The sequence below is a fragment of the Meles meles genome, chromosome 1, assembly GCF_922984935.1.
Source record: "Meles meles chromosome 1, mMelMel3.1 paternal haplotype, whole genome shotgun sequence".
In the NCBI taxonomy this organism is placed as follows: domain Eukaryota; kingdom Metazoa; phylum Chordata; class Mammalia; order Carnivora; family Mustelidae; genus Meles; species Meles meles.
Genome location: NC_060066.1, coordinates 179,015,040 through 179,300,514, shown reverse-complemented (window position 1 = coordinate 179,300,514; position 285,475 = coordinate 179,015,040). Strand labels below are relative to the sequence as shown.

General features: G+C 52.4%; 1 protein-coding gene and 1 long non-coding RNA gene across 3 annotated transcripts; both read right to left on the bottom strand.

Moving 5' to 3' along the window:
- Positions 1-21,516: 21,516 nt before the first annotated feature.
- On the bottom strand, positions 21,517-22,785 carry LOC123927158. The gene is made up of 4 exons (XR_006815355.1): positions 22,671-22,785; positions 22,415-22,565; positions 22,250-22,321; positions 21,517-21,925 (listed from the first exon to the last, which is right to left on the bottom strand). It is a non-coding gene; the product is annotated as an uncharacterized LOC123927158 (long non-coding RNA).
- Positions 22,786-58,263: 35,478 nt separating this feature from the next.
- Positions 58,264-258,587, bottom strand: TRABD2B (TraB domain containing 2B). Of its 2 annotated transcripts, none has more exons than XM_046015047.1 (7): positions 257,909-258,587; positions 255,326-255,886; positions 90,917-91,063; positions 84,454-84,628; positions 70,178-70,268; positions 66,833-67,102; positions 58,264-58,750 (listed from the first exon to the last, which is right to left on the bottom strand). In XM_046015047.1, exons 1-7 carry the CDS (start codon positions 258,008-258,010, stop codon positions 58,531-58,533), a joined length of 1,566 nt encoding a protein of 521 aa, XP_045871003.1. In that variant the 5' UTR covers positions 258,011-258,587; the 3' UTR covers positions 58,264-58,530. The 2 variants fall into 2 exon arrangements, with proteins under 2 accessions (XP_045871003.1, XP_045871012.1); XM_046015056.1 differs by lacking the exon at positions 58,264-58,750 and adding an exon at positions 65,572-65,692.
- Between the last annotated feature and the right edge of the window lie 26,888 nt (positions 258,588-285,475).

The following is a 285,475-nucleotide window of genomic DNA, read 5'->3' as shown; positions in this document are numbered from 1 at the left end:
GGAAACTCTTTAGTGGTCCCCTAAAGACTCTGTCTTTCCTGACCTCGTGAACTAAAGATCTAAGATAGTATAGGAGAAGCATCTGATACGTGGCACGCAGTAAGTGGTAGTTACTGTCATCTCTGAAGACATGGGCATCTGGGTGGAAGGTACAATGAGGCGGGAGTGGGCGGTTGCATGGTATAGCGGTGTGTGGAACAGCATGGACCAGCACATGGGAACGGCAGCAGTGTGTCATGAACTGAGAAACTATGGGGAGCTCGGACTTGCTGGCATGGGTGGGAGAATTGGTTGGGTCAGATCCCAGAAGGTATTGACTGCAAAACTGAGGAGCTTTACCTTACGCTGCAGGCTGTAGGAGACCTCTGTGAGCTCCTTCAGCAAGATTCAACACGTTGCCCAGCCCTGATGAGTAGTCGTGTGCTACAGTGGGTACTGTGAAATCTGTATTCTTGTCCCCATCTTACGTATAGGAAAACTAAAACACAGGAAGGTTGAATAACTCTCCCAAGGTAATCTGCAGCCGAGATTTGACTTGAAATCTTAGTATCTTTTTATCACCTTCAGGTCTAGCACTCATCAAGTGTTTGTCTTGCCACAGAATGACCCCAGTAACCTGGGGGCTGGTGATGCCCAACCCCAACAGCCTTCCTCGTTCCCAGAACAGTTTCCCTAGCTCCAAGCTGCGAATCAAGCCTCCACACAGTCTTCGTGGACTTGGAAGTCTAGAAGAGAATTCATAGCACTTTGGAAAACACATTTTCTTTTAAAGAAGAATTTTTTGTTTTCATTTCAAACAGCCCTGGCTGGTGATGAGTGGTGAGGAGAGGTGCCCTGTTTTCCATCCCAACACCTATTTCCAGGTGGGGGCAGGGAGAACTCCAGCCCAAAATGTTATTTCAAAGCCTTTCCGGGCCTCGCAGCTCCATTTCCAGGCCACATGCTGCAAAGAAAAGCACGATTTCCCATTATGTCATGTTGCCCTTTCTGGTTTGAGTAGCTTTCAAAGCAGGGAGACCCGGTCTGGTCCAGCACACCCCCTCCTGTCCCCATAAATAAAGTTGCACCGCTTGCTGTGGGGCTTAAACAAAGAGCCTTGCTGGGTACCTGATGGCCACACTCCTGATAGACGTGCTTGCCAAGAGCAGCAAACCCTGGCTGCACCTCCCAGCCCTTCAAGAGAGAGATAGAAGCCGAGAGACCGGAGTGACGTGAGCGCTCCCTGCCCGCTTTCTGCCATCTGAGGCGCATTCCAGAGGAAGCTAGCCAGCGGAGTCTTGTCTTCTGACGGGGTGCCGACAGAGATGGATGTCACGCTCTCTACCAGGGAAGGCCATGTTCAGACACTCCCAGATAGCCAGCTGTCACTTTATTAACAGCAAATATCCCCATCTGAACCAGGCTGGGAAAGAAAATATTTATGCTTGCCTGTCAGGAAGACCTTCATTTTTCTTCCGAGGAAGCCAGCCAGGGTACGGATCCAGAGCTGGAAGGATGGGACATGTCTGTAGGCCCTTCTGCCGCCCAGGCTTGATGAAGACTCCGGAATATCCTCAGGACAGCTCTGGGCAGGCATGAGGGGCTTCAGGAGGGAGGGAAAGGGGAGCCCAGGAGAGGTGGGGCTCTGTTGAGCTGGACATGTGGGAATCTGGGTGTGTGTGTGGGTGCTGTAGCTAGAGATCACGTCCAAACGCACCATTAAATGGCCTCACTATTAATTCAAAACATGTAGCTGGAATAATAGAAAAAGTGACTTTGTGCTGAGAATAAAATCATCTTGTATTTCGGAAAATGCCGACACTGGCGCAAAGCCTGTCCTTCAGCTGTGGGTATAGATGAAAATCAACTCAGGTTATTACTGTATCATGGTCATTCTTTTGAACAAAAGTCACAAGCCAGTTCTTCAATGGCTTCAGAGATGCCTGTGGATCTGCAGCTCCGGGAGACAGATGTACCAATTATGGGAATTGGGTTATAAGGTGCAAGGCTGAACGAGTCAGGTGGCCCCGGGGAATGGAAGCTTTGGTCTCACGGGCACAACAGGAGTGCTCTCCCTGGACCCTTGTGAGGCTTCCCTCCCCCAGCTTTGAGGGCCGGGATCACTATTCTCCCTACAGAGCATGCACACTGCAGTCAGGAGACCTGGGTTCAAATCCTGACTCTGTCATTTAGCAGTTGTGCAATCAACTCCAAACATGTTCATCAAGAGATAATCTTTTGGAGAAAATGGAGCCAATCGATGGGTCCCTTTTGGGACTATCTTGAGAATAAGGTAAAGTCTGTAAAACACTCGGCACAGTGGTAAGCAGCAGTAATGGTGGGAAGAGCACACATGGCATTACTCTCTACAAGTAAAGCAATAATCGGTATTCATATGTGAATCGATATCTGCAACTGTGTGCACGTATAATTCCTAGTTCTTTTCTGTATTGGTCTGCTTGGCTGCCATGACAAAATACCACAGATTGGGTGACTTAAAACAGTAAACTTTTATTTTCTCATAGTTCTGGAGGCTGAGAAATCCAAGGTCAAGGTGCTGGTGGATTTGGTCCCTGATAAGGGCCCCTTTCTTAGCTTTCACAAGGCCACCCTCTCACGGTGTCTTCACAGACCAGAGAAGGAGGAAGCGCTCTGGTCTCTCTTCCTCTTCTTTTTTTTTTTTTTTTTTTTTAATATTTTATTTATTTGACAGAGAGAAATCACAACTAGGCAGAGAGGCAGGCAGAGAGAGAGGAGGAAGCAGGCTCCCGGTGGAGTGGAGAGCCCGATGTGGGGCTCGATCCCAGGACCCTGGGATCATGACCTGAGCCAAAGGCAGAGGCTTTAACCCGCTGAGCCACCCAGGCGCCCCTCTCTTCCTCTTCTTATAAGGATGCTAATTCCATTCAGAGGACCCACCCTCCTGACTCATCTAAACCTAATTACTTCTCAAAGATTCCACCTCCTAATACCATCACACTGGAAGTTAGGGCTTCAACATATGTGTGGGAGTGCTGATAATACCAGTTTTGTTTTGTTTTGTTTTGTTTTGTTTTGTTTTTTGCCCTTCATCTTTTGCCCTCCATCTTGGTCATGTTTGCTCAATGATCTCTCTTGAGGCTAAGTGTTCCAGCCCCCTTGGAGATTAATATACATGTCTTAGAAATGCCTGCCAAGGCCAGGATCAGGGGAAGCTTACTTTGGCCTCCCATGAATAGTCTTTCCCCATTCTGATGCACAGGTATTCCACAAGATCTAATTAAAGGTTAACTGTCCATTTGGTGTATGCCGATCCTTTGAAATGCATGGTAGACCTAATGTCTACCTGCGAGCTGAGAGCCAAGCACGGGTTAGAGTCATGGGCTCAGGCTGCAAGAGTGAGTGTATCCATGAGCAGCGTGGGTATACATATGTGTGTATGAGTGAGGGGAGGGCATGACTCCAACCACAGTGGACAGGTGTCCCTCATCCCACCCTGGCAGGGCTCCTGCTCCCCCCAGTCCATGGCGGCTGCTGAAGGGACCTAGGTAGAGGGGCTCTGAGGCTTTCTGGGACTGGGCATCTGGTGAGCCTCACTTCTCAGCTGTATGTACTGTGGGCTGTGTTCTACGCTGCAGAGGAGCCCCGGCCTCTGAGAGCAGTTTTCCTGGCGAGGGGATGTGGAACCTGTCCTTGATGTTGTGGGGGACTTTATTAGCTCATCTTCATTCAGCCTGGGACCCATCTTCATCTATTCAAATGGATCATTTATCTCATTTATAGCCTTCCGAGCTTCTGCCCAAATGACATTTGCTTAGCAATTGGCCTGTTTGAAAAAGCCGATGTATTAGAGTGAAATGCTGCAGCGTCTTTCTGAGCTGGCAGTGCAGGGAGACAGACCCATGGGAGAGGATAGGAGGGAGGTGGGGGGCATTCAGGTGGTCAAGGATCCCACGGAAACAGGCAAACACATTATCCACTCCAACACAGGCAATTTTTTCCCCAGGGTGGCTAATTACCAGGTGGTTGCCTGGGCTTTCTACTTGACTTGCTGAATTAGAATGCTCAGCACAGAGATCTGTGTTTATGCTCAAAATCTGTTGTTCCTCTTCCCCAACCGGGAGAGGAGCTCTGGCTGCTAGCTCTGGAGCCTGGAGACTGCCCAACTGGCATTTCGGGGGCCTGGACCGAGTGGCTTCTCCATAGAAACTTCTGCTCTCTTTGTGGGGAAAATGACAGGTATATTAATGCCAGCACACAGGACGTGTCTGCACACGTATCTCCCCTCTTACATAAAGAAAACACAAAGTCCCAGGCACACAAGTTCACCCAGATTCATGGGCCTCACCCTCAGAGACCCACATATGTGAACAGAGTGGTAGAGGCCCTCACTCAGCACATCCACTAACAAGAGTACCCCGAGATCCCCTGAGACCTGTACCCACGGGCCCACATGAAAAACACACGCCTGCACATGCGTGCGCGCGCACACACACACACACACATACCCCTAGAATTACATGCATGCTTCAAAGCACCTTCACAGCCTTCCTGGAACAAGTGTGTAAGAGCACATGGAGAGTGAGGGCGACCGGCAGAGAAGCAGTCAACAAAGATTCTCAGAACCCAGCCTGATTCTCGGTCACGGTCTCAGATCAGGGTCGGGTGTGATGAGGCTAGATCAGATGAGATACCAGATATCTGATTCCAGATTCAGAATAAGCAAATCAGAATTGTTCTGTTAGAATCACCATGTCCAACCTCATACTGGGCTCCTCCAGGATCTGGTAAACCATCCGTAAGGTTTCTGATACAGTGGTTGCCAGGAGAGTTGGGAAAGTCTCCCTTGTATAAGGAGCCCAGAACCATTTAATCATTAAAAATAAAAGTAGAATTGAACAGCTCACTGTTAACTATTAGGAGGAAGAATAACTTGGGCGAGAACTCTAGGATTTTTTAAAGTGATGCCTTTTTTTGTTGTTGTTGTTGTTCTGAGAATATGGACTAAATGGGAGCCAGCTTTTTCCTGGTTGACTTCCTTCTGTCTTCATTAAACAGATAGGAATGGTGACAACAAACACACCTTGTCCAGATTTTGGCTCAATCACAGATGTTTCAGACTCACTACCTAAACTGGAAGGTCCCACCCCTTCCTGCTATAGATAGGGAAACTGAGGCCCAGGTAGGGCATCCTGTTGCTCAAAGTCATAGAGCTGTTAGTGATTTCTTTGAGCTAATGTACGGAGAGCACACAGCAGGAGCTCCAGAAGTGTTCGCCGCTATGTTATTAGGATTCCTGTTCTATCATTCGTCATTATCATTAGCTGGGCAAGGCTAAGAATCCAGATCTTCCTCCCAACTGGTTTATGGTCAGAGTTTCCTTCTCAGTTGAGAAGACACCGAGAAGGCAGTAGAATCTGGGCACCCCGCCCAGTCCCATCTTCTCTAATTATGTCCTGATTGATGGACTCCAATCCTTCCACTTCCAGGGAAAAGGGGTAAAGGAAGGTTGCCGAGAGTGGACAGGGTGGCAGCAAGACACACTTCCATGGGGGAGGGGAGTGGCCCCACTTGATGAGGGGTTTCAAAGCACAGCATCCTACTTCTACCTCTGGGAGAGGAGGGTCTTTGGAGACAAACTTGGATTAGCTTCCGGCGTGATAGATCAGTTGCAGGTACCGGGACTGGAGTGCCCTTTCTGCGGGTTCAGGCCAAGGAAAGCTTTGTTCTAACCACTTCTACTGAGCCAGGGTTGCTGGGTGGTCTCGGGGCAGGAGGGCAGAATAGGGGTGGGCAGGGCAAGCCTGGGAGTATGGGGTCGAAGACTGGGGGTGGGATGATGAGGGAGGAATCCGCCCATGGGTACCGGGTGGATTGGTGCAAAGGGAGAGCTGGGGTCAGCATAGGGAGGTTTGGAGGCACCAGGGGTAGGAGCCACCAGCAGATGCCAGAACTGCAAGGAAGGTCTAGGGAACCAGGTGGGGGTCCTTGAGAGTGAGAGCATAGATGAAGCCCCCTTCGGCAGACCCTGCCGTCCCAGGTGGCTAGTGGGAGGGATCTACCACTAGGCCCTGAGCCACCTACACTTTCTGTCTGGGGCTCCAGAACATGTGGCCGACACTCCCCCTTCTCCCACCCCCCTTCTATCCCCGCCGAAGGACTGCCATTTGGAACGCATTTGCAGACACATGGATTGTTTTTAAGTTAATGCTTTTTAATTCACTCTGTTTCCCAGTTGTCGTTTTTTATTGAAAAGGCGGATTCTGCCGGTGTGTGTTCCTTTGCGGGGGCGGCGGAGGGGGCGGGGCGTGGATTGTGTGCTTTACAGGCGGAGATCCGATGAGAGGCAGAGACAGAGACAAAGGCACAGTGAGACACGGGGTACGAGTAAACTGGGTCAGAAAGCAAGAGAGACTGGGAGAGGGACTCACCAGAGGCCGGGACCTAGACACGCACAGAACCCTGGAAAGGAAAGGGAGGGACACGAGGCCCTAGAGGCAGGGCGTGTGTGCTGAGAAATCCTGCGGGGGGAGGGGGAGAACCCAGAGGACAACTAAGGTGGGGCGGAGCTCTGTGATTCCTTTCAACCTAGAAAAGGCCGAACTGGCCACCGGGAGAGAGGAGCGAGACGGAGGGACGCGCTGGGTGGCAGACTGGGTACTCAGGACCCGGTACGCAGGACCGGGGTCTCCGAGGGCTAGGGATCCCAGATCTGAGAGAAGAGAACCCGGGAGTCAGGGGCGTTCCCCCGGCCCCGGGACCCCGTAGACCTGTTGCCCAGCCCAGCAAGTGAAGAGTGGTGCCCCGGGCCTGCCGCACTGCCTAGAGCGAGTGCCCTAACCTCTCTGGGCCCTGGCTCTACCACCTGTAAAGAAGAGTGCCGGGGGACCGCTCAGACGAGAGGTGGCGGCGGGTCTAAACGGCTGCTGGGCCCAGGGAACTGAGCTCGGGCAGCGACACCTCGCCTGGGTTGTCACAGCAAAAGTCCAGGGGAATGGGGGGATTTTTAGTCGCGCCGCTGTCCCTCCGGGCTCATGCTTATGCGGCGGGAGAAAGCGCGACGCGAGCTCTTCTTTCCTTCGCAGCTGAGAATCATCTCGTCTCCCCATCCTTCTATTCCTCCTCTCCGCATCTGTGCGGGGCTCCTGCGCACCTTCCCCAGCCTCGTCCTCCAAAGTGCGGGTGTAGACACGGCTTTGGACACACAAAGACGCTCATGTGTCGGCACGTGGTTGTCGCGTAGACACTGGGGCACACACGGGCGCACACAGGCTCAGGACGCAAGGGACCGGGGATTCGGATACAGCTGTTCCCCGGGCCCGGGCCGAGGGGACCCTGCGGAGGGGCAGTTCCCTGCGGCAGCGGCTCTCAGGTCCGGAGCCCGCGAACCGAAAGCCTGGATAATAAGAGCTAATTACACGTGCGCAAACAGCCGCAGCAAAGGGCTCAGGAGTGCGGCCGGGCGGGCCACCTCCCCCGGGCTGAGCCCAGCGATTCCGCCCCAGCAGAAGGGCTTGGCCGGCGGAGCTCCGGCTGAGGCCGCGGAAGGGCGCGCAGGCGGAGAGCCTGGGCCCGGGAGCCAGCTGAGCCCTCTGACACGGGCGGGAGCGGTCCAGGAAGCCGGCGGGTCGTCGCGGATTAGAAACTGGGACCAGAACTGGGTCGGAACGCCCCCCTTGGCCTTGGCCGAGCCGGCCCGGGGCGGGGTGGGTCCGAGCATTTGGGCCCTTGGGCTTCTCTTATCGTCGCGGCCTCCTTCAGAGCATCCCTCTCTGTGGAAGATCCCAGGCGGCTCTCGGTACTCTGTCACCCGAGCACAGTGCTCCAAGGGAGTGCCTGCTGGACGAGAAAGGGACGGAGTCTGGTGCTGGCGTCAGGAGACCAATCTGTCCCTACCCGGATGAGCCACACCACCCCCAAAAGATCGACTTCTCTGGGCCTTCGTTTGCGCGTCCACGAAACGGGGATGCGGCAACAGGCCCGCTTTGACTGAGGGCTTCAGATGCTCAGTCCAGGGGGACACAGAAAGGCGCGAATTCCTCCTGTACGAACGGGGCTAGTTTGCCCTGCTAGCCTGAATCAGCGATCTCATTTCGTAGCTTTAGGAGCCTTTGGCCGACTGGGTTGCAGTGGCAGAGGGGGAGGGAATTATATTTCTATATTTATAGATCAGCTCAGAGAGGCCAAATGTTTCATTAGAGGTCACACAGCGGGGACAGGCAGCTGGTTTTCCGGACTTCACATTTAAAGTTCAGCCTCTGCTCATTCTCCTGCACCGCTCCTGGGCGCCCCTGGAACCCCAGGCACCTCCGGCTCTCTGCGAAGCTGGGGAGCTGCGAGCGGCTGTGCAGATCGTGAACAGTTGTCGCTGCCTGCGGTCCCGCGGCCCGGGCTCGCGGTGGGCCCATGGCGCCTCCTTGCGCTCATGGCCGGAGGTGCACCCGGTACCTGGACAGGCCGAGCCCCAGCATCTTGCGGGACTCCGGACTCGGGGTGGGCATCTGATTCTTCCCCTTCGGTTTGCCGTTGTGCGGGAGAAGGTTGATGAGCTGCAGGTGACACGAGTGCCAGAGTGACACGCTTCCTCTACCATACTCATTAAACTGTAAAGCAGGGTGCGTACCAGCTCCCAGAGTTGGGACGTCATGGTTTTCCCTGCCTTTCCACCTCTCTTGTTCTTTATAGAAGCCCAGTGAGGCTGGCAGGGCAGGAATTGTTATTCCCAGTATACAGATGGGGCAACCAAGGCAGACCCACAGCCACTCACTGGCGAGTACTGGAATCAGCAGCACCCAGCACTGGTGGTCTTCGTGGTCTCTCCGAGGCTGAGAAAGAGGACTTTGGAGTCAGACACGTATTCGAATTTCAGTTTTATGAGGGCTGTGGGATCTCAGGCAAACCACAGAAACTCTCTGGGCCTCAGTTATGAATCTAAAAAACAGGGGTGATGACACCTTTCAAGATTGTTGGGGGAGGGGTGGCTTACTGGGGCTGGAGGGTGTACAGAGAATGGAGTGGAGTGACCCGTGTCTGTGCCTTCATCAGGAAAGGAGGCAGTTGCGGTGACTGGGAAGGGCTAGGGGTCAGAGGACTGTACCCCTCCTGGGGTCAGTATGAGCCTGCCATCTCAGTCGGCTGGCTGTTACTGGGACTTGAGAGCAGCAGCTTGTTGCCTATGTCCACAGCCCTGAAACCCAGTGACCGTGTCCAGGGCCTTGGGCCCATCAGGGAGGCCTCCTCCTCATTATAGGTGGGGACATACAAGCCTTGAGACACAAGCCATTTCCCTGGGGCCAAACAGGGGGCTCCAGAGACTCGGGGGCAAGGAGGCTGCAGCTGTGAGGTCCAGGTCCTGGGGAGGAAATGAAGAAAGGAGGAGGGAGCAGGTAGGGTCTTTGGTCTATAGAGGTAAGACTCAAGAGGGAGGCAGGGTCTCTGGGGCAACTAGTGGGAACACGGTGGAAGGGCTGAGGACGGGAGACATACCAGGGCAGAGTGACGAGAACAGAAAAGAAAGCTGTAAGCCCCTCCGTCTATGCCAGACTGTGGATCTGGGGCAGGAGCCCTCCTTAGGGTGAACTAAAACCCGTTCGGTGAAGGTGAGGTTTCCTGAGCCCTGGCTGGGAAGGCCAGCACCTGAGTGCCAAGTACAGAGTGGTAGGGCAGCCTGAGCCTAGTGGTTCCCAGATTTCTGGAGTCAGAGTCAGCTGAAGGACTTGCTAAAAGACAGATTGTTGCCCCTCCTTCCGGGATTTCTGATGCGCAGCAGAGGTGGCATTTCTAAAAGCTTCCCGGATGATGCTGATGCTGCTGGTCTGTGGACCAAGCTTTGAGAATCACCCCTCTAACCCGTTAGAGACCTGTCCCTGAAAGTTCTCACCAGCTCTGCATTTATAGCACATCTGTCTGGGTTACTCTGATTCTGATCAGTTTCAGAGACATTTCCTGGCCTCGCCCTCGACATCAGAGATGCAGTGTAACTGGGCCTCCAAGCCCCTTCTCCGGGTCCCTTCACTCCAGTGGCTGAAAGAAGAACAAGTTCTCCATCTGCCAGCTGGGGCAATCAGGCAGGCTTCCTAGAAGAGGTGGACTGAACTTGAAGGGCTGCTAGAGGGGAGTTAAGGCAACAGCTGGCCCGAGGCTGAAAGGTGGAGATTGAAATAGAGTACAACCCTCCAATGGCTGTATGTAACATGGCAGGGACTTGGGGCCCCACTCTAATCATCCACCCCCCCACCCCATCCCTTGATGGGGGGAAGGGGGCTACAGTAAGCACTCATATGAATGTACTTGAATGTAGTATTGCCAGGCTGGGGGCAGGCCTGGGTGACTGCAGAGTCCTTCAGATGGTTGCTCCAACAGGAGTGGGGCAGGAGTGGACTCAGCCTCCGCCCTGCCTGCCTTGGTTTCTCCATCTGAGGAACTCACGTCACGTGTTTGCCGTTTCTCTGACCTTCCCAAGCTGCCAGCAGGATAATATATGGAAATTGCTTTGACCTCCTGAGAAAAGAGGGTCTCCAGGAATAGAAAGTTCAGCCACTAATCCCGTCCCCCCAGACTTCCCACTAATTCCTGCTTCCGATGTCAGCCTGGCAGGTTGAATTTAGCAAAAGAAAGAACAACTGAGAGGGATGATGGTTTTTCTAATGGCCCCAGTTCTCCAAACACATCCACACACAATACACATGCACACACAGCCTGGTCACAGGCCCACCCTCACGCACAGCCCTTCTCTACTCTGGCATACACACTTGCCTCCCGCGGAGCAGTCATAATTGTGGAGAATAATTAGAACTAACATTTGCACAGTGCCCTGCCCCTGACAGAGCAGTTCCAGCACGCACTCTGCCTGAATCCTCACAACAACCCGAGAGGCAGAGATTACTGCTATTATTAACTGAAGCTCAGAGAGGTTAAGTGACTTGCCCAAGGTCACTCAGCTAGTAAGTGACACATGGCTTCGATTTGGGTCTCCTGACTAGAAGTGCTGTCCTCCTTCTGTTGCCCCATGCTCCTGCCTCCGTGCAGTACGTGCATCCCCTTGTTCATTGGTTCATTCATTCATGTGTTCTCTCAACCGGTAGTTACAGAGCATCAGTCATGGGCCAGACTTGTGCTAGGTGCTAGCTGCACCTTCTCACCTTGCTCTCCTGGAGGACTAACGAGCTGGGCATTTTTCCCATCCCCATTTTACAGTAGAGGAAATGAGGATGGACTAAGTGACAGAGTTGAGATCTCAGCATGACTCGAGAGTGCCAGCCCCATGCTGTCCTGCTCCCATGTGCACGAACACCCAGAATCACACACACCCCGGCCTGTGTGCAGTGCAGGTGTACTCTCCTAGGCAGGGGCCGGCGCAGCAAGCGGTCTGCCCTCATCCCGCGTATCAGAGCCCCCAGCCTGTCCCTGTCACCCAGACATTTCAACTGAATAGGCCCAGAAAATCAAGGATAGGATTTTCTCCAAAATGCCATTGGCATCTCTTGGGACAGAGTCACATTTTCCTACTGATTACACAACACCGTAGCATTTACAATAGTCACTCCATCCGTCAATACCAGTTGGAGGTGGTAAGAAATGTCTCCCCCGCTCCCCACCCTATGCTAACCCAGGCTGAGAGCAGAGGCAGGATACAGGGAAGAGGGGACAGGGCCCCTGCCCTTCCCAGAACCCAGGAATAAAAGAGAGATGTGCCCCTTTGGGGGATGGCCTGGGGGTTACTGTCACTAAGACCCATGGACCACAGAGTCGCACAGACTTAGATTCTGATCCAGGCTTTTTGCTCTCTAGCCATGTGACTTGCGAAATTTAATTACTTCTTTAAGAGCCTCAGTTTCCTTGGATGCAAAATGGGGACAATGAAACCTCCATCACAGGGCTACGTATGCAAACTGAAAGGGGTGCTGTTTGCAGGACTGGGGTGAGCAGGAAGAGTTGCAGACTGGTGGACCTGAGCTGAGACACAGTCTCAGACCCCATCCTGCCCTCTCTTGGAAGGGCAAGCCTGATTTCCAAATGGAATTGCCTGGGGTCTCCTCTGCTCTGTCCTCCAAAAGAGAGTGGAAGTGAAGGCAGGTGACAAAGCGGGTTCACATCTGTTGTGCACCCATCATGCCGGTGTGATGCCAGGCATGCTTGGAAGTCTGAATCTAGAGGTCTCTCTTCTCTGACACTGAGCCTTGGGTCAGAAGGCACATGAATCCATGACCTCATTCAGGCCACTCCAGGGAGCAGAGACAGGATAAGACTTTGAAGAACAAGGGGCCCGTGTCACAGGAGCTGTGTGTGTGTGTACACATGTGTGAGTGTGTGTGTCATTGTGGAATGAACATGGTTTCTGAGGCTTGGGTTTCTTGCCCATTTATTTAGTAAATGTATATTGAGTACCTACTGTGTGCTGGGATTGTTCTAGATGCCGGGGCTACAACCATGAACAAGGGGGGGCAAAAATGCAAACCTCATGGAGGCTGGATTCTAGCCTGGGAGACAGAGTTCATGTAAATCAAAAAAATCATGAATCCTAGCTCTGCTGTGGGTCTTTGAGCAAACCACTTGGCTTCTCTGAGCATGAGCATCTCCATTTGGGCTATTACATAATGACTTCTGCCTCCCACTGCAAGTCTGAGAGAATATATATAAACTGAAAATGGGTTGCAAACTGGAAAGCCCCGTGCTCGTGTGCATTACTCTGGGTGTGTGTAAACATGTGTGCTTGCCAGCACCTGTTTTCTTTGGCTTGGTAAATATAGCACCTGTGGGACTCCGGAACTGGTCCCGAATTCCATAAAACCCACAGCTCCTCCCACCAGAAATGAAGGGAGGAAACCACATGTCTCTGATACACTGACTTTGGCTTTGGTTTTGCCCAGAGACAACACACCCTTCAAGTTTCTCTGCTGAGAGAGTGCTTCTCGAGTCCCTTGCACAAACAGGTTTCATTTTAAGGAGGGCAGAGGACGTGGAGCTGAACTGGGGAAACACTCCATGTCCAAGGAGAGGAGATGCAGAGAAAGCCCAATGAGGGGCATGGACAGAGGAGCTCCTGGGCAAGCTGTCATCCTCCGAGCGTTCCTTCCCTATCTCCGGCTTTGGAAAGCCTCGCACTCTGCTGGACGCGGAGAGCTTGGCGCCGGCATCTGAGCTTCTGCGCCATAGTGGCTCCCAGGGCAAATCACCCATCTTCGTCCAACCCCTGCCCACACCGCCCAACCCAGCTCAGTCTGGCTCCACCACACACATTCCAAACCTTCCAACTCAGCCCAGTCCAACCCCTCTACCCAACCCCGGCCAACCTCTCCCAATCCACTCATTCCAAGCCCTCCCCGCCCAGCTCAGTGGTGGTAGATACTGCAGACTGGCTCGTTCAGCTTGGGTTCCTCTCTACTTCTAGCGCGCCTTTCAGTCCCACAGAAGCTGAAAAGCTAAAATCTACATTTCCCAGACTGCCCTATGCTTAAAGGACTGGAGGTGATGCGGGCTTACCAAACGGCACGCACCCATGCAAAGCAATTCACTCGGAAGTGAAGCAAATGGGCAGAAAGGCAGGAAATGAGATATCCATTCAAAACAGTATTTGCAAAAATAACATATGCAAAACCAGAGAGAACAGTATGGTGTACCCTATATCCCTATCATCCAGCTTCAATGATTGTGAACATTTTCTCACTTTTGCTGTTATCTTCCCAAATAATTGTTTTTATCACATTTTTCCCCCCTGAAGACAGACCCTGTCTGTGCTTTCACCCTGAGGTGTGCTTTTCGCTGGTTTGGACATACAGAGGAGCGTGTTTCTGGAGCCAGAAGCTCAACAGGCGGCTTCCCGACTTGGCAGATGGCTTCCTGATGGCCTCGAAAAGGAGCAGCTGCCTTGGTGGTCCAGTTCTACAGCATGACTTTGGGAGATGGTCCCAAAGATGCAGCCTAGAATCTGTTTCTTTAGCTCTTCAAGGATTTCTGTAAACCATTAAAAACCCATTCATACATTTATTTCTGCTTCAACTATCCAGAGTGGATTCTGTCTGTGCAACCTAACCTAACCTAACCTGCCCAAGCCAGTCCATCCCCAAACCATTCCAACCCAACCAAGCCTGTTCAGTCTGGCCTGACCCTGATTAGTAGAGCCTGGCTGAACCCAGCCTTTGCTAATATACACCCCCCTCACTTTCTTCTACCTCAGTCCATCTAGACAACAGGCAGCCTATCCCAGTCAGCCTATGCTAACTCTTTTTAGTCTAAACAGGTCATTTATTTCCAACTTGATCTGGGTGATCCCATCAAATTCATCCCAACTCAGTCCTTCCTGGCCCTAATCCCACCTATTCAATGACTCTCAATTTAACCTATTCCATGGCAACTGGGCAACATGGCCCTCTACCTCCGTATATATTTACTGAATATCTTTTGGGAGCCACCACGAGGGAGCAGAGCGAACTTGAACTTCTCTACAGTTATAAGGCTGCATTCTCTCTTAGCATTTCTATTCTGTCTCCTTATTTCCTATTTCTCCCCACCCATCGAACACACCTCCTTGTCTGTGTCCATTCCTTTTGGCCATTCCAGTGCTCCCACAGTACTTTCTGGGCATTCAGGCCTCTGGGGAAGCCTTTCTCCATCCCAGTCCTGCCCTCCTGGAGAGGGCCCTTAGAACCTCCACCTCTACAAAGCCTATCCATTGTAGGAGGCAGAATTTCTAAAATGGCTTCCCAAAGGAAGCCTAATCCTGAAATTGGGAATATGATGAGAAATGACTCCTGTGATCACACTATGTTCTATGGTCCAGCCGACCTTAAGATGGGGCAGTTACCCTGGATTGTCTGGGTGGCCCCACTGAAATGATATGAGCCGTGAAAAGCAGTGAGCTTTCTCTAGCTGAGGGCAGGAGTAGTCAGAGAAATGCAGCAGGAGTGGATGTTAGAGGGAACAGGAGCCTAAGAGCTTGCCTTGCAGCTGCTGGCTTCACAAATGGGGGAGACTGTGTGAAAATGAATGTGTTTGACCTTAGAGAGCTGAAGTCAGCAAGGAGATGGACACGTTGAGCCATACCTGCAAGGATTGGGATTTTGCCAACAACCTGGAAGTACATTCTTCCAGAGCCTCCCTGCAAGAACCCAGCCAGCTGACCCCTTGATTTTGCCCTTGTGAGGTCTTGACCAGAGGACCCAGATGAGTCCATTTGGATTTCTGGTCTACAGTTTGTGGGAATTTGTTACATAGCAAAAGAAAACAAACATGCTCCTCTTACATCTACTCTTTCAGAATTATCGTGACTTTTTTCCTCATCAAGCTGGAGAATTAATTATTGTAGAATTGGAGAATAGAATATTGGACACAAATACATCTGGTTCCCATTCTGGTTCAGTCACCTATTGGCCAGGTGACTTTAGCCAAGTTATCTGAGACCCTTCTAGGCAGAACTTTACTCATCAGTCAAACATAAAGATAATGACTTTCCTGGTCAGTTTGCTTGAAAGGTTAAGTATAATACACATTCCATGCCTGGCACATAGTAGGGTTTAACTCTTTTTTATTTGTTTGCGATAGCAATAAGCTCATATGAGCAATCCGTTAATAAATATTAGAGTCAGAGAAGCTGTTATTTTAAAACTTTTTATTATTATTTGTGTGTGTGTGTGAAGCTGTTGTTTTGTACCACCATCACTAGCAGTAGGGCAATTATAACACAAGACCATCAACTTACCATAGAGGAAGAGCCAGTCTGGAGTTTCGGGCACTCTGATGGGGAAGGTACTCTGCAAAGACCACCAGCTCTGTCTGAGTTCCCATTTGGGCCTCCGAGCAGTTAACTGGAAGCACTGGGAGGCCACAGGAGGAAGGATATGCAGAGAAAAGGACCCAGGGTTCAACAGATAAGCAACTCCATTCAGTACTCATGAAATGCCCCACCGGCCCACCTGTCTGGATGGGGTGGGTGTGGGGAACATCTGAGCCCAGCCGAGGCTCTCTTCATTCAGGGGCTGCGAAGCCAGCAGAACCATACTCATTGCGCAGCCTCTTGTGATCATCAAGGTTAATGGGAACCATTTCCCTCCCTGCCCCACCAAGTCCGAATTTTACAAGTCACTGGAGAGCATTTAGAACGAGCAGCTTTTGCTCTGGAGAAGGATAGGAGGGCTGATGCCCATGCCCAGCTGGGCTTCAGAAGCGCTGTGATGACCTGAGCACATGGGGAGGAAGGACCCTGCAGGATCTTCTGGCTCCACATTTGGGCCCCACCTGGCTTCTGTCCTGTGTCCCCTCACCCAATTGTCTTACCCCACCCCTGCCATCTCCAGGCTCCTTGCTGAGACTGGGCTCCAGCCAGGGGTGCTGGAGGTGGTTTGCACTCCAGAGCCCGTGTAATGATCTCTGTCCAGCTCCACTCTTCAGTGACCTCACTTTGGGAGCTGCAAGTCCAACATGGTGAGTCTTTACTCTGCCAAAATTGGCAGAGGCTGCCCCTGGGGCTTTACCCTGTCTGAAACTGGTGTTACACATTCACCAACGCAAAGCATCTAGTTTAGGTGGGCTGGAGGGATTGGGGTTCCCATCCCCTCCTTGGCCTCAGTTCCCTCCTTAGTCAAATTCAGGCTGCCTTAGCTACCTTCTACAGGACTTTCTTTCTCCCTCCCTTCTTTTTCTTCCTTTCTCTTTCTTCTTTCCTTCCCTCCCTCCCTCTTCTCTCTTCCTTCCTTCCTTCTTTCCTTTTCCCTTCCTTTCTTCTCTCCTTCCTTCCCTTCCTCTCTTCTTCCCTCCCTCCCTTCCTTTCTCTTTCTTTCTTTCATTCTTTCCTTCTTTTCTTCTTTCTTTCTTTCTTTCATTAGACACCAAGGGAAAGAGAGGATGTGCTGATAACAAAATTATAGTTTTTGTGGTAATACTTCAACAACAAAATTCATGTTATAATAATCACATCCAGGAAGTACTTTCTCTGTGCCAGACTCCATGCTACATACTTTATTTCAGTCTATTTCAGTCTTCTGTCTTATTTGTTTAATTGGTCAGTGAGCTAGATGGGGCAGAGAACACTCCCCACCCCCCACCACCCAGCTCTGAAATTTGAGTACCTGGATATAAATCTGGTCTCTACCTCTTTCTAAGCTACTTTGACTCAGGTACTTAATTTCTGTTTCCTGATTTGTAAAATAGGAATAATAATAATAATTTCTATTTAGCGTTGTTATAGTAAGTGAGAAAATCCATGGAAAATGCTTCGGCCAGTGCTAGTCACATGATAGCACTAAATTCACCTGAAATATCATCCTTGTGTCTGCAGAGCCCACACAGGCCTGGGCCATGGCAGGTGGCCCATCAGTGTCCGAACGGGAATAGATAACAGATGATAGAGAGGAATCCTTTAAATTTACTTCCCCCAGACTTCCCATTTACTTTTACTTGCTTATCTCACTCTCTCTCTCTCATAGATACTCTAGAAAGAGTTGGAAACTCATCCATTTTTTCACTCAATACACCCCAGCCAGGCCTGGGCTGGATGCTCCAGAATGAGCTCTGGGTTTAGTCCATGAGTCATAGAACCCTCTGGACTTCCAGTGGGGGGCAGAGTGAGTGGCCAGACCTTCCTGGGGCCACAAGCTTCGCACTTGCTAGAAACAGGGGTAGTGGCAAGTTGACAAGACAGGAAACAACAAATGTTGGAGAGGTTATGTAGAAAGGGGAACCCTCCGACACCGTTGGTGGGAATTCAATCTGGTGCAGCCACTCTGGAAAACAGCATGGAGTTTCCTCAAAAAGTTACAAATAGAGCTACCCTATGACCCAGCAATTGCACTACATTTATCTAGATATAGATGTAGTGAAAAGAAGGACCATATGCACCCCAGTGTGTTCTTAGCAGCAATGTCCACAATAGCCAAACTGTGGAAAGAGCTGAGATGCCTTCAACAGATGAATAAAGAAGTTGTGGTCCATATATCCAATGGAACATTATGCAGCCATCAGAAAGCATGAAGACCCAACTTTTGCATGGAACTGGAGGAGATTATGCTGAGTAAAGTAAGTCAAGCAGAGAGAGTTGATTATCATATGGTTTCACTTACTTGGGGATCATAAGGAATAGTGTAGAGGACATTCAGAGAAGGAAGGGAAAAACGAAGTGGGGGGTGGGAGCAGAGGGAGAGACGAACCATGAGAGACTATGGACTCTGGGAGTCAAACTAAGGGCTTTAAGGGGAGGAATGGGAGGATAGGTAAGCCTGGTGATGGGTATTAAGGAGGGCACGGATTGCACGGAGCACTGGGTGTTATATGCAAACAATCAATCATGGAACACTACATCAAAAACTAATGGTATACTGTATGGTAGCTAGCATAATATAATAAAAAAAATTATTTAAAAGAAATGAAACAGGGGTAGCAGCAAGTCGAGAAGTTGGGATGCCTTCCTCCGAGAACTGCCGTGGTGCCTCTGCCACCTGACACTGTGGGCCCGAGGGTCAGATGGCCCTTTGTTTGAACCCTGGCTCTGCTGAGGTGCATTGCTTGTTCTTGGGTGGGCTCTCTCGAAGCCACGGTTCCATCCTAAGTCAAAGAGGAGGAAGCCATCAGCTGTGCTGTGCTTACCGTGTGAGTCTCTGTGTGTGTCCTTCCTCTGGGCCTACTATGACCTTTGTGCTTTAACTGTGTAAGAACTTGCTCCCTCAGTGATTTACCGGGTAGCCCCCCCTCCCCCACCGACTGCAGATAAGCTGAGGCCCAGAGAGGTGAATAAACTCCCCAGTTTCTCAGACTTGCCCTTTGTGTTTAGTGGGCAGCAGGACTCCAGCCCAGCTCTGGAGTCCAAGTTCTGCCCAGGGGGTGCCCCCCCTCCCCAACCCAGGATGGAAGAGGAGGCCACCAGCTCTGCTCGGCCCAGGCAGGCCCAGCGCTGGGAGGCCTCAACTGTGAGATTCAGCTAATCCCACACAAATAAACCCAGGTGTGGGGCCTGACCTGGGGCTCGTGGGGATGGCTCTAGGGAGGGACTTGAGTTTCACTTTGTGTCCAGCTCAGATGGAGAGTAACAGGGCTGGCGGCTGCCTGAAGTTCAAAGAGGTTACATGGTTTGGAGGTTGTGGCTGGGCTGAGATGTGGTTCCCAGAGCCCTCAGCTGGGAAAACATATGTAAGCTCCCCCCACCCCCCACCGTATCCTTCTCTCTTCCCCTTGTATCTCACTCCACTGCCACGGGAGGGGGCTCTGGGGACCTCCTGAACCTGGCTCCAGACCCCCTCCTCCAGGAAGTCTACCCTGAACTCTCTTGCTCCTACCAAACTCTTCTGCTCCTTCGCTCTTTTTTCAGTGAAGCCTTACTGTATGCCGGGTCCCAGGCCAGGCACTAGTCATGCTGGCATGGATCAAACCCCGTCAGGTTACAGAGCTCTCCGGCAGGGCAGGGCTAACAGACAAAAAGAGGTGATGTCTGTACCACACGGCAAGGGCTAACATGGCGGCTCCTGTTTAGGGAGGGCTTATTACAAGCCACAGGTTTTATATGCATTTTGTCATTGGATCATCACAGGAAATACAATCCTGCACAGTCATTATCATTCGGTCTGATGGCTGAGGAGACGGGCATTTGGAGAGCCGTCTGCCCATGTCTCGCGGAAGAGGCTGAGCAGCAGTCTCTCCAGCACCTGTTCCTGCCCTGTGGGCTCTGGGGAGGAGGGGTTAAGGATGCTCTCTCGTGGAGATGACACCTGGGCTGTGCTTGGAAGCGGCGGGCATGCTGGGTGGAAGGCGATGGATCTGGGACTGCTGAGGGGTTCGTAGAAGGTCGGCAGAATTGCCTGTCCACTCTCCGGGGCCAGGCTTGGTTGATCTGACTGCCTTCTCTTGGGTCTTTTGCTGCCTCATCCTCTCCTCCTGGGCCTTTACCTTTATCCTGCTTCTTATTGTGCTCAACCCCCTTTCCCCGCAAGACTTCACCATGCCCTCGGCTTCGGCGGCCGTTTGTCTGACGGGGACACGTCTCTCTCGCTCAGCCGAGAACCACGTGCCTTACTGCCTACTTGACCTCTTCACTTAAGAGTCTTGAAGGGACCTGAAAATGCAGATGGGCCCGAACAGAATGCCCGTTCCAGGGCTCCATCTCTGTGCCTGGCACCAGCAGCCAGCCCGCAGCCCATCCCCAGGACAGTCAGCCTGACATGTCCCCAGCCTACCCATCACCAAAGCCCGTGGATCCTCTGTGCACCCACATCGCCACCCGCAGCCACCAGCAGCCCTCTGCCTGGCCTCGTGCCTCATGCATTGGTCCCTCCTTGCGACAACAGCCTCCTCACTGGCCCTCTCTCTGCTGTTGCTCACAGCACCATCCATCCCCAACACTCTTACCAACAGGCTTCTTTTAAAACACAGCCCGTTCTGTTGTTTGACCCGTGGCTTGCTGTTGCTTTCGGGATAAGATTCCAGTTCCTTCCCAGGGCACCCAGGGATGTGCTGACTTCTCCAGGTTTATCTTTCACTGTGGGACCCCTGGGCCCCCTGCACCAACCACAGTGACTCCTTTCTAGTTATCCGAATGATCTAGACTGCCTCCCACCCAAGAGCCTCCGAATGTGTGATTTTCCTGCTGGGAATGCTGCTCCCCATCACAGCCAGCCCCTGTGGGGTGAGTTCCCGGGTTTCTGCAGATATCATCTCTGCCGGTCCCTCCTCAGGGAAGCATCCCCCACCTTCGGAGTACATTGCCTTGGCCTGTTAAGTGGGCTCATCGTCCCCTGAGCTTTTCCTTGGTTGCGCTCATCCACATGTAATTACATATTAGAGTAAAAATGACAATGTTCCTCCATAACACAGGACCGTGTAGGTCACACGCCCCTGTTCCTGTCCCCAGCACCTAACATAAGAACCATTTCCTTAGTGACATCGCCTTTCTTTTTTCTCTCCCCTATTAGACTGCTGGTTCCTCTGTGGAAGGGCCTTGCGTGGTTCCTCCCTGTTCTGCCCGCAGTACCCAGCCCAGCCCAGGCCGTTGGCCGGCACCTGCCAGGGCAGGCCCCTAGGATCTGGTCTGGTTTGGGGTTGGTGACCGTGGGTGCAGGCTGAGGCTGAGATGAGGCTGAGATGAGCTCACGGCCTCTGGGAACAGCCCTGCATCTGTAACTGACCCTTCGAGCTCAGGGAGTGGACTCACTAGGCCTCCCCACTGGCTTACTGGGTCGAATCAAGAGCTCTCTGGACTTTAAATGACTCAGGGGATGGGTTGTTCTTCATCTTAAGATTCCAAACTGACAAGCAGCCTGGTGCTGGTGGAACAGGTGGGGGGTGTCAAGGCCCATTTACAGAAAGCTCTGGAGAGGGCAGAATGATTTTGAGGCTCTGGGAGATGTGGGGACTCAGAGTCCAAGGGGCTTCTACTCCTGTTCCCACGGCACATGGGGATCCCTTCCCCAGTAGACCTCCCCTTCCACCCCTCACTCCTGCATGACTGCTGGCACTCACCCAGACACCTCCAGGTTCACTTTAGGACAGAGAATGTCACATCTGGTTAAAAGGTCAGTGGCGGGGACGGATGGGGAACTTGGCCTCCTAGAGAGGTAAGCACTGCTGGTGACGTGCCTTTATTTTTATCTCAGGTAACCGGCTTAACACTTTTGTTTTACAGTTGGGTAAACTGAGGCCCAGAGAGGGAAATTGTTCCTTTAGGGTCACGCAGCCAGGTGATGAGGGCAGAGCTGGGACTGACCGTCTAAGCGATGCTCAGGAAGACGCTGGTCGGTAAGTCAGGCGTGTTGGTGCAGGGGCAGGTGTGCTGGACAGAGACCCCGGCTGAGAATCAGGAACCCTGGTTCTGCATCCATGGACTCAGGCTTGTGAGTTGGCAAATCACCCTGCTTCTCTGGGTCATGATGAGATGAGAGTGTTGGTGGTGAACTCTCAGCTCCCAGAGCTCTGATTCTGGGTGTGGTGGGCCCTCCTCTGTGGGGCACGGTCTTGCGTGCTGGATGGAGCTCAGGGCCAAGCCCCTTCCCTGCAGGTTCACACGTTGGTCATTCATTTACCAGGGCGGAGGTACCATGGGAAGAGGCCTGGGGCTCTTAGATCTTATCTAATCAAGATAGTGGCGGCTGGGGCTGGGGCTGGGGTGTTAGAGTGAGTAGTGGAAGGAAGGAGGCCATTCCCCCTCTTTGAAGGCCACCTGCTTCCCTGACTCCTCAGAAGCTCTGGTCAGGTTCTTCTGGACAAGGCTGGTATTTGGGGCAGGCTGGTCGTTCATGGAGGGCACTAGTATCCCAGGGTCAGCCACGTGTGCCACATTCCCTAATGCCCACCTCAGCAAACCCCTCGGACTCACCCCAGCACCTTTCTGCTCAGCGCCCAGCAGTCCATGTGGCTTGGTGTTCTGCTGAGGGACCGCGCCACGAGTCTTATCCGAGGGAGAATAGGTTACACATTTCCCAGTGGGTAGACTGGGTCTCCCCCCTGCCCACCTCCCCACACATGACCCTGTCATACTCACTGGTTCGGCTGCCATCTGGAACCAGAGCCCCCTCCAGTAGGACACACGCCACAGGCAGAAGCAAGCAGCCCGTGCCCATGCCCCAGCCTCTCACGGGTTTAGTCCCCGCTCTGCTGTTCATTTGTGGAACTGCCTTTCCCTCTCAGAGCCCCTGTGCTCCCTGGAAAGATGGGAGATAAACAGGAGCTGGAAAGAGATCAGCAGACTGGACCTAACCGCCCTGATGGGTTCACACAACTTCCCCTTCACCCCCTACCTGCTGTGGAGCCGGCCTTATAGGTCACCTGTCCCCAGAGGGCCAGCAGCAGCAGGGTGCCTTGAGGAGAGATTGGTTTGAATCGTAGTCCTCCACATGCTGACTTGGAGGTTCTGGGCAGGTGGTGTCCCCTCTCTATGCCTCAGTTTCCTCATTTGTAAAAATGTAGAGAAAAGAATCAGTGTGAGGATGAATGCGATCTCCACCGGCCGGGGCACTTCCAGGGAATCATTAAATATGCTCTCTGACCACCGTCCTCACCGTGAAGGCGGGTGACAGATGAGGATAGGAGGCACCAGGTGTGTCCCAGGGGAAGCGGCAGAGCCCCAGGGGATTTCCAGCTGGGAACTGTCCAGATTTACTCCGACCTGCTGCTGGGCACCTGTCCCGGGCACACCTGGGCACAGCCACACCGAGTCCATGCACACGGCCGCAAAGCCAGTGTGAAACACATTCCTGCGGGGCCAGAACCAGTCTCCCCCTGTCCCACCTGTTTCTGAGATGAGCCTGGGGCTGAGGGGCAAGAATGGTGTCCCAGGTGTCCCAGGAGACAGGGCAGGAGCAGAACCAGAGCTGCGTGGAGCTCCAGTGGTCCAGGGCAGCGGGGGCGGGGGAAGCGGTGAGGGTGCACACCACGAACTCTGGCAGCCCGCAAGCAGATCACACACTCAAAGGGGTTCCTGGGGAGCAAAGGCCTGGCACAGTGACACTCCGTAACCTCTGGGAGCGCAGGGAAGCCCTCAGGGGGTCGCGCAGTAAGCCACCAGTGCGACTCACCCTGGGCCCAACCACCCCGCACAGCCGGCCTGCCCTCCCCGCCCCCCGCGGGCCAGTGCTGGGGGGCTCCTCGGCCTCCCGCTTAACCTGGGCGCGCGGGGCCGGCGGGGCCCGGGCCATTATGCGGGCGCATGGCCGGCCGCGCCGGGGCGCAGAGCAAACTTAACCTTCATTTGGGAGCGCCCGGCGGCCGGAGCGCGCTGCGCAGCCATCGATCGCGGCTAATGGCCTCGTCTAAATGCGGAGCCGCTGCCTCCGCCCCCCGGGTCAGGGCGCCCCCCGCCCTCGGCCCGCGCTCTGTGCAAAATGGTGTTTACCAAAGTCAATATTGGCCACGGCGCCCGCCCGGGTCGCAGGGGAGCCCCCGCTGGCCTCCCCGAACCCGGGGCCGTATCCGGACTGCCAAGGCCTCGTCCTTGCTGTCCCAACTGCCCCGGGTCTGAGGAGGGGCCTCGCCCAAGGTCGCCCAGGGCCGGCGTCTCAGGCGCTGGACTCTCTGGGCAGCGCCGGGGGTGGGAAGAGAAGCAGGGGGTCTGACCTGGGAATCCCTCAGGTTGACTCCCCGCTCCGACTCTCTATAAATTTGCGCGGGTCCTTTCACCTTTCTGATCCCTTAGTGTTGGCACTTTTAAACGCCTGCCCCCGCAAGGGTTGTCGAAAGGATCACAATGGAGCCAGTGCGAGGCAGTGCCCAGCAGAGAACTGACTCGCAGGGGCGTTTGCCCAGTGGCTGGGCTCATCTGAGGTAGTGAGGTGTCTCCTTCCTCCCGTGCCTGTTTCAGCTTATGGACCAGCACCTCTGGAAGGTTCACCTGCATCCTGGCCTCACTACGGATGCAACTGACACAAATCCTTGACCCCTTAGATTCTCTGCTTTGTCTCCTGTCAACGTGGCAATAATAATCCTTGCCCTCCTGGACCAAGCACTGAAGACTACACGGCTTCCAGACAGCGCAGAAGCTGGGAACATGTAGCCGCTGTGGGGTATGGCTCCCCGGCTCCCGTCATACCTTTCTAGCCTGCTGCCATTAAGTGTTCGTATGGCATCTTATTAAGCTCTTTGGACAAAAAAACCACCTCCTTGCTCAGGTCCCCTTGCATTCTTGCACTGTTGATCTTCGGACTGATAAGAAAAACATCGTAATTGCAATTTTCCCTCCCTCCTTTCACTCTGTTTCCATCAGAGAAAGGAATTTTTAAGTAAGAGCCCCAGAGAAGGCTTAGGGGCTGGTCCCACGACCGAGCTTTGGCTGAGCAGGTTTATCCAGGGACCAGTAACCCGAGCCCGCCATCTGGTGGCCGCAGCGAGGCCGACATCCCTGCTCCTAGAATGGGCTGGAGGAGCCCTTGTTCCTGGGAATTTAGACTCATGTTCAACCTCTGAAGAGTCACAGATTTAAAATCACAAGATGGTATGCTCTTAGGGCTGGAGAATTTTAAATATTTGAGTATTGTGTGCATGGAATTGTAGAAAGTACTAATAACTCCAAGGATTCTCTGCGCCAGAAATTGCAGTAAGTTCTTGGTAGAGGCTCCTTCTTGTAATCCTCTCCACGACATCATCACATGGCAACAGTCGTGTCCCCATTATATAGGTGAGAAAACTGAGATTCTTGTTAAACAGTTTGTCTAAAATCACACTATGGTCAGCAGTGGGTGGAAATGTGAACCCCAGGTCTCTGGGCTCCAATGTCCTCAGAGTCTTAAGATAGTTTAATTTAAGATTTCATAGTCTTAAAAAAAAAAAAAAAAAAAAAAAAAAAAAAGATTTCATAGTCTTAATGTCATAGAATCATAGGGTATTAGGATCTTAGAATTGGAGAATCTTAAGATCTTTGAATCATGAAATCCTGGGAAGACGGCATCTTAGTCTGAGGAACTGTGCAGGGTAAGGAATGGGAGGGACTTTGGTATGGTGGGGGGGTCCCTCGGGGAGGGCAGGCTGCTGGCTGGTTGGGGAGGACAGGGTGGGAAGTGTGAACTTCCTATCTCCTGACCCAGCATTCTTTTCACCTCGGGTTTCTCAATCAAGGCTTTCCCAATCATGTTCTTTTATAGCACTGCAATAAAGCTGTGGACTTTTGCTCCAGAAAGCACATAAAATATCCCATTATTTGCCTCTTAACCCAGGCTTCTGTTTTACATCCTAAGTCTAAAGTGTAAGCCTCATAAAAGGTAATCATCTAAGGCCTGTTCAAAGAGAAGCCATAAAGTGGCCATTTAGCCTGATCAGCCTTGATTGTGCTCCCACGAGCACCCAACCAGTGGAAAGAAGCCTGTGCCCCATCACGAGGATAGGGGAGCACAAACCTTCATCCCTGATAACGTGCTGGTTAACTTCCCTTTGGGGAGGAGTGCTCAGGTGCTGAGAAATATAAATGTTACCAGGGATGCCATTTCGTGGCTAGATGCAGCAAGGGGAGAGGCCAGTGCGGGTCACTAAGGAGTGAAAGCAAAAGAGGGATATGTGTGTGTGTGTGTGTGTGTGTGTGTGTGTGTGTGTGTGTGCTGCTGATTGCTAGGTAGTTAGTATATACTGGACACTGTGCTGTGTATGTGATGCACGTGATCACACAGAATCCTCACCATCATTTTCTGAGGTGGATATATGAGCAAACCAAGGCTCAGAGATGTTGACTGGTTTACCCAAAGTCACACAGCCATTCAGTTCTGGAGGTGACTTAGACTAAGGTTTTCCTGATTTCAAAGCCTTTGCTTTTAATCACTGTGTCATATTGCTCTGGGGTTGGGCCTTAAATGACCACAGCGGTTGTTTGAAGAATGGAGGTTGGAAGGGTTCTGTGGATGCCCAAGGCCAGAAGGTGAGAGGAAGTTCGGCTGCACTAGAAAACGCCCTTCCTCACCCGAGGTGGCCTCACCCTGCTCTCTCCAGTCATTCTTAGCTTCCCTGGCTCCAAGCTAATCAAGAAAACAGGTCTTCTTCTAGGCCTGGCTACCCAGAATTCAGCTCTATCCTTAGGCTGTCTTGGCTGGGCCTGGTCTCTCTTCCGAACCTCCTTGCTAGAAGGGAGGTTGTCTTCCTTCTCCCCCACCCACCCCCAACTCTCTCTGTGGCTCATCCAAGCAGATAAGAGCCCAGGGTTGGGCCCTGCTGCCCCTCTATCAGGAGTCTGTCATCATCTTCCAGACAGCACGTGTTGCAGGCTCTGTCTGTGGCTGTGGGGACTCCTGGCCTGGAGGCGGGTCCTGTCTCCACTTCTCCCTCGTAAGCAAAGGTCACCTGCCCAACTTCCTCCCTCATCACCCCGCCACCATTTCCCTAAGTCTCAGCCTCATTCAGGCCTCATTATTTCATACCTAGGACAGGGCACGGGTCTCCTCACTGGTGTCCCGGGCTTCACCGTCCCCTCATTTACCCTCTACACACAAATGTGGGTGGTACACAGCTGAGACCCCTCCCATTGTGCTCAGAACACTGTCCAGCCCCTTTCGGGGGGGTGAAAAGGCTCCCTCTCACCCACATCTATCGACCTCTTCAGGTTTTCCTGTCTTCTGGTTCTTTTGCAGACAGGCTGTGGGCTGAGCTCAAATCTTAGCCTCACTGTGAGGAGAATGATCTTGGTCGAGTTACTCAACCTGTAAATCTACAAAGTGGGGATGATAACAGAAGCTTCTTTGTAATGTGGCTGCAAAGACTCAATAACCAGCCCCCCCCCCCACACACACACAAAAGTAAAATGCTTTTAACATCACCTGGCACACAGCGAACGTTCAGTGAAGACTCAAGGTTAACTATCATTACCATCACTGTCCATCACGTGATACCAGAACCCTTCTCTATCAAATGACAAGTCATTCGACTCCCCCAGCTGTTTCACAGCCTCCTGGATATTTAACGGTCAAGGCAGGTTCTAAATAGCTACAGGTTCTTTGGTCCTACTTCTTTGAAGAGATGGGGTCTGCATTCCCTCTTCTTTGATGTGGCCAAGGGGCGTAGGTTGTGACTGCTTTGACCAAGAGGCAGGAGGGATGCTGTTCCCATGATCCTCCTCCCCCTGCCTTTAGAGAAACAGATGGATTCCACTTTTGTCTTGGGGAGCCTTGCCCTGCCCTGTGGTAAGCTTGACTAGCCTGTTGGAGAGATCATATAGGGAGACCCTAGGACCTCATGAAGGGGGTCCAGCCAAGCCCAGATCTCCAGCTACCCCCACTGAGATACTGGGCATCCGAATGAATGTATCTTGGATCCTCTGTCCCAGCTGAGGTACCAGCCAAAAACTAAGTGGCCCGGTTGACACTCTGTGGAGCAGAAGACTGGCCCTGCCAGGCCCTGCCTACACTCCTGACCCATGAAATCAAAGAGATATAACAAAATAATTGTCAGTTTAAGCCACTAAGAGTTTGGGGACAATTTGTACATAGCAATAAGAAACAGAATTGGTGGCCAAGGGGTGTTTGAGTTTGCAGAGAAAGACCCTCTAATACTGGTATTTAAAAATATTTTAAAGTATATTACTAAATTCGTGACATCTAATAATAAGATGTTAAAACAGTTTTCTCAGTTACTTAAACGTTATATGTAAGTTTAAATAAACACACCGTTTTGCATAAACTGTAAGTATGAATTTTATAATGTGCTTTGAATCTTCCAAACTCATGAAACAAACAAGTAAAACATACACAAAACAGAATCATTAAAATTCAAGACTATGTTGACATTTACACTTATCCTGGGAGCATCTATCTGGTATTTGGGTTATTTCTTCATGACTTTTATATTTAACTTTATACCTTCTTAGTTTCTTGGACTTTTTTTTTTTTTTTTAATACTCAGCTCGGGTCACAAGAACTTTCCAAATTGAAAAAAAAAGTTACAGTGACTCACATTAAGATCTGGGTTACAATCAAGGTAATCATCTTGGTTCTTGGTTGGGCATGGGATGTGATTGTCTCTCTCAAGGTCATCGAACAAGAGCTGCTGATCAACAGACTGAGTTTTTTGTTTGTTTGTTTTGTTTTGTTTTGTTTTTGGTGTTTTTTTTTTCTCTTAATCTTACCTTGTTACATCAGTAAAATTTGTAGGTGCAGGACTTTCACACTATTGTTAGTTTTATAGGAGTTGGGGTTCTCTCCCCCCAAATTTTATACATTGCCAATTTTACCTGGTCAGTGTTATATAACCTGTTGTCTTGACATTGTGACATGTGTCTCTGATCCAGCAGCATTACTTCTAGAAACCTTCTATTATCTTACAATTAGTGAGTCATCTAGGGATTTGATTGGAGATGAGAGATGGGGGCTGTGTGAATTTTCTCCTCTCTGAGACATCCACCTGCTCCATCACCATGGGACACCCAGCAGAATGCCCTCTCTATTCAGTTACATAATAAAAAGGAATTTACCTTGACCTTTTACACTTATCGTTTAATGACAGCCATCTTTTTGCATGCTTTATATTTACTTTTTTTTAAGTGTCACAAATGTGTAGCCTTTCACTAACTTACTTTGTTCTAATAAACCATATTTTTTCCCTCTCCTCCTCCTTGTCTTCCTTCCTTTTGATATTTGATGATCAGAACTTTGCCAGTGGAAGGTGCTCTAAACTGCCCCCCCCCTTTTAATACACTAATATCTTGTAAGGTAATCTTGTTTTCTGGGAACAGCTGGATGCCCCATATCCATCTGTATCCATCTGTATTTTTCTTTTTTCCTCCAGGACATAGAACCACCTGTCCTCTAAAACACACGGATTCTTTTCCTGGAGAGTGGTAGTAGAGACCCTGCTGTGGGCACTCAGTGGGCAGACACAGTCTTGGTGCTATGACTCTAGCTTTTCTAATTGGGTCTTATGTCATCCTCCCACATGGGGACCGGAGGTAGTCATGCTTCAGACCCACAGTGCTCTGCTGGGATGTGCTCTTGGCCTTGGGGGGTGGCAGACACTGCTCTCTCCTCTACCATGCTGTCCCAGCCTCCCCTTAATTTCTCCAGAAGAGCCAATATAGTTTCAATCTTTTGATTGGAAGGTTCAGGAATAAGAGAGGGGCATTTACTAGAAAATAAATCATCTATACTGCTTGTGGCTTCCTCCAGAGCCCTAACACCTACACCCACTCTAAGATCTCTCTCAGAGCATTTTCTGCTCCCTCCCAGCCTGTCCCTATAGGGGGGACCTCCCCACCCCACCCCGTCCCTTGTCAGGAATCCACGAAGATATCTCCATTAGAATTTCAGACCAACTTCCAAAAAGACTGATGAGAAGGAATTTCCTGTCATTCCCAGGGAGCGTTTGCTCTTGACAGTATCAGGATCCACGGCTGCCTGGAGGGTGGGCAACAGGAATGCTGACTTCCTGACCCTTACTCACAAAAATGGGGCCCTGTTCTAAGTGCCCCCAATGACTATTACACCAGAAAACAACAACTGAATATCAATTGACACATTCCCCGAATCCAGATCATGTAGCTTAAGTGGCCCGTGGAGGACATCCAGAATTGGCTTCAGTGTGAGCTATGTCCAGTGTGGCCCAGTTAGTTGTTACCAGAGGCCCTTCAAGTACCATGCTTGGGCATCTTTCTAGGTTCTTGGCTTAGACCATCAGGTGTACTAATAAAAAAAAAAAATTACACATACACATAAAGCATAAGGAAGTCTAACTCCTAAAGAGCGAAGAAATATTTACCACTTTTCCTTTTTTCTAAAAATTTAATTTATTCTTTATTTTTATTTTTAATTTTTTAGAAGAGGTGGAGAGAGGGAGAGGGGCAGGGGTAGGGGCAAAGGGAGAGGGAGAGAGAACCCCAAGCAGACTCTGCCCATCCCAATGCAGGGTTCCACCTCACGACCCTGAGATCAGAAAAGAGATGATGACCTGAGCTGAAATCAAAAGTTGGAAGCTTCTCCGACTGAGCCACCCAGGCATCCCCCTCTTTGTTTCTTTAAAAGGACGAAATCTATAGGAACACAGCACTCCCCACCATTCCATGTGTCAATTTACATGATCAAATATCTGCTAAACTGCTGTTCCGATGTTTCTCCCCACAAGAAACTGGAGAGGGCTTGATATGTAAGATGTTACTAAATGGCCAGTTCTAGAGCATTTACAAAATAAATGGATATCCTTTCCCCCCAAAATCATACGTAGATTTTAAAACTGTAATGCATTCTTGGGACTCAACTTCAGAATGACAAAGGATGTACAGTGAAAAGTATCCATCCCACCCGCCTCCTGCTTCCCCAGGATCCGGGGCTCTCAATCTCTTATGCCCATTTCCCTTTTCATAAAAATGCATATTTTATGCATTTGCAAATAAGTGTGCATATATGGTCTTCTTCCATCCCTTTAAGAAGACATGAATGAGAGCACACTATACATGTTCTGCACCTCATATTTTCCCCCTAACAGTGTATCTTGCGAGGATACACAGCACCTCATAAAAATGTTCTTATTCTTTTCCCAGTCAGAGTGTGTTTAGCCACATCCGCTGTTGATGAACACTTAGTTTCTAATTCTCTGTTACAAATGATGCTACATTTAACAGTTTCTGTGCATGTATCACGTCTAGTTGGATCTGCAGCATGACCTCGGAGAGGTGGAGACCCAGGGCACCAGCCTGTGGACTTTGACATCGCCAAACTGCCACCCAAGGGAGTCAAACCAGTTTTCCATGGGGGCCGTTGGCTTCTGGGTTTGTATCCTTGCCAACAGAATATATCATCATGATCCATCTGGTAGGCGAGATAAAGGATCTTAGAAAGTCTTTTATTACAATTCGGAGCATCTTTCCATATGTTTAAGAGCTATTTATATTTCCTTTTCTCTCAATTATTTGTTTTATATCCTTTGCTCATTTTGGAGAGTAGGGTGGAGTGTTAATTTCTTTAATTGATTTTCTACACTTAGATTTTAAAGGTATTTTTTTTTGAAGATTTTATTTATTTGTCAGAGAGAGAGAGAGTGAGCACAGGCAGACAGAGTGGCAGGCAGAGACAGAATGAGAAGCAGGCTCCCCGCCGAGCACGGAGCCCGATGTGGGACTCTATCCCAGGACGCTGGGATCATGACCTGAGCCAAAGGCAGCCGCTCAACCAACTGAACCACCCAGGTGTCCCAACTACACTTAGATTTTAAAGGGAATGTACTTTTGCCTGTGACATGAGTTGAAACTATTTTTCTCATGCCCATTATTTACCCTTCATTATATTATGAATGTTTTTTCATGCTTACTTTCCCATATGAATTTTAGAGTGTGTATAATTCTGTACCCCACCCCCCAAATCTATTGATATTCTATTGCATGTTCTTGCCATGAATAAAATTTTTATTTTTGTATAGTCAAATTACTCAGTTTCCTTCATTTGTGGCTTCTTGGTTTTATCATAATTAGACAGGTCATCACCTGTCATGAGACTATAACATTATTTTCTTTCTATGCTTCTTAGAGTACTTTTCATTTTTATATTTAAATCTTTGCTCCATTTAGAATTTCTTTGGGTGTTGTATCCTGTGTCTACCTTGCTCCTCTCAATAGACCTGTGGCAGGCACGGTGGCTGAGGTATTCCCTGCCACAAAGATTCAACTTCCCACATATGTTTCCAGCTGCTAAACGCGCAGGAGATGCTGGCTGAGCCCATGCCAATGGACAGACTAACTTGTGTTTCTTGATCTTAAATCAGGTGGGTCTCAAAACTCTCTGTGGAGAAGAGATAGTCTAGAGAGTCTCCAGTCTCTGATGAAGAGTCTCATAGACTCTTTGAGGTTTTATCCAGGTTTTCCTAATTTTTAAATTTTTTTCTCTTAAATTGTTTTGGTAATTGGGGGTTAATTCTAATAGTTCATTGTAAATAAAAACCAAGCTCTTTATAAATATCTAAGGAAACAGAGAAAAGGAAAAAAAAGGATCTTTGAGTCTTATAATCTCTCCCCACTTAAAATTTTATTTTGTATGATTGAGATAATAACTCCTATACAAGATTTAACCTGTTTTCTACACCACAATAGCTTACAGGTGTGTCCCCACGTTATGATAAAGCATTGGTGTGCGTTATTTTTGGTGGCTGCGTACTATTCAAACAAGATGTGCCCTACCTTACTTACACAGTTTTCTATTGTTGGGCAGGAAGGTTGTTTCTATGTATTTGCCAGTATGTACAATGTTGACCAAGAATCCTGTGCATAAATCTCTGTACACATGATGGAATGACTGGAACAACCTGAAAGGCACTTGATGCAAACTTCCAGAGTGAAGCCTGTGGTTTTAGAGATAGAGCAACTGGGGCTAAGACTAAGCAGAAGACTTGCTTCTATCCACGCTGTTTTCTTAGTAGCTCTGTAAGTTGCTCTTGAAGAGGAGCCCTGCATGGGTTCTTAAATACTGTTATTACTCATGGACTATTTGATGTATTGTAGTATTAATTGTTATTATAGCTAATGTTGAATGGTGAGCCACAGAGCTAGAAAGAGGAGGGGAAAGACAGCAGGACCAAATGTTAGAGGACGATCCCACTTTGACCCACATTTATGGCCCTCTCTGTATGCTGTAATAGTTGTCTGTTTTAAAGTCTCCACTAGACACTTAGAGGGTTGCAGAGATGGTGAGGTCTCAAAGCCAGGAAGACAAGGCCTGAGGACCTAGAGATGTGCCAGAACACAGGGGAGAGCTGGGCTGGGCTGGGCTGGACAGCGGTCAACTGCTCTAGGATTGGTCCATATCAGAGATGGACTCTAGGTGGCGCTGTAGCTGCAAAAGTTCTGGGCTGAGAAATTTTGGCAAAGCTGTCAGGACTCCAGGAGGGAGGAAGGAAGCCAGAGAAGCAAAGAGGGAGGAATAGTGCACTGGAGGGAAGGAGAGTGGGGGACGGGGGAGTGGACAGAGTTGGGGAGACAGAGAGAGAGAGAAAGGGGGGGGGGCGCCTGGGTGGCTCAGTGGGTTAAAGCCTCTGCCTTCAGCTCCGGTCATGATCTCAGGGTCCTGGGATCGAGCCCCGCATCAGGCTCTCTGCTCAGCAGGGACCCTGCCTCTCTGCCTACTTGTGATCTCTCTCTGTCAAATAAATAAAGTCTTTAAAAAAAAAAAAAAGAAGAGAGAGAAAGAGAGGGAGAACAATAATAGAAGGAAAGAACTGGGAAAGAGATGCCCCAGCCTGTGCTTGGTCCAGATAGCTGAGAACTCATTCATTTATGCTACAGGCACAGACCCACACTCAGACTCTGCCTGGTACTGGGGATAAACTGGGACTGAGCAGCTTCATTCCCAAGGTCCTGTTGTATATGAAAAGTGAGAGTGACCAACATTAATCAAGCCACACGTGAGTAAATAGTGGCATGGGTGCCTTGGGCCCTAAGGAAGGGAACAAGGACTTAAGAAGGCCCGTGATGGAATAAGTGACCTGGTTTTGGGGGTAGAGGAGGACCACAAGCAGTGAATGCCCAGGGGAAGGTACCAGAGGTGATATTGAAGGCAAGAGTGAACAAGGGAAGAAAGGAGAGGGAGGGAATTTCTGGTCAGAAAAGACAACGTGTGCACAGCCTCGTGGTCAGAGGAGGTGGTATATTTGAGGGACTGAGAGGAGACTCAGGGAGAAGAAGACAGTGCGGGGGCGTGTGGGTGAGGAGGCTGGAGAGAGGAAGGGTGCAGGCCATACAGCACCTTATTCACAATGGAGATTTTGGTCTTTGTTGTAAGAGCATGAAAAGGGGCTGAAGAGTATAATGCAGGGTAGGCGACTTGCTCACAGTTGTTTCTAGAGATCTCTCGGGTTCAAGTGTGGAAGGGGCCTGAGCGGCTGCGAGGACCCAGGGAGGCTGGCTGGGAGGCTCTGCAGGAACCAGCAGAGTTGTTTCAGCTGGGGAGTGCCACAGAAACGTGTAAGTCCCAAACACTGAAGGCTAAAGTGGGCAGAACATGGTCAGCGGGGAAGATGAGTCATTGCTACTGCTAGACTCCTGGTGTTGGCCCTTGGAGGGAAATTGCTGCCATCACTGAGACAGTGAATCCTTGAAGATGACCAGGTTTGGGGAAGAAGGTCATGAACTTGGTTTTGGACATATCTGTAGGGACAACCATTCTCTCTTCCTGGTGCTTCTACCTCGGCTGGTGGAATAGGCACTCCCACCCTTGACAAGATGAGAAGCTGCTTCTTTTTCTGCTTCCCCTCTAAGGAAGGAAAATAACTTATCAGTGAGACTGCAGGGACCAAATGTGACGCTGCCACCTTCTCTCTCTTGTTGAGTTCTGCCTGCCTGAGGAGCGAGATGTTCTGCTCGCCTCCCATTTTTATGTGGAACATACATGGGCGGGGTGTGTGTGAGTGTGGAGAGGGGTGTGTGAGTGTGAAGGGTGGTGTAATCTTTAGGATTTTCTACATAGAATTTCATGTTGTCCATAATCAGAGATAATTTTACTTCTTCCTTTCCAATTTGGATGTCTTTTATTTTATTTTATTGTTTTGCTTAATTGCTCTAGCTAGGACTTCTAGTACTATGTTGAATAGGAATGTCAAAACTGGACATCCTCATCTTATTCCTGATCTTAGAGGAAAAGCGTTTAGTCTCTCACCATTGAGTGCGATGTTAGCTATGAGTGTTCTGTATATGGTCTTTGTTCTGATGAGGCATTTTCCTTTTCTTCCTAGTTCGTTGAGTGGTTGCTTTTCCATTTTGCATGCCCCCTGCTCCCTACTCTGGTATCGCTGATCTGTTCTCTGTGCTTATGAGCTCAGTTTTTTTTTTTTTTTAAGATTTCACATATAAGTGATATCATACAGTGTCTGTCTTTGTCTGTCTGAGTGATTTCATTTAGCATAATGCCCTCAGGGCCCGTCCATGTTGTTAAATGGCAGGATTACCTTCTTTTAAATGGCTGAAATATACATACATACACCACATTTTCTTTATCTGTTCATCTGCTGATGGACACTTAGATTGTTCCCATGTCTTGGTTCTTGTAAATAATGCTGCAATAAACCCAGGGTGCAGATGTCTTTTAAAGATAGTGATTTTATTTCCTTCAGATAAATAACCAGAAAAAAAATTGCTGGATCACATGGTAGTTCTATTTTTAAATTTTTTGAGGAAACTCTGGACTGTTTTGCACAGTGCCTGCTCCGGTTCACAAGGGTTCCTTTTCTCCACATTCTCTTCAACACTTGTCATTTCTTGTCTTTTTGATAATAGCCATTGTCAGGTGAAGTGGTATCTCATTATAGTTTACATTTTCCTGATGATGAATGATGTTGATGTACCTTTTCATGTACCTGTTGGCTATTTGTATGAGTTCTTTGGAAAAATGTCTAGTTGGATTCTCTGTCCATTTTTAAATGGGATTGTTTTTTGTAGTTATTGTTTTTGCTGATGTTAAGTTGAATTGTATGAGTTCTTTACATATATCTTTCTTCCTTTTTAACTTAACACTTTTTTTTAAAAGTTTTTATTTATTTATTTATTTGTCAGAGAGAGAGAGAGTACAAGCAGGCAGAGTGACTGGCAGAGACAGAGAGAGAAGCAGGCTCCCACTGAGCAAGGAGCCGGATGCGGAACTCAATCCCAGAACCCTGAGATCATGACCTGAGCTGAAGGCAGTGGCTTAACTGACTGAGCCACCAAGAATCCCGACACTTTTTTTTTTAATTAAAAAAATTTTTTTTAGTGAGGGGTGAGGAGCAGAGGGAGATAGACTCTTAAGCACGCTCCACACCCAGCACAGAGTATGACATGGGGCTTGATCCTATAACCCTGAGATCACCACCCAAGCTGAGATCAAGATTTGGATGTCCAACAGACTGAGCCACCCAGTGCCCCTATATATTTTAGATATTAACCCCTTATCAGAAATATATCTTGCAAACATTTTTTCATACATTGCCCTTTTATTTTGTTTATGATTTCCTTTGCTAGACAGAAGCTTTAGTTTGATGTAGTCCCAATTGTTTGTTTTGGTTTTATGGCCTTTGCTTTTGGCTGTCAAATCTAAAAAAACATTATTGCCAAGATCGATGTCAAGGAGGTTACCTCCTGTGTTTTATTCTAGGAGTTTTATGGTTCCAGGTCTTATGTTTAAGTCTTTAATCCATTTTGAGTTGATTTTTGTGTATGGTATTAGATGGTGGTCCAATTCCATTCTTTTGCTTTTGGCTGTCTAGTCTTCCCAACACCATTTATTAAAGAGACTATCCTTTCCTTGATGTGTATTCTTGGTTCCTTTGTCGTAAGTTAATTGACCATATATGTGTGCCTTTATTTCTGGGCTCTCTATTCTGTTCCACTGTGTCCCTTTTTATGCCAATATCATGCTGTTTTGACTACTACAGCTTCATAATGCAATTTGAAATCAGGAAGCGTGATGCCTCCTGCTTTGTTCTTTCTCAAGGTTATGTTGGCTGTTTGGGATCTTCTATGGTTCCATACAAACTTTAGAGTTGTTTGTTCTATTTCTGTGAAAAACAATATTGGGATTTTGATAGGGATTGCATTGAATCCGTAAATTGCTTTGGATGTTGTGGACATTTTAACACTACTAATTCTTCCAATCCATGAGCATGGAATACCTTTCCATTGATTTGTGTAATATTCAATTTCTTTCATCCATGTCTGATATTTTATATTTTATATATCTCATTAGTCTTATATTTTAGTGTGTAGATCTTTTATCTCCTTGGTTAAAATTTTTCCTAGGTATTTTATTCTTAAAATTATTCCTAGGGGGGCACCTGGGTGGCTCAGTGGGTTAAAGCCTCTGCCTTCAGCACAGGTCATGTTACCAGGGTGCTGGGATCCAGCCCTGCATCGGGCTCTCTGCTCAGCGGGGAGCCTGATTCCTCCTCTCTCTCTGCCTGCCTCTCTGCCTACTTGTGATCTCTGTCAAACAAATAAATAAAATCTCTAAAAAAAAATTATTCCTAGGTATTTTATTCTTTTTGATGCAGTTGTAAATGGGATTGTTTTCTTTTTAAATATTTTATTTATTTATTTGAGAAAGAGAGAGTGAGAGAGAGCATCAGAGAGGAAAAGGTCAGAGGGAGAAGCAGACTCCCCATGGAGCTGGGAGCCCGATGTGGGGCTCGATGTGGGGCTCGATCCCGGGACTCCGGGATCATGACCTGAGCTGAAGGCAGTTGCTTAACCAACTGAGCCACCCAGGCACCCTGGGACTGTTTTCTTAATTTCTCTTTCTGATATCTCATTATTAGTGTATAGGCATGCATTTATTTCTATGTATTGATTTTGTATTTTACAATTTTACTTTAATTAATTAATTTATTTAAATTAGTAATTGGTTTTTTATTAGTTCTAACAATTTTTTGGTGGAGCCTTTAGGGTTTTCTATATGTTGAGTGTCTATTACAAAAGGGTGTTGAATTTTGCTAAATGATTTTTTTTCTACCATCAGTTGAAATAATCATGTAGGCTTTTTTCCTTCATTCTGTTAATGTGGTATAGTTTATTAATTGATTTTCATATGTTGAATCATCCTTACATTCCAGAAGTAAATCCCATTTTGTTATGCTATTTAATTCTTTAAATGTTCTATTGAATTTCATGTGCTGTTATTTTGTTGTGGGTTTTTGGATCAGTATTCATCAGGAGTATCAGTCTATAATTTTCTTCTCTTGCAGGGTCTTTGGCTTTGGTATCAAGCAATGATGGCTTCAGAGAATGAGTTTGGAAGTGTTCCTTCCTCTTCTATTTTTGGGAAGAGTTTGAGGGATATTCGTGTCAATTCCTTTTTATGCCATGTCCTTTTGTAGTGAGGGGAACATACTTCTTCACACTGACATTAGATTTGTCTATGTGACTTGACTCAGCAAACGGCAAGTTGGTGAATATGATAGCAAAACATATATAGGAACTTGGCTTCTCTTGACTGCCATGAGAAGAATAGGTCTAGAAGTCCAGAGTGAACATGAACTGACCAGACCTGAACCTAACCTTGTAGCTTGCAGCTCATCTGGAGGACCTTCAGCCAGAGAATATCTACCCAGCTGAACCCAGACTAGAAGAGCCAAGCCAAAGCTGACCTGCAGTCTCATGAGCAGGGGAATAAATGTCCATTATTTTAAACCACTACATTTTGGGCAGTTTGTTATGCAGTATAATTATGGGAGTTACTGACTGATTATGTAGGACTGGATCCTGCCCTAAGTGCTGACTTGAATGAAAGAGATGAGTCAGACAATATGTCGGTTCCCTGAAGTTCACAGTTTAGTGGGGTGGGATTGATATAATTTGAGATCATTTTTCAACTAAATTCTAATTTCTAAAGTTCATATCTAAATCAAAGAGGCAAATACAAATTTTCTAAATGCTTCTTTAATGGACAGCCTTACACTGTACTTGAAAGATGAAGTCAACAAATAAAAAAAAAAAAAACCAACAAAACAACACTTGCCGAATCTATACAGTGTACCAATGACAGAATCTAATTCATGATCACAAGAGACATCCAAGCTGGGAAGGTGCCTTTATTGAATGACACCATCTAACAGCACATTTAATGAGCTTGAAGACAAACAACTGATTTAATGAATGAGGTTAACTTGACTCTTTAGCCTTGAGTTGTACAAAAACATGGATGTTAATGATTTGGCCATTTTTCTTTTTTATTTGTTTTGTTTTGCTCAGTGCAGAATGATGGTGTCTATGAAAACATGTTAAAACGTGCTTAGAACAATTTTCAGCTGAACATGAGGTTTTGGTGAGGGTTGAATCTGCTGGACAAATACACGGCTGTGTGAGCAGGGGCAGGTGGGGGAGGGGGGCCTGGGTCCAGGCCTCTGCAAAGTGCTCATTCACTGAGAACACCTTACCACCATGGGTCTGCCTCCTAGTGTTGATGGTGCCTTCCACGGGGTAGCTCAAATGAGAAATTTTATTAAAATATATGAGTAGTGACTTTTCATATTCAACCTGAGAAGAAATTTGTAATGAAATCATATCGACTCTGAAAGGCACAGAGGCTCTTCAGGGAACTCAGAAGATGCTTGCTAAAGTTTTCAATCTTGGGGTCAAGTTGTTTTATTTATTTATTCCTTGATGGCTTGAGGGAGTGGCCTTGTAGGGTGGAAGGCATTTGAGTCTCATTTTATTCTGAAGGAAGGAGCCAAAGAAGACGTAGAGTCTGAAGATGAAGGAGAGAGGGTCAGCTGATGTTTGGATGATGAGAGGGTAGGGCCCCAGGTGGGAGAGGAGGGCCTGGCCTTGAAAAGGAAGGGGCGGATCCCCTATTAGCAGAGACTGGGATGGATGACGTAGAAGCAGTCAGTTTGGCTGGCGTATTGGGATTGGGGCAAGGCAGAAGATTGAGGAATTTCCAACCAAAGGCCTTAGCAAAGTAGGAGGCAAAGGTCTTCCCTTGTGAGTGATGGCCACGGCAGTGGGAAAGGATAGTAAGGGGGAGGGCAGCAGAATGAGAAGACTATCCAGGGACCAGGGCTGACAGAGACACAAGGATGGGGGGGCGGGGCTGGATGGGTGGTGGGGGATGGGTGTCCTGTGTCCTGATGAGACTGACTGAAATTATGCTTTCCTGTTTGCTCAACTGTGTGACTTTGTCTTTTAGAAATGCTCTTCTTCATCGCTTCACTCCTATAATGCCTTCTCCATGAAGCCATCCCTAATTCTACTCTGCTTCCCCAGGCTGAGTGGGGTGCCTCTCGGGTGCTCTGGAACCCCTGAGGGGTTCTTTTTGCTAGTAGCCTTCCCAAGGTTTGCAGGCCTCCTTCTTTGTATCCCCATACCATGCAGGACATAGATGAGGGTCTGTCCTGGGCCCTGATAATTAAGATGAGGAGGCTGAGGTGATAAGTTTCCTCTTCCCTGAGTCAGACTCGGGCCAAATGACTGACATAGGGCAAGTCTACTTTTGCTGCTTGTCATCCCTTCCCTGCCCCACCTTCCTTGTGGCCCTGTGTCTTCTCTTCTTACTTTGAATCGTCCCTTGGCCTTTTGAGGAGGTGAGTTCCATCATTCCCAAGTGGAGCCCATGGGCTTCCTCTGCCTTCCCTCTGGGACTTAATTTTCCCATCTGCAACCAAGGATAATAACACATCTGATATAGGGGTATGGGGAGACTAGAATGAGGCCTTTCAAATGGAGCACAAAACCCAGAGCCTGCACAATAAATGGAGGTCCCCTCCCCCAACTCCAGCCTCCTCTCATTCCCCTTACTAAGGTGTGGTTCTCTGACCCTGTCACTAAATTGCATGAAGTTTCCCTCTCTGGGCCTCAGTTTTCCCATCTGGAAATCGCCACCTTCAACATATTTATTTGTACCCCACTGGACTATGAATCCCTTGCAGGCAGGGCCTGGGGTTGACTCACTACTCACAGCATTCTTAATTACTCAGCACAGGGCTGAGCCTAGAGGTGAACTCAATCATTATCCGTGTTCATGGCCTCTGTTACTGTTTCAGTAGTGGTTCCTGTCACTGTAACTCAGAATTGTGTCCTTAATAGTGCAAGAGTGGGGTGATAGTCGCTGATTAAGAAACCCTACTGTAGGGGCGCCTGGGTGGCTCAGTGGATTAAGCCGCTGCCTTCGGCTCAGGTCATGATCTCAGGGTCCTGGGATTGAGCCCCGCATCGGGCTCTCTGCTCCGTGGGGAGCCTGCTTCCTCCTCTCTCTCTGCCTGCCTCTCTGCCTACTTGTGATCTCTCTCTCTGTCAAATAAATAAATAAAATCTTAAAAAAAAAAAAAAAGAAAGAAACCCTACTGTAGGAGCAACTGAACCCTACTGTAGGAGCAACTGGGTGGCTCAGTCAGTTGGACATCTGGCTCTTGTTTCCAGCTCAGGTCATGATCTCAGCATCCTGGGATCAAACCCCATGTCGGGCTCCCTGCTCAGTGTAGAGTCTGCTCCAGATTCTCTTTCTCTCCTTCTCCTCTGCCCTTCCCTCCTCAAATAAATAAATAAATCTTAGAAAGAAAGAAAGAGAGAAAGAAAGAAAGAAAGAAAGAAATCCCTGCTATTAACTGGTGGGCCACTCACACAGGGCCAGAAAGAAAGCTGTTTGCTTCAGACTCTAGTCATAGCCCCAGGAGCGTGCATTCATCTGTGGGTCCTCAGGGTTCGCCAGGAACAGACATGAGCACGCATCTGAGATCTGGCCAATAGATCAGTCCCTGATTTGAGGTCTGGGGTCAGACCTCCAATTTGCCTATAATTATATATCTCTTGTTAAATTATGTAACCCTAATTTCACCACAGACAAAACTTTTCAACAATCACACCACAAATTTGTTTTGAGTGCACGAGCTCTGAGTCAGACAGTGGAGATGGGGCAGGGAGTGTGCAGAGAGGGTGTGAGCCATGGGGGCTTTTGTTCTAGTTCTAGAGGAACTGGACACAGTGGACAGTAGAATGCCAGGTGGTGAGTAGTTGTATGAAGAAAATGAACACAGGACAATGGGTAGAGAGCCCTAGGGCAATGCTTCCTACAGATGACCGGGGTGGGCGGGACTTCTCTGAGAAGGTGGCATGTGAGCAGAGAGGTGAAGGGGGGGAGAGGAAGTCAACAAAGACCTGGCAGAAGAACATTCTGGGCCGAAAGAACAGCAAGCACCAAGTCCTAACACTTGAAGGTGTTACCACGGTTCAAGGAATGAGGAGGAACAGGAAAGTTGGCTTGGAGAAAGCATGAAGAGGGCTGGAAATGATGCCAGACCGGACCTGGATCAGAGAGAGCCTGCTTGCCTGGGGTAAGCAATGGTGATTTCATTGAGTCTAATGAGAAAGCACTGAGGATTCAGGGCTGGGACGGCCATGATCTAATTTACATTGAAAAGGGTCATGTGATCTTGTGGGGTGTAGACAGGTTGGCAGCAACAGGGAAGTCAGTTGGAGAGATGAGGGTGGCTCAGCCCAGGGTAGGAGTGGGGGTGAGGGGGTCCTTTTCTGCATAGATTCTGATGGTAGAAGTAACAGGATGGAAAGGATCTAGGGGGTGAGGGGAAGAACAATCACGGATCACCTCCACAGTGTCCGCTCTGAGGGACCAAGGGAATGGTGGCACCGCACACTAAGGTGGGACATGGAGGGAGGAACAGATTAGGGGCAGAAAGCACAAGTTCGGTTTTGAATATGGTGACTTAGAGATGCTTTCTGACACCCAAGTGCAGAGGTTGTATTAGCTGGATGTCACGGCAGAGGTGGGGCTGGTTGTAGCTTGGGAGCCCATCACAGATTATTTGGAGCTGTGGGACTGACTGAGGTCACCAAGGGTGTGAGTGTGGACAGAGAAGATGTCTCTAGCAGAAAGAGCCATTGAAGAAAATAGCTAGCTACCTATGAATGTGATCCCAGAGGTCAGAATGACGTGAGCCGTGAGGGGCAAGTGGCGTAGTGTGATGGGGGTCACAGGAGAAGGAGGCTTCTGTCTGCCAGTCTAGCCACAGTTCTCTGAATGATGGAGTCAGGCCAGGGGCCAAGAGTGAGTGAGATGGGGACATGAGAGAGTTTGAAGGTCCAAAAGCTGGGGGCTGAGGCTGAACCAGACTCTGACTTAGAGTAGTTGGAAAAGCACAGATTTAGAGTCTAATAGGCCTTCTCATTCTTGAAGCTACTTCCAAGCTGTGAGATCCCAGAAAAGGTCCCTCATCTTTCCAAACCTCAGTGTCCGTGTCTACAAAACAGGGCTGGCAGCCCTGACCTCTCAGGGCCACTGGCAGCGAAGTGCGGGAGACAGTGACCCCCAGCACCGTGCACAGGAAGGCCCAGAACCTGAGGGCCCCACTAGGGCGGTTGTCCACCGTTGATACGGGCCTTTTCCACGTGAGACAGGAGCTTAAGTGCCACAGCTGTGAATCAAGATCTCATTTGAAGTCAAAGAGAAGCCATTTTCAAGGGTCTCACATGGAGAATCCTTTGAGCCAACATTTCGTGATATGGTGGTGCCTCTTGATGATGACTTGGTTCTCTTGGACTCTAGTATCTGGATTTTAATGATCTACCTCATTTGGATGTATCCTAACAAGAAAATCTCCAGATTTTTTTTTTTTAATCTATAACTTGAGCTTTCATTTTGAGAGAGTTTGAATCATACCCTGGAATGAAAGTTATACACAGGCTTCTATGGGGTTAGCACACTCAGCATTGCATTTATGGGCTCTTAGGCAGCATATCGCCTTCTGAGGTGGGTCTCTTGTGCCCCTTTACAGAGGAACACGTAAGAACACTGACCAGGGCAGCTGAGAGCAGACTCCGTGATGGTTTACTTCGTCCTTCCTGATGCCGCTTATGGGGCCAATTCCGAGGGCCTGGTTTCTGATTGGTGGACTCAGTGGGTACAAAGGGAGAACCACTTGAGTTTCATTCCTCCAACTACTCCCTTCAACTGTTTATACAGTTGCTTTCCCATCCCTGGGCCACATCATGTGTGGATCTGATACCTTTCTCACCACTATCTGGGATTAGAAGGTTCTCTTTTTCCGGGATTAAAAAACTCTCATCTGGTCAAAATCAATCTACATTTCTCACGGAATTCAAAATGTTTGTCTCCACCCCACGCCCCCTACCCCTGCCCCCAGCTCAGCTCAGAGTCAGCCCTGTCCCCTCTTTGCCTCCCTGGAGACTGCTAATGGCCCCTACCAGGCTGGGCAGGATGCTGAAATGAAGAAAAAGAGGGCCTCAGTGCCTTCTGGTGACAGATGTCCAAATGTTGGCTCTTTCTCTGGTTGGGGATATAGGGGTGGGTTTCTTCGGGGATACTGGGCTCCTCTCTGCTGTGGGCAAAACCCTCCCTGGCTGGCATGTCCCATCTTCGCCATAGCTCCTGCTCTGCTAATCTGCTCCTCACTGTTTTAACCCCCGCAACCCTGAGGGTCCTCTGGCCTCAGCCCTACCCATATGCTGGTTGACTGGGAAGGGGTGGTATAATGGGTGTTTTCTATCTCTTCGAGAATCTTGCAGGGGTGGTCTTTTTTCCTTCTTCCAAACTGGGACACACTGTCTTTATCTCTGGGACCTTAGCTATGACTCATGGATGCCAGGAAAAGTTCTAAGCAATACTGGGTTATGCTTTAGTTCCTTAGTCTCCAATGTGCAACTTTTATCTCAAGCACAGGGGGAGCAATTAAGTTGCAGGTTCTGGAGTTCGACATTGGCTCGGTGACCACAGGCAAATACCCTAACCTCTTGGAAACTGTTTCCTCATCTGTAAAGCAGGGACAATGATCCTCACTCTCTAGGACAATGTGAAGACTGAAATGTTCTCTACATGTCAGATAGCACACAGTGAGCCCCTCGTACATGGGAACAATCTGAAAATCTGTGAATATCTGAGGCATCTTTACTTCCTTGCACTAGACCGGATGTCAATTTTTCTTGCTAATCCAGACATGGCTTCCTCCCACCATTTGCCTGGCCTGAGGGGCTCTCTTTGGTAACACTTAGCCAATCTTGGGCACTGTTGTCTTATCCACACCTCACAATGATCCCGCAGGTAGGTCTTATTATCATTCCCATTTGCAGATAACAGAACTGAGGCTCCCAGTTTGAGACACCTGCACAGGGTCAAATAGTTGCTAAATCGGGCTTCAACTCAGGCTTATCTGATCCCAAAGCCTGTATGAGTTCCACCACTCATTTCACCTCCGGGACCGCCTTGCTCTTTGTCCTGTCTTTGTTCCCTCTGTCAATGGCTCTTCTTCACTCTGGACATAATAGGCCATCTCTTTGAGTGAAGTCACTTCCTGCTTGGAGTGCACCCTGGAAATGGATCCCCCACTGCTCAGTAGAATGACACTTCCTGTGTTGCACAGTAACAAGTCCCCACAGCAGCTGCTTATAGGTAATACAATCTCCATCCGTGTTCTGTCTACTATTATTTAAGCTGTATACAGTTGACTTTTCATGAAAAGCATCCAGTTAGCATGGATTCAGCATCAATCTCGGGTCAACAATGGATTAGTCATGAAGCGTAAGGTGTTTTCTGATCTTAAGCCTCAAATCTATTTACAGAGATAAGATATGTATTAAAAAAAAAGGAAAAAAGAAATCCTGCCAGCAAGGCCAAGATGTAGATAGTAGGTGAAGGTGTCTAGGAAAGAGTGCCCTAGGAACTCAAAGGCAAGAGCAGTCTGGTGGCTGGTGGCTGGTGGCTGGGGAGGTTAGGGTCTGGGAGGGGAGGGTGTAGAAGGTTACCTGGGAGATCCCTGAGTGGTGCTGAGCCTTGAAAACCAGATGGGATGTGGATAGGTGAAGGTGAAGACAGCATGTTTGGTATGTTAGCAGCAATGAGGATGTGAGTGCCCAGAGCAGTGAGAACCCAGCATGGATGCTGGGACTCATTCTTCCAAAGGAGCCTCTCTTTAACGACAATGAACCTCTTTGCTTGGGGGATTTTTATGACCCCATCCATCTGTTTGCAGTCAGGTCTGCTTTGAAATTCAAAAGCTGAAAGGGAAGTGCTCTTTGGGAGCCAGAGCAGCGGGCTGGGCAGCTGTCTCTGAGAAGGAGGGAGCGGCTTCAAGGAGCATAAACCACGCAAGGCAGGCAAAGCACCTCTTCGGGTTGGCCTGCATCCCTGGGAAGCTTGGGACCGAGAGTGCTTGAAGAGGTGGTGGACGAGGAGTTCCCTGGAGGAACTTCCAAAACGGGTCTGAGCTGGCAACCCGTGTGTCCGGCAGACAGCCCCCTCAGGGGGAGGCCACGCAGGGACATGCAGGGCGCCTTCTGCGGGGGCTTTGTGCCTGCTCTGGGTCCAGCGGCCTGTGTTTGTTTCTCTTTCCTGCCCTGGCTGCCGGGCCCAAGTCCGCTGTGAGAGTTGGCTCAGCCCTCCATGCCTCCTGAATTCTCTGGCCCAGCTACACACCCTGCATTCCTCGCGAGCCTCAGTATCCCAGAGAGACAAAATTTTTTCCATCTTCTGGAAGAAAAGACTTTCACTGACAGTTGTTGATCAGATCCAAAATTCACAGTAGGGACTTCCAAATCGTGCTCCAGGCCCCTGACTTTCCTCAGTTCCATGTCCCCTAAGACCACGTCCTAGAGCTGACGGCCTTCACCCAGCCCAGACGTGCCCTCCAGCACATCCCCATCCCCTCCTTCCCTGACTTCCCTGACTTCTCTCTGGGAAAATCCTCCATGGGGACTCCTTCTCACCCACCCTGTCTACATCTCACACTGCCATGGCTGCTCTGCTTGAATGTGTTTGGAGAGGGAGATGAGGCTTCTGGGGCAGGATGAAGACTCTTAGCTAGGAGGTGTGTTTTGTTTTTTTGTTTTTTAAAAGATTTTATCTATTTATTTGAGAGAGAGAAAGAGAGGATGGGTGAGGGGAAGGGAGAGGGAGAGGAAGAAGCAGACCCCCACCCTGAGCAGGGAGCCCAACTGGGGACTCGATCCCAGGACCCGGGGGTCATGCCCTGAGCCAAAGACAGCTAGCTGCTTAACTGGCTGAGCCACCAGGCACAACAGGGAGGTGGTCTTAAGGATGTGGGACTGAGGAAGGCCAGGAGTCTGTAGCAAAACTTGGACTTGGAAGCCCTTACCGTGCATTTTGGATTTGATCACCATGGAGCTGGAGCTCCTGCCACCCTGGAGAAGTCAGGGGCCTTCTTACAAGTCAGGCCGCTGGGCTACAAGCTGTGAACAGCAGCCACAAGGCTCTGAACCTTAGCATGTGGCTCAAACCAGCATTTCTGAGTGGGTGTTTCAAAGCCTGGGAGCGGACTTAAGAGGTCGGTGGTTGGAGGAAGTTTTCGACGTTCCAGCCTGTGAGAGACAGAAGATTCTTTAAAGATCATCTGCTCCAAGTTCTGCTTTTTTCAAGTGGGAAAACTGAACGTTGGAAAGGGGGTGTCACTGGCCTCGCGTGACGATGGAGTCAATGGCAGAGCGGAACAGGAACCCACTTTGGGGCTTAAATTAGCCAGAATCTTCCACTTCCACCACTTGGGGGCCCCGAGTGAAGATTGTGTGGACATTCTGGGCACAGACTCCTTTCCTCTTTCAACAACTGTAAAAATGTGCACTGATGTTGGCTTTGCAGAGACGAAGCTCTTCTGGCCCATGGTCTCAGTCACCATGACCAGCTACCTAGTAAGTTACCTCCATTGCCATTTCCCAGAGGAGGCAAGTAAGAACGAGGGTTAGGTGACATGCCCAACCACAGGCCCAGTAAGTAGCCAGAGAGTCTTGGTCCCAGGCCTGTTGCTCTTTGAGATGCATCACTCACCCTCCCTAATCCTCGAACGGGGCTACGCCTTTTTGGAAAATCATGCAGAAAATGGCCAGAGTAGAAAATAAGATAAAAGGACTTCAGGTGCAGAGGAGCTGGTACTGGTACCAGGACCCGGGACAGTATCTCAGGACTTTTCACTTTTCACAGTTAAAAGAAACACACAGCGGGATCTCTTAACCCTTTCAGGTCCAATGTCCCATGTTATTACAAATATTTTATAACATCCCTTCTTGTACTGACATACACCAGCTCCTCGAGGTAACTCTGTGGGATCAGGGCTGTCTCTTCCATTTCGCTGATGGGAAAACTGAGACTCAGCGGGGCGAAGAGATTGGGTCCAGAGTACTGGCTTTTACAGTACTTCATGCCACTTTGTTCTAAAGCTGCCGGGGCTCCCTGCTGCCAAAGGGACTTCGACAGGCCAAAGTCTGGTGCCTCAGCCAGCATGTGACAGCCCCCTACACCTGAGCCCAGCCTTCTGCTGCAAACTTCCCTGCATCTTCTAGGTCCAAAGTCAGCTGGGCCCCCAAGGATGCACTGTTTAGATCCCTGTGACAGTGGGTACATCTCCACTCGCCCCTCCCCCAGCCCCCCCCAGAACTCAGACCCAGGACCAGTCTTGGGCACAGACTACAGCGTGAAAATCAGCTCCTGAGAGTCAGCCTCCCTCCTGCTCTTCCTGTCTTGTTCTTGTCCAGGACCCACTGACCCCGACACTTCACAGAGCAGCCGGGCTCATTTGCCAGGTCACGGATCTACCGAGTATTATGATGCTGGGCTGCTCTGACTTCCGTGTTGCAGACGTGCCTCTCAGCGCCCTGCCTGAGTTAGCTCATTTAATCCTAGGGTGACTGCACGACAGAGAACTCCAGTCACCTGCTCAGCATCACACAGCTGACTCGGTGGCTCCCATTGTCTCCCAGATACTATACCAATTTCTAGATGAGCACAGCGGTGGTCCAGCCCTGCCCTTGCTCACCACTCTGGCCATATAGTCCCCAGCGGCCACCTGGAACCCTGCTCCCCTCCATGGTAAAGCGTTTGCAGGCCCCCAGCTGCTCGAGTGTTGGTCTCGCTGCCTGCAGGTGTGGCAGTAACAGCCAACCTCAGTGTGGGGCCTTGCTTTCTTTGCAAAGCATTTTTGCCTGCACTATCTCATTGAAATTCCATTGCAAGCTGTGCCAGAAATATTTGTATTATCCCCACTAAAGAGATGAGGGGAAAGACTCTGAGGGAAGGAAGGGCAATGCCTGGGGCCAGGCCCCAGAACCCTGACGACCAGCCCATGACCCTGGCCAAGCCTGCACCACCTTCGTGCAGAGAGGGACCGGGAATGAAGAGCAAGAGGCTATTCTCCTGAGTCTGGGGAGCCAGGCAGGCCCTGGAAGCCATTCGTGTTTTCAGGTTTCCCTGGGAGGAGTAGACTGCTTGCTCCCAGGGTCTGCCCTAGTGGCCCATACATCTGGCCTCCCACCCACCCCGGCCTCTGTCCCAGGCCCCCGTCCCAGGCCCCACATTCTTTGGAGACGCTGCTATGTTCTCTCTCTGGGGAAAATGGGCTTGACCCTCTGCCTTGACCTTCTCTCCGACTGCTCCTTCCTTCTCCCCGTTATCTCTCTCCAGCACCATCTGTCTGGCTCTCTCTCTGTGCACCCCCAACCGGACCCCTTCTCTGGATCCCCCCACCATCATTCGGTGTATTGTTCTTTATCTCTCCCCGGCTTCTCCTGCACCCCTTCCCCCACCCCTTGTCACCACCCCGCTTGGCCCTTCTACCCTTCCAGACTCTCTGGGAGACAGGTGGGGGAGAGCTAAGAAGTGTCCTTCCAGTGCTGGCCTGGTGGCTTGTGTCTCCAGGTCAGAAATATTATCATTCTTTTCTTGTGACTGGTAGGGGTGGAAGAAATGGAAAATATGAAAAAAGAAAACATAAGAACTGTTTTGTCAGTCCGGAACTGACATGTTGTAGGGTTTTAGGACTATTTTTCTGAAACGAATCTCTTTTTCTGGTGCTGTCACAGTGCCGGCCAGGCCCCGGGCAGCCAATCAGGGTCCTCTCCCGGCAGCGACAGCTCCGGAAGCTAGTGGTGTGGGGGCCAGGCTCTTCCGGCAGGCTCAGGGAGCCCCGGAGCCCCTGTACCCCATGGCCCATGGCTGCCCCAGCCTGGTAGGTCTGCCTGGGACCCGGGTGCTGCCCAAGCACTCCTGGCCCAGCGTACCTGATTAAGATGGTCCCTGCCTCCAGCTGTGGGACTGAGGTCCAAGGCCTCCCGGGGTTCGTGGATTCCCTGGGGGGTCCCCCTGCTTTGTGTGTGTGTGCACGCACGCTCGCATGCACTCTCTTCTTGGCTTCCAGCTCCCTGTTTTTGACCTCGCCTCATCTGCTTCACACCATGTCAACTTGGCCATGAGAATCAGCCCCAGCTGGGCTTCTCCCTGTCCCGGATCTTCACCAGCAGTGGGGAAGTTACTGGAGATGGGCAAAGCAGGCGGAATTGGGTCCCCACAGCAGCCAGGAAAATGACCATTGTCCGCAGGTTTTCTCCCCACGGAGGAGGACTTGTTCCCACCTCCCTCAGTGCCTTGCCACCTCCCTAGCTCCTCACCTCTCTTCCTTCCTTCTCTTGATTCCTTCTTTCTCTGGCCTGGTTTTCAGGAACAAAATGACAAAACTCCTCCCCTGATCATAAGGACTATCTTCTCCCCACCTCCTGTGAGGAGGGAGCAGGTGGCTCTCCTTCCTACCTCAGGCCCCCGTGGAGGCAGCCTTGCTCCTCTTCAGAGGGAATGAGCCAACAGGAGCCGCTTCTGTCATGCAAATAAGGACCCTGAGGTCCAGAGAGGGGGAGGGGGGCCCTGGCAGAGGGTGTTTCTGTAAGGTTGGGTGGTGGGATGTTCAGGGCTGTGGATGTTCAGGGGTGGGAAGGAGGGCATCAAAGAACAGAAAGACGGAGAAGGAGTACAGGCACAGAGGAATGAGAGCAACAAAGAGGTGGCAGGGGCGGGGTGGGGGGGGGGGCGGCGCGCCTGGGTGGCTCAGTGGGTTAAGCCTCTGCCTTCAGCTCAGTTCATGATCCCAGGGTCCTGGGATCGAGCCCCGCATCGGGCTCTCTGCTCCGCATGGAGCCTGCTTCCTCCTCACTCTCTGCCTGCCTCTCTGCCTAGTTGTGATTTCTCTCTGTCAAATAAATAGAATAAAATAAAAATTTAAAAAAAGAGGCAGAGGGAGGTAGAGGTGGCCTGTTGGCTAGGCTCTAACCTGGGGTGGGAGTCTCTGCTAACTGTCACACACCTCCCATGTCAGAGGACTTACCACCTCCCCGCAGTGTCACCTGGTTCTGGGTGGTGTCTGGGGATGGGCTGTATGGGCCTCCAGGGGCAGCTCCTGAGAGCTGGAAACTCTTTCCCTGTGGGCTCAGCTCAGCTTTGTATCTGCACAGAGAAGCCTCCTGTCCAGGGCAGCCCTACAGAGAGTTGGAATCTCATGATCGCGTATCAGACAGGGCCTCCAGTTTCTTTCCAGTAAAGTACGGTTGGGAGCTAGCTCAGAGACAGGGACTGGGTCTGTCTGGATAGGAGAGAGGGCCGGGGCTCCCAGGTTAGGAACTGCAGACGCTTGAGTGTCCTAGGTACAAACACCTACCCCCAGGTTGTCCCCTCAGTCACCCAATCCATTGTGTCAGAGCCGCTGTTCCCAGCCACAGCTTCTTCTCCAGGGAGCACTTCAACTGAGGACTGTGTCTCCCAAGGAAGGGCAAGGGCTCACTCTCTCACAGAGCTTCTAGAAAGGTCAATGACAGGAGCTTCTTTGCTTGAAAACAGCGGGTGTGTGAGGGACAGAGAACACAGGGCTCACAGGCCCCAATAGGAGGTCTTAGACCATTGATGTCCGCCCCACAGACCATGGTGGTGGCATAGGGCGGGTGGCAGGCCAGGCCTCTTCCCGCACCCCCATTTGGAGTCCGGTGGGTGGGACAGAGTTCTGGGCAGGCTCCATGACGTGAAAGAGGCTCATTGCTCTGGGCATCGAATGGGTCCTGACTGAGACTACCTGGCCTGTGGCACGGGCATGCAGACCCTTCCTTGCCCTCCTCATAGGCTGCAGCCCATGCGTGCTCGCACAGCCAAGTGAAAGTCAAGAGGGTAATCTTGGAGCTTGGCTACTTGGCTTTCCGTCCCAGCTCTAGCATTTACCTGCTCATGATTGTGGTCAAGTTAACCTGTGTGCATGTCAGTTACTTTGTCTGGAAAGTGGAGAGAGGGAAGAGGAGCCGTGAGAATGAGGTGGTTCAGGCTTGTAAAGACTCAGAGCACTGTTGGCGCATCATAAATGCTCACTCCATGCGGGCCTGGCCGCGTTCTCACAGGTATCCTGGGACGGGCCCACCACAGGCAGCCCGAGTCAGTCTCGGTAGGAGGCGGCAAGAACTCGTGGACCATGGCCGAAATGATGCTGGTGCTGAAGTCTCTGTAGTTTCAGAACCCAGAGAGGCCTCTCCCCCTCCCCACCCTTCAGTGACCAGCCTCCTCCCCCAGGTCCTGGGGGGGGGGGGCTGTCTTCCTCTGGGGAGCTTGAAGCTGGAGAGGCGGGTGGAGACCTTAGCCCACAAGCCCTTGAAGGATGGCATAGGTTATGAGAGAGACAGACTTTTTATCTTTAGTCTTCCCTTCCTGCTCTTCTTCCTCTCCTTCCTCCTTGACTCCACCAGTGCCCCGCAAGATGTCAAATCCCATGCTTGGGGCTGACAAATTAGAGCGGACCAGCCATGGGCCTGGCCCAGGAAGGTGAGGGGAAAGGCAGGCACGTGCAGAGCATTTCAGCACAACCCCGGTGTGCAAGGAACGGGTTTCTGTGGGACCGGAGGGGACGAGGGGTGAGCTCAGCTTAGGAGCTTGGTGGAGTGGACGCCGCCAGGGCTGTGTCATGCAGTCCATGAAGGAGGTCCGCAGAGCCATGTGCCAGCAAGGGATGGAGGGGCGGACAGATGGTCAGTGCTGGGGGTGGGGGCAGCAAGTGCAGAGACGCAGGCCCTGAAGGGTAGGCTGCGTTCAGGAAGTGTTGAGGCAGGCAGTAATGGGAGTGCTGAATAGGAGAGGAACTGGGAAAAATTTGTTGGAAGGGGCCAGGTTGCAGAGAGTTTTGTGTGACCTTGACCTTTGTGCTGGGATTAGTGGGGGTGTATTGGTGAGATTTAAAAGCAGGGGTGATCCGTGGTCATTTTGGTGGTTTATGGACCTGCTTTGGCCGTGGGAATGGGAAAGGGAGGGGACTGAGGGGCACAGCTGTAAGAGGCCATGGTTCAGAGGAGGGTGAGGAGAGCTGGCTTGGGGTGCAGCAATGGTGGGGAGAGGAGTGGAGGAATTGGCTGGTCTTGGTGAGTGAGGGAGAGAAAGGAGGCCCTGAGGTTGAACCCCACATTCTAGCTCATTCTGGCTGGCCAGGGCTGTCTGGATCCCACTTGACGTGAGGCCTCTCCAGTCACTGGACCCCTGCCTAAGCCTCTGCCTCCCAAATCTGCCCAAGCTTTTGCATGGAAAATGGGCCGGTTCCAGTTCCTCCACACCACTGCCTCCAGTCTTGGACCTCCCAGCAAAGTGATTTCCCCCAGTGTTCCCTGGAGAGGGGAGAGGGAGCCATCAGCATACGGAGACGCTGTCCCACTGAGTTCATAATGTCTTTTATTAATATATTATGCTACAAAAATATTTTTGGCAAAATAACATTAATAGCATCTTTCTTTGTCTTCTATATTCTTAAAGGACTCTTCATGATAATTCACAGAGGTGAAGGGAAGAGGTGGTTAGAACAACATCACCAATATCTTTCAAATACATTATGATCTGAAGCTGTGTCACATAATGAGAGTCAGCTGGGAGACATTCTGGAATCTCTCTGAAGCCCAGGAATGGGGCAGGAGCTCCAGTTGCCTCTGCTGCCCCAGCCCCTGGGGCCCAAGATGTCTTAGAGCCTCCCTGGAACTGTCTTAGACTCAGGTCCCGTCCAAAGCCCACTTTCCCTGCAGCAGATCTGGGAGGGAGCAAACCTGAAGGCATGCTACTCCATCACGGTGCCCTGCCTGCCATGTGCTCCTGGCCCCAGGGCAGTCTGCGGGGCCAGGGAGGAAAGCCGAGCACGGAGCCCGAGGAGGGGTGCTGCCTCACCGTCATGGAGCCCTGAGATGGCACACAGCATTCCTCCAGCCCCCAGAATGGCCTGGGTGGGAAACAAGGTCTCCATTTAACAGATGAGGAAATGGAGGCTCAGAAAGGAGCAGGGGCTTGCCCAAGGTCACCCAGCAAGGTGAAAGAGTGTCCAGAGTACCTCTGGAGAGGAAGAGCCAAGGTTTGGAGACAGGATGGGGAGATCTGAGGCTGTGCCCATACTCCCAGGAAAGGACCGGGTGGGGGTTGATCAGTTCTCGTGACCCCTCTCTTCCATACCCCACAGTCGGGGGCAGGGAGGGAAGGAGCTCCAGGCTGGGGGTCAGGGACCTTGGGTTCCAGTCCAGCCCCTCCCCCACCACCCAGAAGTCCCCCTGCCTCAGGATAGTAGGCAAACCTGCCAATTTATGTCAGGCCTGGCTGGGCTCTTGAAGAACGGGGGTGTGAGGCTGGACGGATTCCTGAACCCTACTGGTTTAGATGGCCAGCCCGGGTGATGTTTTTGGCTGCTTAGATGAATTTTTGGAAAAATAACAATGTTCAAAGAACCTGAGTATTACAGAGCCAGGAGGGACCCTCGATGTCATCCACACCAGTCCCTTGCCAAGACTTCAGCTCTCACACTACATCGCCAGCCGGCGGGCCTACTGCCCTGCTCACACCTCTGCTGACAGCAAACTCACCACCTGCAGGGGAGAGCTTTGGCTTCGTAGACATAATTCCATTACCAGAACTGAGGTCTTTGTCTCTCCTTTCCTCTCTGCATTCCTTCCTTCCTCTTTCCCTCCCTACACATCTGCTGAGGGCCATCTTTGTGTCAGATGAGGATCCAAAGATGAATTTACATGACCCCTGCCATTAAGGAGCTCGTGGTCCGTTAGGAGAGCAGATACACAATTACAGTCTCAACACTTATCAGTGGGTGTTGGGATAGATGCTAAAAAAGCAAAAAAGAATCACAGGGGCTTCCTGGAGGAAGTGCTATCTGAGTCGATCCTCAAAAAATGAAGACTTGCGGAAAGAGAAGGGAGTTTCCAGGCCCAGGGAGTGGCACTTGTGACGCATCCTATCTATTCTAGAGATGACAAATAGGATTTAGTCTGGCTGGGCACAGAGTAGGAGAGATGGGTGATGTGGCTGGCAAGGTCAGCAGGGCCTGATCATGGAGGGTGTGGAAGGCCAGGCCGAGGACTCCTGCCCTTACTCCACAGTCACTGGAACATCCCCAGCCCCGGTTCGTTCTTGCCACATGGGACACCATCAGAGCTGCAGTTCCCAGGTGGAGCCTTTCGTGTCCTTCATGATGGTTTTCATAAATGTTCCTTTTGGTGGAGGACCATTCTTTGGGATCCATTGTGATGAGGGCACCAGGCTGGAGACTGGGAAGGTGGAACTAGGGTCCCGAGCCCCAAGGCTTGCCCGGACATAGCTAGGGCATGGCAATAGATGGCGGAGTATTTTGAAGGAGAAAAATCAGCTCGTGGTGATTTGGCACAAAGGCAAATTTGCCAGCTGGTGCAAGTTTCTGTGCTTCATCCACTCTGGGTCTTTGCATCTCAGCTGGAGGGGCCCGAGGTGGCCCTTCGCAGCTCCCTGCAACCTAACATCTCCACTCTCCCTGCCTTCACCCTGCTGCTGGTGTGTCAGAACAGACTAGGAGGATGTGGCCATGCTGGCAGCTTCCAGAATGTCCCTGGGCCATTCGGTCAGTTTTCTTGAGATGAGGGACCAAGGGCCACCCCTGACCTCGGGCAGGTCACTTAGCCTGCTGGCTCTTAATCCTTCTATCTTCTCCACCACATGAAGATCAACCATTAAAGCCGTAAGAAAAGGACATGAGGCTCTCAGAGCAACAGGGGCTTTTTATGAGGTGAGGCTCATAGAACATGCTGGAAAAACTGTCAGCGGTGGTGGATAGATCATCCAAAATGTTTAAGTAGCTATGAATGGTGTGGTGGTTCCCTGGCTTGGGATGAGAGAATTCAGTGACCCAGCCACACAGGTTTCCCCAGGCGTGCCTCAGGTCTTCTGGGACATAAGCTCGGTTCGTTTCCCAGCCTGGCCAGTGGGTGGGCCGCTGGGATCCATGAGCTCAGGCTGCAGACGTCTGATCAACATTGGCTCTGGCTGTCCCGTCGGCGCAGGCCTGCCTAACCAGCCAGCCCACTCATCTGCCGCCATCCATCTTTCTTTAAACACTTGAGCGCTTGCTGGAGGGAACGTCTGGAATTTCCCAAGCTCTCCAGAGGATGGATCTGGGGAAGACAAAGGCTGAATCTGTCTGTGGTCAGAGGCCTGGGTAGGAAAACCTCTGAAGTTCCTTCTAGGAACCTACGACTGGGTTGCTTGTTCCATGTCGATGACAAGGGGTTCCGCCGGGCCAGGAAAGGTGCACAGATGAGGCCTGGCACCACGCATGCTCAGCAGTCCCATGGCTTGTTGGTTTACCTCTTTGGCCTCGTGTCTGGCACAGATCTGGGCACACAGTCGGGTACGCAGACTGTTCACCTAAAGCCTTCCTCTTTAATTCACCTCAAGCGTCGTCTGAGTGCATCTCATGCCACACTCTGCCTTGAGCTGAGGGAGATCTGGCCTGTGTGCTTCCAATTCCTTGACACTTATTTCATCGGCCAAGTGCTCCGCACCGTCTGTTTGATGTCTGACAGGCCTTCTGAGCCTGCGCTGGAAGTCAGCGAAGTCCCTTCCCGCTCAGAAATAGGAAATCATAGCTCTGCCAAGGATAAATGGACTCCAGCCAGTTCAAGGCCAAAGATAAATGGACTCCAGCCAGTTCAAGGCCATGGGGTCAAGTTCAGTTTACAACATGATGCCCATGGGGCTGGCTGGACCCTCTGAAGCAAATCTCAGGGCTCCTGCCAGGTCTCAAGCTCAAACATGCCCATCCAGGGCCAAGACGAAAAGAAGCTCACTGCTGGCCAAGATGCTCATGGGACCTCTAGTCATCCAGAGCTGCCCGAATTCTGTCTCAAAAGGGAGACAGCTGCCGGGAGGGGCACGATGGCATTGGGTCTAATCAGCCAGTGCCAGGCCTGCCAGGGAAGTCCATGGTGTGGTGATGCCGTGGAGCACTGGGCTGGGAGTCAACAGACCCACCCAGCTGTGCAGTCTTGGGGAAGTGCCTCCCCTCTCTGGGCCTCATGATTACTCTTATTGTTCATATCTGTCAAACAAGGGGCCCTTTCTGCTTTTGGGTTCCAGAACCCTGTAACTGGTGAGCCCCAGTCCAATGAGGATTTAGGGCAGGAGGAAGGCAACCTGGGTCCTTTGCTTTCTCAGCTACCATGTTGGAGGCAGAGGAATGAGGTCAGTCTCCCTAAGTCTCAATTGCCTGCCTGCCTGCCCAGATTCTCCCCCCTGCCAGCCTCTGATCTGGTAGGAAAGCCTCTCACTAGCTCCAAGATAAGACAAGCTGGGGCGTGGGACACAAGCTTGTGCACAAGCTGTTGCCAGAGCCCCTTGTTCAGAGGGGCTGACATGAGTGACTGTGGCCAAGTGGTCTCTTGGGCTGGGACCAGGGGCTTGTGCTGGCCCATCTGGGGGAGATCTCCCTTCCTTGGAGCTGCCCTGTGCAGAAAGAACATGGCAAAATACGGTCCAGGGGACGAGCATTGCTTCGGAATCATACTGATCTGGGGTCATGTCCCAGCGAGGTGACCTTGGGCAAGTCAGTTTATCCATTTGGGGGGGGGGCTCAGTTTCCTCATCTGTGAAATGGGGACAGTCACATCTCACAGAACTGGTATGAGGATCAGTGACAAAGTGAGTGTGCAAAATGCCTGCCGTGCTGCAGGCTCGGGACAAAGGGTGGCTTACAGGATTATTATTACCGTGCGACTCCTAGAGCCTCTGTCCCTAAAATGGCCCTTCTGTGCCCACGCCTGCTTTGGACCCAGCTCACTCAGTTTGGCCGTGACTTCAACAGGCTCTTCTACAAGCCAGGCTTAAAGAAGACTAATGAAACCAGAACAGAGGGGTCTGGATTCACATCCTGGCTCTCTCACCTGCTGCATGACCTTGGGCAACCATCTTCCTCTTTTTGGATCTCAACTTAACCATTTGTCACAGAGGGCTGGAGGATGGCCCCCCTCGGCACCACCATCCCTCCCTCACCCCCGTGCTTTGGTCCAAACACTTACCAAGAGCTCTGGAAGGCCAGTTCACAGACACTCAGGGTTTTCAAAATAGCAGCATTCTTTCCTAAAGTATCTTCCCACCCTAGGATGCAGCCACGGGAGGGAAGTCGTCAGCGTTCACATCTCTGGCTCCCAGATCCAGCTTCAAAAGCTAATAAGCCTGTCTGCCTGCCCCTCTCTCTGAGGTCCCCATGGTGGGAGAAGCCAAACCCAGACAGCAGAGGCTTCTGCGGGCCTAGGAGCAAGCCAGTTCAAGCCCATGGTCTGCCTGAGGTTGCAGACCTCCTGGCAGCCTGGGTTCACTTCCTGGGTTGGTGCTGGGGCTACTTAAAGGGTTAACATAGGCCACATAAAAATAGTTTTATCGGTAAGAATAAATACATTTTTCTTTTTTAATATGGACACATATTTTACAAAAGAGCCCCATAGCACTATGGGAAATTAAGATCCTTCTACAAAAAAGAAGATGTAACTTGGGTACAATAAAGCTCTAGTGTTCTAACGGATCCCGTCTGGACTGCCCGTGAGGTGTCAGGCACCCCGGAGGTGGTGGCGGGGGCAGTGGGGGAGGAGTAGCCACACACCCTCCTGTAGTTTCTCTGGCTTCTCTGCACTGGTGGCCAAGGTCAGGAGGGCCCAAGGCGGTGCCGCAGGAGGGGGGCTGCAATACTGGCCACAATGGCGGGGAGGAGGCCCAGGGTGGGCTGGGGGCGGCAGGGCGCTGAGCTGCTGGTGGGGCCCGGCTCTTCCCGCTGCTGAAGCCGCTCTGAGAGCTGCAAGGCTGGCCCCGCTGTCCCAGGGCTGTGCGTGGGCTGCAGGGGCGGTGGGGGCGGTGAGGCGGCCGTGCTGGAGGGAGAGAGAAAGCAGAACCGCGGAACGACCACTCAGTAGCCTCGTCCTGGGCTCTGGCCTGGGGTTCAGAGGCGACTTTAGGGAATCTACTTTCTTATAAAATGAAGAAGGAGATAGGGCTGGACAGGGAAAGTGAGCTCCTGAAGCCGAAGGCCCCAAGCATGACCACTCAATACAGATCCCAGGGCAGAAAGAACTGAAGTGCCACAGAGGAGCTGGGTCCGGGGTCACGCTGGGGGAGTCAGCCTCCAGGCCTGTGTGCGCAGGTGCTCTCCTGCCACTGTTCCCGCCCAGCCCGAAACAGACAGGAAACCAACCACACAGACAACCCCACCATCTCCTGCCCTCCTGATAACATCTACCAGTTACTGAGGGTCTCTCCGGCCTCAAAACCAACCTTCACTGTGGGCCTCATCTCCCCCTTTCCCCAGATGAGAGGGCCAGGTTCAGAGAGGCTAAATGGCACTGGGTCCCAGGAGAAAGCACTGCCTGGGCAGAAGCCCGGGTCAGCCGCCCTCTACACAAGCCCAGGGAGGTGGAGGGAAAGCTGTGATCCTTCATGAATTCATAAAAATAGAATCCAGTTTTGGAGGGAATGGGTGAGATTGTTGGCTCAAGAAAACCTGTGAAAGGGAGAATGAAGGAGGGAGAGACAGAGAGTGCAGAACGAGCCTGCTGGCTGAGGACAGCGCCCAGTGTCGTGGGGAAGTGCAGGGTAGGACAGGGGCCAGGTGGGGTGGGTAAATGTCTCAAGCTCTGGAAAGAGAGAGATAGCACATCATCAACAAAGAGAGGGCCAGGGACAGAGGAAGAGAGAGGACAAGGGCAGACAAGGACAGAGGTATAACCCAGAGAGGCCACAGGGGTAGAAGGCTCCAGGATGAAAAGAGAGTTGGAGTTCAGGGGCGCTGGGCCCCACCTGCTCTCGTAGAGCCCTAGGTAGGGAAGGCAGATGGAGATGCAGACAGAGGATCTGACAAGTCCCATCACAGCAGACGTGCAAAGGAGAGAGGGGAAACTCGGTAGGGGGCACACAGATGGGCCCCTGTCCAGGGCAGGGCCAGGAAGGCCTCCTGGAAGAGGTGGTCCAGCCGTCAGCCTGAAGACAGTCTACCTTGCATGTGACTGAGGGTGCCCCTAGTGGCCAGAGAAGTACTTACCCCAGCCTGCAGCAGCTCTGAGCCAGCACCTAGTACACATCAACCTCTAATCCTCATGGCCACACTATAAGGTAGATCTGACTCTTATCCCCATTTTACTTAGGAAGAAACTGAGCCACCAAGAGGTTAAGTAACTTGCTCCAGGACTCACAGGGAGGCTGGGATCTGAACCAGGCACACAGACAGTTCTTGCTAGCAGCTGAGGCACGGGCAGGAAGCTTGCCCCTCCCTGGGTGTCTGTGGTGTGGGTAGCCTCCTCCATGTGGGACGCGGCCCTGTTTTCCAGGGCTTACTGACCCTCCCCAGGAGGCTGTTCACTCTCTGGGCCCTCAGGTCGTCCCCTGCTCTACCTTGTCCTGCACTTCCATGTGCCAGACACAAGGTCCCAATAATCGGCCATAACCACTGTGAGCTCCGTCATCATAATCACCAAGCTCTGGCCCCACAGCCATCCGGGCCAAATGCCAGTCACACAGCCTGGCTCAGCCTGGGGTCACCATGCACGCCCCTGCCTCGGAGCGGGCCGGGGCCTCTGCTCAGGAAGTGGGTGTCCAGATGCCCTCCGTCAAGAAGGTCCTCGCTCCTGGCCTGTCCCTCGTTCTCTACTCCTGCTCGTGCTCCAGCCACGAGAACCTGCCACACCCTCCCCTCACATGAGGTTCTTCTCCACCTGGCATCTACAGTGGTCATGAACTGTGCTCCTCTGTCTTTAGAAACTTCGAGAATAGCTAGGAGGAGAGGAGGGAGCGTGCCTGTGGAACAGAAGCAGGCAGACCAGGTGGCTCTGACCGCCTGCGATGACCCATGGCGCCTGGCAGAGGGTGGCCCACCCTGTATCCGCCGGCAGGGCACCGAGACCTCACACAGTTGGGGACCAGCTGACCTCACCTACCCTGCCTCCGCCAGCACGCGCCACCCTGTCCGGTCACCCTGACTGTCCTGCTGCCTTGTCCCACCCACCTCTGAAGGCCTGGCTCAACATCCCCTCCCTTGGAGGCCTCTCTTATGGGTTCTCCACCCCCCAAGTCCTCCGGGGAGAGTTAAGGTCCCCACAAAACCTGGTGTGGGTCTCACTGCTGCTGCCGTGTCGCACACAGGTACCTATGTCTACAGAGGTGCTTGGATGGGCTCCCGCACGGGAAGGGCCCCGAGCAGCGCCCGGCACGCTGGACGCATGACAGGGCTCAGCTCTTTAGCATCGTATGTTCATGTGTGTCGGTCTCCGCGAGCAGCTTCCTCCGTTTACAAAGTGCTTCCTAGGAGCCCGCAGACACTGCAATGCTGTACCCGTGTCCCCTCGTTATCCTCATCTCCAGGTTGACAGAACAGCCTGCAGGGGGTTCGGATACGGAGCAGCACCCGGTGGAGGGCACATGGGTCGGCATGCTGCTTCCTGCTGAGACCTGGAAAACCCGTGTGTGGAGGCTCGCCTGGGTGGGAGGAGGGAGGGCTTGGCCCCGGGAGGGTCATGCCTGAGCCCGTGCCACTACCTGAGCCCCTTCTCTCCCTTTCTCTTCTAATGAGAAAAGCTCCACACGCTACACAAAGGGTCCATGACGGTCGCTTCCTAGGGGCTGCCCTGTGCTTTCAGCCTAAGCAGCCAGGAGGCTAGGAGGCCCGGCCTGAAGAGGAGAGGATTTGTGCCACCTGCGGTGCCCAGAGAGGGGGCCCAGGCAGGCTGCAGCCAGCCCCGCCATCAGAAGGAAGATAAGTAGGAGTTAGGAAAATTATGTCTCGCAAGGCGCCCAAAGGCATTTGCTTTCACACTTTGAAAAGCAAAGATGAACATTCCCCCTTGGAGCCTGAGTGGGACGTTTTATTGCTTGGAAGGAGTCCCAGGGAAATGGGGTGGGGGGCGGAAAGCCCCTCCAAATACCCCCACCTCCCCGGCCCACTCTGCTCACAAAGCTCAGTCTCCTAGTCCAGATCCCCCTTCCCCCCACTCCAAGCTCCCAGGCCCATGCAGGGGAAAACTGTCTCATGGCAAAGGGGCCTCGAAGCCAAACCAAACACTGAGGGCTCCTAGACTCCGCAGACGGCTGGCACCAACGGGCTGAGTCTGCTCCGAGCCGACAGGGCCCCTCACATGGGGAAGGGCCCCACTGCTTGGGTGGAAGGCTGAAGCCCTGTTCAAGAATGTCATATGTCCCCGTCTGCTGTGTGACTTGGGGCAAGTCCTGTCATCTAGGTCAGTTTCCCTAGGTGTGCAATGAAAGAGCAGGAACAGACCCATGCATGTTAAATGTTTTCTAGTAGTAGAAGCCAGAAGGGAGAGCTTAGGCAGAAGCTCGAGGTGTAAAGCCCAGAGAAGGAGGCCTGCTGCTCAAGCCAGTGTCAGCTGTCTGCCCACGGAGGCCCCTCCAGGGGGCTTCCTGGAGGAGGCAGTCAATCTCTGCACCTAGAGGGTCTCCAAGAGCATCTGGGGCTGGGTTCTGGGGGTCTCTGTAGGCGGTGGCTTTCCTCTCAATGCAAAGGGCTACTGACTATGCCCCGGGAGACCTTCTCAGAGGCTTCCAGGGACACAGAGTAGAGAGGGGGCTTGGGGTCCGGGTGACTGGTGGTCCTGCTGCCTGGGGGTACAGCCCTTGATGTGATCTGGCTGGAGGAGACCCCGCTGTCAGTGTGGTCTGGCCTCTGTCTCTTCGAGCCAAGCGGGTCAGAGGCTGGTGGAGATCTGTGGCAACCGGTTTCCCTGCAGTTCGATGTCCTGATGTCCAAGGCCCGAGCCCGCCTCCACGCCTTTGGCTTCACGGCCTTCTCTGCTGGAAATGGCCTCATCCTCCCCGTGGCCCGCTGTCCAATACCTTCGCAGGCACAGGAACACTGACCGGGGCTCCAGGGCTTCTTCAGCCACACCGTGTTGGGGAGCTGTCCCTGCCTGGCCGTGACCTGAAATTTTTCTTGCTCTTGTCCCCACCAATCTGGGGCTGGGTAACCGGCGTGTGCCCAGTGTGCTCCTGCTAAGCGGCAGGAGCAGCACCCACCCAGTGGCTCACTGAAGGCTAAGGGAAGCCAAGCTAAGGGCCCCTGAGCAGCTCCTGCTGGGGCGGGGAGAGCGGCATCTGAGGCCAGCCCGAGAGTCCCACCAGCAGTTCTGGAGACCACGGGTCACTGAGCATCACAGGTGGCCTGGCGCCCGCTTACCACTTCATAGCATCCTGTTGTTTGCTTTCTAACCCTCAAGGCAAGTCTCAGGAAGGGCTGGGCTCTGAAGCCCATTCTGCCTGCATTTGTCTGTGCTGTTGCTCATGGAGATCCTGTTTCCCATTTCTCATGGGGTATCTTCTACCTGCAATCTCACGGCATTCTGGCCTCACACAGGACCATGCAGGACCCTCCCAGGAGAATGTCTGGCTTTGCTGGGAGAAACTGGAGCTGGGGAGCCTGGGGCAGGATGGGCAGGCCAGGTGGAGGTGGGCAGGGCTCTCCCAGGGGCCTAGGAGGCAGAACAGTGTCTTTTCCCCTTCAAGGGGGCCCCAGGCACCTGCTCAAACCTCAGGGAAACTGAGGCCCAGAAGGACAATGATGTGTGTGTGTGTGTGTGTGTCTGGTATGGTGCACTCATAAGCCCTCTGAGTCTGTCCACACTGAGGCCTACCTGTGCCTTGCTTCCAGCCACGCCCAGCACTTAGAAGGAGCTCTCTTTCCTGCACCTACTTCCTAAGACTGTCTTTCCTGATGGCCCTGCACTCTGCCCCCTTGTTTATCCAACCCTCCACCCCCATCGCATGCACACACAGTGCAGCTGTGGACAGGGAGAGCAGCAGAACTGTCCTGACCTTTGGCAACGGTCAAGGCCCGACCTGCACAGAAGGAGAGACTGAGGATTGTCACAAGCCCCATATTGCACACAGCCAGCATGGGAATGAGCCGTGCCCAGCCACCCCGCTCCTGGCCCTCTGATGTGGGGCTCCCTGAGAATTCTGTACCGCCGCTTCACAGCCGTCTGCGGACACACGCCTGGCCCTTCCATGGGTCCTCCTAAATCACCCTGCCAAGGGCTGTTGCTTCTCTAAACCTCCTCTATCCAGGGTGTTTCCGTCTCAGGGAATGAGGGCCAAGGGGAGGGTCCACAAACCCCCCATGAGGCCCCTGGCGGCCGCAGAAGTCCAACACGGACCTGGTGCCCAGGGCCCCCAGGCCTTTAAACCCAAGTGAGGGACTGCAGCCCGTGTGACTGTGCTGAGACGGGGGTGCCTGCGGAGGCTGCGGGATGTGGGGGAGGAGAGAAGGGACACAGCCAGTATGGATGGAGGAGATTCTTGCCAGGTGACTGCGGGAGAGGCATTTGCATGGCCATGGGCAAATGTGACCTTTAGCGTCAGGCAGACCTGGGTGTGAGCTCTGACTTCACAGCCCACTCGCTGTGTGGTCTTGGACACGTTACCTGACTTCGCTGGGCCTCAGTCTCCTTGTTTCACAAACAAAGCTTACTTCCCAGACTCCTGGCAGGACCCGGGGCACGAGTCTGCCGTTGGAGTTCAGCCAATGTCCCCTCATGCCCACCCCTGGCAGAGAGAAAAGCAAGAATGAAGGCAGGAGGAGGGCCGGGCACAGCCTGCTGAGGGGTGGCACGCAGCCTGGCAAGGACAGGGTCTGCAGGAGTGGCAGCCCCAAGCCAGAGGGGAGGCTAGGGCTCTGCGGCTCTGCATCCAGGCTATGCAGGAGGAAGCTGGCCTGGCCATGGCAGGGAGCACCAAAGAATCTCAGGCTGCTGAGAGCAGTGTGCTTGGTCAGGGGGTGGTCATGGGGTGGGGGGGGTGAGGAGCCGGGAAAGGGGATGGATGTGGGGGGGGAGGAAAATAAGAAAACCTGGGATGGAGTCACAGCTCCAAGGAAAATGGCTTTGTTGGAGAGGCTACAGATGGGCCTCAGGTTTCCCCTTGGGAGAGCTTGCCTCTGTTCCCTCTCAGAGGAGCTGAAATTTGGAAACTCTGGGCAGGTGGGGTGAGTCCCCTGGGAGGGACAGAAGGGTGCCCTCACCTAGGCCTCTCAAGGAGCTCAGGGCCTGTTTCCCTGAGAAGCGTCGAGAACTCAGACAGGGTGCCCATCCATGGAAACTTCCCTCTCCAACCCCACCAGATGGAAGAAAGCTATTCAAACACAATTTACCTGTTAGGTTGGAGAAAGGGCTCCCTCTTGCCAAAGAAAAGCTATTTTCTTCTCCTGAAACCAGGCTCTGTGTTTCAGAGCTACGTGTTGTGAAAAGGAAACCGTTTGGAGCCGTTTGCCGAAATTTACCTTTCAGAAGTGGTTAGAGTCGGGGGTCCGCTGCTGGAGCTGACAGCCGGCCCCCATCACCTCATGGGCAGGGTCCACCCTGGGCTGGATCTCTTGATTGCCCCAGCAGGCTGATGAGGGCCCGGAGTCCCCCTCCTGATGGGAGCTATCCGTGGGCCGCCCGTGCCTCCACAGGCCCCGCACTGGCAGGCGGCAGGCCCTGCCCCGCACTGAGGAAGAGGCCCTCTGACAGCTGCCCGCCTGCGCTCCTGGGTCGGAGGCGGCAGCCCATGCGGGGCATGTGAGCCAAATATGTCACAACTAATAGAGCTACAGTGGTGCCTCTGTCCCTGGCGGGGGGGTGGTGGGCGGGCAGGCTGGCCGGGGCGCCGCACATTTCCCAGTAACCCAAGTCAGATGCTCTGAAACCAAAGGCCAAAGGAGCAGTGGGCTCCACTCCTAGTTGCTGGAAGTCTTTGCAGAATAGCACACCTCTCAGACTTTAGAAGAGCGGACTGGACTGTGTCATCCTTTTGTCGTGGACTCAGACACCTGGCTGCAGGAGGACCACGAAGTTGACAGGGCTGGAGTCAGTCCCTGATGGCTTGTGTGACCCTGGACAGACCCCTTGTCCCCCAGCCTGTAAATGCAGAACTAGGTCCATGTTCCCCAAAGCTGTGGAGAAGTCTCCCGAGTGCAACTTCAGCCCGAGGGCAGACACAGCACCCAGCTCCCCAGGCCCATGCGGTGCAGGGTCAGATTAGGAGGGCCGTGGGGGCCTGGACATATGTTTGTTTACAGGTACCCCAGATGACTCTTCCTGGGGTGCAGAGGAAATCCCAGATGATGGTCTTTAGGGCTCAGGGGAGACTCCAAGTCTCCAAGGGCCCACTGCTGGGGCACAAGGGCCAGGGTTGGCTATTGCAGTGGATAGGACTCTGACCTCCACTGACAGTCACTCCCTGGGGCATCCCGGGTGTTCTGGTGACACTGTTCACCACACACAGAGACTCCCACCCCAACGCCGAAGCTAGGGAAACTGTTCTGAGCCTGCAGGCAGAAGTTGGGAGATGGCATCTTGGTTTCAGCAGGAGCTACGGTGACAGACAGGCTGGGAGGGGGGCACGGGGCAGCAGGGGCACGCAGGCAGGGGCCAGACAGGTACTACTAGCACAGTAGGATGATCTCTGCACCTGCCCATGCTCACTGCCATGCACACGAATGCCATCCTCTCCCGATACGGAGCCCACAGCCATCAGGGCAGCGGTCAGCCCCTGTCATCTCTTTCTTGCGGAGTGGGACCCCCTGCTCCCTCCCTGACCCGGTGCTGGCCACTCAGACCTTCCGGGGAAGCTAAAGGCAAAGCAGACTTCTGGCCAATGCACCTTGGGTTTCTGTTCCCTTATCTTTAAAATGGAAAAAAGTGTACTTGCTCTCATTTTGAGACTAAAAATGAAAAATCAGACATGAGCATGCTCTGTAAGCCCTGCCGGATGAACAGTAGGAGGCTTTGTGAACGGGGGTGGGGGTGTGTCAAGCTCTCCCCAGAAGTTTCCACTCAAGTGCCCACCTGGCCCACTTCCTCTGAGCAGCACCCAGGGAGGAGAGGGGCTGCGGCCCTGGGACAGGGTTGTGTGTGTGTGAGGCTGGCAGGAGAGGTGGCCAGCCCCGGACGGCCCGCCCCATCCCCGCTCACCTGTCCTCGAGGCGAACCCACAGGTCATTGAACTGCCGTGGCCTCTGCTGCTTGTTCTGCTTCTTGGGCCACTTCTTCTGCCGCCCAAACTCCTCCAGCTGGCTGAGGCTGTCGGGGAGCAGGAGGTGTGGGGACAGGGCCGGGTCCTCCTCCTCAGGTGGGATGGTGTGGGTTGCCGAGGGCGCTGCGGGGACAGCGGCGGCAGGGGTGGCTGGGGCTGGACTCACCGAGGTCCTCTCGGGTGGGGGCTCAGGGCTCCGGGCGGCGGGGCTAGAAATGGGCAAAAGCACGTGAGGTGCCCATGTGGGACTGTGTCACTCATGCGCAACAGGGGATGGCACCCAGTGGAAAGGCTGTCACCACAGGAGAAGAAGCTGGGTGCCCCTGCTGCACCCAGTGAGAGTATCTGGTGTTGAGAGATAGAGCTCTGACTCCTTTCATTGAGGGACTCCAGGTGCCGACACTCTTCTAGGGATTGGGCAAGAACAGTCCAAACTGGGTTCCTGTCCATTCTGAGCTCACACTTCGAAGTGGAAGATGGACAGTGAGGATGGAAGATGGTGAGAGTCCCCGAGGGGGGCAGGAGAGGGAGCATGGAGGTGGAGGGCGCTTGACATGCAGGGGGGTCTGGCCACTGCCTGGTGATGTTTGAGCCCAGACTCTTGGGAGAGGAGGGCATGAGCCGTGAACAGGTCTCTGGGGGCATATCTGACCTTCGTCAGGGTCTTTCATTCCACAGACTCTGGCTGAAGGTCTTGGGGCAAGTGACTAACCGCGTTGTGCCTCGTTCTCCTGCTCTGCGAAACGGGGATGCCACAGCCCGTGCTTCCTAGGGGCATCATGTGGATTTCATAAGTGAACCCGGGCAAAGCCCTTAGAACAGTGACTGGCTCATAGTTAGCAGCTGAAATGTTTTAGTCATGAACATGAGTCGTTAAGTATTATTAAATACTAACATGGTTGCTTGTGTCGTTCATCCAGCCACCCATCCGTGCATTCGTCATCTACTTCCTGAACACCTTTCTGGGGAGGCAGGACAGTGTTCGGCAAGTTAGAGCTCCAGCTAGAGGTACACAGACGCGGGTTCACATCCCGCTCTGCAGCTTACGGGTTGTGTGGCCAAGGGCGGGAGCCATGGTTGTCGCGGAGCAGCAGGGAGCCGCGAGATGGGAGTCGCGAGATGGCAGTAGTCCTATTCCCACTTACTTCCTAAGCTTGTCGCGCGGATAAATGAGCTGAGGTCCTAACACAGTGCCTGACCCATAACAAGCATTTCTTTAATGCTGGCCTGCCGGCAAAGGGACTTGGCTATAGTGGGCAATGAAACACTGATTAGGCGTGTGGTCGTGGAATTCACATTCCATACAGCACTGCGTACACAGGTCTCTCAGCCCGGGAACACGGTCTGCTCCTCTCCCTTTTATTCTTTCCTCCCTGGGGCCCGAATGGACTTCCTCTGGAGGACATCAGGTCCTGGCAGAAGGCTGGACGTGGTGTGGGGAACTATAAAGGTCCAGTGACACCTGAGGCGGCACACAGCCTGTCCTCCTCCTCCGGTCCCGCATGCACGATGGGGTGAAGGGCTTCTCCCTCCTTGAAGGAGAGAAGGCCATCGGCTCAGGCTTTCCGTCCCCAGCCCCCACGGCATGCCCAGATTCCCAGGGTTCAGGAGATGCTGCAGCTGCTAGGGAGATAATTCAAAACAGGCGGACAAAAAGATGGATCCAGGAAGCACCTGTGGCCGATGATGGCTTTTATTGTTGGGGCCTCCTCAGCATCCCGGCCCCTCACCCCACCCGCAGGATTTCAGCGTGTGCTGGAGGCTCAGCCCGAGAGCTCTCCGAGCAGGGCCAGGCAGGGGGGTGGGAGAGGCGGGGGCCTTCCTCTAATGCCTGGACTCTGAGATGAATAGGAGCAGAGGCAGCCTCCCTGGCCTGTCTGCCCACCCTCCTGACCTGGACAGACACAATGAGCCTCAGATGAAGTCCTTGGGGCTGTGAAGGGGAGTGTGTGGAATGCCTTGTCCCCAAGGCTGCCTTGGGTCCCTCGCTCCTCGAGCACACCCCTGCGCTGGCCCAGGGCAGATTGCTTTGTGCTGCACTCAAACGTTCAGGAAGAACAGTGTCATTTGCTTGACTCAGATGATCAGAAGAGGAAGGAGTCCAAAACGAGGGAGTTTTTAAGGTCCTCTAGAAGTGCCGTGGAGACAGGGGTGAACATTGGCCCAGAGCTAGGAGACCAGAGGCTCAAAGCTCTGGGGTGCTAGGGGTCCAAGCCTCATTTCTGCAGAGCAAGGAGCAAAGCCTCAGTCATTCCTGAGCACCCCTGCCCCGAAGCCCACCTCCAGTCCCCAGAGAGGGGACAGGGAGTGGTTAGGAGTTTAGGGAGGGTCTAGAGCCAGACTGCCATTACCAAGAGCTGTGTATCCCTCTGCAAGTGACTTCACCTCTCTGGGCCTCCAGTTCCTCACTTTTAGGGTGAGGATACTCTAGTTCCTAACTCCTTGAGCTTTTGAGAGGATTTAATGAGCTAGAAATGCTGAGGGCCTGGTGTACAGTGAACCATCAATAAATATTCGCTATGACTGTTCAAGCTTCTTTCTGACACTGGCTCCTGTTACGTCAGAGATGGGCTGAAACTGCACTGTAGTCGCCTTTGTTGTCTAGTGAAGAAGGTTCCGGCAATATGGTTGGGGTACAGGCTGTAGGGAACCCCCAAGTTTGAGGATGCTGTCATTGCCTCCCCAGAGCTGCCCAGTGTGGGCTGACACCCTGTCATGCCTGCCCTGGCACTGTGGACCACAAGTGGGCCCAGGGGACCCCCAACCTAAGGTAGGGACAGGAACCCCTCAGATGCCCAGTGATGGCTATTTGAGTGGAGGAGGTATGTCCTGATGGGAAAGTCACAGGTAGGGGGGGCACAGCCAAGAGGTGCGGTCAGAGGACAGTGAGGAATAGGTGTGGGTGGGGCTGGGCATCCCCTGGTTCTCGAGGCAGCACCCCAGGTGTCCTGCAGAGTCCTTCCCCCAACCAGGCTCTAAATCTTGAGCATCTCTCAGAATCTAACCCTCCTCCCATTCCCACTGCCCTGTCCCCCAACCTCACCTCCCAGGCTGCCAAGATTGCACGGCAGCTTCCTTCCCAGTCCTCTCACCTCCAGCCCGGCCCCTGCACTCTTGGCTGCCCGGTCACAGCTGGTCCCTACGAGGCTTCTTCACAACTTGCCCTGCAAGCTGAGCAGGAGGACAGGGTGCAGCCCAGCCATGCCCCACAGGCTCCGGGGGGCTTCGTGGTGGCAGCAGCAGGCCTGCCAGGCCCGTACCCCCCAGATGTCCGAGTTTCTCACCTGTGGATGGTCTGCCCTGCCGGTGTGTGCTCCACCTCCAGCCCTGCCTGCCGAAGGACGTCGATGACTGTGTTGTTTCCCAGGAAATGACCTAGAACACAAGAGACAGAGTGGACTCAGCCACATGCCAAGTCACCAGCGACTGGGGACTCCTCAGGCCAGGGACCACCTATAGGGATGGTACAGTGTGTCTGGATGTTGTCCCGGTGCCACCTTGGCATGGGTCCAAATTCTGGCTCTGCAGCTCACCCGTCATATGTCCTCAGGCTGCAGTTTCTGTGGGCTCCCCTCTGTAAAGGGAATGATGGTAGCATTCCCTGCTGGGCTAGTGGGAGGACTGCGGGAACAGTAATTGGCGTTGTGGCAAAGGTCACAAGTGTTTTAAGTGGTCTCGCTGTGCCTTGTACCCTGAGGCTGACCCCAGACCCAGATGGTAATGACCTGCAACACAGTCTCCGTGCACAGGACCCAGGTGCCAGCTGTGGCCACCACACAGTTTTATACCAGAAAAGTAAAGTGAATTCAACCCATGTAAGACAAGCAGCAGAAGTGAGCAGCCGAAAGGGGTCATGCAAGGCCCAGCTTGGAGAAAACCTCCTCCAAGAAGCCCTCCAGCCCTCAACAGGTCTGTGGCTCATCTTGGTGAGTTCCACCAGCAGTTTGAGGGTCCATTCCTTAGCATGGGAGTGGGTTCTGAGTTTCATGTCTGTCTCCCCACCAGGCTCCACAGGGCATAGACCTTCATGGATTCATTTGTTCACCTTCTATCCAGCCTCTGCGGACCACACATTACAATCCAGGCCATGAGTGGCCCCAGAAAACTCACCGAGTGTCAGCTTCTGGGGAAGGAGAGAGCAACACAGGGTTGCAATGGCTCCAGGTCCAGCGGACAGCGGCGGGGACACAGAAGGGGTCTAAAGCTGGAGCCGAACACTGCCAAGGTGGCTCCTGCTGGGGGGGTTGCTGGTATCCTCACCCCAATCCATTAAGCATTCTTCAACAAATGTTTACAGTGCGCTTGCTCTGAGGCCAGCCCTGTGCTGGTGGCTCAGAATGCAGAGAGCCACAGCCCCAGATGAGCCCAGAAAACGCTCTCCTTCAGCAGGACATGGGCATGAAGTCTGGGAACAGACAAGGCTCTCCCAGGCTCCGTTGAGGAAGGGTCCTCAGAAGGCTAAGTGATGGGAGTCAGCATCTTGGCCAGCCCCTCGTCCTCCCTGGGCCTCGGTCTCCCCACCTGTTAGATGTGGACAGAATGGCAGTGGCCCCTTGTCGCTTCCTAGCCCATGTGCCTGCCCTGCGGCCCCACTCCCATGGGCAACACGTTCCCCTCAGCTCCCCATTCAGCCCAGAACCTGGGGGGAAATCCCTGTGCCATTAGTCTAATCGCCTGTGACAGGTGGTGACAGGTGGGAAGCCGGAAGGTCAGCATGCTGACAGCCCCGGGGAGGTCTGAAGAGAGCAGACAGTGGACAAGCTGGGCGGGATCGGAGAGACTCCGGCACAGAGCGGGTGAGGCCGGGGACTGCAGAGCAGTGGACGGAGGATGGAGCCTACCCTCTCTGCCGCCCCCCTGCACACCTCTGGGCCGGCTTCTGCTCTCTTGCGCTGGCCCACCCCTGTCCCTGAAGTCCACCTTGGGATCACTATGAGAGACCACTGGTCTGGGAATGAGAGACCTGGCGTCTAGTCCAGGACCCGCCTCACCCACTCTGAGACCTCAGGCAAATCCATTATGCTCAAATGTTCTTAATGTCTCTGTACGAGGAAGGGATCCATGGGCTCCCCTGGCTCTCAAACTCTCTGGGAAAAGCTTCTGTTTGACCCCGGAGAACCCGACAAAAATGTATTCTCCCTCCCTCCCTTTCTTGACTGATTCAGTTCATTAATCGGACACGCACTGAGAGAGTGGATCTCTAGTGCTAGCCCGTGGTGAAGAGACAGGGGCCTGTTCCAGGCTCTTGGTCTCAGAATCAAGGTCTTTTGATCGGGGCTAAGTACTATGCTGAGGGAAGCACAACCTCAAGTCAGGGAAGACTTCCTGGAGGAGGCAGTGATTGCTAAAGGGTGGGATAAGAATTAGCCAGGTGAGGACAAGAGTTGGGCATGGGGTGGGACGGTGTTCCAGACAGGGGAAACAGCGTGTGGAAGGCTAGGGGATAACTGAGGCTCCTTCGAGAAGCTGAGTGCAGAAGACATGCAGACAACACAGGCATGAACAGGCCCTCCCAGGACCCTGGGCTTCACCCAGTCCTGTTAAGGACGGAGACCCAATCTCCTGCCATGGCTATGAGTCTCCTGAGTCAAGTGGCTTCCTTGCCCCCAGCCCGGTTTTCCCGAGTGTCAAATGGGCACACATCCCTTCGGTGGCTGGTGATGTCCTGATGAGGCAGGAGGAGTGACCATTCTTCTGAGAAACCCAGCGTGCACTCTTGAGTGATGAGCTAAGCTAGTCCATGGGGGGACCACAGAGTCGTGCCCACTCTTGCTTGCCCCCCGAGTGTGACGGAGCTGGAAGTGAGCCTGGGCATGGTGGCCTTTGGCAAACGGGTTGCAGGAGCTCCCTGCCAGCGGTTCTTGGAATTTACTCCTGGCAGCAAAGGCCATTCCTTCCATGCCTCCATGGAGACCCTTTAAAGGCGAGGGCCTCCAGGCCCAGCAGTGGTCCGCCCAGAGGATTTCAAGAGCAACCAGGGAGAGCAGGCCGCCTCCAGCTGCATAGGAGCCGCGGTGAATATTTACCAAGCTGTGCGACCCGCTCTGAGAGGAACATTCCTGATGCTGGGGGAGGTGGTGCTCAGAATGGCCCAAGCCGTACAGAGCTCCAGCTGGATCCCGAGCGCTGCCTGACAGCGTTTCAGGGTCCAGTCAGTGCCCCATCCATTTCCTCAGCCTCAGCAGCTCCAGATCCTGAACAGAAGACTCCAGATACTTTGAGAAACTAGTTGGACGCTGTCAGCAATGATTTTTGCAAATCCCATCTTTACTTCTCTAAGCCACACCCACCTTCATTTTCTTCTCGCAAGGCAGAGAGACCAGAGTCTCCCATTGCCTGTTGCCTGCCCCCTACAAGAGGCAGCTCCTGCACAGCTCCAGGGGGCGCCCTCCCTGTGAACCCCTGCCCCAGGATAACACACACCAGCCACCCATTCCTGAGCCTGTGCTCCCAGTGAGGCCTCAGCCCTTCCCTCTCTGGGCTTGGCTTCATGGGACCCCACGACATGGTGCTGTCCTGCTTCTCTTTGTAGTCCTCTCACTGCCTCACATCCCCCTTCTCCTGCCCAGTAAATGTGGGGGCCCCAGGAATCCTGTCCATAGCCTTCTGCTCCCCCACAATCTGTGGACAAATCATCCACATGATGGTCTCAATCTCCATGCAGTGTGGACCACTCTGGAACTACTGTCCTCGCCCAGATCTGTCTGTCCGGCAGCCTACCGGACATCTGTACCTGACAGCCTCCAGAGCCTACAAAACCCAGGTCACCTTCCCCTCCTGGGATGTGTCTCAACTGAGCTCTGTTATCCAAGTCAGATGGGCTCTGGCTTGACTTTTCCTCGCCCCCCTCATCCAATGAGTGACCAGAGGCCCTCTGATTTCTCCCTCCTATCCATGCTTGACCAGATCAGGTCCCCATCAGCTTCTGCCTGAGTCACTGCAGACATGGCCTTCCTTGCTCTCTCTCTGCAGCTGGAATGATCTTCCCACCCACCTCACCCCCAGAGATGCCCCTGTCAGAATGCATTCTCAAAAAGCCATTTGAGAGGCGACTGAGTTTTTCGAGGGCAGGAGCTACGTCTGATTCATCCTTGGCCTCAGGGCTAAGCCCAAATCTGGCATACAGCGGTGGCTTCATGAATGTTGAATGAATGAATGACAAAACCCATTACTCCATATCCTTGCCCTGATCTCATCCTATCCCCAGGGGACCCGAGCTCACAGATCCCCTTCCCTTGTAGCCCCTGCCCCGCCTCTTGGTGATGCTCAGTAGATTCCACCAATCCCAGGAGCTCGCACCAGCCCGAGTCAGGGCTCAGTGCATGCTGTCCCTGGAGGCTGGCAGACAGGGCCTAGGCTTGCCTCCAAGGTCACAAATTCCGAAAACATCACCACGCCCATCCTGAAACCTGCAGGGAAGGTGTGGAAAGTTTCCAAAGGGGCCCCAGTGTTGGGGCTTAGCCTGCTGGCTTGCCCAGGCTCCTGGGGTCTCCTGGCCACTGCTCGGCTGCTCCTTCCAGCACTGACAGCTGTTTCCTGGCCAGCTCTCTGCAGGAAGGCCGGTTTGATTTCATCTGCTGAGGCTACTTGGATGAGGAGAGGAGGGAAGGGAGGCAGGACCGTGAGGGGTGGGGCACGCAGAGCGACAGAGACAGAGACTAGTGGATAGGAGACAACAGAGGGGCTGAAAGAGAAAAGAGACACTCCCAGGAGTGTCTCCCGGAAGAGGGAGAGAGCTCCAGGACACAAGGAAACAGAGAGCAGACAGACAGATGAGAGGGGGCGAGAGGGACTGGAAGACAGGCTGTAAGAGACTTAGAGGCAGTGGGAGGGAGAGAGAGAAAAGGAGAGACACTGAAATGGAAAGCAAGAGATAGAAAAAGACAAAAATGGGACAGAGATATAAAGAGACAGAGATAGAGAGGAAAGGAGAGAAGAGAAAAAGAACCCAGAGATGAAAACACAGGACACGGTGGTGGAGAGACTCATCTATTAAGGATATCATGGAAAGCTTCCTGGAGGAGGTACCCCTGTAGCCAGGAGGAGACATACATGGTTGTGGGGCAGAAGGATTATAGGTCTTACAAATGGTGGGGCTCATTGGGTGATTGTCTCCTGGACCCCACAAGTTAGAGCACCACTTAGAGGACATTCATATAGAAACAGGGAAGACGTCCTGCTCCCAGTGGGCACAGCCCCATCATGTTTTAGTGCCGAGAAAAGACTACCCTTCTTCCAGGTATACGCAGGCCTGTGCCAGGGCACCAGGCTCAGCAAATGGAGCGTAGGCTGGATCTAGCCTCTACCCCTCAGCTGGCTCCAGCCTGGTAGCCTCCCGACACGGAAATGCAGGGTAGAGAAGAGGAAAGAAACCTGTTGTGGGGTTAGGACAGAAAACCTGGCTCTGTAGCTAACAGGCTATGTGACCTCAGACAGTTTCCTTCCCCTCTCTGTGCCTCCGTTACCCTCCATGGTCTCCTGGGTCTTCCTAGCTCTAGGAGTCCATCACTGGATAACCTAAGCACAAACTCCTACTCGGTGAGTCTCCTGGGTGCTTCTCAAATGTCATTTCATTTCAGCCCTGTGGCAATCTTTTCAGGCACCCCACTGCTTACAGACGTGGAAACTAGAGCTCAGAGAGAGGAAAGGACTTGCCCTAGATCACACAACTGGTAAAAGGCCAAGTTCTGACTTCTATCCAGCCATGTCCTAGTTCTCTGCACGTGCTAGTACATTTGCTCTGAGGTCTTAGCGTTTGCGAGGGATTCCGAGTTCACATTTGGGGGGCCGGGAACTGTCAGCAATGTGTGTCCTTTCAGGGTTCACCAGATCGGAGAGAAAAGTGTGTGAGTGCTCAGCAAGAAGAACGGGCCAATTAACAGGGTAATTTCAAGATAGTGTTGGGAGGGCCGTGCAGAGGGGGAGTACCAGATGTTCCCACAATGGCTCCAAAGTAACACAGGCTCCCCTCGGCCAGCACACATGTTTTCTCTCCAGTGAGCATGCTGGGTTTCCAGTTTTCTCCTCCTGGAAGAGGGATCCCAAGCTCATATTTATGTTCTGTCTGAAATTAATGCAAGGGAAACTTTCAAATGCTAATCCAGCTGCCAGGATACGCCAGCCGGATGCCAAGTGACGGAGGTGTTTGTTTTCCCGAGGAAGTGTGACAGAAGGGCTGGATGGAGGGACCTGGGGATGGACGGACAACTGGGGGTGTCATGGGGCTTCTGATCTTCCAAGGAAGGTCTGCCTGGGAAACTGGCAGAACTGGGTTTCCTTTCTCCTGCTGGGCCAGCCAGGGCAGGGCGGGGGCGTTTTTAGCTCAGGAAGGACTGAGATGATGTGTCCCCTGCACCCAGTCTTGTCCCAGAGCTGAGACACATGGTCCCCACCCCAGAGGAGATCGCAGTCAGGGATGGGGCTCGGGGGACAGGCATGCACAGCCTGTGGCAGGGAGAGCCCTGCAGTGAGGGAGCCCTGCCAGGGGCTATGGGGCTGAAGGAAGGGCCTTCACAACGGAGGACTTAGAACTTGCATGGGCACAAAGGGAAGAAGAGCATGGCTATGCAGCCCACCACCCAGGGTTCCAGGTTGTTGGAATGTGAAGTGAAAGGGGAGGTGGTTCACGGTGAGGGTCGGGAAAGTGGGGCAAGCTATGGGATTCTGGATCATGGCAGGACAAGACTAAGGGGCCATGTTTCAGCGGGGCCCAAAAAACACTCTCTCTGACAACTGTCTAGCTCTGTGAGGGAGTGAGGGCCCCCTCCCTGGAGGTGTGTAAGTAGAGAGTCACTGAGTGCTTGTCAGGCCTGCTCAGAGGGGGTTCAGACACCCTCCGGGGAGCTGGGCATATCCAGGTGGAACCCGATTCTGCCCCTTTTATCATCTGCTCTTCTCTGGAAGCTGCCAGAACCCAGGACATCAGAAACAAAGAACCCTGAGCCTTCAGCCGGTCAGCTTAGCCCTGCTGTTAAATAATGGGAGGATGGATACAAATTCCAAGAAAAACAACCCCACCTCCCATCTCTCCAGAACTCAGGCAGAGCTGGACCCTTTTTTCATAGTGTCACTTGACCTCATTGCCATGTTTCTGAGGCCAGCAGAACTTGCCCAGCGTCACACAGAGAGAAGGCGGCAGACCTGGGGTTGGCCTGAGCCCGTTCATGGCTTGGAGTGCGTCTGTTTAAAGGGCACTTCTGGGGGCAGCTGCTGAGGCGGGGGCTCCCTGGGCACAGCGTAGCCTCCCTCTGGAGCTGCTTCTGGGCCTCTGACACCTGTCTGACAATCGCCCGATTTGGGGTCCCATTCATGACCTCCCCCAGTTGTGTCTGTCCTGTAGAAGCATGCCCCCCAACCCCCACCAGGCCCATCCCTCCACACCAATCCTCTTGGTTCTTCTAAAATCTCCAGGATTTGAGCTTTTTCATTCTCTTTGGAGCAGATCGTCTTTCAATTAATCCTGTTTAGAGGTGAGGAAGTCTCCTCCATGCATCCCACCCTATCTGTGAGGGCGTAAGTGCTGGAGGTTTTTACCCTGAGAGCCTGGAGCCACAAGCCCTTCCAGGGACCTCCTACATGTCAGGCACGTACCAGGCCCTGGGGGTCCTGAGATGGGTCAGACAGGGTGGTCTTTCCTCCTGGGGTCTGACACCACTCTAGACCCAAGCAAACACTGTGCAGAGCAGTTCGAGGTCACGGTGAGGCCCTGGGGGAGAGCCCCAGAGACAGAGCCTGTGAGGGGTTCTGTGGCTGCAGGGGGTGGTGCCCAGTCTGGGATTCACTGTGGCCAAGGTAGCAGCCGGGACCCAGGAGAGCTCCCTGCTGGCCAACCTGCTCCTGAGCCTCACCGTTGATTGGAACTGAGCCGGCTCTGGGGGTCTCTGCGTAGTGTCCTTCTGGGTCCTTGGAGGATGGAGATGGCTGCCTCCTCTGCCCCTCTGCTCCTCCTTCTCCCTGAATGGCCCCGCTCTCTCCTGGGTCAGGGGAGTCCTGTCCTTGGGAGACTATGGGCTCTGAGGGGCAGGACTCAGAAGCATTAATAACACCGAGGGCTCCCATTTATCCAGAGACGGCACTGCCCCAGGCACCGAGCAGTCCAAGGACCAGCCCCCTGACTCTCAGGCTTATTTTCAGGAAGAGAAATCTGATGTCAGGAAGTGAAGCACCTGGTCTGCCGGGGCCACTTCCTCTAAGGAGAAGAGCTAGGTTTCTAGGTCAGGCAGTCTGGCTCCAAAGCCCGTGCTCTTAACGAGGCCACTTTCTTCTCCTGCCTTCCCTATGTGGCCCCGCAAGAGTGCCGAGCCCATGGCCGATGTTGCATGCATCCCGGCTCCCTGACAGATCCAGCCTGGGGCATGCGTCCTCCATTCCTTCCTCTCCCCCATCCCAGAGGGCAGGGGTGGCTCCCGTGAGGGACGAGCTAGCAGATGGATGTTCCTCTGGCTGGCTGGCTGCTCTGGGCTGAAACAGGAAGGGCGACTCTGGCCAAGGATCACAGCCCGGAGCAGGCGTGCCAGCTGCCAGATGTGAGCGTGGTGGGGAGCAGCGCCCTTTGAAGAGCCGTTGGAAATTCTGAAACACTTCCGGATGCTGTGGCCTCATGTTCCAGCGTGGGGAGTGTGGCAGGCCATGGGCGTGCCCCTGCGTGAGGAGAAAACAGCTGGGTGTGTGCTGCCTGTTTGCAGCGTCCCTCATTTCCAAGGTGAAGGAGGGCCCTCCAGGGGACATGGCTGTTCTGTGCTCAGCCATGAGCTCTGTTCCTGAGGCTGCGAGTGGAGAACCCCGGCGGGAGGGAGGCGGCTGTGGATATTGTCCTGAGGACTGTGGGGACGATGCAGCTGGATCAGCATCAGGAAAATTTTAACTGGTTCTTACCTCCTCGGGGAAGCCTTCTCCGTCTTACCTTCCCTCCTAGACTGGGAAATGACAAAAGAGCTCGGCATAAGCCAGGCTGTAATTAGGAAATCCTACAGGGCTTTGGGAGCCTAGAGAGGAGTTGGTGGAAAGGCCAGGCAGGAGAGGAGAGGTGCACAGTCCTCAGAACAGACAGCCAAGCAGCAGCTGGATCTTTTCTGGGCAGGGCAGGGACTGGCCATCAATAGGAGGCCTATCAGCGTGACCATCAATTCCCTCCAGGTCTGTGTCTCTCACTTTCCATCTGTACCTCGATTTACCTGCCTGCCCAATGGAATAATAAATACCATCCTGTCTCCCTCGAAGGGAAATGGAGGACATAAAGGTCCTATGAATGTCCTCCAAGCAGGATGGTGCCCCTTGTATGACGGAGCTGCGGCCGCCGTTATTTACAAAAAAGATATTACTGGTGTTCCGGGGACACTGGGCTTCCAGCCCTGCTCTCGAGCTGGGGCCTGCACCACCACTTGGCTTCTGTGTTCCAGCCCCCCAGCGTGCTGCTGAGTGTGGGCTTGTGGCGCTTGGGTTGGGGAGAGAGAGAGGCTGGCGGGGGCTGGGTGGGTGGGCAGCCGCAGTACCAAAGTCTCTGCTGCTCACACCGCCTGCCTGAGCACGCTTTCTGCCGAGGGGACTTCCGCTGCTTGTGGGGGCAGGTGGCCGCAGCCCTCAGGGAGGGCTCTCTATGGGCTGGAAGCTCTTAGCTGCAAAACCCTCCCACGAATCCAAGAGTGACTGAGGCAAACTCTACCAGAACGTGAGAAGGCTGGGTGGGATGAGAGGATGTGTGGTGTCGAAGGGCTTTGGAAGGCCAGCAGGTAGAACCATATTCAGATTATAGCCCTTCAGGGTTCTGGAATGTACAGTAAGCACTGGCTCCAGAGTTTGAAATGAGCGGGCTCTAGTGGTTATCTGGTCCACCTCTGGGTCTGGTTTGTATCTCCAACCCAGCTCTGCCAGCTCCTATGTTACTCAATCCATTACAGGTTCCGGGATTAGCTGATAAATTAACAGATCTCAAGAAGGCCCGGTTCCCTGGCGCTAGGGACAACATTGTGATCTTCTTTTATTGCTTGGGACTGAGGCCTCCCTATCCCTATCACACAGGAGGTACCGTGTGACTAAAGGGAATGAACTTGATTCTGGGTGATTTGGTCTGTTTAACTTCCTGTCCATGCCACACCTTATGGCCAGTCCCACTTGTATTTAGTCCCAATGCTCTCTCTTTAAACCGATAACCTTCCACTTGCTTCCTCTGTCTCTGCAGATGCCTTTACCCTCTCTAGAGAGGAGCTCTGATTAGAAAGCCATCAGGTGACTTTTCCACTGGCAAATCACCCATCTGCTAGCCTCCTCCCTCCTTCGATTACAGGTGAGGAAATGCCCTTCTCTACCCAGGGCCAGACCCTCTACCTGAGCTCTGATCCCACCCTTCCTGCCGTCTCAGAAGCCTGGGTTAGTAATTTTCCTCACTGAGCAGCCTCAACGTTCCTGTGGCATCCTTTACATCATGTTGCAGACATGCTCCATTCTGTCCCACTGTAAGAAAAGCAGGGTGTGTAGGGGAACAATAGAGTTATCAGCTTTTTCTTTTGCCAAGTAAAGGCTCCGAGAGCTCCCTTTGCCTTGTATCACCAACATTTTGTTTTGTTTTGTTTTGCTTTTTAAAGCAAAAGATGTTCGACTTCCAACATGGTAGAAAGAAGATAATTTTAGATTAATAAGCCTGTAAATTGAATAAATATAGTTAATAAAAACTTACCACCTAAGCCTGTAAATTGAATAAATACAGTTAATAAAAACTTACCACCTAGTACCTATTTTTTCTAAGTTATTTACAGAGTAGAAGAAACCCAAGAAATCCAAGAACCTGCATGAGATCTGTGGGGGCCCAGCAGGTTCAGCCTGACCTTGAGCCTGATAGTCGAGAATCAGGCCTTCCCTCCCCCTGGGCTGGCATTCCTCCCCATGGCAGTGGCTTAGGTCATTTCAGAACATCTGGGTTTCCACACTGACCACAGTCACCTCCTGGAGAGGCAGGGCTTCCATCTGGGCCCCTAGATGTCACCCAGGCCTGGTCAGAATTGTCACACACGTTCACACCCCAGTTGCCACTGAATAACCTCTCCAAGAGGTCAGATGGTACCTTGCTACATAAACATCACCAAAACAAGGAGACCACTCTTCTGTGGGGTGGGCCAGATACAAGGATACCCTTCCCACAAAACCGTCCACATTTCTGAAACGGCTGGGACTGGGACCCTAGAAGCCAGGGTTCAAGTTGAAAGTCTGCGTGCATGGCCTGGAGGAAGCCATTCTTCCTCTCTGGGGCTTAGTTTTCATTTGCAAAATGAGTATGAAAAGGCCCATCTCATGGTGTTATTGGGAAGATCATAAAGGTACTATAATATCAGAGCCTGGAGGGGGGGCTGGCACACTACAGGAGTTTTTATTATAAAGACCCCCCCAACTGTTAACCCTGTGATTTAAAGTGAACATATTTAGCACAGTCTGATGAGGCAGGTGTATTATCCCCATTTTGCACTTGAGAGACTGAGGCCCTTAGAGAGGAAATGGCTTTCCTGGTGTCTAAAATGGTAGAGTCCCCCTTTACCCCCAAGCCTCCCCACACCAAACCTCTTACTCTTTGAACTGAATGTCTCTGGAGCAGAAGGGAGAGGGGGTAACCGACTGCCATCAGCTCTGGAGACCCCAGTCTGTGCCTGGGGGCTTCCAGGAGGGGATTCTGGAGCAGAGGTGGGCTGAGGAAGGCCTGAGATGGGACTGCAGAGGTGCCCGGAAAGGAGCATGTAGAGCAGACGGGCTGTGTCTGCCCGCCGTCTGCAGGTGGCACACTGCCCCAGTGCTGGGGCCCGGCCTGCCCGGCAGTCAGCCTTGCCCTAGGGTGTTGGGCTCGGGAGTTATGGCCATAAGAAGGCAGCGAGGCAGGCATGGACTTTCCTCGCTACGAATTATGTGTGGGCATGTTCCACGCCAATACAGGTCTGTACAGCAGGCTCCCTGACTCCACAAGAGAACAGAGCTCCTGGTACGTAGCTCTCGGGCCCAGGGTCCAGTCCTAGCTCTCTCCCTGACTTGCTGTGAGATCTTGGCCTGAAGGGCCCTCTGTCAGTCTGGGGCTCTGACGAGGTGGGCAGGCTTGAGCTTGGAGGCTGCCTCCAGCCTTCAAATTCTCGGACCATTGTCTCAAGAGGGGCTGAGCCTTCAGGGGACAGCTGCCAGCCAGATCTGCACGTGATTCTGGGCTTACCCTTGGACAGCAACAGGCCTCTGACAGCCTGACTTTATGGCTCTCGTGTCCACCGGGTCCAGATGAGACCAGGAGGGAAGGATTTGGTCAACGTTCACTCATGTGCTCATTCCTTCCCTCATTCATTCTTTTACACGCTCATCAAGCTTGAAACCTGTTACATGCTACTGAAACCCCAGAGTGATCACATGGTGGGGGCCCTCCGGGAGCTCGAGGCAGGGTGGGAGCCAGAGCCGGCAGCAGCCGCTGGCTCTGCTATGGGGGGAGCAGCCTGGAGGCGGTGAAGGTGGAGCTGGAGCCAGGAGCCTGGAGCTGATGGAGGCTTGTCCCGGGACAGTGGCGATGGGGATGGACAGAGTGGATGGATGTGAGTCTTTTTGGTGGCCTGTCCACAGGACCATCCAGGGGCCAGCTGGTTTACGGAGATGGGGAAGAAACTGGAAATGGGCATGGAGGCTGCATGCTGGCCGAGTGCTTGAGGGCACATTTGTGTCTCTGTGGACTTGGGTTTCAGAAGCAGGCCAGTGCCCAAGACTGCCCGCATTGCTGTGATTTTCATCTCCAAGCCCTCTGTTCCTTCACTCACAGGAAAGGGCCAGGCTCAGACCCTGGGTGGCTCTGGTCTTGGGCGGTGGGACAGCTGGGGCAGGAGGTCCTACCACTCGGTCGGGCCATGTGGAATGCTGGATCTCTAACTAGCCTCCCTCAGGGATCAGGCTCACTGGGGGCCCCTCCTACGCCTGGAGAGAAGCCAGAAGGCTGGCTGGGCTCAGAATGGCTCCCTTTTTTAGTCAGTGGGGGACCATTCCGAGCAGGAGCACAGCCCAGATGCCCACGGAGGGAGGACTAGAGGGCAGCTGGATGGTGACAGGGTGTGTTGGGGTGCACTTACTCCCCTCCCAATCCCCAAAGCTGTCCTGACTCATGCCAGGTCCCCAGTAGGTATCCTGCACCTGGAGGGTAACCTTGCCCTCTCCACATGGTCAGTCAAGGTCCTGCTCCTGCTGGCTTCTTTAGACACCCCTTCCAGGAACCCCTCTCTTCTCTGAAAACTGTTCAGATAGCTCTTGGAATCACCAATGGCCCTTGTGCTTTTGAATCCTTCTGTTCAGATGAGTTCACTAAGGCTGTCAGAGGGGAAGGGACCGACCACAGGCCACAACAGGTCATAGTTGTGCTCCACCGCGAGCCGGGACTAGTTCTGTCCAGTTGCAGTGTGCCTCACAGACGCTGTCCCACAAGTCTTCCCCCATGCTGAGGACCACAGAGAGGGAGCACAGGCACAATCAGAGGACCCTGGCTCTCCCCTTGACGTGTACCGAGTTGAATGGTGGGGCCGGGGAGGCAGACCTCCCACGGCAGAATCAGGACCGACCCAGGCTACAGGGACGCATGGCCGGAGCAGGCAGGTGCAGCGCAGGCCAGGGGCCAAGGAAGGAGGGCGGAGGGGCAGCAGCTATGAGAGCTCACCACCCCCCTCCCCCCAGACATGGTCCCGCCCCCTTCGCTGTCACGCAGCAGGAGGCAGTTTGCGCCCATGTAAGCAAGACAGACATTTCTATCCTGTGGCTCTGGAGCCAAAGCTAACTGATAAATGAGGCAAATGCCATCCACTGGTCCCCTCATAGACATTGCTGTCATCATGGGAGATAGCCACAAGCAAGGAAGGATTGAGAGAGAGGAGGGAAGGGGAGACGGGGAAGAGGGGAGCAGCAAGCCTTGTACCTGGACCTGACTTCCCTTTGCACAGAGGCCAGAGTCCCCAGGAGAAGCATCAAGCTCACAGTCCATGGTGGGATGATGAAGGGTCTATTACCTATCTTGATGCTGGCGGTGATGGGGAACCCAGCTGCCGCTCTGAGTTCTTGCTACTGGGTTATTGAAACATTACCACTTAATCTTTGTAACTCTTCCACAGTAAAGAGATTTTTAGTTCATCACGTAGTCATTGCTATCACCGCCCACTCATAGAAGAGGGGCTTGCGCCCTTGATGGTACTGTGCCAAGGTCACAACCTAGAGGGGGCTGGACCAGGCCGTGGAGCCGGGCCATGGGGTGCTGGAGCCTGCCTCTCCCCACTGGGCCCCGTGGCGCTCCCAGGCTTGGCCCTGGCTCTGCAGGATGGGCTCTCAGCATGGTCTCCTGGGACACGAAGGGGCCCCAGAAGCTGTCCTGGCCCTGGCAGGGTCACCCTTCTTGCTCACGGGGCCTATTATGGAAGAGCACTTGGCTAGACACAGGAGTGTGCTGCGTGGCTTCTCCTGCTCCATTCTGGACTTCCACACTTTCCCTCAGGAAGGAGAGGTCAGGAAACAGTCTATGACATCTCCCAGCCCTTACAGATTCTGCAAATCATTCCTCCCCCACTCGGGCCCACACCTGCGCCGAACGCGAAGAAGCAGATCTTATCTTCATTCTCCTGCAGAAGCGCCATGACCCTCTTCCCCATCCGCTCGTTCCTCTTGTAGATGAGCTCGTGGCGGAAGTAGCTGTCGATCTCCTGGGCTGTCACCTGCTCGTGCGGCGGGAGGGTGGTGTTGATGAAGCTGGGCAGCTGCAAAGGCAAAACAGAGGTGCCCTCAGTGCTCCGGGGGCACGGCAAAGGCACACAGCCTGCAGAGCGGGACACTTACGTTTCTTAAATGGGCCCTGGAATGGACTATACAAATGAAGAAAGTGAGAGTGGAAAGATCCAGAGACGTGTGCAAGGTGGCAGCACAAGGAGGTATGACTCCTGTGTCTCTGCCTTGGTGACCCTCTGCTTCCAGAGGGCAGAGGGCCCAGGAGGCCAGACGACTCTTGGCTCCTTCACTCCCCTCCCTTTAGCACCCAGCCCGACGTGCAAGGAATTCGGACCAACAGGTAGGTGGGGAGGTCAGCTGAGCTGCCCGGTGTAGCAGAAAGGCCACAGGGTACAGGATTGGGCTGACCTGGATTCAGGCCTGGTTCTGACGCTGTGTGACTTTGGCCAAGTTACTTAACTCTTCTGAGCTCTAGTTTCCTCGTGCCTAAGATGGGGATTAGGTGAGATGGTGGGTGCTATCATGGGCTAGGTTCAGCCTGGCCCACCCTACAGAGATGACAGGAGAGGTTGCAGCCTCCGTTTTCCCCAGTGTCTGAGCCATGGCTGCCACAACCATCTCTCCATCCCCATGCACGAATTCCCAGGGCAGAACCAAATCCCTCCATCCCTTCTTAAAAACGTCAAATCCAGGACCACAGCTGCCTCCCATAATGACGGTTTATTCCACAACCAGGCTTGGAACTTTCCACATTTATCAGCTCTGCACCCACTGTCCACACCCAGTTCTGTGGCTGGGAGCAAGCGTCACTGACATATTACTGAACTAGGCAGAGAGTTCTTTGAGTCTAGGGACAGAGCCCTTGTCACTCCTGGGCCCCCAGTGCCTGACACACAGTAGATGCCCAGAAACATTTCTGGAAACTTGAACATACAGTCATGCTGTCCCTCCTCACTGTGTTGCCTCCTCCTGGATTCCTCCATTCCCAGCATTTTGTCTTCCTGTCTTGGAGGTCAGGTCCAGGTGTCCCAGCACTGTGGCCTCCAGTGGTGGGTGGGGCCTGAGAAGAAGCCACAGGCCATGGAGGAGACTGAGGCATGAGTCAGAACATCCTCTCTATTTCCCCATAACCCTTCACTGTCATTCCACCTTCCAAGCTCTAGTGCACAGGATGTCTTCCATCTGGAGTCTCCTCTTCCATTTCTCTCTTCATCAACTCAGGCAAATGCACAGAACACAAGGCCTCGCTGCCTGATGGGCTAGCTAGGTGGGTAGTCTGGCATGACGAGACTAAAGTCCTGTAGGGATTAGCCCCCAAGGGTCATGAGGCCCAGCCACATGGCTTTTAGAGCCACTGACAAGTTGTCAACACTCCTTCTGAGGAAAATGGAGACGTCAGCAGAGGCTGAAGCTTCAAGGATTTGGACAGGGACTGGACATCTGTCTCTGATATCTGCTGGGACATCTGTCTCTGATATCTACTGGCCAAGCACCAGGGTGCTCCCCAGAGTGGGAGGGAAGGGGCTTCTCTGCCATAAGGGCCTGATTCACTGTTCTGGGAAGACAAGGCCATGATATGACTGATGAAACCTAAACTTACTCAGTGCACAACCTGCACAGCTGTATGCAGCAGCCCTGCCAGTACTCAATCAGAGATTGGTACCCCATCAGAGTCGGTGCTGAGCAAATGGATAAACGAAGGAATGGCGCTCTTCTTACCCCTTCCGCCTATAATGGAAGGGATGATTGGCAGCCTTGACAAAGCAGGCCACATTTGGATGTGATGCAGCTCCAGGAAAGGTTCCTGAATGGGGGAGGAGTTGTGGCTCAGAAGGGTTATTTCCAGAAACACGGCCCTCTCTGTTCCTCAGGTATGGGAGAGAATGTGGGATGATGTTGTACCAGGAAATAAACATTTGTTCCATCAGTGAACGAATGCATGAAGGAACGAGCCAAGAGGCAGTAGGTGGTGATGAAGGCAGGTCCTGGCATCAGACAGCCAGGGTAACTTGGGATGGAATCCTTCTTTCGCATCTTACCAGTTGGGTTGCCTCTCTAGAACTAGCAAGTTACTTGTGTCATCTGAGACTCCGTGTCCAAATTGGTAACATGGGAGTAATCCATGTTGTTGTAGGAATTAAACAAGCTCAGTTCTGGAAAGTGCTTATTAGCACAGTGCAGAGCACAAAGAAAGTCTTAACTGAATGTCAGCTTTGTCCAACGAGCCTGGGGGGATGGAGCTGGCTTCATCATTTTTTCCCCCTGTGATGGCAGAGGCTACAGTGTGGGGTGGCCTTGGGCAGGGGGTAGAGACAGAGATGACAAATAGAAGCCTTCAGAATCATCAGACAGCCATGAAGGAAGCATCCTTCTTTCCTTCCCTTCTGCCAAGGGTCCCGGCAGAGGCTCTTCCTCCTCTGCTTCCTGACTATGAATGTGCATTTGTGAAAAGATGAATCTCCATTCATTCCTTAGGGAGCTAAAAAAATTGCACAAGGACAAGAACCAGAAAGTTCAATGTCAAAGCCATGAAGGAGTTAGGCTAGCCACTGGGGTTTCTGGGACTGCCCGGCAGCTGGCTGACATTCTCTGCATGTTTCATGCTGATGGGCCCTGGCCCCATGCCAAGGATGGGACTTGGGTTTGTGCCCGGGCTGGGAGGGAAACAAATTAATGATGTCATTAGACTTGTCAGGAGCCTTAAATCTCCGTGACACGTTTAAGTGCAGGATACACCATAGAATTTTGAAGAGGACATGTCAGGTCCCTGGGGTCTCCTAGAGTCATGAGTCTGAGGTGGGAGGATGAGATAGACAGGCCAGGCAGGGCTGGGGTGGGGCCGTGGGGAGTGACTCCAGTGTAGGCTCCCCTGGCCCACAACCAGGTCAGGGTCAGGTGTGGCTGTCAAGTGCTGGGTTCTACTGACGTCACTGACCTCAAGGACCTCATCCCTTCTCTTGAGTCCATCCATCCAACAGACACCTTCCACGAACTTCCATGGGTCTAGCCGTGTGTCAGGCTAGGGGTCCCAGAGCACCCTCAGATGGGATCTGTTTCCCTGGAAGAGGCTCACTGTCCAGTGAGGGAGTCACTGTGGGATCCATGCTTTGATAGGGGTGTGGGCGCGGGGAAGAGTCACCTTCCAGATAACCGTGTGTCTGGCTTGGTCCAGGATGATCCAGTTTCATGGCTAAGGTAGACTCCCCCATGCCTGGTAATTATTCTGACCCTTAATTATATTTGACCTTTCACTCTCCAAAGTGATGAGTGTATGGCTGCTCGCCACCTAACACAGGCTGGGGCCTCAGACAGGCTTCCTTTGCGTCACCCTGTGGTTGTGGGACATCGATGGTGCAAATGACCTGGGAGCTGTGGGTAGTTGGGGCATGAGCCATTTCTGAAGGTGAGATGGTGGGGTGGGGAGACAAAAGAGATCAAGACTGAGATGCAGCCAGCCCCTGTCCCCAACCCCGGGCCCTGCCGCTGTCCGGCCCCAGCCTCTAGAGACCATTGGACCATCCTCTGCACGGTGGCCAGCGGCATTTTCTGACCACATCCCTCTCCCACTTGAACTCCATGGCTTCTGCCCCTCAGCAGGCATTTTCACCTCCTGCTCCCTATGATCTGTCCCTTGCTCTGCAGATGGTTCCTCAGGACCCTCCACTTTCCACCCCCACCACCCAATCAGGCAGTCAGCCCTTCCCTCCGGCCTCGCCTGGTAGACTCCATTCTCCAGCCCTGCTCCAACACCACTTCCTCCCTACTTACAGGCGGTGACTGCTTCCCTACAGACTGTGTGTCCTCAGCTCCCCACAGCTTTTGGGGCCTCCCGCAACAGAGGCAGCCCCATGTCACCCAGATCCCTTTTCCATCAGCACATGGCCCTGGATTTAGCCTGGCTACCCTAACTCTAGGCTTTTCTGTGTCTGGGGGCAGGGCTGCCTAGTCCCTCCCTTGGGGGCTAGACTCTGCCTGTGTACCCAGGGGTCCAGGGGAGTACCACCCAGTTTGCTATGCTAACCTGGGTGACCAGTCCAATGGCACTCCCCGTCTTGCTTCAAGGACAGGCACTGCCAGGGGACCCCCAATGCAGTTCACCTGCCAGAGACACACCAGTGGTTCTGGACACAGGCTCAAAGTAAATCTGAGCTTGCTATCTCCTGAAGTCATCCCATTCTTCCCTCTCTCAGCTCCGTGTCAGCCACGGCCGCAGCGGGGCCCTGTCCCGCCCACCCCTGCCCCCAGTCCAGCTACTTCGTGCTCAGGCCACTCTGAGTGCTGACCAGGTCCCCGCAGCCACGGAACTCGCCAGCCTCCCTCCCGGCAAATGACACAGGGCGGGGCTCTGGCACAGGGCTCTCGGACACGCAGATCGAATCAGAGCTCTCAGAGTCCTGAGCCGCCTCTGCAGGCTCTCTGGAACCTTCCTTTCACCGTCTCCACTGCATGGAGCATGACACACACCCACCTTCGCTCCCCCGGACAGCCGTTCGCTGACACTCACTCTGCGCCAGCCCCTGCACTGGGCCCGGGAAAGAAAGGAAGCGCGGCACACCCTTGCTTCGGGGAGCTCTGGCTCTAGAGGGTGGCATGCGCACACAGAACCTCTCGGCCTGGTCCCCGCTACACCTCCAGCCCAAACTCACACCCCTGCTCCTGCTCTGTCTCGCCTCTGCTGGAACCTTCCTCCACCTCCTCCCCGTGGCCAAGTTAGGTTCTTCCCTGACCTCTCACCTTGCAGGCATCCTTCCTTCTTACCCCGAGTCCATCTAAACTCTTGCTCCTGCCACAGGCCCTGGGGGCACCCTCTACCCTCCCTTGGAGCAAGGATCACGCTTGGGTGCCATATGAAATGTCCCCCTTCTCTCCTGCCCACCCCATGAGAGCAGCTCTCTCTGGCTGCCCTGCCCCCACCGCCCCATATCCCTTTTCACAGCACTGGGCCTGGTATTTACAAACAATTTCATTCATTCATTCAGCAGCTATTTGCTGAGTCCTGCCCTGTGCCAGGCACTGGCCTAGTGAAGGAGAATATGCTGGTGCACCAAACAGATGCAAATCCCTGGCCTCAGGGAGCTTACGCTGGAGTGGGGAGACAAACAATAAATAATCACTTACCAGTGAATCAAAATACGGAAGTTGGTGAGAAGACAACAAAGACCTTGGGGGGGGGGGGGGAGAGGTGGGGGGAGGGAGTGGAGCACAGTAAAGAGGCTGAGAGTGTGGGAGCGGGGGCCAGGCTGCAATTCTAGATCAGGGCGCTGGGGCCCACCTTGTTGAGATGATGCTGTCTGAGTTAAGATGGGGGAATGAGCCAAGATGATACTTGGGGAAAGGGAAAGGCGAAGCATGCCAAGGGGGCCATGGAAGAGCCCGGAGGCCCACAGTGCTTGAGCAGTGTATGAGGGGAGAGCTGAGGGCATGGGTGGGGATGGGGGAAGCCCCGGGGCCCACACAGGTCATTACAGAGACTCTGGCTTTTACACAGAGAAAAATGGGGAGCGCACCGTCCCTAGCAAGGAACAGCTCTTGAAAGAGTGGTTAAGCAAGCACCAGGACAGAAAGCACAGGGGGCCTCAAGGGGTCCGGGAGAATAGCTAACCCCATCCAGGTGTCAGGGAGGGCTTCTTGGAGGAAGTAACAATGGACCATGGCCTAGCAGGAGGAAAGGAGGAAGGAGGAACCTGAACAGAGGCGCAGGGGCCTCAGCGGGTGGGTGGCATGGGGCACTGGTCCTGGAACAAGGTCTATAGGCTGGGGCGCCTGGGCTGGGACCAGGTCAGCAGAGGGCAGGACACAGAAGGCCTCGAGTCCTGAGGGCGGTGTGGATGCCTGGTGAAGTCACACTCAGCCTTGCGGGGTGCTTCTCACACTCTGCCTCCCTTGTAGGTAATCTCTCCTTTAGGACTTGACTCAAGGCAGAACGCCCCCAGCTGGACTCAAGCCCAAGCGCTCACAGTGAATTTGCTTCCCCCGGCCTCTAATCTCCCCGGACGTTGAACTGAACTTCTCTGAGGCCTCCCTGCTCTTACAAGGCTAAGCTTCTACCGCACACGCCGGACTGGAGTGCTGCGCTTGGTAACTTCCAACTCGACAGTTAAGGGCCGTGTGGGCTTGGGCAAGTCTCTTTGCTTCTTTGAGCCTCAGTGTCCCCATCTGTAAAATGGAATACTCATCGGTCCTGCTTATCATGGCAGAGAGACGACAGCCTGCACTCGGCACACAGCAGGTGTCTAATACATGCTAAGTGGGTTCATATGGGCCAGGCCTTCGGAACTGGGGACCTAAAGGCTATCTGGGTGGGAGGAGGGGAGCGTCACCTGGGATGTGTCGTGGTTGAAGATGACAGCATTGAGATCCCCACAGTTGTAGTGTTTGATGAGGTCCTCTGTGGTGTAGGGCGCCTGCAGGCTCCCCGCCCGCACGCTCTCATGCTGCAGCAGAGTCTGGTTCAGGGCAAACAGCACCTGCACAGAAGAAAGACAAGAAGAATAAGGGCTGTCATTCTAGATCAGGCCGGGGGCCCCGACACCTCCACGCCCAGCCCTCCTTGCTCTGGACTTTGGGGCAACAGGCCCTGAAACAGAGAAGGTATGTGAGGCCTGGCATGGCAGGTGCAGCCTAAACTCTTCCCTGGGCCTCTGGACATGTTCAGCCTGTTCTCGTCCCCAGCCCTTTGCCCACACAGGTCCCCGCTTCTGCTCTGGCTGTCAACATCTTATCCACTGATGGGGAAAATGAGAACCTAGCTGTGTCTGGGGTTTGGAATGATGGGTGAGTTTGTCTTTCAACTAGATTTTTCTTATTCTTGTGCTTAGGAAAGTTCTAGAATGAGCACAGACTAATGGGGTAATCCAGGGCAGGCAAACAAAACAAGACAAACACATGAACAAAACAAACAGGAAACCCACTTAGATGTCAGGGACCCACCCAAAGGCCACTTCTTCCAGAAGTCATCCCCACTCCAGGCAAAGGCCCAAGGTGCCAGGCTTCTCTGAATCTGACCCATGCTGGCACTGAAGCTCCTTGAGCTCCGGGCCACTATTCGGAGCCCTGGGGACACAGCTGCAGCCTAGCTAGACCGACCTGGCGTCAGGATCACGTGGAGCACCAAACAAAGGTATCAGTTGCCCAATCCCCATGCCCGGAACTGGCATCTCCGAGGGGGAGCCCAGGATGTGTAGTTTAGGGGTCTGACTGCTTCTGCCATGAGGACCACGCTCTGATGGAACATGGCCTGCCCAAGAAGGCTCCAAGAGATGATCTCAAATGTCCCATTTTAGATGGGGAAACTGAGGAAGGGACTGGAACTAGCTTCATGTGTGGTGTATCCCAGACTCCTCTGATCCAAAAAAGGGAGGAGTGTAACCATGATCTGGGTTCTTTAGCACAGGTGTAGGGAAAAGCTGCTGCAGTTCCTGGGCAGAAGGTCTGGAGGTCGTCTCAAGCTGCCTGTCCTTGTAGTTGCCCAGCCCCAGCTGGCCCGCTAGTCCTCAGGCCTCGAGCATGTTGTTTGCCCATTATCTGTTTGCCACCTCGGACCACAGTCCCTGGCCTGTCACCTCACCAGTTCAGTCCCTAGCATCTCCCACTGGGCCCAGTGCAATCCGTCCCCCTCCCTGGAGACTACTCCCCCTCCCCCATCCCATAGTCATCCGCCACAGTCACCTTTTGAAAGCACAAATCTGATTGTCTCTCCCTCACCCTCTTTTTTTTTTCCTTCAAAACTTTCACAGGGGCCTCCTGCCCTCAGAGTAAAGGTCTAGCTTCTCAGCAGAGCCTGCCAGGCAGTGACCTGGACCCTGCTGTGGTCGAGGACCTCGCTTCCTACTCAGCCCACCTGTTTCCAAACACCCAGCTACTCAGCACTCTCGTGTCTCATGGCGTCTTATATGCTGTTCTCTGTGCGCAACAGCCTCCTGCCTCTGCTGTCTACTTGCAAATCCAGACTTGGCCTTCCAGGCTCTGTTCCAATGTCTTCTCAGGAAAGCTTCTCTGACCACCTGGGGGCTGAGTCAGGCCCCCATGCAAGTCTCCTTGCACGGCAGACGGACACAACAGTGGCTCTAGACCTTAACCTGTCCGCGGATTTATGTCCTTGGCCACAGAGCTCTCTGGCTCCCTCCCATTCTGACACTGTGACGCTGGACTCTGGATATAAGCAACCAGGGCATACAGAGGCCTGGAAAGCACCAGTGGCTGCCGCTGTCTCTTGCAGCTCCACGGCTCTGACAGCAGCGCGTGCCAACCCACTGGGGGATAGGCAGAGCTCAACTGCCTCAGTTGTCCCACCGAGGCCATCTCAGTCCAGCCAACAGATAGCCAGCTCCCAGACGACGGGAGTAGGGCCAGCTGAGCCCAGCAGGGCCCGCCTGCCACTGGGTCCGGACACCTGAGCAGACACCCGGTGCCGGAGCTGCCCAGCCCGCTGTGGCGATGGACAAGCGATCCGCCATGCTTCTGTCCCCCAACCTGGCGCGGACATGAGGTGGTGCCTGCCGTTCAGCTCCCTGGCTCTCCCACTAGGCTCTGAGCTTCTTGAAGACAGGACTTGCGTCCTACTCGTTTTGTGTCTGCAGCTCTCAGCACAGAGCCGGTTGACGAGAGGATGTCGCTCCATCCTTTCCCTAGCACCTTAGTGCCACCTAGTGCCCCCTGCTGTGGTCCGTAGCTTCCTATTTCAAGGCTACTCAGTAAGCCCCTCAGATGAGACCCTGGAACTTTGGCACTCTGTCTGTAATTGGGGGCTGCTGCTACCACGGGGTAGAAGTTCCCATCGGGGACGTCAGCCACCTCGTTCCAGAACACACGATCTGACCAGAAAAGCTCATGTAATAAGGTACACAACGTATTGACGTGGGCAACGGGGCCAAGTGTGCTGGAGAGATCCCCTCCGCCTGTTCCCTCCCACTTCTGATTCTGGCAGGAGGAGAGCCGGATAGCACTGGCGTGCAGTGGCGTGGGCTGTTTCCCGTCATAAGCTGGCTGGACATGAGGTCAGACCCTACCTCCGGGCCTTCCCCAGGCTCTGGCCAGCGCCTGACATTCAATCTGTGGCCACCTGGTGCAGGGTGTTAATGGCAGCCTGGTGGCTGGCACCCATCGCAGGAGGCAGTGGCCCTGTTACTGTGCATGTCACTAAGGCAACAGGCACTTCCTTCCACACTGAACAGGCCTCGCATGAAAGCATCCACGTGAGGCTAGAAGGCTCCACTTGCCTGCGGGGCTGGGATCCACGGGTTCCCGCGACCACGCCCCACCCTGGTGCACACCTGCCTGGGGTGAGGTCATCCATTCAGGTGCCCAGAAGCCCTGGCTGGAGGGGAAATGGCTCCCCTGGGCCTCCCTAGACCCATGGAGTCACTTCCACAGTCCTGTGGCTTTCGGGGAGCATGGATGTGTTCCAATGAGTTAAGTACATTACCGTCTATAGGGTGCTAAGAACAGTCCTGGCGTGGATTGAGAGCTGGAGGAATGCTTGGTAAATAAAACTTGGAAGAAAATAGACTTGAACCTTCCCAGATTGGAGCTGGAAGGGCCCCTGTAGGTCATCTGTTCCAGCGGTTTTTTAAAACTTTTTTTTGGCCATAGAGTCCTTTTTTATTGTTACGTTTTCCAAAGGAAACTTATTGGAACTCACTATGTGGAGTAGATAAAAGTGGGACTTTTCCCAATTGATATGAGGAGACAACTAGAGCCTGAAGTCCTAGAAGCTCAACGCCCTCCTACAACAGAGGCTCCCCTGGCTTTTTCGTGGAACCCATGGGTCTCCCGGAGCCCAGTTTGAGAACCATGATCTCATCCTGTCCCCTCATCATAGAGAAGAAGAAAGGAGCCAGGGGCCCAAAGTTGTCAAGAGAGAGTTCACCCAGGCCCACACAGGGAAGCTGGGAGCAGAGCAGACTCAAAGCCAAGCATGACGCCCAGGCCAGGACCCTTTGTGGTGCCACGGATTGGGGCTCGATTTCAGGATGTTCACTGGCATGGCCCAAGTTCATCCCATACATGTTCATTCTGTCTTCCTTTTGCAGCCTTGTGAAATAGCCCACAATAGCAACAGAGTATTTATTATTAGCATGTTACAGAAAACTGAGAGCAGATCATTTAAGAGACATTCCCAGTGTGGTGGGGCTTGGACAGAAACTCACACTGATCATTCTGGACTCCCACGACCCCCAGGTTTGGTGCCTTCCATAGACCCTCCCCACCTCCTTCCCCAGTCTTGGCACTTATCCCATAAAGTGTCTGTCTCAGGTGAGTCCCCATTCCCTGTCTGTGTAGACTGAGAGCTTGGTAAGGGCAGGGAGCCTGCCTCTTTGTTCAGTGGTCACAGCTGGAGAGCAGAATTTTGAGAGCTATTTTGGGAGGCAGACTGCTGACTGCCTGTGACCTGACTGTGACCAAATTATATGCTCTTCCCTCTCCACCTCCCACCTCCTAGCCATCCTTTGCAACTCATGAGGAGGTCCTCATGGGTTCATTACTAGGGTCCCCATGTTTATGGAGCACTTACTCTGGGTCAGACATCTTCTAAGCTCATATTAATTTATTTAATCTTTACAGCAACTTTGAGGTAAGTCTAGTATTAGCTCCAATTAATAGATTCAAAAATCCCAACCCTAGAGCGAAGACAGTACTCACCAAGGTGACAGAACTGGAGAGGGATGGGATATGCACTTGGGCTTGGGCAGGCCAGCCCTTGAATCCATCCTCCTATCAGCCCACTGCCCACTGGGGCCTCCCTCTGCTCTCCCTACGGGACAGCTAGCAAAGAGCATGTCCTGATTCATAGATGGGAAACCAAAGAAGCAGAGGGGCCTAAGGCCACATGGCTTGCTTGCATGGGGCAGATATGGGCTTTGAAATGATATCTGTCTGGCTCCAGAGCAAGTTCCCATGACTGGAACTTCAAGAGAATATGTACTTCTTCATGAGCATTCTGGGTGCTTCCGGCAGATACAGGGAAGCTACACTTCTTCATTCATTCAACAAACAGTTACTTTTTGTGGATTCTCTGCAGAGATCTGGGGCTGGTGGATGAATTGGGCGTGGTCTCCACCTCTATGGAGCTCATTTCAGAGGCAGATATCCCAACTGACTGTGACAGTTGAGGGTGATAAGTGGGGCCCCTGAGGCCCCGTGCACAGGCACAGAAGACCCTCGCCCTGATTTCTGCCTCCCTCCCACGCACCCTGAATTTCCAAGCCTGGTGCAGCTCACAGCCTCCTGGGCCTCCATGCTTTGTGCCCCCAGCCACTTTAGAATAACAAACCCTCCTCGCCAAAGCTGCTGTGGCCCACTCTAGGATAATGTTTATGATAAAGCTTTGACATGGAATAACAAACACTGGGTAGAGGCTAGGGCCACTTTGCTCCCCCTGGATGACCGCATGTGGAGGCCCAGCCACCGGGAGGACCCGAGCATCCCAGGGCTGCCCCCCTTACCACGGCTGGCCCATGCCGTCTGCTGAGTGTAGGCTCGGAATTTAAACACGTTTTCAAACACAGGCCTAGGATGGAGTGAGGCAGGCGCCAGGAGGGTGGGGACGGGTTTATTGTTCCAGATTAGTCTAGTAAACAGTCCTGAATGGGCTGAGATGGTGAACACCTAAGCCTTGTGTTCACTTGCTGGCCCAGCATCATCAGCGTGAGGACAGACAGCAAGACGCCCTCTGCCAGAGGACGTGCTGCAACCCAGGGCTCCTTGGGACAGACCTGGCTCTCAGGCTGGGGTTCTGAGGTGGATGATGAGTACCTCTCACCCCAAAGCACAGGGAAATCACAGCACAGGCCCCAATCCCCTCAGCAATGCTTACTGAGCACCTGCCATGTGCCAGACACTGTTCTAGAGGCTGGGGATTTAGTTAGCGACAGAACAGACCCAATCCTGCTCTCATTGAGCTTACCTGTTGGGGCAAACAGAGAATAAACAAAGTGATCAGTAAAGTACTAATAATGTCTGGCCCGTCAGATGCACACAACAATGACTCCATTGAACTGGGGCCCGAGACCGCCTCCGGCCACTTTGAGCTCATCAAGCCTCCGAATCAACAGGTAAAGAAGGGCTTCACTGTGCTAGCCGGCGAGACGGATCCTGACCAGCGGGGAAAATGGATGGCTGCCCCACAGGGAGGGAGAGAAGAGCCTGTCTGGAACACACGAGATCCCTCAGGGTGCCTCCTAGTACCACCACACCCTGCGATTAACCGACGTCATGCAAAACCGCAACAACGCAGTCCAGGCAGGACTCCTAATGGTCTGGATCCTTCCCTAATGAAGGTCTGGGTCACCCCACCCGCAGTTGTGGTTGTGAACCACAACCAGCTGAGGTGCCTGCAAAAGGTAAAGGGATGAAAGGAGTGTGGTGGGAGTAGAGGGAAGTTATAAATAGCAGCTATGAGCACAGGACCATCGACAGAAGCAAAAAGACAGAATCCAAAGCAAAAGTTCAAGAGTGCCTCTTCCTTATTTTAAGAATCTTTGTATGTGTATGAAATATTTTCTCTCTCTCTCGTTTTCCTTTTTTTCTGCTGTAGGCCTGTAGCATAAGACATATTGACTTTAGATCATATATTTAAGTATTCTTAACTTTATATTGTCATACTTAAGCTACGATATTTCAAGGAGAAGAGAAAGCATTACGCAAAGGCTTTGCCTCCTCATCCTGGGAAGCGCATTCTGGTTGCACGCAGAATCTCTGTATCATGTTAGGTGGAATTAGGACCCGTTATTGTCTTTTTTTTTTTTTCTTTAAGATTTTATTTGTTTATTTGACAGAGAGATCACAAGTAGGCAGAGAGGCAGGCAGAGAGAGAGGGGGAAGCAGGCTCCCCACCGAGCAGAAAGCCCGATGCGGGGCTTGATCCCAGGACCCTGAGATCACGACCTGAGCCAAAGGCAAAGGCCCAGCCCACTGAGCCACCCAGGTGTCCTATGTTATTGTCTTTATTTGGAGATGAAGTATGGTTTAAAGGGATGCTTGTGAGTCTCAAGTTAACAAAGGATGCTCTTATGATGGTTCATTTTATTTGTCAACTTGACTAGGCCATGGTACCCAGATAGCTGGTCAAACATTATTCTAGATATTTCTGTGAGATCTCAGATGTTTCTGTGAGGAGACTTTTTAGAGGTGACTGACATTTAAATCAGTAGACTTTGAGAAAAGCAGATTATGTTCCAGAATAATTAGATGAGGGTGGGTCTCATCCAGTAAGTGGAAGACATTCATAGAAAGAGGCCAATCTCTTTTGTTGGAGAGAATTCTGCCCACACACTGTCTTTGGACTAAAACTGCAGCATCAGCTTTCCCTTGGACCTCCAGCCTGCCAGTCTACCCTGTAGACTTTGGACTTGCCAGCCTCCACAATGTGTAAGCCAATTCCTTAAATAAATCTATCCACCCAATCCATCCGTTCAACCACCCATCCATCTATCCACCCATCCATCTATCCATCCAACTGGAACTGCTGCCCTGGAAAACCCTGATAGATACAATATGTGTTACAGGGAGAAACTAAAGGAGGAAAGAGGGCAGGGGGTGATGAGGTAAGGGGGAATAGCAGGTGCAAAGGCCCTGTGCAACTGTGAGAAGCAGCAGAGGCCAGGGTGGCGGGAGCTGAGAAAACAAGGAAGACAGTGATGGGAGATGATGTCAGAACTGGTTAGGAGGCCATGTTCCATGGGCCACTGTAAGGATGCTAGGAAACCATCCTCTACCACAATCTTTCCAGAGAATGGATTGCTATTTCTACATGACATTTGAGGAAACAGGCCTTGAGGATGGTGAGGTCACCAGCACACGGTTTCAAGTTGATGGACTGGGACTGGGATTCCAATTTGGGTCCAGCTGAGAGGTACTGGGTTCTTTCGGTTACCCCTGGGCCTGACCTGCCGAGCTACCTCCGCTTGGTCATTGGTAGGAAGAACAGACATGAAGAGACAAACAGGGACCAGTATGGGAGGCCCAGCGTCTGAGTGGGGGTCAGCTGAGAAGAAGGAGGGGTGCTAGAACCTTAGCCGTGGGCCTGGTCAGAGCTGACATGAGGGGAGGAGAGAGGTCATGATTGCCAAGGTAGCCCGCCTCCTGGAGAGCTTTCCTGTGCTATGGCTCTCTGCCCTGGCCTGTCGGATTCTCATTCGTCATGCCGAGTTCTCCCCTGCCTCAGGGCCATCCCCTTGCTCTGTTCTGCCTGAAACCACCTTTCCACCCATCGGTTCACACCTATCGGCCACTTGGCCATAGGGCTCCTTCTTCAGAAAGCCTCCCTGGGCTGGGGGCCAGGCAGGTTCCCAGAGCACAGCACCGCTCGGACGCTTGCCCTCCCCCAGCTTCACGGCTGTTTCATGCTTGTCCTCCCTGCCCCCTGCTGACGTGCCACGGGCAGGCAAATCCTCTGACTTGGTCACAGCTGTTTCTGCAGCAGAGAGCACAGAGTCTGACACATAGTAAATGCTTCAGAAATACTTGTAGAGTGAATTAATAAAAAGTGGAGCAAGTTAGTGGGCCTGGAACCCCAGCAGCTCCCTGCCCGGACCCAGTACCATCCCGGGCCCAGAGCTGGGAAAGCGGAGCTCCGGGGGCCTTGGGCTGCATCAGTCTGTCCGTGCCTGGGGTTGGTGCGCAGGGCTGCTCCACCCATGGGAAGGTTTCTCCAGCCTGGGGGAGCGTTTCTCAAAGGATAGAGCCCACCGGGGTCTGGCTGAGGTTTATTTGTTTATTCTCCTCGCCCCACTGATAGCACCAAAGCAGTGCCGACAACTTCCCTGCTTCCTGCTCAGTATTCTGAGTCCCCTGAGCCCTCGGAACAGAATCCTGTCTCCGGACACTGGGCTACCGAGCAGCAGGCATCCAAATAAACACAGGGTTTCCTGGAGCCAGGCACTGGTTTTGGCCTGGCAGGGAGGACCAGAGATCTCATTTCTGTCTGAGTCTAGGCAAGTCATTTGCCTTCCCTGGGCCTAGGTTTACCCACCCATACAGAGGACCAATTCACACATGCATCGAGGTAGTATGTACTGAGAAATTATCAGATGCTCTTCTAGGCTCTGGAGGTACAGGAGTAAACACAACATTCCCTCTAGTGGGAGGAAGTTGACAGTAAACAAAAACAAAACCAGCAAAACATGTATGTTAGAGAGTTAGTGACTAAGAAGGAAACAAGGCAAGGAGTACAGGAGGGTGTGTGTGTGTGTGTGTGTGTGTGTGTGTGTTGGGGGTTGACATTTTGGGGATGATGCCCAGTAAAGGTACAAGAGAAGTGACGTTGCAGATCTGAAGGAGAAGGAGCTGAGGGAGGTGGTTCTGTGGACACAGAGAGAAGACTGGTGTGGGGCAGAGGCAGCAAGTGTAAAGGCCCTGGGGCAGAGGCAGGCCTGCTGGGTGTGACAGGCAGGAAGGAGGTCAGTGTGACTGGAGAGGAGTGAGCGAGGGGGAACAGGTAGTCAGGTCTGTCTCAGGCAGGACTCAACGGAAAACACATGGCGTGCGGTCCATGAAGCGAGTTCCAATGAAGTAAGTTCAACTGCAAGGGTAACTGAAGTGCTTTGAATGACGGAACATCGATAGAGGTGCAGACGGGGGGGGGGGCACTGAGGAGTAGCAGTGATGGAAACTTTCCTGCCCCAAACCTTAACGGGGAAGGGGGGGAGAGGTGAGGGACCTGAACATCGGAGGACAGCACAGCTACCCCTCCCTGGCCTAGGAGGACAGAGAGGAAGGAGGGGGCACAAACTGTCCAAGCTCTCTTCCCCTCCTGCCAGCGCTCCCCACTGACATCAGGACAAAGGAGGCCAGGTGATGTCCCAGCAGCTCTGGGCTCCGAGCATGGAGAACAGAGGATCCATCTGGAGAGGAAAGGGATTTCCAGGACACGGCTGGAGGTAGGGCGAGGTGGGCAGAGGAACACATCCCTTAAGGCCTGTAGGCCTTGAAGGCCTTTGGCTCCCCCTGAGTGAGATGGGAAGGCCTGCAGTCTGAGCAGAAGAATGCTGTGGTAACCCTTCTGATCTGGAATCCAGGGGAACAGGAGTAAGATCAGAGGGAAGATGAAGGCAGCTCTGTCTTCCTCCTGAAGGGGGAGCAAGTGAGCATTCTCCTCGCTTCCCCTCCCGATTCCCATCCCAAACCCCAGCCACAACCCAAAGAACCTTGAACGTGGCTTCCAGTGTGGCTGGTCCCAGCTCCTTGAACACCCACCGGCCGGACCCCAGTGGTGCCGGCCACATCCTCCCTCCGCACTGCAGTGTGGGCTGGGCTAGCCCTCTGTGCTTTCCTGGGCGGGCAGCAGAGGCTGACTCACCCTAGCTTTCTTCCCTTCCTTTCTCCGAATGCCTAGCTTCTCCACCCAAAGACCACCCTTAAAGATCCCAGCGTTCCTCTTCTGTCCTTCAAGTCATGCCAGGAAATGCTCATAAATCCGGAGCCACCCACACGAGGAGATTAGCGTTCTGCTTGGTAGGGAGGATGATAGGCTGGGTATGGGGGAAGGGACAGGCCCTTCTTGGGGGTCGCCAGGAAGGGAGCTGATGTGGGGTCTGTCCTGTTGGAGGGCAAAGGGGTCCCCTGGCTTTCAGTTTGAGGCACAGATAAGCCCGAGGCAGGCTGGAGACCCAGATTCTGGTGCTGCTGGCTCTGGCCCAGATCAATTCTGGGACCCTCTCTCCAGGTCCCCCTGAAACAGGAGAGTGTGGGGGCACCTCTCAGCTCTGGGAGTCAGGTTCTGTGAGCATAACACTTTAGGACAGCGCTACCCCAAGACCACAAGATTTAAACAGTCTATGATTCTAGGCACTTTGCATATGGAAGCTTGTTTATTCTTCCCAAGAGCTGGGTGGGGTCCTGGTGATCGACCCCCTTTTACCGGCAGGGAAACCAAGCTCAGGAAAGTAAGTGACTTCCATGCTCCCCCATCGGCCGGTCGATGTGACGAGTGTCAGCTCTGCCCGGCTGAGCGCACCCAGCCCTCCCTGCCCCACGGTCCCTGCTCTGCCACGAGAGGTCTTTGCTCCCCAGTCACCACATCCCATCTCCTAAATTGAATCAACACTGCAGGTGGGGAAAAAAAGAGCAAAATGGATCAGAAAGACCCAGAGAATCATCTAGGCCAACCTAGTCTCATGCATAAAGCTGAGGAACATCCAGGCGGTGGAGGAGATGGACAAATACGCAGTTCTAAGACGGAGTGCTAAGTTCATGATAAAAGGAAAAAACGGGTTTGGCGGGGGGGGGGGGGGGTCTCTGAGGCAGCCTGGGCATTGGTGAAGGAAGTAGCTTCAGGCTGGGCTGTGCAGGACGGGTGGCGCTGGGAGGGAAGCGCATTCAAGGTCACGGGGCCCGGAAGTGCATGCTGTTCTTAAAGCGCCTGTGTCCAGAGTTAGGCCCGGAAAGGGTCCGGGGTGCAGGGCCTTCCATGTCAGCCCACGAGCTCTACACTCCACTGGCTGGAGGACTCGGCTCTTTGGCTCTTCTTGGCAGGATCGTCAGCTGTGAGGCTGACATGGTGGGGACCCCAGACGCGCAGATTGACCCCCGCACAGGGACAATGGTGTGCACGGCGGGCGGTCAGTCAGCGGTGACCACGGCGGCCCCCACCATCACCATTACTATGAAGCGGCTGATCCACAGGTTGAAAGCTGTAGCTTTCCTTGTCCCTGCTGTCTCAGACCTGCCTGCTGACACAGCTGCCTAGACTTCAAAAGGCAAAGCCCCATTTTCATTTGCAAAATCAGTATGAAATTCCTTGAGGGCTCGTCTAATTCCTTCTGGTCTGACCACATGGCAATTACCGATGTACAGGCAGGCGGAGGGGGGTGGTCTCGCAGGCCCTCCAGCAGCGTGAAGACCTCCGCTTTGGGTTCCCGGCAGCCGCGGCACCAGAATGGGCATCTCCGGGGGGCCTGGGACCAGAGGCGAGGGCTGGCCCTGCGAGCACTCCCTGCTGATGAGTGAAATGGCTTGTGGGCTACACCACAGGCTACCAACTGCTTCAGGGCTGGAGTAGTGTGTCTAGCAGCAGGAAGGGCAGGGCTCAGGCCCAGGTTCAAATGTGGGTCCTGATCTGTGCAGGCCGCGTGAAGTTCCTACTCTGGTTTTTCTGGTGATACCTTGCTACGAGAAGGTGGGACAGGCCTTTCTCCTCTCTGGGCCTTAGTTCACCAATCTGCAAGTGGGGAGAATAAGATTTGTCCTCCCTGGCTAGTGAACTAGCCCCCTAAAAACATTGTAAACATTATCATCCTTCCTTAGGGCATTTTAAGACACTTCTGTTCCCCCTAAGCAGCAGCAGGGCTGTTCTGAGAAGGGGCAGAAGCTGCATGTGTGGACTGGGTTCTCATTCACTCCTCCAGTGTGGATTACTGCCAGGCTCTTCGTCGGCTACGGAGGCCATAGAACCAAATCAGCACCATTTCTATCCTCAAAGAGCTTAAGGTCAGAGGCGGAGTGGAGCAAGGAAGGAGGTGCCCAAGGAAGCCTTGCAACAAGATGCTAGCACACCATGTGAAAACTGGGCACCGGGATGAACTTGGGGTGGAGGGAGCCGCAGCAGGAGGGACTCATCCTGCCGGGGGAGGACCACATCCGGGATTCGGAGGAGGCAATCTGATCCGCAGTGGTGTCTATGGCATGTCTGTGGGAGCGTGCCTTTGTCATGTGGAAGAGAAAGAAAAGGAACTCCAGGTGGTGTTGATGTCCATGCAAAGGCCCGGGGAAGCTGGCTACTTGGGGGGAAATGTGCAGATGACCCCGTGAGCTGGAGTGGGTGTGAAGGAGGAATGTGGAGCTCAGGCTTCACCCAAGGAAAGGCAAGAAGCCCCGGAAGTGATGAAACAGGAAGTGACTAGCCAGGCTTTCCACTGAGAAGCTGCCCTCTGGCTGCTTCATGGAGAAAGGATAGGAGAAGCATGGACTGCAGGCAGGAGACAGTTGTGGCCCTCTCTGGGCCAGGAAAGGTGAGGAGTCCCCACCTGGCCCTGAGGTTCTGGGGATGCATGCAGGAAGTAAATGTGGGCTCGGAGTCCAATTCCTTCCTGGTTTAGATGTTTTAGAACCCTCCAACTCAGGGCTCTGAATCTCTTTACTTGACCACTGCTGCCCCCCTCCCCTGTTCCGAATTTTGGGGACTGGCCCTCTTCCACTTCAGGAAGCCTTGAGCCTCATTCAGGGGAGCAGCTGGACAGAGAAGGCGCTGGTTAAGAATGGCAGGAAAGAAAGTAGACTGCTGGCAGGGGCTTCTTCAGGAGCTGGCATGGGGCTGATGGCCTTGACAGCCCCAGGGGATGGGCCTTCTTGTCAGTGTACATCAAAGGAGACAGCTGCACAGAACTTGGTCTCATGGACAAAACTAAAACGCAGTCCCAATGTCTCCCACCTTTCACCTGTTCAAAGTTTTAGGTGACACATCCTGGTAGCAGGATGGGAAAGTTGAAAAGTTCAGGCGAGGGAGGGGTCTTGGATCTTGCAGAGGCTCTTCATTCTATGGAGGGGATGTTGAAGCCCAGAGAGGGCAGGAAGGTGCCCAAGGTCACACAGCAAGTAGGGGATGCGGACTAAGGCAGGAGTGAGGCATCCGTCTGTTTTACTTGGGCAGCTAGGGTCTCCTCTGCCCCCTCCTCCCTGTTTTCCCCCATCGCAGAAAAGGAAAATGTTTTTAGACGTGAGGCAAAAGAATGAGAAATTGAAACCTGAGCCTTGGGTCTTGGGAAAAGAATAGAGAGAAGGCAGACACATTCTGGAGGAGCAAAGGGCTGCTTACTCTGCAGACGGGAAGTACTCAGTGCTACCCAAGTTTCCTTCTACGCCCCTCTGACCTGGGAGGGCAGGTGGATTGTGGGCCTGTGGGAACAGAGAAGGACCCCCACAAGTGCTGGGCCAGTCTGCCTCCAGGATCCACTGTGGCCAGAGGGAGAAGTGTTCCAGCCTCTTACCTAGCTCCCTGCTGGCAGGCTTCTCATGGGGTCCCAGGTCCAATTCGGCACTCCACTGCCCCTCCTGGACCTGCCACCTGGGCCCCACCATGTGGAGGGCAGGATTCCTTGTTGGTCCCCACTTATGCACACCCACACATCTGTCCTGCCCTGCCTGTAAGCACACCACCTCCAAGGAGTCCTCTCTTCAGCTGCAGCCTGTGTCTGCCTTCTCCTTTTGTGAACTTGGAAAGGGGAGGGGCAGTCCAGAGTTTCTTTCTGTCTTGGATGTCTGGGACTCTAAGTGAACAGGAATTGTATAAGAATGTGTGTGTACACATGTGTGAAGGAGAGAGTTGCAGGTGGAGAGAAAGATAGGTACATAGAAGATAGATGATTGATTGATTGATTGATTGATAGATAGATGATGGATGGCTAGAAGACAGTTTCAGGACAGGTGTAAAGTCTTCCCTGTGCATTATCCATGCCATGAAGAGGCCTACCCACAGACTGACATTTGCACATGTAACAGACATCCCCTCTGGGCCAGGAGCTGGACAGCAGTCTTTGGGAATACTGAGAGCAGCATGATTTCCATTCCCCGCTTCCTGATACCAAGCAGCTCCATCAATCATTCTCCACGGTCCAGGCTTAGACCTGGCCCTGCCATGGGTGTGTCTTCAGCCTCCTCTCTCTCTACGCATTCCCTTTCACAATTATTTCTCCTTGCTGTTGGAGAGTGCTGCTCAGGGTGATCCTGGGCCTTGAGGACAAGGATGTGGGCTGCATACTCTACCCTGAGCATCCCTGATCTGATGCTGGACCCATTGGTTCTCGGCCTAACAGGAAAAAGTGATGGTGTGTGTGGGTGTGAACTTAAAAACAAAACAAAACACACAAAAAAAACAGAAAAACATGAATGAGACCACAGCACTCCCAGGCTTAACTCCTTCATGGCTCTGCTCTGCTCTAGGAATAACGATTGACTTCCTCAACCAGGACTTTTAGCTCTGCTTGGCAGAGGCCATGCCTGTTCCTTTGATTCATCTCACTTCCTGTCCTCTTTGCTCTGTGTTGTCAACATGTTGCCTTTATGGGTTTTTTGGAATATGCTATTTCTTTCCCACTTCAGGGCCTTTGCACATGAGGGTCCTTCTGCCAAGCATGCCATTTTCATCACCCTTTCTTTTGCTTCATTAATTCCTCCTTATATTTCAGATAATGGTTCAAGCCTTCATTACCTTCTGAAAACTTCTGTGATGCCCCAATAAGCTCAGGGAGCCCCATGCAGCTTTCCTACCCTGTACTCTTCCTTCACCCATGGATATAATCTTTGTTTAATGTCTGCTTATCCCAATAACAATTTTACTATCACAGGCTAGTCATTTGTTCCATGCCAGACACTGCACAAAACTCTTCTCAAATATTATTTCACTGAAGCCCCCAACAACCCTGTGAAGTACTTAGAATTTTGATCCCAATTTTACAGATGAGGCAAAGGAGGCACAGAGTGGCGTGACTTGCCTGAGATCACACAGCAAGGAAGCAGTAGACAAATCAAGACAGTTTGGCCATTTTAGCCATGATCTGGTCTGCAGCCCAATGCTGTGTAGACAGGATGAAGGGAAACAGATCTACTTTGCTCCTCCTCAAACCCCTGGTACCTATTCTGGGACTTGCCACTCTCAGTTACCCACAAAAGGGAGGCAAGGACAGAGACGCTGGGGTGCCAGTTGTCAGAAAGATACCCTTGGGCAGCCAGCCCTCCAGGAGCCCCCGGGGGCCACATCTTCCCTGTTCCCTGGTTCTAGAATTAGGAAGAACCAATGTGGGAGACATGCCACAGGTACAGAGAGAGGGGCTATTACAGTAGCTGGGAGTTCATCCCTCACCTCCAGGCCCAGGCGATCCCAGCCCATGAATGTGGACCATGGAAAGGGCCTTCCTTCTAGAGCCCTAATGCCTGCCTCCTGGAAGCTTCGTCTCCTGCTGGAGACACCAGCCTGCTCCTGAGAACGGCATCCGTGCTGAAGACGAGGGCCCAGTTCCTTCATGGGACACCAAGGGGGCCCCTTACCTCCTTCCCCGTGGGCAGCACCCAGGCCTGAGCAGCGGGCAGCTGGTCCCGGGGGTCCGGGCCCGGGAGCAGGCCCGGGAGGTCAGCAAGCCTGGGAGGCTTCCCTCAGCTCCCCGGCCCCCCTTTGAAGGGGATCAGGTTCCCCCACAAACATAATTGAACGAAAATATGAGAGAGAAAAGGTCTTTGTTCTCCCATTTACAGCGTCAGAAAATATGTAACAAATTAGCCGTTTATGAGGTAAGAGAACAGGGCTGTGCGCTGCGGCAGGGAGGCTTGGTGGCCGCACAAGGGGGCCTTTCAGCACGCCGAGCGTGGGGGGCAGCGCAGCCTGGGCTGGACGAGCTCGGCTCTGCGCCGGCCTGCCTGCAAGCACGGCCTGGCACCGGCAGGACGGAGGCGGGCCCCATTTGACCCCCTGGCTTGGACCGGGTGCAGCCTGGTGACTGGAAACATGCTGCCACCCAGTCAAGGATGAATACAGCCCTTGGAAGGATCAGGCGGCCCAAGAGTGGGAGTGGGGACCGGGGGCCTGACTTCCAAAGCCACCTCTGACCCCTTCCCTGGAGTGACCCTGAGTGATCTCCTCTCCTGTTGGGGACCACCTTTTCCTCCCTGCAGGAGGGTGCTGCTCACACTGATTTCCGGGGGCACACGCATCTCCCTGCGGGAAGGCCTCAGTGGCTCCCCTGCAAATTTCCCTGAACTTGAGGAGTAGAGACGGGCTTCCTGGCATTGCACTGGATTTTTCTCTCAATTAACTTAGATTTTTCTTCCAGGGTTTGATCAAAAAATTCCAGCTGAAGTATCGAATAGAGGGTGTCATTAAGGCTGGGGGGGGGGGGGGCGTAGGTGGAACCAGTGAGGGAGTGGCTGGCTGAGCAGGAAGCAGTCCCCTCAGCAGGGGGAGGAGAGGGGAGAACACTGCCGGTGCCATTATTTGCTTCCCGGGGTGTCCAGAAGAGCAAGGTGGGGTGGGCTGAGAGCATTCAGAAGGAGGTCCTTTGAGCTACATGGGGATTCTCTGAGCTGGGATTTAATTCCCCCGACCTGCCTCTCTGTAGTTGTGACGCCTGAGGACCTGCGAGTCCATGGGGCATCACTCCCACCTGAGGGCTTGGCGTCCTACGATTGGGAATTTGATTCCGTGGTTATGCCACGGGTTTCGAGGCCACTGTTTCCCTGATGTTTATGCCACTGCAGGCATTCAGGGCCAGAGTCCCCTGAGCTGCCAGGCAGCCCAGCCCATGGGACTATCCTGTGAGTCTCATCGTCTGCACTCCAGCCTTGCACTCCCCTCTCCCATCACACTGGGGCAGGAGGCTCACAAGGGCCCCAGGCCTCGGAGAGCACATGCCGCTGAGATCATGGGGCCGCGCCAGTCTGGTGTAAGGAATCCCTGCGAAAAGCGGGGTGCTGGGCTTCAGCATGAATATCCTGAGTGTTTCGTCTGTAGTCACAAACACATAGCTTTCCTGGATCTGATTTTATTTATTTTGATTGGATCTTAACGGTTCTTTACAAGGCTGAAACTGAAGCTGCCTGGGGTCCTCGGGAGACTTGCTAAAACTTCAAGAGCACCCAGTTTAGCAGAGCGACTTGAAAGTCAATCAGCGGTGAGGGACAATTTGCCTCATTATTTCCAGCCCTGGAATTTGGCAGCAGATGGAGTTCTGGGCCTGGTGTGGACGCCGTGCTGGGCAATCAACACAGTGGGGTCTGTCCCCCCTGGGTATGTCATGCATGGCCAGGGCCAGAGACGCTGGCATTCCCCCCAAGGGGGGTGCCGGGAAGGATTCCCCCTCTCAGGGAACAAGGGTGACAAGGCCCTCTGACCCCAAGTTCAAGGCTGCTGCTCCAGACCCTGCATCAGTCATTCAGATCAAGGGTTCCGAGCCCCATTGTAGGCCAAGTGATGGCTGGGTTCTGAGGAAGCAGAGGGGGCAGCAGACAGAGCTGCTGTCCTCCAGGAAACAGACCAGAGAGACCCTGGGGTATACTCTCCCAGGAGAGAGCCAAGGAAGTGCACAGCAGGGAACACCTGTGCTGACACCTTCTCCATGAAGCCTCGCTTTCTCAATGAGGTCCACGCTGATGCCCTGATTTCAAATTCTACCCACCCCTGCCAGGCGCTGCCATGCCCATTCAACTCTGCTGTCCTTATCTCCATTCACCACCTTCCAGCACACGATGCTAGTTGCTGATTTATTACATCTCCTCCCACTAGAAGGTAAGGTACTCCCTACAGGCTGGGATATTTGTCTTACTCACTAATGTCGCTCCAGCCCCAGCACAGGAAATCTACTCAATAACTGTCTCACAGGAATGACTGGATGTCATGACCCATGACCATTTCCAAGTCCTCCTGCACAAGTCCAGTGACCCTGAGCCTCCACCTTTTCCACAGCAAGGTGCTGGTGCCCGGGGAGAAGGGCTTACATATTGCCGGGTCCAACTCCCTTGACAGACAAAGCTCAGAGAGGGGTAGAAGCCTGTCCGAGGTCACACAGCACAGGAGCACATATTCAGATAGAACTTGGGATGTGCCTGTGGATCCACCTGCCCTGTGCCAGTTGCTGACGTCCTGGCCCACTTCAAGCTGTGGGGGCACCTGAGAACCTCCACGGGGAAGGAGGACTGGGAGACTGTGGGGAAGCCCGCGGTGGTGGCTGAGGCTGGGGCCCTGGCTGCTGTCTTTCCCACCTCGCTTCCCACCCTCCCTCCCTGCCTGTGCGCTCACATATAAAATTTCATTTGCTACTCTCCCAATCCTGCAATCAGGAATATTTCATTTTTTAAAAAATATTTTATTTTATTTTTTTAAAAGATTTTATTTATTTATTTGACAGACAGAGATCACAAATAGGCAAAGAGGCAGGCAGAGAGAGAGGAGGAAGCAGGCTCCCTGCTGAGCACAGAGCCCGATGCGGGGCTCTGCCAGGACCCTGGGATCACGACCTGAGCCGAAGGCAGAGGCTTTAACCCACTGAGCCACCCAGGTGCCCCAGGAATATTTCATTTTTTTTTTTTTAAGATTTTATTTATTTGACCGATTGAGATCACAAGTAGGCAGAGAGGCAAGCAGAAAGAGCGAGAGAGGAGGAAGCAGGCTCCCCACTGAGCAGAAAGCCCGATGTGGGACTCGATCCCAGGACCCTGAGATCAGGACCTGAGCTGAAGGCAGAGGCTTAATCCACTCAGCCACCCAGGTGCCCGGAATATTTCATTTTTAAAAACAACAAAACTAGGGCTCAGGGAGGCCAGACAGATTGCCAAGGTCATGCAGGGTGCAGTGGGACATTCAGATCTCAGCGTGTTCTTTCTGGGCTCCGGGTCGGTGTGCCCACCTGCCAGGTATTTGTTGCGTTGTGTTGTGCTGTGCTGTGGCGGTGTCTGGGCTTCCTTCTCCTCCCCAACTGCTCTACTCCTGCCCCTAGTCTCCCTGCGGAGCACAGGTTCCCAGCCAGAGAGGCCCCACACTAGCAGCAGGCATTACCAGTGAATCAAGCTCTTCTGTACGAGGCTCTGAGCTGAGGAGTCTTGAGAGGTGAACAGAGAATCCCATTAGCAATCAGAAGCTCTGGATTCGAGTTATAACAAATCAATTCACCTCTCTATCTTCTGTGTCCCCCTCTGGAAAGTGGGTATAAGAAATCCCAGGGCTGTTTGAGAAGTTGTAGCAACCTACTACGAGTTGCTCTGGGTTCTCTTCCTCCCCCCGCAACAGTGGGCTCACTGGATGGGGAGGGATCCTCCTCTCTCTCTCTGAATCCCAGAAACCAGGCTGCTGCCCATTCTGAGGTTCTGGCGGGAAGAGCAGGGCCCGCATCAGCTCTCTTGGGCTCCCACAGGCAGGTTTTGGTGTAGCCCCACCGAGCCCCCCCGGCACAGGCAGGTAGGGGGGGTGCAGACCTAAACCTAGGCTGTGGACTCGAAACCCACTCATGCGGCGACTTGGGCCGGTCCCCTGATCTCGCCAGGGCATTTCCTCATCCGCAAGACAAGGTCTGTTTTCTCACAAGGTCGCTGGAGGAGCCAGAGATAACATACACACTATGCTCTCATTTTTTAACTCTTCTGATCCCCTTAACACCCCCAGAGGTACCTGCCGGTATTGTCACCATTTTAAAGATGCCTTTAGTGTCTGGTGGCAGACAAGAACCCCTGATGATGTCCCCGGGGGGGTTGTGCAGTCGGAGTCTCAGCAGACAGTCTGCTAAAGTCAGCGCCTAGGGCACAGGGCCTGGGGACAGCTGTGAATTCAGAGCCTTGGGGCAAGGGTACTTCACCCTCCTGGGGATCCTTGAAGACCCCTCACCCCTGCGGTGGACTCCTTCTCCCTGAGGGAACAGTGACTGAGGCGTCATGACGCTGGAGAGACTTTGAGGGAGTCGGATGACAGACATGGCTGGCCTGGCCAAGCCATGGATGTGACGTAAGTCTGGCTGTTGGTTGTACGTCCCCTGGGACTCGGCGGTTTTCCCAGCCGGAAAGGCAGAAGTTTGGGATGCAGGGGTGCGTGGGGTAAGCCCACGGCACACAGCCGGTCACGCTGGTGTAGCGTCAGCACATTCTTGGAGCAAAGGCACTGAAAATCCCAACCTCTGACTTCACGTCCAAGTGAGAATGAGGGCCTTGCTGCCCCAGCAAGGTCACGCCGGGGTCACTGCCTGGGGCTGGAGGCTTTGGCGGGGAGGGGTGAGGAAGCAGAGGCGGGCTCCTCCTGGTCTCCCTGCTTCTGCTTGCAGGCCCTGGTGGTGGGGAGCTCGCTGAGGCCCAGGGCTTCGGGGCAGCTCGCTCCTCAGGAGGCAGGCCTGGCTCTGGAGAAGGGCAGTGTGTGTCTGCAGATGCGGAGGGAGTAGGGGGCTGCAGCTCTGGGAGGGGAGAGGAGGCCTGGCTGCAGCCTGGAAGCAGGCCGCTGGGAGAAAGGCCTGGAGCCCAGTCCGGGGAGCGGAGGCTCTGCCCCAGAGCGGAGCACGGTGTCAAGGCTGCAGGGGCCCACACAGGCCTACCCTCCAGGTTTTCACAAGACCACAGCCAAGCCCAGCTGCAGCTTATGAGTTCCAGTTCCAAATGCCTGCTGGGAAGCCACTTGCGCGTGGCATTTCAGGGGCTCCAGCAACGACCCTCACCCTCGGGAGGGAGTCCCGGGGCCCGGCTCTTCCCTCCGGTCACAGAGTGGGCCGTGGATGGAGCAGGCACGTGGGCGGGAATAAAGGCTGGCCCTACTGGTAGTTTCCAAAGCACTTCTTAATCTTGGTTCTCTTTCATTGTCACAGCCGTCTAAGAAGCGCAGAAAGTGAGGCTCAGAGGAAGAAAGCCATAGTCTATCATAGGGCCTACTTTGGAAATGACCTTCCCACAGCAAAACTGACTACACTGCCTTGCTCCAAAGCCTACTGTGGCTCCCCACTGCCCCTTTACCCTTTTCTTTAGATCCCTCTCCTGCTCTCCCCGATTATGGTTCAGAAAAGTCAACTAACTACTCACAAGTCCCCCAGACGAATTCTCTTTCACACGGCCACACTTTTGCCTGGAAGCCCCTCCCGCTCTCCTCCACCTGACTGATGTTCACCTGGACTGAGCAGCCAGTCTCTCATTGCAGGGATCGCCACTATCCTCGCTGGAGGCACCCACCTCCTCAGCCCCTGTATGAAGCCTTCCTGTGGGCTCGGGGGGACCCTCCGGGTGGGCACCAAGTGGCAAGGAGCTGCCGAGTTCCCAGGATGGAGTGCCACCCCTTCAGAGGAAGCCAACCCTCAGAGACTGTGACAGCAGGTGGGGTCTGGGGCTGCGAGTCAGAGCCAGGTTCACGTTCGGCCTCCACTGTTGACTTTCTGTGTGGCACTGGGCAAGTCTCCACCCCTGTTGGGTCATGGATTCCTAGTCTGCCCGATGGGGAGACGCAGAAGGCTCTAGCAGAAGAGAGGACAGAAGAGAGAGTGTGCTCATCAATGAATGCTCTGTGCCTCGCAGGTGCTGGCTGTTCCATAAATACTTGGTGACCCACCAGCAGCGATTCTTAGTGGGGTGGGGGGAGGTATCTGGCTTGCTGGGGGTTGGGGGGAAGGTCGTGTGTATCCTGAAAGTCCAACAGCCCAGCTGGCTTGACGTGGCCTGTGGTGGGCTCCCATCTATCACATGGGTCAAGGCAGAAGGGTGGGCAGGAGAAGGGCCCACAGACTTAACTGTGGTTGAAGGAGCAATACTCATCTTCCTAGACGAACGGACATTTGTAATTTCGCCACTGCTTTTGGGTGTGGGTGAACTCATGATACATAACTCATTTACTATAAAGTAGATTGAATTCATATCTAATGTATTTTACATATATAATTTCAAAATACATATCTCCTTCGAATAGGTAAAAGAAGGTCTGAGATGTTCCTGTTGAGTTAGAAGGCGCCATGATGTTCAGAGTTGAGAGGCACTGTCCTGGGTGATGGAAAGCTTCTAGGAAGACATTCCATACAAGATGGAGTTCAGGGAGTAGGTAGGGAGGGCCCGGGAGTCCCTTCTGTAGTGACCTCACATGATGGTGGTCCCTTTGCGAGGAAGGGGAAAGTGTGGGGCCTCAGCATCCTGCTCTGTCAATGGGTCCAAGCTCCACGCCATACCTGACAGGTAGGTGGGTGCCTGCAGGGCGGGGAGGATGAGGGCCCTTGCCAGGGCTGCCCACGGTGCCGCCCGGTCTTCCTTGCCCCCTTTAACACCACCCATCCCAGCAGGCTTCCCAAAGCAGGCCTCGGGCCTCTGAGAATCAGGAGGCACGTGACGGAGGAGGCAGGCAGGGGCTCCCCAGTCCACTAGTGTAGGACTCTGGAAACGTGGATAGAGCAGGAGGGCTGCTTGAGTTCTCAAACCAAGAGGCACATTAGAGACAGACCCTCTGCGTTTGAATGCCTGCATCACCTCCTCTGTCTACATTGCCTGCGGTGAGTGCCTTGGCCTCTGCCTTGCACGCGCGGCCCTTCAATTGCTAAGGTGCATCAGGGTGGAGATGGCCGAGCAAGCTCCTGGAGCATCCAGAGACTGAAAGAGGCAGCTTCCTCTCCTCTGATTCCTGAGGCCCCTGACTGGTCCTGTTGTGGGGGCTCAAGGCCTCTCAGAGCCTGGTGAGAACAGAGAGGATATCAAGAAGGGCCCTCTTAGGGAAAAATCATCCCAACAGCCACTTATCCCTGCTCAGAATGGGAGCCGAGGCCCCAGCCGTGGGACAACCACCAGGACTTTGGCCCCCAGCGAGCCCCCCCTCTTTCTTTAATAGGAGAAACATGGTTTACTCGTGCTGGGGCATTACCCCCTGGGTGGCACAGCCACATCAAATGTGCCATGGCAAGGCTCGGCCAAGAGAGTTGGGGTGCTGCGGCTTGAGGAGGTGAGAGTCTCAGTAGGGTCAGACAGGCATTTTGACCTCAGAGCAGGGACCCCAGGCCATGCCTCAGTTTCCTCATGTTCCCTTCCTCAACTCAACTTGCAACTCAGCACAAGGCCATGCACAGCAGGTGCTCCAGCAGAGATGTTCCCTCCTTCCCCTCCAAGGCTCAGTTCCCACCCTCTGGGCTCCACCACCATGGGGGCTTTCCCCTTGATGGCTAATGCCAAGGATTCTAGAGTCTTCCAAATGTCCCTCCTTCCTCATCAACAGACCCCTGAAGTGAAAATCCCCTGCCAAGTCTGGCTGGGGGTCTCTTAATCTTCAATTTGGCCCCCCCATCGAGGGAGGGGGAGTACAGGAAGGTGTGATGGGGAGTGATGAGTCACTGTCCCTCCTGGCCTCTCCCTCCCTCTTCTGCTGTACCAGGACTTACTGGGAGTGGAAAGAGCACTAAAGCCACTAGGCCAGCAGCTTCTGAAGCCTTTGAGGGGACATATATATAGCTTTGGTTCACAGAAGAAATAATAAAGAGAGAACACTCAGCAAAGGATCCCCTTCTGCGGCCAATCTTGCCCAGGCTCAGAGGAGCAAGCCCCCTCCACTGGGGCCTCTTTCTAAGAAGCTCCTAGCCAGGATGTGGCACAGAGCTCTACAATCCAGGCCTCTCCCAGAAGCGCCCTGCTGTCTTTCCTAGTCTAGATGGGTTGACTTTAACCCAATGACAAATTGAGTCTAGACATCAAGAACCCATATCTTGGCAAGTGGGATCCTTAAAAGATCTGGGAGTTGCAGCCGTTCACATGACTGGTGCAGCCAAGAGTAGTCTCCCTGCGAGCAGGTAGCAGAGGCAGGCCAGACCTTTGTTACCAGTCCCTTGGCTACAACAGGCTGCCTCAGTCCTGTGCGGGCCTCCTGTGTGTCTGGCTGGGTGACACGCTATGGACAGGACAACAGTGCTGGTGGGGGCTGTGGTCAGAAGACGATGCTCTCATCTGTTGCCTAATGGGGATAGGGAGGGTCATCTCTGAGGCCTGGAGAGAATGACCAGTTCAAGGTGACCCAGAGAAGTCCTGTGCCAGCCTTGTCTCTTATGCTTGGACATCAGGAGGGGCTGGACTTGGCTTCTCAAATTCTTATAAGAAGCTAATTTTAAATATCCCACAGGGCAAGACCCAAGGAATGTGTTGGCTTCTCAGACCTCAGAGGCTGCCCAGAGGGCCCTATTTGGCCTGGAGGAGAAGCCTCTGGCTTTTCCTATAGGAGCCCTGAAGTCACTCACGCCCTCCTCCCCTCACCCAGCAGGGAAGGGTCCTGCTGGAGGTAGTAGGGGCCAGAGGAACTCGGGAGCTGCTGCTTGAGGGCTGGGGAGCTGAGGCTCTGCTCTTGCCCCACAGTGACTTACAGGGGGAAGCTAGCATGTCACTCCTCTAGGACTCAGTTTCCTCCGCAGTCACACAGGGCTCCTAACCCAAATCCGCCTGGAGGGGTAGCCACCCTGGTCCTGGGGTCAGGCTGGACTCTGTGTCGCAGTTACCCCCCGCCCTGGATCCCTAAGCCTTCCCCTCCAACTCCTCAACCTACCACTCTTCTTTGCCCCCACTCCCCTGTCCAGGCTGTCTCTCTGGCCCTCTGGCCCTTGTCCCTGTCCCCTTCGCTCCATTCTCCATCAGAATCTCTGACTGAGATCCAAGTCAGAACACAAGTACTCGGCACTTTCAGTGAACATTCCGTGGATAAATTCACACATGGCCCTTAAGATACTCCCGAAAAAACCACGGACAGCAAAACGTCCTTCGCCGTACCCCATTATTCTTAGGAACAAAGCCAAGTTGTCTCCAAGCTTCAGGTCCCCTGGCCTCTCCCTGCTAATCTTTCATTACTGCTGGTTATGCCTCCGTTGTTCTTCTGAAACCCCTAGGGCCTCTGGGCCTTGAACTTGCTTCTCTCTTCCACCCCCTCTGTCTGACTTCTGTCCATCCTAGGAAATCCCAGCAGAGCGTCACTCCTGAGACTTTCTCCTGCCTGATCCAGGTTCTGCCTCTTGTGCTCAGGGCCCTCTGACTGGTCCTTCTGGGGTCTCACTGCCCTGCCCTCTGATGGCCCTCTCACTGGATGGAGCCTCCCAGAGAGCAGCAGTGTGGCACCCTCATTCACTCCTGGCCTTGTTCTCAGCCCCAAGGGCCGGCCTGGCCCAGAGGATGCCCTCAGCATGTCTGTCAGATGAACACACCTGTATTGACATCAAATACTAGATGCCGGGTAGATAGTCAGGCCAGAGGGAGCTCTGCGGTTTCATACATGAGACAGAGGCTTTGCTACTGAGAAATGAAGCAGCCTTACACACTTCCTGGAATGAGAAAAACCCTCCAGGCTGGGAACCAGAAGAAGCTGGGTTCTAGACCCAGCTCTGCCTCAAAGCAAAATAACCTCCCTTCTCTAGAGCCTCAGTTTCCCCCCTAACGACCCCACTTTGTGTGTCTTTGAGGATCAGACAAGATAACAGTGGTGAAAGGGGCTTTGACGAGTACAAAGCTCTAGCTGGACATATAGGATGACGGATATTATTCAGGCACAAAGAGAGGTTTCTCCAAGGCCTTATCTCTTTATTTTCTTTCAAGGAAATGGCTCAGACCAGCCCGCCTGCATTATTGTTGGCACCGAGCGCCAGGGGGAGAGGGAGGCAGAGAGGGAGAAGGAATCTTTAAGAGAGACTCTCTGGGGGACACTAATATTTTTAATAGTTTGTGGGTTATGAAGCAAATCTCTGTTCTCCGTATTATATATCTCGGCCGAGCCTGAAGAATGTTTCCAGAGTCTTTAATGAAATTGAAGCAGTAACCCAGCAGAGAGAGAAAGGCAGAAAGAGGAGATTTATTTGCATAGATGTTTGCTCAGAGAGTGGAGAAAGCGGCTGGAGGCAGGGGGCCGACTCAGCCACATTCCCCCCGCCATCGAGTGCCCTGATCCTGTCCTTGGTGGAGGCCAGACCACCTGTCCTCACCTTTGAAGAGTAGAGGCAGCGGCCGCGCGCGTGTGACCTCCTCTCCGCAGGGCAGGGGTGGGGGGAGCTGGGTTTTCCCTTCTCCTGTCTGCAGAGGAGGGCGAACTCGCCAGCAGTTGACGGGGGCGGGGAGGGGGGGGGAGACGGGCTTTTACAGCACAGGAGAGAGCAGGCTGTAGCCCAGAGCCTTGGTGGGAGAGCAGAATTATTAATAGGTCCTACTGAGGCCTCGGGAAAAATGCAGGACTGCGTGGAGTTTAAAAGGTCAGTGTGAATAACAAAAACAGACTTTCTGGGGAGTCAGAATGGATTTAAAATACACTCAGAGGAGCCTGGGGCTCCTTGGCTGTGGCAGGCGCAGCACGGACCCGTCTTTGTGTGGAGCTGGGTGTGTGCGTTCACCTCTGGGTTCTGGAGATGTTTGTCATCTCCCAGGGAGCTTTCTGCGGGTTTCAGGCTCACAGAGTGTGTGCTCGGGGCAACTTCTGAGTGCCAAGAATGGCAGCGCGGCGGCTGGACTGCCGTGTCGGGGCAATCACTCCCTTCTCTCTATAAATCGAGGAGACTAGATTAGGCAGCCCTCAGAATAATTCCAGCTTCAACAGTCAGCCTGCTGGGGGATGGAGAGAACCTGACTCCGGCACTGCTCAGACCCGAGTCTGATCTTTAGCTGGCCGTGCCGCTGGCTGGGTGACCGGGCCAGTCGCTTCCTGCCCTGTGGCTCTTGCGATCGTTCCCACCCCACAGAACTGCTGTGAGATGAAGTGAGCAGAGTTGGCAACATGCCTGGCTCCCTGAGGTCTTGAGGACCCGTGGTTCTTTCTCCTCGTGCCAGGCCTCTCTGGAGGCTGGCATCACTCATCCTTTACCTGCATTTTAGAAGATTCCTTCATCCCATTAGCCCAGTATTGTTTGAACACCTACTATGTGTCAGGTGCTGTTCTAGGCCCTCATGCCCTCTGAAGCTCACATTTTAGAAGATTCCTTCATCCCATTAGCCCAGTATTGTTTGAACACCTACTATGTGTCAGGTGCTGTTCTAGGCCCTCATGCCCTCTGAAGCTCACATTTTAGGATCATCAGTGTCCACCTGTCTTGGGGTGGAGTGAGTCAGGCTCGCTGGAGGTGGAAGGTAGGAGTAGCGATGGGGAACCCCAGGTCTTGGGACCAGTCAGACTAACATATACTGTGATCCCAGAGGAGGCCCATCATCTCTCAGAACCTTGGTTTCCTATCCTGCAAAATGGGGATAACAACAGTAATCCTCTTTGCGGGATGCTTTTATAGGCACAATGCTTAATAAATATTTGTTAGTGAATGACCAAGAAGTGTGAAAACATTTGTAAGCTTTATTAAAGGGCTATAAATCCTTCCTTCCCTCTCTCCCTTTCATCGTCTTCTGCACATATATTAAGTCGGCATGTCAACAGGTTGTGGTGGGACCATAAAGAAACTCTAGCAAGTCCCAAGGACTTTATAGTGGAGACCAGCGTTACGTGAGCACCTGCTATATTGAAGCCCTGATGCTGGGTGCTGGGGACGTGGAGATGAATCTGGGAGGTTCTTACTCTTGTTATAATAAGTGTGGTTGGGGAGACGCAGCTTCAAACAGGCACTATGTGGTTATTTGTAGGGGACAGAGGAAGGCACTAGAGCTCCTGGGAGCCCAGAGAGCCACCTAAGCCTGCTTTGCAAAGCTGGGAAGACTGTGACTCCTTGAAGAAATGACCCCCACCGTGCTGTCACAGTCCTGGGTTCTGAGTTTCAAAGGCTTCTTATAGACCTTCCCCCTCACTTTACAGGTCTAGAAATTAGGACCCTATAAATCATGTTCTTAGGGCATACATATGGTAAGTGGCAGAATCCACCAGGTGTGACTTCCAGGCTAGTAACCCCTTGGAACTTGCATTTCAGGAAATCAGAATTTATTAAATACAGATGACTGGACAAGGCAACAATTTAGCGATGATGGTAGAATTCCAGGCACTGTGGGAGTTGGTGGCAGAGAGGTTCAGACATGGTGAGTCCTGATCCGAGACCAGAGTTACCTGGTCCTGAGCTCAGGTCAGCAGGGGAAAGGACACAGCACCCATGAGGAGAAGACGGTGCTAGGTTTTAAGATAAAGGCTCAGATCCCACCTGGCTGAGTAGGTCAAAAGGTGCAGCCTAGAAGAGAGGTTGAAATTTTAAAACTAAAAACAAGTCTCCCAGTTGGAGCAGTGGCATTTGGTGGAGTTTGAATAAAAAAAAAGAGCCTAGTCAGAGGTCTGGCCAGTGAATGACCACTTGCATGAGAGATTGTTAAGTGGCAGAAGGTGCTGGGATGAGTGAAGGCACCTTCCCTCTTGGCAGTCATGGCAACCCAGGATCTTACCTCCTCCAGGAACATTTACCTATACCTCAGTCTATCTTGATCATTCCCTCCCTAGGAAACCTATGACCCTTATTATTATAACCATGTCTTTTGGCTTTTAGTAAACCCTCAGGATATTGCCTTCTGTGTTCTCCTACATCCAACTTTTCCTTTCATGCCCATGTATCCTGCCTCCAGGCAAAAGTGCAAGGATTTGGACATCCCTGAGCAATGCGGTGAAGTAAGGACCTCCAACAAGTTCTCTTTTCCAAAAAAGCAATAAGAACACTGGGAAAAACTAGTTAGAATCAACTTTTTTTTTGGAACGCTGGAAGTTAGTCAAAGTCTTGCAGCAATCCAGGGAGTATTTATTCAAAAAAACCAACTGAATTTCAGTAAAAACAGAAAATTTTGTGGCATTTTAACTTGTCCGATTCTCATACCCTACACTCTTCCAGGGTAGTCTGGAAAACCAGCACCTGCAATCACAGTGAAAATCAGCAGCCTGGAAGCCACTGGAGGGTACAAAATCATGTCAGAACTCCTTTAGAGCCTGATTCCTAAAGAAGTTACTCCTTGACCTGCCTGGTGATTACCTGGAAAATCCCACTCCAGTGCTGTCTGTCTGTATTTGAGCTGCCCTTGGAGCTTGCCTAGTGCTAACAGACTTGTTCAACAGATTTGTTGAAAACAATCAGAGGCAATAGTTCACCATCAAAGCAGTCTGAGGCAGTGGATAACAGTCGGGGCAAACAAGAGCTCATTAGCTGACCATTAATGTAACTGAGCAGAAACTTCAGTGGCCACGCATGATAAAGAATATGCACTTTACTAAATTGCTTTAGAAAAGTCACTAAGCAAACAGTAATAGTAACAAATAGAAACAACATACCCTGAAGAGGCAGGAGAATCTGATTTCCAGAGTTGTCATATTATATTATTTTAAATGCCCAGTTTTCAACAAAAAATTATAAGCCATGCATGGAAACAAGAAACTACTGCCATAAACAGGGAAATAAGCAATCAGTAGAAAGTGTCTCTAAGGGAGTCCCAAAGTTGTACTTATTAGACAAAGACTTTAAATCAGTTATTTTAAATATGTCCAAAGAATTAAAGAGGTCATGTCTAAAGAACTAAAGTATGGAAATGATGTCCTACTAAATACAGACTATCAATAGACTGAAATTATTAAGAAATAAGGAACAATCACATCTTATGCAGTTGAAAAGTATAATAAATGAAATGAAAAATTCACTAGAATGGCTCAACGGTAGATCCAAGCAGGGAGAAGAAAGCATCAGTGAACTAAAAGATAGGTCAACTGAGATTAGACAGTATGAGGAACAAAAAGAAAAAAGAATAAAGACATGTGAACAGAGACCTGTGGACACCACCAAGTGTATCAACATATGGATAATGAGAGTTCCAGATGGAGAGGAGACAGAGAAAGAGGCAGAATGAATATTAAAGAAGTAATAGGTGAAAACTTCCCAAATTTGATGAAAATTGTTAATCTTTACATCCAAGAAGCTCAATGAATTCTAAGTAGGATCAAGTCAAAGAGATTTACACATACATATATCCTAATTAAACTGCTGAAAGCCAAAGTTAAAGAGAAAGCCTTAAAGGCAGTGAGAAATGACTCATCATATTTATGAATTAAGATTAATAGCTGATTTCTCATCAGAAATTATGGAAGCCAGAAGGCAGTTGGCTGACATATCAGTGTACTTAAAAAAAAAAAAAAAAAAAAGGAATGTCAATGAAGAATTCCATATCCAGCAAAACTATCCTACCAAAAAATGAAGAAATTAAGCCATTCTCAGGTAAACAAAAACTAAGGGCATTTGTTGTCAGCTGAGCTTGCCTACAAGAAATAATGAAGGCAGTCTTTCAGCCTGAACCAAAAGGACATCAGACAGTAACCTGAATGAAGAAATCAAGAAAAACAGTAACGGTAACTTTATAGGTAAATGTAAGACAGTATAAATGATTGCTTTTTGTTTGTAACTCTTTTTTCTACTATCTGATTTAAAAGGCAACTTCATAAAATGACAATTATAAATCCATATTGATGGGATTTATAATACCTAAAGGTATAATTTGTAAGACAAAAATAGCACAAAGTAAGGAGAAAAAGGAAAGAAGCTATATAGAAACAAAGTTTTATATGCTATTATGATAAGTTGAAATTAATATGAAATAGACTGTTATAAATTAAGATGTTAATTATAGTCCCCAGTGAAATAACTGAGAAAATAACTCAAATGCAAGTAGTCCCAGACCTGGGTTCATATGTCAGAGCAGTCATTTCATCCCTACATGACCTTAGGCAAGCTACTCCCCATTTTGTGTCTTCGTTTCCCCAGCAGTCAAATGGCAGTATATTCTCAAAGGCATGTGAAGGGAACAGAGGCTACACTGGAAGCCTGGTTGTGAATCTTGCTCCTCAGCCTTCTTATGTGTGTGACCTTGGGCAAATTATTCAGCTTCTCAGAGCCTCAGTTTCTTCTTCTGTACAGTGGAAAAATAACAGTCTATATGGAATTAAATGGAGCCATATGTATTTTCCCTATTCAGCAGAGTGCCTGACATACAGTAAGTATCTGATAAATGCTGGTGATTATTCTGGTGATTATACCCAAGGGCCGGGATGTCCCTTTAATCATCTCTGGGCCCCTGGGGCCTAGTATAGTGTAGCTGTCCACTAGATGGAGTGTTTGTTAAACTCAGCTGAAGTTTGCTATGTCTTTTTCATCCCATGGAAGGCTAAGATCCTGTGAAAGTTCACACCACAGGGGAGAGGCCTAGGGCTCAGGAGGCCAGGGCTGGAATTAGAAAGTTGATGGTGGGATCCATCTCTGTCCCCTGCTGGGCTCTGGGAGGCCATGGCCAGGCTTGGCAGGACAGCAGACTCCTTAGCAGGAAATGTCATAACCTCAGCACCAAGACGGGGCGGATTTGCGTTTTTCCCACATTAGGACATCCTGCTAAGAATGGGTTCCTGGCCCTGAAAGATGTTTGGGATTCAAGGGTGAGCAGGCCCATTTAAAAATCTCTTAAAGGGACCACCACAGCCTCCCTCAACCCCGCACCACCTACCTTCAGAGTCAATCTTCCAAAAGGTGTCCACTCTCCTGTCCTGCCCAGACCACAGTGTCTTCCTTCCCTGTCACTGCTCTTGCACAAATTCCCAAGAGCCTCTTCATGCCTGAAGCCAAGCCCAGAGCTTTGGACCCATTTCCTAGCTGACTCTATCACCTGGACCATCAGGATTCTGCAGAGCCTGGAGAGAAGCTAACTGGGCTTCTGGGGAACAGACCTTCCATGGCTTGAGAGTTCCTCTGAAAGGTCTAAGAGTGATGACTGAAAACAATCCAGAGGGTGATTACTGCCCAAGACTCAGTGCAGGGCCATGAGGAGGGACGTAAAACCACATTGCTCACTATGAACCACATACTGTTCTGGTCCCTACTTGATCCCATGAGGAAACCGAGGCACAGAGAAATTAAATGTGCTCAAGGCATAGAATCAGAGTGCAGCCAGGACTAGCATTCAAGCAGTCTACGGGGAGATGTCACGTTCTTAACCAGAATGCATTTTGCCCCTTAAGGTGGAACATTTGCCCAGGAGGGTTCAGAGCCCCGGACTTTGCTTAACTTAGGGCTAAGTCATAATGTGGGGTTGAATTTTAGGAAAACAATCAGCTTCAGTGAAAGTGACACCAGGAGAAAGCAGCATTGGAGAGAAGGAGAGGGTGCAATTTGTTTACAGTCAGACTTGGCCACTGTAATCCCTCCCCACCCTGCTGGGGACACGGGCTTTGTTTCTCAGACGTCCATGGCTGGATTCGGAGCCAGGGCAAACTGCCTAGAAGTTCTGGAGAGGTTCTAGCAAGAAAGAGTGTCCATTGTCTTGCTTGGATGATGGGGCATGGATGAGGCAGGCTGAGGCCCCTGAGGGAAGCATCCAGCAATAGGATGGGCTCTCCAAGAAGGGGATGAGCATCCTATCTCTGGAAGGGATTGAAGAAGCGGGGCCACAGATCATCTCTGGAGTTCTTGCTGGCTCTCTGGGGCGCTGAGTGCCTGCAGCTCACTGGGTGTCCTTGGGGATTTCATTCACGTCTCTGGATCTCCCGTGTCCTCTCCTTCCGTAGCACAGGGCTGTTGCGCAATGCTTTAGAAAGTCAGGGTCCGTTGCAACTGATAGGTTTAGAGAGTCATGCCCAAGTCATCCCCTGGGGAAAATGAAATCCCTTTGGTGGCACTATTTTTTTTAAAGATTTTATTTATTTGAGAGAGAGAGACAGAGACTGCAACAGAGATAGTGAGAGAGAGCAGGAGCAGGGCGGGGCAGGGCCAGGGGTGGTCAGAGGGAGAGGGAGAAGCAGGTTTCCTGCTGAGCAGGAGTCCGATATGGGGCTTGATCCCAGGATGCTGGAATGATGACCCAAGCTGAAGGCAGATGCTTAACCGGCTGAGCACCCCCAGGCCCCTCTGGCTGCACTGTTAAAGGGGTGCAGGGTAGACAGTGAGCTGCGGGTGCTGGCAGGGATGGGCTGTCAGCTGGAGTGACGGGATGGCTATTGGGCCTGGGAGGACAAGGGGCTAACGAAGGGCCAGGCAGCAGATCTAGTGCATCAGGGCCCTGACCATGGGAGTGGGAAGGAGACAGGACTAAGGTCCTCCAGCAGAGGGTCTAGGTTGACCCACAAGTACTCCCAAGAGGAAATGGGTAGCAAACCAGGGGCTAGAGCTGGACGTGCACACAGCCTGCGGCCTGGCCAGCTTCTGTCAGCCCTTGGTTCTCTCTCCTGTGGCAGGGGTGCTGGCCAAATGCACAAACCGTGAGTAGGCCACCCCGTGCTTCGGGCCCGCAGAGTGGGGTTTAAGGCAGATCACGACTGCAAAGCATTCTCACGAGAGGATGTGCTACACAACGTAGTAGGTGTTCCCCAAGAGCCCACCAGTCCACAACACAATGCATTCCTGAACAAGAGCCCGCTGCCTAATGCGCAGTCTCTGCAGACACAACCATGACCTAGTACGGGGGCCGGAGGGGTCTCACAGGGTCAGCCTTCCTCTGGGCCATCCTCTACTTCACATGCTGGGCATCCGCCTTCTCCTTTAGTCCTGCCCCCTTATTCCCCACCACACACTCCCACTCATACATTCACACACACACACAATGCATGCCCACACCAACACAGGCACACACCTGCACTCACTCACCTGACCGGTCTCCTTGTCAGGCCAAGCAGGCCTCCTACATATCCCCAGATACCATGGCTTTCTCTTCCCCAAGCCCACAGCATTTCCCCCTGTCTCTCACCTCACTGTCCTCCACCTGGCCCGGCCCATCCACCTGCTCACTGGATCCCTAAAATTCACGCTCCGGCCTGCACACAGAGGGAGTTTCATCAGATGCCAATCAGAGCGGAAGGGAAGAGAGAAGAACTAAGAAGTAAACCCAACAGCTCTGGAACAGGCCCAGCTTCTACATGAAGCATTCAGTGACCTGGCCACGCCAGCAGGGGCCATACCCCCTCCCCCCTTGCCATTATGACAACTGCCAGCCACACGACGCGGTATGGAGTGGAGGTGGAGAACCCTGAGCTTGCCATCTGCCACACCACTGACCTCTCTGAGACAACAGGCTGCCGGCGGAGGCCCGTCTGCCCGGTGAAGATGAGGGTGCCAAGCCTACCGTGGGCAGCGGGCAGCACAGTGCCCAGCACTCCAGCCACGGCCAAGCTCGTTGCATCACGGCCACCCATTCCTATAAATCCTGGTGGGTGTGGGCATCTCCCCGCCCCCCATGGACTGTGAGTTCCTGGAGGGACTTACCTCCTTACGTTCAGTTCTGGGCCCTGGTGTGGAGCGGAGAACCAGACCAGAGCCCAAGTCTGCTGAGAACCTTGTTTGATTCTGCCAGCTGGGAAGAGCTCAAAGGACCAGAGAGACACCAGAGGGCCGGATGGCAAGTCCACTTCACAGATGAGTAAAGTAAGGCTCAGAGACATTTTAGGATGGGCATGGGCTGTCCATAGCAATTATGCCCTATGAGGAGGGGTTGCTTTGTCTGTCCATCTATGGGCGCGACAATGTTGGAAGTGGCTTGACAAATGAGCCATGCCCACATCAGGGCTGCCCTTTTTCAGAAGCAGAGACTAGGCTCGGAGAGTTTCAGTAATGGGCTCGAGGTCACACCAGTCAAGCCAGTAAGTGGTAGAGCCGTGATTCAAACCCAGATCCCCCGAGTCTCACATTTTTCTTTTTCTTCCTCTGCTCAGACGTACCCTGTATCCCAGCTCCTCAGCTCTCCCTGAAGCAAAGCAGGGTCTAAAGCAGGCCCCAGATTTGGTCCCCCAAATCCCCCGGAGCTGTCATGTTTGAAACAGAATTTGGCAGGCCCACTGGGATTAATTAATTACAGGCCTATCTCCAGGGTGGCCTGGTCGGCCATCGAGGCTGCAGCATACCTGTTGATTGCGTAATCCATAAATACATTTGACATTTTTAATTGGAATCAGGCCCCCCAGGCCCTGCCCACAGTTGAGTTACGAGCTCCAAACTCCCTGTTGGCAGTCCTCAGCTTCTGCCTGAATCAGGGCCCAGGGAGGAGGAATCAACTTGGGGTTCAATGACATTTCTCTGCGATTAGGAAGCAGAGAAAAGACCAGCGTTCCAGTGTTAAGGATGGGGTTCTTCCTCTAGCTCTGTGGTTACAGAGCACCTCCCAATCCCATCCTCCCAAATTCAGAAAGCCTTCCTAGGCCTGCTGGACTCTGGGCTGCCAGTCCCCATAGATAATAGAACGACCCTATTGGGTTTGACAGGCGGGCTGTGGGGGCTCTCTTGCTGGACTCCCACAGCAGTCTGCCCTACCTGTCTCAACTCCTAAGGCAGGCCCAGCCCAACGTGCACAAGCCAGATGCTGCAGCAGCAGGACAAGGCCCCTGTGCGATGGGACACTGCAGTAATTCCCGGGCTTCAGGCTGAGTCCCGGAATGGTCACCTACCCGGCCCGGTGGGTAATTTGCACAAGTCACACAAACCGCCGAGTCTCCACACGCTCATTCATTCCCTCCCTATCTGTCTCTCGGACTGCCTGCTGCTTGCCCAGTGCCTCACACAGGTGGAGGGCAGCTGGAGCTGCCTCGGAGCACCCTGTCAAGAGAAGTGCACAGCCCAGAGGGAAAAGTGGACAGAGGGGCCACGGGAGGCACAGGTCAGGGGCCATGACGTCAGCGTGAGGAGGGAAGAGGTTCCCCAGAGCCAAGGGCCCGAGCTGAGCTGGTCTTCCTGGACAGACCCTGCACGGCCTGCCCCATTTCTCTTCTACCTTGTGATCTTGGTAACAAAGTGGGTTGTGAAAATTTAAACATAAAGCTTCTAGAAAGCCCTTGGAACAAAGCAGCTTTTTGATACTAGATTCCCTTTCCAAACATTTCCCCTCTAGACACAATGGGCACACTGGGATGAGAGGAAAGAGTTCTGCTTATTCCTTACCTTGTGTGACCACCTGAGGGCTTGGGGTCATGATTTGGCTCAGTTGTCAAGAAGCTCTGTCTCAGGGCATCGTACTTCCCCAGCTGCAGGACCCGCCCTCCACAGAGCGTCTCCCAACCTCCCGCTTCAATTTCTCACGCTGCCTGGTCCCCCCATCAGGGCTGGGACCTCCCTGAGGGAGGGGGCTGGTCCTACTGATGTCTTCCCTTCCTCCCCCAGCAGCAGGCCCTGGTAAAGCTTCCAAGTTACATGGTTCAGAAGACCCAACCCTACCTAGGAAAGAAAAAGCTTATTCTGTGACGGGACATGGCAACCGAGTTGGACTGAGCTCCCACCATGGCCATGTGCGGGCTGCATCCACCCTACTGGTTTACTCCTCTGAGCTTCCTTTTCTGCCTCTACAACCCTTCCCCCATGGTTAACTGGATGATTCATTCATATGCATGTGTCTGCTCCATTCAGAAATGGTTTTAGATTCCAAGGATACAGCAGTGAACAAAACAAACGCTTTGACATGTTGAGATTATGTTCAAGTGGAAGAGACAGGACTTGACAAGTAAATATATTTGCATGCTGGGTGGCGATAGCCACTATGGAGAAACACGAGGCAGGGTAAGGGAGACCAGGAGGGTGCAGGCAGGGTATTATTTTATTTAGTGTGGTTAGGGAACACAAAGGAGAGGACTGAGCACAGGTCGGTTGGAAAGCAGCCATGGGGGGTTCCTGGAGAACAGAACGAGTCTCCAGCATGAGGCAGGAGCACGGCTGGCGTGGCTGAGGAATGGCAAGGAGGCCAGAGCAGCTTCGTGGCATGAAGGAGGTGAAGGAGGAGAAAGTACCCGATGAGCTCAGCATGGTAATGGGGTGGGGATGCGGAGAGACCCAGGATCTCAGGCCATCACGAGGATGCTGGCTTTTCCTCAGAGTGAGGAGGAGGCCACGGAGGGCTTTAAGCCAGGGCTGGTGAGACCTGACTTGCCTTCGAGAAGCTGACTCTGGCTGCTGTGTGGAGCACGGCATGCAAAGGGACAAAGGCAGAAGGCGGGAGCCTGGGAGCAAGGCCACCTCAGCGATGGCGGGGCGTGGTGGCAGGTTTGGGGCGGGGCAGGTGGAGGAGGACAGCGAAGCTCTGGATCCAGCATGGAGGTAGAGCCGGTGGGACAAGCTGACCCGCTGGAGGTAGGCTATGAGGGGGAAGGAGGAGCAGGACGGGAGGCCACTTGCCAGGACTGGAGCACCTGCCGGATGGAGGCTCTATTGCCCGAGTCTGGGAAGAACATGGGAGGAGCAAGTTCAGGGGTAGGGAAGACTCTGGGTCTGGTTCTGGGTTTGCTCATTTTGAGGTGCCCGCTAGACAAGCAGATGGAGATGTCAGGACAGGACCAAATCCATTGGTCTGGGATTCAGGAGGAAAGTCCAGGGTGGAGACAAACATCCGGGACATGACTTGGAAAATGAGGAAGGAGGGAGAGGTTTGAGGATGGAGCCCCTCGGTTCTTGGTGCTTAGGGCCAGGAACAAGAGGAGAAGCCATCTGGGCCATTGTGAAGGACCTGCAGTGAGGAGGCAGAGAAAGGGGGGCCATAAATTCTCGCAAACTTTTTCTGAGAAGAAAGTACCAGCTTCATCAGAAGCCCCTGAAAATAAGATGGTCTCACAGGAGATGACAGATGAGGTATATGCGGGACCTGAAAAGCAGAGGGAACCCAGCACAAGATCATTGACTGTCTGCCCCTGAGACACTAACTCAGAATGGGTCTTTCTGGAAATGGAATGGCCAGGGTTGTTGAATCCCTCTGACGGGCTCCCAGCCCCAGGCCCATAAGCTGTGGAAGAAAGCCCTGATAGAAGCCGACCTCAGCCCTCACTCCTGGAATGCCTTTGAACCCCTCCAGGAAAAGCGGGAGCTCGGAAGCAGGTAATTTCAGCCAAGTGCACTGTGTTTGCTTAGAGTTTGGGTGCAGCGAGCAGTTAATGACGCAGGTAAATCATGTCGCCGTCCCCTGCAGCTGCCGAGCAGTAACACCGTGCTGACCACACTTTTAAGGGTGATCTAAGCCTCTGAGTGTGAACTAAGAGGTTTTATAGGCTCCCCTTTGAATGGGCCTCTTTCTCCCAGAGCCCACAGGAGTTGTGCATGCCTACGTCCGCCCAGCAGTGAGGTGGGAGGGTGGCTCTTGTCTTAGACAAGGGCCACAGGACCTGGGACCTGTCTAGGGCTGGCTGGTGGCCCGGGTGTGAGGTGGGAGAAGTCCATCTTTTGTGTCCTCTGCTCACATCATCATGACATGTTTCTCCCACTGCCCAGACACTGCCCAACCTTCCAACTCAAATCCGCGTCAGCAGGACAAACATCCATTGGGCCTGCTGAGCGCTTAGAACCCAGGCGTGCTGAGGTTTGTTCCTGCCCTCCAGGCAGACGGAAAAGATGGGTGGAGAGTCTGTTCCGAGGCTGCGGCAGGATGAACTAAGTACTTCCTAAGAGACTGAAGCCTCCCGCAATGTGATCCCCGAGGAGGGCATGATGGACCATCTGTTCCTACAAGGCCTATAAGGATGAGATTTCAACAGGCAGGATTTGAGGATAAAGGAATTCCAGGTGGTAGAAGCAGCATGCGCAAAGGTCCAGGGGCTTGACTGTATTCTACACTGGGACACTCGCAGCAGCTTAGACCCCTTGACTCAAACACTCGGGATCAAAGACCCTCAGCTTTCTGAGACCATAGAATGCAAGAACTTCAGCTCTTTGAGTACGCACGAAGTGCACCTGCTCACATCTCTCCCTGGGGGTCAGATCTCTCATAAGGGGGCACCTTATGAGCTGGGCAGAGGCGCGGATGAGGACCCATCTTGCACAGGCATCTGCTCAGCAGCTCGATCCCCATCCATCCATCTCTAGGCACTGCCCAGGTGCACGCTTACAACCAGTTGTGCCCACTGTGTTCCAGCACCTTGGCCTGCCCCTTTCTCCTGCAAGCTAGGCTCCCTTCCCACCACAATGGCATTTCCGCCGTGGGTCAGAGAAAGTGCCCAGTCTGTCAGTGTGCTGGTGGCTGACAGCAGTCTGGCACCTTAGTTAGGATTTCGGTCTCTGCTCTAAACTTACCCTCACATATTTTATTTCCCTAATTCACAACTTCCCCTTCGTTAATATTAGGGGAGCAACAATGACAGTGGGCAATTGTTTTGTTCTTACCAAGCATCTGACACTGGGTTAAATGCTTTATAGGCATGATCTCTGCTAAGTGATCTACAATATAGGCCCTATTGTCCTCCTTTTTCCTACTGGGAGGCTGAAGCACAGAGAAGTAAAGTAACTTGCCCAGCTAGTAAATGGTGGGGCTGAGATACGGACCAAGGAAGTCTGACTCTAGTGCCTACTACTAATAGCAATGAAAATGATCAATAATCAATAATCAATAATAATAATACTCAGAACAAAGTACTATCTTCTTCCAGGAGTCATGCAGCCAATTCATTGTCTGAGTGGGAGTTTAAAGTCTGTCTTTAGGGGTTTAGGATATAGAATATTTAAGTACACTCTTGTATACTTACATATGGCTTGGGGTGGTGTGGCTGCTGAGAAATTGTTATTTTCTTTTGTAGTGAGGAGTATATTTTTATAATCTGAGGAATTTCCTCCTAATGTGTTTAGCTCCCATGAAACTGTGGGCTTCTTCAGGGAAATGAACATGTTCTATTGAACTTCAAGTCCCCAGAATCATGCCTGATTTAGTGCTTAGTGCTTAGTGGATGCTTAGTAGGTGCTTAGTGGATGCTGACCTTCCTCCCAGACTCGCACAGTTGGGCCTCCCTCCTCCCAGGCTGACCTGCATCCTGGGCACATCAGGGATGGAGGGGTGCCTTTGTCCTTATGCATTTGCAAAGGGGGTTTTGGGTAACAAACCAGGCACCACGAATGTCCCATGTCTGGCTTTCTGGCAATACTTTTAACAGCTGTTGTGCAAAGACTCCTAAAACCTCTCGATGCAAGGGCTTAAAAAAAAAAAAAAAAAAAAAGAACCAGCATATAGCTGTGATGTGGTTAATACATTCAGCGTTCTTCCCCCTCCAGTTAATTAGAAAACTTTATTACAGGAAAGTTGAAGTGGCTTTTCTTTCCAAGGCAAACGTACCAACTTCTGAGAAGTGGGAGAGAGGCATGCCAAAAGCTGCACCATCATCATTTCCATCCTGCTCTCCCCTGGGTTTGCTGACGTTTGCCCAACTGCCGAGAGTCCAGCTCACTCGGTGGGGATGGGGGTGCTGGGCTTGCACCTGGGCGGTGAGATGGAGCTGGCCCAGCGGAAGGGACGTGTGCCTTTGTAGGAATTGGAAGGCCCACGTTCTGATCCCATTTCTCCAAACTGTCTCCCCCCTCCGGGCCTGGTCTCCGTTCCTGGGAAAAGCACTGGTAACCACCCCTACCTCTAGAGGTAGCCAGGAGATGAGCGAGACAGGGAGGGAGGCTCGTGACCTATATGAGGGCTGGGTTTCAGGGACACCCGCACATCTGGTTAATGCAGGGAACAAAAGAAAATAATCCCAGTGTGGGCACACGAAGTCCTATAGGCCAGGCATCTGGAGGACTCACCGGGTTTTCAATGGTTCGAACCCCTGCTAAGCTGCCGCTATGTGGTTGACCGTGCGGGGCTGCCATGCCCGCCTAGACCAGGAATGAGTCACATCTTGTAAGACGTTCTGGCTTAACATAATGCAGGCCAGGTGAGGTTAAAGCACACGCTCACTAAAAAATGAGGGCTGGGTGCCCTCTGACCCTTGGTTCAATAGCTACCTCCCCGGGCAGTGATCCTAGGAAGATAGGAGTGTCCACATCAAAGGCTAGAAAGGGGCAGATTTATGAGTCTGCAGAGGCTCCTCCCAGGTGTTTCTGCTCCCACCCCCTCCCCACTGGAGCATCTGGAGAGGAGGCGTTGGCCTTGGAAGGGAGAGAGGAAAGGGCTTTTCCTGGAGCAGCTCCTCTGGAGTGTCTTGGGGGAACTTGAAGGTGGTCTTGCACTCAGGGAAGCCGGGCCCACTGCCAAGGCCCCAGATGGGGTTGAAGGGGACACCACCTCAACTGACAAAGTCAGAAATGGGTCCTTCCTGGCCAGGCAAAATGATTTCTCCTTCATGGTGCTCTTTGTAAGCACCTCCCCCCGTGAAGCCTTCCCGGCTGTCCCCTGAAAGGACCGGTCACGTCTATGTTCTCAAAACATGCAACCTCTTTCATACAGCTCCTCTTAGAGGACACCCTGTATTTAATTCGTCCTCAGCCTGTAATGGCCAGCACAGTGTCCAACACAGGGTACAAAGTAAGTGTGGCACAAAGTAAGTGTGGGGTTGCTGTGAAGGGAATTGCTCTGGACATTATTCTGTAGATTGATCTAAATAGTGCCCTCTCACTAGAAAGATGGGGAAATGAAGGAATGAAGGTCCAGGGAGAGGAAGTCACTTGCCCAAGATGGCTGCTGGGAGTCAGCTCCCGAAGCGGGACAGAATTCGGAATTTCCTCACACCCACTGCGGCTCTGGGTGGCCCTTGCACACTGATCTGGGCTCCAGAAGAAAGCGCTCCCTCTCTGCTTTGCCTTAATCTACTCGACCACGCTGTGCACAGCCCAGCCAGGAGGGGGAAATATCTACATTACAAAAATCATACGAAAGAAATTATGGATGGAAAAATCATTACCTTATAAATCGGCCGAGCTGTTCAGAACTTGTAGGAAACAGGGCATATAAAATTCATATGGCACGTTGGGGCTTTGATAGAGCCTCATTACAGCCCTCAGACTCCAGTGAAAAATGCCCTCACTCAGAGAGGGCTAATTTTTCTTTATTAATGACATGGGGCGGGGCTGACACCATAAATTCCAGCTACCTGAGGGCCCTGGAGCTTGGGTGAAACGCTTCCCCACTGCCTATCTCTCCAGGCTTCAGTGCTCCTTCCCTGCCTTGCTCCAGGCCCCCAGCCTTCAGATCAAACACAGTGGGGCACAGAGGGTGGGGGCTCTCTTTTATCTGACGAGGGCCCCAACCCAAAATGTTAAATGAATCAGCCCCTTCATGGGAGATGGAGTGCTGAAGAGAAGGGGATCCACATATGACCCCAGATTTTAGGTGTGATTCCTGTGATGGGGGTTCCATGCCCGAGGCCATCCACACTCTGCTCTGTGACCAGGTCAGGGCTCCACCTGTGACTGGGCTCACGATTCTGCCTCTAACCAGGGTCTGTACTCAGGCTGTGACCAGGGTCAGAGCTCAGGCTGTTCCAAGTGGGCAGGACTGGACCCTGGTCACAGGCCCTTAGAGAATCCGAGAATCTAGAGTCACGGTCATAATACCAGAGCCCAGTCAGCCAAGCTTGGCCCCTGAAAGTAAAGCTGGCTCCTGGCCCATGGTTTTGCCTTTGTTCCAGGCGGCGCTCAGTCCCTGGACTTGCACAACTCAGAAATCCTCTAGGTTAAACCCTCTCCTTGCCCGTGACACAAATGAGGAAACTGAGGGCCCACAAGTATTCCTGGAATGCAGGCAGAGTGACCTGGAGGGGCCTGGTGAGCCCAGGCCACCTGCACAACCCCTTCCCCCCACAACAGCGTGATCCCAGCAGCCCACAGCCCCTCTGCAGCAGAGAACGAGGATAAATCACACCAGGCACAACCTGGCCCATGGGCCTAGCTCTTGGCTCTTCTTGGCCATGTTTCCCAGGAGAAAAGGGAAGGGAGAGCTTGTCTGTCTTCTGAGACAGACACATGCTCCCAGATATCTCCCCTATGGCCAACAGCTTCCTGAAATGCCCCAACTGCCTTGGTCCCTATGGGCCCGCAGTTAACAACCCTTTACCCCGGGGTGGTGGTTCCAGGTTTGGCGTGCATTCCCTGATGTGGGCTCCACGGCAGCCTTCTGGCTAGGTGACCAATAAGAAATTTGTGGAACAGAGCAGCTGGGTGACTGCTATGGGCTGTTGCATGACCGACTCCTCAACTTTATATACTGAAGCTCTAACCCCATACCTCAGGATGCGACTATATTTGGAGACAGAGCTTGAAAGGAGTAATTAAACTGAAAGGAGGCCTCTAGGGCAGTCTGAATTGTGTCCTCACACGAAGAGATAAGGAGACACAGACAGGCCATGGGCCTTCAGCCCAGAGGGAGCAAGAGGGCAGCCATCTGCGAGCTACAAGACAGGCCATGGAGGAGGCCAGCCCTGCTGGCTCCCTGACCTCAGACTCCCAGCCTCCAGACTGTGCAGAATGAATGTGTGTTGCCGAAGCCCCCCACCCCCCACACTGTCAGTGATACTTGTTACTACAGCCTGAGCTGACTGAGACCATGGTTTACCCGAGATTTACCAAGATGAGACTTGAATCCAAGTGTCTTATTCCTGGTTCTGATTCTTCCCTCCTGACAAGCAGGCACCTCTCAAAGCCCTGGAGAGCTAGAATTCTGAGACGACTGGAATTGCATCTTCGCCTTGGTATCTCCATCACCGGGCCCCGGGTCTGGCAGGCAGCGGGGGTGTTGTGAGTCTGTGCTGTCTTGTTGAAACACGTGCGAGCTTCCGAGGGTGGTTTGCTGGGTGAGGGGATGGATGGGGCTGCTCGGGGAGCAGAAGGAGGGGAGGGAGCACAGGGTGTGCCGGCCTCTGAAGCCAAACTTGGCCCCCACCAAGTGCTTTTGCCTTTGGTACTGCTGTGATCAGCACCCGGGGTTACACAACCACTTTCTTGCTTGGTCTCCACCCCCTGTAGCCAAAAGCAGAATCCCCTGATGGGACATTTGGCACAACCTATGGTTTCACAGGCCTGTTCCTTCCAGAAGCTGCAGACCCAGCCAGTGCTGGCCCACAGACCCCCAGGAGAATTGCAAAACTAAGGCATTCACCCCAGATCAAATTCCTCCTCCTTGGGTCTTTGAGCTACTTGTTTATACAGAAGAAAATCTATTTCCCACCCTCAGTAAGGAGGCAGCTGGACACAGACAATTGTGTCATGAGACGATAGCACAAGCAGTGTGGCTTCTGAGGGAGTCCTCCACCAGCCACAAGTCCCCAGAGGATGCTGCAGACTTCTCCCAAGGGCCAGCCCAGGCCCTGTTACCCGAGGTGGGGACAAGCCTGGACACAGAATCAGTGGACGCAGATGACAGTGACAAAGTCCTTTCTCACAGTCAGAGCTGTCTCAAGAGGGGGCAGGCGATCCCTGGCAGTGCTGAGTTTGCCAAGAGGGGTAGTAGGGAGGTTGCCGCTAGAGGTTGAGGAAAGGACCCACACAGCATATGGAAGGTGGGCCAAATTGACCCAAAGGCTTCTCTCTGCCCTGAAAAAGAAGCAGTCTAAAAATCTAGAATCATCCATTCAATGTATCTATGAGCCCCATGTGTGACAAATGAGACCTGCCCTACAGAGCCGGAGAGGAGAGCAGGAAACAGATGACCACAGTCCGGAATCGTGTGCGCAGTGACAGACGGATGTCCAGGATACGTCCTCCTCACCACCCCCGCTCCACCCATATGCCCTCCCCTCAAACACTCCCAGCCAACTTTCAACGGCCACCACCCATGTTTCTTCACCTAAGGTCTTCTCGAACCACACGATCCCACTCGGCCTGAGCAGGCCGGGGCTGGGGACGAGTACTGCCCTCCAGACCAGTGGTGGACAAGAATAGGAGTATCAATACCTCGCCTCCCCTGACTCACAGGTGGATGATTCTGAGGCATGTGTCCTACACCATTCCCAAGTATCCCAGCCCACTGTGCTCCTCTGCCAAGTCCACTTCCCCAACTCCCGGGTGCAGGTCTCCAAACAATGTAATTATACTCAGATCCTTCACTCAGGGTTTGCAGAGTTGAGTCACAGATTAGGGTGGAGGGGGCAAGACAGGGACGGGGAGAGAGAGAAAGAAAGAGTTCTGACATTATGCTCAGCAAGAAATCTAGGTCTTCTTTTGAGTTACACTTGAGCTGAAGGAATATCAGATAGTTTTCTAGAAGTGGAGGCTTCTCTTCAGGTCCCTCTCAGTCACCTGCCAGGTTAAGCGAGCTCAGGTGATGAAACTCAGTATTCCCAACTATTATGGGACTGATGATCCCAACTCCACAAGGCCATGATGAAAATGAAATGAGATGAGTGTGTACATGCGCATCTCACAGTTGTTGACTTACTACGTACTAGACATGAGCACATTACTCTCCCTGCATCACTTCTAAATCCTTCCACTGATCTTGCTGATAGCATTTCCATTTTATTGATGAGGAAGCTGAAAAGTCAAGTGATTGTCCCAAGAGAACTCAGCTAAATATATCAGAGGTGGGATTTGAACCCATGCCATGTGGCTCCAGAATCTGTGCTTTTACTCAACATGATTCACATAGTAGGTCCTTGAAATGACAAAGGCGTCTTTAGAAGACAGCACAAGTCAAAGCAGGGGAAGATGTCAAGAGCCATTTCAGAGGTCTTTGCTAAGGGCTGAGCTGAGAAAGCAAAACAGAAAGAAACTGTCCAAAAAATAACCCCAAAACCAAATACCCACAGGCCGCAATGGTGGCCCCTGGCATGGCTGAGCTCTCAAGAAATCTCAGGGGCTCTGGAACTAGAGCCAGGCCCAGACTGTGGCCCAGCACAGAGGAGGGAGGAAAGTGATCAGGGCAGAGTTGCTTGGGGAGGCCTGGGGGCTCCCGGCCCTGAGAAGCCCCACTCATAAGGACTTTCAGGTCACTTTTGTTGCTGTTGAAGACTGGAATTCCAAGCCAAAGTAACTGAACTGACCATGAATGGAATAGAGTTTAGATTTCCCCCCTCCTCCCCACCCACTATTGCGGGATCCATTTTCACGATCCCCTTTGAATGATGCGAGCAGGAGAGAGCCAGAAACAGGCCTGATGTGTCCACTCAGTGTTAAGGATCGGAACCATCCCTGCAGCCACCATTGCTGGACAGGGCAGCCCGAACTCTCCAGGAACTGCAGCTCAGGGCAGAATCAGCGAGTTCTCCAGCACACCGTGACAGCCCCTAGCTCCCACTGAGTCAACCCGTTTCTGCTTCTTGGGCACCACTGTGTGCCAGGCACTTTTAGGTCTCTCATTCTTAGAGGACGTAGCACTTTTATTGTCTCTACCATGTGGCTGGGGGGGGGGGGTGGGGCAGGAAGGGGGGATGGTGAGGTGGAGTAACTTGTCCAACATCACTTTCCTGGGAGTCTGACTCAAAAGTTCTTGACATGATGACTCCAGCTTTGCTTTTCTTTTTCAGCATTTCCTTTTCTAACATAACGTAATAAAAATAATTTTAAAAAAAGAAAAAAGAAAGAAAGCTCTTAACAAAGACCTTGCCTCCAAACAGAGCGACTCCCAGTGTATTTTTCTTGGTCATCTCTAAAATGAGGGTGATGGTGACGGATACCTCTCCAGAGGCCTGCTGGGTTCTCGTGTTCTCTGTGACATTTAAGAGCCCCACTTCCATGGCTCCCAAAGGCAGCCAGAACCAGGTCAGGCAGGTAAAGGGCGGTGGGTAGAAAGGCCCCCCTCCCCCAACCTTGGAAACACGCTTAGCAGAGAAAAGCCTTTTCTAATGAGTGTTGGCTAAGCAGAGCAGCCCCTGTACAAACACCCCGAATGGGGGCCTTGGCTGGTACTGGGTCCCAGGGCCACTCAGAGGGGGTGGTCGAGCCGGGGAATGTCAAGCTCTAGGGGATGAGTACACAGATTGCTGTGCAGCCCGCATTCCTCGGCCCGCAGCCTAGGGCCCAGAGTCATCGATGCGCCCTGGCATTGTCTGGAGGGGGCCTGATTTGGGCAAAGGGGCAGGGTCAATATTTGCTGGTACATATTGTGCCCCACCTCCAGCGGCATCTGTGTTTGGACAGCCCTGCCTCCCACTGCCCAGCATCTCCTTCCAATGCACCCTGGGCCCCACAGTTCCCCACGGATGGGTGGTCACTAGGCTGGAGCCCCAGGGTTGGGGATAACTCCAGTGGGATTTCCTATAGTGTCTGACCTCTTACTTTTCCTCACAGTTTAAAACCAGGGAAGTCATGCAAGAAGGAGTCTAAAAGGATGTCAGGGTGCCTAGCTTAGGGCCTACTTGCAGGCCATGCTAATTAATATGGGCTATTTGGGAGTCATCTTTGATTACTTTTCTCTCCTTCCAGATAGCTCCAAATAGCCTGAAAGCCCATCTTCTCAATTGTGATTGGCCCTAGACTCACCCAAGCTTCTCCTGCCTGGATACTGTAGCAACTTCCTGCCAGGCTGCAACAGCAGCCCACTTTCTAAACCACAAAGGTAAACCCACATCTGCCCTGCCATGGCTCCCACACCTGCAGGACCACACCTAGCAACTTAGTGGGCTTACAAAGACCTTCATGAGCTCACTGCTGCTTCCTTCTCCCTTGGCCTCACTGGGAATCGGTGCGCTCCCCACCCCCACTACAACCCCACAATAATATGACATGAGGATTATGAGCAGGGCTTCTGGGGGTCAGGAAGGCATGGCTTTCAACTCTCCCACTTATGAGCTATGTGATTTGTGGCCAGTCCCTTAAATTTCCGAGCCTCTGTAAAACGGAGGTGGGCTCTTGAGCGTGACACTAGGAAAATGTATTTCAAATCCTCAGCACAATGCCTATAACCCCAGAGCTGGCAGGATGGGTCACACAACAACCCAGAGAACAGGGAGGGGCCACGAGGACGTGTCTGGATGCCTCGCCTGCGCTCAGTCTCCTCCGAGACTTTCACCACTCCTGTCCCCTTCTGGTCTCTCCACTGCGACAGTCTAGTTCCATTTCGATCAGGAAAGGAAAATACTGGGGACCAGGCCTTGGGAGTGTAAACTAAGAGTGCCTTCCTTTGAGCACACACGCATACCAAGATATGAGCGGAGCAGAGATGGCCCATCCGAAACTGATTCACTTTGCTAATCGCCTGGAAAAAGCCACAGTCCTGTATGGTGTGACAGTGAGGGTCTTGGCCGAGTGTTACGTGCCATAAGCAGGTTAGAAAGTATGATGTGACAAGGGCTCTCGAGGCCTGGCGGGAAGGCCACACCACGTTTGCCATTTGCCCTGAGGGTGGGTAAAGCCTGGGGGAGGGGAGGAGCTCACCAAAGGTCACAGCAAGTTGGTTGCAGATGCAAGATGCAAGGTTAGACTCTAACTTCTGATGCCTGAGCTGGTGGTTTTCATTTTGTTTGGTGTTTGAGTCAGTAATATTTCAGGAAGAGAGGCAGCTTGTGTAGGTGGTGTAAGTAGAGGAGAGAGCATGGCCTGGGGTTACGGGCTCCAGAGTCTAAAGCTCAGATTTTCCACCAAAGGGCTGTGTGACATTGGACAAGTTGCTTGCCCCCTCTGGGCCAGTTTCTTCATTAGTGATATGAGGGTACTAAGCCTTGTTCTTGGAATCGTGGGAAGATTGGCTTCTTAAAAAAAGGTTCAACAGGGCACCTTGCAGACGGCTGGAACTCAGAGGCCCTCAGACATGTTGTTCATGTGGGTCTTCCAGTCAGACTTTCTGGGTTTTGTTCAAACATCTTTATTTAAAATGAAATATTTCAAGCCAACAGAAAAAACCAAAACAAAACAGAGAAATCTAATAAATACCTATATATGTACCACTGAAATTTAACACACATTGATCTACTGTATTTGTATTACATATTTTTTTAAAAAAGAAATAAAAATTGTAGCATCAGGGGGTGCCTAGGTGGCTCAGTGGGTTAAGCCTCTGCCTTCGGCTCAGGTCATGATCTCAGGGTCCTGGGATCGAGCCCCACATCAGGCTCTCTGCTCCAGGGAGCCTGCTTCCCCCCCTTTCTCTGCCTGTCTCTCTGCCTACTTGTGATCTCTGTCTGTCAAAAAAAAATTTTTTTTTTCTAAATTGTAGCATCAGAAGTCCCCTTGCCCCCTCCTTGATCCCTCACCTCTCTTCCCCTCCAGAGGCTATTCCTTCTGAGGTTGGGCTGTACCCTTTCAGTCTGCATTTTTATTCTTTTGTTACAGGCATATATGTATATACACAATATGGAATCCTGTTGTTTCTCAGTTTGTATCAGCGGTAGAACACTGTGTATATTGTTCTACGATTTGCCTTGCGAGCCCGATGTTGTGTGAGATCGACCTGTGTGGACACATGTAGGTCATTCAATCTGCATGTTCCGCGTGCTCCATCCCACGAATATAGGACACTTTACCGCTTCACTGGATGGACATCTCCCCAGCCCCCTGCCTGTGCTGTTTCCACTAAACAGAAGAAGAAGAGAGGTGGCAGAAGAAAAGCCACTTTCCCTGTAGGATGGACAAGCCGCTCTCTGAGCACGAGGCTGGGCTCACACAGAAAGGCCCCTGAAATGCTGTTCGGCCTGGGTGAGCAGTGCTAAGGCAGACCGATGTCTCCTTCACTTGTAAGCAGGGGCTGAGGCATCCTCTGTTGGGGACAGAGAGAGGATCTGTAGGACCCCTTCCTGTGCTCTGCGTGGACCCAGCAGTCCACTCTGCGGGGGCTATGGAATGCTTCCCACCCCTGCTCCTCTGGTCTTTCTGCACCCCCCCGCCCCCCGCCATGCTCCCTGTGGACCCAGGCTCCCCACTCTGCCACGGATGCAGGCTGGGTGCTTAGCACCCAGTAGGTGCTCAGGAAATAACAGTGATGAATGCACAAGAAAATGAAGTGTTGAGTGTGAGCGTTGAGGGGCTAAGTGGATGAGTGCAACTAGTTCTCCCGTTTAGAGGAAGTTCAGGCTTCCAGAACCATCTCCCTCGACCGCGGGAAGGCAGTCTGGAACAGGTCCGAGGTCTTCCTGGCCGGGCCTCAGTGTTCTGGTTCGGGGCGATGCCGGGACCGCCTCACTGCCCCTGCACACCCACCCTCATGCCTGGGCGCACACTGTCCGCACGCACCCTCCCATTTTTCAAGAGCACAGTCTGGGGTGAATTCCTTGCTCACCACCTATGGTAAAGGAGATTTATTACCCTCACAAACTCATTTCATCCTCCTCCTTCCCAGAGACTTTGATGGATTTTATCTTGATAAATGATGAGGCCTGGGCCCTGCAGGCACGGAGAGGGCGGGGAGCTGGGAGCCTGGAAAGGAGAAGGAAAAGTGGAAAGAACCAGAGGCTCTTGGCTGTTGCTGTTGGGGAGGGGCTGTCCCTCAGAGCTCTCCCAGACAGGAGACGGCGCCTGAACAGGAGAGTTTTGGACATTCTGGCAAAGTTTCGACAGCTGGCTGGCAGTACTGCCTTCTTATCGGTGGCTTTTGTGCTTGGACTGGACCATCAGCAGAAAGGCACCTTCTGCAGCTAGGGGATCGATCTTGGTGCAAGCCATGTGAAGTAGCCTCTCCTCTCAGACCCGGGCCCTTAGTAGGAGCTCCCTCATCTGTGACCTGTTTGTGCCCTGAGCCTGTCTCCTTCCCAAAGCTACTCCCACAGGGTGTTGCCCGAGTGCTCGTCTTCTCAGCCTGCAGACTTTTAGGTGTCCGGCTCAGGCAGGTGGCTCGTGGCCAGAGCACCCTTGTACCCGTCTGGAACCCTCCAACTCTGCTTTCTACGTGCAGGGCCATCCACCCCTCATCAGGAAAGCTTAAGGACCCCTTCTCAGTACCTGCTCTGGGTAGCCTCCAAATTCCTCCTGGCACTCTGCCTGAGGCCTGGCTGCTCACCTGTCTTCCCTCTCAGGTGACCTCCTGGGACACCAGGTCGGACCCATGTCAATGTCCCAGGACCCGCCGGGCACTGGCTGTGTGCAGGGAAGGCCTCCAAGCACCAATGAAGGAGGGAGGGAGTGAGAGAACCCTTCTGGATCCTGCCCCTGTCCTGAGTGGCTGGCTCCCTGTCCTCAAGTTCTCTCAGCATGGGTCCTGTCACACGGTGAAAGCTGCAGAAATGGCAACTACCGCTAATGGTTTTCTGTGTGCGAGGCACTCTGCCCACCACTTCATATCTCATTTAGTACTCCAAATAGCCTGCAAAGTGCTTATCCCCAGGGTCGGACAACGCAGGCTAGCCTGAGAGCAGAGGAAAGCGACCGCTGGAGTCAAGAGTTCGTGCACGCAAAGATCCAAATGGGACTGCCCTGCCCCCGAAACCCTTGATGTCTTCCCTCTGCCTCATCCTGAACTGCTGGACAGCAAGTGCCGTAGCCTCTTCTGGAAGCTGGCCAGGCAGGAAGGGCTTGCCTTTGCCCTCCGGAGTGGCCGGGCCAGCATACAGGCCCAGGAAGGGCCTCGGGGGGGCTGGCCTGGTGCGGGGCAGAGGGGTGTGCGGGCCCAGTGGGGAGGGGAGCTCTTGACTGGGTGTGGGGACCATGGTGGCTCGGTCAGGGCAGTGGCCTTGTCCGCTCTCTGAACCAGAGGCAGCCTGAGCTAGCCTCCCTAACTGTGCACACACATCTACTCACACGTGGTTCCTGCAGCCTGTGAGGAGGCAGTCTTTGCCACCAAGCAGGCATCGGCCTCCCCTCAGCTTGGTGAGGAGCACAAGGGGCTCCTGTGGGGAGCGCCCCATTTTCTGGAGATACGGGGCTGCCTGTCCTGAGGCTGGCACTGATCTTCGTTCCAGTAGACCCCAGCTTTGTGGACCCATCCTCCTTCACCTCCTCCTGCCCGCTCTTTCCCTTCTGGCCAGGCCCTCCCACCTCTGGAAGCCCAGCCACTGCCAGGGCTGTGGTCCGTGGTTACCCAGAGCCAGCCACATATGGCTGAGAAATGCATGTGGCTAACCAGGGGCCCCTCCGGCCCAGCTGACCCACATGAACCCCAGGCAGACCCCAGGCCCTGCCTCCAGCAGCAGCCCCAGAGCTCAGTTCTACCTCCTACCCGCCCTTGATACCTCTTCCCAGCAACTGTGCCTGACAACAGGCTCATGTGCCCTGAGGCACTACCTGTCTTAGTTTCAACTTGTAAAGCTCTGGCCGTGGAATTCAGAAGTCTTTCTGCAGCCACCCCTTTCTGGCCTGGCCCTGGGGTCACGGGAGGCTTCTGCGTGCACCAGCAGGCACGCAGGCATCACCCCGGCAGGGGCCTGCCTTAGCTGCTGCCCACATTGGTGGGAGAAGCAGGGATCACACCACCTGGCCGAGAGTGGCACACTCCCCATCATCTCCAGCCCCCCAGATGCGACAAGGCTCAGCCCAGCTGCCCCCTTGAGGGGAAGTCCTCCGCACCTTCCAGCCCCTGCCCCTCTAACTGGGCGCTTACCACTTGGGTGGTAACGCTCACTCCCCACGCCGGGCAGCTCCTCGCGATGACCCAGCCCACAGGGGGACTGCAGTTCAGGGAGGGCCCAGCAGGCAGCATGGGAAATGAAGATGTGATCTGCCTGTGAGGACTGCACCCCCGGGAGCATGGGCCTGATGCTGGGGCCGTGACGCTGAGCAAGACGGGCCCTGGTTCTTGGTGTGTGGCGGCTGCCATCCACTAGAAGGCTAAATGCGGGGTGATCTGAGTGCACTCGGATTGCTGCCTCGCACCTTCGTTCTTGCTCTTTCCCTCTCCTTAATGCCCCCTCCCCCATTTCCCACAGGCTCAGCTTAAGTCTTCTTTCTCCAAGAATTCTTTTCTGCTGAGACCCACATGTCCCTCCAGACCAGCACAGCTGCACAAGCTTCCCCATTCCATGAAGCCAGCCTGGAGACCCATGTGAATGGAACCTGCTGGAACAGCACTGTCTGCTCCTCCCTCTGGCCAACTAGCGCCTCCAGGCACAGCGCTGGGCACCCAGACACAATGCCACACAGACTAGCCGGGGGTTTGAGTTTGTGTGGGACACTGTGCCAGTGGCCGGATCTTGGTTACAGTGACACAGAGAAGAGCTCAGTCCTGGATCGCTGACTGACAGCAGGCCCCTTCTCCCTTCTGGGCCCCAGGATCTTTTGGTGAAATGAGGTGGTCATCGACCAACAGAATGTTAGCCTTGTGAGCATCTCTTTCGACCCTCCTGTGCTACAAGGAGAAGACCAGGCCCGGAGATGTTTGCTGGTTCCAGCAGAACCAGGACTCTAGCTGGTCTGGCCTAGGGGACCTCAACACTCCCTTCTAGGCTGAAATTCTTGGATTATCTACAGCAGTAGTTCTCAAGCTGGGGACAATGCTGTGCTCCCCTGCCCAGGGGACATTCAGCCATGTCTGGGGGTGTTTTCAGTTGTCATATATGGGGGAGAGTATGCTACTGGCATCGAGTTGGCAGAAGTCAGGGATAGAAAACACCTTACAGTGCACAGGACTGGGCAAACACGTGAGCCTCCGTTTCCCCAGCAGCCTCCAGGTCTTCCCTTTCCTGTCAAATAGCCACTCTTGAACCCCAGGCTGGGTGTGCAAGGTCCTGACTGCCCTTTCCCAGGCATCCCAGCTCAGGCTGGCTGCCTGGCCTTGGCCTCCACTGCTCTTAGATCATGGAGTGCAGGCTGGATCTGCAGGAAGGCCTGACTGCTGGTGGGAAGGAGGGTGCAGGGAGTCTGGGCATAGCCATCTACTCCCTTCTAGTCTAGCCATCTACTCCCTTCTCACCTCTAGTGAGCAACACTCCTGCCCCTGGCATCACACTCCATCCTAGGCCTCCTTTCCAAGTGGGCATCCCCGGGGCTTGCAGCTGGGACCAGGAAGCCAAGAGTGGGGGAAAAGGCCCAGCTTCCTCCTTGCTGGTTCCCTCCACTGCCTGGCCTGCCACTGCTACTCTGTTTCTATAGACTGACCTAAAGGCCCGCTTCCCTGCAGTGCAAGCTGATAGCTACTGACCACCCAACACTGCAGACGGCCAGTCACGGGGCTAACTTTGTTGACTCAGCCCATTGACGCTTATGACAAAGTTTCACCAAAGCTCTCACAGTTTGGTGGGTTTTTTTTTACACCTTGATAGAAAAGAAGTCAACTTCCTGGTATGGACAATGTCCCACAGAGTCCAGGAAACGCTGTTGTGGAAATTCAGAAGAGAAGACACTGGTCTTCTACCCAGCTCTAGTTCCCAGCCTCTCTCTGAGCCTCCTTTTCCCCTTTGCAAAGGAATGACTCTGGGCCAGGTGGTTTCCAGCCTTGCTCCCTGGGCTCCTGTTGCCGCCCATGAACAGCAGTGGCACCTCTGGGTTTAACACGCAGACCAGAGAGAGAGGCAGGCGTTTTGGGGGTGGGGTGGGGTGGGGAGGGCTCTGCTGTGCATACAGCAGATGTGGAATCCCGTGGGCTAAGGCTGTCTCAACTTTCCATTGCGACCTGTCCCCTAAGCAGGTTTCCTCATTCCCCTGTCCTTCAGTTTCCTCTTCTGGAAAGGGCCTGGAACCATATGTATTATTACTACAATGATGGCCAATCATCATCGCAGGTCAAGAAACTCATTTGCCCGGACCCTGAGCCAAGTTCTGTGTGCGAACAGGATGGTGAGCCTTGTCACTGTGCTTGGGAACCCCCAATGTGGCAGGAGGACAGGCTTGACATAAAAGACCTCAGGGAAAGAGCTGTGCTGTTCAGACCTAGTTTCTAACATCGGTGCTCCATTGCCCAGAAGGCACAGGCCCTGGGGGCAGGTGCAGGCCAGCCACCTCGGATCAGCACTGGCTAAGATCGTCAGGAGCAAGAGAGAACAAATTTCTGTGAAAGTCCCCAAAGGGGGCCTTGAATCCTTAGGGAATCAGAGAAGACTCAAGAGATATAATTTGACTTTGGGAACCCTGACTGTTTCTCCACACCCAACCTCCTTAATGGCTCCTATGAGGCAAAGCGAGAGCCCATCCCGCCTGTTTCCCAAGGACAGCGGCCATGCTCTGGAAGAAGGACATCAGCTCAGTTCCTTTGAGGCTTCCAAAATGGTGAGCGGCCCAGCCAGGACAGGGCCCCCTGTTTGCCAACCCCGCTATCACCAGCAGAAGACCTCCCAAACCCTTCCAAGTCCAGGAGAGTCCTGGAAAATTCCCAAGGCACGTGCTGGGACGAGGGTGAAGGAGAAGCCAGGAGGCCCCTTGGCTGTGTTCCTCCTACGCTTTAGAACTTGGCTGTGTCTGTGATGCAATTCAGTGGACCCCTCTCCACCCCACCCTTCCCGTCCAGGCCTGTTAGTCCCTGACTTTCTAACAAGCGCCCAAATGAAGGCAGGCTGGAAGGCCCCGGGGGCCTCAGCGTCCAGGCACGGGCTATTAGTGGATTTCAAAGACCCAGATCTGACTGCAAAGCTGCAGCCAGCTAGACCCTCCTTCTCAGGCCCTGTCACAGCCAATCCACCCCGTGCCAGCTGGTGAGAGCTCTCCCCACACTCGGCTATACAGTCAGACGTCAGAGCCACCTGCCTGTCTCCGGCGAGGAAGTAAAATGTGTAATGACAACTGCATTTGCAGAGCTGCCCTGGACTGTGGACCCAGATGCTCTGAAATCATTCTTGGCTGTAACGTCTGCAGTGGCACATCCGCTGACAAATGGGGAAACGTGGCCTTGTGCCGAGAGGGAGGGCGAACATGTCAGTCCTTTTCTGGCTCGCACCCCTGTGCAGGCTTCCGCACTGAGATCTTTTCCTATGGAGCTGGGGGGGGGGGGCGAGACACATGGTGGGGTATCCCGGTGTGACTCTACAAGGGGTCCAGAGAGAGGGAGCAGGGAGATGAGGGTGCGACAAGGTGAAGGCTGCCTCTGGCACTTCCTGGTTGGGCGACCTGGGTCAAGTTCATCAGCTTGTCTGAGCTGCAGAAGGGGCTGCTGGGGGGATTAAATAAGATAATGTTTGTAAAGTACTTAGCGTGACATACATTGGCTTCTTTCCATTTTTCTGGAAGGAAGGAGGGAAGGACAGAGGGAGTGAAGAAAGAAAATGGTGATCCTTTCCAAGGACAGGCAAACATGCTCAACGGACATCAGAAGTGTAAAATTGTGTTTCTGCAGGCTGTGGAATAACTTTCCTGTGACATTTTGGGTTTTAATGGATTCCAGAAACCTTCACATTTCTCTGCAGTCAGAACAGGATGTTTAACTTTTGTCCTTCACGAACCAACCTCCCCCCCCCCAAAAAAAAGATGCACTAACAAATCTTTTCATTCACTGGAAATATGTGGGAAACAATGAGAAATGGGTTAAAAAAAAAAAAAGCCAATGTGAAATGTTCTGTTTTTGAATTAGAACAACCAACAAGAGTGTTGCAAAATGTGGCTGGAATCAATAACAAAACTTTTGGAGATGAACCATTGAAAGTGATGCTTTATCGGGCAAAACACTTGGGAGGCCCCAATTTTGGAGACCTTCGAGGAGTTTGGACTTCCATTAGTACCCCAAGGGCGGGAAGAGGAAATGCTTTTATCGGAAGGGGGTAGGAGGTGAACTGGCAAAAAAACACCATCTTTCTTGCTCTGGAATTCCTTCCTAATATGAAATGGGGACAGAACCGTTTTATGTAAAATGTCAATGTGGAGAAACCCAGCAGTCCCCAAGTCCTTTTGGCATTTGGTATAGAGGTGTCACTCTTTAGCTGAAAATAACATGAATTCCTGAACTTGACGCTTTACGAAGCCAAAGCCTGTTGACCTTGCTCATTCCCCTTCCCAGGGTTGCATAGCACCTGACATGTGGCGCTCAGTATACATTTCTGAATGAAGGCAGGACGGACAGAGGGAAGAGGAACTGAGATCATGGAATGTAAACTCGAAAGCATGCCCAAATCGGGGCCATCACTCTGCTCAGCTGTGATGAGCCTCAAAGCAGATGGGGATTTTGAACCATGAGGCCTCACCTTCCCCAGCTGGGCAGACATCCCTGGTCATTTTTATAAAAATCAAGATGTCCTTCTTTACTTGTTGGTAACCTAGGAACTCTTAACCCCAACCATCCTTACTTCCTGGGACCTTGCTCTAGACTCTGCCTGTGAGCATCACAGAGTAGCCAGGGGAAAGCTCAATGCCTCTTGCAAGATTCCCTAATGGATTCCCCTTCGTCTTCCCTCCTTCTCTCCTCCCCCCAAGCAAGTTCAGTTCATCTTCTATCTGCGTTTATCCCAAAGAGTCCCATGTCATGGAATCGTCTCTTACAGCATCCATTTCTAAAAGATGGGAGCTGTTTTATACATATTCTAGAATGTAGTTGATTCTTGGTACATGTTTATTAAATAAATGGGCAGCTACTGCTAGGATAAGCAGGGGAAAGACAAGGAAAACTCTCAAGATTTGCTGAACACAAAATACAATAAAATATTTTCTGATTCGGAGCCATCGGCCTGTCACGCACTGTAGAGTGAAGATGTCCTAACTCCTAGGACAGTCTGCCACAACAGGTGTATTCCTCCATGTAAGCAGAGGCATGCCACCATCGTCTGCAGGTGGGACCTACGCTGTGTTGCTTCACACTGGTCTTCTTCCTGGGGGTCCACGGCCTCCCAGGGTCAGTGACCCCATAATGGGCAGTGGGGACGGTTCTGCCAAGTCTTGGGGCTGTCAAGTTGACCAATTCTTGGACATGGCTGCTTCCTCTTTGTCAAAGAGAAGGCGGAGAGCGCAGGAAAAGAAGGCTTGAAGAACGTATTTCTGAGGTTCAAAGGCCATCAGATATAGCTCAGAATCACATTGCCTTTGAACACAAGGGAGCTGAATCAGAAACACATGGCATCCATTCCCTTCCCCGTCACATACGGTTTGAGAAGTCAAGGCAAACCAGAGCACTTGAAGGCCACAGAGGTAACCAGAGCTGGGTCCCAGAGGCTGTTCTAGGGAAGGAGAGCAAGGCTGGGGAGGGGGCGGTTTTCTTTAGCTCCAGCCCATCAGACCAGTAGGATACAGGAAGCCCTGGTCTATGAGTCAGGGTCCTATCAGGAGACAGAAACTGTAGAGATGGAATGTTTGTGTCCCTCCCCCAGATACAAACATCCCTCCCCCAGATACAAACATCCCTCCCCCAGATACAAACGTTAAAAGCGAACCCCCAGTGTGATGGTATTTGGAGGTGGAGCTCTCATGAATGGGGTTAGTGTCCTTATAAAAGAGACTCCAGGGAGCATCCCTGTCCCTTCCACTGCTTGAGGACAAGGCCAGAAGGGAACCGTGTTAAGAACCAGAAAGCAGGCCCTCACCCTTCATGGAATCAGCTGGCGATCTTCAACGGCCTGCCCCAGAGCTGTGAGAAGTCATTTCTGTTGTCTGTAAGCTTCCCTGGGCCTGTGGTAGCTTGTGACAGCAGCTTGATGGACGGGGACAGAAGCTGTGGGGTGATTCAGGCAGGTGACGACGGGCACGCAGAGGGGAGCTCTGCACCGGCATCTCATTTATAGCTTGAACGCACTTTCATAAGGAATCAAGTGCCACGACCTCACCCTGCCATCTGCCTCAGTTTCCCACCTCCATCCTTCCCATGCTCAATATGAACAACTCCCTTTCCTGGGCACCCACCTCTACCCGTCCCTCCACCCCGGTCACCACCACTGTGCACGGGGACCGCTAAGTGAGCATGTCTCCCTCCTGTCTCCCAGCACACACGGGAGGAAAGGAACTAACGTTGCTTGCACCCCCTGCCCTAGGCCTTGTGCTTATGTCAGAGACACAGAGACCAAGGAGAAGAGCCCAGACGGCATGACAGACCCCAAGTGGGCTCCGAGTGCAGTAGGAAGTTCTCTCAGTGCGCGGTCAGCTTGTCCACCCCGTGGAGCAGAGAGGACGGGTCAGCCCGAATCGGATCTTGATGGAGGAGTCGGGATTTCCGGGCAGCTGAGACAAGCAGGGCGTGGAGGCAGGGAGGGCACAGATGGAAGTGGGGTAGGCCCTGACCAGCCCAGGGCCAGGCCAGCATGGAGAGGTACCTTAGGATTAAAGCACCGTCCCGCCAGAACCACAGTGCCCGTGAGAGCCGCACTCACACACTCTGTACGTCGCTCTCCAAGGCTGGACAAGACTCTCCGTGCTTTACACGTGCTAACTCTTAATGCTCACAAGCAGGGGACCAGGCAGGTGCTCGTGTTTTCATCGTACGGTTGAGTGACCTGAGGCACAGCCGCTTGCTCAGGGACGCCCAGCAGTAAGGGGCAGAGTTACTAGGAGCTGAAGCCAGAAAGGGGGCAGGAGCGGTGAACCCTGAAGGACCAGGAAGCCCCCGCAAACCTGTCCACCAGAAGGGTCCCTCCCAGGCCCTCCCCTAGCCACTCTCCCTGCTCTAACCAGGACCAGACCTGGATGGGATTTGAAATCTGATAACAGACAAGATGGCTTAGAGTCAGCAAGGAAATACATTCACCTTCAAGAAAATTACATTGTTGTTTACAAAAAAAGAAGGGGAAAGAGCACCCCCCACCCCCCGCCTCACCTTGTGTGACAGGGAAAGAGAATGAGGTTGCTGGCCTGCCGCCGAAGGCCTTTCACCCGACTCACACGGGCTGCTCAGACGCTGGGAGGGGAGAAGGCCAGGGCGGGTGGGAAGAGGGGTCGGGGGCCTGGTCCTGCCCCTTTGCCCGCTGCTTCACAGAGGAGAAAAATGAGGACCCCAGAGTTGGTAGCTCCCCACAGACCCGAGCAGGTTAGTGGCAGGGCCTGCCCGAGGGTCCAGGGCCTCAGACCTCCACTCTGTGCTCCTTCTTTTCCTTGTTCATTCCCTTCCTCCTAGCCCCCTGGAAGTCATTAGCTCTCAGCACAGCAAGGTCTGGATCTTGGTTCAAAGGCAAAATGGTGTCTGTGGTGATCAGGGGGCCTCTCTGAGGTGGGGGAGGGACGAGAGGGCCCACAGGTGCCTATGCCTCCGTGAACGGCTATGCTTTTCAGGGATATCTGGGATATGAATCATTCCCCGTCTGCCCCTTGGGGGGGACAAGTGTCTACGCGTGTGACCCGTGGGACTGGGGGCTACTGGGAAGCAAGGCAGCTCTGTGTTCAGCCACGTGTTATACTTGTGACACCCAGGTGTGTAAACCCAGCGCACCCTGATGCTATCCCCACCACCAGGACAGAATAATCCACAGGGAATCACAGCACTGTGGTTCCCATACTCTCTGGGGGAACCCTGCTTCCAGGCTCGTGTCGATTTCGCTGTGTGCTACCCGGCTTCAGTCGCTCTGGACCTGTGTCTGGTCTCTTGGATGGCTTTCCACCCCCCTTCCAGGACGTGACTCAGGCTGTTAGGGTTTCAGACGACCTTGACCAGGCTGCTGCACTGGACTCATAAACCCCACTGTCTGCCACCATCCCTGCCACCCAGGGATATTTGGAAAGAATAATGCAGGAAGGAATGGATGGTTGAAGAGCTATGACAGGCTCCAACGCCCCACTAGGAGCAGGGACACCCAGAGTTAGAATTCTAAGGATCCTGATTCCCAGTGCAGGTACTGGCTTCTGCTCCCTGTATGGGCTCCAGGAGGCAACTGAGCAGAGGTGGGGGTGGTGGAAGTCAGTATGGATGGGGAGAGGCGGGGAGAGAGGGTAAAGAGGGTAAGGTGAAGGGATAAGGAAAGGGAGAGAGTCGAAGGACTGAAGGATCTGCTAAGATTATTCTTAAAGCCATTTGGCCTAGTGTTAATATCTGACTCAGTAGGCAGGCTGCCTGCCCAGATCCACTTACTAGTTGGTGATGAGCAATTTACTTGACCTCTTGGTGCCTCTGCTTCTTCATTGTGTCACAGAGGTCCCATGCAAACAGATCCTTAGAAGCCACTGTCTTTATCTCAAAGGAAAAGATGAGGTTTGAGGAGAGCCTGGCTCACTCAGGGCACAGACAAACCCTTGAGAAGCTTTAACACTGGAAGAAAGAAGGTCAAGGGAGGGGGTGCAGGATTGGGGTCTGAGACATCCAGCCCGGACATAAGGAGTCCTTGGGGCTCCTGCACCTGCCACACCACAATGCCTTCCATGTTTGAGCCCACCCAGGATAGGGAAGAGGAAGGTATGTGGTTTGCCCAAATGCCACTAAAGGGCTTTTCCAAAGCACCTGCCATGTTGCTACCAGCCACTCCGTCTTGGTTTGCTACTCTTCAACAGATTTACTGGGTGGATTCCCCCATTTCTGGCTCATTGTCTAGAGAGCTCCAAGCACATGTCCTTCATAGCCCAAAGGGGTAGGGGTAGCCACGAGCACATGGCTGGGGAGAGGGGACTATGCTATGGGGCAAACACCCAGGGCCAGAACGAGTGAAGCAGAGTGCTGGCTGTGATTCAGAACATAGCGTCATCTTCCAGACGTGTCTATACCCCCAGATTTTCCTGTCTAGACCATACAACCGATTTCCCACCAGAAGCAGAAAATTACCAAGGTCTGAACACATTTCAAACCATATCAGGCCTCCAAGGCCCAGTGCGGCCTGGCAAATACCACACCAACCAGCTACGGGGTGCCAGGCCCGGGGACTAGAAGGCTGCCTGGCAGGCTGTCACTAGGTCAGACCTGCAAGCAGCAGAATTCCAGCAGTGTGCCTGGGCCCCATTTTGACTCTACTTCAAGTTTGTCTTTGCTTTTTTTTTTCCTTCTTAAGATAAAGCACTGGGTTTCTACATTAGAACACGGGTGGCGAGAGGATGCTAACGCCAAGGGGAAAGTGACGGGAAAACTTCCTGTCCCAGGCCTCAGAGCAGAGAGGGCCACAGCCAGGCTGTGACCTCGTCATGGAGAAAGAAGGTCAGGGGAGAGTCCACGACTTGGAAAACGGGGAACTGGCACAGAGAGCCTGGTCTAGTGCCCCGGGAGTGGATGGGGCTGGGGCTGGATGCCCAATGCGCAAAATGGATAATGAGGGGGCAACTCATTGAGCCAAAGGAGGTCAGAGGAAGCCGACTTGTGGGTTGGACTTTAAAAGACAAAAGGAATTTACCAGCAGTTCCCGAAGTGGAAGGCGGACAGACCATTCACAAATTGATATGCACTTAAATGAGAAACCTCACGCAGCCTTAACGCTGGGCTGGGGTGAGACAAAACCACGGATTCTCACAGCCTGTGCTTGCCTTCTGGATGCTTTAGATTGTCACTCAAGCAGCTTGCCAGAGCGTGGCGTGCAGGGATGGGTGGGAGGCCCGGCACCAAGCCCTGCTGTATTCAAGGAGCATCTTGGTCTAGGGCAGAACCTCAGTTTTCCCCACCACAAGATGGGAATAAAAGTGCTGTCCCTAACCTCTCTTCTCCCCCACTCAGTAAACAGAGTTCATTAGAGTTTATTGTAGAAAGAATAAAAGGCAAGTTATACACCTGGGGTGTCGAGAGGTCATGGCAACACGGACATCGCTGGCTATTTAAAACCGAAGCTGGAAGGGACCCTGGAGAGAAAATGGCTTAATCCTCCTCACCCTTCTATTGTGGAGATAAGACTGAGGTCCCGAGGGGAACAGTGGTTCATCTGGACTCCTCACTCCCTGCTCCCAAGAGCCGCGCTACCCACAGCGGCACACAGTGGCTTTCAAGTCCTCATAGGGTTTTGGAGGCAGATTTAGTGCCGTCATCCAGGGCTCTGTACGCCCAGCGAAGGTCAGTGTTGTGGGCTCATGGGTGCAGCCTGAGAGGTTGGGAATGTGTCTCTGGGGGTTGCTGAGCCTTAGGTGTTAAAAGGAGGTCAGCCCCCTTCTTCCCCCAATAGGAAACACACTCTGCTCCATGTTGTTAAAGGCATGTTAGCACTCTGCTGAGACTTCTTCCCGAGTCTACGGCAAGCCTGACATTTCGCTATTACGATGAGGGCAGGGAGCGTTTAATACTCCCCCCACTTCTCCGTCTTTCTCTCTGGCACGCATGCGTGCGCGCGCGCACACACACACACACACACACACACTCCCCACTCTGAATACGTGACCCTTAAAGCCTAAAGCTTATCGCTTAGATGCCACCAAGCCTGCTCTTTAGCCAAGAACAAGGTGACAGATTCTGTCCCTGGGGAGGTCACTCCAATCCCTCAATGTCCCAAGCCCCTGACAGTTCTGCTCTGGCCCCCCAGCTGAGATCGGAACCCAGTCACAGACCAGAGCAACTCCGGCTGCAGTGTTGGCCTCTCTACACACTCATGCCCACTCACATTGGTATTGCCCAGAGGCCTCCCCTGCTCTGCATCGCACAGGCACTCAGTATATAGTGATGAAATGAACGTGTGAAAGAATAACATTACACATCAAATCCAAGACAGAGGGATATGCTTTTCTGCAACTGAAAACCAATACTGATGGCACACAGCAAGGAAATGGTGTCCCCCTGGCCCAGTAGGGGCCCCCACCTCCGGAAGGTCAGCAGAAATAGAGTCCATCCACTCTACTACTCCCACTGTAATAGTACTGAAGAGTCCGTATTTGGACAAGCCTGGTTTTGTCACTTAGTAGCTGTGTAACCTTGAAGCCAGCTGCCTCAACTGGGTAGAACAGCCCTGACCACTAGGCAGAATAGCCCTGAGAACTTAAAGCTGCTGGAAAAAGCAAGTAAAATGACTCACGGGGAGCCTCGTGAACCCTAATGCAGAACCCTGCAACATCGGAATTGCCATGAGTCTGAGAGCACAGAGCAGACAGAGATCCAGCGAGGGGAACCCCAGCCCAGGCAACCTAGGAACCAGAACTACTCCTGACTGCTAGTGCAGGGCACAGATTCTGGTTTGGCCAACCTACCCCATTCCTGGAGCACATAATCATTCAGTCAGCAGCTCAAGTGGTCTCTGTGTGGGAGATGGGCTAAGTGCACAGAAGCGGTGTGTGTGGTGGGACGAAGAGGGAGAAAGCCCTGCGTCTCCGGCCTTCAAACCTTCTGGAGATGGGGCCACAGGTTCATGCAGCAGGACGCTGCAGTCCGGCTCCCAGAAACACCCCAGACCAACACTGGCTCGTGGTGTCCTGCACAGCGCTACATGCTAGGTTATCCGTCCATTCATTCCTCCGTCAGTCATTCCTCCCGTAACAAGTGTGTGTTGAGTTCTGACTGTGCGCCAGGAACCAAGTGGATGTAGTAGTGGATGAATCACACATGACCTCGGTTCACATTAAGATTACAGGCAGGTGGGGCGCCTGGGTGGCTCAGTGGATTAAGCCGCTGCCTTCGGCTCAGGTCATGATCTCAGGGTCCTGGGATCGAGCCCCGCATCGGGCTCTCTGCTCTGCAGGGAGCCTGCTTCCTCCTCTCTCTCTGCCTGCCTCTCTGCCTACTTGTGACCTCTCTGTCAAATAAATAAAATCTTTAAAAAAAAAAAAAATTACAGGCAGCTGGGGGAGGGAGACAAATAAATACGGGTTACAAATTAATTATGCTGAGTATCACAAATGGATCTAATCAGAGACAGACAGTAATATTGGCACGGGCAAAAGGCACTGAATCAGAAATCTGAAAAGGACTCCTGGGTGGTGGATTTCAAGCAAAGATGCAAAGGACCAGAAGAACTTGGGTCCCAGTGGTGTGGTGTGGGCGGGGCAGGGCTCCTGGTGGAGGAGACCCCCTGGGAAGGCCATTGGTGGGGACTGAGCTCAGCGTGCTGCAAGAGCTCACAGAAGGCCAAAGAGGCCAAGGGAGGGTGAAGGTGGCAGGGCAGGTAGCGGTGGTCCCTGGGTCCACATTCCATTCTCAAGGCACATCCAGCCATGGGCCCTTTGAAAGAGATAGATGCATGTGTTGTCCGCGCACCTGTTCCCCCCTCACCATTTCTAATAAATGATGGTGCTCTGAGTTGGCAATCCTTGGGAAATTAGGGATTCACAGAAATCTTCTAGACATGATTTTGTCATCCCTCTCATAACCCTTAAAAATGTGCACAGTTTCTGAACCAGCACTTTGGCAGCTCAGAAGGGCCTCTAAGAGAAAGGCCTAGAAGGCATGCAGAAATTAAAGGTAATCCAGAAGTCAGTTAATAGGGAAGTGATAAAAAGATATAGCCTTCCATAAATAAAATATCATACCGCTGCTGGGACCATGTTTGTGAAGTGTGTGAAGCGAGAGGGATAGAAGGAGATAATCATTATCACACAGTCCGTGATGCAGCGTCCCCGGGCTGGGAAGAAGGTGGGATGTGGGCAGTGATGGGACAGAAATCAGGGTCGCATCACTGAATATAAGAGCAAGTCTGAGAAACACACGCACAGCATCGTTCCCTTTGTGAGGGAGTTTAAACACAGGTAGATTCAAATAATAAATAACAACTAGATGATCCAGATGTATTTTTAGAAATTTAATGATTGAGAAATAACAAAATTTAGGACAGAGTCATCTCTGGGATGCCAGGAGCCAAGACAGAAGGGAACAACATGGGTAGATGTGAGTTACCAGTAATATTTTGTTCTTGGATTCAGTGGTAGTTTCCTAATTGTTTATCACATTATCTACAAATGAAACAAAAACAAAAGTCTAACACGCATCAACCAGTGACGACAATGTGGTGCAGAATAAGGATTATGATAAAAAAAAAAAAACTAGAAATTTATATTTGTACTTTCCTAATTCTCCAGTAAGTGTATATCTTGTAAATAGATTTAAAGAGATGGTCAATCCAAGCGCTATCTAGAACTCTTCTTCTCAAGGAGCCCAACAAGGTCCAGAGGCGGCAGAGTGGGGGCCGGCCCTGAGGTCTAGAAGGCGGGCATGGCATGGGGTGGTACTGCTGTGACCAGGATGTGGGTAGAGAACCAGGGGTAGGCCACCTCCACAGGCTAACGTCCAGCTGCACTTTCTACTTCCCATTTCAGATATGAATGTGTCTACTTTTCATCTGCTATCTCTCCCCATTCCCCTCCCTGAACTCTCTAGAGGCAGGGAGCTCCTTGAAGAAATGAAGAAATCCATCAACCAATCTATCCATGACAAAATTCCTCTCGGATGAAGGAATTGGTTTGTTCCTTCAAACCAATTGGTTTGTTTTTATTTTTTTAAGTTTATTGTTTTCAAGGAATCTCTACACCCACAGTGGGGCTCCAACTTCCAATCCCAAAATTGAGAGTCGTTTGCTCTACCAGCTAAGCCAGCCAGGCACCCCTGACCTGCAGGTTCTTATTTGTATTTTTTAAATTGGAAAACAATAATTACACAGGGATTGGGAAATAATTGGTGTTGTTTTCAGCCACTACGTTGAGGTCATGTTGTGACTCTGTGTAAATCACTGCTACGCGGTCAGAACTGGGGCCACGGGAAGACAGGGCAGGGAGCTGCATCTGTTTTGACTTCAGGGAGGGCTGGAAGGTGGTGGTGTGGGGGGAACGGGGACCAGCATGTGGCACGTTCTCTGCCTTCCAGGCCCCAAGTCTTACCTGGACAGACCTTTCCATGTGGGGTGCCTGTCCTCTCCCAGCACTGTCTGGAACTACATCCTTAAGCCTGCCCATTCTGGGATCCAGCCAGACGGCCTCTTCCCCTCTTGTAATATGTTATGAGCCCCAACTGCACTGGGCCTTCATCTGCCATCATCTCCTTTCATTTCTCAATCATTTAGAACGCAAGCAGCACTGCTTTGGGGACCCCTTGGATCAGTATAGAGGTACAATGAGGGTGAGAGGGAGGCAGAGGCAGGGCACGGAAGGTCATTAATTTTAGGGTGGGGAGACTGGTTTTTGGCTTGTTAGGTCCCTGTCCTACAGAAGAATCTGTGTGTTTTAGTGGCTAGAAACCACACCGCACAGTATGTGCCTCCTTGGCCAAGAATGCCTCTGGTTTGCCTCAGCTCTGCATGGTCCGGTCATATGGCTGCAATCAGCTTGGCTTGGTGGTGCTGGTAGTGGGAGAAGGGGCCGTGTGTGCGAGGTCTGCTCAGGTTTGTTTGTGAGCCCCGATGCGTATGGATCTGTGGTCTCTGTGCATTCCCCCGTGTCATTTGGTCCGTGTGTATCTTTGTGTATCTGAATATATTTGAATGTCCCGTTTTCTCAGGTGAGCTCATGACTGGTGAGGGCATTAAGAGAGGTTAATATCAGCTAATGTTCATAGAGTTCTCAGCACCAAGAACTCTGCTAAGAACGTCATGATCTCTTTCTCATTTGTATCTTCATAATGACACCACGAGACAGGGACTACTGTCATCCCACTTTCCAGCCAAGGAAACAAAGGCAGAAGGAGGTTAAGACACGAATCTAAGAGAGAGAAGTCAGACAGAGAAATACAAATACTGTATGACATTCCTTATATGTAAAATCTTTAAAAAAGCCGAACTCATAAAAAACAGAGAGTAGAATGATCATTGTCAGGGGTGAGAGGGGAGAGGAAGGGGAATTGGAGAAATGTTGTTTAAGGCCACAAACTTGGAATTAGTAGATAAAGAGGTACACAGCATAGCGATTATAGCTCAAAGACACTGCGAGACTAGATCTGAATTGTTAACTAGCTAAGGTAATAATCATATTGCAATATATAAATACATCAACCAACATGTTATACCTTAAACGTACATAATTTTATATGTCAATGATATTTCAGTTAAAAGGGAAGAAGGAGTGGGATGCCTGGCTCAGTCGGTTAAGCGTCTGACTCTTTTTTTTTTTTTTTTTTTTTTAAGATTTCATTTATTTATTTGACAGAGAGAGATCACAAGTAGGCAGAGAGGCAGGCAGAGAGGGAGGAGGAAGCAGGCTCCCCGCGGAGCTGAGATCCTGATGCGGGGCTCGATCCCAGGACCCTGAGATCATGCCCTGAGCCGAAGGCAGCGGCTTAATCCACTGAGCCACCCAGGCGCCCCAAGCATCTGACTCTTGATCTCAGCTCAGGTCTTGATCTCAGGGTCGTGAGTTCAAGCCCTGCATTGCACTCCACACTGGGCATGGAGTCCACTTAAACAAATAAAAGAAAGGAAGCAAAGAAAGAAACAAGTGGTTAAACAAGTGTTATCTATTCTCCTTCCCACCTAGCCCCACCCCTATGATGACATCAGAAAGAAAGGGCACGTGGAGGTGGGTGATGGGCTAGACAGGGCAAATGGGAAGGGAAGGAAAAGAAATCTGAGGTCACACTTCCCGCAGAAGGCAGATCCAGGAGCAGACTGAGGCACCGTGTCTGAAAGCCCATCCGAGCGTGTCCTTGTGAGTCTGGGTGTGTGGCCATGCGCCCAGGTCCTGCACGGCACCCAGGCCAGGCTTATCTGTACATGGCCAAGCTGTGCTATGGAGGCTCCACGTGCCCTTGTTTAACTGTACATGCTGACGGACCTGAGCTCCTCTCCTGTGCTGTGCATCTGCACGCGGGGAGCCGACCCGGCTCCGAGAACATCTGGCTGACACGCCGCCTGCGGGGAGAGAGTGGCGGCCGCACTAATCCCCGTCGTGGGAGCCGTGTGCCTCCTGCCCTGGGAGGCCGGGAGGAAGGCCGCTGCCGCCCCACCGCAGCATGGCAGGCAGGCGGGCGGCGCACTGCTGGGGGCCTGGCTGGGTTATTTTCAGTGACCAAGGAGGCCCTGCGGCATTTAATTAATTCCACTCCCTGTGTAAACACCAGCAAACACCAGGTTCCAAAGGCACAAGCACGTCCCGCTGCGTACCCCCCTCCCCACCGCAGCTGCCACTGCACGGGGACATCACCGTGGTGATCGCACATGTGTGCTGGGGCGCCCGCCGAGCCCGTTGCCCTGATTCTGCCATCCAGTCTTCCCAAGACTTGCCCCTGGAGTCAGTCTCCACCTGTTTCCTGTCTTTACCTTGTGGCATCTGCTTTGGCTCCCGGCTCACCAGCCTGGACCCCTGCAAAGGGGGCTAGCGGTGGGGGGCCATCTGTCCTCAGCGAGCCCTCCCCACCACCCAGCACAGGGACTGAGCTTTCAAAGTGCAGGCCTGTCCGGTGTTTGGTTCAGGCAGAACAGGGCACACAGGGCGTCTGCGTGTGTGTAACACAGGGACACCTACACGAGGGGCCTGGTGTGGTTTCACCAGGGACAAACTCCGTGAGCATGACTCACAGCATTCCTCCCTGCTCTGTCTCCATGCCCCAGGCCGTGGAGGACCCCTTGGAGGGTCAGGGATGTCAACTACCTGGTGCGAGGCCACGCCCCCCACGCAGGCAGCAGAGTTGGGTGTCACCCCAGCTGGGGCTCCTCCCAGAGCCTGGGAGCTCATGCTGCCTCGGTTCTCCAGCTCAAACCATGAGAATTGTACCCTCCATGTTCCTGCTTATTTCCAGTCATCTGGAGAACTCTAATTCCACAGATGCTCAGACCTACGGGCAACAAGATGGAGACATCACTAGGGGCTAGGAAGGAGGACAGGGAAACTGAGAGAAGGAGATGGAGTGGAGGAGACTCAGTGGTAGAAGAAAGCGTGGCCTGAGGTCTGGGAGCCGAACAGGGAGGTGGCTTGGGGCTGCCTCTGAAGACCTGGAGGGACCAGGCGCTTGAAGCCCTCAGCTGCGTCACAAAATCAGGACATCTGGTTGGTTAACCAGACCCAGAAAATATAAAATGCCCCAGGACACAAGCAGCATCCACACCAGAGCAAAACACATTCACAGTCCTTCTGTTCCATCTACAGGGAGGTGGATGCCCCAACCACCTCCACGGGGTGACCCGTGCAAACCCACGGCTGGCTCTCCGCGGTGTCTCGCTGAGCTGTGTCAATGCCATCGGCTTTCCCTTTATTTAGCAAGCTGCTTTTATTGCTCATTTTAGGGAACGTATGAAATATGCACAAAGCATTTGGGAGGTCCACACTCAGCCCATCTTTCCCAGAAGCTCAGACATTTCTGAAACAGTAATTCTTTCTCTGTGGTGATTTTAGGACATCGAGCCCGGCTCAGAAGGGATGACTATGCCTGTGTCTCAGGGCTGGTGGGAGGATGGAACGTAAGCAGGTACATGGAAATAAACTCTAAAAGCAGCAGACCAATGCTTGTGGCGGTTACATAATAAGACAGCCGCACGGGATTTGTCATTAGGGCCATCCATGAACAGTCTGGTTCTCCAGGCTTCCTGAGGATGGTGGCACTTCCCTAGCCTCTTTGAAAATGGAAGTGGCCATTGCTTTGGACAATGAAATGTGAAGAGAAAGAATGTGTGTCACTTCCAGATGGAGACTTTAAAAACAGTATGAAACTGGCCTGTCCTCATTTTCTCTCCATGTTCTTTTTTTTTAAGATTTTATTTGAGAGAGCGAGAAAGACAGCATGGTAGGGTGGGGGAGCAGAGGCAGAGGGAGAAGCAGGCTCCCCACTGATCACAGAGCCTGATGTGGGGGCTCAGTCTCCAGACCCCAGGATCATGACCTGAGCTGAAGGCAAGGCTTAACTGAGCCACCCAGGTGCCCCTCTCTCTATATATTCTACACAGTAGCCGCTCTGAGGTCGCGGCTGATTTGTGAGTCACACAGTATGGGTCAGAAATCAGCTTTTACGGTTTGAAGCTACTCAGAGTTCCAGAAGCAAGCCCTAGCTATCCTGACTGTAAGCTCCCACAGCCCATGCACCTGCTGGTGGTCCCCAGAGTCATGGTGGGGAAGGCATACGGTTCATGCCAACACGTTGATGGTGGCCAGTCCAGTCCTTACTGCCCACTCTCCACACAGCAGCCGGGGTCATCTTCTTCAGCCACAAACCTAATCACAGCAGGACCCTGACCTCCCCGGCCAGTCAAACCCCCAAACAGCATAAGGTTCAAGGATTCCATGGAAGTAGGCCCAGCTCATCTCTTCAGTCTTGGCTCTTGCTTCACACTCAAAACTCCTACTAAATTTTTTTTCAGTCATTCAAAGGTGCCATGCTTTCCCTCAACTCCAGAGATGTCATGTCCTATTTCCTGCACCGAAAACACTCCTCTCTGTCCCCATCACTTAACCAGCTCCCATACATCCTTTGGGACTCAGATTAGCATCCACCTCCTCCAGGAAGCCCTCCCTGACTCCCATCCCATGCTAGGTGACATCTTGGTGCCTTCAACTCTTCTTTTTTGGATCACTATGTACTGTCTACTGACTTGCAGACCCCTTTTGGGCAGTAGATCTGTTGCAGGCAGAGACTGTGTTTCTTTTGTTCTCTATAGTCTCCCCTGTGCCCATTACAGCAGTGACCACTTAGTGACTATGAAGCACTATCGAATGGGCAATGAGTCCTTCTAAGAACAGGTCCTCTGACTGCAGGAGGGGACAGGGGTTTAATGAAGCTGGGGAAGCTTCCACATGCACCCTACCTCCAAATCACTGGCTTGAAGGGGGAAGGCTGGGAGTCTGTGATGAAGAATAGAGGACCTCAATGTGGCACTCGGAGGATGGCAGCCTGGGGTCTCCTGGGAAGCTAACAGTTTTCAGGAGCAGTTTGGAAATGAGTCCCACAAACAGCCAAAACAAAACATAACCTCTCCAGGACCCCTCTGTCCCAAGTGCTCAGTTCAGAGAGAGCTCAAAGGGGCTTAATGAATTATTATGTCCACATTTCTTGCTGATAAATGACAGTCTCATGCTCCATTACCAAATGCTGGTTGTAATATTTAATCAAAGTCTAGTTTCATGCACCAGTTGGTTTTGGAAATAATATTTATGGGTCTGGTATGCCTTCAACTTTCAGGCATACGGCCGAAGAGAATCACTGTTTTGTTGCTACTGGTCAAGAATATAGGAGTGAATTAAAGAAACTTTGAAGTTCATTATTGCCTGCTCAATGCCAAGTCCTCTCCTGGATGTCAGAGATGTTGGGATGAATACAAAGGACTTCTTTCATGCCCAGAACCCATCCTCAGGTCCAGACCTTTGCCCTCATGTGCTCCAACCTCCCCCAAATTCAGTTCATCATTCAACCCAGCAGTTCAAGTCCTGCCTCCTCCAGGAAGCCCTCATTGACTGACCAACCTCCAGGGAGCTCCCCTCCACTAAGCTCCACTTGCTGTCTGCCCACCACAGAGGCATGAGCACTGCTCTGCACCATGGGTCCACTTAACCCCTGAAGTCCTGGGCATCCCACAAGAATGGGGACAATGGACAATTTGCTTCTTGTCCTTCTACACCTCTCCTCATGATGGACACCTAGTAGTGTTAGGACAAGTCCGCTTGATTGGACAGGATTGAATTTATAGCCTCTGGACCTTGCACACAAAAGGAGTTTAAAAGTTATCCAATTCTATTGTAAATCACTCTCCAAATTTTGTTCTTTTCCCTGTGCTCCCTGTTTCAGTGACTATGCCAAGCCAGACACCTGGAAATCATCTGTGAGTCCTCCCTCTGCCTCTTTGAATTATCCATCCATCCATTCATTCATTCATTCAACCATTCATTCACTCTCCCATTTCAACAACAATTCAAAGAAAATGTATTATTTGCTTACTCACTGCCAGGTCATGTGCTCAGGGCCAGAGACAAATTGTGGTGAATTAGCCAGAAATGGTCGAGTGGGGATTTTACCTTCTAAATAGTTGTTCAAATTGTTTCTTCTCCTCTACATTCCCCAAGGCCACTGCCTTGGTCTGGGTCTCTACATCCTTAACAGACTCCTAAACAGCCCCCCACCTCCAGCCTTCTGCATTTGCACTTGCAAGCCATCATCCATCATACCTGGTCAAGTTCTGAGACCATGGAAGTGGGAGTGGGGTAGGGAAGAGAAGCCCCGAGTGATGGTTGGAAGGGCTGGCTTCTAGCTCCCTGTGTGAACATGGGTAAGTTTTCCCTTCTCTAAGCTTCGGCTGCATAAAATGTAACGTGAGCTAATAATCTGTACCTTAGTGTGGGTCTACCTTGGAGGCAGATCTGGAAGAAATGATAGGAATGGCTTGCTGAACAGGCCAAGCACATTATTACTCATATTAACTCCCAGCATTAGGGGTGGGCAGCCACTCCTCTTACTCCTGTTGCCATTTTGCAATATGGAAACTGAGGCTCAGAGAAGGTAAGTGGCTTTCCCCAGGTCACATAGCTCTAAGTTGTATAACTGGGATTCCACACACAAGACTGATTGACCCCAGGGCCCCAGATCTTAACCTTGACATTTTACCAGCTCTCTCAGTCGGCAAGGTGTACTTATTCTGACTAAAGCCTTCACCTGTGGCTCTGAGCGCGGTGGGGCTTGAGAGTCATGACTCAGTTTCCCGTAAATAAAGACAAGAGATATCCTCTCTTGGGAGGTCATCACACTTAAATCTATGACTTATCAAAGTGTTTTTGGATTCTTCACCATAAGTGAAAGTTGTGAAAGCCTGGGGGGGGTGCAGATTATATGATAAAGCCAATAAAACTGCCATAAACTGAGCATAGCATGTGGATCTTGCCAAGGGCACTGGGTCCCAGCGGTAACCCTGAAGGCGGGGACACCCTGGGGACATGGGTCTGCTTTTTCTCAAGGTTGGAGAACGGCGCTGAAAGGATCAGTCAGGAGAGAAGGGGCCAGGTTCCTGTCTCCCAGAATTGCCTTTAGGCCCCTCCCCTCAAACCAGTCCTGGGTGCTCCCCACCACCCCCGGCAGCTTCCTCTCTCATTAGGATTTCTCTGACAACCCTGAGGATTTACAACGTGAAATGTTTCCATTTCCCTGACATGATGTCTCCGCTTCAAAGCCCCCGCGCCTGCCCTCCGGAGCCCAGGATGGAGGTGATTTTGAGAGGGAGACAAATGAATCAAGGGGCTGACACCCATCCCTTTCTTTTCCCCCCATAATACATCTGTTTATTATTGAATGGGGGCTTGCGGGGTTCCGTGATGAATTGTCTTCTCCTCCGTAGCCATGTCCCCAGACGGCTAGGCAGGCCGAAGTGTCTTCCAGGAGCATCTGCTTTTGATCTCTGGTCCTTTTAAATCTCGGGTTAAAATCTTTAGTCTGACGGGTATGGAAGGCCCCTTCTAGTGGCAAAGGAGCCTTTAAACCCTTGGGGAGGATCGTCTGGATTCTGGGCTCTCTCCAGAGAGAGTTCCATAGGACTCCCTCCTTGGGCAGCCCAAGAGCAAGGTGCCCTTCCGCCTGGAGGAAGCCCCCGCTGTGGGGCTGACGGCACAGTTCTCATCTGCAGGCACTGCGCCCCTTGGGGCTGCTCTCCCACCAGGGCTGGGTGCTACCTGGAGAGAGGCTCGCCCTGATCCCCTGGTCCCCTCCAAAATGGCACTTCTTTAACGAAATTGCTCTTGACCACCTCCGAACCGGGTGTGGCAGAGACTGCCACCTGTCCTCCTGACCCCTGTCCTCTTCTCCCTGGCACCCAGCTAGACTGCCTCTCCAGCCTCCCTCGAAGGTGGGCAAGGCCATGTGACGGATTCCGGTCGGTGGAACTCAATTCTGCTCGCAAGCCTGGCCCTAAGACCCAGAGAGGCTTCGCCCCAAGGTCAAAGGTGCACAGCCACTGGTAATCGGTGCCGATGGCTAGGTGGGAGGATGACTAGCAAAGTCTCCTGAATCCTGGACCAGAGACGCTTCCACGTGGACGCTCTCTCCCCGAGCCCAGACGCGTGGACTCTTGAGTCAGGCAGTGCCTTGCCACCGACCAGCTGGGCAACTTCTGCCACCACCCTTAACCCTCTGAGCCTCAAAAAATGGGGAGACAACGTTCACGTCTTAAAGCTATTAAATGGGTTAAAAGTTCCACACGTGCCTAGCACAGTGTCTGCTCTGGAGGAGGCCCTCTGTAAATTCACCGGTTCCCTTTTACTGCTGTCTGAGCCTTTTACTCTCTGGGCGACACTGTCTGAGCCGCTACCGGGCTCTGCCGGAGTCTCCTCCTGGTCGGGACCAGACGCCCGGCCCACCTCACCAAGCCGCCACGGCCTTCACAGCGCCGGTCTGCCGGTGAGCCGCAGGACCGCCACCCACGTCCCTTAGCGACAGCCAGTAGCAGGTGGTCACGATAACATCAGACGCTGGGGCTCCTAGTGGCCGGGGTAACTGCCGCAGAGTTGGGGGACAGAGTCAGAAGTTGGGGCGACACCGCAGCTGGCGGGCCGGGTGGGGAAGCATGGAGGATAGGAAGGGGTCAGGGCAGTGAGAGCCCCGGAACTGGCGGTGGCAGCGGGCAGGGCGGCCGTGGGTGGCGGTGCCGGCCAGCACGGTGTGAGGGCGATAGCTGTGGTCGTGGAGGTGGTCATTACAGTAGGAGTGGAACCCGTGATAGGCTGGTGGCAGAGGAGGTGACGGAGAGATGGTCGCTGGGCATGAGTCTCACTGACCTCCTTTCTGTGACCGGGCCCCTCACCGCCTGCTCTCCCAGGACACCCCATACAGCCGTGGCCCTCCCCGGGGTCAACAATCCACATTGTGAGCAGGTGAAGGGAGTGTCCCTTACTCTTGGATCTGCTCCGTCACTATTCACTGGGGAATCAATATTCACTGCTGGGGGCCCCAGAGAACAAAACGGCTGTAGCCAGCTTTAAAAGGCTACAGTCTGCAAAGAACCTCACAATCTTTGTTCCAGGAAGTGGGTGGCTACCTAGGGACACTTCCATGGCTGCCCTCAATATTCTGAGAGTCTGGTACACAACAGATGCTCCATGGGTGGATTTCTTTCATCCAACAGATATTTTTGGGTCAGAGGCATAGGGCGTAGTGGTTAGAACCCACTGCTTAGTCCCAGGCCTGGCTCTGTATGACAGGGGGCAAGTTTCTCACTCTCTGCCTCAGTTTCTTCAACTGCAAAGTGGGGATAATAATAGTACTTAGATTAGAGATTCGTTATGAGGACTAAATTAATTATTATCACAAGTATTTAGAATAGTTCTCCGCTCACACAGTGATGCTATAGGAGCGTTAGCTATGAACACATGCCAGGGACCACGCTGGGGCGCTGGTCACATAGGGAGCAGCAAAACCAAGTCTCAGCTCTCTTGGAGTTGACACTTTGGTGGGAGAACCGAAGATAAACACACAAATGTGGATGTTCCGTAGTAAAAGGTACTAGGGTTCTTCTATACTACACTATACTAGGGTTATTCTATAAGGCAGGGTGTAGAGATCAGATCATAATGGGGGCTGCTATGTAGGTAGGGAGGGCTTCTCGGAGCAGGTGACATTTGAACAGAAGCTTGGGTTAAATGAGGTGGAAGCCATGTGACCAGCTGGGGAAAATGGGATCTGGGCAAAGGGAAAGGCAAGTGTGAGCATCCCGAGGCAGGAATATGCTTTGTGGTTCAAGGACGAGAGGGACCAGTGTGGGTAGCGAGATGGAGGGAAGAGGTCAGTACTAGGAGATGAGATAGTGGGGTCAGATAAGGCAGAAGCTCTCAGGCCACAGGGAGGTTATGGCCTCTTTTTGGAGTAAAATGGAATTGCTTCTCAGCCTTTGGGCTAAGATCAAGTGCAGAGTAAAACTGGGATGCCATGGAGAGTTTTGAACAAAGAAGCATGAGATGACCACATGCAATGTTTTGACGGGTTATTCTGGTGCTGTGTGAAGTGGAGACTCTGAGGCTGGGCGAAGGGCAACAGGAAGGGACATTTAGGAGACTACGTACTACCCGGACCGTGGTGGAGGCCTGGGCCCCAGCACCGAGAGGGAGAGGTGGTGAGAAGCAGGGGAGTCCTGGACATATTCAGAATGTGGACGTGACAGCACTGGTCAACTGCAGGTGCAGGACAAGGGAGAAAGGGGGCATTCGAGATGACCCTAAGACTTCCAGCCTGAACAACCAGGAGGATGGAGGGAGCCACTCCTGCTGAGGGGAGGAGCTTGTGGGATGCAGTGGCAGGGAGAACTACCCATCTGGTTTCAAGTTAAGTCTGAGGGGGTGTGCACGCCACCGAGGGGAACATCTATCCGACCAGCAGGTTATGAGTCCAAGGAGCTCGTATGAAGGGGAAGTTTGGGCTGAAGACAAAGCGTAGACCCGCTGGGTGCAGAACAGAATGGGAACAAGAGCAAGAAGAGCCAAGGACTGAGCCCTAGGACCCTCCGAAGTTCAGAGGCAGGGAGTTGAGCAGGAACCAGCAAAGGAGACAGAGTGTCCTCAAAGCAGGACATTCTGGAAGGAAAGGGTGCGGATAGGTTGAGGAGGGTAAGGGCCGCAGGATTTATCAGTGCAAAAGGAGGGCCGCCGGGAGGTGCTAACAGCAGGAGGAAGCCTCGCTGGGGAGGAAGAAAGAAGCCCTCGGGGAGGGGAAGGCAGGCCGCCAAGAAGGAAGACCTTCTTGGTGGAACCTCAGTGGGAACAGGGTCTCCCGTTTTAGGACCCTGGGAAGTGCAGTCTGACATGCAAAGCTTTTAAAATTTTATGAGGGCATCTAGAGGAATAGGAAAGGGAAAAGAGGTAAAGTGCTGGGAATTGATTTATGCTCACTGTGGACTCACATAAAAGGTGCCGATGGCAGAAGGCCCTGGGAGGTCAGTGGAGGAAGGGGGCCGCAGACCTCGTGTGGGATGGCGTCGGTGGCCTCAGGCCAGCTGGCTCCGCAGCCAGTGGGCCCGCCTCACCCCCCAGCGTTACCAAGCCGAGTGGATACACTTACTGTCCTCTTTATCATTTTCTGTTTCGCAACCTGACTCAGTTGATTACATATCAGATTTTCAAATGTCTGGATTGTTTTCTCGGGGTCATCCTCCTCATCCCAGGTCCTGGCTTTACCAGGAACAGAGGGCTTTATCAGCGTCTTCGCCTCCCAGCACGTGGCCATCAGCCTGGAGGGGACAACCTCACTCCATCGCTTCCCGGACGCGTGACGCTGGACAGGTAACAGCCGCACTGACATGACTTTCCTGGTTGTCGGCTACTCAGGAAAGCCTGGGTCATATGCACCCCCCAGGGAGCCCCCCCAACTGGCGTAGGTTCCCTTGCACCCCCTGCTCCTACCACATTTTGCCCGTGTTTGAATTGCCCGATCGATTGCGTGTTGTCAGCCTGACTGTAAGGTCCCCGAGGGGTGCGCCTGGGTTTCATCCGTCACCACGTACACTAGGCCAAGAAGCCACCGACTACGTAGTTGTTGAATAAATGGCCTGTTGCTCCCTTCCAGGGCTGTCCCAGGGAAAGAAAGGGGAAAAGCTATGAGAAAATCCCCTGTGACAGGGCGGGGCCCAGCAGTATGTGAATGGCCTGGATTCGTGAGCGGGGGAGTTCTTAGATGAGGGGAGGGCTGACCCAGGATCCTGGCTTGTGTGATGGGTTCCCGAAAGGGATTTCAGGGAGACCATGATCCTCCGGGCACGGCACTGTCTTCACGGTTGAGGACAGGTCTCTCAGACCCCAGCCATCCCAAATAACATGCTGTGGACCACTCTCTGAGAATTAATTTTGCTTTTCCTTGAACCTGCTTACATTCTGGGCCTATATTCACTAACCATTCACTCACTCCTACTCTTTGTTGTCTTCGAGAATTCACATAATACTAGTGAGTGTGGGGCACCGTGTTATGTGCGGGGGATACAGCGACAAGCACTACAGGGTGAAGATATGTGGACCCACACAGCAAGAACACTGGAGATTCTAGAATTGAAGGTCAAACTGCTGGAGTCACATCCTGCTTCTCACCCTTAGTCCTATGATCTAGGACAAGTTACATAACTTCTCTGGGCCCCAGTTTCCATGTTTGCATAATGGAGCCCTAATGGTCCATACCCCACTGGTTTAAGAGAATTAAACGAATCAGTCAGATGAAGTTCTTTGAACAGCACCTGCCACACAGGACGTGCTCACGTGCTGGCCATTCTTGTGCACGGAACACGACAGATCTCCCCCGTCCTCGAAGCGCTTACGTTCCGGGACAGACAACAAGCACATCAGCCCCGAGCTATGTGATACCCAGAAGCAACGAGTGCCACAAAGAATAGAGTGGGACAAGGGAACAGGAGGTGATGGGCTCAAGCCTCTGGAAACACAGTGGTCAGGAAGACTGTCGGGGGAATGAGGCGTCCAGGCAGAAGGGACAGCAAGTGCAAAGCCCCAGCTGCCAGGCCCGTGGGCCCATTCACAGCCAGAAGCCTAGCTTTCCTTTCTTCCCTCTATAGTCCCTTTCTCCGACTCAGCAGAGCCTGGCAGTGGGCGGCTGGGATATCAGAAATGCCTGTGACTGCAGCCCACCTTGCCTTCCCACCTTGCTGTTCCCGGGCTCCCACCCCCGCCTCCATTCCTCCCCCAGCCTGGGGAGGTCCCATGCTGGTCATGGCACAGCAGAATGGTGGAGGGCCGGCAGCCTGGGCCCTCGGGCTGCGGCTCAGCCTTATTTTTCCCATCTGTGAGCTGAGGGGGCTGCGTCCTGGCAGCGTGAGGACTTGTGGTTCTGTGATCTCTGGGGTGGTCCTGGCAGCAGGCGCAGAATGAATCTTGAGCACAATTAGTGGATTCCATGAAGAGCATGTCACTTGTCCTTCCACACAGTCCCTGGGACAGGATGAAGCCACATCACCTGGCAAACTTCACAGGCCGGGGAGGAGCTCTAGGGACAAACTGTACCGGGAAAAGCCTTGAGGTCAAGGAGCTTGGGAGACAGGCTGGCTGGTTCTTACGGTTTTGCTCCAAGGATTTTTCTGAGCATCTGACCAGTCTCTACAAATGCCAGGACTCATGGGACTACAGAGGGGCAGGACAGGAGGGGTCTCTATCACATCTCCAGCAGGGGAGGCAGGGCTCCTGCCAGGATCTTGACCTTGAATCCCACCTCCACACAGTCCCTGGGACAGGATGAAGCCACATCACCTGGCAAACTTCACAGGCCGGGGAGGAGCTCTAGGGACAAACTGTACCGGGAAAAGCCTTGAGGTCAAGGAGCTTGGGAGACAGGCTGGCTGGTTCTTACGGTTTTGCTCCAAGGATTTTTCTGAGCATCTGACCAGTCTCTACAAATGCCAGGACTCATGGGACCACAGAGGGGCAGGACAGGAGGGGTCTCTATCACATCTCCAGCAGGGGAGGCAGGGCTCCTGCCAGGATCTTGACCTTGAATCCCACCTCCACCATGCATTCAGTGTGAGCCACTGGGAGTGACTTCCCCTCTTTGGGACTCAATGTGCCCATCTGAAAAATGGGAGCAATGATGATCCTTGCTCATCTTGCCTCAAGGAGTGGAGGGCTAGCCAATAACAGTGATAAGAATGATCCTGCCCATTCACATCCACCCCAAACGGGACAGCCTGTGTCTTCACTAAGGCCTTCTTCACTAAGGCTACTTCAAAGGCCATCTGGACCAGAGGCCTATTACTGCATAACAGGACGCTGGGGTCAGAGGGCCCGGTTCCAGATCCAGCCCTACCATCTGCCAGCTGCGTGTTCCTGCCTGGGTCACTTGTACCTCCAAGTCTGAATTTCAGCATCTGTAACACAGGCTCTCGGGGCTGCTATAAAGATGAACTGAAATGCGTGGGAAGCCCTTTCTCGTGAGCTACAAAGAGCCTCGCGCATGTTAGCAGCTCTTATTATTAGTAGCATTCGACATAACCGACAACACCATGGTGAAGGGCTGCTCCCTGTCACGGGAAGCTGGCACCCCCGGGCTCTACCAACACAGCATGGTGCCTGTGGGATGTGGGAAGTTCTCTCCTCTGGGAATAAGGCTGCGGGGAGGGGGCACTGGGAATATCTGAACTACAGTGTCATGCTGCCTTTGCGGGCGACTCGGGACCGAGGAGCACTGTGGGCATGCAGAGGGAGCACTGACGCATGCCGGCCACCACCTCAGCCAGCTTCTCCAGGACGGGCAGGAGAGATGTAGTGAGTTAGAAAAAGGAGCACGTCTTTCTAGTCGGTGGGCAGATTTTTCTCGGGACTCGCTAAGAGGAGACCATGTGAGCCATGTAGATGGAGGTCTAGTCTGCATTCCTTTGACTTCCCTCCAAGCCCCCCAAACAGACCCTGAGATAAGGACTCAAGCTGCCAGCTGGGATGTGATCTCAGGAATGGTGGCTGAAAAGTGAAGAACTGTGATTGGGGAAGGGTACAGCCACTAAACGGTCTGTTCTGAACAGACACCTACAAGGACGTCTTCAAGGGGCTGACAGGTACTCTAAGATCCCTCTGGACACAATCAGCTCCCGTAGCCCCTATCCCACCTCAAGAATGTGGACTCGATACTCTCCAGGGAATTCCCAGCAAAGGGACAACTGGGTTTCAGGAGTCAGTCCTCATCACAGCTTGAGCCCCACACCCAGGCACAGGGGATGAGCTCAGGGAGAGTGGAGGGTCTCATACGGTCCACTCCCCCACCCCCAGCTCAGGGGGCCCAGCCTGACAACCTCTTGCTGAAGTTCCCGTATGGCACAGGCCATGCCTGGCCACCCTGTGTGAGAGCTGCAGTGAGCTGTGGATTGCTCTGCTCAGCAGAAGGAAGCATGCACATTTCCAAGTTCAACAACCCCACTGCCTGGCAGGGGGTGCCTTGGGACTGCCGGGCCCTGGACCCCACTGCCTCCTCCCACCACAGTCAGAGAAAGGCTCCTTGTTGAGGAGAGGAGCTGGTTAGGCTGCTTCTATGTCTCATGGCCTCAAGGGCCAGGTGTTTTGCTCGGCAGCAAACCAGAGGTGTCCTGGAACCAACCTTGTTCAGACTTTGTCACCCCGTCCATCACCCCAGCCTGGCTGCAGGGCCCAGAGCAGTGTTCACTCCTCATTTATTTTCAGCGTAACTCCCTGGGGAGGCAGGAGTAAAAGTCTCTTGGCATGACAGTAGCCCTAGGGTCATCGTCTCTCCTGATGGGGACCCAGAGGGCAGAGACGTCCTCAGGGCCCACTGTGGGGAGGGAGGTGCGGCAGGGACAGAGCTGGAAAGAGCCTGTGCTCCCCCACCTTCCAGCTCTGCCTCATTATATCAGTGTTTGCCTTTCCCTTGGGCTTGCCCATGTTCCCCATCACTGGGAGGGAAAAGCTACCCAGTACTTGGACCCCAGGCGCCAGGACTCGTCCCAGAGCTGAACACAAGGTTACAGAGGCACACACGGTGATCTCCAGATCCGAACCACAGGCTGTCCCTGCAACTGTCAAGTGCCACCTCTTCCGGGCCACCACCAGCCCCTCCAAACAAGCTATCTTTATGAAATAAAATGACGCCCTTAATATATTAAAATAACACCTCCCCAGGAAGGACCTTGCGTCAGGGCTGCTGCACAAAGGGACATTCACAGGCTGGCAGAGAGAAGACGGTGAAGGCTTGGCCTAGGGCCCAGAGGAAAGCAAGGATGGGGAGCTCGGGGCTCTGGGGTTACAGACAGGAGGGCGGGTTTGGGGAGGCACAGAATGGGCTGTAAGGCTCCAGCAGGCAGGACAGCCCTCTCCCGTGGATGGGGCAGGCCAGTGCTGTTCTCGCCCGCTTCCTAATGTCATGGTCTACACTGCCTCAGCAACCCCTGGGATGCAAGAAGGGACCCCAGCAGGGAGGTGCGGGTGGAGGAGGTCTCAGATCCCAGCACCTGCTTCCCGAAGATGCCATAACAAGAGTGGGCGTCACGGCCCACACTGGGGTCCGCAGGGATCAGGACACTTGGGCAGCCTGGGCTAGCTGGCTTGTCTGTGTCCTGGGCATGGGCTGGGCTTGCCCTCTCTCAGGGGCTGTCCTCCGCAGCCTGGAACCTGCGGCTCTAGATTCAGATAGACCTGGGTTCTGAGTCTGGCCCAGTACTATGTCTTTTCGGGCAAGAAACTCCACCTTCCTTGCCATCAGTTTCCCCAGCTGAAAGGTGGGGATCATGGCAACGATTTCAAAAGATTTGTCCTCATGGTTAAACAAGAGAGTGCCAGTAACAGTGATGCACGCGGGCGGCACTCCACACTGGTTTTCTTTCCTTAGGCTCTGCTGCGTAGCAGGATTTTTACATAAGCTGAGACAGGGAACTCATCTCCCTCCCAGAGCTCCCAGCCTGGAGCTCATAATTACAAAGGCTGAAGAGAAAATTTAAACTATATATAAAATATCAATATCAATGATGATTTTATATATGCACACATACATAAAATCACAGACAGAGGAAGAAGGCACCCAGTAAAGTTTCTCAGGCGTCGGAGAAGGTATCCAAGATGAATTCCACCACTACATACTGAGCCAATACTGTGTGCCAAACACTGCTCTAGAGGGTGGGATTGTCAGCATACAACAGACCCAAATCCCTGCTCTCCTGGATCTTACAGTCTGTTGTGTCGGGGGTGAGACAGACAGTAAACAAAGGACATAACAAGTCGATCATATGTACCCTGTTTGGGTGGTGGCTGGGGGAGGTACTGTGGAAAAAGGCGGAAAGTGAGCAGGAGCAGGGGATTGGAGCACTAAGGCTGCAGTGTAAATACAGTACTCTTTAGGGTGACATTTGGGAGACGGGGGAGTTGGCCGTGCCCCTTTGTGAGGGTAACGCATTCGAGGCCTGGGGAACAGCCAGTGCAAATGCTCTGCAGCCAGAGAGTGCAAGGAAGCCAGAGTGGCTGGAGGGTGGAGTGAGGCTGAAGAGGGTAATGATCAGAGAGTGGACAGAGAGCTAGGCCAGCTGCACATTTTGGGCCTTGTAGGCCACTGGACAGCTATTTCTTAAACCGTCATAGCGAAGGAACCTGCAGGACAGCCCTTGATGCATGAGGGGAGCTCACCAAGTCAGGAAGCAGGGAGACTCCAAGGTGTGTCCAGAGAATAGACTCTTCCCCAGGTAGAAGGCCCCCAGAGGGAGGCTGTGGAGACAGAAGGGTTTTTTTTTTTTTGGTTTTGTTTTGTTTTTTAAGATTTTATTTATTTATTTGACAGAGAGAGAGAGAGTGTGTGTGTGTGTCTGTGTGTGTATGCAAGCATGAGAGAGGGAACATAAGCAGGGGGAGTTGGGGAGGGAGAAGCAGGCTTCCCACAGAACAGGTAGCCCAATGCAGGGCTCCATCCCAGGACCCTGGGAGAATCCTGAGCCGCAGGCAGACACTCAATGACTAAGCCACCCAGGTGCCCTGAGACAGAAGGTTTTTGATGCAAGTTTTGGTAAACAGCAAATTGCATCCAAGGAAGAAATCACTCTTCTTCTTCTAGGCAAGGTGGGCCCATTATATTGTATCCTGTATCCACTACTTTTCCCACAGACAACACCTGCCCCGATCTGCTTCACAGGGTTGTGGGGAAGGATTAAATAACACCTGAAAAAAAATGCCTTGCAAACCACAACATCCTACACAAATGCAAGTTTGGATATTGATCTGATAGGAGAAAAAAAAATAACTGATATTTATTCTTATCCTAAAAGGGTTTTCCTTCAGTATCCATATTGCCCAACTCACAGAATAATCCTAACACCACCACCCAGTCATGTTGGCGCACAGTACATGCTTAGAACATTGTTGGTTGAATGAATGAATGAGCCCACGAGGGAAAGAAGGAACCGCTGTAGAAAAGCACGCAGCCCCTAGCTCGGACATATGGACTAGACAGGGTTGTGGAAGAGGCAATTTGTCAGTCGGGGCTATGACAGTGCTGGAACCTCCCCCCCACCCCAGCCTTAACAGTTGGGAAAGACAGGCACAACCTCCCCCGTCCCAGGAGGTGGCCGCTGCAATTCCTGTGTCCAGGCCGCTGGGGCTCTCCCTCCTGCTAGAACTCTCTAACCTCTCACTTAGCAGGTGCCATTAGAATGCTAAGATGGGTGATTAGACCCGATCTGAGCCTCCCATCTCACTGACTTCAGTGTGGCTGCAGTTGGCCCTGGAGCAGAGAAAGAAACACGCGGCAGGAGGAGGGACCCAGGTAGCTGAGGCCCAGCTCAGGCACTGAAGGGAGCCAGGGAGGCATGGGCAGTGCAGTCAGAGTCTGGTAGAAGCTCGACATCCTTAAGGGAATTTATGAAGCCAGAAAGAACCTTGGCCCTCACTCTCCTTATTGGCAGTTCCAGAATCCAAAAAGCTCTTCAATAACCTGACCTGAGCCTACACAAGGCTAGACAGAGTCTTGGTCTAGCCCACTTCTTGTAAATATCATGTTTTGCAGACCAACTATTAATGTGATGATGGGTGCTGTTCCTGGCCCCACTGCAGGGGCCAGTCTTTAACATCCGTTAAAGAGCGACGGATTTGCATATCTAAACCCCAAAGAATACTGAATTCTGAGACACACAAGGGATTGGGGGTCCATTCTACTCAGCTGCAGATTTCTTTAATTGCTTGCTCACTCACTCACTCACTCACTCATTGAGCAGGTCTTCATTGCCTTCCCCACCTACATTTATCCTTTTGCTGCTGCAGAAGAGAGCTCTGATCATCTGCTTACCCACTGGCAAGCTCTCCCTTGCTTGTTGGGACTTACGGGATGTGACCCTGCTGGACGCTGAGACCCGGAGCCGGGCGCAGACCTGCATTTCCTCCACCTGATTTGCTTCCTCCCCAACCCCTTTTCCAGACAGAGCCGTGGATCCCAAGGGCCTCCTTAATAAACACTGGGTACACAAACCTGTCTTGGGGGCTGCTTGCCAGAGGTTGCAACCTATGGCCCTGGGAAGTTCACAAGAGGATGCCTGAGGGGACTGTTGAAACCGAAGAGTAGGGAGGCAGGAGAAGGTACTCAGTCCCTCATGCGACAGGAGCCGGCCAGTCCACAGTGCCCCCCTCCCAGCAGGCTTAGGGTTCTTAGCAGAGGACCAGCCTGCTCTCGTGAGAATTCAAGAGGCTTGTGGGAGCACTGAGAAGGGGCATTGGCTGAGCTGGGCTGCATACCTGCTGGTAAGCAGGGTCTTCCCAATGACTCTACTTGAATGCTGCAGGGGCGCAGCCACTGTCCAAGCCATGCAGCCAGAAAGTGGCAGAGCCTGGCATTCCGAAGCCTGGGAATGTCCCCATAGGAGGCCCCACCCCTCTGCAAAAGGTCCAAACCTGTTCTGATCACCTAGTTTCCCTCTCTCGATGCTCAGAACGTTGCTAGGGTCAAGGCCGAGGCTGGGGCTGGGGTTAGGGCTCAGGGCCTGACCTGAGGCTGGGCCCAGGTGTGCAGGGGAGTTTAGGTTCATTCAGTCCAAGACCGCAGGACCGCCTGTCTGTCTCTGTAAAATTAACTAACCATGACCCCGCTGGAGCCATCCTGCTCCTTCAGCCCAAACACCATCTTTTAAGAGCGAAAGACGCAGAAAGGGGTGGGAGTGAGCACCGAAGAGTGAGGAGACAGACTGAAGGGGGGTCCTATTCAACCTTTTATCCATCATCAAAACCCTCCATCATTAGGATAGCTGTGCCCGTCTGTCCCATAACATTTACAGACGATCATAAAAGGGAGGGTAATGACCGCAATTACAACTGAAGGACTGGTTTAATGAATATTAAACAGCTTTGAACATCAAAGTATTGACTGAAGTGGAAACCTAATATCTCTCCTTCCAGCCCTTTCCGCCCGGCGAAAGGGCAAGGCAGATGGCCTGGCCTTCTGTGGGGCTGTCAGGAGCAATTTGCACGAGTCACCAAGTGGCACTTGGAGCAAACCCTTCTGCCTAGAGGCCGGCCCAGTGAATAAAGGGATCTGCCATTATCTTCTCTGCAGCAGTCAATCAGCAAGGGAGGAGGGAGCCCAGGAGAAGCAAGACAGAGTGTCCTCTCCCGGGGGAGTCCGCTCAGGTCACATTTCAGGGTAGAAGATCCTGTGGCTTGGCAGTGGGGACCCAGGGCCGTGCCACCTGTTCGGCCTTCCTTCATTCCCACAACCCTTCCGGACCCCTTCCTTGTTCTATCCACCCACAAGTTCTCTGCCTCCAGGCAGGGTGGACAGAAAACAGCCTCCATCCTCCCGCCTTCACTCATTCATTCGGGTATGTGGGAGCTGAAAAACACAGCCCCTGTGCTCACGGAGTTCACAGTCTAACCCTGTGCTCACGGAGTTCACGGAGATATAAACAGGTAGTTGGATGCAAAGGGATAACAATGGAGGCACAGGGGGAAGAGAGGAGAAACACGGATCAGGCCAGGGAAGAGCACAGTTAACAAGTCACGTCTGGCTCTCATGGAACCCAGGTCTAGTTATGGAGCTGGACAGAGCTGCAGTCTGCGGGACTAGTGTCCTGTGAAATCTGGAAGGCTCCTTGACCAACCAGGGGAGGTATCGTGGAGGAGGTGACCCTGGAACTGGGCATGGAAGAAGGAGAAACTGATCCCTAGGCAAGCAGGCAGAGGGCAGCCCAAGAAGAGGCAGCGCCTCTCCCATGCTAAGCCCCCTCGTCCTGCTGGCCTCCACCCCTCCCACTGCCCCAACACAGCCTGCATTCCTCCAGTCACCACGGCCACCCAGTATTTGTTTTTCATGAACAACTGCACGACTTCGAGCCTCCACGGGCTGCGTCGTCTGATGCTGGTCCTGCTCAGGCTTCACGCAAAGTGTACTGGCTGGGGCAGCGGGATGGACAGGGGCTGTGCTTGCTGCTTTCTCACAGGACCCTTGTAACCTCGCGGCCTTGACATTACTGGGGAAGGCTCTGAGCCCTCTCCAGAGGCCAGGTTCTCAGTACACACCTCTCTTGTAACCAGGGAGGTGGGGCACAGAATAGGAGTTCATAAAGCGATTCGGGAATAAATGAGAAGCCTCCCTGTTGGAATCCGTGGAGGTCCAGGGAAGAGCCGACACCCTCCCTCCCACAGGAAGGGGACCCAAAGTCACTCAAAACCCTTTGCAGTGTGATCCCAGGGACCCTGCTGGCTCTTCCCTGCTGACCCCCAGCCACTCTGTACCCTGGGCCAGTGCTGGACACTCCAGCCTCCTCGGGCGATGGAAATTCTGTAATACAGCTGGGCTGCTAGCCACACGGGGCTCTTACGCCCTTGAAATGTGGCTAGGGTGACTGAGGAATTGAATTTTAATTCTGTTTAATCTTAACCAATTAAATTTTAACCCATTTAAATTTAAATAGTACATGCGGCTCGTGGCTACACCATGGAAAGCCCAGATCTAGTCACAAACGCCTTATGCTCTTCCACATGCCAGATTTTTTTCATGTCTCTGGGCCTTGGCATACAGCATTCCCTTTGCCTCAAATGTCATTTCCCGCTTCTTGGGCTGGTTTCACAATATAGCTGGAGATCACCTCCTTAGAGAAGCCTTCCTCTATCATCTTAGAGATGCCCCTATCTCCCACAGCCCCCAGGCTTCTTCCAGTCCAGCCCCCCCACCAGTGCTGCCCAGTGGTCAGTCTCTGCTTCTAGCCCTGTGATGTCTGTTGGACCGTATGCTCCGAGGGTGTGCATCAAATCACCTGGGGGTTCTGCACACCTGCACCTGGGGGTTCTGCACACCTACACCCGGGAATTCTGCACACCTACACCTGGACTGCTGCACACCCACACCTGGGGCCTCTACACACCCCCATGCCACGTCCTTCCCCAGAAGTCCAGTTGTGCCTCTCTTTCTCTCCAGTGATCCCAAAGTCTTCTGACTCAGCTGTGAACTGCAGTGGAAGGAAAAGGACTGGCGTTACTTCTCAGGGCAGAGATGAGCAGTGAGGGGCTCCTTGTGAGAGGGAGCTCCATCTGTCTCACCTCTGTGTCCCCAGTGCCCTATACAGAGCCAGGCACAGAAATAGGGTGAGGATTCTGTGAGGGTTGGGATCTGCCTGGGGTGGAGTCAGGACTTAAGAACCCAAGAAAAGAATTAGAAGCTGAAACTCCACCTCCGCAGGGCAGTTGGAGTCTGATGGGGGTGGGGGTCTGAAACTGGTCTGAAGGCAGGTGGAGGGAGCTCCCTTCCCAAACCCCCAGGGTTGCACATGCCTCCCATTACCATAAATGAGAATGGCTGTTAAATCCTGCATTAGGCTAAACACTTAACACCCAGTAAATATTTATTGATCACATGTACCCCTGATTAACCCCTGCCGTGCCAGAGGCTGCGCCAGGCCAGGCTATGGGATCTGTTTGCCTCCTTGAGTTAGTGGCTCTCCCTTACCTGCAGTCCCTGAGCATGCCCTCAGGGCCTCAGAGCTCCATCAAGAGTTCACTCTGGGGGAAGGAGAATGATGAGTACCTTCCCCCCAAACCCAACTTGAGCATAAAATAGCATGAGGCATATAGAGAAGCTGAAACAGTGTACTGAAGAGAGGCTGATGTTTGCAGCAAGGAGATGAGGGAAGGCTTCCTAGAAGAGGAGGGATCCGAGCCTGTAAGGATGGATGGGAAGGATGTGGTAATGAGTCAGGATCAGGGAGGCCATTAAAAGAGATGAGAGCAGTGTGACCAAAGGCTAGGATGGGGGAAGCATGGGTGTGGAGGAAGCAGCAATGGGGAGGGAAGGAGGCAGGAGGCAGGGATGGTAGACTGGTCAGCAGGGTCCATATTTGGGGACACCCGGCAGAGGAGTTCAAATTTTATTCTGTGAATGAAGACATCTATCTTGTGAGTCCTTCCCAGGAAAATTCTTAGTGGAGCAAATCTCCAAATCCTGCAGGAAATGGCGTTATGGCCATGGAACCAGAAAGTGCTGTCCTATGAAAGGTGATCTAACCAAGTGCCCGGGGTCCTAGACTCTCCCTCTGCCTAGTGTGACCATGTGCTCCCTAGGAGGAGACCACGCAGTCCCCTCACTCCTCCAGCATAGCCTGACACACGAGGGAGGAGCGTCCCAGAAAGCCAAGCCCAACCCCAACCCAGGCAAGGGCTCCTTCCCACCACACATCCCTTCCCTCCCCTCTGCCAAGAATACTCCAGATAGCTCCTCATTGCACTTCCCTCCAAGTCGGGGATCCCACCGTGAATGCTGCCTTCCACCTGAGCTCAGCATTGCCCTCCATATGTTAGGTACTCTGCTTCAAAATACAATCTCCCCCACTCCTCTCTCCCAACAAAGCTGACTCCTAATGCTCCAAATCAAAGAAACTGAATTCAGCAAGCCTCCTGCAGATTAATTTGATTTAATTCATTTAAGATTTTATTTATTCATTTATTTTAGGGAGAAAGAGAGCAAGAGGGTGTGGACAGAGGGGTGGGGGGAGGGAGAGGGAAGGGAAAAGAATCTCAAGCAGACTCTGAGCCTAGAAGACGTAAGGCTCGATTTCACAACCCTGATATCATGACCTGAGCTGAAACCAAGCATCAGATGCATAACTGACTGAGCCACCCAGGCATCCCTAGATTTAATTCAACAGAATCAAGTCAACATGCTGAAGCTGGAGCCTGGGTCTTGGAGGACACTCAGGTCAAAGGCTGAGCCTGCCCTGGAGGAGCTCACGGTCAAGGTCGAGGGGAGGAGGGGCACAAAAAACTGTGGACCTAAGGAGAAATAGAAAGTGCTGATCAGACATTCCCAGGGCAAGAGGAGCCTGAAAGATCAAATTAAGAGAGGCAACACACATATAAGTGCTCAGCTCATGCCTGGAGGGTAGTAGGTTCTCCATAAATGGTTGCCAAGTTCAAACACCATTCCTTGGTTTTCTCCAAGGATCCAAGTCCGGGGAAAACTTCGGTGGGAGGAGCAATGAGAACCAACTTCCCCGAGGAGCAGGCCTGGCCAGGTCCTTGGCAGCAGGGAAGGAGGTGCTAGTCAGATGTATGAGAAGAGAGGGTCTGAAGATTCCCCCCAACTCAGCACTCCACGGGCCTGCTTCTGGCCGGAGTTCTCTGGAGAGTTCTCTGGAGAGTCCCCACCCCAGACATCAGAAATGAATTAGCACCTGGCATCGACACGGCTCCCCCAGCCACCCACGGCCCTGGCCTCCTCTGGCTGCCCTTCAGGTCAGATGGGAAATACGTCCTTTCACATTCTTTAGGGTTGACCCTACATGCCTCCAGTTCTGAGGTTCCATATAAACGCTCACCTTTCTCTGCTTCTTTCTCTGCATGTCTCTCTCCCCCTCTCCCCTCCCTCCACTGTATCTTGTCCTTTGTCCACTGCCTGCCCATCCCCTGGTCTCTCTGGCAGGTGTTTGGGCGGCGGGGGGCGGGGGGGGCACATAGCACACACACTTAGGAGCAGTCTCCTTACGTGTTCACAACACTAAACCAGTTTCAGAGGGAAAGAGAAGAGGTACCAAAGCAGAGGCTTTAATTCTGGGCGAGACCTGCCTACTGATCCTACCTGGAATCTTACCTACCCCCACCCCTCTGTACCTGCCACTCTTAGACCCAGGCCTTACCCCCAGGCTTGGAGGCCTTCACAGCACTGCTGCCATCTCTCAGCGAGTTAAGGACCGCTCAGAGAGGGGCACAGACCTGCCTGAAGTCACGTCACAGGCCCGTGGCAGAGCTGGGATCAAGAGCCAGGTTTCCTGGCTGCCAGCCCTGCATGTGCCCAGTGCAACGAGGGCTGAGACCTTCCCAAGAACCCAGGAGTTCTGATTGCTGCCTTACATTTGCCCCTCCTCTCCTGCTCACAGCTCTACGCTCCCCCAGTAGCATGTGAAGGTGGCACGGCTCCATCAGCCTCCCCACGGGGACAAGACTGATTGCCCATGTCTGGACCCGCATGGCTGAACCCCTCGTGGGAGCAGCCTGGCTGGGGACTGTCAGCCGGCTGTCAACCGCCCTGCAGGGAAAGCGGGATTTCTCCGTGCCGTCCCTGCAGTTCAAAGGAACGGGGGCCCAGCATCATGGCTACGATGGTCTGTATTATGACAGGTCTGGGAACCTTAAAAGCAAAGGACAGCTTAATAACGCAGCAAAGAAAACACAGGTCCCTTGGACTGGCCCTTGAGGGAAACCAAGAGCTTGGCAGAGGGGCCACTCCCCTGTGCTGTCGGTGCCCTCTGGCAACAGGCACGATGTGCCCGAGGAACACACAGTTCTTGCCCAGTTCCAGTCCCTTCTGCAGACAATTGGGGCCTGTCCTTCGCAGTTCGCTTGGAGGCCTCCTTCTGGCATGTGCCAAGCAGCCCATGTGAGTACTGGCCGCTGCTGCTGGGAGGAGTCTGGCTCTCATCGCACACAGGTTCCAAGGGCAGGAGTGTGGCAATTCAGGCAGCGGTGCCATCACCTCCGGCAGCTGGGGTGGCAGGCCCAAGCTGCTTTGGCCAACACACTCTCATGCGTAACGGAAACAATTTCTTTCACGATGCGGGATTCGTTCATTCATTGGACTGGGCCACGAACATGGCCTTTTACAAAGGAGTCTTATGGTCACTGGATTCTGACTTCTGAGCTCTCTTCAGTTACTGAATAAAGGGGATATTTAACCAAGAACAGGTGGGCCCACCACTTAAAGAAAATTCTCTGAGAATAGAAACTAATAGTTTCAAAAATGATTGGTTGAGCACCATTCTCTTCTGTGCCATACACCCCCACCAACCACCATTCACATTCCCTGTATCCCTTCCACTTAATAACTAGGAAACTGAGGCTCGGACTCAAACCAGGGCTTGAGGTTATCCTGGAAATATGGGGGAAAGCCAGGATTGGAACCTCATTTGTCCGATTTTGGGGTCTGGTGCTTTTTCTACCATGCCACGTCATGGAGGGAGAAGCTAGTGCCCCAAGGTGCATCCATGCTTACTCTCGGTTATCCACCTGAAGGATGAGGAACCCAGGCACCCGGACACCGGGAGAAAAGCAGAGGAAAGAGTCCTTATTCCAGAAAGCAAGCTGGCAGGAAAACCCTCACAATGTTTTGTTTGACCTTTTTCCCTTCTGTGGGAAGGGAAAAGGGAAAACTGAGTTAAAGAAATGTGCTTTCTGGATCCTTCTATCCATAAAGTTAGGTAATCGAAAGATTCAGTGGAGGCAGGATGGCTTAGGGCCAACCCCTAGGTAAACTCAGGTGAATGGTACTTGGGTGTGTGCGGGAGAAGGAAAGAAAGGCTGGTTCGTTTTTGCCTTTTTACTCCAAAGTTTCCGGATTTCTTTTCCTTTCTCATTAAAAAGTCATCTTGCTGTGTTCTCTCCTGTGTGCCTGGGGAAATTCTGATGGTCTAAATGTGTTCTGTAACCACTAGAAACGATAGCATGGGTACGTTTTCACTGTGTGGGAAGACGTTTGTGATATACGGTGAACAGAATAAAGGACAGCGTGCATAGCAATGGTCCCATTTTCATAAATACGTATTCCTCTCCATGCATGTATATTGAGAGAGACATCGATGGGGGAAATGTCAGGACGGATAGTCATCAAATGTTAACGGCGGTTATCCCACCAGATGGTGGAATTTTATAATTTTTGTCTATGCCTTTTATAAAGATTACATACTCTATAATAATACATACCAGTCCGTGTGAGGCTTTTTCTTTTTCTTTCTTTTTTTTTTTTTTTTTGGAGGCTTTTTCTTTTTAAGAGACGAAAATGAGAGAGAGAAAGCTTTGGAATCAGATCACTAACTGGGTGAACTAAGTAAGTCACAAAGTCCTTGGAGCCTCAGTTTCTTCATCTGCAAATGGGGCTCATTATCACCTACCTGTAGGCTTGTTGCTGTCCCGTTACAAAAGCTGAGGGCTCAGTCTTTCCTGGCTCCTACTCTCTCCTTCCTGGCCTCTCCTGCTCTCCCATTTCCAGGCTCTACCCACCTCCTCTGTCCCTTTCCCCCTCCGTCCCGTGTGCCAGGCTCACCAATAAGCCTCTCTGGCCTTGGCCCCAGCCTGTGCTCACAAGGAGCCAGCTCAGCCATACACAAGCCTGTCAGTTTCCCCATCTGGGCAGAGGGAGCAGACCCAGTTACAGGACACGGATTGAGGCCAGCAGAGAGGGGCTGATGAGAGGGGAGAACTTCCTAACCCTTCTCCTTGTCTCCTGCTGCCCCCACGCCCTATCTTCCTGTGTAGCCTTGTGAGTGGCCTGTGCTCTGTTCATCATTTCACCTTTTTCCCTGCCAGATCTTCTGTGGGCTGTGCTCTCACCAACAACAGACATCTACGAAATACCTACAGTTCTCACTTTAGCTGTATTAAGTAGAGACTCCTACTATGCCTACTACTCATTTTATCCTACTACTCATTTTTCAGATGAGGAAAGTGAGGTTTGGAGAGGTTAAATAACCTACCCAAAGTCGCAGGGCTAGGAAGTAACTCAAATTCATCCTTCAACACTGACTTCCCAAAGGGTAACGTCCTTAGGAGGCCTTTCCTGATGCCCCCCTGATCAGGGACCCCGCCAATCAGCCCCATAGCTCTGTTTGTCCAGGACCATCTGGTTATTATTTGCTGAACTGAAATGGCAGTAATTAATAGCCAACAAGGTTCTAGGATGGCAAGGCGAAGTAGTGTGTATCCCGTCCCTCAGTGGGTACAAGAATGAGTCTGTAACCCTCAGTTACAGGGCCTTGCAGTGGAACCACCCAGGGGTGACGTACCCTCTCCCAGCCTCCCTGGAGACCAGGAGGCTTCTTCCAGGAGCCCACACCCCTGGAGCAGTAAAGCAACGTGGGTACTTAGAAAACGCCCAGACCTGCATGCTGCACGACCTGGGCCAAGTCATTGTTCCTCTGAGCCTACAGCCTCGTTCAAACAACGGAGATACACATACCTGCCTATACCTCACAAGGCACGCGGTGGCCCAGGAGAGAGCCCAGCCCCCACCTCCCTTGCGGTGCCTCGGTCAGGGTTCCCAGCTGTGGCTGATGGGATGTGACAGCACTGAGCGGTCCAGGTCCACATCGGCCCCTCTCCTTGCCCAGGCCTGGAGCACCGGCGCAGCAGTGGCCAGCCCTCCTGGAGAGAAAGCTGTGCCTCATTCGGCAGAGAAGTAAGGGGCTGTGCCCTTCTCGGGGCAGGCACCACCAAGCTAGGAAATTTCTGCGGGAGAAGACTGAGCTGCATCCCCTAAAGCCACTCTACCCTTTATAAACTCATTGAAATGACACAGTAAGACAATGCATCATAGGGGACACCTTAATGGGGCATAACACATGGGCTGCATTCTGATGGTTAGAACGAATTTTCTCCACTGCAGCAACCCTTGTAGAAGCCCTCAGACAGCCCTGGGAGAGACACTTAGCTCGACAAGTCTACTTAGAAACTGCTGGTACCCATTACACTTGACTCTCCCAGGCAATCTTAGGAGAGAAAGACAGAGACATGTAGGAACAAGTGTCTTCCGTTCTCACTGGGGAGAAAAGGCCGGAGACCCATCAAGTCATTGACATTTCTGGAATCACTTAAGACAATACACTGTCAATTCTGTATAGGCAAAAATCCTTTTGACAAATACTAACCACACATGACATGTCCCCTACAAGGCTACGCGCTCCTGGGAGAGCATGCTCTGGCCTCCTCTATCCCTTGTCTCTCCTCCGGGACCCAGGGCATGATCTGCAGGGCCCAGTGCAGAGCACGAGCGTGGAGCACCGCATCCCTAAATTCTTAAGAATTTTAAAACGAAGACGGCGGAGCAACCGAATAAGTCATGCGTGGCTACATGGGTCTCACGGCACAGAGCTGGCCTGTTCCCCAGTGCCTCGCCCTCCGGCCCGCATGTAGTAGGCAGTCAGCAAGCCCACGTTCACCGAAACAACTGCGATCTGGGTGCACAGGGTGACACCAGAACACAGTCAGGTCCCCTCATCACCGTGACCGGGCTGGAGGTGGCTTTGTTTTCTTTTCCCCAGTCTCAATTTTTTGCATGTCTCGGAGGCAGGGGCAGAGGCAGGCACAGGGCTCCGGGGCTAGAGGTCACGCAGAAAACACGCTTCTTTGCATGAGTGAGTGGCCAGGAGCGAGCGACAGGCATTTCTGAGCCGTTCTCCTTCTTGTTTCTTGCCACAAGATATAAACTAATCTATTTAGTTAGAAAAACATGGTTTATTGCAATCTAAGTAATTTGTATTTCTTTTTCTACCACAAGATGTAAACTAATCTAGTTAGCTAGAGCAAGTTGGTTTAACTGAATTCAGAGTAATTACCCTCCACAGCAAAACGATGTGTGTGTTTTTTTGGTTTGCCGGGCTTTTTTTTTTTTTCTTTTCCCTTTCCTTTCCAGTATTCAAAGGTTGAGACATATAGGCACTTATGATTAAATAAAACCCAGCCGTCTTTTGGTTCGCCGGGGCCTTGGCCTTTCTGGAGGGTCTCAGCCCCCATCCCCACCACCTGGGATTTCCCGAAAATGTGCTGGAGGTGCCATGGAAAATCCAGTATGTGCTCTGGTGGAAAAACAATTTGTAACAACATTTCCTGGAGCCCTGGAGTTCCAACTCACAGGGGTGGGGGGGGGGGTGTATTTACCAGGCACTGGGAGGGCTGACAGGGCAGTGCAAGGCTGGGGAGATGGGACAATTGGCCTCATCCTGTCCCTTGGACCGACAGCCTCCAAGGCAGCCCCTCTGTGCCCAGGCCTGTGCGACAGGGGAACTACCTCCTCCCAGGCACGGGTGTCTGGGGGAGGGGGGCAGGTCTTGTCCGTCATACTCCCTAGTCAGTACTCTCCCCACAGGGCAGCAGAGAGGACCAGGGCTCAGAGGGAGATGACCTGTCTGGGGCCACAAAGCTGGGAAGAGCACAGCTGACCAGGCAGCATCCCTAACCCAGCTGTCCCAGCAGAGGCCTGGCCACTGCCTATCGCGCCGGAGCTGACTGATCCCCGAGGGGCTGGCAGCTCTTGGCTTGATCTTCAGTTCTTCCCCACCAGGTCGAGCGGCCTCTTCTGAGAGCCCCTCTTTCCCTCTGCACCAGGCCAGCCCTGCAGGCTTTCGAGGAAAGCGGTTCAGTCATCCCCGCGTCTCTTCTCCATGTTGCCCCTGCTCCCTCAGCCCCCGGGGCTCCTCTGCTCCATTCCCACCACCTCCTCCAGACACAGACCCACTCTCTCCTCAGCACCCACAAGCAATGGGGAGGGCACAGCCTTTTTTCCAGCTGCAGTAGCCAATATGGTTTCCAGTGATTATCCCACTAAAAGAGGGACACTTGGGAGTTACCTACATGACACCACTTTGGATGGTAGACAGACACCCAGTAAGAACCCTGGGCTCTGGCAGAGCAGCGGGTAGCTTACCTAGCATCTACTCTGCCCTTCCTCCTTAGATCAGGGGTCTACCCTTCCCCACTCGACTTTCACCAATGACATGCTACGTGTCTGTTTCTGTCTCCTGAGGTCCCAGCACAGAGGCAGGATGGGAACATGTGGCGTGGTGGGCAGCCGGTGACCATGAGCCCCTATCAAGGCGTCTGGCATAGTCCCGGATTCCCACTTCCCTGCTCCCTCCCCTCCTACCTGTCCTACTGCCCCATCACCTGACTTCAGAAGAGCAGACATGCCTTTCTGATTGAAACACCAGGAAGAGCAATAAGCAAGTAGATAAAGGAACTGGGAAAGGAGAGGAAAGAACCTACTGTGCGCCCACACAGGCAAAGTGTCCCTCATTTCATCTTCATGGCTGGGCCAACGGTCACAAATTCCTTTCACAAATGCCTTTCACTGTCACCTTGGCAAAATGACTCCTGGCCCAGCCCTCCAAGAATCAGAATTCGAGAATATGTGATGCAGACCCCAGGGCGTGATGCAGACCCCAGGGCGTCAGGAGGAGGGAAGGCTCTAACCCGAAGCCCCTCCCCATCACCAGTGTTTTTCTTGGGACATTTCCTCCCCTCAGCTCCTTCTCTCAGGTTCCCGCCCCGGTGACCTGGACAGAGTCCACTGAGCCTGCCGCGGGAGGAAAGCGGGCCTCCGTGGGCGCAACATGACGGACTGTCGGAATTAATGAAGGAAGGGGCCCAGAGCCAGCTCGTTTGCCCACGGGCAATTTTAGCAGCAGTGTGCAATTGGATAATTGAAATCAGGGGCGAGCACTGGCATGCAAGGAGCCTGCTTCCAATACAAACACAGAAGACCACTCCAGCACCCACCGGCCTCTCTCCCGCCACGGCCAAACCTTCCAGGGTGTCTGGACCCCGCGGCCCCTTCCGCAGACGGAAAGCGCCGGGTGCATTGGCACCACTGAGGGGGCTGAGCCAGCAGAATCTGAAACTGGCCACGGGGGTGGGGGGAGGCACGGAGATGGAGTTACCCTTCCGGCAGGAGCCGCGGGGAGCCAAGCTTGCCAGGCTCCCTTCACTTGTTCAGCCCACAGGCTCTGACTGGGCCCCAAGCCCACTGGACTCCCAGACGGATGCTGGGGTTCCGCAGTGAATCCACCCTCTGTGCCTGGTGCTGTGGGTCGAGACCTGGTTAGATGTGATCCCTGCCCTCCAAGAGCTTAGTCACGGGGAGGACAGATGTGTGAACAGCCCACCTCCGTACGGTGAGATAAGTGGCACAAGGCAGACGTGGCGGGGAACAGGGACTCCTGGGAGCAGAAGAAGACAGGGCTTTTTCACCTATGTATTCCAAGGGCTCAGAACAGTGCCTCGTGCATAGTAAGCGCTCAGGAAGCATGTCTTGTGACTGAAAGGAGTGAGACAACTGGGGAAAGGCATTCCAGGCAGAAGACTATCACACAGAAGCTGGGAGGTACAACAGGTGGGCGGACCCACGTGGGAGACAAGCAGCAACTCCCTGGGACTGGGCCTCAGGAGGTCAGGGGATGGGTGGAGCTTACAAACTCTTCTTAAAGGCCCGGGATAGGTGAAAACGCCTTGCCCAATTTCAGACAGTCCCTTAGTGATGGATCCTGGGCCAGAGACATGGGGACTGACTTTTAATAAACATGTATTACAGCCCAGGCCCTGCACTGGGGTCATTTACACACATGCACGTGTAAGCTACCACCTCGAGTCCCGGCCCACCACTGGTGGAGTGTCTTTATTTGAAATGGGTCACGGGTGTGACCCATTTCACGGGTGCGTAAAGTAAGACTCCAAGAGGCAAAAGCAGCTGCTGGGGCTCATGGATCTTATAAGGGGCCAAGTGGGGATTAAAGCCAGATGATAAGGACACTCGTGCTCTTTGATTTCTGGGCTGAAGCAGAAGTTTGAAACAGTGGGTGGGCATGAGGGCCAAGCCTTTGTCCAGGTCTAGCTGTCCCCCCAGCACTGTCCCCAGCAAGGGCCCAGCTGGAACCCGCGCACCCTGGCTCCTCTGGGCTGGGAGGGGGGGATGTTCCTGTTAGTCACAGCCTCCTGTGACCAGGGTGGGAGGGACGTGGCTGCTGCACCCCGTGCTGGGCCCTCCGGCTGAGCGGGTGAGCGCTGCCATGCCCACACCCCTCCCCTGCCCCCAGGCGGTGACCCCAAGCTGTTGCACAGCCTGGGCTGATAGGTCTCTGGGAGACACCTGTTTCTCATTGTGAGCCCTTGTGGCTCTCTGGCAGCGGCTGTGTTTGTTTTGGGGGGGGGTGCTGGGTGAGAGGGGAAAGTTGTTTCTGCAGGTCTGCAAGGACCTGGAGTTGCTGGGAGGCTGCAGACAGCCCTGAAGACAAACGCAGCATCCCTGGCGCAGGGCGGCCAGCACCCCAGCCCCTCCCCAGCCCCTAGGGAGCAGAGCGACTACAGGTTTGTGGGGGAACTCAGGAAGCAACGGGGAGGGGGGAACAAAAACTGCTGAGGACAGGCCCCAGAACGAAGCGTCCCCTGCTCCAGCCTCCCCCTCTCAGTCGTTGCTTTCGCTCATTCATTCATTCAACCTGCAAAAGCTCGGGACCCAAAGCTGAGTCCCCCGCAGGCCCTCAGCCTCCAGGCGCTCACCGTCTATATAGCAAGGGGACGGCGAAGCAAACACACTGAAGGTCGTCACTTACACATGTGAAAGAGGGGCAAGGAGGGGGCATGCAGGGAGGGAGGGGTTCACTACTAGGGACAGGGTCCCTCCGGGAGGACTTTCAGAAGGAGGGGGGCACCTTCAGGGTCCTGATGGCCAAAGTCCAGGTGGAAAGAGACTGTAACATCTGACCCATGAGGGAGGAGCAAGAGCTGAGGGAACAGAAGTGGAACAGAACTTGGGGGGGGGGGTGGCAAGAAATTGCATGGGGCTAAGAGAGTGCTGGGGAGATAGCAGGCTCAGGGCTAGAAGAGGAAGGGGGCAGCAGGGCAGGCTCAGCCTCTGCCTTTAACACCCTCCCTTCGGCCCTAGTCAAGCCCACTTCCCGTTTGTCTTCTCTCTATCCCCCTTTCCAAGCCTCCTGCTCCCTATCCCCCACCCCTACTGCAGCTGTGATAAGACGACCAGTCACATCTTGAAAGCTCCTACTATGTCTCAGGCACTGGTTGATGCACTGACACACTTTAATGTTTGCACTTAAAACCATTTTATGAAGTGGGTATTATTTTCAGAGGATGAAACAGACTCCAAGAAGCTCAGAAATTTGACCAAGACCACCCCCCACCCAGAGATCCTGCAGGGCAGAGCAGGGGGAGGCTGTATCCAGAAGCCACAGGGTCAGGGGTCCCTCACAGAGGACCCATCCCAAACACTCCCTGCAAGATGCTAGGTGGACTCAGGGAAAAGCCACGTATTTGGCTTTCAAGGCCTGGTTAGGATGTCGCCTTCTTTCCAGAGCCCTCCATGGCTCCTCAGAGTGCCCTGAGCAGACCTCAGACCCAGGCTCTAGCAGGATGCACAAGGAGGGCAGAATCTGTCAGTCTCACAGCTGGGCTGTGACTGCTTCATCTGTGTGGAGCCCCACATCTTGCAGGCGGTCAAACACCCTGGAAGGGCTGCCCAGCCGGGCAACAAGCGGACGCACGGTAAAACTTTTGCCACCATATTTTGGGAACCTGCGGTGTGTTTGAATGGGCATTAAACAATGCAATCGATCTGCTGGTTAGATGCTATTAGTCCCATTTAGAGAGGGAAACAAGTTCAGAGAGAGCCATCAACGGTCTCATAGCTGGTGAGCAGAGGAGCAGAATCTGAATCCAGGTCTGAATCCAAACACCATGGCCTTCATGGCTATCATACCAGATAAAGACATTTTTTGTTGAGTTTACTAATCCTCCCTCCCACTCTCCTTTCCTTCCTTTCCTCTGAGACAGACGAGCAGTAGTAGAGGAGGCCACGTGGAAATATGTACCCCAGATAATCATCTGGAAGGCTGGCCGCAAGCCAGGATGTAGCTGGAAAGAAAGAAGACGAAGCTGTTCGCACCCAGCCGGGCTCGCCACCTCCTGCACCCCCACACAACCTGGGGAAAACCAGTGACCACAGCCACGGAGTCAAGGCCAGAGGTGGACAGCTCCAGGAGCTGGGGCTGGGCTGTAGCTCGCACTGTGCTTCTTTCTGCCCAGGCTGAGGGGCAGAGGGGGTTGGGCAGTGCAGGTCCAGCGGCCCCTGAGAACCTCATTAGGAGCCAAGGGGCGGTCCTTCCTCCTCTCTCACCAGGAGAACTCCTGCTCATCCTCAGAGGTCAGCTTGGCTGCCACCTCCACTGGGGGTCTCCTTCCAGCCCACTCGCCCTGAGCTCGTGCCTGCCTCCAGGCTGCCCACTGTCTGAAACAATCGTTTCGTGCTGCAGCGGTCTGTTTGATGATTGGTCTCCCCAGTGAGCACAGGCTCCGTGCTCTGCATTGGCTTGTTAAATGAATGGATCCATAGGCAAGTAAATGGGCCAGTGAATCAATGATTAAATGAGCAAGTGGAAAACTGAGGTAAATAAAGAGACGGACAAGAGAATGAAAGGGTGAATGAAAGAGTGCGTGGCTGGCTACCTGAGGGAGTGAACGACCAACATGCGCTTGGCCCTTCTTGTAGTGAGCTTTCCAAAGAGAAAGAAATCTCTCTGCTATAGGGAGCTCCAAAAACATCTGGTAAGCCAAACGGTGACTTTTCCTGTGGGCTTCCTGAGGCCGCCGTTCTCCTGCAGGAAGCCAAGGCCAGGGTGTGTCCTTAAATCCCTCCCCGGGAAGCTGGAGAAAGCAGCTAAGCTGCTGGTCAGCTCAGTGGGTGCCCGCCAGGTGACCTGGGGGAGATCCATGCTTCTCCATGGGCCTTAGTCTCCCTATCTGTAAAAGGAGAGGACTGGACCAGACCAGACAGTTCCAGCAAGCCCACCCTAGTTCTCTGGGGGCCCCCAGAACTAACTGCCAGCAAATCAGAGGGCAAGAGTGCTACAGGGTAAAACACTGGCCTCCCTTGTCCTCAGAAGGATGCAGGGTCTAGGCCATGTGCTTCTGAGTCCAAGCATTTTCATCGGAAAAGAGTGCTGCTTATGGAAGGTGGTCTGAGGGCAAGAGGGAGACTGCTCCAGGAACTTCCCCACCCGCCTGCCTGCTGCCTCTTTGGAAGCTACTTGGGAAGCTGAAAAGCATTCCTCAGGATGGCTCTGAAGAGGGTAACCTGTGGTCTTCTTGAGTCTGGTTTCCAGAAGTAGCTAAGACTCTCATAGTCAAAGCAGAGAGAAAGAGAATGTAGCCACACACCATGCCCTGTGCCCAGCTCCCTGGGGTGCCTGTCCCTGTCCAGGTGTCTGAGCACAGGGCTGTGTGTACCAGGTGCTTTGGAATGAACAAATGAATAAATGAATGAATGACATGGTGGGAGGCCTGGGGGACCTCTTAGGCATTACTTGGTCTCTCTGATTTTCTGAGGGCCCAGCTGGGTGGGGGGGTGGGGGGGTGGGAGATGGAGGACTTTCCTAATCTCAGAGTCAGAGACGCATCCAGAACCTCGATCCACCCTCTTGGACCCCAAGTACAGGGTTCCTTCCACTGCACAACCCCAACACCCTGACTATGGCGACTACCCATCCTATCAGAGGACCCAATCCCTGCCTTCGAGGTGGGCATGCTCCGAACACCGCACCATGCCCGGCCGGCCGCATTCACCCAGCTTCTCTCTAGCTGGACCTTGGCATTTCATCTGGGCTGGTGAAACGTCTCCCCCAGTGGGTATCTCTCCCCGACTCCAGACTCCCCAGGTATGCCAGGTCAGGGTGGACCAACGGCTGCGTCAGGCTGACCTGTGAATTTCCAGAAGGGGAGGTGTTTCTGGGCTGCAGCTGATGACCTCTGAAGATGCCACATGGCACGGGGCCAGCAGTATTGGAAGGCAGGTCCTCGGTGCATCCAGCAGGCTGAACAGATGCTTCCTCCGCCCTTCCCGACTCCCCCCAACACTCCCCAGGCTTCCAAGGAGTGTCCAGACTGTGGCGTGCCCAGCATTCATCACAAGACGGGAAACAGAGTCACTGTCCCCCTCCAGAGGCCTAGACTGATGCCTCTCTCCGGCCACTCTGCAGCAGCGTCTCCACTCCATTTTAAAACAGCCTGGATTTTTGTTTATGTTGCAAAGATGCTCCCGAAAAATGGATGGTGTAGGGTTCAGGGGAAGCCACTGTCTCTGAAACCCTCCTGGGCTCCTTTTATTTGCAAAGCACGTACTCCATGCATGGGAGTGTGCTAGAAATTCTGACAAAGCCAGGAGGCTCTGGTTGTCACCTCTTACACCCAGGACCCAGTAAAGGCCCCCACATCCAGGTACATAGTAGCTGTTAAATTAACGAATGCAAAGAAAAGTTAACAGGCTGATATTTATGGAGTAACAAATCTATGCTAGATTCTGTATAAACAATATCTCTAAGCCATACCTCAATGAAAATGTAGGTCCTGAGATTCCCCAGCTAGCAGTAAGAAAACATGCTCAGAGAGGCCAGATAAGCTGCCCATGGCTACATGGCGGAATGGTGGCAGAGGTGGGGCCATCCATCTGCAAAGCCACAGCCTTTTTGCTGCCTGTGCTGCTGCAGGACCCCAGCGCCCCACAGCACTATACCCTCTCCTCAACTGCCTGGACAACTGGTGCTCAGTGCCTAGTCTAGCACTGGGCACAGAGGTGCCACTCACTACCCAAGTGGAGGGTGGCAGAACCAAGAGGCCATGGGCGGGATGCCACCAGAGGCCAAGAGCAGGACTGTGTGGGTGACCAGGGTCAGGGCCTGATTGGGGCTCAGGCGGCAATCATTCATTCCTTGGCTGCAGGGCTGGAGCTGGCGGTCAAGCATTCAAAATGGGCAAGACAGACCACTACCTGGAGTCTAAGGTTTAACTGTATTAGCACCACGCAGAACCAGCTGAATTACAGACCACCAGCCAGAAATGTGCCAGAGGTGCGGTTCAGCAGTTGGGGACTGCATCCCAGCTTCGCACATCACTGGTGGGGTAAACTCAGGCAAAATGCCATGTCTCTCTGGGCCTCTCGGTGCCCTGCTTTATTAATGGGAGGCAGCTGCATGCATTTTTTTTTTTAAAAAGATTTTAATTATTTATTTGACAGACAGAGATCACAAGTAGGCAGAGAGGCAGGCAGAGAGAGAGGGGGGCGGGAAGCAGGCTCCCTGCTGAGCAGAGAGCCCAGGACCCTGGGATCATGCCCTGAGCTGAAGGCAGAGACTTTAACCCACTGAGCCACTCAGGTGCCCCTGCATGCATTTTTGATTCCTCCCTTGTCCTCATCTTCCAGGTCCAGACAACCATGGGGTTCTGTTGGTTCTGCCTCTGAGATGTTCCTCAAATGTCTTTTTTGCTATCCATCCCTGTGGCACTTCCACGGATCAAGTCCCCCACGGTCTCCCTGCTGGAAATCTGCAATGATCTCCTAAGGTTCCCATATCTCTGCTTCCTTCCCATCCACTCTCTGCAGTCCACTGATGGCAACTTGCCCAAAAGACAAATCTGCTCATGTGACTCCCTTGCCTCAAAGCTTGCAGGGGCTCCTTATGCCTTTAGGCTACATTAAAGATCCTGAATGGGCCCAGAAAGCTTGGGGGTGGATGCTCTGCCTTCCTCTCCAGCCTCAGACATGTTCTCCTTCACTTGCACAGTGCACAACCTGTGGAACTGCCAGCTTCCCTCCAAGTCTCAAATGTGCCAAACCCTTTCCTACCTTCACATGCATGGCCCCTTGACCCCAAACCCTCTCCTCTTCCACCTTCCCCTGACTTACTTGCTTTTTCCTTCAGGGCTCAGCTTGAACGTTACCACTTCAGAGAAGCCCCAGTCAACCCTGACCCTAGGCCAGGTCCCATGCCAGTCATCCTCACACACTTTGTCCTACTTGTGCTCTGTGGGACTCATCACCTTGGACACTAAATAGGACAGATTCAGGTAATTAGTCATTCAGTGTCTGTCTTTACCACTGGATTCTCAAGAGGGAAAGAACTGGGGGGGTGACTTGATGGGCCTAACCCAGTGCCTGGTGCAAAGTCAGGATTCAGTGTAGCGTATTTACAGGATGAACTGATTAATCCTTGCCATTCACAACTATTCCTAAAAGCTGTTAGAGTATCGTGGGGGAAGGATGGCAGAGAAAGTTTTTTCCATTATTACTGGCTCTTCAGATGTGAGATGGTGAGCTGGTAAACTTTGTGTATTAATTTTGGTTGGGTACCTAGATATTTGGTCAAACATTATTTTATTTCTGTGAAGGTATTTTTTAGAAGACATTAACCTTTAAAGTAGTAGACTTTGAATAAAGCAGATTATCCTCCATAATGTGGGCGGCCTTGTCCAATCAGTTGAAGGCCTTAATAGGAATAAAAGACTGACCTCCCTGGATGGAGAAGGAATTCTCCCAGAAGACTGCCTTCAGACTCAAACTGCAACTCTTCCCTGGCTCTCCAGCTACCAGCCTAAGCTATAGATTTTGGACTTGCACCTCCACATTCATGTGCGCCCAGTCCTTAAAATAGATCTCTCTCCCTTACTCTCTATAGACATACATGTGTGTATGTGTTTCCCCAGAGAGAAAGAACCCTGTGGTTCTGTTTCTAGAGAAATACCAACAGGGTTCTGTTTCTCTAGAGAAACCCGACGAATGCAAGTGGTGCCTGGGATTTATGGTCTAGAATCTTCTGAGTTCTACTTGGTCTTCAGACTCCCACTCAGCTGCAGAGCTTGGGGTTTGAGGACCCAAGGTGAGATTATGAATGTGTCACTGAGTACACGGTGGCCTCCCCTGCAGCTCTGGCTGGGTTCCCCCAGGTGAAAGGGGTCTCAGTGATGTTTGCCCTGTCTACTCACTCCCCACAGTGACTGTGACATGGGACCAAGGTAAAAGACCACATAGCCGTGCTCTCTGAGCCGAGAAGCTCTTCACTGCAGCTAACATCCATTAGTCAGAATGCAGACTCCTGCCCTGGGACATGGTCTGCTAAGGAGCTCAAGCCAAACCCGCTTTCTCTGAGAACAAGAGAGATAGCAATCGGGTACCGTCCACTGGTAAAAGATGACCCCATCCGCCAGGACAGAGCCCCCAGCCCTTCCATCCTCTACCTAGTCCCCACCTTCTCCTACTTGACCCCCAGCCAAAGAAGGTGCCCTTGAAGCCTGAGATGAGCTGCTGGATGAATGGCATGGCATTTCCAAAGAGTAATTCTGCCTGCACTTAGCCAGAAAGAGGAACAGAAGTGACCACGTGTGGAATGCATAAACTCAGGACCTCTTTCCCCTGCTCTGCTTACCTAGCTGCTTCTTTCAGCAAGAGGGGGTTCTCCTGGGTGGTGGCAAGGACCAGAGTGCTGCTCCGCTTCCTGGCGGTGGGAAGGGTGCATGGGACCATCCTTACCCTGTATCAGCCGTGGGCCCAGGGAGACTGAGGACCACAGCTGGGAAAATGGCAAACCTCTGCCAGTGTAGGACTCGGGCTCATTTTGGGGCCACAGTCAAGTGTCAGGTTGTGACCCCAAGTGACTTTGATTCTCTGATTCCCAAGAAGTTATGCAGCCCAGCAACTAACTGTACCTTCTCCCGATGTTTCCAGCACACGGACCAGGCCTCTGAAACCCAGTTCAGAAATTTCAGCTTCTCTACATCATAAATAGGCCAGAAACCTCTCACAATTCTAGTTGTTACTGGTCCTACCTCTAATTCCTTCCTTTTACTTTCCCTTAAAACCACCCCATCCCATCCCCTGGCCTCCTCACAGCTCATGAGGACAGGACTGGAACACTCCAGTCCTGCCTCAAGGAGCCTTCTCTCCTTTTTAAACAGAACAGAACTGAAAACCATTGGGAAATTATATTGGAAAAGGGATGGGAAAGAACAGGGGCTTGAAAGAAGAGCGGTTGTATTTTATATGCAGAATAATCCTGGTTAATATTTCCCTTCACGAGATTCGAGAACTGGTCGCCGCAGCAGCTAACACGTGCGGACAGCTGAGAACGTACCAAGTTCGAGTTCATACAGACTCTGCCGTCTAACCCTCCCTAAGGGTTATGACCACTCCCTGAGAGGTTATGACCACTCTCCCCTCCACTGTATGTCGCGCAGAGGAGTCTGGGGCCTCGTGGCTTGCTTTGGTTTGTTTGTTTTTTTTTAATTTATTTTCAGCGTAACAGTATTCATTGTTTTTGCACCACACCCAGTGCTCCATGCAATACATGCCCTCCCTATTACCCACCACCTGGTTCCCCAACCTCCCACCTTCTTGCTTTGGTTTTGATGAGATCTCGGGGACACAGAAAGCCTTGGAGTCATTCAATTTATTCTACAGAGTAAAGTCTTTTCTGGGGGTGCAAGAGATAGAGTTAATATTTCTTTGAGTACTTACGGCATGCAAGCATGTGCTAAGCCATTGGCATTATTTTGTTTAGCTTTTGGATCAAGTTATCTGATGGGCGTATCCTTTTTTATGGGGAGGAGAAGCATGTGTCTCCAAAGTCTACAAGCCCGCCAGCAGGGTGCACTATAAGGGGGGCCAAAGAGGAGGGTGGGTCTCTGCCCTATCAGCTGCTCACCATGTCACAGAGAAAAAGGCCCCCAGGCCTGGGATACCCCCCGGGGAGTGCCACTCCACACCACAGGGCAGCAGGCGCCAACAGTGTGTCTGCCTGCCCTCTGCAATTCCACCCTGCCAGGAAGAGGTGTTTCCACCTCTGGAAGGGAGGAAGGGCCACCTGGGGGCTCTGGCTCCCAGGAGGAATTCTCGTGCCTCTACCCTGCTTGATCTGCCAGGGCTCTCCTGCTTAGCAGGACTGCTGGTCCTGGCAGCAGGTTGGGCCAGCCTGTCCTTCAGTCCCCTCTCCTCCGGCAGACCACCCAGACCACCCAAGACCCTGGCACTGTGCTAAGAGGCTACTGGCTGTGCTCAGAGCTGGGTGGCGGATTCTATTCCAGCCAGGAGGCACAGCCACTGCCACCCAAGGGCCCTGTGTACAGAGGGATTGGGGAGACTGGGAGGGTGGTGGGTGGGGCGCAGCTTCCAAACATTTTTATAAAAGGAAGGAAGCCAAGGTGACTTCTCTGGGGGTATGCCGCCCTGCAGGCTGGTGCAAAGCTTTCAGCCCTGTTCCCTCCCTCCTCCAGCCCCCCTGCTTCTGAGAGGCCGTGCCAACAGCCTTTTCTAAGTGCTGACTGTATACCGAGAAGTGAAATGCAGTTGGAGGGCAATGGCTAGTTCCAAGGTTCCAAAATCTACCCACAAACGAATCCTTGCCATCCATGTATCTACACAAGGTACTAACGTGCTGCAGGCCAGATCACAGAAAGGAAAGATGGAGATGGGTGGGAAAGCCCCCTTCCAGGGGCCTTGGAGGCCCTAGAAGGACCAAGACGGAGCACAGCAGGGGGAGCAGCATGAGCTCAGCTGTTGAGTGGGCCTGAGGAGGCCCCGTGCACGTGGGCTCAGTCCACCAGAGGCGCCAGGTGCGGCCTTCCCTCTTGGGGTGACTCAGTCCTGCAGCCCCGTCTCCCTGACAATACAGGTAAATACGAGGCCTGTAAATCCATCTGCAAACATTCACTCTTCCAGTGCCTTCTTCCTTCCAGGTCTGCAAGCCTAAAGCTATCCCGAGATCATGAGCGAGGCAGTGCCTCACAGAGCGGCTGTGGGCAAGACAACAGGCTTGTCAGGTATAAGCCAACTCCTCCTCCTGGGCTCCTCCCTCCAGGGAGCCCCTACCCTCCACACACCACATGGGCTGCAGGAAAGGAGCGGGCTGACACCCCAGCAGCCACAGAGGATATTGCTGCTTGGCCAGAATGGACCACCCCATTGGGGGAATTGTGGGACCATCCAGAATGGGAGATGCCTGTTGAAAATGTTGACCCCCAAAGCCCAAGAAGAAGAGATTGCCCAAGGGAGAATGCCCTGCCTCCCAGAGAGACTTGGGGAGCACAGGAAAGAACATTGGCCAGGCACTGCCAGGAGTGGGCAAGCCGTGTGCCCTCTGAGCCTCTGGTTCTTCTAGAAAGGGGGAGACAGCCTCCTTGCCCTGACATCTTCCTGAAAGCTGAACGAAATGGAAAGAGGTGTCTTGAATGATCCTGGATTGAGAAGTGCCTCCACTCCTCTCCTGAGCAAGAGTCAGACTCCGTGGATAGGTGAGAACTTGGGAGATGACCCAGCAGCCCTGGTGCTCCCAGTGGGGTCCACGGACCAGAGGCATCAGCTCCACCTGAGAGCGTGCCAGAAGTGCTGACCCCTGGGCCCCCTCCCAGCCCTTCTGAATTAGAACGTGCATTTGAACAAGACCTCCAAGCACTTCATGGGCACAATAAGGATGCAATGCCTTCTTCTAGTCCATTGAGGCCAGCATTCATGTTCCAGGTCAAGAAACTAAGGCTCAGTGGGGCTGAATCACTTGCAGGGCGCACAGTTAATAAATGGTGGACATGGACCATAGCAGCAATGTGGTGCAAAGGGAGGATTACAGGCATGTTGGCTTCAAACCTTGACTCTGCCACAGTACGCCCTGTGACCGGGGAGAAAGCTCAGCTCTCCGAGCTTTCGCTTTGCCATCTGTGAAATGGGTCCAACAGCTACCTTCTATGATTACGGTGAGGATTAAAATGAGATGATACATCAGGTGCCTGGCACGGGGAGTGCCTCAGGCCTGGAGGTCACGGTCGTGTCCTTCCTACACTCCACTGCCTCCGAATTCCATACCTGGTGACCCCTGTGAGTGCGTCTGTGAGAACACTGCTTTTTCGCTCGACTTCAACAAAACAGGCACGTTCACTGGACTGAGACGAGGGGAAAGATGAGGCAGGGGCAGCGAGGCACTTAAAGCTAAAGATGGCCTTCAATTACAAGTTTAGATCACCTTAGACTACTCTGAAAATTCCCCAGTCAAATCCTCTAGCAGGAAGCCGATCCACGAACAGGTGCCGCCTCATTCACGAGCAGTGCCCGGCACACGGCACCCACTGTCACCGTGCTGCCTGTGTGACCGCACAAGCCCTCGGGCCCTCACGCTGAGCTCGGCCATTCTCCCTTCCCCATTTTCACGGGCCTGGATTCTACTTACCCTTCAGGGCCCAGCGCAAACTTAATCGACTCCAGGAAGTCCATATCCAATCCCCCCGTCAGACTGATGCTCCCAATAAAACCCTAACTGCTCTAATAGAACTTACAAGCCCCCGTCTACCTCTCAGTCTCACATTTTGAGCCTCCCTGGCTAGATGAGATGACATGTAGTTCTCTGAGGGTGGATGCCTGTTGCTTCAGAGCCCTTGCATATGCTGTTCACTTTGCCAAGAATCCTCCTTCCTCTTCATCTAATTCCTCCCCAACCTCTACATCTCCAGCTGTGTTTGGGTTAAGACCTGAATTGCTTCCTGTAGGTCTGGACTAGGCTAAGGCAAGCGAGGTTCTGGGATTGCAAGTTTTACAGAGGTCCTGCCTCTCAGCTACTGACCTAACAGGGTGACTCTCCTTATGCTCTGAGTCTCAGGTGTGTCCCTTAACTCACCAGGGTCCCCTCACTATTTGCTTGAATCCCAGCTATTTCCAAGCGCCCCATCCGACCCCTGCCCAGTGCTAGCCCCTCATCCTACCCTTTCGTGAAGAGCACTATCCTTGCCTGGGTGCGTCTCAGGCTCCCCCCACTCCACCGATCTGTAAGCACAGAGCCAGGACCCCTTCCCACTGGCTCAGCACATCAGCCCAGACCCCAGCCCAGGGCAGACCCTGGGGCCATGTTGCCAAAGGGACGTGAAGGTCTGGTCTCCCTCCTGTCCTCTCAAATCCCACTGAAGATGCCAGTGTTACCCTCTGCCTTCCACTCCGTAAAGCTGCGCTAGTCTCACTGGACTGCACTCCCAGTGGCCGGCCTTCAGCTCTCAGTGCCCAGGACCCGGCCCAGGGGCTGCCAAAGAGAGGCACTTGCAGAGGCCGGCTGGCCAGGGCTAGGCTCCTGTGGCAATGCTCTAACGGTGGCACTCTGGGCACCTTGAGCAGCCAGGGCTGGGCCCCATCTACACACCACCACCAGCCACTCACCTGTCTCCTCCCCTCCAGGGCTCCCTGTCCAGCCAGCTGCCTTTGCCATTGGCTTACCAACCCTAAACAGCATGCTCTTTCTGTCCTTGTCCCACTCCGCTCTCCATACATACACACATACACACACACACACACACACACACACACACCCCACATCCGTGGTGATTCACACGCCTGCACCCTCCCTACTTTGATCCTTCTGGCTGGAAGGCCCTCTCCCCAGGCCTCCCTTTCAGACTTAGCCTGGGTCCTTTCTTTTCCAGGGAATCTTCCCTGACACTCATTTTTTTGCCCCTGGGATTTTGCATATATTGTTTCTTCTACCTAGACATTCTTCCTGCTGCTTTTCACCTGTATGTTTCTCGTCCTTCAGCTTCCTTGAGCCAACAGCCCTATCCCAGGATCCCCTGCACTGACCCCAGAATGAAAACAGCTGGCTATTGCATAGACTTCACTCCCCACTGCCCCCCGCTCCATCCATCCACATATGCACGGACTCTTTGACACTGCAGTGCTCACAGGACAAACTGTCCCTCGTCCCCGGTTCCCTAGAACCCGGCCAGGTAGGTGCTCAGGTGTGGAGTAGAGGCTGTACTGCAGACCCTTCCAGGTCCCTTCAAATCACTGAGACCTCCCCCTCCTTCCTCCCTGAAGGTAGCCCCTGAGCCATGGTCAGCTGAGGTTAGTGTTCAATTTTCTGAATGCCTTTTGGTATCTGGCAGAAGACACCCAAGAAGAGAAAGACCAGGAGGTGAGGTGATTTATGAGGGAACTGTTGGCTCTGACGAAGTTTGAGCCCCAGAGATTAGGGCAGGCAGGAGCAAAGTGCACAGCCGCTTCCTGAGGGGCGGTGGGATTTTTCTCGGTATCTGCACCTTGATCCCTTTGGATCAGGGCCTGGCTCCTGGCAGACTCCAGCGGCTCCCTGGCTCCACACCCTGAGGCAGAAAGAAAGAAAGAAAGAAAGAGCCGGCCCCTGGCAGTTTGGGGGATAGGAGAGAGAAGAGAGCCACGGGTAACCAGGCCTGCTTGGTCCACCCTCCTGGTCCCCACTCTGCTCCTCAGGGGCTGCTGGTGGAGGAGACTGGAAATCAGCTGCGTGACAGGCGACGCACACGAATCTCTGCCTGTAGGCTGGGAGCATACAGATGGAGACTAACGTCCATCTGTCCCTTGGTCCCCCTCCCAGAATCACTTATCCTCCCCAAAAACATCTTCAGGCTTCTAGTCCCACAAGGCTTTTCTGTCCCCCACTTAGGGGCTGGTATCTTCAGAGCCCTAGGGGGTCAGAACACCAAGTCTTTCACTTTATAGATAGGAAAAGTGAGGCCCAGAGAGGAAAAGGGACTGACCCAGGGTCCCCCAGAAGCTTGTAAGCAGAGCTGGGACCAGAGCCCACATCTGAGGACTCCGGTGTTCCCCAAGACCACACCCCCAGGGTCTTATCAGCACGCCTGTCCAAGTGGAGGAAACATACGGTAGGTGTGGCTGGGCAGGAGGTGTGGTGGAAGAGAAAGATCTGGCCATACCTTCAGCGGGCTGAGTTGGAGGTTTTCTAAAGTTCTCCCTACTCTAGAACACTCTGAGACTCCACCCAAAAAAGCCAAGGAAGAAAAATCATCTAGATATTTTCAAATAATGAAACAAAACCTACACAAGATGAGTGGCTTGTTCTACACATAACCACACATTCGTTCTTTATTCATTCATTGGCTGCTCTGATCCCTCCCACATGCCAGGCGCTGTTTTAAGGGCGAGGGATAAGGCAGAAGGTAAACGAGAAAGGTCTCAGTCTTCACGAAGCCCGCATTCTGATGAATTCCGCGGCATACAGAAGAGCAGACTCTGCGACCTGAGGGGTTGGCCACAAAATCTTTGCCATGCCTCCCCACAAGCAGGTTAGGTCTCCAGCCCCATCTCTTGGAATCTTGGCGGGTTCTGGGGCTACTCCGCTACACTGAGACTCAGCGGAGGCACTGCTCTGCCTGTTTCCCGGCCCGGGACTCAGAACACTGGCAGCTCCACCTCCTGTCTGCTAGAAGGCTCGCTCCTGGAGTCCGGAGCCAGCCCATGAGAAGCACTTCTGATGACACCTCGCGGAGAGCCCCTGAGACTCCGTGGAGTAGGTGAGCGCCCCAGCTCAACCCACTCTTCCACCACGCCTGCCTTCTGGAGTGGGCCTCCCTGAATTCCCCACGCCAGCCCCGCTGCCCGCTGAACACCCCTGGGTGATCTCAAAGGATGGTACTTGGAGTACAATAGCCCAGGTACATCTTGCCCCCACCCTCGCCCCGCTGACCTACAGATTACGAGCATAATAAAAGGACTATTGAGCCACTAAGTCTAGGATGGTTTGCTATATGGCAATAGAGAGCCCAATGGTCAAGCAAGGACAAGCATCAGGAGAGAAAAGAAAGCAGAGTAAAGGGATAGAGAGAGAAAGGGGTGTTACTTTCCAAGGGTGTGCTTCTCTGGAAGTGTAATATTTGATTAGAGGTCTTAACAAAGGAGGAAGCCAGCCATGGAATGATCCAGGGAAAGAAAATGCCAGGCAGGGGACAGTAAGCACAAGGGTCCCGGATGGGGAAGGAGATCAGCTGGCTCTTTCTTTCCAGGAAGAGCAAAGCAGCCATAGAGCCTCCTCCACAGAGGCTGGAGGGCAGAAGGCAGGGGAACAGAGGTGGGAAATGTGGTGAGATCCAGCAGGGTCCGATCGCAGGAGGCCGTACAGAGCACGGAGAAGGCTTTGCACTTTATTCTAAGCGTGAATCGAAGATGCCACAGAAAGCTTACAAAGCTGGGGCACAATATAATCGGGGTGGATGAAGATCCCCATGATTTCCATAGGAGGAAACTGCAGGGAAATCTGCACCAAAGCAAGGACACCCACTGGGAGGCTACCACAGCTAACCCGGGTGGCCGGGTGGGGGTGGTGGCAATGGAGAAGGTGGCAATAGATGGGATTCAGAATTTAGGGAGAAGGAATGCTGCCAGGAGTTGTCAGGATGGTTTGCATCTGGGGGTGGAGAGGAAAAGAAAAGGATGGAAGGTGGCTCTTGGGGCTTTTGGCCTCAGATATGCACCTAGATGAAGTCTTGGGGACACTGGAAGGTGCAAGAGGGGCACCTGATATCAAGAACTCTTAGTACCGTGAAATTTCAGATGCCTGATAGACACCCAGGAAGAGTTGCCGGGTTAACAGTTGAACATACCAGTCTAGAGCTCAGGGCTAAAGACAGTAACTCAGGAGTAATCCTCATGGCACTAACTAGTTCCACACTTACTGAGTCCTTACCAATCCTGGCCCCAGTTCGAAGACCTCTATGTGTGTCCGTGCTAGAAATGGACGGCACACGTGTTGGACAAACATGGGGTTCAGGACTGTGGAGTTGGAGGAGAGTCCCTGCAATGTAGGCAGACAGAGAAGGTCCACCAGGGACAGGACTAAGGTAAAGGATGCTTCGATTTGAGGTCATACAGTGGCTTGAATGGAAGTGACGTCCGAGAGGCAGTGAGGACCGCTGCGAAGGGAGCAGGGAATGGGGAGCATGCCAGGGGCAGTGAGGGCAGGCGAGGCACTAGAGGAGCTCAGCTCTAGAGGGAAGCTAAGAAATGGGCCAGGGCTTGGGAGTGTTGAATCAAGAGAGTTGTTTCTACATGGGAGACAACGCAATTCTCACACATGCTGAATGCTCCTTAGAGAGGGGAGATGACTCTGGGAAGAGAAGGGATATGCACAGGAGAAAAGTCCATGCGGTAGGGGAAGGGGTGTGAACAAGGAACCAGGTGACCAAGCAGGTGTGGTTAATCCACTGTAACAGCACCAAGGTGGCAGGGTTCTGGTTTTCAGAGAGGACAGATCTGGGGGTGGGGGCGGGGCAGCCGGCCCCTTGGCTGGATGGCAGGCCGACTTTGGGCGACTCACTGCTTCCTCATCCTCATGTGAGTTGTTGGAAGGTTAACACACGCTGCCGGCTGCCAAGTGACTCGCTCAGAGGATGGATGGTTCTAGCCGCTCAGGCCTGGGTCGTACGACAAACCTCTTTGGATCTGAGCTCTGTGGTTCAGCACCAGCGGGGGGAGGAGGAGTGGGGCAGTTAGGCCAGGAGTGTTGAGCCCTGTCTGCAGCCTCCTCGGCAAATAGGACCCTCCCAGAGGTGGCCCGTCGCCTGTCAGTCCCACCTGGCACTCTATGCTTTGCGAGTCACGAGCTACTGGAGGTCTCACATGCTGCTTGTTCAGATTTGAACAACTCTCTAAACAACTTTGCCATCCCCTCGGCCACGCTACCTGGAACGTCATTCTCCACCTTACCTCCTTTACGTATCAGCCCAGGTGCTCTCCCTCCAGAGAACCTTCTTTCAACTCCCTCTAAGCTTTTCTCGGTGCCCTACCTCTGGGCCTAGCATCCGGACAATTGCTCACACTGCTTGCCCATCTCTGTTGGCAGACTGAGTGCTCCTTGAGGGATAGCATGGCTTCAATATCTTCGTGACCACATGGTCCGCCCCAATGACTATAAACGCCCAAGGTTTTTCCACGGAGCAGATGGACCTGGGGGCAGCCTGACGGTGCGAATGTTCAATACCCGTGCCGTTGGGTACAGCAACCGCTCAACGTGTGTGTGTGGCACTGCGCAGCTGAGAAAAGGATGTAGCTGAGTTTCAATTAAAATGGTCATGGATGGTACAGCACAGACAGAGGGCAGAAGGCGGGGGCTGGGGAGGACTGCCGTGGTGAAGCCCTTGGTATGTGCCAGGCCTTGCCCTCCGTTAAACAGGTTCATCTTCACAGCCATCCCGGAAGATGGGAAATACTATTATTCCCACTTCACAGATGAGGAAACCAAGTCTTGGAGAGAGGCAGTGACGTGCCACAGTCCCTCTGCTTGCAAACCGCACGGCAGGTCTGATTCCCAGGCTGACCTCACACCCTCTCCATGGCCTGGCCCTGAGGAAGCTTCAGTGGAAGACCCCTCCCCACTCCCCTGTCCCCTCCGGCAGTCCCCGCAGCACACACGAGCCTGGCAGCTCTGCTGCAGCCCTCTGGCCACGGCTGTCTGGGGTCACGGACAGAGGGTGGTAAGGTGGGCGGGCCCCCGGCTGCCTCTTGCTTCTTGGATTCCTGCTCGCGTGAGCAGCTTTGGGGAGTTCTCTGGTGCTGTTGTAATTTATTGTTTCTGCTCTAATGATTGCTCCATGTCTGATTATAAATGCCTTCTGGCTGGGGGCCCAGATTCAGAAAATTCCCATGATCTGCTTCCAAAGCTGATGGAGCCACAAACGGGACTGATGTCTCCGTTTCGTCATCGGCCACATTTCCAAGGTGGGTGGGGGTCGGGGATGTTCGGAGCCAGACATAGGACTCAGAGGAGGATTCTGGTGGTCTGGAGTTCTAGTAAGCATCACCAGCAGGCATCTCCTACCCACTGGAGAGCCTTTGAGGTGGGACTCGGAGGAGCCTGCTCCCCACTCTCAAAACAGAAGGCAGAGTCTGAGTCAGAAGCAGCAGAAGATACAGCTCCTAGGGAACCGGGCCCCTGGAGAACCCTGAAGAACGCAGGCCAAGCCTGCCAATGCCCTTTTCCCTCTTCCTGGCCAGCTCCCCCGCCCCCTCCAGGAGGCAGTTTTGCTGTCACCTCCTGCCACAGGCCTCCCCGGGCCCCCCAGCAGGTAGTCAGTGACCCTCTGCTCCCTACAAGCCCTCTCTGCTTCTTGCCAGAGCCTATGCTATGTGCACTATGTATATTATCTTATCTATGCTTCACCCCATCTCTGTGCAAGAGAGACGGTCCTTTCCCACATTTGATAGAGGAAGGAGCAAAAGCTCAGCGAGGTTAAGTGACTCGCCTAAGATCAAGGAACTGTCTAACAATGGCGTTAGGAGTTCTGAAGATTCACACACGAGACGTCAAGCTCACGGCAGCTGCTGGCACACCTCGGCACTGCACCGCACCTCGAGGGAAGAGGGTTCCTGTGGGCAGGCGGGGGACAGAGGCAGGTCCTACCCCACACAAGGCAGGTGTCCAGGACCTGACCACTGATGCACTTCATGGAAGAATGACAGGCTGGACAGAGCGGGCAGACAATGAGGGCGGTCGCCAATTACTGGCAGCATATTTAAGTACACTTGAAAAAGCAGGGGGCACGTGCTTCAAGAGCAAGCAAATGTGACTGCAGAGAAAATGCCACATCTCTGCAGGGACTGAAAGACCAGTGTTTTCTGGGTTAGTCCTAATTTCAAATACCCTCTCCCGCCAGCCACTTATGTCCCTGGGATGGCCTAGAAATCCCAATATGTAAGTATCTAAACCATTATGTCCTAAATGATCTCTCATGCCCAAAAGAGGCATCCCCAAGGTCCCACCATGTACTGTAATTTCGGATTTGGGACATAAAGCCACAGAGGAAAAGAACATCGACGTTAGAGACCGGCAGCTCCATGGTCAAATTCTATTCTGCCACTCTGTAGCTGTATAATCCTGGTCCACCAACTTCTTTTCACAGAGTCTCCAATGCAAACATGGGGCTAAGAGCTGTTGCTTTGCAGGGCTGTTCGGAGGAATAAACAGGAGAACGTATGGGAAACCACGCAGGATGGTGCCTATCCCCCCCTCCACCAACACCCACCCCCCCACCCCCCCGCCCAGGGGCTCAGGAATTATGAGATCTCTCCCTCTCCCTCGGTGACATCAGGGAAGAGAAAGCCGTTCCTAGCGACAGACTCAGCTGTAGGCAGAGGGTGTGATGCTCTTGTAGACCAAGATCAGAGAGAAGATTGGCTCCCTGGGGCTGAGATCATGAACTAGATGCTTCATCACTTACAGACTCACTAAGAGTGTGGATCAAACAACAGTCTACCCCAAGACCATCCTGCACTGGGGCAGACGGAGCCAGAGAAATGGCCAAGATCCTGCCCCCTTCTCAGCTATGAGCTCCCAGTGCGCTGAAGTGGGAAAACAAGAGGAAAGGAGAACGGAGGACCTGGCAGGTGTGAGAGGAAGGAGAGACCCAGATGCCAATGAGGACTTTTACTAGGACTGGAGAAGTTACTGGGGCTCATGGAAGAGCCGGGTCTAAAAGAATAAGTAGACCTTCCATGAAAGTGTGTCTCCAGTTACTGCGGGACAGCACACAGACAAAAGAGAAGGTGTGAGAAAAAAATCAGAGAACATGGAAAAATTAGGTTGTCGTTATATTTTAGACCCAGAGGGGAGCTTGAAAAAATCCACCACACTCCCTCGTTATCACAGGGATTCTGCTTCTCCCATTTATACGCTGTGCGATATTGCCAAGTAAAAGACCCAGTGCTTCAATTCTCTCATCTGTAGAATGGGGACGGTACTAGTACCTACCGCAACGCCGTAAGGAATATGTGCATGGAGACCACTTCCAACATATTGGCCCAGACACAGGGATCATCATCACTACAGACCAAGAAACGGGCCCAGAAGAGGAAAGGAATTCAGAGGGGTTAGAGGCAGGGCCCTACACTTTCATTTTTCTAACATGGATGGGATTTTTAAAAACAAGCTTCCCATGGCACGTGGAAGTGCTGAGATCCCCAACGAGGGAGCACGGTTCATGGAGACTAGGCCGGTGTTTACCCAGAGGCAACTCCTCACAAGGCTGATCGTCCTGCCTCCGGCTTTGCTGGTGCCAACTGTCCTGGAACGAAGCTCTCGCCATCTGCAGTTGACGACAGAGGGCAACATCCCAAACCTAGACATCAGGGAGAGGAAACGAACAGCCCAGGCGTGGTGAGGGGCTGGGTGGGGGGGCGTGTGCACATCTGTCAAGACTTCCCCTTCCAAGAGGAAACGGGAACCCCCAGCTCCCACCCCAATCCCACAGCGGTCTCCAACAAGATTGCCATTCTCCAGCTCTACCACACATTATATCTTTCGCCAGCCGCAAACGGGACCTAAATTACATATCGTAGCCACTAAGCCCCAGGCACGGGCCCACAGAGCGGAGCTTGAGGGAAATTAGGTGAGGCAAAAGGGAACTCAAGACTGGAAAAGACCAGAAGCCAAACAAAAAAGGACACATGGCCCACTCATGGCCTTTTTCTTTCTTCGAGGTGCTGTGGCTACGACGGGGTTCAGGCTACAGGTGTACAGAGAGGGCAGAGCAGGTGGAGATCAGAGCAGAGAGGGGCAAGGGAGAAAAAAGAGGGAGCTCAGAATTAAAGAATCACAAAACCTCCAGGCTCTTCTAGTCCCAACACCATCCCTCTCTGGAACAGTCCATTAACCTTTTCTCCTTCCCATCTGTTGGTCTGAAAACTGTGGTCCCTTCTGTCTTGAACCTTGGGCTGAGCTTAAACGGCAGGTGGGGGGTAGAGGAGTACACGAACACACATGCTTCGGTTCACCTTCTTTCTGGAACCTTTGGGAAAAGACAGTTTTCTCTCCTGCCTCGAGAAATAGAGTGTCCTGTGACTTTCCCTTACTGACAGCCTGGGGGATCCCACGTGAATCCTGCTCTCTGGGAGTGGGGTTGGGGAAGGGAGTGAAGGGGCTACCATCACCGTTTCAGAGGGATCCAGCATTCCCATCTGTAAAATAATGGAATTAGGTTGGCTTCAGTTCAACTCAAGCGTGAAGCCAATGGCACTTCTGAAGTGTGGGGTGGGGACTGTGCACACACTTCTTAGAAGTGTGACTTTGACAGGTTCTCAATCCCACAGATAGAAAAGTGAGAGTGTGTGCACTCGAACGTGTGCATGTGTGAGAGAGACAGACAGACAGATACACACAGCATGTCAGGAGGAGGAAACAGCTTAGGGAAAGACATCACACTATAAGAACCTTGAATTCCTAAAGCTTCCCCCCCCCCGCCCCTGCCAAGATTCTCTCATTACTTTAATTCATCAGTTCCACTTTCAACAGGATTTGGAGTGGGAAGATGGGATTGATGGCAGAGAGTTTTCAAAGTTTTGGGAGTTGAAACCCAACAAAAGCCAATATGACAACAAAGGGAAGACTCTCAGGAGCAGCCTAGGTCACGGGAGACAAGGAGGTAAGGATGGACAGGGCCAGCTCCTAGGGGAATGTACATAAATACTACATGATCACGGAATGGTGGGGGGCATGAGTGAGAGGGAGAGGCAGAGGGAGAGGGAGAAGCAGGCTCCCCACTGATCCCCACTGAGCAGGGAGGCTGTCGTGGGGCTCGATCCCAGGATCCTGAGATCATGACCTGAGCGGAAGACAGACACTTAACTGACTGAGCCACCCAGGGGCCCGAAAGTATTTTTAAAAAACAGTGGTAATAATAATAATAAATAAGCCCGCAATAAACAACAGCAATGAGAGCAGTCGTGTAGGCTTGCTATGTGCCAGGCACTGTGCTCTGTCTGGATCTCTTTTTCGTGCCTTTAACAAGCCTTTCAGATACGGATTACTGTCACCCCCTTTTAAGGCTAAAAATTGCAGTGGCATCGATCGAGAGGTTAAGTAACTCCCTCAGAATCACCCAGCTAGTGAGAAGTGGGTCAGGAGTCCAGCACTGAAGTTAATCATGAGACTATTTCAATGCCACTGTCACAGATGGAAAAACTGAAGCCCCCAGAGGATAACCAACGGACTCAGGGCCACACCGTTAGGTCTGTCTCCTCCCCGCGTCTCACTCCGGCTTGTATTCAGAGCATGTTACGTACCTGGGCTTGTTTCAGCCCAGGACTTGAGGACCCCTCTTCTGCATCTTTCCACAGCCTCCTCCCTGACTTTCCTGCCTCCTGCTTCTTCTCTCTGGTCCGTCTTCCACCCTGCACCCAGAACGGTCCTTCCGAGAGCCAAGCAAAGTGAAAAACCCTGCAGGGCTTTAGAGTCCCCAGGAAAAGCACTGCCCCGAAGGCCTATCACCGTCTGGCCCCAACCTCGTTTTTCAGCCTGAGGTCCCACCCTATCCCTGATGCCCCTTCACCCCAGCAGCCTCAGGCTTCTCCCTGGCCATGGGCACCCTGAGCTCTCCAGGGGTGACTCGGCTCACACTCTCTGCTTCTCTGTTTGCAACACCCTGAGGCATCTTCTCTTTCCTGTCAATGCTGACTCTTCAAGGACCAAGCTTGGAAATTGTTTCCTGGGCCCCCAGGTGTAATGAAAGATGCTTGCTGGTACCCAGCCCTCTACAGGACTCAACGCAGCAAGATCCCATTGTCCTCGTCTCCCGGGTACCAGGTGGTTACCCTTCTCCCCCGTCAGACCGTGAGTACCTCAAAACCAGTAGAAGGATGATGGCACATATTGGGGGCTACTATGGACTAATACTATCTCAATTTTCATTCATGGGGAAACTGAGGCACAGAAAGCTAGAGGAGCCTGCCCAGGTTTGCAGGCCTCGGAAAGCACTGAGCTAGAGCATAGCTATCTGATGCAGAGGCCACATGTCAACCACCATGTCATCGCTCTCAGCCATGGTGGCAGTCACGACGCATCCCTCTTGGGAACTGAAGAGAGGCAGGGCCAGCTCCAGTGTCTGTGCCCTGCCCCATCAGCCAGCCTGGCCTCCTGGGCAGGAGCTCGCTGTCCAGCCGTGCACCGAGTCACATGTTCCTGACACAGATGGTGATGAGACCCAGGTCGGCTCTTCTGTGTGCAATCAAGGGACAGAGGCGGCAGGCAGGAATAAAAATAGATAGGCTTCAGTCAGAGAGAAAAGAAAGTGAGCAGTGTGGGAGGGGAGCTTGGGGGGCATGGCAGTCCAGGAATTTGCAGAGGAAAAATGCCCATAATGGCATATTTTCCAGCAGTGAAAAACATTAAGACCCACTTTAAAAATGTAGTTCTCACCACAGCTATTCCTGGACCCCAGCCCAGAAGAGCAGTCGGGGCGTATGAATGACACTCCCTGCCCACACTTACCCACTGCCGGCTGTCTGATTCAGTCCCAAACATCTTGTTCTTGGGGCACCTCCCTGGGCCCAACCCCTCCCTGCGCCCCACAGCCCCTCAGTAGCAGAGAGTGCCAGAGACCCTCCTCGCCGATCCCTTGTCCTAACTCAGAGACAGGGGAGACCAGAAGGGACCTGGTCAAGGTCCCAGCACTTCGGGGGTAGAGCCGGGATGCTCCCCTGGGTTTTCAGGTTAGAATCTCTGAGCTTCTGTCTTCAGGTGTCTCATTATCCTCCCTCAGCTCACCCGACTTCCTCCTAACACACACACACACCTGCATGCACACTCAGACACACGTGTGCTTATGAGCACACAGAAACACACACACACACACACACACACACACACACACAGAGCCGGACACCAGGAAAACTGAACGAAGAGCCAGGAAAACTGAGTTCTGATTTAATCTGGCTACAGACTATCTGTGTGAACCTGGCCATGTCATTTCACAGCTCTGGTCCTCCTCTTTAGAGACCCAGCTAAGAGTCCTCACCTACTTGTCGGGGCTGCCTGGAGGAGGAAAACAAGCCTGAGAGCAGCCAATGAACTTGCCTTTCTCTCTCAGTGTGGCAGCTCTGCAGCCCAGCGTCTTGGTTCGCACACCACCTGTGAACCCCTGGGCAAGTTACTCCAACTCTCTGTGCTCCAGTTTCCTCATCTACAAACTCGGGATAATCACAGAACTTACCCCCTGGGTTTTAGTGTGAGGATTAAATGAATGTGCTGTTGTGAAGTTCTTAGAACAATGCCCAGCGTACATAAGTGTTCAACAAACGTTAGTCAATAGGATTGCACCGTCAATGATCACTCGGTGACTTGGTTTCGCCTGATGCCACGCAGCTCAGTGTCTCCACGAACATTCTCGGGGAGGTGGGGGTGGGGGGGGGGAAGATAAGGCAGTCAGACCAATCATACCCGGTGCTAAAGAACTGGTTTGAAATGACCTCTTCTAGCCCCCTTTGCCCTGACTCTCCGGGGATGCCAAGAGTCCCAGGTATGCCATTCCTGCTCCTGTTTCCCACCGTCTTGCTTCCCTGGAGAAGCAGCAGGGCGGTTCCTGGGCTCATCAGCCCAGAGCACTTGAGCATTTAAGACAGTGAGGCCGGGACTGGGAGGAGTAGGGCGGGGTGATGGGGCCGGAGCAGAGAAGACAGTGTCTCCACAGCTGGGGTGTTTATACATTGTCAGGGTCCTGCTCCAGCAATCTTCAAGCGTTATTCCAGGAAGCTCTGGTCTCCCTGGCCAAGCAGGGCTCAGGCGCCATGCCGTCCCTCTCCATGAGTCAAATGGGTGGGACTGTGGCCTGACGGCCGCAATGACAACCCCCAGAAGGACATCCCTCACCACCCACCTAGCGCCCTCCAGAACAGAAGAGCCTGCGGAAACCGGCCAAGTCCCAGGCTTAGATCACGATGGCCACAACAACAAGAATAATAACATCATAGATAATAATCCCCCAAACTTCTGGAACACTTACCACGCACCAGACAGGCACGACTATAAGCTCTCTATGCATACGAACTTAGTTATGACTTACAACAACCTCGAAAAGAGTTACTAGTATTGTACCCATTTCACAGATGACGAGATGGAAGCAGAAGAGGTTGAGGAACTTGCCCATGACCAGAAGGCCAGTAAAGGCAGAGCTGGGATTTAAACTCGGCTCCTTGAGGGCACATGCTTCTTACTTTCTGTCCCCAAGCATTCATGGAGTTGTCATTTCAAAATAGTTTAGAGTTACCTGTTGGGTTTTTGTTTTCTTTTATTGAAAGCCTGAAGGCAAGAGCCCTTAACCTCAAAAAAAGAGCAGAGGCTTTGGAGCAAGGGAGCCGCGGGTTCAAAATTCAATCATTTGGTCATTCTGAGCCATTAGGAAAGTTCCTTCCCCTCTCCGAGTCTTGGTTTCCCTTGTCAAATACACGAGGATAACATCAGCTTCCCTAGAATGGGGTTCTGAAGGTTCAGCGAGAACATGCACACAAATTCCCTACACGAGGACACTGGCACACAGCTAACATTTGATCAACACTGATTTGCTTCCCCCACTTTTGGCCAGAAACCTCAAATGCAAATGAAAGACACCCTCTGTTCCCCTCACAGGTAAATTATAAAATGTAACTAATACCAAATTATAAAGTGTTTATTGAGATGAATTCTCGGCCCTCATGGACAAACCAGGTGGGAGTGGAAAAAGAGCCCAAGTAATTTCAAAGCAAAAAGCAAATCCAAGCTCATTTCTACTGGTTCTGGACTTTACTCCGGAACCCGAGTCCCATACGTCTTGTGAGAATCGGTCTGATTCTCTCTTACCAATGGCAGGTGACACTGAGGCCCACAGAAGGACAAGCCACCAGCAGAACCAGCCGGTCGGTCCCCTGACTAGAGACTGCCACCATCTGCCCAGCGCAGACTACGGACTGGCACCACCTGAGGCATGTGCATTTGTGTCCTGTGTCTCAGGAAAGAACTGAGAGAGAAGCTTTCACCAGCTCTCTCTTTCCCAACTATAAAAGATGTATCAAGGAAAAAACAAACCACAGAATACAATAGAAGGAAACAACAGCTCCAACTTGTGAGATATGACATCGAGCGGAATTTACTGGAAATCAACCATAAGCATTTACCGTGAACCCACTGCCTGCCAGGCCACATGCTTACTGCTTTAGAAGCATTACCTCTTCTCATCAACCCAGACAACAGTCACGTGAGAGTCACTCGGACACCAACCAGTGATTTCTGCACCCTAACATATGCTGTGAGCTGTCCTGAGCAGTCCCCAAGGCCTGGTACCGCTACCTGGGACTCATTCGTGGAAGGCCTGGAAGGAAGAAGCTACTTAGGGGGTAAGAGATGGCATTTCAAGACCCAGGGACATATGAGCCCAGGAATAGAGAGGCCACACGACATGGAATTCCTGTGCGTGGTTGTGCTGGGGGAGGCAAAGGCTGATAAGGGGGATCCAGCTGGGTGCTCTGCGGAGACAGTGACCTTGGCACTGAGCTGTTAGGGCACAGTGAAATGGCGGGCCTGGAAAAGTCGTTGTTGAGTGAATGAATGAATGGAGAGCCAGTGGTAGAAGTAAAGACCAACGAGGGATGGAATAAACAATGAGAAGTCCTTCCGGAAGCAGGAGCCAAGACAGAGGGAGACGTGTGAACAGCTCACGGGGAGTGACGCTTGCAAAAGATCAAGGGAGAGCGGGGCAGAGCAGCCGTGGAAAGACTTCATGGAAGCCATGGAAAGGCTGTTCATGGCGAAGAGAGAGGATGGAGGAGGCAAGGAGGACTGAAGGAAGAGCAGCAGACCAAAGCCCCTTGGAGGAAGTCTCAGCTGGCCCAACAGAGACGGCACGCAGAGTGGGTTGGGCTGGCATCGTGAGGTCCCAGCACAGACGCTGCGCTCCGGGGGCCGGGGTTGCCAGGGAGGAGCACAGACTCGGTTCCGAGGGTCAGATCTCCAAGGCATGGCAGCCAGAGGCCTGGAGGACAAGCCTTTCTCTGCACTCCATGGCGACAGGCTCCCCACCGCCCCCCACTACCACCACCAAGGGCGATGTGAGCAGCGCAAGGCAGTGGCTACCTGTCAGAGCTGTGACAAGGAGACTGACCTGGGAACAGCAAGCAGAAAGGGGATGCAGCTCTGTCCCAGGGCTCCCCAGAAGGGAGCATCACAGGGAGACCTGGAGGTGGAGAAGATACGAGAAAGAGGGCTGCAATTCTCAGAGTAGGGAACAGCCCCCAAAGGCACTGACCTGGGACTGAGTCTGATCTGGGGACAAAATGCAAAACACTTGTGTTGCTCGAGCTGAAGAGGGGCCTGGAAGCCAGGCGGGCAGGGAGCAGAGGGCGGAGGGCCTAGGGAGCCATGGGATGGATTCAGATCTCACAGCTCGGGCAGTGGGGAGCGTTTGAAATGAGGGGCTCTGTGTGCATTTCTGTTTTGATGCTCTGGGAGAGGAAGGCGGGAGGGCAGGGAGGCAACAAGGAAGTCGTCGCCATCTTCCGGAGTGAGGAAGAAACCTCCTGTAAACCACTTCCCTTCTCTAAAGGCCTTCAAACTTTACTAACCTGCTCTTGGAGGTTTTTTCCTTTTCTTTTCCCTATTAAGACATATTTGACATGCAGTAAAATGCACCCTTTTAGGGTATAGTTCTCTGAGTTTTGCTAATCATGTGCAGTCATATAACCACCCAAATTGAGATCTAAAACTGTTCCAACACCCCAGAGAATTTGCCCGTGTCCCTCGGCAGTCAGCCCATCGCCACCCCCCAACAGCTGTTACTGTTTTCGGTCTCTCTAGTTGTTCCTTTCCCCGGGATGCCATAGAAATGAACCACACAGCGTGCGGCCTTCGGCACTCGGCTTCCCTCACTTTGCATAACGCTGCTGAGATCCGTCCACGGTGGCGTCTGCCTCCGTAGCTTTCCCCATCCCATCACTAAGCAGGATCCCATCAGATGGGCCCACCACAGTTTGCGTACCCATCCCCCTGCTGAGGGACATCTGGGTTTTTCCAATGCGGTCTTATTACAGATAAAACCCCTACAGACATCTGCGTACAGTTTCCATGTGAACGCAGCTTTTGGTTTCACTGGGATAAACACCTAGAAGTGGGACTTCCGGGGGTGGCGAGTGTATGTTTAACTTTACAAGAAACTCCAAAGCTGTCTCGACAGTGGCCAGACCACTTTGCCTTCCCAGCGGTAACGTAAGAGAATGGTAGTGGCTCCGCAAACACGCCGACACTTGGTACTGTCGGTTTTCATCATAGCCATGTTAATACGTATGGTGGAGTCTCTCATCGCAGATTTAATTTGCATTTGCCAACTCCCTAAAGATGCTGAGCATTGTTTCACGTGCTTATTTGCCCCTCTTGTGTCTTCTTTTGAGAAGTGTTAAGGTATTTTGCTCATTTTTTTAAATCATCTTTACTTTCTTACAGTGTTTTGAGAGTTCTTTATATATTCTGCCTATAGGTCCTTTAACGGATATGTGATTTGCCTTGTTCCTGATTGTAGGTAAAATATACCATTTTCACTATGACGTTTGATATTAACTGTAGGGTTTTTATAGGTCTCATAAAGGTATGAGATCAAGAAAGTTCCTTCTTATCCTGGTTTACTGAGAGTTTTTATCATGAACAGTGTTGAGTTCCGTCAAAGGCTTTTCTTGCATCTACTGAGGTCATCATACGGGTTTTCTTCTTTAGTTTGTTGAGATGGTAAGTTAACATTGGTTGACTGTTGAACATTATGCCAGCCTTGCCTTCCCAGGACAACCCCCTTTTCGTTCTGATATATTAACCTTTTACATATCCCTGGACCTCACTGGCTAATATTTGGAGGAGAATTTTGATCCACCCACACTCATGACGTGAGGAATACTGGTCTATGGTTTTCCTTTCTTGTAATGTCCTCATCTGGTTTTGGTACCAGGGTGATGCTGGTCTCATAAAGCCGGGAAGCAAGCTGGCACGAGTTCCCTCCCCTGTTCTCTCAAAGCCTTAGAGGCCCCTTTCTTCCCCCTTTGTGGTCTCTTCCATATGAGTTATTAGTTCTGCTAATTCAGTTAATTTCAGAGACTACTCAGTGCTATGCACAACAAGTGTACACAACATGGGCACACAAAGATGAATAAGACTAAGTTTCTCCCATAAGGAGGTGAAGCGGGGTAGTAACAGGTGCCATTTACTAAATACCCACTCTTTTCCACGCATTTGACTCACACTAGCACTAAACTTTGCAGCGGTCCCTGTTACGCCAGTTTTAAGGATTTGAAGGATGAGAAAGCCGAGGTCTAGAAGAGTTAAGGAGCCTGCCTAATGTCACACAACTCTAATGGGGCACAGTTGCGGCTTGAGCCTAGCTTCAGAGCTTAGGCTCTTCCCACTTGGCCACTTCTCCTAGTATTTATGAGTGCCTACTAAGTGAGGCGAGCTTCTTTACATGCTGCAAGGCTAGTATTCTGTTCATTGTTAATGGCCACACTCTATGAGGTATGTGTTACTTTCCCCAGGTTCACAGTCAGGAAATTGACATTCAGAAAGACCGGGGACCTGGCCCAAGGTCAGTCAAGGCTATCAGACACCAAAGACCCACAAGTGATGGAGGCAGGAGGTAATTAGCATAATAACATAATTAACACATACATATATAACCTGTATACAAAGCAGCTTTGTGGCGTGCTCTAACACAGGCCTGAACACAGGGGGCGAAAGCAGAGGAGGGACTGATCGTGACTTGGGCACCCCTGGAACGTGCACAGGAAAGCCGGGAAATAGTGAAACCAGACGAGAGGGCTGGAGATGCTGAGGAGTGGATTGAGTTAAAAATCTGGGTAAACAGCAAAGGGCGGACACGGCCCACGGAGCGAATGAAAGCCAAGACAAGCAGGGCACGTAGCTGGATTTTCCAGTGTCACGATGTTGACGCTGAGCAGGGCTGACAGGCACTGAAACGGGAATAGCTCACATCTGCAAAGCACTTTCCTCACCAGCACTTTATCATCCCGATCCTCCCCAAACACCCTCTGAAGTCCTGTCGCCTGGTATTTTCTAGGTGAGGACACCAATGCTCAGCCAGGTAAACGGTTTGGTGGAGACTCATCTCAACCCACCAGAAAAGAAGTTCCAGGGCCAGTCCTGATTCCTAGTGCGGGACTCCTCAGGCAGAAAGGCAAGGGCGAGAGGAGAGCAGATAGCATGGATCAGAGGTCAGGAAAGTACCTTGGGAGGCTGCAGGGCTTTGGGGATGCAGGCTCTAAAAACTGTGGCAACTGAACTTCTCAATTTGAGAACCACGATCCCTGTAGTCTTGAGGCTGAGAGTCCTGAAATGCTGATGACATGGTCTCTGCAATTTTGGGGTCAAACACTACGAAATGATGGGGATGGGCTCTTGGCGTCTTGGGGCCAAAGGGCTGTTATCCTCAGGGCATTCTCTGGATGAAGGCGTGCTGAGGATGTCCTTGAGGGGGAGCAGATGGGAACAAAAGACCCCAAAGCAAAAGGTATTCTAAAAGGTATAAAGGGTTGAGTCCAAAATTAATTGTCTAAGTCTGTCGCCCTAGCCAGTCTGTACCACATGGAGCACCTGGGAGTAAATTCAATTAATGGCTTCTCTCGGGCCATTAATGTTTCACTTCCCAATGCCCTTGACCAGAGGGCAAGGGGACAGGGTGTATAGGACAGCCTTCAGATTTAGACCCCAAGTGTGTAGACCTCCCTACCTCTCTGCACTCCTTGGATTTAAAACTCAGGACCATATCTGGATTTTCAGGAGAATGACGGAGAGGAAACCCAACTAAAGACCTTACCCCCAATCCTTTTCTGGGCATTTGGCTTGTTGTGAAGGGAAATACATACTCCTGCCCCTCCAGAAGGTTCCAAGACCCTCCCAAGTGGCAGAATAAGATGCTCTTTCCCCCTCCCCCTGCCCCTTTGTGGTACCTTAATCTCTGTATTCCTCCCTCAAACTTCTAAGATGTTTCCTTTCTCTTGGTTATACATACACTCCCCATTTCCCTGGCCATAAATCCCTTCCTCTCGCTGGCCCCAGCCCACCCCCAGAGTCTCTCTCCTTCTGTCCATCAGTCTTCAGTTCCCACAACCTCACTGAGCACATGATGTGTATTTTTTCCATACATCCTCACGACTAACATAAGGGTTGTGGTCTATACATGTTGGAGCTGACTTGGAATAACAACTGTACTCCTACTGCTAATAAAATTAGCTAATAAATAATAGCAGTAATTATAGATAATACTAACATTATCGTGGGCCAAACATTATTCTAACTACTTTTTATTTATTAAGTCATTTACTCCTCAAAACAATCTTTGAGGGCAAGACCATTATTATTCCCATTTTACAGGTGAGAAAATGGAAGTACAGAGAGCTAAGTAAATTGTACAAGGTCCCACAGTTAAGTTTGTTCGACCCTGAAGCCTGGCCACATAACTTCTCTTCATGACTCTGAGGGCCTTTCCTGGCTGGTCCATGCTGTCACTATACCTGTCTAGGCCATGGCTCTTCAGGTCTATGTCCTCAAGTTCCCAGAAACTTACCAGAGGAAACAATAAATATTCTGAGAAAAAGTCCCTGAAAATGAAGATGTAACATTTCAGATTTTGTTCATTCATTCTAATCGTATATATATTAACCAAGCTCCTAGAATGGACTAGGCCAGGAGCTCACCACCTAGCAGGGGAGATAGAAACACAAGTATATAAGTACTATGGTTTCAGAAAGTGACAAACGATATAAAGGGAGAGAAAGGTAAGAAGTTAAGGAGTATGGGTGAGAGGAGACCATTTAAACTGCATGACACCCCTCCCCCATCTGTCAAGGGCCAGTTATGCCAACATTGGAGAAGAAAGTTCCAAGCAGATGAGCTGTAAGTGCAAAGGCCCTGAGACAGAAATGAGTTTGGGGAGCTGAAGAAGAAACGGCAAAATTGGAATAAGACCATAGAGGGAAAAGCAAAGTAGCAAAGCTGTGAAGCTGAAGAGGCCCACAGTGAACACGCAGAGGCCAAGCAAGACTTTGGTTCTCTTCTGCACAAAGGGAATGGCTCTGGCCAGGTTACAAGGTGGGTGGGAAGAGAGAGCACAGACAAGCAGACAGGGCACACTGAGGTCACTCAGTTCCTCCTGACCCACTGATCTTTGCCTCTCCCCAAAGTGGTGAAAAGACGCAGCCCCACATCTCAGCCACCAACACACCACCGTGTGAGCCAGGCAAGTCACCGACCGCCTTAGCATCTCCATGTGTCTACTTGCAGTACAGCCATGAGAGCTCAGCTGGCGGTGATGGGAGGCGGCTGGGGACTCAAAGGAGGCCTGGATGTCAGCCTCACTGCAGGATGGGGAGGACTGCACCTCTGCGGGCACAGTGCCTGGCACAGGGCAGGCGCTCAACATTAGTCTGTGGACGAGGGCTCCACATAGGGTGGCCTGGCGGGTCACAGGGTTGCAGCGGCCCCAGAAGGCCTGCAGGGCCTGGTACACCAGGCTAAATGGGCCCGATCAGTCAGGGCCTCAGGTGTCTCCTTCCCAGCAGCCAAGTCAAGCGGGCAGCGGCAGGCCCACTGGACCGAGGGCAGACAGGCGGGCGGGCAGGCGGGGGCGAGCCGTCGGGCACAGGGAGAAAGGAGGGCATTGTCTGCCAAAACCCAACCAAGGGGCCACGGCCACAATGCAGGGGATTCTTTCAGGAGAAACAGACATGCCTTTCTTTTCACCAACTGCTGCTAAAACAGCCCATTGGATCTGATTCTCTCCCATTTCACCCCAAACAAATGATAAATAAATAAACCTCAGTAGGCTCAGAGTGCTGGAGCCAGGACCCTGGGCCCAGAGCAGACTGGACGCCATCCTCCCAGGGCGAGCAGGTCTGCGTGCCAGGGGGGTCGGCCTGCCGTGCCGCTGCCGGGCACGTGGGTGCGTCTGCAGAGGGCAGCAGGCCCTGGCCCAGCGGCCCAAGGAAGGCCCTCCAGATGTGGAGTGGAGCTGGCCGTGCTGTCCTCAGATGCAAGGGGACAGCAGAGGAAAGGGTGGGGAAGTGGGTCAGAGGAAGAGCCGGGGCCTGGCTCTGGAAAGCAGGCTGGCAGTTCCTGGTGGGCACCAAGTCAGAAAAGGTCCCAGCGTCTCCCAAGCCCTCACATTTGTCTGGAGGTGTGCTCTGGAGTGACTTCGATGGCACCCTCCAGCCTCCCAAAGGCTCAGGGAGCTGACAGGTGCCTCGTCGCCCCTACTTGACTAAGTACGCAGCTGAGTCCCAGAAGGGATGTGCCTCACTCAAGGTTATGAGGCAAGGTAATCACAGAATGCCAGGGCTCCCCCCATATCCTAGTTTTCCAGCTCATTGGATTGAGGCACAAGGTGGTCAGGGACACGCCTGAGGCCATCGGAGGCAGGTCTTCCGACATCTTGACTCGAACTCTCACTGTCCTCAGTGACCTGTCCAGAGAGCAGTGCGCCTACTGCAGGAGGCTTCCCTTGACCGAGAGGAATTCCTGGCATTTATGGCCCCGCTGAGAATGAGCTACAGACTCATCGAAGGTGCCAGACATTGTACCACGTGCCACTGTGAAGCACCCCTCAGTCACACCCCACCCCCAAGTCACATTCTCACTGGGCCCCTGGTTCTACGCTCTCACAGGGCTCCTGCCCTACTTTCCTTCCTCCTTGTCCAAACCATCTCCTTCACTGAAGTTCCAGATGGTTATATCTCCTCCTCCGGGAAGCCTCCCAGCTCACCCCTGCCTCCACCCCTCTAGCCCTCCTTATAGCCTCCGCTGCTCATCCTGACAGCTGGGCTCCACTGAGACCCTGGGTAAAGACCTCTGGCTGCCCCTAGGTAGGGGGCAGAAGGCAAGCAGGCCTACACTCAGCCCCCAGTCCCCAGAAGGAGCCCACCAGGCTGCTTCCCACTGGTCCCAGCCACTGGCCGCTAGTCCCTATATCTGTCACATTCTCTCTCTTCTTCTCCTCTGTGAGTCAAACTCCTCCTCCTCTAGACTTCGACCCAACACTGAAGGCCTTAGATCACAGCTGCCGTCCACCCCCAGACTCACACGTGCATGCCTGTCTCTCCCACTACAGGGTGAGCCCCTCACAGGCAGGATGCTCTGTGCGGAGAGCTGAGCCATCCCAGGGCTCTCGGACCCGTGCCCTCATCCACTCTCGGTATCTGCGAGCTCCTAATGAGTACGACCAAGTACAGCTATGCTTATATAACCGCTCTCCCACATGCCCTGTCTCCTGTCTGGGGACACGGTGACCTCCCCAAGGTCAGGCCCCGTCTTTCTCTTCTGTCCCTTTCCTGCTACGTTCCCATGAGGAAAGCCAGGGTCTCCTCTGACAGCCTCATTCGGCTGTGACAGAAGAGAGACTCTGCCTGGGGGACGTACCCACCCACCCCCTACCCCACCCCAGCTTACAGCTCAGTCCGCTCAGCAACCCCCTGCTATCACTCAGGGTTGAGGAATGTTTGCTGTGTTTTAATTTTCTTTGCTCCTAACAGTGCATGATTGAAAAACGCCATGGCGGCCGGCGCCAAGAGCCCGGAAAAGTGGGCCGAGAGGAGGCAGGCATGCAGGCCTGTCCCAGTGCAGATGAAGCACGGAGGGACCTGGACCAGCTCCGAGGAATAACCAGCGGGTTTTTGAGAGAAATCAGGACAGCTGAAAATTGAACACATACGTACGTGCAAAAGCCTAATTCCTTCCTTGGAGCTTTGGAGAGCCACTTTCATAGCTTTTCATGACATCATGTCAAATGTTTCCAGGCATCCAAGACAGAGCTTGGCCCTAAACACTGTGTATTCAAGTCACATGGTCCTTTGCTCTTAGAATCACAGGGCTCAACAGGACACAGGACTCCCTCCCGCTTCATACCTTCCCAAAGGCTCGCTCTTGCCTCTTCTCCAACACGAAAAAACCTCTTCCACTTCCGGTGGCTCGCGGGGCTATGGGATGGCCAGGCATCAGATATCAACATAGCTCTGAACTTCGGTGAAAATCAGCCTTGGTGGCAAATAAGAAACTCACAATCAGGTAACCTGGGACCTGCCAGCTCTGTGACCTTGAACGAGTCCCCTCACCTCTTGGAACTTCACCCAATGCTCTTAAGTAAGATAAAGATAATGAATCAGTGTATGAATCAGGTTGCTCTGTGGATTAATGAAATACAATGCTGTTTGCTGAAAGTGGCAAGCTTCATGCCTGACTTCAGAAGATGCTTAGAAAATGTGAGCTGCTTCTTCTCTTACCTAACCTGGGGTTGGTGGCTGGGTAGGGGCTAAACCCCAGCCCAGGACTCCTGCCTCTCACTCTTGTGTGCTTTCCAGTCAACGGCTCAGCCTCCCTTGTGCATGTTCCGAAGACATCAGAGAAGCAGACACCCTGAGCTCCACTCGTCCTCAGTTCCCCCTTCGTCTACACCTCTCCCTTCACAGGAGGCCACAATGCATTGAAAGAAGCATTTTCAGAGGGCCTCCTCTGTGCCTCAAGCTACAGGAATTGGGTCACAGCTTCAAAAGACTGCAGAAACAAGAGACGCCAGGGAAAAGGGCAGGCAAGGGGAGAGACAGCCAATCGGTATAAGGGCAGCTGGAAATGAGTGGTTCGGGCAGCTGCAGCCACAGGGTGCATCCCTCCACCTTCCATAGGTTGCAGGCTCAAAGGCCACAGCTGGGCACCCCACAAGGGCCTTCCCAGGCCTGTACATGTCCCAGCTCCCTGCTTGGGGCCACTCTCCAAAAACTAGCTGAACGCCATGTGGTGTGCCTGTCTGCCCCGTGGGCTCCGTGGCACCATGCATGTGGGCACACATGTACACACGTGGGCATGCGTGTGCATGCATGTGCCTGGAAGCAGGGATTTCAGCAGAGGCACCAGCCTGGGCAAAGCTGCAGAAGCTGTTCAGGCAGGGCACGGCAGGAGCTGCATGGCCACAATCACCCGGCCTCCCGGGGCTCCTCTCCCTGGGCTTGGCCATGGAGGCAGAGGATGGCCACTGTCCCCACTTCTGTCATTATCTCCTCTCCTTCTCTCTGTGCTTCTTCTCCTCCCAGCCCATGGCTTCGCAGCACTGCCCCAGTGACTCCTGAATCTTTATCTCCAGCCCAGACCCCACTCCCAGGGGCTACTCTGCCCTGCAGTCTGTCCGCTGGGGCCCTTCACACTGGCCTTGAGTCCTACAGGAGGGAAGGGGAATTCATTTCTACTCACAGGAGCCTCGCTTCCTGAACACCCCCCCCCCCCCCACACACACACACACTCCACATGTCTTCAGTATCTCATCAGCCCCTGGCTGGAGGGCATCCTACTTCACAACCTTTCTCTCGTCTCTCCTTTTCTCACTGTTCCTCTGTTCACCTCAACCTTTGCACTTCATAAACTGCCCCAGCTGCCTCGTCATCTCCTAGTCCCGAGCTCTTGCTCCTTCCACCACCCTTACAGAACCCTGCCTCTCCTTCCCGGGCCCGGTGTCTCCTGTACAATAAAGACTCTGGGCCACCATCAGCCTCAGCAGAAGTCTGCTCAAACCACGCCCACTGGCCCTTCCTCACTAGCTTGGCTTCCAAGAACCCCTCGTCCCCAGCCTCGACACCTCAGTCTAATCCTATACTTCCTCCCTAGGTGCACGACTTTATTCATATTTCTGGATCTCTTTGCACATTACCCCACTTCCATCTTCACTGGACTGGCTACCTCTGCCCAGAATGCCTCGGCCCTAGTCATGCAAGTCCTGACTGTCCCCAGAGTCATCTCAGCTGACAGCCTTCCGCCTCAGCTCATTAGCCTCTGATGTCTCCAGGCCTCCTCTCCACCTGCCTCCTGTTTGGTGGTGGGTGGCGTGGACTCTGCTGTCATCATCCTCGGGCCAGGCCTGGAGTCCACTGGTCAGCAATGCCGGGAGCAGAGCATGGGGTCTGGCTGCCACACCCCTGATTTCCGTTGTGCCTGCCAGGATCACTGGGCAACCTGTACCAGGTTTCTGCCTCCGTTTCCTTAGTGGGCACTCAGACAAATCACAGGATCCTGGCCTACCTGGCTGGCTCCAGACTGCCCACCCTGCGGATCTTGCCAGTTCCCTGGGTGCCGTTTGTGACACTCCCTGCAATTCAGTGCGTGTGTGTGTGTGTGTGTGTGTGTGTGTGTGTGTGTGTGTTGGGAGGTAGGTATTTGCTGCTCAGAACCAGAACTAGGAGAAGGCTGCTGGCCACCTGATTTCACCTATGACCTCCTGCCTCTACCACTGCAGAAACCCCACCACCACCACCAGATAAGACCTGAGAGCTATAGAGATCTACAGCCTTAGAAGCTCAACTCACAAACTGACAACAGTCTGCTGAACAATCTGTCTCTAACTACAGCTCCCCCTCCTCCCACCCCTTCACCCTTCCAGAAACTGAGCTGTCCAACAGCTTCCCCGGACCCTCAGATCCTGACCCATTTCTCTCCCCATAATAACGGCATGAAAAAGAGCTAATAGTTCATGAGTATTTACTTTGTACCAGGCACCCTGTTCTGAACGCTTTATACATACTGATTCATTTAGGCTACACAGCAACTCTTTAAAGTAGGTACTGATGTGCCTCCGTTTTACAGACGGAAACTCTGGTACCATGTGGTGACATCAGCACGCGAACCTAAGCTCTCGGCGTCAGCGTGTGCTCCTGACCCTCCTGTTTCTCCACACATGCCATCCCACCCAGCAGGGCCACTGCACACACTGATGCTGTCCGACTCCTGCTCAAGGGCTCCCGCCGGGAGGGCTGCACGTGCTCGGATGACCGGGTATCTATTTCTGGCGCACAAAGACACACCATGCAGGTGGGCCTCTTTTTCCCTGTGTAACAAGGTAAGCCTGGCCGCTGCTTTCCCTCGGCCTTGGAACTGAACTTCTGCAATTCCAGTATCCATTCATTCAGTAAGTATTGATTATATTCCTGCCACTGCTGGGTCCTGGCTGTGTCCATCCCGCGCAGTGAACATACACAGACAGAAACATGCGTCTGCATTTATATGATGGGCGCTCTCCCAAGCAGGGGTTAACGGGCTCCCAAGAGCAGGGACCGCCTTACAGAGGCCTGGCACCCACTAAGTGTTCAAAATGTGCCTGTTGTAGACAGTGACAGACAGCAGGCAAAACCTGGACATCCTGTACTGCCCCCTGCCCCAGGTGACATGCGATAAACAGACCAGGATGCTGGGAGCCAGAAACCATCTCTCTGGCCTCCCCACAGCCTGGAGCTACCTTCTGGGGGAAAGGAAAATTATCTCCCCACCAAAGCACTTCAGAGAAAAAAGAGCCAGGTGTTGCTTTAAGCAAGGGCACGAAGAGCCAGAGGAACTTCAATCAGTCTCCAATGTGGGAAGAATTCTGAAGGTCAGAGGAAGGGAAAAGGTAAGTTAAGAAAAAAAAGTTGGCATTGAGCAGTGGAGATAAACTGAGCTGATAAACGGCCTTTGAACACTTGGGTTATTTATTTATTTGCTTCCAGTTCTTGCACGGTTGTTCATTCCTGCTAAAATTCCCCGGTTCCCTGCTCACATGTGTGGTGCTTTATGTACCCATCGGGCAGCAAGACTGACGCCTCCCGTGGCCACTGCGCTCTGAGGTTTCAAACGCATGTTCATGTTTGTGTCCCAACAGCACTACGCAGAAGAGAACACCCGGGAGGTGCCCGCACTGATTCACTCTGGCCAGGCTGCTCGTTAACAATGCGTCGTCTGCAGTCTGCAATGGGAGTTCAGCAACCACATGAGGAAGTGAACTTGGGCTGGACCCAAAGCTGGGCAGACCGAGACCCCGTGAGAAGCCAACGGGACAAGTGAGAGCCTGAGAGAGACGTGGGCCTGGGTAAAGGCGAGGTTGCCCTCCCAGGTTCCCTGTGCAAGATGAAGATTGAGCATTGGTTCTGGAGATTTTCTTTCTTTCTTTCGTTTGTTTTTTTTTGTTGTTTTTTTTTTGTTGTTTTTTCACATTCTCTCTGCTTAAAAAGATCCCACTGAAAAGTACTCCCGCTCTGAGTGTCCGTGGAAAGGTTCCCTGGAATGTTGGCCCAAGTGTCTGGAATGTATAGATTTAACAAGCCAATTTGGAAATTAGCAGAGATGAAAAAGGAGTGTTCCGCCCGCAGGACACAGATGTCACTACCTAAGCACGCGCAGGGGGCGCCCAAGACACAGTGGCGCTTCCTGGGGGTGGGCTAGGCACTTTCCAGACCTGAAGCCTGGGTTGCTCTGCAATTTTAGGGTGGGAAGGGATGGCAGAGATCATCCACAGTGTTGTTGAGGAAGGACACAACCTTCGTTAAGAGTTCCGAAATGCTGGAAACACAGTGTCTAAACTTCTTACTGAGCAAAGACCTTCCCACCCATGGCCTGTTGGAGGGCCATGTTTTGAAATACCTCCCCTGCCGAACACACTGCATCCCTGGCCCCAGTGATTCTGTCAAAATGCCAGTGCAGGCTTCTGTTCAGGCAAGAGGTAACAGTTGGAGCCACGGACGTCAATGCATCTGAGGGGGGATCACTTGCCACTGGCATTAACTTTGCCATTTTGCTTCCGATAAATATACTACCTCTTTAGTCTGTTTCATGCCGAAGAGCCTTGGGATTTCAACCAGAATTCTCTATACCGCTGCAGAAGGCGGGGCCCAGGCTGGGGTGGCTCGCGTCCTGCAGACTCTCCCCTAGGGCAGCAGGAGGACCATGAACCCCAACACTGGCCACCCACCCCCACCCCCAGGAGGCCCCGCCCCTTCCACAAGTGGACACCACTTCCCCTCACCCCAGGGGCTCTACCGGGCTCTCTAGCACCTCTCCCGCCATGTAGGGCACTGAGCCCGCTGAGCTGGTCTTCAAAGGAAGAGTGTTTTTTGTTTAGAAATGTATTCAGGGACTTGACGCCCTGCACATGATGCCTCCTCAACAGCCTTTGATTTTTCTTCCACGACTTGATCAAATAGGTTCAGCTCAAGCGTCAAGTCCATGTTGTGGTTTCACGTCCCTGGAGTGGGGAGATGGCCCTGTCGGATGGAAGGGTGTAAAGGGTGCCAAGGAGGGCCCGAGTCTGACTTTCCCAGGAACTTGGGGTCTGCATTGCCACACTCCAAAGTGATGGGAATGCCTGGCAGGGTCCAGGACCAGATTACAGATCCAGACTTTCAATTAAGCATCCCCTTCCTCACAAACAAAATCCCCTTTGGGGCCAGAGATTCTAGTAAACTCCTGTGGAAGATGTCAGGGCAGAGGGAAGGCCAGCCAGATGGCCCCTGGCTCCCCTGGATACATCTGACATCTGACTGCCCCCTCCCTCCCATGTCCTGAGGACGGCTGCCCCACCCTTGCCCCCTCCCCAACACAAGAAAGAAACTGACCTCGGAGGGGGTCTGTTTCAGCTGGGCCTCTAACAGAGGTACCCAATCTCTAAATGTGACTTCACACCATCTTCCTACCTCAGGACCTGGGGAAATGCGGTTCCACCTGCCTTCCTGACACGATGAGATCTGGAGCTGGCTAGGGTCAGTGGGAGCCCCTCCCACCCCTAACTGCCAAACCTGGGCCTTTGAGGTCGTAGAGAGCTGCGGTACTCCAGAAAGGATATGGGGACTTAGGGGAGTCCCTGAGCCATGAAGAACAGAGCAGGGAAGGAAGAATTCCCTTCTCTCTACCCTCCATAACCCACCAAGAAGACGGTTCTACAGGCAGACACTCCTCACTATTTACAAAGGGGGGAATGAACACAAACAAAAAGTCCAAGCCACGCTCAGCGTCACAGCCCCATGAAGCAATCATGTCACTTGGACTGTTTGGCATGCTTTACAAAGAGGCCTAGTAAATCCTTTTGAACACCAGCGCAGGGTCTGAGGGTTTGAGTCAGCCACGAACAGCAGGGAGGTGGTAAAGCTGTGCCTTGGGACATCTGGAAGCTGTGGCCAGGCTATGAAAAGCCAGGCAGCTGCTCCTCAACACCAGCACATACACTCCAGAGCCTTCTAGAAGGCAGCGGCCCAGGCTGGTCAGCCTCGATGGCCTTACAGCTAGGCACCTGACTTGCCAAGCTGCCACCTGACGGCAAATGAAATGTCATCCATTTTTAGTTGTTTAAAACAAAGGTCTCCCCTTAGGAGCCGGGGAGAAGCACGTCTACCCTCAGCTTTCGGTGAGAATGATAAAAGGAGGAGCCTCCCAGACTGCCTGGTGGACACATGACCGAAAGCTCAGTAAAGGGGCCCCACCTGGGAAGAGGGTCACTGTCTGAGCTCGGGCTGCTGAAACCAAAGATCATAGACGGGTGGCCAAAACAAAAGAAGTATGTTTTCTCACCGTTCTAGAGGCTGGAGGTCCGAGATCAGTGTGCAGGCATGGTTGGGCTCTGGTGAGGCCTCGCTTCCTGGCTTGCAGATGGCCACATGCTGGCCATGTCGCGGCCTCGTGTCTCAGGGAGAGGGAGAGAGAGATGGGGGAGAGAGAGAAGAGAGAGTGAGAGAGCTCTGCTCTCTCTGCTTACGAGGGCACTAATCCCATCATGAGGGCTCTACCTTCATGACCTCATCTAAGCCATCTTATCACCTGAAGGCGATTCTCCAAATACCATCACACTGGGACTGAGAATTCAACCTACAAACTTAGGGAGGACATAAACATTCGTCCACACCGGTGGCTAACCCAAACAGTTATGCGGACTTTCATTTGGATAACATAACCTTGCCTAATCTTAAGAAGATATTTCCTTTCTTCTGTCTTTATTTTTCTAAAGGGATGGTGGGAGAGAGGCAGGCAGCGAGGCAGGGACAAGAGAGGGAGAGAATCTTAAGCAGACTCCCTGCCCAGAGCGGAGCCCGACACAGGGCTTGATCTCATAAGCCTAAAATCATGACCCAAGCCAAAATCAAGAGTTAGACGCTCAGCAGACTGAGCCACTCAGGCACACCTTAAACACAGATTTTAAAAACCATTCAGGCCATCCCTTCATCCCTTCAAATACCATTTAGTACACACTGATTACACTTCAACAATGCTGACAAAATTTTAAAAATTTAAAAACCAGGTCAAGCACTTAAATCTCCTCAACCACGTGCTCAGAGGAGTAACCTGGCCTTTGTTAGAACAGCTCTGGCAGTAGGAGCTCCTGGCCCCCCAAGGTAGCCATTCTAAGACCAGATTTCTCTCTTAGCAGATTCTTCCCTACTGAGCTGAAACCAGCCTCCTAGAAGCTTTGACCTACTAATCAGGGCCTTGAAGAACACACTGGATCCTTGTGCCAGGAGAGGGCCCTACAGAAACCAAATTGGCTAATTACAACCCTCCCCCCACCCCCCCACCACCCGTGTGCACACGCATGCACGCGCACACACACACACACACACAGGGCGATACTTTGTGTCCCCAGAAGTCCCCTATCTAATAACTTCCCATGTCCGGAGTGCCTGTTCGAACAACAGAATTGATGCCATACCACGTTCATGCACTTGACTCCTAGGAGGATGCTTCATGTTTAATAAATCTGATTCTCCATCTTCCTCATTCACAAAAGATTAAAAGCAGCCAGTAAGCTGAAAGGAGGCTGAATCCGGTAAGAAGTCAAAATATATGGCTTGACTCTGACAGGGCAGGTGGAGAAATGGTCAGCAAGACTGGGAGAATCTAGGGAAAGACAGCAGCCCCGGCTCATCTTCTCTATGCCCCCCATCAGGTGATGGGCGGGGCCACTGGAGAGGACCCCGAGTCTCCAGCTGAAGAATCTGCTCTTGTATGTGACAAACATACTTTAGAAAGCTTCCCATCCACAGTGAATATGTCAGCTAACACCATGGTACCTAAAGGTTATAATTTTATTGTCTAGATAACTCGTTTTGGGTGGGGGAGTTCACTTTGCACTGATGTTAGTGGCACTGTGTGTTATCTCAGTGTGCAGTGTGGTCTTCAAGGACCAGTGATCCTCAGGACCACATGCACGGTCACCGCCCTGGTTGGCTGATTCCCATGGTAACTGGGACGCCGCAGGAAAGTACTGCCTAGTTCCGACACTTCCATTCCCTGCTCTCCGAGAGATAAGAACTGTTGAAATTAGCATGTTAATATTTGATTCAAAACAAAGAACATCCCTGCCTTGTGATAACTCCATGTTCATGACCCAGATGCACCTGTCCTCATGAATATTTATTTTAAATTCTAATTTGCTCAGTAGACCCTTTTCCTAGAGGGCCCAGGGAGGTAAACTGCAGGCTGCTCCCATGACAATAATTGTGGTTTCAGTCCCTCCATCACTGGAGTCCCCAAACCCTCAAGCCAGCTACCAGAAGACCAGGACTTGGGCATGAGTGGCTGGGAAGTAACAAGAACTTAGTTATCTGGGCAGCTAGGGAAGTACAACTAATGTCAAACAATGTTTAGCCCAAAGTCAACCCTCTTGGGCTCAGGAACACAGAACCACACTGTGTGTGGGTGTGCGCACCTGCGCACGCACACCCCCCCCCCTCCTCGACAACAACATCCCTTGGAATCACCTCTGTGGCTCCCCGCAGGTACGAGCCCCAGGGGCAGAAGCCCCCCCCAAACCCCCCCCAAAAGGGTCACCTGCTGCTCTAAGTACACTGGCCGAGACCATGGCTGGGGTTCATAATAGGGGTGCTTCAGGGTTCTTCCATCTTCATAGCTCACCTTACCTTCCCGCCCACTATTTTATTCACTTACTATGTTTACTCTTGGCTGCTATCTGTTCCCACTAGAATGTCAGATGCGCAAGGGCCCTGAACACTGTTTTGTTTTGGAGGGGCAATTTCAGCACCCAGGGCGCTCCCCGATACAGAGCAGATGCATCAGTAATCACGTGCTGAATGACCGATAAACTGAATGGATGGCTAAGCCACTGGGAGTGGTCAAAAGAAAGACAAGGGCCCTGGCGAGCCCCTGGCACAGGTCCCATCCACAGTTTCTCCCCTGGCGTCATTAACACATCACAGCCCTGTGTGCCAGGGCCACGGAGCCTCAGAATCATGCAGCCCCCAAGATATCAGGCAGTCTCCACCATTAACTCCTCATTAACATAGGAAATGGGCTCTGCTTACCATTCCTGACCTTCGCTATTATCACTGAAGCCTGGAGGTTTTGTTTGCTTGTTAGTTTTTCTTTCCCCAGGGGATCCACAGGTGGGGGGCTGACATCTCCAGACCTGGGGTGGGTGCAAATACGTGGTCCTGGGTACGTCTACTCTCCCAGGCAGGGTACAGCAGGCAGCAGAACGGGCTTGTCTTCCCCTCAACCCGCCTTGGGCACTTTCTAGCACGCTGACCCTCCTGCTCAGCCTGTCACACCTAACATCCACAAGATCGTCACACCTTGCAAGAATGGAACCACACCACCTTTCAGAGGCTGAGTCCAACAGTGACCTGCTCAAGGTCACACAGCCAGCCAGGCACAGACTTGGGATTTGAACCCAGGCCTCTCAGCACCCATTTCACAGAAAAGCAAATAGGCCAGGAGGGAGCTACAGTTTGTGTGAGTCATACCCTAGGGATCGGTGAGGGACTGATCCACACCAGCCTCTAAGGAAGGGACTTCCTCCAGCCATCTCCTCTCCCCCGCACCTAGCCTAGGGCCAGGCCCAGGCACATGAACTAAGGTGTGGCCATAAAGCCTGAAAAGATCAGATCTCATTTGAAGCAAAGATCAAATATAATCAGAATTCACAAACCTGGTCTCTGCAGAACCAGCCCTGGGTTTCAATAGGACACGCAACGAATGTTGCCAGGTCCCAGGGGAAGCCAGTAGTGATGTCGCCCACCCCACTGTGTCCTCATGACCAGTCTTGCCTGCCCTTGAGGCTACCCCTTCACCATGCCTGACTCCACTTCCCCCACTGTTCCCACGCCCTCATTCCATCTCTTCTTCCCGGTTGGCCAGATCCCTTTTGCAACACGTACAGGGAAGGCTCCTACAGGCCTCTCCTCAGATTCTGTCCAGTCTCCACCCAAGTTCAACTACGTATCCTCTTGAAGACCTCAACAAAAACTGGTGAACAAATGACTGGGTCAATGGCTGAATTACCAGAGGCTTCTACTATGTTAAGTTCTCATTATCCAACCCCTGGGCAATTTTATTACACAGCTCTTCACTCCACAAATATTTATTCAGTCCTTACTACATAAGGGGCACGGTGCTAGGCTCTGGCATACAACAGGAAGCGAAGAAGAGCACCACTCCAACAGGCCCATTGACCTGGGTCTCCTTTTCTCTCCATTTGAACACTGTTGTGCTTATTTTCGAATTACCCTTCTACAGCTGGTTTGAGTCTCCTCTCTCTGTACTCAGCAACTTTCAGCACCTCCCACTGCCTACTGAGAAATGCTTAAATTCCTTACACTGACCCAGAAGACCTCCTGACACTGAGCTGACCCCTCTACCTGTAGCCTCCTTCCTGGTCCACCAGTCCCTCCTTCCCTCCATGACCTACGGGCCAGCCCGGCCTGAGATGCCCTCATCGGTACCAACCCGCTACCACTGTGTAACAAACCATCCCCAAGGCTTTGGAGCTTAAGTCAATAAGCACCTACTTTCACTGTGGGTCGGTCGGGAGCCAGCTAATCAGGGTGAGCGTGGCTAGGTTCAAGCTGGGGCTTGACCCTCCGTCGAGGCTGAGGCTCAGGGCTGCTGTATTCGTTCTGGGCCCCAGCCCCAAGGGGCAGAAACCACACCATGGCAGAGGCGTGAGAGGATGCTCGCCTCATGTCTCCGAACATCTCCCTGGCCAGAGCGCCTCTACATAATGGAGCCCAAAGTCCAGGAACCAGTGAGTACACTCTCCCCAACATGAAGCCAAAGCAAGTCACAGGGCCAAACCCTCCATCACTGGAGCCCGGGGAGTGAACATTTTTTTTCAGCAGTAATCTAAGTTAACACCCCACTGCTGCCTAATGAAACTGGACAGGTGGTAAGAGATCGGGCTTTGGAAATTGAAGGCCCGAGTTTGGGTCAGGACTACATATCCGACTTTCTGAGGGCCTCCAATACAGTTTCCTCTCCCAATACTGCACTCACGCAGTACGTGGGCACTGAGAACCTACCGTGTGTAGGAATACCATGCCAGCCCCTGAGCCAGACGGGGAATCAATCAGTTATATCCCTGCTCCCCTGGTGCTATGAATGAGGCTCCTCACCCTCTCAATGCCAGCTCTCTCATCCACAATGTGGGGGGAAGAAACCTGGCAATACACAAGAAAACAGTGGGACACAGATGGCCTTGGGTGCAGTTATAATGGAGAAACCCTACACAGAACGCCACTTCTCCCATAAGCCCCGGCTAGTGAATCCTGCAGGAAGCAATCACTCACCGATCTAAATCCTTGAAACAATTACCATGTGTTCCTCCAACCAACAAGAATTTGCTAAGATTCCCTGTGGGCCAGGTAGGCCTACTTGGCCATAGCTCCCTGACCTTATACACACTACCTCCCAGTGGGAAGACAGGTGGCTTCTTCCTGCATCCTACAGTGCCCAGCCCAGCACCATGCCCACAACAAGTGACTGGAGCCTCCTGGTGCCCAAGGCTAGGGAACCTTCTAGGTCAGTCTCTCACGATTTCCTGGAAACAGCCTCAAAGACCGAGATTTCCACCAAAGCCCCCACCCAAGCCAGAAAGAAAAATACAGTTAATGAGAGTGATCTGAACTTTTCTTTGCATCCCCACCACCCCTTCACCCCCACCCCAGGGTGAGACCTCCCGAAGTGATCCAGTGTTACAGTGAGAGGATATGGTGTATCAACTTTGTTAGAGGGTGTGCTTTGGTGGTATCTCATGGCCCCCATTCTGGAGAATAGGCCATAATTTGACTTTTCCAACCCTTTCTCCCTCCAATTCCCTAACAGAAACCTTGGCCACATGGCCCAGCAGGTGTCCTTCAAATTCACAGCTCTGTTTCCACCTCTCCCAGGGAGTCCTCCCTGATGACTCCAGGTATCCTGGGGACATGTGCATTCTCTCTGGGAACCTACTGTACACGTCTGTTTCTGTCCTCTTCACCCACATTCTGTGTCCTTACTATGGTTATGTCTTACCTGCTCACCCACACAGGGACCATGGCCCACACCGACGACAGCATTGCACGGTAGCTGGTGTTGACCAAACACTCACTGATAGCCTTTCCTGCAAAGGTAAGTCAATGCCAGACAACCCAGGCTTACTCGGTGGCAGCTGGGACAGAAAAAGCTAGACTCCTGCAGGCTGGGTGCTGGGAGAGGCATGAGGGCATCCAGCACAGGGCCTGGTAGCCAGGACCCTCGGGAACTTGTCCTCGATCTGCACCCAGACTGCCTGCTGTGGCCATCCACCATCGGCATCTCCTACTTCAGCAGTGTAAATCCTGAGAAGGGCAATGTCTGAATCAAAAGACTACTGCTCAGGTCCTTGCAGGTGCGGGATATAGCCCGAAGGTGCTCCTAGCCCTGGTCCCGACAGAGAGTCTCAGAGCGGAGCTTCTCTGATGAATTCGCAGGGTCTAAACTTTCACCGCCGGAAAGCGCTCCTTCCCCCAGCCTCCCCTAACTGCAGTAGGGGCACTAGCATGGATCCACATGTGCAAGCGCGTGCCGGTGTTTTTCCTCTGCTCCAGCAGCTCACCAGATGCCTTGCAAGTTCCACCTCCAAAAGTGAGCCCAACCCACCTTCCCCTGTTCCCCGGCAGGTCCAAGCCACCATTATCCCTCAGCCATACCCACATGGCCCCCCAGCTTCCTCTGCTCTGGTGCCCAGGAGAGCCCATTAAGATCGCCCCTGCTTCAAACCAATGGCTTCAACTGTTGGAAGGAAATCCAAACACCTTCCTGGAATTGGAAGGTCTCACTCCACCTCCTCTCTGTTCCACCTCCTGATGCTGTCCTGTGCACAAAGGGCTCTGGTCACAACATTCTATCTGTTCCTTCAATGAACCCCAGGGCCGTGGCATCTGCTGCCCCAAATGGGCTTGCCCCAGGTGTACATGGCTAGCTCCTCCTTACCCTCGAGATTCAGCTAGAAAGGCACCTTCTCCCCAGAGCCTGAGCAAACAAAGCAGCTGCCCCACTCCGGCTTCCTGCCTCTGCCCCTGCACTGTGGTCTCTCCCTAACTGATTGCTTTTTTTGTTGTTGCTGTTCTTTATATCCCTATCACACTCTGAATTTACTTACTTATTTATTCATTATTAAATCCTCACTCAAAAATTCCATGTAGGACAAGAATCTTTTCTGTCACCTTCACCACTTTATTTTCAGCATCTGTGAGAGTACCCAGCACATAGCAACAATTCAAAGCACACCAACTGGAGGGGGAGCAAAACTCCCCCCTCCTTAGGCATGGGATGCTCATAGTGACTGCTTTCCAGCGTGTACAGTATGGAAAGATGGGGATGGGGAGGGAAGAGTAACTTCATAGTGGAGAAATCGGACAAACACTGCTCAGCCAGGTGGTCAAGATCAGTATCAACAGTGATGAGCCAGGTTCATAGTGTGTGCCCTTGATATGGTATCTCTGGTCTTCCTCCCTTGAATGCATAGCACCAACAGTAAGAAGAACACCCAGACAAGTCCCAATTGAGGGACACATAGCTGGTTAATACTCAATGTCAAGGTCATCAAAAACAAGGGAAGTCTGAGAAATTCTCATAGCCGAGAGAAGTCAAAGCCAAGATGACAGTAAACAATATGGGATCCTGGAACAGAAAATGGACCTTAGGGAAACACTGAGGAAATCTGAATGAAGTCCAGACTTTAGTTCATAAGAAAGCATCAGTATTGGTGCACTCATCAGGAGAAATGTACCATACATTTTTTTAAAAGAAACGCACCATATTAATGTTAGATCTCAGTAAGAGGGCGAACTGGGTACTATTTTCTCGATAATTCTGCAAATCCAAAACTGCTCTAAAATTTTAAAAATTTTATTTTAAAAAACACTTTTTAGGTGACTGTAAGAATTCCCTGAGCCCAGACTCCAGCAATGACGTCAGCAAAGAGAGGAACTCCTAAAGTCTGGTAAGTGGTCGGTGCTACTGTGTGCGTAGCGTTGCTTTGTCAACCGCATATCCTGAGACGTTGTGAAGGCAGACATCAGCCCTCCCCTCGTTGAACTTCCAGTGGTTCAAAATGAGGCAAGTTGGGGTCAATGAAAAAAATAACAAATCCTGCCCTCTCGGAGGATGAATCACATTTTCTCACTGCTCTTAAGTTAATCCAGCCGCAAGCACAGTTCCGGCTTAGCAGTGAGTTCCTAACCGAGCTGGGGGTTCATGTGCCACCCACAGTGAAGATGGCCCAACACGACACTCTCTCCCAAAGGGTCAAAGGGTATGGTACAGACTACAAATGGCACAGATGTTCAGTGAGGACAAAGTGTGGGAGCTGGGGTAATCAAGGAGGCCTTCCTGCAGGAAGGGCCAGGCTAGATCTGGAAGAAGAGAAAGGATTTACAGAGACAGGATGAAGGAGGGAGGGCATGCTGGGCCAAGATCATAGCATAAGCAGATCCAGGGTGTCCAGGTCCACCTGCAGGGAGCGGTCTGATGAGGGCTGTGGCGTCCCCCAGGAGAGCCGCGGAAGAGGAAGTTGCTAAGCTGAGCCCAGCTGGACCAGAGAAAACTTTGAAATCCTCCCAGACTTTGAAGGCCAGGAATCAACACCTCCTCCTTCCTGAAATGCCTGGGTTACAGTAAGCCCTCCCTCCACCCTCCCCTAGCTCTCACACTTGGCTTCCTTCTTCCTTTTCACGGGCTGTTTGCAGTCCTGTCCCATCTCTCCCACCTACCTGTAAGCCTCCCTGGGCAAGGTCCTTTCCTACCTGCTCTAGAGAGTCCTGCACACAGTAACAGCTCAAAGAAACATCTGGTGAATGACTAAAAGGAAGAGATCTTTAAAGATGGGGCACAATCTAAGACACCAGGACCCTACCCCTCCTACAACAGGGAGGCCTGTCAGGTCTGTTAAAAGTCCACACTAAATAGAATAGATGATGCTTCCTCTACCATCTCACTGGTCCTCTCTCCCCGCTCTGTGCTTTCCTTCAGCACTCACCCCACCCCTGAACCCCTGACCCTGTCCCTTGTCCGTCACTCTCAGCCATTCACCAAACATTAGCTAGCTGACCAGCTACCACATGCCAGGCACGTTCTAGGTGCTAAGGATACAAGTCATACAGACAGAGATTTCCACTCTCACTGGGTTGACATTCCAATGATCAGGTGAAGGGCAAAAAGGAAATAAGTAAAATACACAGAATGCCAACTGGTGACAGGTGTCATTGGAGGAAAAAGACAGGGAAGAAGGACGGGGAGTTTGAGGGAGTGATTTGAAATTTTTAATAGGTGGCCATGGGGAGACCTCATTTGAGCAAAGGCCTGAGGGAGGTGGGGGCAGGGATTTTTTTTCCTTCTGTGTTTACTGACCCATGCCTGGCACCGAGAGCAGTACCTGGCATGCAGTGGGCAGGGAAGAATGAGGGCGGGAATGAGGGTGTGGGGAAGGATAATTAATTTTTTAATTAAACTTATTTTTATTTTGAGATAATTAGAGATTCACATGCAGCTGTCAAAGGAATACCCTTCACCCAATTTCCCCCCATGGTGACATCTTACGTGACCACAGCACAATATCAAAACCAGGAAAGTGACATGGAGACAAGGCACCGACGTGAGTCAGAGTTCCCCAATTTGACACGTACGCGCTGTGTACATGTGCCTGGTGTATTTAGTTCCATGCAATTGTAAGGATTAATCCATTTTTTTTTTAAAGATTTTATTTATTCATTTGACGGAGAGAGATCACAAGTAGGCAGAGAGGCAGGCAGAGAGAGAAAGAGGGAAGCAGGCTCCCTGCTGAGCAGAGAGCCCAATGCGGGACTCTATCCCAGGACCCTGAGATCATGACCTGAGCCGAAGGGAGTGGCTTAACCCACTGAGCCACCCAGGTGCCCCAAGGATTAATCCATTTTTAAGGCACAATAAGGAGCCAACTTGGAAGTGTCCACAGTTGAAGGAAAAAGGGGTGAAGGGAATGACCATCACTGAAAAGGCTGGGCACTCTCACACAGGGGAGCTCCATTCAACTCCCATGGCCATCCTAAGAAGGCAGGTATTCCAATCCCCATTTTACATATGTGAAAACTGAGGGGCTCAGAGAAGGTAGGTACTTATTGGAAGCCACACAGTTGATAGGCAGAGACCAGAACCCCAAACCCATGACTGTCTGGTCCCTTCCCTGGGCTTTTTCCTGAATGCAACAAGGGCCTGCACAGAAAAGCAGAGGAAGAAGATACCCAGCGGAAGGCCAGGGTCCAACAGACACTGGAAAAGAGAGGATGTAATGGAGGGATTGACGAAGAAGTCTCTGGGATTCTAAGTCAGAGAGAACACAAGTCTCGCTCACAGAAAGAAGATTGGAGAGCTAGAGCATTCTAAAGGAGGCGAGAGGGGGATGTCCCGGCTCAGCGCAGATCTGCTGTGTGGTCTTGGGCAAGTCAATGTATATCTCTGAGCTCACGCCCCTCACTGTACAGGAGTGAGAATGGCCACCCATCCCATTTGCTCTAAGGCCAAAGAGAGATGAAAAGGTGGCTCTTGAAAAGCAGAAGTGCCAAAGCAGCTGCCAAAACCAGAATGAAGAACTCAACCCAGCGGCCCAGACCGCCTGTGGGCTCCCAACGAGAATGACTGGCTCGCTCTCCCAAAGATAAAAATGCCGAATTGAGGTCAGCACACACAGAGATTCTCACTTTGTTTATAAGAGGCGGAGCGTGTGTGTTCTTATTAAATGCCTTCAAATCTCAGCGATGATGAGAGACCCAAGGCTGTTTACCACTGTGGATATTTACTTCCCTCATATACAAATCAGCTTGGGGGCCGTCAGAGCCGACAGGCTCTCACACGGCAGGCGTCTGCCACCCCACCACCCCCGCTCTTCCCCAGTGCCCACACATGGTTTGAATTTATGGGTTTTAGCAGCTTTCATTTATATTGTGTGAGGATCACGGAATGACCAGCAAACAGAAGCTCTGTTCTGGGCCCTGGAAAAAAAACACAGAAGTGTGAGGTTGGAGGGGTAGGGGGAGCTGGGAAGATCCCTCCGACCCCAGGAGAAGCGGCTCCCACCCACGGGGTGGCCCAGTGGAAGCCCCGAGCATCCCCGCAGGACTGGGGATCAGTGCAAAACCACGGCCCCACAGATACAACCAGAGCGTGAGGGCGAGAAGGCGCTCAGGGGCCACGGCCACGCAGGACCAAACAGCTGGGTGCCACGGTGGGAAACACAGGCCGCTGCCTAGATGTTTAGCCTCCTGCAACCAAACATCTGGAAATCTGGGAACAATGTGGGGTGCGGTTAGGGACTTTCTGTTTTCCTCCCGGATACTCAGGCGATGATGTGTGATAGAGCTGGTAATTTTACAGCGACACCCAGCATCCCTCTGTGATACTGGGAGCCAGGCCCTTGGCAAACCCGGATTCGTCAGAGGAGGCTCCTGCCCTCAAAGAACTTCAGTCTGTATAAACATATAAAAGATAATAAAATTAAAAATGCCCTTTCCCAGTGGGGTCAGAGCCAGTTTAGAAAGTGGCTCTGCAGCAGCAGGGGTGTGGTTTATGGTCTATGGGAGCTCACTCACACCCGCTAACAGCTGTCTGCGAGGGCAGGGAGCTTCCCCGAGTCACACTGCTGGACTCCCAACCCAGTGCTCTCACTATTTAAAGACAATTTATAGACCGCAGAGCCCTCTGACCCCCACTTCGGCTTGAGGAACATTCAGGAACCACCTGCCTCTGCCTCACGCCACTCCCATTCTGAACAGGTGGAATCCCCCAAGTCAGCCATCAAAAGGGTCACATGAAATGCAGGGCCCTGTTGTCCTATAGTAACTACTTTAGAAATGGGGGTCAGGGACTCCGACTCCCCCTCAAAAGACCCTGTGATACAGAACTACAGCTGGTCTCATTCAGCTGCCAGAATTTTCAGGATCTAGTTCTGAGAGAAAACACCCCCAAGTTCCTTCCTATTCTAGAAGCTGAGAGCCCTCCTCTGGCTCAACAGTGAGAACATCCTGGATCCGATGAGGGAAAGACCCTCCTACGTCATCTCCTTCCTTCAAGCCAAGGGGCTTGAGAATTTCCAGGCAGGCCTGGGTCTGATGAATAAATGAATTGCAAAGTACAGGAGTGGGGGACAGTGCCTCCCCAACACACCCTGGATCGAGCCCAAACTTCTTAACTGGTTGGTGAAGGCTCCACGATGCGGCCCGTGAGCCTCTCTGGCCAATCCCCTGGTCTCCTATGGCCCCTGCAGACATTCTCCACATGTGAGGAAGGACAGTTCCTCATCTGGGATCAGTATCACCAGTGCCGGCCCCATACACACTGTCCCTCCTGACCCTGGGAACACCATCTGTCCTCTACTACCGAGCACAGGTGGCATTATACTAAAGCCAGGCCAGGTACTGGTGAGCAGGGGGTCGTCCACCATCTACCAATGGAACATCTTCACCAGCAAAGACAGTTCCTGGACAGCAAGGACACAGTCCCCTTCACCTTGGTAATATCTGTAGAACTTCCAGAATTCCTGAGCCCCTGCAGAGGCCCAGCCGCCATGGGGGTGGAGGCTCAGGGTCAGCGCTCGTCAAGGACACACAGGAAGGAGCTGCTATTCTGTCCATCTCCTGCCCTCTGTCCCATTTCCTGCTCCCGCACCCACACTAGAGAGCTGGGCAGAGCAGCGATGTTACAACTGTAGACCTTCACTTCATCTGGGCCCTCAGCCTGCCCTGCCATCCCTTCACCGGCCAAGGCCAGCTTTTGCCCTCGGTCCTCAGCAGAGCCTCGCTCCTCCCCCAGGTCCTGGCCAACGGCCCTGCTCCCCCTCTTCTAACCAGACCTTCAGCCTTCCTCAGGGAACCTCAGAAGTCTCAATGCCCTGCCCCTCCCAACCTCTAATACTCCTGGTCTGGACGAAGTGCGCCCTCTCCCCCCCCAGACTCCAGTTCCTTTCAGCCGATGCCTGGAAATTGGGAGTCCAGGCTCTGGGCCAGATTTCTGGCTTAAATTCTAGATCCTCCATCCACTGGCTGTGTCACCTTGGGTAAACGCATTAATCCATCTATGGCTCAGTCTTCTCCCCTACAAAATGGGGCTAAGAAACCATAGCTGCCTGGGACACGACAGTGAGGAAGGGGTGGGGCAGCGCAAGGGACATCCTCAGGCCCAGCCCCAGTGCCCCTGCAGGGAGCCACCTCTCCCCTCCAGTCTCCTCAACCACGACTTCCCCTCCAGCCCCACAGTCATTGCCAAACCCCAGAGCGTGGACCTGAGCCTGGCACAGCGTCGCTCCTGCTAGTGCTTGCCCAACAAACAGTGAAGGCAGGGATGAATGGACGAACAGTTTCGTAGTAGCTAAACCCATTAGCAACGCATTGACAGGGTACAGGTATCCCTTGCTCTGGGAAAATTCACTTTACGCCACTTCTCTTTTACAGAGGACCTACGTTAGTACCTGTTTCCACCAACCAGAAGAAATCTGAAGACGATTCCTTTAGGAAAAGGGCAAGAAGGGAAGTAGCATGCAGTATTTGTTTGGCAGCGAGCCATCAGAGAGGGGCCGAGCCGCTGGGAGCAGCAGACTGAGCAGCCCACCCCGCCGCGCTCCTTTCGGGGAACCGCACTCAGCATGTCAGCACCAAGCCGCCACAGCTCCGGGAGGTGCCTGGGAGCACCTGTGCCTTATCTTGGGTGTGCACTGGTTAGCAAGACGTGTCCTAAGTATCAGGAAAGTTTGAGAGGTTATTTTCTGGGTCTGGGCATGCTCACAAGTTTTCCCATATAAAAATTAAGGACGGTTGCTTCTTTGCTTTACGCCGTAGGAACTCCCCGCTGCAGGATCGCAGGAGAAACCTGTGTTTCTCTCTGGGAGAAAGAGAAGAGGAAAAACACCTGCACACCTAGTTCTTCTGAGAGCACGGAGCGCTCAGGGGCTGATCAAGTCCTTCCCAGGCTTTATCCCTTGATTCTCCCTCCACTTGGAGTTGTTGCTGTTAACATTCAACTGAACTCTGCAGTGGATGGAAAACACCCTTAGATAGGGAATCTGCCCAGGTCATGATCCAACCCGTGACAGAGCTGGGCTCCAAGCCTGGGTCTCCAGCCTACATTTTTCAATCGCTCTGTCTAGTGTGTCCTTACTCCAGGGAGCAGTGGGAGATCACAGGGAAGCCAAACCAGAAAGGACGCAGTTGGACAGTATACACCACAGATGGTCAGCAAAAAATGATCACGCTCTGGGTGGTCGGGCCCCACGGTTCCAATCAGGTCAGCCAAGCACACTCATCCCTGCTCTGGGTGAGGCTCAGGGCTTGAGAGCCTAGGGCATCAAGGACCATCTTCCCTGCGGACTGGGTTTCACCTCAAGACAGTGTGAACGTGAGCCAATCGCAATCATTACAAGGACCACGACTTCAACCAGCAGGGTTAGCATTCAGCACCTAGAACTGCATGCCAAGTGCTCAGGCGAGGTGGTTTGTATGCATTACCTCATTTACTCTTCACAACACACCAGGGGGGAAATACTATGCGAACCCCGTTTTGTCAGATGTGAAAACATACCCCAGTCCTCCAGCCAAAGTGGTGCAGTGGGAATTCCAGCTCCAGTCCAGTCTCTCTATTAATGTAGCAGACGATCTAAGCGCAAATCCTGGCTCCACCATTTTGCACAAAGTACTTAGCCTCAATTTCCTCAAAACGCTGAAAATAATAGCTGCCTTTCAGGACTGTTTTCGGAATTTACTGTGACACACCAGGGACCTAGCACAGGACAGGCACTAAGCAACAATGGCTCTCTTGGGGGCTGGATAGGAAAAGGCAGAATCAAATTAACAGAGGGAGGAGTGGAAACACTTTTCTCTGCCTGCCCTCTGCATGTTCCCAACCTGGCAATTCTGACTAACAGTCCACCTGCTTCCCCTCACGGCTTTTTGCCACTCCCATCTCCAGGGTCCCGGAGCCCCTTCAACCTGCAAGATCTCCACCAAGAATCCTGCATTCCTTTCTCACCACCCTCCTGGCAAAACTACACGGATGGGAGCAGAATAATAGAAAACCACCTGCCAGACTACCAGCAGGCCTAGGCATGGGGCTTATGTCATGCTGGGTCAACTAAACATCCCAGTCAAGGTCAAGTACAATGACCAACTATTATTACCACTAAGGTCCAGCAGTGTCTCAGTTGACCCTTCCCACGACCAACCCAGAGCTCTTCCAGAGGAACAGCAGCCTCACTAGCGGGTCTGGTGCTGGAAAATGTCTCATAATCCAAAGGATGCTTCCAGCCACCCAGCTGGAGAGGCAGGGGGAGTGAAGTATGGGGGAAAAAAAAGGAAGGAGGGGCAGGAAACTGAAGTAGGCCCTCTTAGGTGTCCTCGTGGGGGAGGGGAGGAAGAGCGGTAAAGCCAGTCAAAGACTGAAAACTGCAAAGCGGGATGCAAATGATTGGAATTACCTCTGCCAAGTACGCTTTTGTCTCCTCTCAGACTCAAGGCTGAGCAGTTCAAGAAATGGAAACCCTGTGAACCAAGCCTGAGCCAGAGAGATTTCCAAAAGGCTTTCTCTGCCCGCATCTTCCTTTTCAAAGGGCTTTAAAACGGGACCGAGATTTGAATGACGAACGGCCTAGAAGGCGCATTAAGTCCCCAGGAGGTAATACCGGCCAGGAAACTCTAAATAACCTTAATAGGAAGGAAGCAGGTAAGTCCTTGAAACAGAAGAAGCGGAAGGAAAAAAAAAAGCCTCGCCTTTTAACTTTGCCCTGCGGCTTCCCGGGCAGGGCTGGCCCCGGTGGGCACGGCTCGCCCTGAGGTGCGGCTCCTGCCACCCGCCGCGGCCCCTCCCGCCAGTCCAGCCACACTTCTAAAGAAACGTGCACTTGGGCTCGCGGGGCTGAGAGCTGGCCGCGCGGCCGGGCCAAAGCGGACCCAGCTCCCAGACCGCCGGGCTCCATCCTGGGCTCGGCTCCAAGGGGCGGCGGGCTGCGTCGGTGGAGGGCAGACCCCAAGCTGGTGGTTTCCTTTGGCCTCTCTTGGCCGCAGCCCACGCAGCAGGGCAGCGAGTCCCGCCCCTGCGTCCGGTGTAGGCACCGCCAGTCTCCGGGGCCTAGCACCCCACAGCACCGGTCTGCTAACTTTTATTACTCCTTAAGATCTCGACCTCACCTAGGTTTCCTCCGGGAAGCCTTCCCAGATCTTCCCAGGACAGTGTACCAGGTTACAGGTACCAACACCAGGTTACAGGCGGCGACCTCCCTCAACCTCCTCCCCACTCCAAAAGGAAACAGCTCCCAGAAAAAGCAACATCGCTCCTGCTCACGTTTCCATGTCCAGCACTCATCCCAATGTCTGGCACAAAGTGGGAGCTACAAAGCACTACTTGTGCTCATTTAAAAATCCAACAGTAAGTGTAAGCTAGTGTTTCCTGAGTGCGAGTTTTGCGTCTGGTACTGTACTACAGTGCTTTACACTAAGCAAGAAATACTCCAAGGGCAGGATGAAGTTGACTGAGGAGAAGACTGAGGCACAGAAATGTCATATACCTAGTCCAAGGTTACTGACACTCCCAAGAAATTCAGTGATTCTGGACACTGAAGGAGCCTGGGGCTGTCCCCAGCCAAGGCTTTGCAGAAGTGGGGGTTCTGAGCAGAGTCTGTGCCCCTGCTATGTAAATAAAGACTAAGTCTTATTTTTAAAGGTAGAGTTCAGACCAGGATATTCCTCTGAATGAGGGAGGCAGGGAGGAAGCTTTACACAAAAGATTTAAGAGCAAATGAGAAGCAAATCTTACCACTTCCCCCTGCTCTTCCTGACCCGATGGGAAGAGTGAACCCCAAGAACAAAAGGTGACAAACAAGGTCTCAGCACTCAGGGCAGGGGAGGTATTTGCCCTGCCTGTAGGGGAGGGAGAAGGTGGTCCCGTACTGATCTGAAATCTCCCACCTTACCGAGTCAGGGGACAGACAGACCCCACCAGCAGGTGCCACTGCACCTGTCCTGTGGTCTCAGGCTGTCACCCAAAGGTGGCACAGGGCTCTGGGTTGCATGGGCCTGGCCTGTGACGTGGTTTTCAGGGGTACTCAGGCATTCGGGGTGGGGGTCCCGGTGCAACTCACCCACTGATATAGTCTGAATGTGTCTTCCTCACCCTAATTCATATGTTGAAGTCCGAGCCCCCACAATGATGGTATTAGGAGATGGAGAGTTTATGAGATAATTCAGTTTAGAAGAGGTTATGAAAGTGGGGTCCTCGTGACGGGCTTAGTGCCCTTATAAGAAGAGACATCAGAATACTAGCTCTTTCCCACTTTCAACTCATCTCTCTCTTTCCCCCTCTCTCTTGCTCTCTCCACTTCTCCCACCCCGATCTCAGACTTCCAGCCTCCAGCAAAGTAAATTTCTGTTGTTTGAGCCACTCGGTCTATGGGATTCTGTTATTCTAGTAGTCTGCAGACTAAGACACCCATCGATCCTCCGAAGACACAATGCTATTTTGCAATATATACAAATATTGAATCAGTACGCCGTATACCTGAATGTTATGTTAATTATACCTCAATTTTAAAAAGACATAAATAAATAAATGAAAAAGTCCCACAGTGCTGAAAGTCAATTACATCATACCATCTAAACACAAACTGCTGAGTTAGCATTAGGTGGCGTCTGCCCACAGCCTACAATCTAGCGACGACGGATTAAAGTCTGGCTATAAAGGGGCATTGGAAGAGTCCAGGCTTTAAAAATGATTGCCCTTAGGAATCCTAACCACTTCAGAGGAGTCCGAGTCAGCCGAACAATAAATAAATACTGGGAAGCGCTCTCAGGTAGAGGGAACAGCAGAAGCCTGTGCATGGAGGCATGACCAAGGATTGTGTGGCAGGGAGGGAGGGAGCAAGAACTAGAAGAGGTTAGCATCACGGGGCCCAAAATCCAAGTAGCCAGTAAGGGATAAAATAAAACATTTTAAACTGAAAATACAGTGGGATGGTAGTGAACCTGGAGAGGCTCAAGTGTGCTCTGGATAGTAAAGAGGAGGGGGAAAAGAGCCCTTTGTTTGCAAGTAACAGATGAGGAAGAGAAAACAGAGTGTTCTTGGATGGAGAGAGAGAGAAATCCAGTAGGGCCCACAGATGTCACAAAGTGGTGGCCAAATGGGCCAGCAATGGGACTGAACTCTTCTGCTGTCTTAGGTAGGAAGTCTGAGGGCTTTCGGTGAATACAGAGGCCAAGAGGCGGCCCCTTCTTAGCATCCAGGGCTGCCAACACCCCAACCACAGAATACACCGCAAAGCCCCAACTTTAGAACAGGAGCACATTCTGTCTAATTTTGTAATCAGTTGTGAGCTTAGCTGGTGCTAGATTTTGAATTGCCGTCTATTAGGAAAGAAAAGACTGTCTCGGTAATACTTACAAAGTAAAATATGTGTGGAGAGAATATCATAAACTGTCATAAGAAGAAATTCCACAGAGAGAAAGAACATAGAACGTACGTGGCTGGGTCACCAGGGAAAGCTTTGGCCTGAGTCTTCTGGAGTAGATTAGATTTCGGAGCATTCCAGGAGGACTTCTTGGAGGAGGCACAGCTTTGAGCGGAGCCTTGGAAATCGCACAGGTTTCAGAATTAGAAGAGAAAGGGAGGAAATTCCTGGAGAGGGAGGGGGCTCAGCAAAGCAACAGTGTTTCCAAGCTTGGGGCAACAGTTTTGTGTTCCAGCGGATATACTGCGTAGATTTAAAAGCCTGTGATCTCAAGGAGCTGCTAGGCGAGACAGCTTGGCAGCCGCTGAGCACAACTGAAGGCTGGGCCACCAGCTGCCTGTGGATTAAGTAGGCGGACAGAGAGCCCGTGATGGGGGATAAAAGGGAGTGAAGTGGATACTTCTTAGAAGCAAACTCAAGGAGGGAAGAACACTGCCAGGCCATGGCTGTCCTCGCATTCTTCAGCTTCCTCCCTTGGAAAGCTGCATTACCAGGCGACCTCTTCCTGGCTTTGAGAGATGTCCAAACGGGAACTGTTAACAAAGGCACATTCCCATTTTTATCTCCGTCACAGAGTGCTTCCCCGCTCACGCTTTCTCCCTGTGGCCCGGGATCGGGTTGGCGGGTTGTGGGAAGGAGATCAATGTGTTTGCCGATGGGGCTTCTTGGAATTCTTGAGGACTGGTCCCTTCCAACGCTTAAGATTTTAGAAGTCTGTGTCTATGAGCTGAAAATTCTTCAAAGCTCAGCGGCTAGGATTTCATGATGTGAAGATTCTTCGAGTCAAAAAATGCCTCTGAGCCTCATGTTCTAAGATTTCACCATTCTTAGACCCGAGCCGCCGGGTCCTGGCGTATGATTCAGAGAGTATGCAAGTGTGGAAGACCTCACGCTGTGAGCTTCTGATCCCGAGACTAGACTATTTCATGACATCCTGGTCACCTCTGGCTTTCTGGCCTCTCTCTCCTTTGATGGTGGTACCTAAGCCATCCTGTGTGTCTGCTCCTGAGTTTGTTTTCCTCCTGCCACACGTTGGGAAAATATATTCCATGTTCAAGTGTGAGTTACTCAGGTCAGGGAGAGCGGACAGAGCCTGCTGAGCCAGCAGGGGTTCTCTGCAAACCACTCTCTGTGCACACAAAGAACCTGGGAATACGCATGCCTGGGGTCAGTGCTAGGGGGTCCCCAGAGGGACTTCCATACCATGTGACACACATTGGCTGAACAGCTCCCAACCACAGGGCTCCAGCAGGAGACAGCAGGTGGGGCGGGCTGCAGAAGCACCGGGCAAAGGTGAGGCTGGAGGACCCTTGCCTCTCGGTCTAGGATCTGGTGTTACTAGGCCAGTTTGTTCTGATCCAACTCTGACTGAGGGGCTCGCACTCCCTGGGTGACCTCTGGGGAGAAGAGGACTCAGCATGGCCTGGGAGCCTCGGGGAGGTGTCTGTTCCCTTCATTCCTGGAAGGGCACAGAGATCTTATAGGAGGCCCTGAGTAGGGACCAGAGCTGTGGGCTCGAGGGACCAGGGTCACTGCTGCTGTGGCTGCTGTGGAGGCTCGGGGAGGGTGGGAGAATGGCCACTCCTGTAGGATGGGAAATGAGAGACATGTTCTGAAAGATGGGCACATACAATAGGAAGAGGAAGGAAGAACAAAGTCTCCTTGCGAGGTGTGGAGAACCAGGACACAGGAGAGACTAATACACAGGTGCTCCGTGCCTCAGTTGCTATGGCTGTAAAATGGGATAATTATCCCCACTCTCTCTGGCTGGACAGTGAACTCTCTGCAGCTGAAGACTAGGCCATTTCCAGGTCTGTCCCCAGCACTGCACCGCCCAGCACAGGAAGACACTCTGGCTGAGTGAGTGAGGAAGCCAGTGAGGGAGAGGAGCCCCAGGGAAGGAGAAGCTCCGAGGCTGGGCAGGTGTCCAGGGGCTGTGCCACGGCAGGCTGGGCTCTCTGCTCTGCAGACTGGCAGTGGGAGGCAGCAGGATCACCCACCGGAACCAACAGGCTTCCAGATAATTAGGTATCAGCAGCGGCCTGCCGAAGATTAGACTATCAGCCCCGCCCAGGCTCAAAACCTCCGGGTGGCCCCGGGGCCTTCAAAATGTGGGGGCTAGAGACAAGCGCCAGAGAAGTCAGAACGGGGCTGACCCTGGAAATTATCCAGCCAACCCCTCAAGGGACAGAGGGAGCAACCGAGGCCCAGAGAGGGAAAAGGACTAGCCCAAAGTCACAGGCAAGGGAGGAATGAGAAGAGGGCTAGAGCCTGCTTTGTATGTGCACTACCCACTTGATGATGTCGACATTTTGTGTCCCCGTAGGAATGCACGGAGCTATTCAAGTTCAAGGAGGAGGTTCCTCACTGTGGCTTATACAGTCTCCATTCATTCACTCATCCCTTAGTGTAGGACGGCAGAAGGGAAGCAGGATGGTCATAACATGGTGTCTGACCATTCATTCATTCATTCTTTCATTCATTCCACAAGTAATTTTTGAGCACCTAATAACATGTGCTGGCCCCTCAGGGTATAAATACAGGCACTCTGACTATAAGGAGACTCTTCTTTGTTCAACCATGTTGACTTAGCCAGTGTTAGGGGCACATCTTCACAGCGGTCCCTTGGAAAGCTAGGGACTCCTTCCAAGGAAGCAACTCATGTGCAGAATGTCTGTGGGAACTTCTATTTTAGAATCACCTTCAGATCCAATTTATAAGCCAAGGAAAAAATCAATTTTGGCCCATTTCAATGATCTCTATCGTATTTTATTTCATTTTTGGCAAAAAATGATTATCTCCCCCAACTCCAACACACACACACACACACACACACACACGTCACCAGGTAGTGTCATCTGACTACTAAAAATAAAAATGAACTCATCCTTCAGATGCCTGAAAAGCTTGGGCTCCAGCATCAGACACACCTGAGTTGGAATGCTGAGTCCCCCAGCCTGGCTGTGTGAGCACCGCCATTTATTGTCTGTGAAAGAGACATGACGATATGACTTGTCACATCTCCATGAGCACCAGAGAAGATGTACTTATGAGGTATAATGCAGGACCCTGTGTGGAGGCAGAGCTCTATCAATGATGGTTTCGTGGTTTCTAACTCCCTAGTGAGGGTGCTGAAGAATTTTACAAACACTCTGGACGCCCTTGGCCCCCATGCCTGAGGACTCAGGCTTTATACACATCGGGTGGGTAACAGCCACATGTCTGTTACAACACAGCAAAGTACAGAATGGCCCGGTCCTTTCTATGTTGTGCCTGGAGAAGTACGGACTTAGAGGCATTCTCATCCAGTGTGTCCACTGTTCTGGGTGGGGGAGGACTGAGGCCCCCTAGAGGGAGAAGGACGTCCCCTGATCAGCCCCACTAGTTAGTGGCAGCCAGTGCCAGTCTCGGGAGGCAGCCGACAGAGCCGATTGAAATCTGCAGGTCCCAAGACTGTCACAAGATCTGGACTCAAGGCTCAGGCATCCCCAGGTTCCCGTGGGCAGGGGCTGCCACCACCCCACTCCAGCATTGCTCTGTTCTACAAAGGATGGGTGTGGATGTGGCTGATGGAGAAGGTGCCACAGGGCAGAGATGAGGCGTCCCCTGCCACCTTCCTCTTCCCCTGTCCCGGAGCCCTGCCCAAACCGTTTCCCAAGCACAGGACCTACATCAAAGTAATCATTCTACACACAAGCAGTGTCTTCTCATTGCCTCACAAAACCCGCTCGATTGTGGAAGGCTGGTCACCCCTGCCCCATTTGACAGACGGCGACAGCAAGTTATACCTGAGTCATTGGCTTTAGAGCCAGAGCAGGGACTGAAACCCAGAACCAAGTCTGCTGTCTCTCAGCTGCTGTGTGAGCTGTCTAACACAGAAGGGCCTTCACCATCCTCACTCCAGCCCCATAGCCAAACAAAATACTTTCTCTGTAAGTAGAAGTGCTCCAAGAAGTAAAATGTTAAGCCCTTGAGCCCTAAAGGGGAGAAAGAAACAGGAGAAAGGACTGAAGGAAGAATCAGAGAAGGACAGGAAATACGGAGTGGGCATAGGGCAGCAGGAAGCGGGAAGGCTTCATTTAGGGCCAGCTAGTCTGGCTCTGTTCCTCATCAGCCATGTGACCTTGGGCAAGCAGTCCAGCCTTTCTGAGCGCTCACCTGAGAGAGCATCCACCAAAATGGAAAAGCTGCCTCCTGCATGCAGGGGGCCTGGCAGGTGGAATGGAGTCCAACTGTCCCGTGGAATGTCAGGCCTGGAAGGGGCTTCAATAATGACCTAATCCTGGCATCTCATCTCACAGGCAGGAAAAACCAGGCCAAGAGAGGGGAACTGACTTGGCCAAGGTCACACTGCAAACCCACGTTCATGCTGGGCGCAGTCCTCTCAGTTTATATTGAAATCAGAGACCAGACACGTTTTCAGGGGCTCCTCCTCCCCATGGAATCCTAAAATGTATGCTTTCTTTCTCCACTTAGCAAAGGAAACATGTGCTATTTCTGCCTAGAAGAAAATATAAAAATTTGAGAAATACTAAAACTCAAACTAAAACCCTAGCTCTTAACAAAAAGTCTCTCTCTTTAAAGGTTCCTTTTTCCCGCCTTCCTCTCTCATTGTTTCCCCGCACCAAATATTTTGCAATAACAGTAATGCTGAGAGGAAAGAAAAAATAAAAATCTGATGCACTTAACAGATATTTTGGTACAATAATGCATCACAGATGTTCATATCAAACTGTGCACGCGCACATACAATTTTACGGAGAAGGCTGCTCGTTTCTGACTTTGGGGTTGAGGACCCTTAACACGGCCATCCGCCCAAGCCCTGGAATCCCTCCCTTCCCAGTCAGCCCGCAGCTGCCCACAGGGATGGAGGAGAGATTTCAGCACCTCGCTCCAAAATGATAACAGGACAAATTGGCGGGGGTCGGACCCTCTGGCAGGTGGTGAAGGGTGTGCAGATTAGGGAACCAAGAGGAGTCCTGCTTTCTTTTGTTCCGGGCTTGCTTCCTATAGCCTTCTTGAGGAGCTCGACCCAAGAACAATTTTAAGAGCGGGCCCAGGCTGGTGGATGGGGTGGGCGCATTTTTGAAACCAGAGATTTGAGTCCGTTTGATCTTCAAACATGGGCTTTGGAGCCTGTCAGCGGGCTCCTTGCTGGCCGGTAAATGGCTCTCAGGAACTTTTCCTAAAACGTAACTTCACACACTTGCTAGCAAATGTTTTCAACCTACCAAAGCCGTCATTTGGTTGAACAGCAGCGTTTCCAGACACCGAAGAAAGATAGTTTTGTTGTTTTAAGAGAGACAGATTAAAGCCAGGGGCTCTTGCACCAGAGGGCTTTCTAGGCTCCCTCCGGCTCTCCTCCGATTCCTCTGTGGTTGGTACAAAGAGGGTGCGGACAGTGATCTCCAATGCCCCACCTCCCCGGCCTAAAAAAGATATCGAGGCCAGACGTGAGGTCTCTGAACAGAGAGGCCTCCCACAAACCTGCCTCCAAAATGAGATGGGCGGTGAGCGCTGTGGAGCCCGACACAGATAATATCAGCTCCCGAGGCTGGCAAGAGAAAAGTCACTTCAGAGGGAGAAAGCCGCTATGTGCAGAGGCTTCAAGGCCCGGGCCAGAGAATGCACAGGATTTTCCCCCGTGGAGAAGGAGTCAGGCGTAGTCAGAACCCTGCGGGGCGTGACTAACTGCCCCAATATTCCTGCCACCGGGGCCCTCTGGGTAAGGACTCCACAATTATGGGAGAGCCAGCAGGAGAACCGACAAACCCGCCTTTCATTTGGCCGGCAAATCAATCTGGCTTCTTACCTCCCCGGGGACAATATTGCATTTCCCCTGGAAAAACAAAGGCCAGAAGCTCTCCAAAGGGGGATCGGTTTCGGCCACTGTTTCCCTGGGGAAGAGTCTGCCACATCCTGGGAGCGGCAAGCAGGTCTGGTCCCAGTGGTAGTTTCTAGCCTGGCCAATTTACGAGGCTGCCTCCTGAACGGAAAAGCATGCCATAGGGGCCGCACCCCACCCAGGGCCTTGGCCCAAGCCCTGTTTTTGCCCTCCTTGCCGGAGCCACCAACCCTGACGTGGAGCCCCTGTCTCCAGATTGACACTCTGTCCTCCAGGCACAGATGTGAACTCATTGTTCCCAGGGTCTCTGAGCTGAGTTTGGGGCCAGTGAGTTACAAGTGACCTCTGCCCACGGAGATGGGGCTTTTAATGACATTTTGCTGGATCGGGTCTCTGGCAGCCAGAGACTTTAAACCTCCAAAGCTCTTCCCTTCCCCCTCTGCCCCTACTCTTGAGGTCCAGAAACCAGAACTATCAACCTTTAAGTGAACACACTGCTCTGAAATTATTAACCCCAAAACTCTCCTTGTTGACTTTCTCCAGGCCCAGGGAGACAGTCCGAGGGTCGCCTAGAGCCATGCAAGAGTGGGCCCAGGCTGGGGTGGATGGGGTGGGCAACTCAGCAGTGCTTAACCCTCAACAGCCAGCCAGAGCCACAGGACACCAGGTCCATGACATGTCCCCTGCCCCCAAAGCTGCAGAAACCACGACTCCCTCTGCGCACCCTCTGTCCATACACGCTGCTGCCCAGGTGGGCTCACGGAACCGCCTTGGGACAGTGTCCTGCTCCTGAGACCCCGGGGGCCTCGAGGAAGCTGGACACAAACCTGCAGCTTGCTCTTTTTGTTTTCCTCACTCTGATGCTCCCAGGAAAATTCTTTCCGCTCAGGCAAGCACAGCAAGTGGGGAGTGCCTAAACCCAACAGGTAGCACGCTGAGATAGAAGCAGACACCCCAACTCTTAGCCCAAATTCTAGCACATACCAGCTTTCTCCTGACCCGCCACTCAACGTCGCCCGAGAGGTGATGCCCCACCCGAAAGAGCTTCTCCCATAGAAAGAGCCTCTCCCATAGGAAAGAGCCTCTCCCATAGGAAGGCACCCAAAGGAGGAGGGCCATCGGAGAGGAGGACAGCAGGGCTGCCCGGTTCAGCCAGCGCCTACCTGGGAGAAGTTGAGCCCATTAAGCGGGTGGCACTGCTCCTCCACCCGCTCCACGGCCCCGGTGCTCTTCTTCATCCTCTCAGCCTGCTGGGCCAGGTAGAGATCCAGCACGGGCACACCTCGGGAGCGCACGTCCGTCTCCGTGAGCGAGTTGACCATAAGCATCACCCACACGGGTCTCTTGCGCTCCCAGTTGCCCGCGATGGCGTTGAACAGGTAGTCGGCATAGAGCCCCTTGCCCCGCTGCGCCGGCGTCATCCACGAGGGCATCATCAGCTTCACGTAATCCAGGTGGCGCTTCAGGCGCCAGTAGAGCTCCCGCGGCAGCACGTCCTGCAGGTTCTCGCCATGCGGAAGCAGCTGGCAGCTGGCCAGCGCCGAGATGGTGTAGGGGTCGGTCAGGTCCAGCTCAAAGTAGACGCGAGCGCTGGCTTGAAAGGCTGCCTTGGAGTTGTCCGGGATGAAGTCCCACACGCGTGTGTAGGGCACGTGGATGGTGCCAAAAAGGTACGCCGGGGGGTCACGCCGGATCGTCCACAGGAAGGAGTTCAGCTCCCTCTGCTGCAGTGGGAAAGAAGGCAGGCAGTGAGGCCGCAGGTAGTGCAGGAAACCAGGGGTAGCCCAGGGAGACACGGGTGGGGGTGGGCTGGGAGGCAGAGGCCCACGAGGGTTCAGGGCAAGAGCAAGGACTTCGGAAGCAGAAAGACCCACATTCAAATGCCGCCTTTGCCCTATCTTAGCTGCATGAACTTAAGCACACTGTTCCACTTCCCACAGACTCGGTTTCCCCATCTGTGAAATGGGGGTGAGAGCAGCACCTCAGGGAAGGATGACAAGAAAAAACACCCGTTAGTGAGCCCTAAGAGCAGCGCCAGGCACAGGGGAGGCACGCATCAAAGGAAGCTCTCGTTCCGATTGGCTTTCCCTGTGAGGGCCAAGGACCGCCGCAGCAGCACCTAAGAACATCCGTGCTCCGCCAAGCCAAACCTTCCCCGGTGGTGTTGCGTGTGGAGGGTGGGGGAGAGGGGGACCAAGAGTCCTGCTCTGGCAAGAAGGGAGGAAGTCATATAACTTTTAAATCCAGCCATTAGAAGATACATGCCAAGAGCACTTTGAAAGCAGAACACCTATTAAAAATAGCACACCTATTTAAACAGCTACTTCCCATTCACCGGGGCGGATCCGGCATTCTAGTCGGAGGGCAGGCCTGGAGTGTACGGTGCTTGGCTCTACCACAGACGAGAAAGCACTTTAAAAGCTGCAGGCTAAATACTCGGACTTAGTCCCAAAAAATGTACATACCCTGGAGCTTCGGGCTCCTCCCCTAAAACGCTATACCTGGCCTCAACTCCAACTCTGTCATCTTCTAAGATATGAAGCTCTGAGAAGTGTTTGTGGGGGTGAGGAGGGGCATGGACACAGAGGTCCTTTCTCCAGATCTAGCACTGGACCAAGGCTTAAGGCGCATGAGAAAGAGACTATCATTTCCCCCAGGCAAAGTCATTTTCCAACCAGAAAAGCCCCAGGACGGGCTACTGACCACATGCAGCCCGAGGTCAAACTATGAAATGTCTCTGCCTGAATCCAGCACAAATGAAAACTGTGACAAGATGGGTGGGAGATCATTACCTTATTTTACTAACAACTAAAAATCGTGAATCCCGGCATACCTGAGCTAGACTTGCCCCGAGCTCCCAGCTGGCCACCGACCTCCCAGTTCCCCGCAAAAATCAGGACGCTGGAGGTGCACCTTGCCCAAGGTCAACTAACTCCCTGCTAACCCAGCAGTGATCGAGGACCCTACAAAGCCTTTTCCTGTTCCCTGGCCTCCAAATAAGTGTTATTTTCAATGCATTAACTTACACTTGGAGGGAGGGAGACTGAGAGAAATCAAGGGATTCTGTAGTTGAGAAGGAAAATTTAGGAGAACCAGTAATTATTCAGCTCCCAAGGAGATATTAGGCCAGCATGCCCTGGCACTTCCTTTTCCCCTCCTCTGGAATCTTCCTCCTTTTCGTGAAATGGGGCAGTTGGGAGACTGGGTGCTGGGCCCTGGGCTGGAGAGGGAGACAGAGGTGGGAAACCACCAGCACCAGGGAGAAAGTTTGCCTTAGGTTAGAGTGAGAGGACCGGGGAGAAGGAAGCCTGAGAGAGGGACAGAGTGGAAATTGGAGAGAGGAAAGGTCTGATGGCAGTCAGAACAGAGAAGGGTATAGTAGAAACAGGGTCAGAAGTGGGCAGAGAGCAAGCAGAAGGGTAAAGACAGGATAAAGTAAGAAAGAAGCGAGTCAAAGGGGCAGAGGGAGGAAACGTCCAAGCAGGACCAGGAGCGAAAGTCGAGGAGAGCCCGAGAGCGTCAGCGTGTGGAGGAGCTGGAGAGGGAGCGCCCCATCTCGGCTCCCGGCGCGGAGCTGGAGCCCGGGCGGCAGGAGCCGGGGAAGGGCGCCCGAGGCAGCGCCGGGCGAGCGGAGATGGAGCGGGTGGGCTGAGGTGGGTGCGGAAGGCAGGACCCCCCCAGCCCTCGTCCCCACGGGTTGGAGTGGCTGGCGGGCCGGGAGAGTGGCCGGGCAGGCGCTCGCTCACCGATCCGGGCGGCCGGCACTGTCCTCCGTCCGGGGGCTGCGGGCGGGCGCGGGCGGTGGCGAGGAGGGCGGCGAGCAGCGGCCCCGCCAGGGCGGCGTGCATCCTGCCGGGGCCCGCGGGGCGCGGGGACCCTCCTGGGCGGCGCCCCCTCGGCGGGGCGGGGAGCCCCCAGCTGGGCACAGAGGTTCCTCTGGGACGCGGGGCTCCAGCGGCGGGATGCTGGGAGCCCTCTGGGGCGAGGCTGGGTGTCCCTGCCCGACCTGGGGGTCCCTGTGGGGCGGGGCTCCGTCTGCTGGAAGAAGGGGACCCTCTGAGGCGGGGCCCCTCCCCAGGCGCACAGCCCCGTTGGCCGAGCCCGGGGTTCTGAGAGCGCGCGGGTCCCGGAGCGCGCCGACGTCCCGGAGCTGCGTCGCGGTCCAGGGGCGCGCGGGGGTCCCGGGGCGGTACCGGGCTCCCAGGGCGCGCGGGGGTCCCAAGTTACGCGGGGAGCCGGGCGCGCAAGGGTCCCAGGGGTGCGCGGCGTTCCAGGGGGCGCGCGGTGGGACAAGTGCGGCGGCGGGCGCGGCGGGGCGGGGGTCGGGTCTGGGGCGCCCGGCTGCCCCAGAGCCGGGCTCAGAGGGGCGGCGGGCGGCCGCGCGGCCGCTGCCCGGGCTCCGCCATGCTGCTCCGCGGCCGGGAGGGAGGGAGGGAGGAGGGCGGGAGAGCGGCGAGGAGCCGGGCCGGGCGGGGGGCTGGGGCCGCCGGGGCGGGGGGAGGGGAGGACCCGGCGCGGGGGGCGGGGGGCCGGGGCCGCGCCGGGCAGCGCCGGGCCGGGCCGGGCCGCAGGGAGTCGGGGCGAGCTCCGCGCCCGGGCGCAGCGAGGCGGGGTCTGATGGGCATGGCAGGCGCTCGCTCGCTCCTCTCTCGCTCCCTCGCTCGCTCCCTCACACACGCGCGGAGGGAGGCGAAGCCCGCAGCAGCCACTTCCCCACTTTCCAAACTTCCCAGCGCAACTTTTTCCTCTCCTCCCCTGCCCGTGCCTCCTCCTCCCCCATCGCTCCCCCTTCCCCTGGCCCGCTCCCCGCCGGCCGTAGCTTCCGTGAGCGGCCACCAGGGGGCGCCCGGGCCGAGGCTCCGCTCGGCCAAATTCAGTGGGCTCTTCCGTGGACAGGGCTGGGCGATGAATTCGGGGACGCGGACCAGCATCCCCTAAACCATCTGATGCGCAGGTCCTGGCGGGAGTTAACAGAGAAAGAAGCAGGAGTGGGCAGGCACTCCCAGACTGGAGGGGAAGGCAGCACTCAAAGGAAAACCAGGGAAGCTGGTAATTACAACTTTGTATCACAATGCTCCTGGCTAACACTGGCACGCACTTAGTAGGTGCCCTGCAAACTCTAGCTGAATTAAAACAAAACAAAACAAAACAACAAAGTAGTCTTCTTCACAACTCCTTGGCACCTTCCACTTAAACAGTCTTGTCTCATTAACTTCCTTGGACCTGCCCAGGATCCCTGTAAATGGCCAGGGAACAGGGAAGAGTCATACTCCCAAACCTTACACCACAGGAATTGAGAGAGTCCTTAAAACCAACCTTCTCTTCCTGAGAAGCAAATGAAGCTTAGAGAAAACCAAAGGGCAGGGCACAGGCTTCTGGGCCATTTTCAGCAGGTGGGGAAACTGAGTCACATGCACCCTTGCTTAGCGCTGTTGAATGAAAGTGCACTACTTTCTCCTATGCTGACAAAAGAGACTGAAGTATGGGATTAGGTAGAATTGTCAGGAGCCCATAGCCTAGAGAGAAAGGCAGGGACAGTCATGCAAAGAGGCAGTTAAAATCAGACCATGAGTGCCAGGACAGACAGAAGCACTGCAAATTATGAACAGAGAGGAAGGTCTCCTAACATGGCCTGGAGGCTCAGTGAAGACTCCTGGGAGGAACCTTGGAACAGAAGGCCAGTGGCAGGACCTGAAGTTGTGTCTTTCGGCTACTCTGGGGACCAGAACACGGAAGGGAAGGACGGGGATACTAGAGACTTGCAGGTTGAACCACATGAGATTGCCAGTTTTATAGGTCAGAAATAACTAATGTTGGCAATTTCATATGGTTCAACCAACTAGGTATCCAGACCCACCTCGGTCTCAGCTGAGCACACATCTGGCGACAGATGCAGAGCAGGCCAGAGTGCCTGGATGGTGTGAGAGAATAGTGTGGCTCCATGTGTCCCACACACAGAGCTCTGAGAACTGCAGCTGTGACAAAAGAGAAGTCCTTTAAAGAATCCCTGCTCCCCGAGGTTCCAGAGCTCTCACTGCTCTTTGTAAGGATGAGGTAAAACAGTTGGGAGGTGGGGGGAGGAGTTCATTCCACTGAGCGGGAGGGTGACATGGGGAGTTAGAAGACACAAGGCAGACAGAGGGTAACAAAGGACCTGATCAAGTTAAAAATGGACCCATATAATTAAAGCAATGAGGCCTGTGAATGTGTGTGTGTGATTTTTAAAATGTTCCATGGCCTTTTTTCCTAAAATTATAAAAGTTTCATTGGCTAATTTTCATGAGTACCAGCTATGACCTCTTCCTTCATGGCCCTATCTTATGGCTGTGTGACCAGAGTCAGAAGAGTTAACCTCTCTGTGCCTCTCTTTCTCCATCTAGCTTCCTTATATATACAAATATAAATATATATATATACACACACTATATATATACGTATATATATATTTTTTTTCTTTTTTTCTTTTTTTGAGAGAGGAGAGAGATTGAGCTGGGGAGGGGCAGAGAGAGGGAACCTTAAGCAGGCTCCACACTCAGTGCAGAGTCTGATGCAGGACTCACTCTCGCAACTCTGAGATCATGACCTGAGCCGAAATCAAGAGATGGACGCTCAACTGACTGAGCCACCCGGGGACCCCTCCTGTCCTATTTTTCTAAGTCAATCTGTGCACAATACTTTGGATCTCCACCAGTGTTGTTACGGATATTGTTAATAAGATGCAAGAACGAACAGGTTTTTCCACCCCTAGCTGGAAAGAGAGTTGAAAACATTCATCCACACAAAGTAGTAGTATTGTTCAAGATAACTAGACAGGACAAACAACCCAAATATCCATCTGTAGATGAGTGGACATACAAAATGTGATATATTCTCGTGCTGGAATATTATTTGTCCGGAAAAAGGAATGAAGTACTGATACACGCTTCTGTACAGATCAGTTTTGAAAATGTTACACTGAATAAAGGAAACCAGTCACAAAAGGGCAAAAATGATATGATTTATTCATATAAAATGTCCAGAGGCAGAAAATAATAGAGGGAGCAAGTAGATTAGTAGGATTAGGAGGAACGAGCTTGAGGGGCCTGGGGTGAAAAGTACTGGGTTGCTTTGGGGAGTAATGAAAATCATCTAGAATTAATTATGGTGAGGTTGACACAACACTGTGGACATACTACAAACCACTGAATTGTACACTTTAAATGAGTGAATTGTACGGTATGTGAATTATATTTCCATAAAGCTGTTACAAAAAACAAGGGACAAACAAGTTTAGGGCTCCAGGAGAGGGTGCTCCTCAAGAACAAGGACCTTAGTGTTTTCTAACAATTTTTTTCTCCCACTTAGTGGAGTGAGATAAGTCCCAATGAGCGTCCTAAAATCCTGGAGAGTCACTGTGCTTCTGCTAATGCCTCCCTGAGCAGCTTCAGGGAGTTCCGTTGGCCTCAGTGGACCTCGGTTTCCCTACCACTGGTATGAGCAGGCTCATGGAGAAGATAGCCCTTAAGAATCTTCTGTGTCCAACACTAGAGTTCAGAACTCCATGGCCACTGCCTGCCCCGGGGCCTGTAGGCAGGATGGGAAAGGCACTGGGCTCAGGAAGCAGGCGCCGGACTCAGCCACCTGCCTCCTCTCCCAGTGCACATCCGGCCCACTTTCCTTTTATTGCAATTTAATGAAGTTGTTCAATCAGATGGGTACCAGGAATCTGTAGGCTGTAACAGCCCAGGCAGACACAGAAGCCTTGTAGCGTAACTAAACCAACAAAATCTGCCTCTCAAGCAGATCCAGGAGCCCCCGGTCCTGCCAAAGGGCGTCCCTCTGGGAAGGAAACGAGGGGCACCCTGCTCAGCTGAGGCACTTTGCTCTGGGCCCGATGGCTACCCTCTTGCCCTGCCATTGCCTGGGTCGCTGGCCCCACTGGTGTTTTCAGATGGGCCCCGCCAGGCCTGACTTCCAGTTCGGCTTCTATTCCAGTTGTGCCCATCTCTCACCCACCCAGAGCTCTGGCTTCTCCAGTCCAGCCTGCCTTGTCCGGAAGTTAACCGCCGATGACTGAAAGACAGGACTGATTGGGGGCAGGGAGTGTGGGGGAAGGAAAGCAGATTCCAGGACTCTGTGGCATCAACAGTGCTGAAGACAGTCTAGAGGGATGGAAAGAACTAGAAAATATCAGACACTGAGATGATTCAGAAGAGGGTATTCCCTCATGGAAGTACGGAAGGAGACACAGGATCACAGGGTATGGATCAGAGTCGCTATACAAGATACCGTTGTAAAACAAACAAAAACAAACAAACAACAAAGCAAAACAAAAAACAACTTAAAAAGAATAATTAAAAAAAAAAAAAGCCCACCTGTGGTCCAGCTCAGTGGAGGTGTGGAGAACAGGAAGGAATCAGCCCACATGTTGTCTTTACAGAACTTGCCATCCAGGGAAGGAGACAAGAGATGCAAACCATGTGATTTGGGAGACACATGGGGTGTGTGTGTATGTGTTAGGTGAGCAACTTTAGTTGAGAAAGACAGACTTCAGAGAAAGAAAATCAGCAAAGGTCTTTGTAAGAAGGTAAGATAAATGAAAACCAAATAAATATATATATTTAATCATATATAATATATACTATATATTATATATATTTATATAAATATATAAAATATTTATAAATACATAAAATAAATAAATAAATAATGAATAATAACAAATAAATAAAAACAAAGTTGATCTTCAAGGTTGAGTGGGATTTGGAGGGGGAGGATGAGGAGGGGAAGGTTATTTCAGACAGTAGAAAGAGCATGTGCAGAGGTATGGGAGTTTAAGGGTCTGACATATTTGGGAAACTGTGAATGATAACCGGGAGACTTAGCATTTCAGAAACACTAAGAAAGGTTGGAAATAAGACTGCAGCAGGAAGGGCCATGCATGACTGTGGGAAGCCCTTCGTCTTACCATTCAGAGGATATATTCTTCCCAGCTTGCCCTGCATGAATTGCAGGTGGAATTGAGAGTGACCCCATGTCAGGTTCTAGGTGAGATGTGTGCAGGCATCAGTGACACACCAGTGCTCTGCGCTGACTTAACTCACAAATGCTTACTGCGTCCCCACATGTACCATATAGTGTGCTAGGCATCAAGGAGTATGGTCCTGACCTCTGGCTACTTGCAGTTTTGAAACAAGATGGAAATACTCAGGCGTCTAGTTGTAAGGCATTTAAGTGCCAAGTGAATGCTGTAGTATTGTGAGAGTCCAGGAGACATCAGGGAGAATTGGAATGTCAAGGACATCTTTTAGGAGCAGTGGGGATTTGACTTGGGTAATGAAGGGAAGGTAGCATTTCAACAGACAGAAAGCACAGGGACGGCTGTGGGGCTGGGAATAGGACATCCAGGCTGGAGCTGGTGGCAGGGGGTGATCTGCAGGTGCAGAAGGACAAGCAGCTAGGGGTTGTCGTAGACCAGTTCTGTGCAGGACCTTTTATCTAAGGGGTCTCGGCAACACTGTGAGACAGATATTTAAAAACTGGGTAACAGTCTCAGAGGGGATCCATGGCATATTCAAGTCACACAGTTGATGATTAGAGGCCCGGACTGTCTACTTCTTTCTATGAAACCACTTGCTTCCTTTCCGACACAGATGGAAAGGTAGCATGGGTAGCCTGAGCTGACTGGGTGTGGCTTCTGAACACACACACACACACACGCGTGCGCGCACGCACGCTCCCACAATCACTGGGGGACACGTTCACACTGCATACAGTGCATCCTGGACTGCCTCTATCTCATTAGGACATGGGACAATTGTCCTTTAGGAGACTTGTGCCTTTCACTCTAGCCAAGCTGTGCCAGGCTCCATCCCTCCTTTTAGGATTCAGAAGAAGTATGGAAAGGGGAAAAAGAAATGTGATGCCTGAAACAAAATACCCCATCGAGCTGACCACTAAGTAGCACTTAGACCCCGAGTATACACACAGCTGCTTTATGTAATGAAGGCTATAGGCCGTGTTTCTGGATATAAAGTAACAAACCACATATAACGTTTTACATTGCTATGTAATTAGCACGGATCTGTGAGTGTGTGAGCCGGCTAGGGGGAGGGAAGGGGGGCTCGGGCCTCCAGCACAGTAAGCCATGGAGAAAAGACCATGTGCTATGGGGCCAGAAAGACAGGAGTTTGAATCCTGGCTCCTTTGCTTTGTATCCCTAAGGACACTAGGGCAGTTCTTGGGGTGAGGATGCTGGTGACGCCTGCATCTACGGAGGTTGTAGAAAGATTTTGGGCCACTTATTTAAACCCAGAGAACTTCCAATTTCATATCTGTCAATAGGAGTAAAAGCGTAAGCCCTACAGAAAATGGTTTTGCTCTTTCTGCTCCCGTGGAAACACTCAGCAATATCTAAAGACATCTTTGGTTATCATAACTGGGAAGGTGCTGCTGGCCTCTGGTGGGTAGAGGCCCCGGGTGCTGTTAAGCATCCTACCGTGAGTGGGGCAGTTCCCACAACAAGGAACTCTCCCCCCACAGAATACCAGTCATACTGCCTTCCTGAGTTGCTGTTTGGAGGTTCTCATCTTTTTTTTTTTTTTAATTTTATTTATTTATTTGACAACGGAGATCACAAGTAGGCAGAGAGGCAGGCGGGGGGGGGGCGGGGGGGTGGGAAGCAGTCTCCCCACTGAGCAGAGAGCCCGATGAGGGGCTCGATCCCAGGACCCTGAGATCATGACCTGAGCCAAAGGCAGAAGCTTAACCCACTGAACGACCCAGGTGCCCCTGGAGGTTCTCATCTTTATAAACTATTACTGAGAATGTACTGTGTACCCAACACTGTTCTTAATCACTTCATTTAAATGTGTTACCTCTTACTCATTTGTAATAAATTGATGAGAAAGATACTATTATTATCCTTATTTTACATATGAGGAAACTGAGGTCCCCAAACCTGCCCAGAGTCACACAGCCGGTCATGAGTGGAACCAGGATCTGAAACAAGGCAGTGTGGCTCCAGAGCCTGCCATGTGCCTGAGAGAGCTCACGCTCAGCAGGTGCCTGCTTCTGTGCCTGGCGCGTGGTAGCGATGGTGACTCCTGAAAGGACGTGAGAGGAATCATTCGTTCCTTCACGCATTGCATGTGTGTGGTGAGTCTAATCCGTGCCTGGTGCTAAAGAACTGGGCAATGAGATACGTAGAGTCTTTGCTCCCACAGACCTTACTTCCTAGTTAATGAAGACAAATAATGGAGCGGTAACCATTACCAGTGGAGACAATGGAAGTCGTAGAATGTCCGGTGAACCAGGAAGAGTTTGCCAGGAAAAGATCTGTGGAAAGAGCATTCCCAGTTGAGGGCAAAGCCCTGAAAGAGAAAGCCACCTTTGGTGTGTTTGGGACAGGACAGAAGTCCAGCCAAGCTGGATACATAGGACACAAGGGAGGAAGTCCTAAGAGATCACAGAGAGATGTGGGTCAAAGGAAGGCGCTGGAATTCCAGCTTTGCTGAGAAGCTAGAGGAGGGTTTTAAAGAGGAGTAACATGACCTGATTGGCATTTTTAGAAGATGGATCAGACTGTAGCGTGGGCCTCAGGAGCCCGCTAAGGGCTTTAGGGCAGTGCTTGGGGTGAGGAGATTGTAGGAGAACGAGGAAAGTGAGCAGATTTGGAGCCAGATGGCAGGTAGGCCATGGGGATGAAGGGACCAGAGGAATCAAAAGAAACACTGAGGGTTTTGTCCTGAGCGACTGGCTGCATTTACTGAGAGGGGAAGGCTGAGGGAGTGAGCGGGGATTGGGGGGGGGGGGCGGGTGACAAGAATCTGGTTTTAGGTCATGTTAAGTATGAGCTGTCCACTGGGGTCCGTGTGGAGGTGCCAGGGGAGCAGCCTACATGTGAACACGGGGCTCAGCACAGCGGTCCAGGCTGGAAGGGCTCCTTTGGGTTTCATTGCACAGGGATGCTATTTAAAGCAAAGGGCCCACCTGAAAGACAGAGAGCGAGAATTGAAGAAAGCCTGCGGCTAACACCAGAGGACCTACTCATTTCCAGTTTGAGAGAGGAGCCTCTGCCCCAAGCAACAGAAGCAGAAGAACACCAGAAGGCGAGAAGGCAAGATACCCACTGAAAGAAACCAGGCAAGTGACCATTAGATTTGACCACAGGGAAGTTGATGGGAGGCATTTCAGTGGGCTGCTAGGGACAAAAACTCCACAGGCTGAGAACAGAGGGAGGAGAGGAAGCAGAAACAGCCAGTTCAGACAACCCTTCTCAGGCTGTGGGAAAAAGGGTTGAAGTAATGGAGTGGCATAAGAGCATGGGGGCAATAGAGAGACCTTTTAGAACATGGGTCGTACAGGGTGCTTGTTTGCTGATAGGAAGGATGGGCAGAAGGAAGGAACTTGGGATCCCAGGGAGAGAGGGCTCTACCAGAGACAGCCTTGAGAGGCACGAGAGAGAAGGCAAGACACTTGAGATCCAAAGGCAGTGGACAGGCTAATCCTCGGTGGGACATTTCAGCTGCTGTTTACACGAGGGAAGGCAGCTAGCACATGACAGTCTCATAGAAAGTAGTCCCCAGGACCTGTCCAAGGACGCAGTCATTCAGAGTAGAACACTTTGTGCTGTCTGTCTTCCTAGGAGGGAGTTAAGAACAGGAGGCTATCCAAAGGGGCCAAAATTTGGGATTCACTAGAATGAGAGGGCCAGGCTGGGGCAGGAGAGAGCAAGTACAGAGGTTGTCCAGATGGACTCAAGCAGAGCTAAATGAAGTATAAATGGTTAAGGGGGGGGGGGGGTAATTGGTGGTTCAACCATCATCTAGGGGTGATGTGTGCCTTTTAGCTTCCTCCTTTCATCTGGGCCCTTGCAGGACCAGTGTGGTTTGTGCAAGTTAATGTATGCAGTTCTATAATGACTAAGAGCTTGTAACTGCCAAACACAAGCTGTATAAGAAAAAGCTTCACAGATATCCATGTCCTCATCTGAGGAGCAAAAACAACAGCAAGGCGGGGCTCCCAGCTTTGTTGTGGGGATCAAGCTGATGGACGTGAGAGCACTTGGTGTACGGTCGAAGCTGGGAATATTACTTTTACGATTATTATTAATAATACTGATAAGAAGAGGGCTCTAAAGTATGTCCTGTCCTAGGATCAACACTGTGGTGCTCTTCTGAAAAAGTTATAAGGGGCACCTGGGTGGCTCACTTGGTTGAGCGTCTAACTCTTGGCGTCAGCTCAGGTCATGATCTCAGCGTCGTGAGATGAAGTCCTGGGTCAGGCTCCGAGCTGGGCATGGAGCTTGCTTAAGAACTTCTCACTCTCCCTCTGCTTCTCCTCCCTCCCCCTCTGCAAATGCTCTCTCTCTCTCTCTCAAGTCAATAAATAGTTATAGGGGCACCTGGGTGGCTCAGGTGGTTAAGCCTCTGCCTTCGATTCATGTCATGATTCCGTTGTCCTGGGATCGAGCCCCGTATCGGGCCCTCTGCTCAGCAGGGAGTCTGCTTCTCCCTCTCTAGCTTCCCCCACACTGGTGTTCCCTCTCTCGCTCTCTCTCTTTGTAAAATTTTTAAAAAATCATTATAAAAGAGCACGAGTCATCTGCAACATGGACACCTTCTGAAGAAGTCTTGAGTGTCCGTGGCATGGTCGTCTCCAGAGCCCCCACATCGAGTAGTGGGACAGGGCACACCGTGCATGAGGGCGCTCTGCTAAGGACACAAGCGGGCAGTGCTATCCAGCCGGAGGCGAGGACCTGCCTCTGTGTTTGACTCCACCAGGCACTGTGCAAGCTGACAGTGGCTCGGGGGGCTCTCACCAGCACACTTCTGCAAATATTTAGAATCACTTGGCCTTTACTTACCCAAACCAGTAATGGGGAGTCTGTTGACTTTCTTTAGCTCTTGACGTTTTCATGATGACGTTCCAGGTGAACCCGCAGTGACAGAAGGTCTCTCCTCTACTTGCATGCCCTGCTTTCCCTTCAAACTCATCATATCCAAATTTGAAACTCCATTTTTCTCAATTTAGAATTCGGGTTGGATTCTCTCCTTCTCATCTGTTATGCATGCTACATCTTTTCATTCATCCTCCCCAGAGGCTACTCACGACATTTAGCGACAAGAAGCTCACTTCCTTCTGAGGTAGACAACTCCACTTTAAAGCAATTCTTACCATTTAGAAACATCCGTAAATCGAGTCTGCCTCCGCCTGCCTGAGGTGTGCATCAGCATACTTTATATCTACGAGGGGCTGGTTCCCTCCCTCGGGATCACATGGAGCAAGTCTTCTCCACTGTCTTTGTCATAGTTATTCATAGATTCACAGAGACAAGGTCACTGTGTGTCTCATTGTTCTTTCTTCCCTTCCTTATACAAAAGGTTTTGCCTGTTTCTACTCTCTTGATCACCATTTTAAAGATTCCTTGTGGTCATGGACATTAAAGAGGGCACGTGATATGATGAGCACTGGGTATTAAACTCCACTAATGAATCATTGAACATTATATCAAATACTAAGGATGTACTATACCTTGGCTGATTGACTTTAAATTAAAAAAAATTAAAAAATAAAGATTACTTGTGCCTAGAACCCATGTTGGTTCCCACATTCTGAAGTTTTCTCATTCATTGATTGACTAAGTCGTACACCTGTCATCGATGTGCCCAGGGATTGGAGGCTAAGAGAGATGAAATGATTTGTCCAGAATCTTCCAGCTGCTAAGCTGTTCCCATTGTAGACCTGCTCTTTCCATACACCACAGATGCCTCCGTCGAGAAGCAGTGGCCCTTTGAATCCAGTCAGCCTTCCAAGTGGCAGAAATGCCCCCACTTAGCTGAATTTTCTGCCTCAGAGCTTTGCCCTTCATCTGTCCAGACTGCCCAGCAGTCCCACTTCTTTCTTCCCCTCTCAAATCAGCAGCTCTTGCTAGAGGTCTAGCCAAATCAGTGCCAACTATTTCTTCAACGTTCTAGAGCCTTTTTCCTCCAGACTTCCAGACATCCCCCAGCTGAAGTAATCACTGTTTCCAGCCATAACCTAAAACATTAATTAGAGCAGGACTAGGAAAACAGTTCTTCAGACAGTGAATTATTAAGACAGTGAATTCAAAGGACTGTCACATCTAGAGGGAGAGAATATGGCTAGACAGAAGCCTCATGAGGGTAGAGCCCGTGTCTGTGTTTTTCACTGAACTTTGTGCATCGTTCATATTCCTAATGGCTGCTACGGCTAATTGATAACATATTGGGGGCACTTCCACTGTGCCGGGCATTTAACAAGATGTGAGAGGTGGGAGAGCATCATTTGTTCCAACCCCTCACTAACACTTGACCTGGCCCATTTTTGTGATTACAGTCATCCTTGTGGGTGTGAAGTGATCTCTCATTGTGGTTTTAATGTGTACTTCTCCAGTGACTAATGATGCTATGCATCTTTCATGTACCTCTTTGACATTCTTATTGAGTGAATCCTTTGTTCGAAGCTTTGACGCACGTACCACTGGGCTGTTTGACTTTTTCCTGACTTGTGATAACTTCCTCAATATTGTGTTCACAAATCTTTTGTCAAACAAGAGTTTTGCGAATACATGTTTTTCTCCCAGGACATGGCTTGCGTTTTCGTTTTCTGAAGAATGCCATGTGAAGAGCAAATTTTTTTAACTTCTGAGAAATCCAGTTTTTTTTTGTTTGTTTAATAACTCATGCTTTTTGTGTCTTATTTTAAAGATCTTGGCCTAACTCATGGTCGCGAAGGTTTTCTTTCCTTGGCTTTCTCCCAGAAGTTTTATAGTTTTAGGTTTTATAATTAGGTTCAGTAATCCATTTGCAGTTGAATTTTGTCTGAGGTGTGAGGTCAGGATCAAGAGCTCCTCCTCCTCCCTCTTCTTCCTCCTCCTCCTCCTCCTCCCCCTCCTCCTCCTCCTCCTCCTCCCCCTCCTTCTTCCTCTTCTTCTTCTCCTCCTCCTCCTCCTCCTTCTTCTTCTTTGGAAATGACTATCATCCCAGTCTCATGTGTTAAGAAGATTATCCTTTCCGTACTGCATTGCCTCTGCACCTATATAAAAGATCATTTGTTGCTGATGTGTGGGCCTATATTTGGACTATTTTGTTCCACTGATATATATATTTACAGCAACACCACACTGCCTTTATTATTATAGCTTTAAAATTAGCTAAACAGCTAGGCAGTGTATGTCTTCGAACTTTGTTCTTCATTTTCAAATTTCTTTGGCTACCTTAAGTCATTTGCATTTTCATACAGATTTTAGAATCAGTTTGTCAATTTTTGCACAAAATCCTGCTGAGTTTCTTTTTTTTTTTTTTTATTTATTCGACAGAGAGAAATCACAACTAGGCAGAGAGGCAGGCAGAGAGAGAGGAGGAAGCAGGCTCTCCACGGAGCAGAGAGCCCGACGTGGGGCTCGATCCCAGGACCCTGGGATCATGACCTGAGCCGAAAGCAGAGGCTTTAACCCACTGAGCCACCTAGGTGCCCCTCCTGCTGAGTTTCTGACTGAGACTGCAATGAATCTCCAGATCAATCAGGGGAGAATTTACATTTTTAATCTTATGATTCATAAGCACGGCTTATCTTTTTTTAGATTTTCTTTAACTTCCCCTGGCAATATTTTGTGATTTTCAGCATGTATAACATGTGTATCTTTTATAATAATTTTCCCTAACATTTCATGGTTTTTAATGCTCTTATACATAGCATTTCAAAATTTTCAATTTATGGGGACACCTGAGTGGCTCAGTTGATTAAGCGTCTCCCTTCAGCTCAGGTCATGATTCCCGTGTCCTAGGATCAAGTCCCGCATCGGGCTCCCTGCTTAGCAGGGAGCCTGCTTCTCCCTCTCCCTCTGCCTGCTGCTCCCTCTACTTGTGTTTGCTCACTCTCTCACCCTCTTTCTGACAAATAAAGTATTAAAAACAGTTTAAAATTTTCAATTTATGACTGTGCTTTGCACATATATAAAATACAACTGAATTTTATATATTGCTCTTATTTCCCACAACCTTACTTTTTTTTTTTAAGATTTTATTTATTTATTTGACAGACAGAGATCACAAGTAGGCAGAGTGGCAGGTAGAGAGAGAGAGGAGGAAGCAGGCTCCCTTCTGAGCAGAGAGCCCGATGTGGGGCTCGATGTGGGGCTCGATCCCAGGACCCTGGGATCATGACCTAAGCCGAAGGCAGAGGCTTTAACCCACTGAGCCACCCAAGCGCCCCCAACCTTACCTTTTTTTAAATGTATCTATTGAGATGACCATATGGATCTGTAATGATATTCCCTCTTCATTCTTGTTATTAGTAACTTAATGTGTATTTTTCATTTGTATGTTCTTAAAAATAAATGTTGCTGTTCTGTATGCTTATATTTTTAATGCGTATAAATGGTACTGTGTTATTAATCTGATTCCTTTTTTGCTTTTGGGTCCCAAAGAGTACACTCTACAACCAATTTCTATTTCTTCTGACTGCTACATAATACGCAATGGTGCTACCCCATACATTTACCTGTTCAGTCTGACTGATGGTCTTCCAAGTTGCCTCCAACTCCCTGACTCCACAGATGATGCCGCCATGAACATCTTTATGCATATTCTCTTGTAACCCTGCATGAAGTTTTGGGGGGATGCATCCTCGGGAGCTCAATAGCTGAATTATAAAATGTGCATACAGTTAATTTGACTATATGATAGGGAATGTCCTCCGGAATGGCTCCACCACTTCATATCCTGCCCGCCAGAGGGATTTAGGGAATCCTGTACCTGCGAATCTTGCCACCATCCAGCCTTCTAATTTTTATTGGTGTAAATTATAGAAAATTATATGTCATTATAGTTTAGCTTAATTCTCTCTGATTACTAATGCTTATAAGCAGTTCTCCCTATTTTTTTTTTGTTTTGGGGGGGAGGTTGCATTTCTGAAAATTGCATATATATCCTTTGAGTTTTCTCTTTTTTTTGTTCATTTCCGGAATTTCCTGTGTGTTCTAAATGTTAATCTTTTAAAAATATTTTATTTATTTATTTGAAAAAGAGAGACAGAGAGAGTGTGAAGGGGGAGAGGCAGAAGGAGAAACAGACTCTCCACTGAGCTGGGAGCCTGACTCAAGGTTTGATCCCAAGACCCATGAGATCATGACCTGATTCGAATGCAGCCACTTAACCAAATGAGCCACTCAGGTGTCCCTAAATGTTAATCTTTTGTCAATTTTAAACATTGTGAATATCTTCTATCCTGTTATTTATCTTCTCCATGGTGCCCTTCATTGATAAGAAATCTTTTTTTTATTTATTATTTTATTATTTTATCTTTTTAAAGGTTTCTATTTATTTGAGAGAGGAAGAGAGAGAGAGAGAGAGAGACTGAGCATGAGCAGGGGAAGGGGGCATAAGGAAAGACTCCCAGGCAGACTCCCTGGTGAGCATGAAGCCCAGCGCAGGGCTTGATCCCACGACTCTGAGATCTCGAACCTGAGCTGGTATCAACAGTCGGGTTGCTTAACCCACTGAGCCACCCAGGCACCCCTGGGTCACATTTTTAATATTAAGTCAGCCTGTCTGTGAACCTGGATGTCTCTCAATGGATTCAGATCATCTTCTATGTTTTATATTAGTATCATATTCTTTTTATATAGTAGTCTTTTACATGTTCTTTCTACATAGTATTTTTGTTGTCCTTCCTAGATACTTTCTATGTTGCTGTTACTATGAATGGTGCCCATATTTAATGAGTGCCTTCTGTCTGCAGGCCCTGTGTTGGGCGCTAGGGATGTAGCGGTCATGATACAGGCTCTGGTCTCATGGAGCTGACGCCGCAAAGACAGACATGACACGTGTAAAGAGACGAGTAAGACCACACATTGTGAAGAGTTGCTAAAGCAAAGGCCCAGCCTTCCACCCTGGCCCTTTGCCTTCCCGATGTCATTTCGCAGTGCTGTGCATCTCTGCTCTTACAGAGATCCTGACCAGATGTCCGGAAACCAGGATTTCCAGTCCCAGGTCTGATTCTCTCTAGCCAGTTAGAACAAAGGGCTGAACTAGACAAACTTTCAGGACTCTTCTAGCACCATCCATTTTCCCTTGTTCCTTCTCTCCTCCTTTCCTTCCTTCCTTCCTTCTGCCTTCCTTCCTTCTTCCTTCTCTGATTGAGTGTGAAAGAAAGCACAGTATTACCTGGGGAAGGGAAACTGCCATGTCTGGTTTTAAGATGTCACAATAGTCAGGCCAAATGCCCACAGAACGTTCAGGTATGAATCTTGGGAGAAGACTCTATGGTAGAAATGGACAATTGAGAGTTACACTTAAAGCTGCCATGTGAATGAGACAACTTAGAAAGAGTGCATAAAATAACCAAAGAGAAGGACTAAGAATAGAACCTGGGGTCCGAGCCATTGAAAGTAAATTAGAGGACAATTTTCAGAGGAAAATGGCCATAGGTTTAGTTTTAAATGACCAAGATTTTTAATCTCCTATGGAGACACTTTGGGTAGAAGTTTAATGATTCAAAATCAATCTTTTAGAATTGTTTTTACATCATCTTCCCTCTGGAATAAAACTGGACAAAATGTCAAATTGATGACCTTCTGTGGTCTCAAAAGCATATTGGCTTTTAAGGATTTTGTTAACAAGACACTGGAGCAAGTCACCCTATTGCACATTGCCTCAGTTTCTCCATTTATAAAGTGAGCATAAAAAGTCATCTGATGAGGCTGTGATTCATGTGAAATTTGGTTTAGGAAAGTAGGAAATTTTTATGGAATTAGGAAATCTTCATGTATTAATTCTTTATGATAGTACCAAGGGTTAAATTTGTTTTCTGTCTCTGACCTTTTCTCCCCATCCAGTGACTAGATTTTCGTAAACTAGTGTTCATTCCATTCTCACATACCTCCTCCTTCTGTCTCAGCTCCTCTGGGCGCCCCACGCCCAGCAGTTGGGAGATTGGAAAGACACCATCTGCTGGTTAATAAACAGACATGTATTCATTTATAAGTTGATTGGATGAGCGTGTCTCTTGATGTCCCTGTTCTGAATGTTTGTGCATTCCACCACAATCTCACACCCAGACGCTGTGTGGCTGGGATGAATCCCATCTGAGCCGACCATCCTTCCTGGAATCCATGGGCTGCAGAGGACATGAGTTTAGCCAAAGTGGACACCTGCCACCGACTCAGAACAGCAGTGGCTCTGGAGAATCCTGACTTTACAGAGTCTGCCTGGGGCCCTGACCGCAAGGCCCGAGCATCACGGACAGAGCATCTATGGGACACCTTCTGTATGCTCAGTCCTGGGGGTGGGGGAGAGTGTGGTGAAACTGGAGTAAACCAAGAGACCTGGGTCCTAGCGCCTCAGAAGGAAAGAGCATAGTGCGGATGGTGACAGGATTGGGACAGACTCTTAAGGCATTTCATGGGAAACTTTTTATTTATCTAGGCCAGATTGGGACCCAGCAACCCATAACTTCCCCCGCTGATGGATTATGATTCTTCCTAAAGAGCCACACATCTCTCAAGCGCCTCTGAGCTCTGCGATGTCCACTGGCTGCCCTCTCTGGAGCGTGAGGATTTCTCTGGGAGCTGCAGGCGCTCGTGCTCCCTGCACTTGGCCGGCGTCTTGGGCTGCCCTCCTCCAAGCCGACACGAAGAACTGCAGATGTATCTGGGCTCCTTGGCCATGCACTTGAGTTCTTTATCCCCAGGTCCGTGTCCCAGAGACATTAATTGTCGAAAGGGAGACTGTTTGCTTTGTTTTCTAAAGAGATGTTGAAGAAACAGAATGAAGCACAGAATTAAGAAGAGTCAGCCCCTCCACTGCCCACAGGGTTATAGGCACAGAAAATCCTTTTGTGAGATGGGAACTCACACCAATCAGTTTGCAAGGCCTTTCCATTTCCCAGAGGGGACACCGAGGCCCTCCCATTAAAAGCACTTGCCCAAAGTCTTGTAGAGAGTCAGTGACAGAACGGAGATTAAAATCCATTTACTTTTTGTTTAATCCCAGTCTGAGCTTTGACTCTGTACAGCAAGGATGACTTAGGGCAGTCTTAGAAGGGGGATGAGCGGCCATGGGCAGCACACAGGCAGCCAGGACCGGGCCAGGGGCTGGGGCTGTCTCTGCGGGCCTGCACATCTCTCCCTGGGAGCTCACGCCAGTCCTCGCTTTCTGTCTTAGTCTTCTCTCCTCCAGCTTGAGCTGCCATCCACACAGCAGGACTGATCTGGGGCGGGGGCAGGGAGGTGGTCTGTCTGTGGGCACACCTACCTGATCGCTCAAGCCCAGCTCTAAGTCCCACACCCACCCACCACTAAATGCAGGGTCTGAAAACCAGTGAGTGGTGAGTGGATCCCAGCACTGCAGCTGGAACATGAACTTGAGGTCAGACAGACCTAAATTCAGAACCCCAATTTACCTGCTCTTAGTTGTACAGGCTTACACAAGCTACTTTAGGAGCCTCCGCTTCCAAATTTGATTTTCACACTAGCCCAGGTGAAGAAAAGTGAGAATCAGAGATGAAATGGCAACAGTGTAGGGGCAACGGTAATTACAGGAGAGGTAGGTCATGACCAATGGGACCCTCGTTCCCTGGCGCAGAGTTCAAATCCTCCCACCGGCAAGCTCTGTGAGGCAGGTGCAAGGCTTGTCCCATTTTATGGATGAGGAAACTGAGGCTGGAAGGGTTGGGCACTAGTTTTGCTATCTCTGTAAGTCCCTCATGTGCTTCCTGAGACAGGCAAGGAATTCCTTCCCACCATACTGGGGAGAAGTTGAGGCACAGAGAGGAAGATAAACAGTGAGCCCAGGGTCACCAAGAAGGAGTTGCTAGAGGGGCTGGGTCTGAGCACAGATTCCTGGCTCCCAGCTCAGGGTCCCCGCCCCTGGCCTCTATTTGCTGGGCTCGGCCAAGCCCCAGGGAAGGCATGTTGCCTGGGAGCAGTGCTCTCCCAGGCCAGCTCACCCCTCCCGCCAGGGAAGCACTGCCCTTATCCCCTGCCAGACAGCCTTGTTGCCCAACGCATGGACCAGAGCCAAGCCTGGCAGCCTTTGGTGGGCATCCAAGTCGAACTGCTCTTTCCTGCGCCGAGTTTAGCACGCAGCATGGCTTCATCATCCAAATATGTCCTGCCAGACAGGCCTCAGCTGCTGGCCGGCGGGGCACTTGGCGGCCCGAGAGAGCTTGGCGTTAATTGGGCCCAGCCAACATAAATCACGGCTCTCATTAAGAGGAAGTCCAGCCATTCTCCAGCAGGGAAGGGATGAGAGGTGGGGAAGGATGGCAGGAGAAGAACCTCTCACTGAAAGGGGTTGAGTCCCGTGGTTAGCCCTGGGACCCTAGCAAGTGTCTGGATCGTGCAGGCCCTCTCGTCCAACCACCCATCTTAGGGGCTGAGAGGCTGTCCCCAAAGATCTCTGAGAGTTCATGCCAATCATAGAGCGGTCCTAGTGCTTTGGGTGGGGGGGATGTTGTTTTTCCTCTCTCCTTGGCGCACCATTAGGGATAAATCCCATTATAGCCTGTGGGGCATCTGTCACCAGACTTTGCGGGGGCAAGAGAAGTTCATCCTCATGAACAAAAGATCTCCCAGGGGCTGCTTTGCTGTCTGGAACCTTGATAGCAGAAAGCTTGGATGACCCTGGCCACAGAGCAAGGCGCTCTAGCAGGGGTAGCTTCCCAGGGAAGCTGGGTCATTTGCAGCAAGGCAGGGAAGGGGTTGTCTGCCAGGGTCTGTCCTAAAAGCAGACTTGAGCAGCAAACAATGGTCAGCTGGACTGAGATGACCAGAAAATGTTGGGTCAGTTTGAAAACAAATTAAAAACTTAAAACCTCTGATCTTGCTAAGCATGCACACACCTACCCACCCATGCATGCACCATGACATTCATTCCACCCTTGGCGCTGAGGAAGCACTAGCCACATGCCAAGTACCATGCAGGGCCTGGGAATATCGATGAACCACATGGAATCATCACCTTATCCAGAGTCATGATCTATGGAGAAGGACAAGCGTCTGAAAAATTGACATCAATCCTCCACCGAAGATTTGTGCAAGGTCCTCTGGGTACAGATGCAGAAGTTACGGACTCTGACGTGGTGGGAGGTAGTCCAGGAGGCAGACAGGGTTCCCAGAGGAGATGGCATCAACAGTGTCTTGGAGAGTGAGTTGGAAGTACAGGAGAGGACAGCAGAGGAGAGGGAAGAGGGGAGTAAAAGCTGAACAGAGAGACGAAAGGGGCACTCTGCTCAGAGAACAGAACAGCTGGTTCTGTGTGGTTAGAGGGGAGGATGAGGAGTGAGGGGTGGGGAAAAGTGTCTAGTGAGGCTCAGGCTTGGACTTCTACAATGACCCATCTTCGGAGGGGAACCTAAGTTTGTTCCAGTGATTATTTTACAGCAGTTCCTAAACCCTGTCTGTGCCTCAGAGACACCTGAGAGCTTTCATAAGACACAAATAACCAGTCCCTACCCCTGTGATCCTGATTTAGCTGGCATGGTGGGGGCCAGGAATCTATTTTAAACCAGCTCCCTAGGTAACTCTGAGGTAGCTAGCTAACAGCCTAAGATTGCTTGAAAATGTAAGATGCCAATACATGCGTCAGAGAAAAATAGAGCAGAATTGGGAGACAGAATTCTGAGGGAGTGGGATGGCACAATTAGCAACAGCATGGTCAGGGAATGGAAGAGCTGCCGGAGTGGAGGAGAGAGTCCTGGGGAAGCCTGGGGGAAGACCATTAGAGGAAGTAAAAACAGCAGGTGCAAAGGTCCTGCGGCAGGGCTGACTGACGTCTTAAGGGGAGAATAAGGCCAGTGTTGCTGAAATATAGGAGGTGAGGTCAGAGAGGCAGTCGGGACAGGCAGGTTGTATAGGGTTTATCCTCTGGCCTTTTTAAACCTTTGATTTAGTCCCACCATCTTGTGAAGAAACGGGCCCAGAGAAATGACCTTGAATAGAATCATCTTCTCTGTGTTCCTCTTTGGCACGGGGCTTAGAACAAGGCTGTGTGGCTGGGTAGTATAGAGGAGCATAGAGATAAATAGAATATAGGTTTTGTTGCCCCAAGGATCTCAGTCTAGAGGGGGAGACCCCACTCATGCAATTCTTCCAACAGGTGGCAGACTGCAATCCACGCTAGCATCTTGATTCCAGCTATCATAGAATTAGCTGTCCCAGTTTGAGGATGTGTGGAGGAGGCGGGCATGTGACTGAGCAGACTGTCACTGAATAGCGCCTGGGGGTGGGTAGGGTAGGAAGCAGAGCAAGTGCAGAGAGGGAGGGGGAAGGGAGGTCTGTGGTTTGGGGAAGGCAAAATGCAGGAAAGTCCTGTTTCAAATCTCCAGCAGCCTTGACATTTGAGACCAACTGGGAGCACATGGCTTTTTTGCATGTCCCTGGTCTCCATGTCCCCACCTTTTCCACAGGGTTGATCCCTCCTCTGAATGTTGGCTATGGAGATGGCTGACGTGCCGCCTGGTCCTGGGTCCACCGGCCAGGGGCATGGTGTTGGGGAGGACGGCTCAGGGAGGAAGTCTGGCAGCACCCTGCCCAAGGGTAAAGCCCTCTCTCTTTGGAGCACCGGGTGCTTCCATTGGCTGCAAGAAGAGGAAGAAAGCCGGGTGAGGAAGAGGAGAGCACGATTTGGTCTGTTTCCCTCCCTACCCACAGCAACACTTTCAGGCTTTCTGGGAGCCATTGTGGGCAAGGGCCACCAAACAGCGTCCCCTCACGATTCGCGCTGCCCATCTCATTGGCCAATGTGTTCCAGATCTCAACTGCACCCTGGAAGTAGCATCGTTATTACTGCCTCATTTCACACAGTGGAGGGGTCAGGGGGACACGTGGAGGTGGGCACGATTGTCCTTGAAGGAGCCAGGGTTTTTCTGTGTTTTTTCCTCTCTACCCTGCCGACCTCCAGGGCCAGGCCAAAGGCATACAGACCTTGAGGAACCTAGCATACCTAGGTGAGTGGGGAGCTGCTGAGTAGGTCAGGAAGCTGAAGATACTCCCCTTCTTTCTGTGTGAAGGAGTTGTAGGTGACGGTGGTCCCTTGGTCCTACCCCCTCCATCCTGCCAGGGCTTCCAGGTTGGCCAGACCCCAGCCCCACCTTCTAGGCCCAGCCTGGTTAGCTCAGCCTGGGGAGGGAGCCTGGGTTGGAAAGAGAAGGCTCACCCATATGGGTTAACCCTTTCACTGCCAGACAAGGACCATTTTTGAGGCAATTGGCTAGATGCAAGTTTTCGTCCTCTTGATCCTTCTTCTTTCGATAAACCCTTCCTTAGGTCTCTTGGGCGCTGTTTCCTGGGTGCAGAGTGGGGGATGATAAAGAGGCAAGTCAGACCTTGTCCCTGCTCTGGACCTGCTCACCACCTCCAGGAGGAACAGAATGGGGACAGTAATCAATGTTGTGCTGAAGGGCTTGAGAAAGGTACAAGCCCCGGGAGACGCCAGGAGCAAGAGATGAATTCTAGCCAGAGAAACAGAACATTCCCCCTCCCTCAGAATGGCTATTCATTCATTCATTGACTGTTCACTCAGCCTGGGCCCTGGGCAAGCAGGAATGCCCCAGGCTGCTCTCGAGACCCTTCAAACTGGTGAGGGGTGAGCATGGGCGCACATGCAGCTTTGAAATCGACGGTTATGGAGAGAGTGGCAGGGATTCGAGGGGGTGGGGGAACAGGGTAGAGTGGGGGCTGTTCACAGGAAGAGGGGACATTCACTTAGACCCTGAAGAAGGGAAAGACTTTGACTCTTGGAAATACAAAGCTGGGCTCCTGTGGAACCAAGTTTACCTCCCAGGTCCTGCGAGAGCCCTTATTTCAAGAATCTGGGTCTTATCAGAACTGAAATGATCAGTTTGGGGCTGACCTTTGTGATCATGTTTATATCACAGTCTTCTCACTCAAGGCTACACGTACTCACCAACTTTCTATGGTTTGATTGCTCTGATCAAACTTTTCAGAGACAGAGGTGAATCAAATGAGAACGTGTCCTTTTTCAGACCACATGTCTTGATGTCTGGTTCAGAGACATCATCTCTGCGCTGACACCCACCCAGTTGGGGTCTACCTTGACCCTCTAATCCCACCAGTGTGCCCTCAGGAAAGACGTGGCCTCAGTCACCTCCTCTGAAATATAGTGGCAGGACGGCAGCAGAGAGAAGGATAAGAAAAGATCCGAGTGGAAGGTCAGGGTGGTGATAGCATTTTTGGCTTGATATGACTTGGCTGAGAAAGGAAGTTCAAGGGTCAGGAAGGTTTGGTTATATCCATGGTGAAAAACAAGGGATTTTGATTTGGTTGCAGCTGGGTCTGAGCCTTTGTTCAGACACAGGTTCCCTTGCGCAAGTCAAAACTAATTGTCTCGAGCATTTTCTGTTAAACCGTTGAGAGCGTTCTGCGCAATCATGTAAAACCACTTACCCTTGTATTTGTCACCGAGTGAGGGCTCGGAGGGTAGGGGACTGAGAAATTAGTAGTAGTAGTGAGAGCACTAGGAATCTGCAGTGAAGATGACTTAGGGGACCAGAACCTTCGCCACCCATGAGAATCCTGAGACCAACAAGGACTGTCACCTCACCTCTTTCGAGCCCCACACCTGAGCAGGTGCAATCAGAGGCCAAAGCTGAAATGGTCAAACATCAGAAAACACTAAGAATGATTGATGCCAGGCCGAAGCTTGCCTCTGTGGTAATCTGAGACCAGGCCCCCCAAACCCCCCAAAGCCAGCCGATCTCTTTCGTCACATACTGCAGAAGAGATCTAGAGCTTTGCCTCCAGCCCGGGGGCCCTACCCCTCTAAAAGGCCTCTCTCATCTCCATTCGGCTGCTTCTATCCATTACCGCTGAATGGAAATGGAAGCTTAATTTTTCTCACTTGAAGCCATTAACACTCTGGGCCCTTGACAGGAAACACAGCTCAGCTTTAATTAGCCACAGCAAGCTCCGCACAAGGGCTTCTAGCGGAGCCCGGGGACTTCAAAGATAAAGGCTTCCCCATTCTCTCTAATCACAGCTATTAATGAGCCAATTAAGGCTTTCTCTGGGGCCGAGGCGAATGAACAGCTCGCTCAGGATGGTGGGCACACAGCTCTCTGCCCCGCCGCGGGGAAGCTTGGATGGTTCCAGCTCTGCAGCTCATCGCTTGTGTGCCTTCGTATGGAGCAAGTGTCCTCTCTGGGCCACCTTTTGCAATGGGGAGGAGAACATTGTTCCTCCTGAGGAGCAGTTACTGGAACGGGAATGATTGCAGGGCGGTGGTCTTTGAACTTGAGCATGGTTCAGAATCACCGGGAGGCCCTATTAACACTCTCTGGGGGCTCGACCCTAGGTTTCTGACTCAGTTGTTCTGGGAAGGGTTGCATACAAGAAAACTCATTCCCGGGTGGTGGTGTTGCTGTTGGTTTGGGGACCCATTTCAAGAGACATCGCTTTATACAACAAGTGTGAGATGTTACTCGAAGATTTTGATTACACTCCTAGCTATAAATGTGCCGTCACCCCTTTCCTTCACCTGCCTCATCTGACAGTTTCCAGAAGTCTCCCATCTGGGCTGTCAACGCTGGGACACAACAGCGTTTGTCACACTGCGGGGGCCTGACAGTGTATCGCCCTCCAGGTGGGTTCCTTCGGGAGGGGAAATGGAGCAGGACTCCCCACTTCCAGAAAGATCAGACAGTGTGAAGTCCTCCAAGTCATGACGGATGCCCTGTGTGGTGGATGTTGAGACGGAGCTGCGCAGAAGGGAGGACACTTCAGTGAGGGAACGAGGGAACGTGAGCAAAGCTGGCACTGGGATATGCCTGTGGCTTGTGGGAACTGGTCAGAATCCTCTAAAGAGTCTTCCGACTAAAGGCTAATGACTTTAATGTCATGCTGCATTTTGCGTTTCCTCAGGCAACTGAGACAGACTCCTTCAGCTATGGCCTCCTGCCTGCAGTGCCCCATAGTGTGACTCGACCACTGTGCTTGGTGGCTTTATAGACAGACTTCTGTGGCCAAAGTACAGTTCAGGCCCTTAGAATGCTGGGTCTCAGCTGGGGCGGTTGCCATCCTATCCAGACCCCTCCTGGGGCTCCCTCCAACTTCCTGCGCCCTTCCTCTAACCTCCTCTCATTCATGTCCTCTTCAGCCTTCACAGCCCGCCTAAAGTTCCTCAGAGAGCTTATTTCTGAGCACTCCCACTTTAGCCATCTTTGCCTTATAGATAGTGTACCCCAGAGTGTGTGCTCAGGGGCTATGGAGGCTGTTAGCAGTTGTAATGTGACTCAGGGAGTGCTGAGCTAAACAAAGTAAGTTTTCTGCAGAACTTCTCAGAGCCTTGAATATGCTGCTGTGGAGATCCAGGGAGGATGCTTAACAAGCAGCATTTCCCAAACTAATTTCACCACAGAATGTATACTTTTTCCTAAGAGGATCTGGCTTTGATACAAGGGAGCTGGCTGAGCTTCAGATTCCAGAAGACCTGGGCTCCAATTCTAGAACTCATACCCCTTGGAGCCTTTGTCTCTTCATCTACAAATAGAGAAAGTGGTCCTTCCTCTGGGTGCTCTTAAAAGGCTTAAGTGAAGCGATATAGGAGAGGCACTCCACTCCGAGTGAGGTACACAGTAGGGGCTCAGTAAATGTGTATTTTCTTCTGTCCCTATTGGTTTTCCTGTTGCAAGTTTACAATCTGAATGTGCTGCATATGAGCATGAAGCCACACTCAAACACACAGGGCTGGAGGCATGAGAGGTGATAAGTGACCAGATCATCTAAGCAGGCTTCCTGGAGGAAGAGGGTCTTTGCTAGATTCTGAAATGAGTTCTCCAGCAAAGGCCTGGGGCAGGGGAGGAGGTTGTTGGGGAGGCTTTGAGAACTACCTCTCCGCAAGCAAGCTACAGCAGGACTCCTTTATTTTCCTTTTCCACCCTGGAGGCCCATTTCCCCACCAAATCTAGCCGACGCAGCACTTGCCTTCCCCTCCCACGGCTTGAACTTGGCCAACATCTCAAGTTCCCGAGGTATAAGCCTCAGAGTGGGGCCCTCCTGGCTTGTGGAAATTCACTGGGCTCACAGAAGCCTGCTGTAGGAAGCTCAGGTCAAACCGGCCCCTAGGACCTAGGATGCTGGGCCACACTCCACCCAGCCAACCCTGGCCGCGGGGGTGGGCAGAGACGAACCCAGGCCAGGCTGAGGAGGAAGCAGCCCAGCAGATATTCTGCCCCCAAACTCTTTGTCACCCCGGCCAGCGGCCCCACCATCAACCATGTCCAGAGACCCTATTTCGAACCAGGCTCATTTCATTTAACCAACTCACTTCAACTCTATAAGATCCCTAAAGCTAGAATTTTATTTCCCATTTCACTCATGAGAACACAGAAACTCAGAGAGTCAGCTTGAAACTAAGGCCATCTGGTCCGAAGTCCAAGCTCTTTCCACTGGTGCCACAGAGCCGTGGATTTCTCTTGGTGGATTTCCTACTGTGGCTCGTCCCCGCCTCCAGAGAGCCTTCCTGGTCATCTCCTGAGATCACGCTTACCTCCCCTTGAGTGTCCTCAGTGGGAACTACAACACTCCTCTTCTGAGCATCTGTGTTTCCTGGAAGGAAAGGACTGGTTCCGAGTCCCACACTCGGCCCTTAGCAGCCAGCACAGCACACATAGTCATCTCTGTCGAGAGAAGGGGTGACATATAATTTTTGAGATTGTACAGACATGTCACGAGCATGGCCTCCCCGCACCGGTCCTGAGCTCCGCACCTTCCAACTCCACCCTTTCTCGCCCTTCCTCATGCTACCCTGGGCCGGTCTCACAGGTCCTGGCTGACTCGACTCTCCCAGGTGTCATCCATTTTACCCGAGCTGAGCTGCGCTGCGACCCAGCTGGCTAGATTTCAGCAGGACCCCAAATATTCATGAGCGCACCCCTGTGGCCTGACTCTCCCAGGGGAGTGCTCTGTAAGATCTCTGCTCCGATTTTCTTCCTCCAAATGAGTTGCAGTCCGCATGTCCTCATCAGACCTGGAGCTTGCCCTGCCGCCCCCCAAAACCTGCTTCAATGACTAGCCAAGGTGCCAGGGAAATTATGAAAACCGTGTGACAGGTGAATGGCCGCGCCTGCAACTTTCTTAGGTTTCAAAGGGAGGATGGCTTGCTCCAGCATGTGGGCTGGAAATTTAGGCTTGCAAGCACTTTCTAGAAAGCACAGGGCACAGCAGACCCTCACAGGATTCTGCTTTTCCCTTCAGCGGAATCCAGCTGTGCCTCTTGGCCCTGGGGTCCAAGAATGGTCATGGGCCTGGCTCCATGCAAACACTGTGGCTTTTTTCCCTTGCATGACGAGCAGCCGCACAGATGGGTTCTGAGCAGAAAAGGAACCAAGTAAACTGGTCAGAAGTTTCCGGAGCTGGCAAACACCTTTGGTCACTAAGTCTAATCTTCTCACTTTCCAGATGGGGAAACTGAGGCCCAGAGCAAAGTGTTTGCCTAGAGTCAAACAGCTTCTTGGAGACTGAACCATGGCAAGAGTGAACATATCAGTATGTCTCAAAAATCTTGCAAAAGTGAGTGATAAATGGCCATGAAGAATAGTGTCCAGAAGCTTCTATTTGTATTGGCTGGTAGAAATACAACAGGTACATGGGACCAAGCTTATTCTATCTGTGAATAAGGCAGGGCATGGCCTGGTGAGGTATATAAAGACAGTGAAGTCTGGTTGGGATCCCTGGCCAGATGCTGTCCCCTAGGGAGCTGGATGCCCAGAGAGTTCATATGCCAGCTGCGTTCCAGATCAGAACTCAACCTGGGCAGCAAGTTTCCTATGGCATGCGGGGAGGAGAATCTCCAGTTGTTACACATCAGGCTGTTTCTACAAGGTCCCATGAAATACCCATAAAAGTATTTTCCACACTCTGATAATCCTGGGGATCCTATGGGTGGAGCTCCTTCCATAAACATGAACATACACTGCGCAACTCCTAGATGTGCTAGCACCTTCAGTGTCTCCCTATTGCCATAATAGAGAAAAAGCCCTTCCCATAATGCTCCTCCGTGCTCTCTGACTGACTTCTCACTTGTTATGTCTGCAAGATCATCAGTCCATGCCAATCATGGCCATTGTGTTGAAAGCACCATCCAATTTTTTGCCTCTGAATCTTAAAACAAAACAAAACAAAAAACAAACAAACAAAAAAACTTTTCTGGAATGTTCTTTACTTTTTCTCTGGAAGACTCCTCATCCCTCTCTACAACCCAACAACTCAGAGAAGTGTCACCTTCTCCCCAGGTCTTCCTTCTCCCAATCCCCAGGAAGGTGTACCTTCAAAATAGATCTCCAAGCTGACT

Excerpts from the sequence above, each read along its gene's own strand:
- TRABD2B (XM_046015047.1), bottom strand. The coding sequence starts at position 258,010 with ATGCACGCCGCCCTGGCGGGGCCGCTGCTCGCCGCCCTCCTCGCCACC. Across the intron at positions 255,887-257,908 it reads AGTGCCGGCCGCCCGGATCG|CAGAGGGAGCTGAACTCCTT; the intron begins GTGAGCGAGCGC and ends TTCCCACTGCAG. Across the intron at positions 91,064-255,325 it reads ATGGGCTCAACTTCTCCCAG|GTGCTGTTTGCCCTGAACCA; the intron begins GTAGGCGCTGGC and ends TCTTCTGTGCAG.